The sequence below is a fragment of the Gobius niger genome (assembly GCF_951799975.1).
Source record: "Gobius niger genome assembly, chromosome: 1".
NCBI lineage: Eukaryota > Metazoa > Chordata > Actinopteri > Gobiiformes > Gobiidae > Gobius > Gobius niger.
The window spans coordinates 12843856-13111744 of record NC_136852.1 but is presented as its reverse complement, the minus strand read 5'-3'; the positions used below and the strand labels follow the sequence as shown (position 1 = coordinate 13111744).

Genomic DNA, 267889 nt, shown 5'->3' with positions numbered 1-267889 from the left:
AAGGGGATGTTAAGATTGGGCTGGAAATTAATTCCGCAAGTGTAAAGAGGAGTCTAAATGGTGGTTTGAAGCTGTGAACGTATTCATTTGAGAAAGTTGAGCCATGTGTAATTCATATATTGTAATTGTCGGCCTGACAAACCAAGAAAGCCAAGCAATTGATGTATCACATGGAAAGAATAAGGTCTTGAGGCTTATGATGAATTCAAGAACCCTTTGAAAGATGCAACCTCCACTTTTCAGTCTTAAAGGGACTATACAGAGTTGTTAAAGTTGCTAAGTATTTTCCTACCCCTACATGTTCCAGCAATGTCCTAGTGTGTAGAATGAGCCCAGACCTATTCACCACAACTGCCTCTAAAATCCTGCACTGTTGTTACTTGAGTCCGAAGTGCCGTCATGCACAAGCTCAATATAGAAGCTGCAGTTACGCTTAAGACCTGAGGTAGCAGTAGTGAGCATAAAATGACCAATTTGCATCTGCACAGCAAATCATATTACCAGGTTTTTCCCTCAACAAAACTACTATTTTTGTTGTGTTTGTGCTTGTTTAAATCTTGAATCTTCTACAGCAACTATTGGAGGTGCCAAGGCACTTATATCGCTCATCCATCCCCCCAAACTCCTCCCACGATCCAGGAAGCGCTCTCCTACGAACAAGCACCGAATCCACCAGAACCTCGCCGCTGCAAAGCAACTCACACCTTTTTACTTGTGCTTATGTGTTACAGTTGTTACATCCACAGAGACAAGGCATCAAAGTTTGCTTTGAGGGGGAGCGAGGATGATACGAGGAGCACAAGGTTAAAGCTAAAGGTTATTGACGGAAGTGAGCAGGGGGAAGTCTTTAGGAGTTACTGCGCGGACGTTGTGCTCCTAGTATCATTACGCCTCACAATATAGTACCCCTTTTTATCTGCTTATAAAATCGACATGTTACATTTCTGTGTAAATATACTTGCATGAAAACACTTCACGTAACTTTATTTAAATAGGGAACACGTGGAAGAGCTTGGTAGCTTCTATCGTGAGCTTTTTTGGAGCTATATGACATGTGGGAGAGGGTGCGTATGTGCTCCGTTTGCGTGACAGAGCGCACGGACAAAGACCAGACAGGTATATATTAACTCGTCTAAGGTTAGGTAAGAACATATCTCAGTATGTAAAAACAGTGGCCTATTCCTTTAAAGGGACAGGGGCGATTTGCAGCACATGTTGAACTGGGAGATGAGTCGAGGGAAACTTTAAACAAGCCAACAAGAAAATGTAAGATAGTGATCAAGATGTGATAGTTCTTGTATTCTCAAATTCCTGAAAATGGCTTTTAAATTAATACATTTCACATTATTGTATATGTATTGTCACATCACAACTTATAATAGTGCCCTGGTCAATGGACAATTTTGTGTTCTGAAGTAGGGATACTGTGTTGCTCATGTGAACTGGCAAAAGGTCATGTCAGAACACTTAATCAAGCTGCCCAAAGTCATATCATCCAGTAGAGTGTTCTCGCCCCCAGAGACAGTGTGCATCTTACTTTTGCATTAGAGCTTTTCAGTTTTACTCTGTAATTGGCATCTACAGTGGCATATTCCACATAGCAGACCCGGCAGTCAGTGGAGGATTATTGTCATAACTTCATTCTTTAACATGCAAGGGTGTCTAATTTAATTTAATTTTATTCCAACAAAGATTGACCTCAATCATCCAGGTGAATACGACACAGAATCAACTGGACATTTTTTATAGATAGCTACCGAGGTTTCGAGAATGTCGAATTTCGAGAAGAAGACAATTGAATGATTCTCGAAACCTCGGCAACTATGTACATAAAAAAATGTCCAGTTGATTAAAGCTTCTTTCTTTCTTTCTTTCTTTCTTTCTTTCTTTCTTTCTTTCTTTCTTTCTTTCTTTCTTTCTTTCTTTCTTTCTTTCTTTCTTTCTTTCTTTCTTTCTTTCTTTCTTTCTTTCTTCTGTTCCAGTAGTTTTACATTTATAAGTTAAAATTCAGTAATGTAAAAACACATAATTGTTTTGGCTTGGGAAAAGTTTGAAATTCCAGGTTGTTGACATTTATTTGGAGTGGAGCTGAAAAAGGACTTTGCTTTGTTATGTTCATGTTTTTTCTTCATTGCAGTATGAAATGGTTTGAGGATTGCAGAGGCAGTGTGGAGGAATGGGAGCAGAAAAGAGAGAGGAGCGAGCAGCTGTTCAGAGAGACAGCCCCCGGGCCAATCTGAGCGCGCATGATGACGGGAAGTCATCCAATAAACTCACCAACGTACATCAGTCAAGTCTAGTCTCACAAACACTGTTATACTGTTACTGGCAGCATTGATATAGATAATCTATGGGGATTTACGGAGAGAGTTTGTCTAGTAGTTTTTTTTTCTTCTTCTCTTCTCCTTCTCCTTCATCCCCTTCTTTTTCTTCTTCATCTCCTTCTTCTTCTCCTCTTCTTCTCTCCTACTCCTTGTTCTCTTCTTCTTCTCCTTCTTCTCTTCTTCTCCTCTTCTTCTTCTTCTCCTCTTCTTCTCCTTCTTCTCTCCTTCTTCGTCTTCTTCTCCTTCTTCTCTCCTTCTTCTCCTTCGTCTTCTTCTCGTTCTCTTCTTCTTCTCCTTTGTCTTCTTCTTCTCCTTCGTCTTCTTCTCGTTCTTTTCTTCTTCTTCTGGTTCTTTTCTTCTCTTCTCCTCCTTCTCCTCCTTCTCCTCCTTCTCCTTCTCCTCCTCCTCCTCCTCCTCCTCCTCCTCCTCCTCCTCCTTCTCCTCCTTCTCCTCCTTCTCCTCCTCCTCCTCCTCCTCCTCCTCCTCCTCCTCCTTCTTCTTCTTCTTCTTACCCCAATCCCCCAACTAACTTTAGCAGTTCTCCAGACTGTTCACCCTGGTTGATTTTTGTCACGTCATTAATAAGAAGAAACATGGTTAACATCACTTAAGTGGGAAAAAAATAATAATGTGAAAATGACAGTATCATTATGTTCTTTGTACAGTAGGAACACCTCTGTAAAAAGTCCTTATTCTTCCTTGGCATTACCTTCTGCCCCGTTCTTTCACAGGGCAATTAGCTTGTTTTACGGCTGCTCCAGTTTTACTGGCTCAGGAGAAACACTATAAGGCCTAATTAACACTCACGTACAGATAGACTTCAGCACGGAGATGTTTTCTCTCTATTGCTCTGTGCACATCCCAAGTGGGCAACTATACCCCACACGTGTGCACAATATGTATAATAGTGCAGTGCATGATTACAAAACTCATTTAATTTTTACAGCTTATTCTTCATAGGGGTTAGAAAAGGGAGGACTGTATGCCAGAACAATGGGTTTATACAGAGTAACAAAAAAGAATGATGCCTTGAGCTTATATAACTTTTACCACTTTAATCCGTGTCGCCAGATATGAGCTAAACATGTTCAGACCAATAATAATGTTAATTTATTTCATCATTTTATTTCATTCATCCCATAAAAAAACATTTGATAATTCAATCAGAAAGCAGAATTAATAAAGCTGCCAGATCAAATGACAGTTTGGAATTGACGTTAATTTTCACTTGATTCTCGATGGTGGTATTGAGGGCAGACTGAGATTTGCTAATACCCTTTAATCTGATCAAAGTGGTTGAAGTGTCTTGCCCAACGGCACCACGACAGTATAAAGTAGTCAAAACATCAACCATTTTACTCTGCAGTGACAGTGCAAAATGGTGTTTACACTAACCTTTGTGTTTTTTTGTTTGTCTTTTTCTCACAAACGCATCAGAATCACACCCACAACCTCCAAAGTTTACAAAGAGACCGTGCAATTGATATGAGAAGACTGTGCATGAAACATCACCAAAACTCAAGTAGAAAGCAATTTCTCTTCCTATTTCAATCGTAACTTTTCTGTGACAAGAGCGCGTGGATGTCCATCTTTTGAAATGGCAAGAGACTCATTTCCCATTTATTTGCTCAGGGCCAGTAAACTGCATAAACTTGAGCTCAACAGAGGCTATAAAGACTAATACAGAGGAAACAGGCAGCATCCAACCATTACCTTAGGACAACATTTCAGAGTGCAGTAGTCTGAGATGAGGTCACATGAGTGCAATTCACCCAAAACACGCTTTGAAGATGAGAATTTGACTGCTTTTTTTCTTGCTTTAGGCATTTGGAAATATAAACACTGCATAAAAGTGAAGTTGGTAAATAAAAATGGATTCAACAAAGAAGCCGGGGAAAGGAGAAAATGTCATTAAACATTTTTGAGCTGTTTATCGAACTTTAGGATATGTATCCTGACAAACTATTCCGTTAACATCATGCTGGTTCAGAATGGTCACTGGATCATTACAGAAGATAATCCATTTGCAAATGTGGTGGAACACAGACGGACTTGCTTGCAATACAATCAATCAAACGAGCTGTATGTTTCATACTTCAAGTAGAAAACATGGGCTGTTTATGATCGTGCAAACACCAGCCCTTGAAGAATCTACATATGGCCAAACAAACTGTAATTTCTATTGTTGCAGATAGTTTACTGTTCCAACTAAGCATTGTAGATCTAGAACTTAAAATGCATTTCCAATGGCTTGATCATACTTGTTATCAGATCACCAGAATAGCCAAAACAAAACAGCCATTGATTCCTGCAGTAAACGTTTAAACATAAACCATTTGTATTTTAATACTGTATGACTCACTGAGGCTCATTACAGTAAATAGCCAGGTTTTCATTGTGTTACACTCCGGACCCTTTGTGCGTAATGGAGAAAAGCTCTGGCTAAAGTGGCCTATTGGGTAGAAGATTCAGTGCAGGGCACATCAACATGCAGCTTACTGCTGCAGCTAATTAGCATTAGCTTCATCAGCAGCAGAGGGCATTGGCATAAGCAACTCAGCAGTGAGGAGACAGAGACACCTGTTTACGGCGTCTCTATACATTATGTGTGTGAGGGAGAGGGACAGGTGAAGTATTGATCCTTTGGGGTGTCTGCTAATGATGACTGCAGCAGCACCAGAGCAGTGTAGATGCACTAGTGGAGAAGACAGGGATTCAGAGATCTTCACAAAAGGGAATGAAAATGGCTCTTTTCATGGTTGCAATTAGCAAATCGCTGAAGTTGCAATTATTAAAGTAACATGTAATGACCTCTTCAAGCTACAATACAAGAGGATACAAGAGGAAGAAGAAGAAGAGCTTTATTTATATAGTGCCTGTCACAAAGCGCTTTACATGCGACAATTGTACATTCACTCCATACTCAGTGGTGGTAAGCTACGATTGTAGCTTCAGTGAGACTGAAGACTGACAGAAGCGCTGTCACGACTGACCCTCTGACCCTCTGACCACCACCATGCATTCCCTCACACACATTATTCAGCCTATTGTACATATTTTTTGTGGTAGGGGAAACCAGAGTACCCGGAGGAAACCTACACAGACACGGGGAGAACATGCAAACTCCACACAAACAGGCCCTGTCCAGGTGGGAATCGAACCCAGGACCTTCTAGCTGTGAAGCTATAACCGCTGCGCTCCCTTGCCGCCTAAATGCAGCCACATTAACCCTGTAGGTTGGATCACAAATATGTTCTGAAATGCACATTCTTACTTTAGCAGCTTATAAATTAAAGTCTGTGATTTGGTGATAATGCTTATATGTTTAAAATGTGCACTGGCAACTGAATCTTGAATAAACATATAAATCACACATTACTATTGCAAGAAAGATTGTGTGTCTGCCCCCACACTGCACTCCTGTCCCAGCGCGGGAATGTGCCAGATGACTAATGTCTCACAGTTTGATCAAGCTAAACTGGAGCTAGCGACAGGAACAGTGTCCTTCCTGTGCAATGGACGGCCACGCGGTGAGGATGCAGGCTGCTGTACTGTGGCATTCACACAAATGCCCTTTAGTCATCCAGCAATCCGTTTCTTAAGGGTTTAAGTGTTTTCTTTCAGGTTAACAGAGCAGCAGAATATAACTGTAAAACATGCAGTGGCTGAGGGGGAGCAACACAAAATTAAGGCAAAGAGAAGTCGTGTGCACTGCCATTGTTGCAAAAAATTATTGAATTAAAAAATGCAACAATTTGTCACTAGAGCCTTAACTGGGCAGATGGTTGAACAGGTCAAAAGTCCTCTTATAAATAAGGCCTGGCACATTGTACAATGAAAGTGTGTAGATCAGGTGTTGGGTTTGTCCTAGGCCGCTGTGGCTTTGCATGCCGCCATTGTGGGCCAACCTGATTAGCATGTTCTTGAAGGGAGGGGAAGCCAGAGTCCTGGTGGAAACCTAGCTGGGTTCGACCCTGTTTCAGAGCGTGGTGTCCCGCACTAGTCAGCTCCTCCACCTCCGCCTTCCTCTTCCGCCTGTGCAGCTCCCTCCGCACCGCCCCCTCTCACTTCTTCTCTACTTCTTGCCTCTTGTGACGCCTCTCTGGTGTGTGGAGGGGCTCTTGGTGTCTCTTCAATATTTCAAAAGAAAAAATCTGTGGATTTGTAGCTAGCTAGCTAGAGTTAGCTGTTTGTTTACTTAAAAAAAGAAGAAGCTGTTTTCTTCAAGGCCAGCAAGGACTCTCCACAGCAAAAAAAATCTGCTGAACCTTACAAAACACAACAAAAATGCACAAAAACATCCTGCAAACCATGCAGTTCACATCAAAATGCAAAAACGCTGCTGCGCCAATGGAAAGGGAAGCCCCTTCTTGTTCTTAATAAACAGTTTTCCTCAAATCTGGCAAAAATAGGTTACTTCAAACACACAAGAGACAAAAGCAAGTGAGTGTAATTATAAAATAGATAGCAGTCAATCTGACCAAGTCTGCTGCTCACGTATTACACTGGGTCAAGGTCACAGAGGTGCTCCAGACTGCAGGATTACTTAAAACCCTTTATAGGGCCATACAATGGCGTCTGACAGCTCCCTCCATCACCCACACATCCAAATGAAATCTGTCTACACTTGAGTGGACAAACACTCCACTTACTCCACTCTAAATGCTCCTCACTGACAAGCCCCAAATTGAATTCATTACAAACTACCCAGACATCAGACCCATCTCTCAGTGGTCGAGATGCTGAGCTTCTAGTTCGAGGCTAAATGCTCTGTCCACTATTGGATCAAGAGGCTGCCAATCTCCAAGTGAGTATTTATTTTGGCCCCATCTTATACCGAGAACATGGATGCTATTGATAGACAAGAAATTGCCCGGGAAAAAAAGAAAAAACATGTTGTTATAGACACTGCAGGTCAATGGGGGAGTAGATTTCTGACATATATAAATAAGAAGACATGTATTGGAAGTTTTCTTTCATTTGGCTACAAAATCTGAAAAATGGATAAAACTAGGTTTAAATTTGTGGGTTTAATATAAAATGTAGCATTCTTTTTTTGAATAGACAAATGATCACCATGTCTTTGGAGTTCAAAGTTCAAAGCACAGTGAATCAGGCCTGGAATTAGATATTGACAAATCCTTCCCGACAAACAATATAGTAATACATCATCTTTTTTCATATATTATCCCTTTCTTATACATTGTAATGAACATCTTACCCATTTAATAAGGATGTTAACATTTGCACATAAGGCTTTTTAGTCTCCCTTCCTTCACACACTGTAGTTTGGGTGTCAATGCTACACTGTACGGCAGCAAGGCTTTTTGATAAATGCCAGAGAAAGAAAACCAGAACAACCCTGAAGAAAATGACATCACTTTGCACACAGCCCAGGGTGAGATTTAATATCTCCGTCCGTGTGGGGTGGGCATCTGCGAACTCTGTTATTTAGTAATATCAAAATGTGCTGCAAAGGTCATCCCAGTGGGTAGGCAAATATAATTGGAGGTGCAGGAACATGACCATGCATTTTCACACACATATAGATAGTGTGCCATTTTGAAAGTGCCCGTGCAGGACCCTTCCTTTAAATGTTTTAAAAGCCTGGGCACATTATCCAAAGAAACAGAAAATAAATGGTGGAAAAGGTGAGGGGTGGGTCGTAGAGATTATATTTACAATGTGTGTGTTTTGCACAGTATGAACAGCAAAATAACGTAACAAGATGCATGTCAGAGCATCTTTGTGGATATCAAGACTAATAGGATAATAAAACCGGGGGGCGACAACATATTTGGTTGTTTGCAAAGGATTTTTCACCTACATAACAAAACACCAGTCTGTGACCTCTGATAGTCATATTTCAAGGTTGGACAATCGCATTTTGCACTTGAAGAAAAACAACCAACTTCTCCACATATAAGTCAGGCTTTGTTGTCCTGCAGCTGAAGGAACAGCTGTTGCCTCTGCGTAAGAGATAGCTGCCCGCAAGGCACAAAACAGAAAGCACAAATTCATGTTTATTCAAGGCCCCATTAAAAGGGCGAACACACACATATATGGTGTGTGCCGACTGCATGCACACACTCTCTGCGACTAATATGGCATAATTAGGTCCATGCAAACAGCGCAGCCCTTCCTCTAACAGAGTCCGGATGGCTAAGTCAGGATGTTTTCATGCTCCGCACTCGCGCTTCCCCGGTGAGTGTTAATATTCCGTCAGCTGCTGAAGGAGCAACACATTTAATCTAAATAAGGTTTTAATCTGCACTATCTGCAGCCGGAATGCAGAGAGTTGGGAAAGTCCATAAACTTTCCTGTCAGCTATGATCCTATCGGCGCTGTATGTACAAGAAAATGAGTTTTGCTTACACACGACTTCCTCTTATATTGGTAAAAGAGCAAAGACATTTTGGGCAATACGATTGTTGGTTTTGTGAGTTCACATTTCCAGTTTTTCTTCAATTAGCCTGAGAAATTCTACATGTTCAGCATCTCCTTGCTCCTCTCAGAGGTGGTGCCTCTGCATTTGAAAGTCCAACAAGCTTCACGGGACTTGCTCCGATATTTTCAGAACTCTTTAAGATAATCATCTCTGGAAGCTATTGTTTTGGAGTCAAGATGTTTACATGCTCATGAATATGGACTTCATACATACACAAGTCGAGCATTCACAAGGTCCTCGGTGTCGTTGGCCCCTTTTTGCACAAGGATCCCATGATGTTCCCCCAAGGCAAGGAAAGTTTATTTGTAGAGCACAATTCATACACAAGGCAATTCAAAGTGCTTCACAGTTGCATAAAATTACAAGAAAGCAGATGTCAATTACAGTAAAAGGCAAGATTGCAGATAAAATACTTTCAGTTGTCATATGCACGGGTAAAAAGACCTGTTTTCAGCCTGGATTTGAACATTGCTAGACTTGAGGACTTTCTCACAGCCTCGTGAAGACTGTTCCAGATTTTAGCTGCATGAAACTGAAACGCAGCCTCACCGTGTTTATTATTGACTCTAGGAACCACCAGGAGACCCCTCCCTGAAGTTCTCAGGGCTCGAGATGGTTCATATGGCTCTAAAAGGGCTGGGTGATTTCGGAAAAAAATAATCACGATTATTTTACCCATATTGATCAATCTCAATTTCCGATTCGATTTTTTTGTTTAAAAGAAAAGAAAACAATAAATGTGGTCTTAGACTATCGCGCCTCCTGTTCCTCTGTCAGCTCCCTGCGTGTTTCTGTTTTGCCCTTAAAGGAATAGGCCACCGTTTTTACATACTAAGATATGTTCTTACCTCACTTTAGTCGTGTTAATATATCCCCGTCTGGTCTTTGTCCGTGCGCTCTGTCACGCAAACGGAGCACATACGCAGCCTCTCCCACATGTCACATAGCTCCAAAAAAGCTCACGATAGAAGCTACCAAGCTCTTCCACGTGTTCCCTATTTAAATAAAGTTACGTGAAGTGTTTTCATGCGAAGTATATTTACCCAGAAATGTAGCATGTCGATTTTATTATATATATATTATTTTAAGCAAATAAAAAGGGGGACTATATTGTGAGGCGTAATGATACGAGGAGTAAAACGTCCGCGCAGTAACTCCTAAAGGTTATTGACGGAAGTGAGCGGGGGAAGTCTTTAGGAGTTACTACGCGGACGCTGTGCTCCTCGTATCATTACGCCTCACAATATAGTGCCCCTTTTTATTTGCTTATAAAATCGACATGCTACATTTCTGGGTAAATATACTTCGCATGAAAACACTTCACGTAACTTTATTTAAATAGGGAACACGTGGAAGAGCTTGGTAGCTTCTATCGTGAGCTTTTTCGGAGCTATGTGACATGTGGGAGAGGCTGCGTATGTGCTCCGTTTGCCTGGCAGAGCGCACGGACAAAGACCAGACGGGGATATATTAACCCGGCTAAAGTGAGGTAAGAACATATCTTAGTATGTAAAAACGGTGGCCTATTCCTTTAAGACGAGTTAGCGCACCTTTGTAGCTGATTTTACACGTAAAATCACCAGGTCCTCTTCTCTGGCTTTCGCATGTGCCATCCTTCCTGTTTGTTTGGGCCGAGTGTTTTCCTGGGATTGACCTGACAGGCCAATTCTCCTCGATTAAAACGCACCATGCGAGAGAGATGTTGGTGCTAAACCATGAAAAGACTTGTAACAAGCAGAGCTGTTTTAAATCGTATTCTCTGAGCAGACCGGAGCACTGGACTAATATGGTCGTATTTCCTGGTTCTTGCTAGGACTGGAGCAGCAGCGTTCTGGATGAACCGCAACTGTCACCAGTGAGCATCCGTTACAGTAGTCTAACCAGCTGGAGACAAATGATGAAGAATTAGTTATGTCTTTTGGCTTAACATTACATTTAATAAAGACTATGTGAGAAAAATGCTGATTTAAAGTAATCCACAAGATCAATGTTTTCCAATGCCCTTGTTCTGTTCTGACAAGCTTTGGGGGCCCCACTGCTGTGTCTCTGAGGGTCCCCAGGAGGCCCCAGACCCCACTTTGAGCAGCATTGCACTATAAAACATGAAATACCACTGGTAAGCTTTCCAAATGTACTTTCAAATGCCCAAGCAAAGAATATTAGATATAGGGCATTTCAGTTTCAATTCAGGTGTAGCATAGAAAATAAAAAAGAACGTTTATAGTCACTTCTTTCTAGGTCAAATTATCATGTAAACAACGTCTGGTTTATGGAGGAATATTCTAATGTTAATTTTCACAGGTTTCCAAGATGATCCCACTGACTTGACTCCAGTCCACAGGCCCAGCGCTCTGTCTCATCCTGCAGGTGAAAGAGCAGGTGGTATTGCGAAAACCGGAAACGTACCCATCTTTGGCACGCACTGAAATTAGCATATTCCTTTCAACTCCTCAGTAAATGTCACTTTAACCTAAATGTAGATGTAACAGCTGTGACGATCGCCCACGCACCAATTACGGAGCGCTTACATTAGTCACAATGGCAGCCTTTCACCACTGCCTTATACCTGACTGAGCAGCCAGGGTATTATGTGCGCACAGACAGTGAAAAGAATCATTTATAGATTTTATGTTTACTCGGTAACTTAGGCTTTTGTTTAATTTCGATGAGAAATGTCTAAAATGCATGTGTAACTAAATCTATACAGTATGCAGCATAAAAATATTTAGATATAGACGCATAACAGAGAAGGCTTTATGCCATTTTATACTCCCCATAAAACATGAAAAATGAGGAGGTGGCATTAGAAAGGGCTGACATCTGCATGTGCCGCTGCCCAAAGGCTCAAATACTGCACAGTCAAAGACCGACGATTGGCCAAGAAAAGACCAGAGGAGATGAGAGGTATTGCAACTACTTTTGCTGCTATCACTCTTGTACTATACTCAAGAAAAGCTTTAATTTCTTGAAAAGATAGTAATAAATCTTGCTTCATGAAGTAGCAACCATGACCGGTTACTTTTCATTGTTGATTCGTCAAAACAAGGACGCAGCAGAAATAAACCTTTTGCTCACTCTGAAACATCATTACCATAACTGGAGTCAGGGTGACTTTGTGGTGGAGAACGTTCCTATTTAAAATTCACATGGTGTTTGTTAAATGCCAGCTGATATTTATCAACAAAGTGAACGAGAAACTATAAAATGATGTCCTTTTTAATATATCTTATTAATGTATGTTGCTGGGAGTGCAATATGAGAAAAAATAGTGTTAGAGGTGTTAGAGGAATACTAAGTAACTCATGCCCCCAGAGGCCATAAGTGCCACTGCAGGTGTCCTAGCATATTAGGTTATTTTACTCATTAATTGTCCGTGAGAGTAAATATACGCTGACAGAAAAGACAAAGGGTGACAGGGATATTGTACATCCAATTGCACAATGGAGATAATTTTTTTCACTCAAACTTGGCTGTAAGTACTGTTTAAGGGGCGCTAGCCAGCAGTTAGCTTTGCCCGTTAGCCTGTTAGCTTCTTCTTTGTGATTCTATTAGTGTGTATGGGTGGCACCGACCCCAAGGCAGCGAAGTTGCAATTGTGGTTTTCTGGCCAGAGATGAAAGACCCCCCAACCATCCCATTAACACTTGTATTACTCCCAGAGGGACTACGAAAAGGATTTATTAGGATAAACAAGCTACTTAGTACTGCTTTAAACATTGCTAAATTGTTTTACAAGACCATTATAAAATCTTAAATATATCTGTTAAAGTTAAGACTTAAAAAGGGGGAAAAGAGTAAAAAGCTCCTTATCATTCACTGAAGTGACTTGATGTATTTGTTCTATGCTGTGTCAGGGGGTAAAAAGTATGTCTCAGTTGTGATTTTGAGATAAATCTTGACTGCTCATGATAGGGAGATAGCGTCAGTCTTGTGTTTTGCCGCTCTGTCGTGTAGAATTCGTGATCTGCATCCATCTAATTAAAAGCCTGTGACTAAACGGACTGAGTGGAGCTGTCTGCCAGGTAAATTAAAGATGGGGAGATGATGGGAGGACAGGGCGGACAGGAGAAGGAGAGGGCAACGAGAGAGGTCACGGATGATGTAAGACTTAGTGTCACGAAAAGGTCAGGATGCTTGACAAAATATCAGTATATATCTACAATACTGTTTTGACTGATGTTGTTCCATACATTGCTATATTTTACCCCCAATGAAGCAATTTAGATTTTCTTTATTGTTCCACCTTTGAACAGAGCTCGTTGGTGACCCCTCTGGCCAATGGGAGTACTCATATTGCTCAAGCATTGTGACGCTTTGAGAATATAGAGTCTAAATGCAAAAAACATCCTTTCCTCAGACATATGATTCATGGATTGGTAACCATCTCGAATTGATTGAAACTTGTTATTTCCCAAGGCATCCCCAGCCCATGCGAGTTACCCTCTATGTGTCCTATATAGGTTTTCCCCCTGACGGAACTCCTAGGTGTCTGAATCCCTCATCCTACCTCTAAGCTATCTCTAACGGAGCACCCAGCCACCCAGCAGACTGGAGTAAACTCATTTTTATCGCTTGCATCAGGAATCTTTCCTTTTCTCATGACCATGGGGTCAATTGCATAAAGATTGACTCTTAAAGAAGAAGAAGAAGATCTTTATTTATATAGCGCCTTTCACAGACATGGTCACAAAGCGCTTTACATGAGACAATTGTACATTCACTCCATACTCGGTGGTGAAAAGCTACGTTTGTAGCTTCAGTTTCCCCTGGGGGAGACTGTTAGAAGCACTTTCGCGACTACACACGTCTGCGCCAACGGACCCTCTGACCACCACCATACATTCACTCACACACATCATTTATCCTGGCTTATTGTGCATGTTTTTAGTGGTAGGGGAAACCGGAGTGCCCGGAGGAAACCTACGCAGACACGGGGAGAACATGCAAACTCCACACAGAAAGGCCCCGTGCAGGTGGGAATCGAACCCGGACCTTCTAGCTGTGAAGCGAGAGCACTAACCGCTATGCTACCGTGCCGTTAAAGGAACAGGCCACCATTTTTCCATACTGAGATATGTTCTTACCTGAGCTTAGACGAGTTGATACGTACCTGTCTGGTCTTTGTGCATGCGCTCAGTCACACAAAACGACCAAAAATGTTGTTGGCATTTGGCCTCTCCCAGTATATACCTATAGCTCCAAATGGGGTGAAGTTAGAAGTTAGCTACCACGCTCTTCCACGGGCACGTACAAAGACCAGACAGGTATGCACCAACTCGTCTAGGCTCAGGTAAGAACATATCACAATACGGAAAAACGGTGGCCTGTTCCTTTAAAGGGACGAAATGGAAGTTGTCATTTTTATACTCACTACTGCCTATATTAAGCTTGTGCATACTTTTTTTTTTTTTTTTGAGTGACAGTGCAGGACTTTAGTTGTGGCAGTTGTGGTGAATTGGTCTTGGCTCAGTCTACACATTAGGACTTAGAAAATATGTAATTTAAAGATTTTTAAACTCCGCCTAGTCTCTTTTAGCCCGCCTTAGCCATGGGCATTTTCTCTGATTCAGCTTTTTCCAAATCTACAAAACGTTCAAATGTTCCTTGCATTGTTGCTGCACTGTCGTCACTTTTTTTTTGACATTTTCATTGCTTTTTGTCACTCTTTTGTTGCATTTTGATCAATTTTTTGTTGTTATTTTGACACTTTTTACATTAGCTTTTAGATTTTAGTAAAGTGTGCTGAGTTCAGGTGGGTGTGAAGAGGTCAAGTGCTTCAGCTAGTTCTTCACCACAACAGTTCGATGCAGCCACTTACTGACCATTTCATGGAATTCAAATAAGTTACAGATTTTGTTTCTTAAAATACAGTACTTTGTCCAGTGAGAAAAGACTGTCAAGTGTGTCCACACCATGTGTCCACCAGACATTTTGAATCTGTGTATACGTGTGATATAGACGAGGAAACAGTGAAGGGCGAATGACAAATAGAAATCTTATTTTAGAATAAAGAAAAGGGCTGACAGATTCTTGCAGACTAAACATTTTTTTCTTTTGTAATCTAAAACCCAAAACTTTTGCCTCGCAGCATGCGCGATCAAAATTCCGGGGGAAGCTGCCCTATATCTCTGTAAGCTTTCTCTCCGCACACAAACCAGGAAAAAAGACAAAGGGGCTAAGACAAAGAGTGCATATAATAGGAAGAGGAGATGGGGGTAGAGAGCAGAGGACCAGATAAAGATGCAGGGAAGTGCACATGCCAGACAGGCCAGTGTTTGATCATCCCAGCTGAATCAGCACTGGGCCCTTCTCATACACGATGTGAGTTTGCACTTCATTTATATGTATCACTTCCTTCCTCCTTTCGTTCACTTAGACACCACTTGTCTCCTCCATTCGGCGTTTTGTCTCTATACGGATGACAGACTCTCCCTCGTGTTCACTCTCTGCCTCCGACTCATTCCTCTTTCCCCACAATGAGCTCCTATATTGTTTCTTATATTCACCCAAAAGGACGTGTTAAACCCCGAAGCCATTGCAGTGTGGAAACTAGATTTGAAAGCATCCTGCCTTTCGTTGTTTTGTACAAAAATGTTGTCCACCATTTTCAATCAGAGGGAGGTCAGTCCACAGTGCTCTTAAATGACAGGGGCAGTTCACTGAGGTTTTGTGTTTCTATTGAGAATCCCTCCATTAAAATAGCAGGACATTTTGTGGATTTGTTACCAAAAATATTAGTGTGAGATAAGGCCAGTGATGTGACAACGATTTAAAAGACTTTGTACGGCTATATTAAAAAATGTGTTTCTGCTGAAGAGTGGACAAGTACTGCATACAATACTACAATACACTGCATGTGCAAAGAAAAACTCGAACCCTGACACCGACTTTGATGCCATGCCTCTTCAATTTTACCACAGCATAAAAAAACTGTGAGTGTGCAGTAAAAAACAACAACTATGTTTTACCAAATGTTTTTGGCCCGTTGGCTTTATCCTTCATAGAGCCCAGACATGTTGATGAGTGAAGCCTTCACCCTCCTACACACAGTTTCAAATGTCCCAAGTGAATATCCCAATGAAACTTACTGCCCATCTCGTAATTTTAAAATGTTAACTTATCCGCTCCAGATCTGGTGTATTCTCTATAGGCTTTCACAGAAACCAGGAAATCTGTTGCACTGCGGCGAGAGAAAGACGCGTGATGACACATGAAAAGGGACAGGTAAGTACCGGTATATGAAAGGGGGTGAAGCGGGGAGAGCCTTACCAAATAGGCTATCTGTGCGCATAAAAAGCCACTTGGTTTGAGTTGACATTTAAGCGATAAAGATAATAGATGTCTATGTTTCATCAATTAGTATCCAAGTGCCCCTAAATAGCAGTATCAAGAGCTACTGTACCTTCTTTCTACCGTATTATTTACAAAACGTCAAAGTTAAGTGCTACAGTAAGTTGCCCCCAAACGCCTTGAGGTGCAGTGAGTGAATATAGCAGCAGTGGCTTGAGGCTGGAGTGCAGATTGGCAGCCAGTTGCTCTCCTTCATTGTGTGACCACGAGTGAGGAGGAGTGAGTTCTCTGCCTTTATTTACACTATGTTGTTATTGGCTGCCAATCATTTGGTGCTACGAGCCAGAGGGGAACGCATAATTAGCGGCTAAATAACTGCAATGAGGACACACACAGTTGTTGCCAGCGTGTGTCTCTGGGGCTGGATATAACAAAGTAATTTCAGTTTTTGGTTGGGAGTTCTGGCCAAGTGGAGACATAGTCAGATAACATACTGGGCCTCAACAAAAGATACTGTGTGGGAGACAAGGAGTATACGGAGATAGCGATGGTGAGTTGTCAGGAGAAGTTTGGAAATCAATAAATTGGCTTCACTTTGCAAAGTAATATAGTGCCTTGCTAAACTTTTCAAAATTGAAAGGATAATACAATGAATACTGCTCAGCGCTCATACGTATCTATTGCATGGGCAAATAAGACCATTAATCTTAAGGCTTGTTGCCAACTCAACTCTTGCTTGTGCAAACTTTGACATGGCAATCCAGCACCTTTTTGGTGTGGAAAATCAACCTGGAGTATTTTGTAGTATGGGGGAGGTATTAGGAAGGTGTGAAGTCTGGCTTTGAGAAAACAGCCTTTAGCTTTTCATATACAGTGGTCCCTCGCTATAACGCAGTTCACCTTTCGCGGCCTCGCTGTTTCGCTGATCTATTTTTACACTTTTTTACAGTGTACGAACGCCATACAGGCATTGTGTTCTGCGTCCAGATTGACTAGTCGTAGAGTGACCATTATACAGTTTTTGGATCATATTATCACTAGAGTAGTTTTTAGTAAATCAGAAGAGTTGTTGGCTTCACAAATTCCTGCAGCTGTCAGCTCAATCAGGACTAAACACGGTGAGGCGACATTCCAGTTTTACATCCATCTTCTTCCACTTCCACTGCTCAGATGCCCAAACTTCCTTGTTCACGCGGACCTCCTCCAGCTGTTCAGGGGGGACCCCAAGACGACACCAGGTCACAGACACATGGTTCCTCCACTGTGTCTTGGGTTTTACGCAAGGCCTTCCCACTAAGACATGCCTGGAACACCTCCCGAGGGAGGCGACCAGGAGGCATCTGAAATAGATGCCCTAGCCACCTTAGCTGGCTCCTTTCGACGTGAAGGAGCTGCGACTCTACTCCAAGCTTCTCCTGGATGACTGAGCTCCTCACCCGATCTCAAAGGGTGCACCCAGCCACCCTGCGAAGGAAACAAATTTCGGCCGCCTTTATCTGCGATCTTGTCTTTTCGGTCCATTACCCAGATCTCATGACCATAGGTGAGAGTTGGAACGTAGATCGATCTGTAAATCGAGAGCTTTGCCCCCCGACTCAGCTCCCTCTTCAACACAACAGTCCGATACAGCAACCGCATCACTGCTGACGCCGCATCGATCTGTCTGTCGATCTCACGCTCCATCCATCCCTCATTCGTGAACATTCGTGATTTCGAAGCCAACAGAACAACATCATCTGCAAGCAGCAGAGATGAGATCCTGAGGGTCCCAAACTGGACACTTCACTTTTATAAAGCTAAAATGTGGAATAGTCTTCTTGAAGATGTGAGAAAAGACCGCACTAAGTTCAAAGCTGACAACGTTTATATTTAGTGGCGCATATATGACCAGCACATTATCTGCAGTCTTGACGTTTCACTAATTCTTGTTAATTCATAGCTTATTTGATGCTGCTTTCATCTGTGAAAGCAAGCTACAAATAAACCTCATTGCTAGAAAAGTTGTTTGTGTGATATTCCTCTCTGCTGCATGTTAGCTGTGCCCTCTTTATTGTGCATATAAACAGGACTGCTGCTGTGAAGTTGTCTTTTATGCAAAGTAGTGTTGGCCTGAATGGGAAGGGGGCAGACTTCTGAGACCTGGATCGTTGGCTTGATCCTGTGATTTGGCAGTAGAAAAACAAAGCACCTAATGCCTGACTTGAAATACTGCAACACAATCTGGCCAAAACAAAAGTGTTGCGTTTATAATTTTGTTGTGTGTAGCGCCCAGTGGTGAAAATACACAGGATGGCACCACTGCTCTGAACAGGTTTATGGGGTTGAAATTGAAAATGCAGGGCACACTTCTTGATACAGATTGGAGTGCTCAAGAGGAACAAACAATCACATAAAACAGGATTATGCTACTCAAACTGGTGTGAATTACATAAAATAGCCAACTACTGCAGGTATGCCAATAATTCATGGTATTGGTATTGGTCAAAGCTCACAAAAGTTGATTGAGCATGGTATGTGTAGGATGGCAGGTAAACAAACGCGTATGTATTTCTGTGCAGAGCAGCGGGATTACCGGGCCATTGGAGGGTACTTGACATTTCATTGGCATTTCAAAGCCTGTTTTCTTTTTTTTTTTTTATATATGCACGATCCAACCCATACCCCACACACAAACAGCCTACAGACACAGTGGATGACAGTCATCATCACAGACACACCCCTGTTTTTCTCTCTTCAAATAAATCAGGCTTTGTGTGTTGTTGAGTGTGATATTGCTGTCAGGGTACAAACTGTTTTTATGGATAGAACAAGAGGTAAAAGTGACAACCCACAGACGGGACAATTGGAATTTTAATCTCAAGATCACGCCCTCATTATGTCCTTGGACAAGTTTCTTTACAAAATGGATGCCACATCACCATCAGTCCATCCAGGACAGATAATGCCCTGCTGCAAAGCTTTTTACCCTCAGGACGTGCATGAGAACATCGAATAACGGACTATTAAAATGTGTTCCAGCCCATTCTCCATTCAATCAGCCCTTTTTACACATTCTCTGGAAATCTAATGCAAATTTTTAGAAAACCTAATGTCCAGATTCAGAGAAGGGTAAACACATTAACCTCCGCCTTACCCTAAGCTAAAAGCCTGCACTGTCACTGAAAAAGGCCCGAAATAACAACTATGTCTTGTCAAGCTTGACTTAGAGACTGCAGTTACGCACATGACCTGAGGTGGCAGTAGCGAGTAAAAAAATGACAACTTCCATCTAGTCTCTTTAAGCTTGATATTGTTTAATGTCTTACCTCCCGCCTGAACCGAGTGCATTTTCTACAGCTTGGCTTTACCCAAATCTAAAAGCTTCCCGACTGGAGAGCAACAGTGTGATGTCTCATTTGAAAGCTAAGACCTACGAAGCTGATTGTAACTTTTTTGTCTTGTTGTCGCCGCGTTCCTGTCATGTTTTCACCCCTTTTTTGTGGCTTTTTTTTGTCATGTTTTGCTGCTTCCTCATTGCTTTCTTTGTTGCTTTTTTATCCTGTTTTCATCTCTTTTTTTGTGTCTCTTTTGTTGTGTTTTGTCACGTTTTTTTGCTCTTTTGACGCTTTTTGATGTGTTTTTGTCACTTTTTGCGTCACTTTTTTGTCATGTTTTTGTCTTTTTTTTCATTGCTTTTTGTTGCTTTTAGTCACATTTTTGCCACATTTTTGTCACATTTTGTGGCTTTATTTGTTGCTTTTTCATCGCTTTTTTTCATTGGTTTTCGCTACATTTTTTGTGCTTTTTTAGTTGCATTTTAATCCTTATTTTTGTCCCTTTATGCTTTTTTGTGTGTTTTTTTTAAGCTTTTAGATTTGGGTAATGCCAAACTGGAGATAATGTGCTCCGTTCAGGTGGGGGTTAAGAGGTTAAGAGGACTTATTTGGCCAAATCTAATACTGGCATAGATGCCGACGGCAGCGCGTCATAGAAGGGGACATGGCTTCGCCGAGGGGGAAAATAGAATCTTCAGAGAAACACAGTTTTTCATACTTTTTTTTTCTGGTAAAATATGAACTTATTGATCACATACAAATAAAGTCAAGTCTAAATTGGGTCTATACGGACGTTTATTCACAGCAGATTGTTCAGTAGAAGTGAAAAAACGGCAGCTGTAGCTAGCGCTAGCTAGCGTTAGCATTAGCATTGTGCAAACATGTAGCATTCTTCATTATTTATGTAATTACGGGCTGTTGAACCACTTTGCTCCTCCCCATGTCTTCGTATCTTTATTTAGTAGAAAACTGTGTTCATAATTCAGCATTTGTTAAAGTAGTTTCTGAATAATTATAGAGAAAGTTTAGATTTTTCTCCAAACTGTTTCCCCCCTTTACTGTTTTCAAACATGACCATATAAGGGCCATTTCAGAGATGCCGTCTGTATCTATTGTGTGACATGAGGCTGTGGACGACTGGAGGCTGACACACAGGCCAACCTGGTAAATACTCAAAACTTATATAACGCTTTTCTACCTTCAGCAAGGAACAAGTCACCCATTCACTCTCCGATTTATATACCAATGTACACAGACACTGGAGACAAGAGAGGGTGGCGAGTCTTGCCCAAGGACACAACGACGACGTGCATCTTCAGGAGCTCCGATCATGAGGCGACCCAGTTGTTGTTTAGCGTCCTCATACGACCCTGCGTTAGCCTCTCAACAACATCCAAACCTTGAGCCACACCATTAGTTTATATATGAGGCCAATATCTGTCAGAGCCACCGCACGTCATCTTCATGAGCTGTCCGAGGCCCAACTACTTTAAGCGCAGTATTAAAAATCAAGGTTGGCAAGCGTGCAGTCAACATCTGTGCAACGGTAAAAGAAGTCGGCCAAATAAGTTTATGCAAGCAAGCCCCATCACTAATCCGCTACATCCACCACGTCAACTCCGCTTCTCTCTTTGCGAGTTTTGAAACACTTTTTTTTGCGTGTAATCTTCTCAGCCATTTTCTTCCCAGACCGCAGTCTCTTTGAACCGAAACTATCTGAGTAATGCTTTAGTCCCCTGAAGTAGTTTTTATCCGAGCATCCATCACACAAAAGCACTTACATTAGAGTTACATTTCATACTGTTTGGCTACGACTCCCGCTTTTCACTTTGCTAAAAGAACATTCTCATTACTGCTGCCTTATAAATCCATTCTGGATGATATTACTATTGTTAAAGCTATGGATTTATAGGGCTCGGACACAGGGAGGGATCTCCGCCCAAAGATTGCAATTGCATATGAATTTTAAACATACGGAACATTCATGCTGCCTGTTAAATATGGCTTTTTAGGTTATGGGTTTTATAGACAGATATTCACTCTTTTGCGGTTTCATACTTTATAGAAGCTGCTCTTTGCCTGTGAAGAAAGACATCATCCAGAACATTATTGAACACCTGCTGAGGCAAGATACTCACATTTACTGTACCTCTTTTACACCTTTTTGAAACTTTATTTTTGAAGTATCCCTTGAGTAAAACATTTGGCTACTCTTTCCGCTGTGAGTAAATCTGGTGGAAATGAACCAGAGTTTAGGCCCTGTCCTTACGAAGTCAAGCTGAGGACCAAACGCAGACATATTTTATCAATCCAGTGTATCGTCCATGCGAGCCAGGCGTTCTGTAAACGAACATTTTCCATACTGGGTCCCAGAGTGGAAAGATCTCAAAACGCCGTTTACGTGGTGCTGTTGTTGCGACGTCTCTGCAACTTTTACTAAAACGATGACATCACAGCGCCAGAGTGGTGTCTGTTATCTATAATCTACTGACCTTAGAATAAGTTTTACTCATGGATCTATGATGGTTTTACGCCGCTCCTCTTTGCTCCAGTCTGCAAGCCACAGGTGACAAGTAGAAAAACACGGCCAAGTCAGTTTGTGTTTTTGGACTGACAGTAAAAGTCCGGACACTGGTTTCTAATGCTTTAGTCCCGTTACGTCTGAAGAACAAACTCGCCTCATCTCTTCTGTAGATCGTAAATCCTTGAATCAGTTTCATTTTCACTGTTTACATTCCACAAAAGTTTACTGCACATGCGCCCTCTACATCTTGTTCTGTGTTAGCGTCACAGCGCCTCACACAGGCCTGGAAGATGAATTTACTTGTACCTTATCTTGCAAATGATTTGTATGTTCTCATTTCAGTATTCTTGGGAAACATTTCTGACATTATTTAATGTTTTGTTCATTTTCATTACAACAACACTAACTCTCATTTACCACATAACTCCCAGTAGTCGAGTAATATTGTCATCAAGCACTTCCTCACTTTTATTTAGTTGGATCTCTGCGTTTTGCTTGAGTTAATATTTTGGGTTTTCTCCACACCTGTGAACACAAGATTCCTCATTCCAGAACAGACTGTAACTGGTTCAGAAATGATCCTGATCTCCTTGTGGCCCACATTTCAAAATATTACACTTTTATGATCTTTCTGCATCTGTCCTATCCACTCACCCAATAATAATAAATCTCGCTCTTGCCCTCACCATGAGATCTGCACTGTTTCTCACAATCTGGGCAGAGCCGTTTGGAAAGTTTCACCATGGAGAAGTAGATCACTGTGTTTTAATCTTAAACAAGACGTCCTGACCCCGGCCGACCTGCATTTACTGCCCCATAAAACTCCTGGAACAACAGCTATCATCTGCTTTGGTAATGTGTTGTCTGTGCAATTACTTTGCTTGTACTATATCTTAAAGTTAGAGGACTTTTTTATTAACAAGGGCATTTTGATGAGCAAGACTATTATAGGCATACAGCAGTCGGTGTTCATTAACTTAGGTCATTAAGCATATATGTTTTACTCTGTATTTACTGCTTAGCCACTTAATAAAGTGTTTTATATTCTTGTAATGGCTGTAAAGGGTTTAATCTAACATTTTATGACCTGGCTGTTTACTTGAAAAAGGTCTATGCGTGAACAAATCTGTGTGCTGCTGTTCTGGATACTATAGCACTGAAACTATAATACTTGCCAGCCTGGTGACTGAGTGGCTACTTCTCTCGCCTGAGTCGCCTCACACTCCCACTGCTACTGTGCCATGTTACTGGCATTGAAGATGGACAACAACATACAGCGATCTGATCTCCAACCAATAGCTCACGATCTACCAGAAGCGCTCCAGACATTTCCAAATTGCTCCCCAGGCTTTCTACATTTCTACATATGATCAATACGTTACATTTCAAACACAAATTGCAAACAGCTAATTACTGTAAAGCATAAAGAGGGAATTCTATTCATTTTCAAAGTGAAATATTACTTTGCACCTCCAAGGTGAACTCCTCCAAAGTCACATAGTGAAAGTGTCCTCAAAGAATAAGTAGCTCCTTCAGTTATGTAAAAGTGTCTCGCAGGGTAAATGGTTTAAGACTCCTGATGTGGGTCTTGCCTATAATTTTGCAAATGCTGGATGCTCTGGGACACCTTGAGCTTTAATTCACGACTGCAACAGGAATACATTGTTTTATAACCCCATTTGACTGGATAAAGATAAGGATAGTAGATTTTAAATTCCACAGTTACCGTGGAGATCCGCCATCTTTGCAGCTGTTAGCATATATTTCCTTTGACTAACATTTCCTAAAAACAGTATAAAAAGTGGAGAAAATAGCCGTGGAACAAGTCCGTTAGCTGCTGAGTTACTGCTGGTAAATACACCTAACACCCTGTGGTGTCCAAGTGTTTTAATGTCAACAATAACTCCAGTATTTTAACTTTTAAAATCTCCATTAGTTTACATTTGCTGCTAATCCCATAATGCTTAACGATATGACATCACACACCAGTTTTGTCTCTCAACGACTTAAAAACACAACTTTTACCACCTAACTCTAAGTGAATATGGGCATGCTGTACATCATTCTAAAGGGGAGAACCAGCTAGTTTTAACTTCCGCAAATGTATTTCTGATCGCCGCACAACATTCCGTGGTTAGCATCGGTATGCTAAAGCTAGCCGGAGCTAACGCTAATGCTAGACTAATCAAAGTTGGGTCACAAACTATGATAGCAATATCTAAAGTAGCCTAATAAATAAATAACTGATCTAACATATTTGTATAGATCAGATCACTTTATGTGAGTTGTTTATATAAATGTAAACTAAAGCCTGTCATATATATAAGGATATTTAGCGTAGAAGTCCAGTGATCCTTGTTAAATTTTATCCAAGAGTTTATTAATAGATATAATAGATAATTGATCTGTAATATCATGACAATAAAATATGACTTCATTCATCTTAAAATGAAGAAAAGAGTCAATTAAATGTTTTTAAGAAAGTCTCTTCGTATCGGTAAATATTGGATGTCGGCAGATACTCAAACCCCAATGTCGGTATCGGCAGCTGGATCGGTGCATCTCTTGTAGTTTTACTTTCTTACATTGTATAATTGTGTACATATATACTGTTTGACAGGAGGAAGCGAGATTCTCACTAAAAATGGGCAAAATACATATTCACTGGTTTCATTACAAATACATGCAGGGTGAAATGTGAACTTCCTTTGGCGGACAGAGTTAATTAAAATTCTGGGCAGATTTGTGAGAGTGTGAGATAAAAAGTTAATGCCGACATATTTTGGTTCAGACTCCAGTAATAAAGTCATGGGTGAGTCAGAACATGAGAAAAAATATTTGTTTTTTTAAGATCTTCTCCATGGACACAGCTAACATAAGTTTCTAGAAATTAATGATATAAATTGATCATTTCCAAACGTGTGATAATTTCAATGTGACTATTAAACAGTGAACCCAGACGTCAGGGCGTGAATTATGTGCCAAGGAGTATTGTGAACTTTTCCACATATATAAAATTTGACCATCTACAACTGTGAATTTGCAGAATACAACGTACGATTAAGCACACACAAAGAACAGATCGGCCGATGTAAAACTCCATGGCTCATTGGGTCCCGGGTGACCCACACCGTGCACACAAACTGCCTCAATACAGTGAATGGCGTGTCCACACACATGCTGTACATACAACAGATGCTGAGGTCATTAGGAACTTCCCGCGGGTGAGATATGACAGTTTACTCTGGACCTGGGGGTGCCTGCTGGTCTGACCTTACCTCACTCCATCAACACTGACATCAGACTGAATTATTGATTCTGTGAAAGGTCAGTGAGAGGCCGACATGCGAATTATTGACTTTTAATGGGAATATACAATGTTGAGGCGTTTTCCACAAACCTGAGGGATGTAGAACCAAATCTCAGACATTGTTAAGTCTTTTATTATTGTGACTTGTAGATGTATGCCTGAATGAGTAATTGTCTCTAGATGTACAGACAGCATACCGACGAGTTTGGCCGACATATTGCTAACTTTGGAATTGATGATTAGACACTAACCTCTTAACCTTAACCCCCAATTGTGACGAAAACGAGGATGAAAATGCAACAAAACAGTAACAAAAAACAACAAAACATGAAAAAAGAGCGACAAAAGAGCGGCAAAAAATGTGCCGGAAAAGCAACCAAAAAGAGCCGAAAACACGGCTAAAACACTTTAAAAACGTGGCGAAAAAGCGACAAAAACGCGAACGCAGTCAAGAAGCTTTAGATTTGGGTAAAGCCGAACTGGAGAAAATGCTCTCAGTTCAAGAGGTTAAACAATATCAAGAGATTAGATGAAAGTTGTCATTTTTTTACTCGCTACTGCCACCTCAGGTCATATGCATAACTGCACTCTCTATGTTTAAGCAGAACAAAGTAACTCATGCCCCTAGAGGCCATAAGCGCCACTGCAGGTGTAGTAGCATGTTTTTTTTACTCATTAATTGTCCATGAGAGTAAATACTACACTGACCGAAAAGACAAAGGGAGAGAGGGATATTGTACATTGTGCCACAACTCAATGACACAATGGAGATATTTTTTTTCACTCAAACGTGGCTATAAATACTGCTAAAGTGGCGCTAGCCCACAGTTATCTTTTCCCGTAGCTTCTTCTTCATGATTCTATCAGTGTGTATTGCACCTCTAACCGGGAGGCAGGGAAGTTGCCAAGGGGGAGAGCCCCAATCATCCCATTAACACTTGTATAACCCCCGGAGGGACTACGGAAAGGATTTAGTAAAGTAAACAAGTTACTCAGTTCTTCTTTAAGCCTGTTCATGACAATACTCATAGTTGGTATTTCAGCCGGAAATACCACTTTATATACTTTATACTTTATTTTCAAATACGTTTTGAGTGGCAGTGCAGGCTTTTAGCAGGAGTTGTGGTGAACAGGTCTGGACTCATTTTACTCATTAGGACATTGCTGGAGCATGTAGGGGGTGGAAAATACATAATTTTAACATTTTTTTATTCCATCTAGTTCCTTTAATAAAGGCCCTATACATGATTTGTGTTGTTGTTTACAAACAGTGAAACAAAGGAGTGTAAAAAAGTTGAAATTGTTAGCTGTGGTCATCTTCCTACTGCATGTATAACATTCTTCTTCATTAGAGTTTTTAAGCGTGTTTCACAACTTTCAAGGAGCTTTTAATCACAACAGCCTTGATAATTAGATGCACAGCTTTCACAAATGTCCAATGTTGCAAGATACTGAAGGACAAAACAAATTTCATTCCCAATCCCCACAGATACAGGGTCTTTCAAACACCAGAGATATAACATTCAGGTGCATCAGCTGGCTTTTCTGGATAAAAGAAAATGTTTAGCTTCTTCAAAGGCCGGGTCTGTGATTGCGGCTTCCAACCACTACCCTCTGGTTGGTGCTCAAATGCTTAGCCCACTGCACCATGATTTTCTCTGCCTTCCATAAATGCCTGCTAACTTAACTTTATGAAATGTGTCAGTGCAGAGGTCAAGTCTGCTGTGATAATCCACCTGTTTTTTTTTTTTCTTTTTCCACATCAAGCCGAGTAATGAAAAAATGGCGCTCAGCTATAGCAGACCAGTCAGGGAATAGACAATCAAAAGTGAAAGAAAAAGAATCTACAGTAGGTCTGCTCTTTGGCCTATTCCCCACAGAGAGCTCATATCTGGGTCTGGGCGGCCACGTATCTGATGTCAAATGCCTTCAAAGGAGCTTGGCATTTGGGAACAGACATTGGTGCCATAAAGGTCTTATTGTGCTTTATTCGGGCTTCCATAATACTGGTGGATTCATAGTTTATATTTTAAGAACACATTTAGAAACAATCAAGGTAAATTAAATACATGAGACAAAAACTGCCACAAAGTTTGGTCAGTATCGACAAACTAAGGTCCAATATTTTCTCTAAATGGTTCCCAAAAGTGGCGGTGGTATTCAAAAACATGTGCTTGGTGATGGCCACAAAAAGACTTACTTTGTGGGTCTTCTGTTCGGCTATTACTTTCTAAACAGCACATCTGACACAAGGACATCATCAAATTCTAGAAAAAATGAAGACAACTTGTTTGGGGTCCAAGGAATAAGGCACAAATATATAAGGATTAGTCAAAAATCCCTGCACGAATGAAACAACACACAAATAACATGTCCAGAAGCTAAAAAGTAATGTCCTTCTGACAGATTATGATGCCTTCAACAAAGCCTGACTTTAAATTGAGCGTGTCGAGGCACATATTTTAATTGTGTCTGAAATCACCTGTAAATCACTGGCTTATGGCACTAAGGGGTTATCTAATTGCACATATACACAATTACACCGCCTCCCTGTATGACTAATGCCTTCCCAAAAGTGCGACTGATGGGTCTTATTTTCATAACTACTGCCTTCTCAAACTGTCCTTGTGAGACAAGCCTTCCTGCCGTTATGTATATGCACTTACTCTTCTTTTTATAGTCAAAATTGTTGTTTGATTGTTCTTTCTGCAGAGATTTGAAAAGAAAAAAAAGGATTTTGCTAAAACAGATGGACAAAAAAGCGAAATAGTGCTTCAAGAAAACTTGTTTGGATAAGAAAACCAAAGTAAATCAACTGTACTGTACTTTTGAAAATGAACACAGAAAGTGTTTCCCATTAAATGAAAGTGGAAGTTCATGCTCATTTCAGTGCACTGGATTTACATAGTAAAAATAGTTCACTCTGAAACTGAAGAAACATAGACAACGTAAACTACACTCGGAGTGTGACAATATATCAATTTTCCAATATATCACGATGTTTTGCGGGACGATACAATACTTTTTCCCCCCGATATCGATACTTTTGATGACATCATGCATATTAATGAGGCAGCAGTGCCAATAGTCAATAGAGACCAACAATGATCAAGAATTCAGTCAGGACAGCAGGGGGCAGCACTACAGTTTTAAGCACTTGGACCAAACACTGTCACACAAATAATTTACTTTTAATGATAGTTTTTGCATTTATATATACGGTTAATTTGGGGTTGATTTATTTCTTTTCAAATAGGACTGTGGTTTCTTGTTTAATTAAATGTCAATGAAGTCACTGACAGATCTATAGACCCATTTTCAGTGTGTAAGTCACGGATCATTTACAGACACAGAAAAAAAGGGTAGAAAGCACATGAAAAGAAATGTAATTCATGAATAGTATGTGGTATGTTCAAATTAAGGTTAAAAGTGGCATGTTTTTTTTTTATCGTGATGTATCGTACGTTATTTTTGTGCATTATATCGTTTGCAATATCAGCGTATCGCAAGATAAGCGTTATCGTAAGCCATGTATCGCGTATCCTATCGAGTCGTGATGTACACAGAGGTTCCCACCCCTAAACTACACAGTGCGTTTTAAAACTGACTCCACAAGTCTATAGCCACAGCTGCCTTGGAGTTCAGACTGACTGATGCGTGGCTACCAGGCTACACCAGTGTTGCCCAAACCCACTCTGACCACATCAGTCACTCACACGCTACACTGAAGCGTTGGCGAGATGTGAAGCGTGTCAAATGGGGCCTCATGCTCCATTGAAATGCTCTATAATATGAGATAAGGTCCCGCACCAAAGCACTGAATATGAATCTGTTGCATAGATTTCATTACTGTCAAAAACGTCCTCTCCTTCCATGTTCAAAGACACCCAGAGCAGTGACAGTGATGTGGGGAGGCCAGCACCTTTTAAATTAGAGCTTGACATCTGCGCCTTGGGCCATATCCGGGCAGTATCCATCAAAATGTATAGGTTACACTGTAGCATGTGTTTGCGCTGCCTTGGGGAACACCACTAGACTCCATATTCAGGCAGATACAGGCACTCAAAGTATGTAGCCTTTTATTAAGCTGAATGCAATTTTCACTATGACTCATTCTTACAAGCATTTTTGTGAGGCAAAGAAACACGAATTGTGTGGCCTATACCCGGCAGTAATATGTGCCCCGTAGTCATCTTTGTATATGCTTACTAATCCGTTTGCCCGGAGCATATGCCTTTGAAGCGGTGCGCGGTCGGCTAATAGCTTTTAATTTTAATTCATTTCCTCTCTCCCTATTAATAACCTGTATCATCCCTGAGTGGAGAGGAGTTTTGGAGGTGCTGCATCGCTCATTAGCCAATTGCTCGATAATAAGAAGGTGCACAGCCAGCAGAAACAAGCGAGTTGGCAAGGTCGTCCAAAAACTGTAAGGTACGGTTACTTTAAAGTGGCTGAGAAGCTGTTAGGCAAGTCAAAAGTTGCAGGTTGAGGGGGATTTGCAGGAAGCGAATCACTCTTTACTGTAACTGCAATGAAGAAACCACATTTCAATGCGGGATTAACCGAGAGATGTATTTTCGGAAATGTGTTCAAACAAAATGCTTGTCTGAGAGTTTGCCGGTGGCCTCGTCCCAACAAACAATTTCAGATAAACTATTTTGAGATTTATCTAATAAGTAATTTGCAGGTTCTGTCATGCTGTGTGGATAAAAACAAATTTATGACATGCAAGAAGTAACTGTAATGCAAAAAAAAAAGGCACATATTAAAGTACATTTCCTTTTGTAGAAACTTTTCTGGGTCATAGTCGGGACAGATCAGGGTGAAAGGGGTTAAAGCAGGGGCCACATGAGAAGCCTCAATTGCAAGGCCGTGGGAACCCAGGGTGCTGAGGGCACTGCAGCACCCCCTGCTGGATAGTTTGTGAACTGCAGGCAATATTAACCCCTTAACTCCCACCTGAACCGAGCACATTTTCTCCAGCTTTACCCCAGTCCAAAAGCTTCTGGAAAAAAGGTGAGAAAATAGCAACAAAGCTGGGACGAAAACAATGATGGGAATGTGACAAAAAAGTGAGAAAACATTGACAAAAAAGTGACGAAAAATTGATACAAAAAGTGGCAAAAATGTCACAAGAAATTGACAAAAAATGACAAAAATGTGACAAAAATGTGATAAAAATTTGACGAAAAATTGAGAAAAAATGTGACGAAAAATTGAGAAAAAATGGACGAAAAAGTGACAAAAAAGTCACGAAAATTTGACAAAAATGAGATGACTGCCCAACAAGAAAAGTGATGAAAAAAAATCTGATGTGAGGAAAAAGATCAATTTAGTTTTGTAGGTCTTTCAAATGAGGCGTTACACTGGCCTACAGGATTTGGGTAAAGCTGAACTGGAGAAAATGCTCTCGGTTCAGGTGGAGGTTAGAGGTTAATAAATAGGATTTATGCACAGAAAAATTATTTTGGGGGTAAATTTTATCCCTCAGCACCCCCTAACTAAAATATCTTCCCACGGCTCTGCTCAGTTGAGTCAAAGGGACGCACCTACAATAACTCAAACTTATTCTGCTCAACTTTATCCTGTTGTACATTACACTGAGTTGTGTATTTTGAATAGCTGACACCTACTGTTATCTAGGACTATTATTTTCTGTAAATATTTAGCCACATCAGGCCAAGGACCCGCATGTGTGTATTCACCTTCTTATCCTCATTAACTTCTACCATCGCACTGAAAGCACCTCTATTATTGCAGGGGTCTTCTAGTAAATTTCCCTGGGGGCCAGAATATATCGGGAGTGTATCGCCGGGGTCCATGAACAAAAGCTACAGAATAAAAATATGTTTTGATTGGGAAATTACTATTGAGGAAACTTTTTTCAATAAATGAATAATAATGAGCCTGGCAGGACTGTGGCCTCATAAAACTGTCTTAAACTCGTATTGCACTTTACCAGCCTGTGTCAACCTGTGGCTACAATGTGTTGTTTATATCCTGATCTTGCATTATGTCAGTGCCCTCTGCTGGACATGTGTGGAATTCTTTCCTTTAATTTTCATTTAAGCTGCCCCCTAGTGGCCGGAGTGAGCATTCTGGCAAAAATCATAACTCCTCACAGGAATGGGCGAGAGACTTACTTTTTCTTTTGACATACTTATGCTCTACAAAGGGCCGGATTGAATCATTTCACGTGCTGGAAGTGGCCTGCAGGCCGGGGTTTGCCCAGGTCTGGGTTAAAGGATTAGGCCTCCGTTTTTCCATACTGAGATATGTTCTTACCTGAGCTTAGACGAGTTGATGCGTACCTGTCTGGTCTTTGTGTGTGCGCTCAGTCACATAAAAAGACCAAAGATGTTGCTAGCATTTAGCCTCTCCTCCTGAAGTTAGAAGCGACCAAGCTCTTCCACGTTTTCCCTATTTAAATATGTGAGCAGTTACACAATCAAAGTATAGTTAAACAAAATTAAACGTGTCAATTTTCTAAGCGGATTAAAAGGGGTACTATATTGTAAGGCATAATAACACCTTAGGAGGTCGGCAGTTCAATTTCAATCATGACACTCAGGCAAAACACTAAAACTGCCTCTATGTGAGGCAAAAATTAGGGCTTCTTTGTGTTTATTTTAGGTTACACAACATAAAATACCAACTGTTATTAAAAGTCCCTCTGACATGTCAAGATGGTCCCAACTTATATAGCGCTTTTCCACCTGCATTAGGCACTCAAAGAGCTTTACAGCAAGGATCCACTCACCCATTCATACTCTCATTCATACACCAATGTACGCAGACACTGGGGGCAATGTGGGCGAAGTGTCTTGCCCAAGGACACAACGACAATGTGCACTTTCAGGAGGTGGGATTCGAACCCCCGACCTTCCGATCATGAGACGACCGTCTCTACCATCTGGGCCACTATCGCCCCCAGATCTTATTTTCAGCAGAGTCCTGGCCTCATGACCCTATAGTACATGTTTTATCAATGATGTCCAAATGCAATGTAAAAGAGGCATTTAATTCAAAACGTATTTCCTTAAGTTATTAAGTATTCATTTACGGCAGGTTCATGTTTTGGGACGACAGTGGCTCAGATGGCAGAGCAAGAAGTCTTATAATCAGAAGGTTGGCTGTTTGAATGCGTCTGATTGTGTTCTTGGGCAAGACACTTACCCCGCCTGTCTGTGTAGATACTGTCAGGGCCAACACTGCAGAAGGGCTGCTTACCTCAGTCAGTACGTGGAGTGAATACAACCTCAGTGTTTTGCTTATAGAGTAACTTATATCTGGCCACCACCAACCAAACGAGGCAGTATTTGATGAAAGTGAAACCAAACTCACTCCCTTCACAGACGAGACTGCACTGTCAGCTGCTTCCTCTCCGTAACGTGTCCCACCAGTCAGGAGCACAAGAGCCCTCTTCCTCCCGTGGTGCGCTTCCTCCTCCGAGTCTCTCCCTGCGCGCTAACAGGGCTTTCCTCCCAAATGTTTCCTCTCTGGCGCATGCATTTCCTCGTTAAACTGTCCGCCTCCCCCCCCCCGCCCCCCGGTCTCCCCCAGCGCGAAGCATCTTGTTCAGTTCATGAGCAGACACAAGAGGAGCGGGAGCGCGCGTCAGTCATTGGGGGGAAACTTTGAGGCGCCGACTTTGTACCGGGCGTTTTAACAGTGCGAGACGTGTCGGGCATAAAAGTGGAACAAATATGCGCAGTATTTCCCAGTGACTGAAGAGAATTTATTCAGTGCGCGGAGATAAGAAGCAGGGCGCCTGTAATCTTAGATCTGACCATGAACGGGGCTATAATATCCCCCACCTGCGCTTAGTTTGACGGAGCATTACTCTGGATAACTTCAAAACGAAGAAGGTGCATATTTTGGACACCGTGGCGCAAGAACTTCTCGAAACAAGGTTATTTTTTTTTGTCCCACCACCACCACCACCCACGGATACTTAATTCCAGTGCATTTTGTGAAGTCGCTCAACAAGTGGATTAAAGTTGCGCTGTTGCCATGAGTGGATTCGCGCTTTTCAACCTGTGGATGCTGCTGTTGTTGGGCTCTTCAAGTGAAGTGGCGAGAGCTAAAGTCGCCAATGCCAAAGTGACGAAAGGAAACTTCAGGAGAGATGGTAAGACCACTTTATTTGAGAGCTCAGACCTCTGCTTGTTTAAACAGAACCTGGTGAATATAATGTTACTCGCTTTAAAAGGGACACCTCGCGTTGACCAAGTTACAAAATGTTTTTCGATCTTGTTTTAGTAACATTTGTGTGTGTTTTCTTTGTATGAGGGGGCATATTATCTTTTAAAATCATCATCTACTTGAGCTCCAGCTTTTTTTTTTTTCCCCCTTCGTCAAAACTAAAGATTGAGAGAAGCCGTCTACACATGGTTGGGTACACCAAAGGCCAAACTTTAATGTCAGAATGAAAATTACTATAAAACAGCATCCATTTAACGTGAACTAAATTAATCAATAATACTACATTAGCTACCTGGGCTGCACAATATTGAAGTGAACTTGCGATATGCGATACAGCTGTGCAATATTGCGACAACGATATTATTGCGATATTTCACTAAACCAATTCAACTTGATATGTTCCGTTCTAATGAATCACAAATCGTAACTAGTTTTTCAGCAAATTGTGTCAAAAGAAGATTTAAAAACACTCCATCAGGACCAAAACAAGACTAAAATTTAAGTAAATTAGGAAATGTTTAGCTAAAACGGAACTTCCACACATTTATAAGTTCAATGCAATGTTTGTTTTTGGCAGAGTTTGCAAAAAAATATGTGTCGATTCCTGAGCCAGAAGAAGACTTTAGTGATAGGCATATTGCATCACTTAAGGGGCGGCACGGTAGCGCTTGTGCTTCACAGCGAGAAGGTCCCAGGTTTGATTCCCATCTAGACGGGGTCTTTCTGCGTGGAGTTTGCATGTTCTCCCCTGTGTCTGCGTTGGTTTCCCCTACCACTAAAAACATGCACAATAGGCCAGGATGAATGAGAGTGTGTTTGAGAGTGTGCGCGGGGGATGACGGATGGAAATTTGCCCAAGGCTACAATCCGGTGTGGCGTGTTTACATGCATGAAACCCGTTTATGTTGATTAACATGCACTGTCCCAAATACACCAATAAATATATCCTGGCCACTGACATCATTGTGTGTGTAGTACGGCAACCGCAACAATACAAACCTGAACATCAGCTCACCTTCTGGTCATATTCTGCACCATTATCCTCTGGTGATGTAAGGCTGGCATCATTACACTGTGCACAGATGCTCTGTCTCTGTGGTTTGCCCCTCCAGCCTTTTCACTTCACCAAACTGGGAAAACATGTACATTATCTGATGCAGAGTGCGGGCCATGTGTCTGACCTCCATTCATTACACGCAGCAGCCTGGCCCATTGAGTCACACAAATGATCCTCAAACATTACAGTGCCCTCCACACGCAACACATCTTACGTACACGTTGTTTAATGTAATTTCTCTCTCACACACACACACACACACACCCTTTTCCATTTCTAAACTTTTATGCCAAGGAATAGAGCATATCTCCAATGTGAGGACGGTTCCAATTGCCAAACCTTTCCATGAATCACTGCTGAAGAACTACAGAAATGTGTTGGGTCTTTGATGTGAGAAAGTTAACTTATGTCTCAACTTATAAACACTTCAGCAGGGCCTTTATCAGGTTCACTTGCAATTTTTCTAAGAACGTCGTGGAGCAAACATCATTTTTTCTAATACAAAGAGGAGTAATTGTTGCACATATTCCTGAGCTGTCTCCACTTGCCATCTGGCAGACTTGTAGAAAAATGTTGAAACTGCTACGATTGGCTTTGTGCCCTCCAACTCAGAACTGTCAGTGAAACAATGGTATGATCAATATGTCTGTCCAAGTGACCAGACAGTGCCTTTGGACAATAGCTAAAGGTATTACTCCAGTGAAAGAGATTATTAGGAGATCGATAGAGTTAAGCTTGAATTGATTGTTACTGCCCTGTTACTCTATAAGAATATTTTTTGGCATTTGGAACTGGCATTAGAGCAGGTTTTAGGAATTTGGGTCACTTAAGTCAATTATGTTTTATTTCTTCACTGGAAAAGAAAATTTGCTTAGACGCTGTGAACGTTGCCCCAGTAATGTCTGCCTGTGTGCATTTTTACCAAGCTTATGTGCAACCTGAGCATTGGCTTGACTGCTTGATTGACTGGTGCTGACGGACTGTGTTTCCATGCGCTGTGTGGTGACCCTGCAGCTGGAAGGGGCTTAAGCGGGGATCACTTGTCCGTTTGGGCTGTTGTTGCCGTCCCCTCCGTGGTGCACCTCCGCCTGTGTGCCAACGCTCTGACAGTAGGCCCGAACTTATTCCAGGAATTCACCCCAAGGCTCTCCCTCCCATGTTTACTCAGCGCTTTGCTCCATGTCTGCTCTCCTTCCATTGAAGTGTGTCAGTGTGCATTAAGAGGTTAGCGGAGAGGGAGGTAGGCTGTGGGACACTGTGGGTATGGGCCTATGCAAGCAGGGAACTATGCACTCGCACAAGCAGGTACAGACACAACCGCCAACACAATCCATGACTTACCAAAAAGTTCTTTTGCAGACTTGGGTTGTCTTTCCCGGAAAAAGACACGCCTGCATGTCTGAATGATGGATGTGTTGGTACTGTGCAAAGCAAGTCGCAATTTACTATTGAGAACAATTCCAGTTTAAAGGTCCAGTTCAATCCTTAACTTGCCATAAAGCTATCCATCAGCTATTGTCAATCGTCCTTACCATCTGCTATCCAAACTACAGTGACCACTTTAGTCCGTCCGTGCTTCACCTGTCACCAGTTCATCACTTTTGGACAAGTGTTGACAGTTTCTCCGCACATTATCCATTACAATTTGGCCTTTTGCCGAGGCGGATAAAATGTTCACTCTCTGCCCAATGTTGCATGTCATACTCGCAAAGCAAGCGTTACAAGGGTGACCGCCTCAAAATATACTGTAGCAAAAGTGGGACAAGTTGTGTGATTTGGTGGGGCATGGAGTAACAGAAATTAAAACTTAGATTAGATAAAGACCAGCACTGAAACGTTTAATGTATTAGTTTAGGGATAATAGGACACAGGGATAGCAACAGGTCACAATATAGTGTTAGAAAGTTAGGACACACAATATATTCAATGAGTGTGTCATCCTCGACTTCACTTGGTAACATCAGGACATTGTCTACATAGGTGGGACATGGGACATTTGAATCAATACACGAAACATGTGATGTACAGTGATGGTCATTTAGTGCAGTAGAAATTGACATTTGTTTCAAGTGTTTTGAGCAGCCAGTTGCAACTAGAGATGGTGATATATCGGCCACAAGAAAATATCAAAATTGCTGTTTGGAAGATATCGGTTATACCTCATATCTGTTGAGGACAATAATTACCTTTGTGAGAGTTTGCAGTTTGGGAGAAAGTCCCCAATTATATTGAGGTATTACTTTTGGTCAATATGGCCCGACCCTGTAGTTACAGCTGTTAACTTTCTTCAAAAACAGAAGCTTGAGATCAAATAATTGATCCGCTACAGGGGTGTCCAAAGTGCGGCCCGGGGGCCAAATGCGGCCCTCAGACCAATTTTTGGTGGCACTCTGCCTTTTTGCTGAATCGGGACACATCATCAGAGATAGTCCTTTATATTTGAAATGTAATAATTCTACACAATTCTAACCTAACAACTAACCTTTTACTGTGAGACAGAGCTGGCATGAAGGTTTTGAGCATAAATAAAGGTGTGGGGCACAATTTAAACCTCTGCTAGTCAAAGGTTTTGCGGCACTAACTACCGATCTATGGCCCTTCACCCTGTGTACGCTTCAGTATGCGGCCCCCCATGAAAAAAGTTTGGACACCCCTGCGCTACAAGATTAAATGGTCACATTTATACAGCGCCTTTCTACCTGCTTTAGGCACTCAAAGCGCTTTACATCAATGAACCAGTCACCCATTCACACACCAGCGTGCACAGACACTGGAGGCAAGGTGGGTGAAGTGTCTTGCCCAAGAACACCACGACAGAGTGCACCTTTGGGATTCGAACCGCCGATCCTACGATCATAAGACCACTCGCTCTACTCTCTGCGCCACCCTCACCCCAAAAAGCATGGCAGTAATTTTACATTACGCAAAAATATTAAAAAGTATTCTACAAATGCTGATACGATAATCAGTGCATGGTGTCATGGAGACCGTATATTGAAAAGTAGAGAAATCAAGCAGCATTTTACATCATCAAACTCCAACGCCTTCCTCAGTGCGCCGCAGTGGCTGGACTGGTTTAAATGGCCCCACACAAATAGATGACAGTGTTTAAAGGCTGTGTGTCTGTAAATGTCAAGCCTGCGATTAACTGGCCATTATCCGGAGTCCACTCATGTCGTAATGTCAGCTCAGATAGGCCCCAGCCCACGGGGAGAGGTAATGAATTATATTTAACCCATAACACTGAACTATTAGTGACAAACCAAATGTAACAGCCAGAATAAGTCTTACCACACTGACAGAAAGCAGCGTGTGCACTAGCAAACACTGGGAGCCAAGGCAATTCGTCTGACTGATAACTAAGTAGCATTGGGGAACTTCTCACTTACATTAGGAACTTTATTATTAATTGTGCAATTGAGTTGTTGGGCTGTTCACTGCTTCTCATTCCAAAGACTTCTTCTCGCCAATCTCATCAGACTTATTTAACGCTCTTATTTCAGTTCTGGCTTCTCTTTAGGGGGAGAGTCATTCTGTTTAGACTAAGCCCGTGAAGAATAAATAAAACGCCCTTAATCCAAACAACCTTGTCCAATTGAAGATTTTGTTAAAAAAGTTATTGCCTTAGTAACAATAGATTGATGAACATGAATATCAAAATAGTAATTACAGTCTAACAAATGGACTTTCTGTTTAGTTTCTTTTCTGTGTGTTCTGTCACTCGGTTCCTTGTCATTCCATCTGTACATTTTCTCCTTCAATCTATTCTCTCCATCCTCTGTTTATCTTCCATTCTCGCACCATCTGTTTTAGCTCTTTTTAATCAGAACCTATTTCACCCCGTCGACTCTCTGAGCAGATATAATGCAGCAAACAGTGTGACGGACACACTGAGATTACAGTCAACACAAAGGCACCTGTACAAGGACAAATCACTTAGGCCGTCTCTGGCAGCCCCCGCAGCCTCCGCACTCTTCATCCTTTTCTGAGCACACATTATAAACAGTTGATTCAAACCTTGCTTTCTTCTGTAGCATTGGTGTTTGTTTGTATCGCCGCTGCATTGTACAGTGAATTTTGTATGTTTTAATTTGCTTATCTAATGTAATTGAAATTGCACAGACTAGTGATTCGCTATGCAAGAATTATTGCAAGTAGATCATTGCACCTCGGGTAACAATGGTTTACTAACTGTGCCTTGAGTAACATGAGAAAAAAAAAACAGCCATTGATCAGCAGCTAACATCAAAAGAGCTCCAACATTACGCAATGCGAATATGTTTTAGCTACAACCTGTCAGATAATGTCTAGGGATGCACCGATACCAGTATCGGGTATCGGGCCGATACCACATGCTTGTACTCATACTCGTATTCATTCATGAGGTCCCGATACCAGAAACCGATACCATTTGACGTGCGGCCAGCGCACCTACGAGGCGCACCTCTCAGCTGAGGAGAGAAGATAGCAACAAACTGGAGAGTTGTTTAGTGGAAATACAATATTCCACATAGAGCTGACTTTATTACAGACTGCGCTCTCTAAATCAGAGTCTGTGCAGGATTTAACCAGAGCTAAATATTGTTCGTGCTGCAGCGTCTGCAGTGTTTACAACATACAGGCTAACGTTGCTAACTCGCGGCAGTTTTGGCGATTCTGACGCCATTTTAAGCCCAGGGGTTTATTCATCTGAAAAACTAGCCCAGCGACTAAAAAGTCCTCCGAAAATCCAAATTAAAGAGATACAGCGTGTCCATATTGAGCGAAAATGAGCTGCAGCAGAACAATGAAAACGCTGTAGCTACTCGCTAAGTTGCTACAAAACACACGAGAAAATCTACACAGAGCTGAAGTAAAGACGAAAGGGGCCATTTAAGTAACATCTCAATACTATTGTTGAATAAAAATACATAAATGAATAAAGCACAGACATTGAGGAGCTTTTGGACATGGGGTTTTCTGGCTATGATGGACAGTGCAATAACAATTAAAAATTATATTGAATGAAAATAAAATAGTGGCATCAGCACAATTCTAATATAACTGCTCTTAAATGTGTCGCCTACTTTACTTAAGGAAATGTACATGAGTAAATTAACTAATTACAAACCAATCTGCTGTGAAAAAAGTAAGAATATTGCCTTGTACTCGTATCGGTTTTCGGTATCGGCGAGTACTTAAATCAAAGTACTCATACTCGTATCGGTTTTAGAAAAAGTGGCATCGGTGCATCCCTAATAATGTCTGCTTATACAGGGACAACAAGCAATTTTAAGTGGCCGACATCCTTCCTTATTTTGGTCCAAATTGTCACAATTTTGTGCTTTTTAATTATGAAAACTAGCTCTTTATTGCGTATCTTTAATACATAGAGCATTATGCACTTGGTCCACCTGTATATTTCATTTTGACTTAATGTGGTACATTAAAGGGACTAGACGGAGTTTAAAAATGTTAAAATTATGTATGTTCTGCCCCTTACATGCTCCAGCAATTGTGTGTATTCACCACAACTGCCTCTAAAATCCTGCACTGTCACTCAAGCAGTTGTTGCTTCGGGCCCGAAGTGCCGTCATGCACGAGCTTAATACAGTATAGAACCTGCAATTACACATAAGACCTGGGGTGGCAGTAGCAAGTATAAAAATGACAAGTTCCATCTAGTCCCTTTAAAGCAGAACTAAGTAACTGATGCCCCTTGAGGCCATAAGCGCCACTGCAGGTGTTGTAGTATGTTGCGTTTTTTCACTCATTAATTGTCCGTGAGAGTAAATACTACGCTGACAGAAAAGACAGAGAGAGGGATATTGTACATCCAATTACACTTACTTTGTTCTTCTTTAAAATGTGTCTTGGTGCAAATACTACTGCATAATAACGATTACATTCAACAATAGTGTGCTTTATCATGCAGTTGGTAAGCGTTCTTCTTAAAAGGAGAGAGTAGTTTGGCGGTGAATGTGTGCATGTTGTTACTTGGATTCTTTCCTGGTTCTCCACTCTCTGTAATGACATAGTTGTATTATTATAGATAACTGTGAAGTGAATCGAAGGATGCCTTATTTCCACAATTTGTGATAGGATATCTCCTTGTTCTCTTTACTTACCATCTCCTCACTGTTTGATATGTCAAATAGATTGACTGGGAGAACCAGGCGCATTTGGTGATGCAACCAAGTCATATTCGGAATTCCCCTAAACTAATATGACTTGGTTGCTGATCAAAGAGCTGTTCTCTCTTGATGTATTGGTTCTCATATCCTCACTCGCTTATGAAAACAATTGGGCTGTTTAAATATTGTCAGTGATTCTTCTTCCACCTCTGCTCATATGTAGGGGATGGGTTCGCTATGACGTACCAGTGCTCCCCCCCAAGCCCTTGACACTCACCATAATAATCACCAGGCTTTCTCTGGGCGTCCCGAAGACCGCGTGCCAATGTTTTCGTGTGTGTCACAGCCAAGCAAAGGGCCAGGGGTGTCGGTGAGGTTATTGGAACGCTTGAGTCACACACACACACACATGCGGATGGGAGAGGAACACCCACAGCACAATGACAGGATCTGCATCTTATGGAGAATACCACACACTGTTCATCGTCTCCTGCCCCACCTAAGGGTCCTCAGTCTTTTCCTCTAATAGGCCATGACATAGAGAGGGGAAAAGGGTGTCTCACAGTTAGACGGACACGATATCAAAGACAATGTTTTACAGAATCACAGGAAATGTCATATCTACCTAGTTTTCAGAATTCATTTGATTGGACAGTCAAAGGACAGACATACTTTCCTCTCCTCCACACACTTCCTCCCATTATTATCTAGCCCGTTATCCTTGCAATTTGAACCAACCAAATTTTGAAGAATAGAGCCGCACCTGTTATGTGGAATGGGAGTTAAACATTTTGGTGCAGGGGATATTCCAAATCTGAACAAATGGTAAAAGTTCAGAAAATGAGTTTTTTTTTTTTTTTTTTAAGTTTAAGGGCTGGAATGTAGGTGGAGTGTAGCGGGAGATAAGTTCAAATAAGCCATCACTTAAGTTTTTAGCCCTGTCAGCTTTAGAGGGAAAGATAGTGGACCAACAGGGAAGCCAAATGAACAAAGCCCAAAAAAAGATGAAGGACAGAAAAGAGAAGCATAGGACACGTAGATAAGGTAGTTCTAGAAAGGACAGGCAGATAGAGAGTAAGAATAATATCAGATCTCCAGCAGAGTAAAGCAATGTCACTGCTATAAATCTTCAGAAACAGTGTGTCAAATGCATTGGGCCTGCCGTATTGATTTTTTCCTCTCTTCCCCATTATTATCTTGAGGTGGTGACAGGACGTTTATCTGTTTAGTAAATGAGAGGCCCCCAATGAGAGTCGACCTTGTTTCTTGTACCATATACACTAAATTTTTAGCTCAATATGACATAGTATGGGGATATTAAGCCAGAAGTTGCATTTACATGGATCACTGACCAATGTTTGCGTGGAAATCGATACACAATAAAAGATTTTGTTGCAATTTGATCTCATTGATGATCTGCTAGTTTGGTGATGTCATCATATTGTGATTCTGTGTGTTTTATTTTCTGTTTTATACAGCTCTGTTTTCAAATGAAGACTCCCTTTTCCCACTGACTCCATCTTTTGGTCAGTCTCTGTTATGCTTAGAGTGAAATTTCAGAAGCAGATGGCTGTGGTTTCTTCTTCTTAAAGCTCCCGCAGCTCCCGCAAATGCACACTGTCGTTGTGTCCTTGGGCAAGACACTTCACCTTACTTGCCTCCAGTGTCTGCGTACATTGGTGTATGAATGAGAGTGTGAATGGGTGACTGGTTCCTTACTGTAAAGCGCTTTGGGCCTGATATAGGTAGAAAAGCACTATATAAGTTGAGTCCATTTACCATTTAACCATTTAAAGCAGTGCTAAGTAACTCAGACCCTAGAGGCCATAAGCGGCGCTGCAGGTGTAGCATGTTGCGTTTTTTTACTCATTAATTGTCCTTGAGAGTAAATACTACACTGACAGAAAAAGATAAAGGGAGAGAGGGATATTGTACATCCAATTACACAATGGAGATAATTTTTTTCACTCAAACTTGGTTGTGTTGCTAGCCCGTTCTTCGTGATTCCATTAATGCATTTTGGTGACTCCGACCCGGTGCAGGAAAGCTGCAAGTGTGTTTTCTGGCCAGGGACACCAGGGGGAGATGAAAGACCCCCCAATCATCCCATTAACACTTGTATTACCGTCAGAGGGACTACAAAAAGGATTTATTATGGTAAACAAGTTACTCAGTTCTGCTTTAAAACTTCCTCACCAAATGTATGGCTCATCTAGAGATGGCTACCGGGGTGCTGCCTTGTGGTCACCAACTGCCCTCAAAAGGTTGCCCCAGTGGCATCGGCGCGCGTGTCAAAAGATTTGGCTGGAAATGTAACAGATGATTTCGAGTGTATGGTCGTCTCAGACTACATTATGACATTGTCAAGTTTCAGCCCACATTCACACTTAGTTCTATAGCTTCTTTTTACTCCTCCAGTATCTTTAGAAACTTTATTTTTTACCAAACTAAATTATTCCTGTAGCGTCTTCTCTTGATCTTTTTGTAATGATGATTCTAACTTCCCAAATTAGATTTTTTTTGTGTGTGTAAATCTTTTCCCTCGGTTCCTCCTCTTAACTATTCATGTATTCCTCCTTATACAGAAGCTCTCACTCCTCCGTCCTCACCTCCGTCTCTTCATCTGACTTTTATCACGCGCTCTGGCTCTCCCCATTGGCCTAATCACACTCCGCTCTGATGTGTCTCTTGGCCTTACCTTGCGCACAGTCTCTTTCTTGGTCTCGTTCCGCCACATTTGCAGTCTCCTGATACAAGCATTACACATGCCACTCACTCCTGCCTTCAAGACGCCGGCATCAATCTGCGAAATGCGGGTGTGTGTCCTCTGCAGCAACTCAATTTAAGAAAAAAAAGTTTATGTCAGAATCCAATTTAATCTATTGCTCGATTGCATCATTCCAAAGACAGTTTAGTAGTTTATTTTGGAAGTATAAAAAAAAAAGATGTCAAAAGTTGTCAGACATGACAAATTTATTGATTTGTGGAAGTTGGCTGAAACCTGAAGTAACTCTTCCTACAATGGATGGTGGTAAGTAACTACAGGGAAAGGATGGGAACATCCTTTTTTTTTTTAGAGTTACAAAACTCTAGACACTCTAGTACACCTTATGTGTGATTTTGGAAGCTCTGTGATGAACAGAAGTGAAATAAATGACGATCAAAAACTTGTGAAAAGTCTGGACATTTGATATATATTTTTGCGTTTCTTTTCTTATTTTTTGTCCCAGGTTTTGTGATGTTGAGCATCACGACTCGCTCTCTGGTTTGACAAAGCAGATCGACTTCCCATGAAACAGTTGAGATTTTAACATTTCTATGCGTTTTTAATTAGTTAAAATCAGTCCAAGGACGTCTGAGAAACATCCTGTTTAAGTCTTCAATCCGTGAACCAGGCTGTTTAAATGCACACGCGAAAAAGTGATCGATAACAAGCGGTGTTTCAAAATGTGTTAACAATGCTGTCATTGAAGATTGACTTGAAACTGAGATATTTATATTTAGGCATTTACCTCTTCCTATAACGTTAGTGCCTGTAGAGGAGACGACAGAGGAGTTAATCAGAAAAGAGAGTGTTTCATAAAACACGCAATATCTCCGTGTTTGGAAAAAAAAAGTGATTTTAATCAACACTTGCCTCTGTTTAACTGAGATTTCTCAGGAACCGAGGCACGTAGAATTAAACTGCTTTCACCTACGGAGAGCTTAGAGTCTCCCCTTTCATACGAGCCATACCATGTGTCCATAGCCAGTTTACGTCCTCTTTCAGGGAGATCAGTCGGCCGTAGAAGGCTTCTCTCAAAAAATCCAATGAAATCCATTTTATTTGGGTGAAGAGAACATCCCAACATGCCAAGGGCAACTACATTTTTATGAGCAGAACGCACAGACAGACAAACTAATTTGCAGGTGTTGTAACAGTAACAGTAAAGCTTACTTTCTTTTGGACACATGCTTTCCTGAAGGCATCTGCCCAATATATTTGTGATCAGGAACACGACCCCGCGGGAGAATTTTGGAAGTGCCGATGAAAGGCGCATTGCACCAAGATGATATGGCCGTTAGAAAAATACGCTTCTATGGCAAAAGCAGAATCAAAATAGTTTTTTATTGCCATTGTTTGCAAACAGGTTCACAAACTACGAATTTTTCTCGGTCAAGACGCCCAACATTAAACATAAAAACATATAACACAGAGTTTAGATAAATATGGGGAGACGCTGAGGGACGGACCGGATGGAGCAGTAACGGAGCGCTAGTGGAGTGACACAACATGGCGGCATCTCACAAACAGTAAATACTACGAGCTAAGACCAAAAAAGAAGACAAAACGAACGGATTACCCCCTAAAAACCTGCACTGTGCAAATTTGAAAACATAGCCAGCTACGCGCAACAAAAGTGGAGGACATAGAGAGCCTGGAAGCTTTTATCGATCACTACTACGACAAACAGCAAACAATGAATGCAGATGCAGACACCGAGCCAGACACCGCTGTCAACCCAGCGAAAAAGAGGAAAGCAGACTCATCAACCGATACGGATGATCTCTTCACTTCGGGAGAAGAGGTCAGTTTAATGGCAAGCATCAATAAAAAACTGGACATTCTTATTCCGCTACACCAGGAAGTTAAAGACATAACTCACAGCTTAGAGTTCGCTCACGAACACATAGTGACACTGCAGAAGGCAAATATGGAACTGAACACCACTGTGCAAACGCTCTCGGATCAAATGACAAAACTCACTGCGGACAATAAACAGTTAAAAGAAACGGTGTTGGATTTGCAAAGTCGCTCCATGCGCGACAATCTGATCTTCTCCGGATTGCCGGAAATAGAGAGTGAAAACTCTGAAAACGTCATAAAGGACTTCATGAAAACTCAACTAAAAATCCCTTCAGAAACACTGCACAACATTACCTTCCACCGAGTCCACCGCTTTGGGAAACGCACTAATACATCACCTCGCCCCATCGTCGCAAAATTTGAACATTTTCAACACAAACTACTGGTTAAAAGCAAAGGAAAAGAGCTCAAAGGCACACACTTTGGACTTAATGAACAATTTCCTAAGGAAATAAACGATCGAAGGAAAGTGCTGTACCCGATCATGAAAGAAAATAGAAGCAAGAACATACGCACATCACTGATCGCTGACAAACTATATGTTAACGGACAGTTATTCAGAAACAGCAAAATAACACCCTGGCTCTTTTGATTAACGCAGCCGCAATGCAAAGATACATATTAAAGCTGTAACTCCCAGCATTGCTCTAACTTACTGGCCCAGTCCAGTTTCCTACCCCTCATGAACACACCGATATTCTATGATGCTTTGTTTTTTCACTTATCTTTTTCTTGTTATATGTCAACTGTTCTGTTACCTGATGCACCCCCCTCCTGCCCGCCACCCACCCATCTCCCTCCCCAATGTGCAAAATTTGCTTTACCTAGACAATATAGATTCACAAACACATCAACATGTACACTTTTAAAATTGTAACTTGGAATGTGCGTGGATTTCGTACTCTGTCTAAAAGAACAAAAATAATTAATCACTTATCAAAATTGAAGGCTGATCTGTGCTTCTTACAAGAGACCCACATAACCCAACATGAATCCCAACAGTTACAACTTAGACAGTATGATCAAATATTTTCAGCAACATATAATAGCAAACAACGAGGAGTTTCCATTTTAGTAAATAAAAACATCTCATTTAAGAAACATTCAACAATTACTGACCCTGAAGGAAGGTTTGTCATTGTAAATGCAACAATTAATGACACGTTGTTTACACTTGCCAATATTTATGGACCAAACAATGATGACCCACTTTTTTTTCATACTCTCTTTGCAGCACTGCTTGACAAAACAAATATTATCCTCGCTGGAGATTTTAACACAGTTATCAACTCCACACAAGATCGCTCCAACTCTGGTAACACAAGAGATACACATTCATCAGAAATAGTCAAACAATATATGCAGGATTATGGCCTTAGCGATAGTTGGAGAGTGAAGAACCCTACTCATCTGGAATACACATACACCTCTCCCCGTCATCAAACATCTTCAAGACTAGATTTTTTTCTTATCAGCAACTCACTCACTCAGCAAATAACAGAAAACACAATACATCCAATAATAATTAGTGACCACGCCCCTGTCTCCCTCACAATATCTAACCACACCAGAATAAATATACCACACTCAAGATGGCGGCTCAACACATCTCTACTAGAGGACACAGAGTTCAACACGCTTATACGGAGAGAGTGGGCATCTTTTCTGGAGATGAACGACTCCCCAGAAATCTCCCCATCACTTCTATGGGAAACAGGCAAAGCTGTAATCAGGGGCACAATCATATCTTACTCATCACACAAGAAAAAAAAAGAGAAGGAACAGGAAAACAATCTGGAACTTAAAATTAAGCAATTAACAGATAAATACAACACAAATCCAGATGAACAGACACTACAGGAACTAAAACAAGCTAAAACTAAAATAAATAGCATTCTAAGCAAAAAGACAGACTTTATTATCCAACAATTAAAATATGAACAATTCGAGTATAACAACAAATCTAGCAAATTACTTGCTAATCTACTGCAACATAAAAAAGAAAAGGCAACAATCGCAGCAATACAAAACAAATCCGGCGTTACTACATATAACCCACAAGAAATAAATGATATCTTTCAAAAATATTACACTGAATTATACTCCTCGGACTGCACTCCCAGCACCTCAGCAATAGAAGCCTTTCTCAACAAAACTGACCTTCCAACACTCCCATCTGATCAAGCACGCATGTTAGATGCACCACTTACAGCAAATGAAATTTATAAATCTTTAAACAAAATGCCCAACAATAAATCACCAGGACCAGACGGATTTCCAGCAGAATTTTATAAACAATTTTGGGATATCTTATCACCGCTCCTACTGAAAGTGATTGCAGAAATCAAAACAACATCCACAATTCCACCATACATGAACACTGCCATCATCACCCTTATACCTAAACCAAACAAAGATTTAACACAGCCGTCTAATTACCGCCCACTCTCACTGATAAACACAGACCTCAAAATAATAACTAAAACACTTGCAACCCGACTAGAGACGGTTGCTCCATTACTTATTCACTCGGACCAAACTGGCTTCATAAAAAATAGATATTCTTCCGATAATCTCCGTAAACTCTTCAATTTAATAAACATAGCCCAATTGGGAAAAAGGAAATCCGTTATTCTCTCTTTAGACGCAGAAAAAGCATTTGACAAAGTTAACTGGCAATTCCTGTTCTATACACTCCGTAGATTTGGTTTTGGAGAGTCGTTCATCCACTGGATACAGACATTATACACCTTACCTAGAGCCACGGTAACCACAAACGGAATCACTTCATCTAGTTTCACATTGCATCAAGGAGCCAGACAAGGATGCCCACTCTCTCCATCTTTGTTTGCTTTATTCATTGAACCACTTGCAGCCACAATAAGGAACAATAGTAACATCAAAGGAATACAAAATGAAACAAAAGAATATAAAATTAGCCTATATGCTGATGATTTATTACTGCACGTACAAAACCCACATACATCGCTACAAGAATCCTTCTCTGTTATTAACACTTATTCTACCCTCTCCAATTATACAATAAACTGGTCAAAATCTACATTACTTCCATTAACTCTAGAATCATGGGACCCTGCAACCCAGACCTCCTTCCCATCCCTACAATTAGGTAACATAAAATACTTGGGTATTTGTATTTCTTCCAGGTTATCGGAGCTTTTCAATTTGAACTTCACCCCATTACTCAAAAAAATAGAAGATAGCCTCAGGGGTTGGAAAAATCTTCCTCTAACACTAATTGGACGAATTGCTGCAATCAAAATGAAAATCCTACCTCAAATTACATACCTATTTACAATGATTCCGATCACCCCTACCGATAACTGGTTCAAATCGCTCAATTCTATAACTACTCAGTTTTACTGGAAAAATAAAAAACCTCGCATCTCCCTCTCAACATTACAAAACAGCAAACAGCACGGGGGGCTAGAAGCACCCAATTTTCTTAACTACTTTTTAGCAACTCAACTACAATACATGAACATCTGGATAAAAAAACAACACCACAACAAACCATGGATACAGTTAGAACAGAGTCAATGTCAGAACACACCCATAGCAGATCTCCCCTTTTTACCCCAATCAATAAAAAAACTTGACTACTTCAAATCCATCACCATATCAACAACGCTGAAAGCCTGGTGGAGAACCATTAAAATCACAGATTCATCCCTAGCCTCATGTAAATACACCCCAATATGGCACAACCCCGACTTTCAGTTGCATAATTCCCCCATATATTTCCCACTATGGCACCGAAAAGGAATATCTCATCTACACCACCTGTTTGAGAGCAATGCATTTATTTCCTTTCACACATTAATCAAGACGTACGGGGTTGGAAGAGAAGAATTTCTCCACTATCAACAAATCAAACATATAATTAAATCTAAAAATATCTCATTACAACAACCGTCTACTGTAATAGACAAAATTTTGAAAATTTCAAGCACAAAAAAAATTACATCCAAACTTTATAAAATTATAACATCAAAACATCAGCTGACAATGCCACTTCTTAAATGGGAAAATGACTTGGGTATATTACCAAACTCCAGCATCTGGCCAGACATATGCAGAAACATTTTTTCCATGACAACAAACCCTAACTTGCAATTAATACAATATAAAACCCTCCACAGATTTCATCTGACACAAAGCCGATTGCACAAAATGGATCTAACTGACACGGACATTTGCACACAATGCAATTTAGGTAGCACCGATAATTATCTACATGCTACATGGGACTGCACTCCAGTACACTTATTTTGGCGCTCTGTAACAGATAAGCTCTCCACTATTTTGAAGTGCAGGGTCCCTTTGAACCCATCATTGTGCCTTCTAGGAGACACCACACAACTAGCCCTACCGAGCAAGTATAACAACCCTCTCCTCGTCTCTCTAACTATCGCTAAGAAAATAATTTTTCAAAACTGGAAATGCAAAAAATCCTGCAACATTAACCACTGGATTAACCTAGTAACAGATTATATATCAATGGAAAAGAACATGGCTCACAAACAAAAGCACATGTCGTTATTCAATGAAACATGGACTCCGTTCATTGAACATCTACTCGTGTCCATAAACCTCGAACCTGCTTATACGGATTAATTATACACACACAAAGAGGAAAGGGGAAGGGAAAGAAAACAAAGAGAACAAAACAAAACAAAACAAAACAGAATGACCCCACCACCAAATAATGTAGATGTCCCCCTTTGTCTGTTTCTGTTTCTTCTTCTCTCCTTCTTAACTTATATTATGTTACATGTATGTATGTGACTATATTTGTGTGCATATGAGTATTTGCAAGAGTATGTGTACTACCTTTTCAAAAGCTATATATATAGTTACTCTAATTTTATCTTACCAACATTACTATCTCTCGCTGTTACTATTTATCTACTGTTGTTTGTGAACTGTGGTGATTATTGTTGTCATTGCTGCCATTATTGTTTGACCTCTTGTCCCCCCATGCTTCCCCTCTGTTTTTTTTGTTTTGTTTTTTTTTCCCCTTTACTCCTCCTCCGTTCTCTCTCTCTCAGTTAGCCCTTGTTGTGCCCGGCCCGCTTTTGCTGTGGGGTTTGGGCTCCTCCTGGCATTCCTCCGCTGCCTTGGGCCTATACCGCCAGGGGCATTCACTAACCCACCCGCCTTCACACCCTTTTTAATGCACCACATAAGAACAGACAAAAAGACAAAAACAATGGGAAAACAAAGGAACAAAACAAAAAACAAAAAGATAGGGTAAGCCTCATGCTTATTTTAATGCACTCTACACCGATCTAGGTACAAAACATGGGAATGGGAACAAAAACTAGGGCTGGGGTTGAAGGCTCTGTGGCGGATTGTCCCTGACCTGGTTTTGCGCCTGGGGGCTGGGGTGGATGTTGGGGGGTGGCCCGGGCCCTCAAGGTGAGGGGGGGGCGGGGGAGGGGGGAGGAGGACGGACGAACGGGATGGGGGTGTGGGGGGATGTGGGTCTCGGAATGTCAATGTAATGACGACGCATGATCACACAGGATTATATCCCTTTCATTTAGTTCTGTTTTACTTGTCCATCCAATCACGTAATCCTTCCTCCCCATGTGTATCCCATCTTTCTCTTCTGTTGTGTCCTGTGTCCTTATCACTTGTGTATTTGTGCACTTTGTATCTTATATATTCATCACTTAATAAAAAAAAAAAAAAAAAAAAAAAAAAAAAAAAAAAAAAAGAGTTTAGATAAATATAAGCTATAAAACTTTAAACGGTAAAGGGCTATTGGGGGCATGCATAAAGAATTAAAAAAAAAAAGAAGTAAAATATACTAAGACAACAACAATTGACAAAGGACAACATTGGATTTAAATATTGTGTAGGTGTATAAAGTGTTAAAGTGATATAAAGTGATTTCAACCTGAAAAGACTCACAGAAACGGAATGACGGTATGAGTGTTTTATTAACGAACATGAATTATTATGGGGGCTCAGACCCCGGCGGAAGACTGAACGAACGATATGGAATGCATGGCTTTGACGAATGATAGCCATGATCTTCCCCGGAGCCTGGACCCTGGTGGTGGTGGAAGAGACCTGGGTTGGCCACTTGATGAGCGGAGCCGGGGAGGAGCCAGGCGGAGAAAGGGGTGGAGGAGGGTCGTAGCACGGCTGGCAAGCGGCTGAGTGATTGACCAGGAATCTTAAAAAGGGGATCCTGGGCGATGACAGGCTGCTGAGGGGATGAGCAGCTGCGGTGATTGGCTGTTGTGAAGGTGCGGCTTGATCGGAGTCCATGATTGGATGATTGGAGTGCGCTGCCGGTGATGAGGTGATGAATGAATGCAGCTGGTAGGTCTTCCAGGTTTATTTTGCGCATAAGCTTCATAAGTGATAGCAGCGGATCTAAGTGTGGACATACCACATAGTGCAATAGAGCCAATTACAGAGTTATTAGGTCTTGCTATCGTTCACACTGCTCCCTCAGCAACATCATATTTTCTAAAACAGGTATGGACCTAAACCTCCCATTCATCTCCTTCCATTGGGCCTTCTCCCACCCTACTGTGACCCTCCTTAACATCACCACCCCCTTTTCAAAAAAGTTCCCACACCCCACCCTGTACATAAGCCACATGGCATAGTGACAGACTTATGGTTAACAATCTGCAACCTCCAGTTCCTTTCCAAATGCATGCACCTTCACAGTGATCCAAGTGTTGTTCAAGGATACAATGTGCATTGGTCAAACCTGGCACTGAACCACTTAGATAGCACTTTCCTAAGTTTGTTACTTTTCTCATACAAATATCATTTTGCCGGGGATCTAGTTGTGACTTTCCACCAGTGAAGATACTGTAGCTGTCTAGAAAAAGCGACAAAAGTTCACAACCAGATAGTTCAAGTCAGCAATTTTTATAATGTATATAGACCTGATTTTGTGTACAGTAATAAAAGTAAACAGGGTACATCTACAGTATTTTAGTCATGTCAGTGTTCATTTTGATAATTCTAATATAATTTCATTTTGTCTTAGTCTTTTGACATAACATATTAATCATTCGATAATTATATACTGTAGGTCTACTGCTGCTTTTTGTTGTGCGATATTGATTTATACACATATAACCACCAACAGGCTTTTTATATGGAAACATAAGCAAATTCTGACTTGTAAAATAATGAAGTGGGTACCAGTGAACCAAAGAGTTATTGTCAAGCCCTGACACCTCACATTGTGAAAAGACCTGAGCCTCAACGTCATGGGAGCTGTGCAGGTTAAGACCAAGACAAACATCATCTGTGACAGGGAGAGACTGGTCCGACTCTCAGAACAGATAACTCTGGGTTTATGTGCGTTGTGTGTGGAGTGCCTGTGACAAACACTCCAGTGCACAGTAGAAAGCCGTGTCTTTGTTACTCCCACAATGGTGCTCTGACATGAATGAGAACGAATCCTTTCTCCCCCTCTTTGTCAAACGCCTTTATCTTTGCCTCTCCAACTGTCAGCGTTTCCTCTCACTGGCTCTGATTGGGCGTTTGTGTACCTCAGCATTCCTCCATCTGTCTTCTCCTCTTTACTCCGTCCCGCCGTGTCTTCATTAGCTTCTCTCTCACCGCTTTCCCATCATTAACACTCAACATTGCACCTCTGCTGAGATGTTGGACATTGCTAATGCAGAGTTTCAAGGCGAAACATAGGGGCACCACTGTTGAGTGAAGTGCATTAAACAGATTATCTTTTCATTATGGCCAAGGGCCCTTAGGGTTGTAGATTAGGCACCGAGCGAATATGTTGTCTTCAAGTGGACATGACTGAAGCTTAAAAACTCATTGACATTTTATATTTTAAAATTTAACATCTATGGAGTGTAAGAATGGGCAGATCAGGAGGAGCCCTCTGCAGGTAGTGGTGGGAATGGCACGCTTTCATACAGTGAACATTTGCTTTGACTTTTCAGCTAACAGCACGTTAGGAAATCCATAGTGATGAAGTGCAGACCCTGGTGATGGATTATGGGCTTTTAAAAGGTGGAGGACAGTTTTGTATGAAGGAAACACAGATGGGAGCACTTGAGCAGTACAAGAAAAATGATCAAAGTGAACAGGATTACTCAAGACTGCGCGATGGAGTGCAATGCTTCTCCATGGTTTTGACGAATGAGCTACGCTATGTCTCCATTAAAGGAACAGGCCACTGTTTTCCCACACTGAGATATGTTCTTACCTGAGCTTATACCAGCTGATGCGTACCTGTCTGGTCCAGACCAAGATGTTTTTAGCATTTAGCCTCTCCTCTATGGGGCCAAACAGGGATGAAGTTAGAAGCGACCAAGCTGTTCCACGTTTTCCTTATTTAAATAGGGTTACGTGAGTAGTTACACAAAAATAGTCACACAAAAAAGGGGTATTATAACACCTTATAAGCACTTCGACATCCGTGCACTAATATCTTCACTTTGCTGCGCGGCCGTCGAAGTGCTCCTAAGGTGTTATTACGCCTCACAATATAGTACACCTTTTTATCTGCTTAGAAAATTGACATGTTTAATTTTGTGTAACTATACTTGCATCGTGTAACTACTCACGGAACTGTGTTTAAATAGGGAAAACGTGAAAGAGCTTGGTCGCTTCTAACTTCATTCCCGTTTGGCCCCATTGAGGAGAGGAGGAGAGGCTAAATGCTAACAACACCTTTGATCTATTTGCGTGACTGAGCACACGCACACAGACCAGACAGGTACGCATCAACTCGTCTAAGCTCAGGTAAGATCATATCTCAGTATGGAAAAAAACGTTGGCCTGTTCCTTTAAGGTAGACTTCACTGAACCAGTCTTTAAAAGCATAGGAGCACAATTTAATGTCTGGAAGCTGATACAGACCGTAAGCTAAGTTCATGGTCAGTCGTACCTAGTTGGACGAGTAGCCGGTGGTGCGTATTTTAGTCTAATTTACAAAATTTAAGGAAACCCACATCTACACTGCTCTATTCGGCCCCGAGAATCAAGCAACTGTCTCTCTAACTTGTTTTGAAATGCATGTGATTGTTGTATTGATTTTGTACTTTATAACATCCATATTCTCGCAAAGACATATTAAAAAAATGAATAAATGGGTTGAAATACCCCTAAAACCGCATGTTTTGTTGGTTTTTCTGAGCTGCAGCTGCAGTCTCTATCCCTCAAAAAGCCACGAGGGAAAATGGATTAGTGTTTTGTTGAGGATTGCATATTACCGCAGTGGTCATAATGTTAAACCATTATATAAGTTCCACTTTTGGGGGCATCATCTGAAGCCATTGCAATAAAATATGTCAAAAGGCAGAAAAGTAAAGTACTATATGTGTGGCAGTGTGAAGCCTGGAGCAGGGTAAGTGATCCCAGTGGTGAGTAAGAGGTCAGATCAGTCCGACAGCCAGGCCAGCGCTTAACCCCGCTCAGTTACACCAGCGTGCACGGGCAGAAAGCACACTTGTAGACACACTGATGCTCTGCAGACAGACAGGGCAAGATGGCTGTCAAAACATCAGCACAACACCATTGGAGAGCTGGACTATGGGGGATCCTATTTGATAAACTAGTGCTACTCCAGTTCAGGCTTATCTAAAAACACACTCCCCCACACAACGGCTGATTCTGCAGAGTTTGGCTCAAGTTGTTGCGCAAAATGTATTTCTATGATTGTGCGGATAACAATGGATAAGGTATTTCCATTATAAGATAGGGTTTGGAGTGGTGCAGCATTGGGAGCATATTGACATTTTGGCCTGACTCCTGACACTTTAGTTTGATATCAGGAAGTATGGAACCGTGAAATGCAACAAATATCAATACAGCCTCATTAACCACAAACTATGATGAACACTGTATTGTCTTCAATTTAAGGTGAAACACTGCAGATGAATTGGTCAGGAAGGAGATATGATATATGAGAGTGTATGAGGTGTGTGGAGTAGAGATTTTGTTGGTACAATGAGAGGAAAATGCATTTTGAGAAAACTGCTTTTGAACTTACAATTTCCCATAAAAATCTATGAAGCAACTTTGAATCACAGATAAAACAGTACATAATAGATCATGGCTTTATTTCTAGTTGAAAGTTTAAAGGTTTAGAGAGTAAAACAGACCAAAAACTGAAAAACCTACATGCAGTGCCTCTTAAAGGAACAGGCCATCGTTTTTCCATACTGAGATATGTTCTTACCTGAGCTTAGACGAGTTAACACGTACCTGTCTGGTCTCTGTGCGTGCCCATGGAAGAGGACATGTTTGGTAGTTCCCCCTTAAAGCAGTACTAACTAATGCCCCTAGAGGCCATAAGCGCCACTGCAGGTGTCGTAGCATGCTGCATTTTCTTTTTACTCATGAATTGTCCGCGAGAGTAAATACTACGCTGACAGAAAAGACAAAGGGAGAGAGGGATATTGTACATCCAATTACACAATGGAGATAATTTTTTTCACTCAAACTTGGCTGTAAATACTGTTTAAGTGGCGCTAGCCCGCAGATAGCTTTGCCCGCTAGCCTGTTAGCTTATTCTGTTGATTATTTTAGTGTGTATTGGTGGCTCCGACATGGTGGCAGGAAAAGTTGCAATTGTGGTTTTCTGGCCAGAAACACCAGGGAGAGATGAAAGACCCCCCCAATCATCACATTAACACTTGTATTACCCCCAGACGGACTACGAAAAGGATTTATCAAGGTAAACAAGTTACTTAGCACTGCTTTAAATGGCAGATGTTAAATTCAGTATAATTGAAGTCTAGAATGCACTCTCCAAACAGCTTTGCGATTTGGTCTTGTCCACTTCATGACTAATTGACTAACACGGTGGCCAGGTTTTGTCTTGTCATGATGCGGTATCTCCTTTTTTCCCTGGGTTCCTCGGTCAGATGTGCGTCGGGTCCTGGGGCTGCTCTCTGACTGTTGCCTCTTATGCCCCTCCAGAGGCGCTCAGTGATGGATGGGTTAAGTGAACAGTGAATTTCCCTATGGGCTTAATACAGCGATCCTCTGCCCCGCTCTGCTCCACATTGTGCTGTCTCTGTGGCCCCCGTCCTGACCCGCCATTATAGCTGTCCCCTGTGACTGGATCCTGACTTGCCAGATAGAATACCAAAAGCCAAGCACTCAATGGCAGCACTCGGAGGTCCAGTCTCTCGGGGATTATTTTAAGGTGATCCGGGGCGGTTGTTTTATGATGTGGAGAAGTACTCCTCGTTGTACCTGCTTGGAAGTTAAATGTGCTATTGATTCTCAGGTAAAAAAAAGTTTTGTTTCATAACTACTCGGCAGGGTTGCAGTATTGATTGCTATTTGAATGGTTGCCACAATTATTGAGTTGATATATAATGTCTTGTGAGACTAAAAAGTATCAAGATATTTGCACTGGTCTTCTTATGCAAAGCTTAAAGGTGCACGATGCAACTTTTTCTGTATTAAAAAAAAAAAGAAGTTGATATTAATTGTATTTGACCTTTCAGAGACCCAGCATGATGCTTGGGTGGTTAGCATAGCCTTTACTTACCATCCCGATCAATTGTTTTTTCGGTTTTCACTGCTGATTGAACCATATCCATGGCTACGTAAACATTCCATTCCAAAAACCTATCAGAGATCTTAAAAAACCTTAAATAAAATTGATCCTGATGATGACGCCGACTGTAACAAGTGAATTTCTCCTTTGCGAGATCAATAAAGGTTTATCTTATCTTATCATAGGAGCCACCGGGATGGAAAGTAAAGACGCTAAGCTGACTACTGGGTCAGTGATAGGTGAAATACACACTAATATTAACTTTTAATATATATGTAAAAGTTGCAAAGTGCATCTTTAAAGTTTAAACCTATGCAATTGATCTGGAATGCACATGATTCAATCCTCTTGGAAAGAAAGTCTGAATTCAGATCCTTAACACCAAAAGATGCAGTTGGGGGACTCTTTTGACGAGCATAAAGTAAAAATACTTGAAAATATGCTATTTAATTTATCAAATTATTTACTATCAAAGCTGGTTACAGTATAATTAGTACTAATAGGGGCGACAGTGGCGCAGAAGGTAGAGCAGGTCGTCTCATGATCGGAAGATCGGAGGTTTGAATCCCCTTCCTCATCCCCCCTCCTGCAGGTGCAAACTGTCGTTGTGTCCTTAGGCAAGACACTTCACCCAATACCTATGTGTGAGTGGTTGGTGGGGGTTGGAGGGACTGTTGGCGCAGATGTGAGTAGCCTCGCATCTGTCAGTCTACCCCAGGGGAAACTGTGGCTACAAATGTAGCTTACCACCATCAGCATGGAGTGAATGAACTGAATTTTAAGTGTGAAGTGCTTTGGGTGTGATTTGTGTCATATGAAAAGTGCTATACAAATAAGATTACCTTCCCTATAATTGACTGGGCTTGTACTAAATAACTTTTCAATGCAATCGGATTTTCCAACATCCTGTAGGTAGGATGCCAAATATTTACATTGGATTTCTGGAATAATGCCATGTACATGATCTCCCTACACCATAACAAATCCTATGTTGTAATGGCCATGTCTCTGTACCACTTCCCACACATTTTAACTAAACCTTTAATCTCAGCAGGAAGAGCTGTTCACTGCCATAACAAAGTGATAAAATGGCTTCTCGTGTTCCGTGTAGCATGTTGAACCGCCGTGCCTAAATTGCCTTTGCATCGCATGGTGCTATAGCTTTGTGCTTCAAGTCTGCAGGCGCCCTCACGTGAATATCAATGTGTGCAGCCTGTGTGAGATGCAAGGCTAATTGATTGTCCTCGCCGGCCCCCTGTTTCTGACTGCAGTATCTGTCAGAAGGAGCCAATGCTGCCAGTTTTAACAAGGCTTTTCCGACTCAAGCCCCTGAACACTCCATCCTCTCAGCGGCATTATCGCGCCGGGCATTAATGGACAAACAGGCGCGATTCATTGCCGACATAAGTCATCAGGAATGCACACACATGGACGGCTGGAGATGCCGAGTGGAGATGGGCGAGGGGCATTCTTGACATTTGCGGCGTGAACGACAGGCGTTGGAAATATGTGAAGAATTCCTTGGCATTTCTCGAATGGCGCAGCGAAAGCCGGCGTCTAATCTGGCCCTGAGCCTGAGTTACACATGAGCGTCAGTGCAATCGGAGTCGTCATTTGATGTGATCATTCTATGGTCTTTGTACTGTGAGATTCAAATACTGTACTGTTGCTCAAGTACAAGGCCTACCGGGAGGGAAATCTCTCTTTCGGGTTCTGTTATATAATATGAAGCTATGGGCCCTTTATCTGATTTTTAAACACAGTTTGTTTTGCTCCCTGAAAGTTGTGAATCACCTGAAAGTTGAAAAGTAACGAAACCCAACACAGCGCTTACTTAAATAGTACAACATCCTTTTCAAGCAACAAATGTCGCCTTCATGTTGACAGATCTACTTGCAGTAGCAATACTTGCCAGAAAGGTCTCATTGAGGTGGTGCCTCCCTATATAGTTACTGACGTAAAGACCACAGAGGACCATTCTTTGCACCATTAAGTTCAGGAGGAGGAAATGTGTTGGTAAATACATTCCATCACAGCAGAGGAGGTGAGACCAGGACGTACCCCTCTTATCACTTATTGTTTGTTTCCATCTATTCTGCTACTCCCCAGAACCCTCGCCACAGTCTGCTCTTACAAGATAATCTCCCTTTTCTGCATCTCTCCATGGTAATTTCGTTTTCTTCAATACTTATTTCCTCTCTCTCCATCTGCTCTCACTTTTCTTGAAATGTGCCTCTTTTTTTTTTTTACCAAGATGGATGTTTCTCATCCTCTGACACTTACTTGTTCCTTTGCCTCTTTCCTTTAGCAGAGCAGCATGTGGACATGTGGGCATCTCCCTGACCGTGCGAGCTCCTACTTATTAATGTGTCATACTGTGACAGAGTAACCATTTAGTTATGTGGTGCATCAGCTAGGGCTGTCATGATAATTACTATATCAACTTATCGTTCAATAAATAACAGCTAAGCGATATATTTTTTTATTTTTTATTTTGATATTTATCGTCTGTACATTTATCAGCATTTCCAGCATATTTTTCCTTTGTAAAACTTTAATTTCTAAATGAATCAAATTGAGTTACATTATATTTCATGTTTATTGCAGCTTGTGTGGTATATTAGGATATGATGATGCACTTTTAGAACAAAGGTTTACTGTCATTTTTAAGCCTGAGAGTTGACAGTATCGAGTATCGTTAGAGTCAATAATATCGTTTATCGCGATACTTTCCTGCCCCAATATATCTGTATCGGACAGTTTATTTTGAAGTTTTGTTTTCCGGTGTGGAGCGCTTCCTGTTTGGGAGGAAGTAGGAAATGTTCAAATAGAATAGGGCGGGTGGGTTCGCCAGACGTCCTCACAATGGTCTTGGCCCTAGCTGATTGGGGAAATAAGGTATGTTTTTATTGTACGGTCGATTCTTTGTAATACGGTATCATTAATTCACTGATGTTTTTATATAGCTCTTACGGTGGTGACTATGGAAATAAAAGGAAACGTGTAAAAGGAAAACCCACCTGTACGCTCATTCATTCAGCTGGGAGCTAAAGTAAGAGCTTACTCCACGGTTTGATGCGAGTGATTCACCCGGGACCGATCAAGGAGCCTGTAGCTGCTACGGAGTGTCGTACGAGTCGTCAGCCTAGCAGTGACACGGGATCCCGGCCCGGTATGAAGCCCCGCTGAGGACGGCAACACCGCCATGGTTAAAGGAGGACACGACTGACGAGTTCTGTGGATATTGTGAGTACGCTACTTTCTCTATCCTCGTGGCTTGGAACTAAATGCTAACGAGCTAAATCGGACTCGAGGATAAAGTAACCTATTTCGTGATGGATTAAGGACACGTGCGTGCGTTTTGGAATTTAACGTGATTTTGCAACATCATAAACAAGACTTTTGCGCCCCGCGTTCATCTCGTTCTGGACTGGACTAAAGTGCAAATCAATCATGGAAAATGTTGGACTCATTTAAAAGCTGCTTATTCATGTTGTGCACACACTTCGATGAAATGTTTAAGAAAAGTTTCTTATTGGTGTGAATTAATGCTAATGAAATGTCACTGTTTTGATACAAACTTTTAATACTGTTGTTTCCATTCAGTGTTTTTCCTATGAGTAATCACATGAAGTTTGTCCACTCAATTAATAATTTTTGTGGGGTTTTGAAATTATTGTTATGAAAGTGTGATTGTTAAATACGTCAACTTAAACTACAAACAACTAATAAGAAAGCCCTTTATTCAAAATGTCTGAAACACAAACAAATGAAGAATTAAATACAAATGTTTCAATTGCACCAATGGAAGAGAACATTAATACTGTCCAAATCGATAGGGAGGTGCAAGCAACTGAACAATCAATTCTTGAAAAGACAAATGCACCTCTGGAAGAAAATATGGACAGTGAACAAACGGTACGTTCTAAGCGTATGAGAAAACAAACAGACAGAATGTACGAATATCAAATGGAGGAAGCGCAAAAAAGAGAGAAAAAATTACATTCTTTATATAATAAGTGGAAAATTATCGCGCGCGACAGCAGAAACAAATTAAAATCGTACATGACCGAAGATGACATATGGAAATTAACTGAAGAATTGAAAGCAAATCATAAGAACATCGTACGGCTGTTTGAAGATATCCGTACAATAACTACTCCATCGGTGGATGTGAGGAGACGGATTGATACTTGCGAAGCTGTGACTAATGAATTACTGGCAATAGCCTATGGTCGAGCAGTTGATGATAAGGATGACTTCGATGCTGATAAAGAGCAATGCAGAATGCATGAGTTGTTAAGTCGTGAATATGCTCGCTCAGTTTACGGGTCAGATGCCTCAATCTCCTAACCTGGCTAACACCAGGCTGCTGTGTGCGCTCGAATTATTTCGAACTGCACAACAGCCTGGGGACCATGGCCGAAATTTCCCGGTGGATTTGGGAACCAATCACAGAGCGAGGAGGGACGGCAAGACGATGACGCGCTATTCGATATATGGAAGCTTGTAGTTTATTTACGGATAATTTTAAAAAAAGTTTATTTACGGATCCAACGTGACAGCAGCAGACACGATGGTATTTTTTGATCAAGCTTTAGACCTTGTTCAAAATAATTTAGCTCAAAAGTTTACAGCGGGTACGTCATACGTCATCTCATACGATGATACGATTGGCCATGGCTACGTGCAGACGCATGAGACTTTTTTTTTTTTTTCGTATCGCCCAATAAACGAGTATGGACGATCGTAAACCACACCTCTCCTACGAGAAAATGAATTGGTGGTCCCCAGACTAAATATCACTTGTGATTTTAGTCTGGTGTTAGCCAGGCTATCAATCTCCAGCTATGCTTCCTCAAGTGGAGTCTCCAAGACCTCATTGGTAACTAAGAGGACTGAAGCCGCAGCTGATTTCGCCGCTAAGAAAGCCAACTATGAGCTGATGTTGGAAGAGGAAAGGAAAAGGACTACTATAAGGCAACTGGAGGAACAACAAAAAAGAGAACTAGAAGATGAAAAAAATGCATTGAAAAGGCTGCAAGCATCACGAGAGGTCAGTGTGGCTGAAGTCAGGCTAAAATTCTTAAACAATGAGATAAATGAAGATAAAAATGACTTCCCTGACAATAAACCAGAGCTGTCTGCGAACCCCTCTACATCTGTTCACAGTAAGCTTTCTGATCGCACTCATTCTATGGGACTCGCTGCTGGTCAGGCGACGGTTCCAATAGTAAACCAACCAGCATTTATAACTGTCAAGGCTCCTGCTTTATATGCACCGGTTCTTACCAAGCGTTCACATATGGTTAGAACTTCACCCAGGGATTCTGCAGCCTCTGCACCCATTCTTGTCGATCCACCTGCAGTACCTGGTTTTTCCTCCTTGGCGCAAATGCTTCAGGATAACCTCGTCCTAAATCGGCTGCCGGTCCCTGAACCACCTGTATTTACCGGTGATCCAATACAATTTATAGAGTGGAAGGCTTTGTTTACCGCCCTTATTAGTAGGAGAACAACGGATCCAGCAGAAAAACTCTACTATTTAAAAAAATATGTGGCGGGGCATGCTAAGCAAGTGCTGGATGGGACATTTTTTCGAAATGATGATGAGGCCTTTGTGGATGCCTGGAATAGATTAGAGCGAAGATTTGGACACCCATTTACTGTTCAAAGGGCATTTCGGGAGAAGTTGAACAACTGGCCCAAAATTCATGCAAAAGACGCTGAAGGTTTGAGGCATTATGCTGATTTTCTAAATACTTGTCTTGAGGCAATACCTCATGTTAAAGGACTCGATATCTTAAACGACTGTGAAGAAAATCAAAAGTTGATTGCCAAGTTGCCAGATTGGGCTACTGCAAGCTGGAACCGGCAGGTGACGCAAAGTCTGATGGAAAAGAGCACCTTTCCCAGTTTCAAGGACTTTGTGTCCTTCATTACATTCGAAGCGGATATCGCCTGCAATCCAGTTACGTCTCTACATGCTATATATTCTGCGGACTCTCGTTATGATAAAAGGTACCTTTCAGACACAAGAAAGCCCAGAGCCAGTATTCTGACAACGCAAACAACCGATTCAAGATTACAAAAAAAATGTTCTTTTTGCAAGGATGATTATCACCCACTTCACATCTGCATAAATTTCAAGGAACTTTCTCTTATGGAACGCCGTACACTGTAAATTCCAACTAAGGTCGCAACATGAAATAAAGTGTTATAATTACTAGAAGACCTGAAATTTTCAGCATTTATCCTCTATTCCATGTAAGAAGTACATTTTCAAGAGAAAATTGTGATTAATTGCTTTTCCGTTTTACAGCAACATGTTTCTGCTCCAAAAACAGGGTTTTACAAGTCCTGACTAACTTTACATGATGCCAGTAATGATTATTTGTCGTCCTGTTGTGCTCATGCTCATTCTAAAGCATCCATTATCAGATTCTGTCCTACTTACTAGGATTTGCCCGTTTTGAATAATATCGGCTGAACATTGGCTTGACTTGCTTTTCTCTTTATCCAGTACATGGTTTTAGTAACTCTCACTAACCTCCCCAGTGTCCTCTACTGCCCCCCTGTAACGGGAACTTGACTGTCTAGTAATCGTAACTGACAAAACTAAGCTGTAACCTATGCTGCCCGTGATTGGTTCAGGTCATATGTCACATGTACAGAATGAGCCAATCAGGTTGCTCTGAACTGTTTTGAATTCAAAAGAGAAGTGTTCGACAGCCTCAGTGTATCATCAGCAGAAACAGGAGAAAACAGGACCTGTCCTGTTTGATTTCTCATTAATCGACATAAGGTGAGTGTGTCTTTGCATATATTTCTGTTTGCTCTGAGAGTTTGATGTATTGTTACTATTTTCAGTATTTTTTTATATTTGAAAAATGCAATAATGCTCTTGCTCTACCTTAAAACACATTTATTATTTAATTTGGTGACCACACAGTGGCCTGTCTAATATTAGTGATACAAATTTAAGTAGTAAAGCTCCAGATGTGTCTTTTAAAGACAGAAAATAGATACTTAAGGGTAATTTACTATGTGTTCTTGTGCAAAAGTGCAGCAGCACAGTCATTTGTGCATTTTTTACTCAGCCTGTCCACAACATCTAATACTGCTGGTTATGATTAAAGTTTTTCTTTTATTCCCAGACAGTGACAGCTGTGAAGATTTAGAGACTGACTCTACATCAAGGCTGAAGGTAAGACTGCACTGATCAGTGTTTAAAACAGCATGTAATTTAGTAAAATAATCTTTTAAATGGTTTGTGTGTCCAGTGTCAGACGTAGGAGTCCAGCTGTGGAAGGACCTGATGAGACGGAGCTGAACACACTGAGGTGAGACACTCAAATGTTTGTGTCAAAAACATTTTACCTGTGGTTTGGACTTTAGTATTAGTACAGAAGTGTTTAGACTTCAAATATAATATAAATATATAAATATCAATCCTGATTTTTTATATGATAGTTTATCCTTATTGTCATAAAACACTGAGGAAGTCCATAGTCTTTTTTTTTTACCTGTTTTTACTGAGCTTACTGATTGTAATTCTTTGTTTTACAGAAATCTGAACTGCTGTGAAAACTCTTAGACAATCTCAGCATCCAGGCTGTAGGTAAGACGGCACTCATTGTTTTATTCTGATAAAGTGGCCATAAGTTGGATGTGAAATAGCATTTATGAATGCTTTTGTGTGTGTCCAGTGTCAGACTGAAGAGCAGCTGTTGAAGGATCTGCTGAGGCTGGAGCTGAACACACTGAGGTGAGACAGAGTCAGAGCTGAGATGTTTCGAAGAGACAAAGGAACATTTTACCTGTAGGTTTTGGTCTTGCCATAGGGACTTGTATCTAAAGCATTTTTGTTCTTTTTATGTCTTACAGAAATCTGACCACGCTGATGAAGACTTAGAGGAGTGAGCTTTGACGGTGATTTACAAAGATGCCCTTCCTCCTGCTGTGAGTCTGCAGAACCTGCTGCATGTACAGAGTCTGTGGAACCGTCTGAGACACTTCAGCTCCTCGTCTTCATCAGCTCAGTACAGACTAATTCACCTGTTTGGACTGATGTGAACTATAACTGCAGAAATACAGATGTTCTATCATTAATTTCACCAAAAAATGTAAGTGTTTCACACTGTGTTAATGTTAAATAAATTGACTTTATAACTACACTTTGTTTTGCTTTATTACAACATTTATATCTTGTACTAAATTTGTAAAACTTCATTAATGGGAATAACCAATAAACCATAAAGGGAACAGGAATGTTCCATTAACCAGTACTAAGAATAGTAGTACAGGTTAAGGTCATATTTAAGTAACAAAAGTAATCAGTACTCGGAATTCCCAGTTGCCAGTACTAACATGTCTAGTAATCAGAACTTGTATCATTAGTAATGAACACTGTGAAAGCCGTCTTAATCATACTAGCGTTACTAGTAATCATGGCTTAATATTGGGAGTAATAGTTATGCATCGGGTTTACAACTTATTCCAATTAAGTGCAATGAGTTGGAATTTACAGTGTACCTACATTAAGGAGAATGGTTTATGCTACGGATGTCTCAAACGTGGACACGGTGTGAAAGATTGTAAACAACGACACTTATGTCAGGATTGTGGGCGTCGGCATCCCACTGTTCTCCACGACGACAATTTTGGAAGAGAAGTCATTGGCGTCACTGTACAGGGGGATAGCACTGCAACGTCTCTTCGAGTAGCAGCTAATGCAAACCTCCTAACATCTATGATCCTACCTGTGTTGGTGTCATCAAAGAATAAACCATCTGAGGAGATAGTGATTTACGCTCTTCTTGATTCTCAGAGTGATACTACCTTTATCGATCAAAATGTTTGTGACATGTTGGATGCTGATAAACACACTGTAAAACTGAAACTGACAACAATGAGTGCCACAGGCATGGTAGTTTTGAGTGAAAGAGTATCGGGTCTTTGTATCAGAGGTTTTAATTCCGATATCAAAATTGACCTTCCTGTAACCTACTCAAAGGATTGTATCCCTCTGGATATCGCTCATATACCAACCTGTGAGACGGCAAAGAGATGGAGTCATCTTGCTAGGATAAGTGAAGAGATGGAACCCTTGAAGAATTGTGAAATTGGGCTCCTAATTGGATACAACTGTTCAAGAGCCATGGCACCAAGGCAAGTCATTTCTGGAGGTGATGATGAACCTTATGCTATTCGTACAGATTTAGGTTGGAGTATAGTCGGGGGTGCTCCGCAAGTTGGTGATGCATTTATAAATCACACCTGTCATAGAACCCTTACGAAAGAGCAGCCACCACTGATTCCATTTGACGCAGTCCGTGTACTTGAATCAGACTTCAGAGATCTTGATAACGACGAGGTGACCTTTTCACAGGATGATGTTGCTTTTCTTGATAAAATTGGCGACAAGATTAAAAAGAATGAAGATGGTCATTACGAGATGCCTCTGCCCTTTAAAAGACGACCAGTGTTGCCAAACAACAAGGACATTGCCTTAAAACGGCTAAATCAGCTAAAGAGGAAGCTGCAACGAAATCCAATTTATAAAGATCAGTATGTGAAATACATGGAGGAAGTCATTCAATCAGGAGATGCAGAGCCAGTTGAGGATGAAGGATGTGAAGGAGAGAAATGGTATATTCCGCATCACGGCGTTCCCCATTCGAAGAAGCCAGAAAAACTCCGTGTTGTTTTCGATGGCTCTGCTGAATTTAAGGGAACCTGCTTAAATGATCATCTTCTCTCTGGTCCTGATCTGCTCAATAGTTTATTTGGCATCCTTATCCGATTTCGGCAGAATCCAATAGCCTTGACATGTGATATCGAGAAAATGTTTCATCAGTTCCATGTAACTAAAGAAGACCGAAATTTTTTGCGCTTTCTTTGGTGGAAAGGTGGAGATCTTGATTCTCATCCGAGTGAATTCCGCATGAAGGTGCACTTATTTGGAGCTGCTTCATCTCCCGGATGTGCAAATTTTGGCTTGAAACATTTGGCCAAAGAGAACAGTGCTGCCTTTCCCTTCGCATCAGAATTTCTGCTGAGAAATTTCTACGTGGATGATGGCTTGACCAGTGTCTCAAGTTCTGAAGAAGCCATAAGGTTGGCAATGGAGGCAATAGATCTTTGTGCCATGGGAGGACTGAGATTGCACAAATTTGTGTCAAATGATCGAGCAGTTGTCAATGGTATCCCAGAATCTGAGCGAGCTTCTAACATCAAGAAATTGGATCTCAGCTTTGAGAACCTGCCACTCGAACGAGCACTTGGTGTTCAATGGAATGTGGAAACTGACCAATTTACATTCAATTTAAATCTCAAAGAGCAACCTGCTACAAGGAGAGGAATTTTGTCAACAGTGGCCTTCTTTTATGACCCCCTTGGTTTTGTGGCGCCAGTGCTTTTGAAAGCAAAAACCATCTTACAAGAAATGTGCAGACGTGGTGTTTCCTGGGATGATCTCATCTCAGTGGAGTTGCTTCCTCACTGGTTGAAATGGAAGAGTGAACTTGCCAGCATGACCAATGTTACAATTCCCCGCACCTATGTACCTGTTGGATTTGGACCAATTGTCAAGGTAGAGCTTCATCACTTTTCAGATGCTAGCACAAAGGGCTATGGACAGTGTTCATATTTTCGCTTTCAAAATCAAAAGGGTAACATTCATTGTGCCCTAATCCTGGGGAAATCTCGTGTGTCGCCTATGAAGGTTACGACAATTCCTCGTTTAGAGTTGACTGCCGCAGTTGTTTCTGTTCAAGCTAGCAGTTTTTTGAAAAAAGAATTACAATATCCAGATGTAGAGGAACACTTTTGGACTGATTCTCGGGTGGTCCTGGGATATATAAAAAATGAAGCCCGAAGATTTCATACATTTGTTGCAAATCGGATACAGAAAATTCATCTAGGATCTTTGCCAGAACAATGGAGATACATCTCTTCTGACGAGAATCCAGCTGACCATGCATCGAGGGGGTTAACTCCTAATGAACTTTTGCTGTCAAACTGGTTGACTGGACCTGAATTTTTGTGGAAGGGGGATCTCGGGTTATCAGAGGAAGAAACTCCTGAAATTGCAACTACAGACCCCGAGGTCAGGAATACTATAGCATTTAACACGGAAGTTATTGCTTTCAGCAGTCTTGTTGATCGGCTGTCCAAATTCTCATCTTGGGCATCGGCGGTTCGAGCGGTCGCACGATTACTGCGACGGGTTAAAGGGAGTAAGGAGAATCACCCATCTTCTGTAACGGAAAGAGAGCAGGCAGAACACTGCATTATAAAGGACTTACAAGGTGCTGCCTTCAAGGATGATTTGAACTGTCTGAAGGTTAAAGGGTCATTGCCCACTCGAAGTCCACTTTATGCTTTGGATCCCATTGTTGACCAGAAAGGAATCTTATGTTTGGGAGGAAGACTTAGTAATTCGCTTCTTGACAATTCTATTAAGCATCCGGTAATATTTCCAAGAAACCATCAGCTCACGCATTTGTTAATATTGCATTGTCATGAAAATGTGAAACATCAAGGCAAGGGAATGACAATAAATAATGTCCGAAGTAATGGATATTGGATTCCTGGAATTGGGCATGCTGTTGCCTCTTGCATTTATAAATGTGTGAAATGCAGACGCCAGAGGAGGCCAACGGAAAATCAAAGAATGTCGGACCTACCTCAAGAGCGTGTCGAGCCATCACCTCCCTTTACCTTCTCTGGTATGGATTGCTTTGGTCCGTTTATTACAAAACAAGGACGAAAGGAAAATAAAAGATATGGCCTGCTCTTCACTTGCCTTAGCTCTCGTGCTATTCATATCGAAATGCTGGAAGATTTATCTACAGATTCCTTTATCAATGGACTGCGTTGTTTCATTGCCATTAGAGGCTCTGTGCGATTGATACGGTGTGATCAGGGCACCAATTTTGTGGGAGCCAAGAACGAATTTGCACATGCTCTACAGGAGCTGAGTCAGGATAGACTCGTCGCCTATTTAGCAAATCAACAATGTGATTTTGTCATGAATGCTCCCCATGCAAGCCATGCAGGTGGCGTATGGGAGAGGCAGATTAGAACAGTAAGAAATATCCTCCGCGTGACCATTGATCGATCTAAGGGCTTGAGGGACTCTTCCTTAAGGACCTTCTTTTATGAAGCTATGGCAATTGTTAACAGCCGCCCTTTAACTGTGAATACACTCTGCCATTCAAATGGTCCTCTGCCACTCACACCTAATCACTTGTTAACTATGAAGACCATGCCTGCATTGCCTCCACCAGGCCACTTCGTTCCTGAAGAAGTGTACAGTAAAAAACAGTGGCGGCAGGTGCAATATTTGTCGGAGCAATTTTGGAGTCGGTGGCGCAAGGAGTACCTGTCCAATATAACTATAAGACAGCGATGGCATAAACCACAGAGAAACCTACAAGTTGGAGACATTGTTATTTTGAAGGATGAAGAAGCTGTTCGAAATGAGTGGAGGCTTGGAAGAATTTCTGAAACTGTGCCGAGTAAGGATGGTCTAGTGAGGAGAGTGCGGCTGATACTGGGAGATCGTAGACCAACCTTGAGTGCAGAGCACAGAATGAAAAGTTCAGTGGTCGAACGTCCAGTTCAGAAACTGGTTGTGCTGGTGGAAGCCACTAAAAATGGAGACAAGTAATTTAAGGGCAAACGACACAGAACAAACATAGGGCTCACAAAGGCCCCTCCTCCTAATAATAGAAAAAAATAATAATACATTTAAAATGATCTGATAATCACTCGTTGGATGCACTCGTGATTGCGGGGAGTGTATCGGACAGTTTATTTTGAAGTTTTGTTTTCCGGTGTGGAGCGCTTCCTGTTTGGGAGGAAGTAGGAAATGTTCAAATAGAATAGGGCGGGTGGGTTCGCCAGACGTCCTCACAATGGTCTTGGCCCTAGCTGATTGGGGAAATAAGGTATGTTTTTATTGTACGGTCGATTCTTTGTAATACGGTATCATTAATTCACTGATGTTTTTATATAGCTCTTACGGTGGTGACTATGGAAATAAAAGGAAACGTGTAAAAGGAAAACCCACCTGTACGCTCATTCATTCAGCTGGGAGCTAAAATATCGAACTTCAAATTTGTTATCGTGATGGGCCTAGCATCAGCTATAAGCTGGTCTATTCTGTTAGTTCACCATAATGAACAAATGCTCAAACTTCTGATAGTGTTCATTTTATTTTAGGTGTCATCCTTACACCAAAGTTTAAAGGTGTGCTAACCTTCAAATAAGCTGTTAACAAGTTAAATTGAAATTCTTGTCAACTATGCCTGCAACAATGATGAATGGGTCAAATGCAGCGGACAGTTTTTTTCTACAAGGACAGTATCTCATGGCTTAATTACTTTAGTGTTAAATGCACCAAATTGAGTGTGTAACGCACCAAATTCCAGCCATTATTTACACAGACATCTCTTAATAGACAAACATCCGCCCAACAAACAGGGCACTTACCCAATCTCCTCTTTTGCAGTAGTAATTTTATGTCTAGTTCTGATGATGCCCAGTTTGTCACCCGCTGCAGTGCCAAAGGATATCACACCTACAATTATGCAATCCTACCACTGGCTTCCTGCATCAACAAAAAGTTATAAAAATACCAGACCGTTTGCTCATAAGAGGTGCCATTTCCTTGATGACTGCAAATGGGCACAGCCGTCAATCACCTCTCACACGTTTTTATAAAGAGACATTTCATATGCAGTTGCGAGTTGGCATCATCCAACGGCCAGCTGTCCCAGTGTCTCAAGCATAACCCCAATAAATAAAAAGTTGGGCTTTGGCTATAAAAACTAGTCTTAGAATTAATCGGAGCGGTCCTCGTGCAAAGGCATTCACAGGAAGGTTTGATTCCTGTGCCGTGTTTAGCCTCTCCGAGTTGGTTCACTCTTTTTAAGCCGGATACAAATACAGCTAAGATATCAATTTTGAAAAGGTGTAAACTGTAAAGCAAACATCTTAAAAACCATGCTCCATAAATCCCCCAAGCTTAAAGCAGAACTAAGTAACTCTTCCCCCTAGAGGCCATAAGCGCAACTGCAGGTGTAGTAGCAAGTTACGATTTTTTAACTTATTAATTGTCTTGGAGAGTAAATACGATGCTGACAGGAAAGGCGAAGGGAGAGAGGGTTATTGTGCATCCAATTATACAATGGAAATACTTTTTTTCACTCAAACTTTGCTGTAAATACTGTTTAAAGTGATGTTAGCCCGCAGTTAGCTTTGCCCGTTAGCATGTTAGCTTCTTCTTCGTGATTCTATTAGTGTGTATTGCATTCTCCGGACCGGTGGCAGTCAAGTTGCAAACATGGTTTTCTGGCCAGAGACACCAGGTGGAGATGAAAGACCCTCCAATCATCCCATAAACACTTGTATTACCTCCACAGGGACTACGGGGAGGATTTATAAAGGTAAACACGTAACTTAGTACTGCTTTAATAAGTACACTGGCTTGTTTTGGTACAGCTGTAGTTGTGGTGGTAGTTATTGTTGTGGTAGTAGTTATAGTATAACAATAGAAGGAGGAAGTTTATTTTTCAGAGATCCTACAGCGACTGACTCCACTATAGTGCTGCTAATCACAGTTCCAGTGCGCTCTATAGGCAGATGTGTGGGCTTTAATGTACATTGATTAGGCATTTTGGGCCTATCTCTCCTGTGCAGATTCCTCTGGCTCCTTCTCTACTCTCCGCCCTGCCTGCTTGTCTGTGTCTATGTATGCGTACATACTAGGCTTGTGTTGTGGCTGCCAGACTCGTTCAGCCGCTGCATCGCCTCTTACTTCTGTAGCTGAGTCAGCGAGAGCGTGTCCCTCTCTGCATTATTTAGGGAGCTCAGGCGGAGGTGTTAACCAGGAGTGCGTCGTGGCAGAGGACAGCCCCTTGCTAAATGGGCTGGCACACGACGGGCACAATGACATACTACACTTCTAGGATACACTAGAGAGAACCTAAACTGTGAAATGTTGTAAAATAAAAGTAGATCATTGAGTTAAGCCAGTTTCCTCCATTCAGTTTTATTGAGTTTTTGCAAAGTAATGTTAATGGTATAAAGAAGCATTTTGCAAAGCACGAGTGAAGGCAAGGCAAGTTTATTTGTAGAGCATACAGAAGGCAATTCAAAGTGCTTCACAGTTACATAAAACTACAAGAAGGCAGATCAAATCAATCCATAAAATATGTTAGAAAATGTAATTAATTCATTACAGTAAAAGCAAAGAGTACAGAAAGTACTTTTAAATGTCATATGCATGGGTAAAAAGAACCGTTTTCAGCCTGGATTTGTACATTGTTAGAGTTGAGGCCTGTCTCACATCCTCATGAAGACTGTTACAGATTTTAGCTGCATGAAACTGAAACGCAGTGTGTAAATTATTGTCTCCAGGAACCACCAGGAAACCCCTCCCTGAAGTTCTCAGAGCTCTAACATGTTTTTGGTGGTAGACGGAACTTGTAAATAAGCAAAGCTGTTTTAAATTATATTCTCTGAGCGACAGGAAGCCAGTGCAGAAACCAGAGCACGGGACGAATATGGTCGTATTTCCTGGTTCTTGTCAGGACTTGAGCAGCAGCGTTCTGTATGTTCTGCAGCTGTCGGACAGCCCGTTTAGAGAGGCCAGTGAGCAGGTCGTTGCAGTAGTCTCACCTGCTGGAGACAAATGCATGGATAAGTCTGGTTCCCACTAGGGCTGGGCCATGATATAATTTATGTTACGCTCAGCTCCATCAGAGCAGCATAAACACTGTCTGTAGAACACGGGGGACAGGTGCTTTAAAAGTTAAATGAAATTACCTTCTTATGAACCATTGGAAAATCGCTGCAATACTTTGCATCCCAGTCGACAGAGGAGTTTGGGAAAGTGTGACAAACTGAGCCTGAGATGTAAATTTCAAAGTAAATGTCCAGATCCAAAAAATAAAGGTTGTAGTAAGTTGCTAGTATGATAATTGGTAACGATTGTAAATTTGGTGCCACTACAGTAAACAATGTAGAAGCTATTGAAGATTACCGAAAAACTGTCATATTTCTGCATACATTTCAAAATAAAGGTCCAGACCTTAAAAGTAAAGGTTGTAGAAAGTTGCTGGTATAATAATAATTGGTGTAAATTTAGTGTCACTATACATTGTGTGTGTCTCTCCCTCGTGTGTGCTTGCACTTTATTTAGACTAATTTAATATTTTCTTTTTCTTATTAATGACTAGATGATGAAAAACTTATGTTTTCCCTTGGTATTTATTTATGGTTTATTTATTTGGTAGGGACAGTGCAAGTTAATGAACAAGCCACACCGGATTGTAGCCTTAGGCTAATTTTCATCCGTCGTCCCCCATGCGCACTCTCAAACACACTCTCATACATCCTGGCCTATTGTACATGTTTTTAGTGGTAGGGGAAACCGGAGTACCCGGAGGAAACCTACGCAGACACGGGGAGAACATGCAAACTCCACACAGAAAGGCCCCGTCCTTGGTGGGAATCGAACCCGGACCTTCTAGCTGTGAAGCACACGCACTAACCGCTGTGCTACCGTGCCGCCTATTAGCAAAGTATTAGCAAAGTAACTGTATTCTAAATACCCTCTGACTAAATTTTGTAATTCTAAATGCGTAACGGTGGTACATGTATTCTGTTACATTGTTCAGTAGATCATATTTGCGAGGAAATTAGTATGCCATAGTAATAAAATATCACTGAATTAATCTTCCCAATAGGCGTAAGGCTGGAATTTTTAAGTAATTTGTCCGTTGTCAATTATATCATCAAATATATCGTTATTGTGATATTTCTTTTTTATATCGTGATATAGATTTTAGGCCATATCGCCCCGCCCTAGTTCCCACACTACCTCTTCTCCTGGCAATGTTTTTTAGATGATAAAAAGCTGCTGATGTTATTGCTTTTTTTTTTTTTTTTTAGGAAAGCAGGATTCTCCGACAAACAAGAGCCTAAAAAAACATCCCCAAAGCCTTTTCATCTCACCAGGATAATGTTGGGTTTGAAACCTAAAAATACAAGCACAAACAATAGTAGTAGCATTAGCAGCGACTGTAAAGAGCACAAGTAATAATAGCACCAGCTGTCGCTATAGCAGCAAGATTTACAGTTTATGTACCCTTTACTTCAAAAACACGTTAGCGACGCCACTACGCGCTCTTTCCACAGAGACACTACATCTGAGTGAATATCATGAGCTCGCTGTAATGGTCTATCCGAAATATAATGCAATCATATCCAAAATACAACGCATTATCCCTTTTGGGCACAAAACCGGTGGAGTGCTGTTTCGCCCCTCTTCTGTTGTAGCCATTAGAATAATTCGTCCCCATCAACAGGTGCTGAGTCACATAGGCCCGAGAGGCACTCACTGAACCAGAGTGGATGCTAATGCTAATCACATGCTCAAAGAGGCCATGGAGACCCAGGGGAATAGATGTGCGGACGGGATAAAAAAGGAAGCTTAGCGATTGCTTCTTTGTTTTGCTTTTTTTGTGCCTTTGAAGAGGATGACAGGAAAGATAGCCATAATAGAGTTGTTGCTCAAACCGTCACACGTTACAAAAAAAGGGGCACAAACACAGCACATAGTTCCACAGCAGCACACTATACGCAGAGCAAAGTGACTTATTCATGAGAGGAGCCGGGGCGTGCTCTTTGGTGAAGCCCGGGCTGCGTTTGATGTGCAGAGGTGTCTGGGGGCTTTGTGGACTTTTCTTGTTCTTTCTGGGCCGCGCTTTCACTCCGACCAAGTCTCTGCCAATTCTGCTTCATGATGTTTTTCAATCATTCATTTCGGTTACCATTACGCTCTCGATATTTCTGGAGAAGATCAAGGAAATTTTAATGGGGCCTCTCGTTGCTGTCTCATAAAAATGAATGTATTTGTTGAGACGAGAGTATTAAGAGGCTGCTTAACCGATGGCCTGATCTATTTGAATCACTATTCATTATTCCGATGCAACTATTTGAAGTACTGTGGTGCCTACTTGCGTTTTTTTTTTGTTTTTTTTCATACATAGCTCCCTAATTTCCTACCTCCTATACACAGGAACTTGCCAGCCATCCTCCTGCCAAGACTCTCGATCCATATAGCATGGCCCTTTTGTTTGCAGCGCAGAAAGTGACAAAAACATTGCACTGAGCTTTGCTACTTCAAGATAACACATTGTCGCCCATTCTGATGCTCGCGCTGTTGCTCTTAAAGAGACACAGGTGATTCGTGAAATGGAAGTGAAGTGAAGCCAAGGAAAACTGGAGATCTATGAATGTCTGAATAAAACCCCACCATCACCGTGACAATGAAGTATAGCGCTCATCTCTTCATTATCTTTATGTGTTATAGATACAGACGGCATCTAATCGCCCATTGATGGTGATGTTTGAAAACAGTTAAGGGGGAAAACAATTTAGAGAAATATCTAAACTTTCTCTAATTATTCAAAAACTACATTAACAAATGCTGAATTATGAATATAGTTTTCTACTAAATCAGTGGTTCTCAACCTTTTGGAGCTGCGACCCCCATTATAACAGTTCATTAAGATCGTGACCCCAGCCCGGGTCAGATAATGGGAAAAAACAGGACATTAACCTATATAATTTAAAAAAAACAAAGAATAAACAATGGCTAAAATAAAATGTATCAAACTTAGAACAAATAATAGCACCCTGGTAAAATAGCATGTATGCTACAATACCATAATAATAATATTAAAATATGTATTTTTATCTATATGCTCTGGCGACCCCCCAAATTTGTCTCGCGACCCCTTGGGGGTCCTGACCCCAGGTTGCGAACCCCTGTACTAAATAAAGATAAAGACATGGAGAGGATGTTAACATGATGTTACATGTTAGCATCGTGCTAATGCTAGCTAGCGCTTTCTATGCTATGACTGCCGTTTTTTGCTTCTACTGAACAATCTGCTGTGAATAAATATCCATATGGACCCGATTTAGACTTGACTTTATTTGTATGTGATAAATAAGTTTAGATTTCGCCAGAAAATGGCTAAAAAGAGTGGAAAATTGTGTTTCCCAAAAGATTCTATTTTCCCCCTTGGCGAAGCCTTGCCCCCTTCTATGACGCGATGCCGTCTGTATCTATCGCACAAACTGGACGCACTTCTCGCCACTTCACCACCGCGAAACATGCTTCACATGAGCCTGCTGTATTTAGTTTCCTCCCGTAATAAAACGCTACGAAGATGAATCCATTTTGCTGTGTTGTGTGGTAAAAATAGCACGCTAAAACACGATGGTGAAGTGGAGAAAGTGAGGGGATCACCGCACAAAGCAACATAGGCACAAAGGTGGTGGCTCTCGTAATTATCCATCTAGCGGGTGGGGGTAAAAGTGCAGTGAATATTGCCCCCCAAAATAGATGTTTAAATATCGATAAAGACACTTTTTGGATTTCTTTTTTTTTTTTTTCATTTTTCAATACCCCTAGATATATTACAAAAAGCTTATTGAAGCATAAAACCTTTAATGCCGCCGCTATTCATTCACCTCCTCCTGTTTTGAGATGCATTGTGGAAAAGTGGTTGAAAATATATTAAGGAGCATTAGATAGTACATTAAAAACTACATGCTGTAAAATAAAGACATTTTCAAGGGCAGAGCTGCCAGTAAAAAAAAGAAAGAAAAAAAGATAGTCATAATGTAATCCCTCCCTACCCTTGCTTCTGTAACTTACTGACTGTTTTGGCAATGGCATGACATTGCAAGTGACTTAGCTTCCTGGTTGTCAGCCACAGCCCCCCCACGGACAAAAAGAACACATGAGAGTGGGAGATACGAGTTCTTGTCAATCCAAGCTGTGCCACGCTGAACTGCACTCTGGGCAAATAAGGCACATTGAGCTTTCTTTCTGTCTTGTCACTACACGCTGAGAGACCCAGTGAGCTGTGCATGTGCAGTTTTGCTTGTGTCTGCCATTGTTTTGCTAACCTCCGACCTGGCTCCGTGCGTGCTTCAGTGGAGCACACGTGAACACATATCGGGGGCGCGGAGTGGAGTCACTACAGCTCCCTACGGTGTGTGGGATTGTGTTGAAGTGGCCGTCGTGTTGGGCACAAAGGGACAGTGAAGGTCTGACGTTCAGGTATTCATGAGGAAAAAAAAGGTTATCCAGCACAAGTAGCAACAGTACAATACTTACAATATACTTACAAGTATACAATGATAGCCAGTAAAGTTAGTTGAGTGATTGCCTCCTAAATCAGTGCAGTCCTATTAATTTGATGTATTTTCACCCTGGTGTATATTGGTGGAAAAAAATAACCAATAATGTTAACAATAATATATTACAAACAGTACAAACAGCAGTACTAAGTAACTCATGCCCCTAGGCCAGGGGTAGGCAACGTCAGGCCCGGGGGCCAAAACCGGCCCTCCATCACCAAACTCTGGCCCTCGAGATGATTTTGAGAAATATTATGACCCAAATCAGAGATCAAATGCCTGTTAAAGTACTCTAGAAATGTGAAAAATACTGTCAATTCCTTAAAATGTCTTGGCAGAGCACCCTTTTAGGCCATAATCCTAAAAGAATACTCATCTATAGGTAGAAATGACTTAAATCTACTTGAATTAAGAGATTAAATCTACAGTTGGAGTAGATTTGGTCTGGCCTTAGAGCAGATAAAACCTATTCTTGCCAATGGAACAAGCACAATTTTTTTCTTAATTCAGATTATTTTGCATAATTTCAAGTGAATAATAAATATTTTTTACAGAAAAGGTTAATTTACCTGATTTCCAGTGGGATTTCTATTTGTTTCATTGGCATTAGCGTTTTTGTGTGATCTTAGATTAGTTCAAACCGACTCAAATTTAACATAAAAAAAACCTTTATTCAAGTGATTTTAAGTAATTTATCTAATTTAAGATGGACATTTTTCCAGTGTATATGATGTACAACACTGGCATATGTAGAAAGTGATGCTTTACTTCAAATGCTTCAATTGGAGGGTCCGGCCCTTGGTCTTTTGACGATGAAGAAAACCGGCCCTCCACCGAGCAAACTTGCCTACCCCTGCCCTAGGCCATAGGCGCCACTGCAGATTTTGCGATTTTTACTCATCGATTGTCCGTGAGAGTAAATACTACGCTGACAGAAAAGACAAATGGAGAGAGGGATATTGTACATCCAATGACACAATGGAGATAAAAAAAAATGTTAACTCAAACTTGTCTGTAAATACTGGTTAAAGCTGCACTATGCAACTTTTTATGTGAAACAAAAAGTTGACATTTGTGTGTATTTGACCTTGTAGTGACCAAGTGGCTGTATGACTGGTTAGTATGGTGCCTTTACTTTCTTTCACAGTGGTCTCTAGGACGCTCCAGGATGAATTGTTTGGAAGGTTTTCACTGCTGACAGACTCTCTCACCAGAAAGCCTACAAAACAATTGATCCTGGAGTGTTGTAGAGACCACCGTGATTGGAAGTAGACGCACTATACTAACCAGTCATACAGATCACTACAAGATCAAATACACACACAGAAATCTACTTTTTTCTCATAAAAAGTGGCATACTGCCCCTTTAAGTGGCGCTAGCCCACAGTAAGCTTTGCCCGTGCGTGTTAGCTTCTTCATCGTGATTTCATTAGAGTGTATTGGTGGCTCCAACAAGAGACACCAGGGGAAGATGAAAGACCCCCCAATCATCCCACTAACACTTGTATTACCCCCAGAGGGACTACGAAAAGGATTTATTATGGTAAACAAGTTACTTAGTTCTGCTTTAAGAGATTAGACACATGTGCCTCCTCAAAAACATATCGGGTTAGAATTTTTGCTTTATTCACACAGTTTTGAGTAATCCTGTTCACTTTGGTCGTTTCTTCTTCGACTGCCCGAAGCGCTCTGGTTGGTATTTCCTGAATTGTGTTGTGTAATAGATAGAATATGGAACTCTCAAGGCCCATTTATCACTACTGGACACATTCTTTCCAGTACAATATAACAAACCCAGATCTACACCAGTGAGAATTTAATTGTGTGTCTAATTAGGCCAAAGAAACAAACCAGAATAAACCCACAACATAGGAATCATGCAAAGCCAGGAACAAACCTAGTACAACTCTTCTTTTAATGGAGTCCAAAGGTACAAAATCTTGCACACACACCTGAAGTAAAAGCATATTTGGCGCCTATATAAGTGAGTCTATGCGTAGGATTAAAGGCTGGTCATGAGTCATCACAAAGTGCCTCTCAAGTTTGAAAAAGCCTTTAAATGAAAGACGTTCACTTGTAAAACGTAACCAGGGCAACCAAGAACATTTATTTACCGATGAAGAGCAAGAGGACTGGCTCCAAACGCACAATACCTGTTTACCTCCTCCTCCTCGCGTTCTGTAATGTATGCAATGCATTCATTTTTACAATTATAAATGGTGCATTTTCTATACTCTTCGCAGTTTTCTATAATTCATGCTTCGTGTGCCGCAGCTACTGAAGCATGTACTGTATGTGATTTGCACATGAATGCGTCTGTGGTCGTCCTAATGCACTGGACACTCCCACAACGCCCATGTGGAAGACTCTCTGTCTTCATCTTTGGGTACGATGTAACCACAAATGTCCTCAACGTCTTGGCAACTTTGCAAAGAAAAAGTAGTTTTACGTCGTGACATTGTAATATAAAGATTTCAGACCTGTTCTTTGTTGTCATAATGTATTGGCCAACATTTGCTGGTCTGTAAAGATAGAAACTACTGAGGTGAGCTCGTGAGATCTGTTTTCTTTAGGCAAATCTATCCATTGCAGAGAAATTCATTATTTTTTGTAATTTCCAAGCCTGGACAAATAGAAAAGGTCCCATCTAAAATCAAAAGAACTTTGGCCCAGACCTTTTTTTTTCATCTATTGTAGCTTATACATTTTGTCGCCAAATATATAGCAATACTTTAGCTATTGCGCAGCCCTACAACCTTCACTATTGGTCACATTTGGACAAAGATATTGTTTATGATTCCGACATTTCTCAGTTGTAAAGGGAAAAGTCTTCTGGCATCCAATGTCCAACAAAAGACTTCAACAAAAAGGCAATTTTTGGGCGCTTTCTTGCCAACAGAACAGGTCAGCCAACAGAGTCCAATCCAAAATGAGGTCATATATTACATTACTTTACACCAGTAAGCGCCTATCAAGCTCTGTAGATTTATATAGAGTTGAATTGAGCTACATAAATCCACGACAATGTATTATATTAGTCTTAGTCGTGAATGCTGCAGGATGTATTAGAGGGAGAAGTATGAACAAATGAAAACAGAGCAAGAAGAGAGGGGACTAGGGCGAAACACTGACCAGATCTGACACCCCCGCCGTGCCCCCTTCACCCACAGGCCAATCATGTGTGCTTTTCATGCCTCTCTGCCTGCACAGGCGTGACCGAGACACAAGGGGCAATATTTAAAGCTGATTTGTCATAGGAGAGTGGCTGAAGATAAGCAGCACACATCTCCTGACACCCATAAGGCTGCGGGCGATAGCATTTAGCCAGATGGAGAAGTCTTGGCGTTATTTCTCCAGGGTGCCTATATGCTGAGGTTGGATGTATGGAGTCCCACATTAGTGAGTGAGAATGCATTAGTCGTACTGACAGATGTGCATGTACCAGATGTGCAGGATATACACAGAGGCAAAAGCTCATGTGCCAAGCCAATACTGTATTTATAATGTGCTTGTGCAGCTAATGGGCAATGTTTAACACCGACCAAATACAGATGTGTAAACAGCTAGGCGGATAGCTGGAGATGGAAAGCTGGTTCAGACAGGAAAAATATGAACCAAACAGGAATTCAGCCTGAAAAAATATAAATATAAACAGACTGTAAAATGAGTGAGTAGCAAAAAATTATATTTGTAATGAACAGACAAACTTGGGTGTTTAGAGTCCAATCGCTGTGGCAAACTTACATTAGAGAAAAGATACATTTTTGGTTTTATTGGAAACATTTTAATGTGCAGCAAAAAGTATCACGATAAATGATGTTATTGACTCTAACGATACTAGATACTGTCAACTCTCTCAAATTACAGTAACCCTTTGTTCAAAAGGTGCATCATCATATCCTAAAACACCACACAAGCTGCAATAACCATGAAATAAAATGTAACTCAAAGTTTTACAAAGAAAAAATAGGGGGGGATGCTAATAAATGCACAGACGATAAATATCGAGCCAAACAATGTATTGTTTAACTGTTATTTATTGAACGATAAGTCGATAGTAATTATCGTGACAGCCCTATGCAGCAATGTGATGTTTAGAAAATGTATAGATGACGCTCCATTTAATGATTTGAATGGAGAAAAGAAAAGTCTATGTCCAATTTGATACATTTTAACATATACTAGGGATGTTGTATGTATCAATCATTAAAGAAGGTTCACTTCGCACATCTCTTTGTTTTAAACAGGTGCGTAAGAGAAGGCATAGAGGCCAAATGTAGAAAAGGAAAAATCTCTCGTACACTGTATGCTTGCAACACCAGTGTTCTTTTATTAATGCAACGTTTCGGCCAGTGGCCTTCGTCAGGCAAAATGTTTTTTGTGAATGAGAAGCCATCCTTAAATAGGGTGTGGCCTGCTGCATCACAGGAAGCTGTCATAACGGCCTATGGCTAAACATAGGCAGCATATGTGTACAACATACATCCAATCACAGAAAAAACAAAGCCAGGATATAGTGAATAAAGCAGTCAAAAATATACAAATATACATATATACAGTAAAAATATATATACAGTAAAAACGTTTTAGTGGCACATGCAATACATATGGGAAATGGATATATAAGACAGCTCGAAGATAGAGAAGATCTGCCTAAATATATGCAAATCAATATGTACACCAAGGAAGTAGACACAGCCTATGAACATGGCATGACACTGGAATCTCTATAGAAAAACATTCAAAACAAGCTCATCATTTGTATGTATCAATCATAAAATCATTTGTAGATGTGTACAAGGTAGATTAATGTGTTTTCAATTCTGGATGCATACTGCTCTATTTACTGTATGTTAATAATACATTGATTTACTGTCATTATTCTTCTTTTGAAAAATACATATTGAGGCTGTACCTTCGGGGCAACGGATGTGATTTACTATTGACTTTAAAGGCACTATTCCTGATTATATTCTAGTAATGGAACAAAATTAGCCTCGTCCTCCTTTTAGTATATTGTAAACTCAGATGCTTGTGGGACACCTTGCCTGTAAAAAGGAACAGTTTTATGAATTTGCCGGCTAGTTTTCTAGCATTTGTGTGAAAGTGACCCAGAGAACTGACCCTGCAAGTTGTGAAAAGTGCCTAACAACTCGCCGCTGAAGAATTGGGATGCTGCAAATATGTTAGGAAAGTTAGGAATGAGTTGGACCACAACTAACATTCTCATTTTGTGGCTTCACAAAAAAAAAAATCAGGTATAGGGCCTTTTAGGTTTATGAATGGTCAAAAGTTGCACAAATGGATCAATGGAATAAGTCTGCAGATGTTGTGTATGGTCTCATTATGTCACTATGATTTCTTTGTTTGTACGTATTTTTGAAAACTTTATACATTTCTATTTTTATATATTGTTCCAGGGAAATCAGTGTTGCAATTTTACTTATGCAGTAGAAGACATGATTTTAGATTGAGGCTGCTTCATAATAAAAAAAAAAAGGTCTGTACTGTAGATAGATAGCTTAGCTGAGTTTCACATCACAAGCTTTGCGACACATTTACTGTCTGTGAGATCGTAAAGGTGATGTACTGAATCTAGGAGTGTCACAGAGAACAGGATCAACAGAGTCTGGTTTCTCCGGGGAGCTGCTGTGCTGAAATTGAAAGCATCATGTGTTTCCCTTAACTGTGTTCAAACTTGAGAACTCATTTAGATGAAAGTCAGACAGAGTGAGGAAGTTGGGAGATAGGGTTACCTTGTACAGCTCTGTCCTGTGGGAGGGACTGAGGAGGCGCCGTATGAACTGTCACTAAAAAAACAAACAGACGTCTTATTCATAATCATATTGCGCCTCATTCTGGCTTTTGAAACTATACTGTTGGACATTTAAGCCTCTCTACTTTTTGTTGCATAATTTAAACTAATGTATGTGTCCAGAAAACGGTTACGGTATTTTATTAATTAATTGTCCATGAGAGTAAATATTACGCTGACAGAAAAGGCAAAGGGAGAGAGGGTTATTGTACATCCAATTGCACAATGGAAATAGTTTTTTTTTCACTCAAACTTGGCTGTAATTACTGTTTAAACTGGTGCAAGCCTGCAGTTAGCTTTGCCCGTTAGCCTGTTAGCTTCTTCTAGTGATTAGTGTGTATTGGTGGCTCCGATCCGGAGGCAGTCAAGTTGCAATTGTGGTTTTCTGGCCAGAGACACCAGGGGGAGATGAAAGACCCCCCAATCATCCCATTAATACTTGTATTACCCCCAGAGGGATTACGAAAAGGATTTATAAAGGTAAACAAGTTACTTTGTACTGCTTTAATCAAACACATGCCTGGAGTATAGTATGTTAACCCCCATCTTAACCGAGCAGATTTTCTCCAGTTCAGCTTCACTAGAATGTAAAAGCTTCATGACTGGAGCCAGAGTAACGCCTCATTTGAAAGCTAAGACCTACAAAACTGATCAGGACTTTTTTGTTGCGTTGTCGCCGCATTTTCGTCACATTTTTTAGGCATTTTTGTCGCGTTTTCGTCTCTTTTAGTTTTGTTTTTGTGTGTTTTTTGTTGTTTATTTTTTTCATGTTACTGTTGCTTTCTTTCTTTTTTAATTGTGTTTTAGTTGCTTTTTCATCACTTTTTTTTTCTCTCCGTGTTTTTGTCATTTGTTTATTGCTTTTTTCTTGTATTTTCATGGCACTTTAATACATATAATATCAATGCAGAGATTTGGTGTCCCGACTCTGTTGTGCTTTGACATTAAGTTCACACGTATTGGCTGTCATCTTCCAAATACATTCATTACAGATTCACATACACATTCATTGTGATAACCCTCTGCAGAAGAGAGCATTGCTTTGTATTTATCTGATAATCAGGAGCACATTTGTTATCTCTGGTATCTAATGTTTTTTGACAGTTTTGTGTTCCGCAGTACGGCTGTACAAACATCCAGGTACAGTAGCATCACTGGCCACTCAATTAGCAGCCTCGTTATTATGGACGCTTGTGTTGAGGTCCTTTACATAGGGCAGGGTCAGCAAAATCCAATGGCTCTGTACTCTCAAATTAGCATTTTTGTGTGCTGCACTATAATTCAACACTGACTCATCTTCCAACAAATTATTCAGCGTCCTTCAGCCATCTTCTCTTTCGGCCTCAGCGTGAGCACCACTTCGTATAGATTCTAGTTTGCCCATTAAGTAGCATCACTGGGAGAAACTTTGAACAAAGGATAGCATAAACTTTGTAATTACTGTACTGTGTTAGTCACGCTGCGCTCCTTCCCTGTCACGAGCACTGTACACATAGCTGTGTTTCGGTCGCCGCCACGTGCTGGTTGCCGGGCGATTAGGACTATGATTGGCATTTGGATCCGAAATAGATCTCACAGCCATAGAAGAACATCACACTCTGGCTCTGGGGGCGGGAGCTTGATTAAACAGAACGTACCCACATATGTTACGTATATATCCTTGCAAACTATAATAGATTCACACTTCTTCAGATTCAAATGATATTATGGCATGGACTTTATTAGATTGCACATACGTAGATATACTGTCAGGGTAATTTAACTGTCGGAGAAGACGGAAGGTCAAATTGCCAGTGTCAGACATAGCGTTGGTGGGTTAATGTGACTTCAAATGTTGGAGAGAGAGTGAGTCAGAGATTATATCAACACTCTTGACATCATAAGTTCTCACGACTTAGGCCTGATTAGATGAAGAGTTAAAAGTTATTTTTGTGATATGGTTGAAAAAAGAGTTTTACTGACTTAATTAACTATGTTTCTTTAAAGCATGCCATGATGGGGAATCTTTAAGCAAGAAAGAAGTTGATTATAAGTAGTGAGATGAGTAAGCAGCTGCTTTAAAGTGGTGACAAAAGTGGTAAATGCAGTGGTAGTTGTCGCTATAGACTGTAAAATTGAGAATGGACTGAGGGAGCGAGGCTAGAATATTATTTTTACCAAAATAAAAATAGTGAAATGATGATGTTGTGCAGTGTAGTGCTAAGACACACAAGCGGAGGTAAGAATGACAAGTTGTGTTCAATAATGACTTAAATCTTTGACATAGAGCCTCTTTTCCTATAGTTATAGTATAGAAAGAGTATAGTTATAGAGTGTCGTTGATTTCTGGAGATACAGTGCCTCTCGTAAGTATTCATACACCTTGAACTTTTGCACATTTTGTCATGTTTACAACCCTAAACAAAAGATTTTATTTCGATTTTTTAACTCAACGTTCACACACAAGTAACAGACAACTGTGAAGTGAAAGCAAAATGATACATGATTCCGTTATTTTTCAAAAAATAGAAAAGTGAAAAGTGGGGCGTGCATAAGTATTCATACAGCATTTTCTAAGTGCATTAAATTGCCTTTATAACATTCATAATGACTCCAGAATGTTCACACCTTGGCCTAACCATTAAATAGAGGCCACCTGTGTGTAATCTACTCTCAGTATAATTTCAGCTGTTCTTTTAGGCCTTCAGAGCTGTGGTCGGAGTGTATTGGTCACTAAACAGCATCATGAAGGCCAAGGAGCACCAGAGAGGTCAGGGATAAAGCTGTGGAGAAGTTTAGAGGAGCGTTAAGTTACACAAAGATTTCCCAAGATTTAAACATCTCCCGGGGCACTGTTCAATCCATCATTCGGAAATGGGAAGAGTGTAGCACCACTGCCAACTTACCAAGACACGATCGCCCATCTAAAATATTAGATCAAACAAGGATCAAACCAAGTGCCCCAAGATAACTCTGGAGGAGCTGTGAAGTCCTGCCGCTGAGCTGGGGGAAACTGTACATGGGACAACTATAAGTCGTACTCTACACAAATCTGGCCTTCATGTTCGAGTGGAAGAAGAAAGCCATTATTGAAAGGAGGTCATAAGAAATCCCATTTGAAGTTTACTAGAAGTCATATGGAGGACACAGCTCCATGTGGAAGAAGGAGCTTTGGTCAGATGAGACAAAAATTGAACTTTTTGGCCCAAATGCAAAACGTTATGTATGGAGCAAACCTAACACTGCTCATCGTCCTGAGTGCACCATCCCCAGTGTCAAATATACGGGGGGGAGCATCATGCTGTGGGGCTGCTTTTCCTCAGCGGGTACTGGGGAGATTGTAAGAATAGTCTGGAAGATGGATGGAGCCAAATACAGGGACATTTTGGAGGAAAACCTGCTGGAGTCAGAGAACTGAGGCTGGGGCGGAGATTCACCTTCCAGCAGGACAATGACCCTAAACACAAAGATAAATCCACAATGGAATGGTTCAATAAAAACATATTAATGTGTTAGAATGGCCCAGTCAAAGTCCTGACCTAAATCCTATTGAAAATCTGTGGAATAATCTGAAAGCTGCTGTTCACAAACGTTCTCCTTCTTATTTGACAGAGCTTGGGTTGTTTTGTAAAGAGGAATGGGCTAAAATGTCAGTCTCTACATGTGCTAATCTTGTAGAGTCAGACCCCAAAAGACTTTCTGCTGTTATTGCAGTAAAAGGGGGTCCACAAAGTATTCATGCATGCTGTATGAATACTTATGCACGCCCCTCTTTTCGGTTTTCTATTTTTTGAAAAATAACAGAATCATGTATCATTTTGCTTTCACTTCACAGTTGTCGGTTACATGTGTGTGAACGTTCAGTAAAAAAATACAATCTTTATGTTTCGGGTTGTAAACATGACAAAATGTGCAAAAGTTCAAGGTGTATGAATACTTTCGAGAGGCATACATGCAGCCCTTATATTTGAAGAGTTTAGTGTTGCTAGGCTAGTGCTAGGCTAGTGCATGTCTATGGTAACTAGTAGTTAGCATTAAAAACAGTCTGACTCAAGCACAGTGCACCTGAGGCAAATCACTTATAACACCAGACTACCCATATAAATGTCTGCGTTGACTGAATAATTTTTGAAATATAACCATTTTGCATTTAAAAGAACTTATATCTGGTTGTAAGCTATGCAGAGGCAGAGTGATCTGCTAGGTTACCTGATCTACAGTAGTTTGTTTACCTGTGGCCGGCATTACTACACATGGAATTCACAAAGGAGCTTTCTACAAATCAGATATGCGTTTGGAGGACTATCCGATGATTTTGAAGAGCTTTTTAGTGTAGGCTACTAGTTACCATAGACATGCACTAGCCTAGCACTAGCCTAGCACCACTAAACTCTTCAAATGTAAGGACTGCACAAATTTAAAAAAACAAATACAATTTCCAGAAATCAACAACACTAGGAAATATATGTCAAAAATCCTGAAATATCCCTTTAAAGAGGGACAACTAAGTTTCAATGTAAAGTCCATAGGAGCCAGGAACTTACTGAGCCTGGTTACAGGAAGAAGTTCTTAATTTTACAGTCTATGGTCGTCACGCAAGCAAAGTTATAATTACTATAACTGCAACATCTATTTAAAATGCACATTTACAAACAAAATCTCAAAGTGTATCCATTTTTAGACAAATAAAGTTCACAAGTTTCACAAGGCCAGTTTAAAATGGCGGGTTTTTAGCGCCTGTGTTAAAGTCATAACATGGTCCTGGAGGACGTTCTACAAACGGTGCTGCCACCTGAAAGAATCAGTCACCAATTGTTTGGTGTGGTCTCGGGACATGGTGGTGGAACCATTTTGAAATATTAATGTAAAATATCTCATTGTATCTCATTACTATTTGAAGAACATCAACAGATTCGCTCATGGTGTCCATAATTGAGCTCTCTTTCTTCCCTCATCATTTGCATGTTCACAATCTTTGACATCCCTACATGATTTATGGTAAGGTCAACGACATGACTGTAAAAACACCCTAAAGACTTATCTTCTTGCTCTGACTGTGGGACTTTTACACTTACAAGATGCTAATGCAGGCCTATTGCAGTCATATTATCACCTCAAGCTGGCATAAATATACATTCATTTGCACCTCTCCTCTGCCTGTAGGAGAATAGCTCCAGATATGTTCATGCAAATATTAGGCGTGACTCAAGGCGCGAAGTCAAGTTTTCTTCAATTCATTTAAAAAAAATGTGATTCAAATGCTTTGAAAAACTGTTATAATTTCACTAAAATTGAGTTGTCAAACATTTTCAGTGGAAGCTGTCAGTTTTTGTCCCCATTTTACAACAGTGGATTAATAATTCAGAGGCTGGATCACAGTTCAGTCACTAAAATCTCTCCCGGGAAAGAGTGGAGGATTGCTTGTGAATGCTGTATAAGAAGGTTATTCTGTATGGTTGCAAAAATGTGACACAATAGTAGCCTGAAACCAAGAAAAAAACACAAATTTACCCTCAAGGCAGCAATGGTCTTGTAGAGCAAAGTAGTTTCATAGTAATTTCATCTGCAAGCCCGAAGGTGTGAGTGAGTGAGTGAGTGAGTGAGTGAGTGAGTGAGTGAGTGAGTGAGTGAGTGAGTGAGTGAGTGAGTGAGTGAGTGAGTGAGTGAGTGAGTGAGTGAGTGAGTGAGTGAGTGAGTGAGTGACATGAGTGATCATTGGTACAAATTGGCTTTTCCGTATGTGCACAAATGACTCTCAGTACATAAGAACAAGATGGGAAGCGGAGATGACAATAGCTATACCAGAGGATATATGGGAGGAGATATGTACTGAGGCACATCTAACCACAAATTCGAACATTTGGAAAGAGTTTAAATGGAAAGTGATCACTAGATTTTTCAGGACACCAGAAATTTCAAAAAAGTCAATGAAACCCTTGTCAATATGTTTCTTGGCGTTACCGTAGCGATGACCAGAACTCCCCATTTACTCTAATAGACAAATTGTATAATTGCACAATTTTACCAAATGACAAGGGCAAATTGTTTTTCTCAGAGCTTATACCTTAAGGTATCCAAAAATGTATTTATATTTTCATACTCTCCACGAAAATCCCACAACAGTGGAAATCAAAACATAGTAAACCAGACTATTACCATTATTATTGGAAATTGATGTATAGTAAAGTAAAATTGCAGAATAAAGAACAGTATACATTTACTCATCAAATAAATAATTACATTTTACCCAAAAATTACAATATACAGAGGGAGGAAAAAGTGACTACACCCTTTGGAATTTCTCCTGTGATTGTTTACATGTTATGGCCAATAAAAACATGACATTTTTATTATATGTAATTGTTTGGGTGGTGTTTGATAATTCTTGTGATTTTAGTAAAGATCAGACCACATTTTATGACCAATTTAGGCAGAAATGTAATGTAAGAAATTCCAAAGGGTGTACTCACACTCGCAAGAAATGACAACAAATGTATCAATTTCATGAACCAGAAAGTGATGTTCTGGTCAAACCAACATGGGTTTGGCAGTTTTGATGACTTACTAGAAATATCACTTCCATGCCCAAGCCTTTTTTCCCCCCCTTTACTCGTTTGGGTGAAAGTTCCTTAGTCTGACATAAGCACTTTTAGTCGCCAGTGAACTTACACTGTCAGCTCTGTGATCAGCCGAGTGGAACAAAAACCTATACCTACAAACTCTGACACACATGTACCCAGCTTGGCCTTTTGAAGAGTATAATGACTAGTTTAGGATTACAGGTAAATGATATAGTAAATATTTGTGGCGTATATATCTGAATACAGTGTGCATGATGTCTGACAATAATCTGCAATATCAGCAAGCAAATAGCATGATAAAGGGGGCAATTTGAGCACTGAAAGGATGATGAAAGTTGTGTAGACTTGAAAATGGAGCCTCATGTGATCAGCTGGTGTGGAGCTCTTTCGAAAGACTCAAAAACGCAAGAATGAAACAAAATACTACTCCCGTTTTCTCACATAGTAACATAAAATGGCCGCCAGGCAGTTAAGCAAAATGTGGCGCCTGTTTGGAGTTTTGAAACATCGTTGACGGCAATTGGTTGTCAATGATGTGCTTGAGTTGTGAACATTTTTGCCGCAAAGTAATGTTTGAAGCATGAAAAATCAGTAAAGTGAAATGATGTGAGTGAGTTTGACAGGGGGGCAAATTGCGAGGAGCTACTTGGTGAGAGCATCTCCCAAACTGCAGCTCATTGCGGGATATTTTCGGGGCATGCATTTGTCTGTACTTGGAGATGACGAGGGGTTATTGGCAATTATATAGGCCCCAAACATTATATATCACACTGTGTCCCCAAAAGCTTAGTTCGACCTTAGTAAAAATGAAGAAAAAAAAAAAAAAAGTGTTCATGAGAGGATAGACAGGATGGGCAGGCAGTGGGAGGAGAGAGGGGCTGTGCAGTAAAGAGGTGGAGGAAAGGCTAAAGCTTCCTCCTCATCATCATCATGTCCCGGGGGGAGACTGTGGAGCCTTGATTATGCATTCAGCTTTCCCACAAAAACCAGCCAGCCTTCACAAAATACAGCTCCGTCAGCCTGCTTCAGCATGGCCGACCTTCACTGTGTGTGCATTGCAATTTGCCAACTCAAAGATGCTGAAGTAAATATGGTTTTACAGGGGGCAGTGTTAACGAAATAAAATCAAATTAGGCTTAGCTACATAGATCATTAGGTATTTCACTCTGAATGAGTTCTGGCAATCCATTTTATGGGCCTAAAACTGTCGAAGGCCACCAGAAATGAATCCTACAAAATATATTGAATTCCAAAAATCAGACTGCCAAAACACCCATTAGCTTAACTTCTGAAAGATCACACATCGATCACTCATCAACAAAATCTGTCTTCTTCTGTCAAGTTCTCCAGCCACACGCAAAGACCGAAAGCGCACTGTTTCAAGGCTTGTGTTTGCTTGTTCCTCGATGTGTCGATAAGTCAATAATTAAATGTCAGGTCCGCAACAACTCTGATCCTTCCATTTGTTTTATTGACTTTGTAGTGATCTGCGGAGCACCTTCAGCTGACAGGCTTATTGATAATTTCTTTCAAATAAGACATGTCAAAGCACACGGCTCACGAACATGGGGAAGGCAGGGCAGTCTGTACATGAAGCAGAATATGTTACAGCAGTAGTTCTCAACTGGTGGGTCTCTCTTAGATATAAGAGAGATAACTGGTGTTCCATTCAGCCACATTCACAGTAATGATCCTGAGTGCTCTGAGACAATAACATTGCTGAACAAACACCACCTACGAAACCTGTTCCTTAAAAGGGCAAAACGGCGGGAATCCGCACCCTCATAGGGCGGGCGGTCCGGCTACGAGCCCCCACAGTGCTCCAGAGCCTGTTAATCCTAGATTTAGACTTCCCCTTTTTAAAGCTGATGTACAAAAACCAGCATGGTTCAAAATTACACCTAGCCCAGCGTTGTCACATGGGTCATGGCATTTTTTTTTTCTTTGAAGCCAGGCTTTTAAGCAGTGCTAGGGAGGTGTAAAGTCACCATTGGAATCCTGTTTACAAAGTGTCTGTTGGAGTCGCCCCTGGCCACCGGGGGGTGGTATTACAGCAATGTCATCTCCCCGCCATGAGGTCCAAAGAGAAGGGCTTTCCTCGCCTATTGTTCGGTACCCAAATGTGGGTCACTGAACCATTTTCAGTGGGCTGCGAGTCTTTTCCAAAGTACATTTCTTTCAACATAATTTCAGATTTAGAGGTTTATTTGATATTTATTGAGCATTGATTTGTGCAGAAAATACAGTATTTCACATTTATACAAAAATTCAGTTCTTGTTCTTATATCGCCCTGGTCAGAAACACTGCTTTACAGAATACATACAATTTTAATCAAAGGCAGATATAAATCATTACACCAACTGTAATCTTTATATAAGTATTTTATTCTAAAAGCTCAGTGTAAATGCATATCTAGTGTCAAATGCACAGTTAACACAGCTTGACACAGCACAGCTTGGATTTTAACATTGTCAGAGTGTAGACCGTTCTCACATCACAGTGGTGGACTTGTAAGTCATGACTTGGACTTGAGTCAGACTTGAGCCATTAATCTTACGATTTGAGGCTTGATAAAAATTGATGAAGACCAAGGAGTCTCCTTGGAGTTGGGCCCTTTGACCCGGCGCTTCACCTCAGAAACAATTGAACTCAGAAAAACGTTCAGCGGGAGGAGAAAGAACATATAAATCTGATGGCATTTGCTGAATCTGCACAGACTCAAAAAGGCTTCATATTCTCTGTCAAAGACGTTTCCGGATTTTAGTGTCAAACAAAAACGTGGCCTTACGTTGGTTTTGGTCCTGGTTTTGTCCAAATTTGGCTTTAAGGGTTACACTGTTTTTACAGTACATGGTAATGAGATTTAAGTAGCATGGTGACTATGACAAGGGATAACACATGTTGCTGTTCTATATTATCACCAGGAAAAGTCTGTATATTGGGTTAAGTGTTGGGCTAGGGTCAGTACAACCATTTTATTATATTACCATGAAATAGAGTATGTGCGTGTCATGCCAACAAATGTTATTACAGTTTTTCGATACTATATTTCCATCAATTACTGTGCTGTAAAAATGATGAAGCTGATAAAGTACAACTCTTAGTGTCAGTCCACCTGTCTGAACTGAAGCGAGATAGATCGTGAACGACATGTGAGTAAAGTGGGGTCTTCTTACAGAAACCTGACTCAACCTTAAGACTCAAACAACCATGTTATATCTGAAACGTTGGTAGATTGTTTGATTTGCACTTACTAACTTTGTAACCACTAACACACAATCACCTCACTACAGACTTGTACCGCAGTGTGGAGAGCATCAACGTGACGCAGCTGGGAGGAGTGATTTTCAGCCCGCGCTTCCCCAAACCATACCCTCGCAACCTGATGTTGTCATGGAAACTGCTGTCTCCGCCGGGGAGCCGCATCCATCTGGAGTTCAAAAACTTTTCCTTGGAGGGGCCGGTCAAAGGAGTGTGCAGGTAACAGAAACGCGATGGGAGAGATTATAGCTATAGATTATAGTGAAAAGCAGAGGAAGATGGGAGGAGGGTCACGCAAAGGGGATAGATGTAAATCTGCTTAAAACAAAAAACTTTTTGAGACATTGCAGGGTGTTGTTATGTCTAAAATTCATTGGAAATCCCACAACAGTGTCCAAACTAGAAAGGTGGAGACATGATTCAGCTCTTCATCAGGTTTTATCTATGAGGCAAGTCTATTTGGACACATGAAATCCAGAGAGCTTACAAAACTGGTGTGACATCGTTTGACTGAGTATCTTTATCCTGAACATAGATCAAATAGAGCTAAAAATGTTCAGAACTATTACATTTACTGCTTTCCTGTAGGATCTCACAATATTACAACACGCAAAAAATCCCCCTTGCAGTCATAGTATGATTTATGGTAATTAATGCAGTAATATCAGGGGAGACCGGGGCTATTTGTCACACTTTTTCTTGAAGAGTTCAGAAGAGTCAAACTGCATCTTGAACTCTTGACTTGAAGTAGACCTCACTTCCTTTTTTCTATCATATTGTGATAAACAGTTATTAACCGTCAAACACAACAAAAGCCCCATGTGAGAGGCAAGGGGTGGGGCAGGTTGTCACTATCGTTTTTGTTGAGTTTTTGATAACTTAACTTGAAATTTGATAAACCTTTGAAACTGTTGTTAAAATAAAGTGATCAGAAAAAACATATTAGACCCAAAAGAAAAAAAAAGACCCACTATTGATACACCCATGTGACAAATAACCCCTCAGTTTTTGTGACAAGTAACCCCAAGTGTCCACTTTACGGAAAATGTAAGCTAGCTAACAAACGCTTTAGCATGTGAGCTCTAAAACGACTCAAATCGAAGCCACTATCTGTGTCTGTCAGATCAGTGTCTTTTGTTTATGGGCACTAACAAAAGGAAAGCGCTCACGACAAAAATAACCCAGACATTACAGTTTGGGAAAAGGCATAAAAACAATTAAAATGTTTCCTGACCAAATGAGAACATTATTATTTGAAGAGAAGAGGACTACCAATACACATATTATACATCAGTACCAGCATACAGCGCCCTCTAGTGTGGCTATAAAAAGCGATGGGACAAATTACCCCCGTATGACAAGTAGCCCCCCGGTCTCCCATACTCTTGAATTACAGTAGATGGTGCAAATATTTCAGTTCATTTACAAATTGGAGGGGGAAAAAAAAGAAAAATGCATGTCATAACTCAGCGTTGAGACTTTCTGGTGCTGTGATATCATGTGCATACCCTCTATAGGCCAACAAACACATAGGATAACAACCACGACTCGTTGGTTCACCGCTATGATGAAAAGGCGTCGAGAAAACGGCACACAAAGGCGCAGGGGAAGATCACTTTCAGAGAGATGGAGGCCTTCTTGGCGAGAGAGGCAGAAGATGCGTGTCCTTGAGGGTTGAGCGGAAAGAAATAGACGTTTTAATAATCTCCGTTTGCAACTCCGGCGTCTTTGTAAGCACTTCGCAGAGAGGACGCGAGCAGCAGGAGGCAGGAGAGGTGAGTGTGAGGGAGACGCACAACTCTGGCCACAAACTTTTCCTTTATAGATTTGAAGCAAGTTGATTCCTCCATTGTGAGAAGTCTTATCTTATCTTATCATAAATTAAGATTACAGGACCTCAAAACAGTGGAGGAAAGTTAATTGCGTTGATCTGTGAATCTCACGGTTATTCATGCGTGTAAATTAAGTAATGAAACAATAGTGGAGGGAGGCAACACATCGCAAATAATATGGCAACAAAAGGCTTAAAGTGCAATATATGTATACAGTTTGTCGTGGCTAAGTTCCTGTTGGCGAGTGCAGGGTGACAACTAGAAAAAAAAGGAAGTGAAAAATAAACATCATGCGGAGTGTTTTTCAAGAAAAGTAGCACAGATTGTGGCGCTATTTTAACATTTGTTAGCGTCAAATTAGCGCTAGCCTTTAGCTTTAGGACTAAAACACCTACATTTATAAAACTGAGGTCTGGTCTGGTGAAGTATTTGCTAGGGATGCACCGATCCAATACTGGCATCGGATATAGGAGCCGGGAGAGAACCAAGGGAGAACCAAGATAATTCAATCGCAGAGTTAGTTTTAACCTCTACAAATGTATTTCTGATCGCCGCGCAAAATTCCGTGGTTAGCATCAGTATGCTAAAGCTAGCGGGACCTAAAGCTAACAAAAACTTATCAAAGCTGGGTCACAAACTCTGATGTAAATACCTAAAGCTGCCTAATAAAGAAATAACTGATCTAACATATTTGTAATGGTCAGATCCCTTTATGTGAGTTGTTTACATGAATGTAACCTAAAGCCTGTCATATACCCAAGGTTATTTAGTGTAGAAAAGTCCAGTGATCCTTGTTAAATTTTATTCCAAGAGTTTATCAATAGATATAATTGATTATTGATCTGTAATATCATGACAATAAAATATGACTTCATTGATCTTAAAATGGAGAAAAAGGTCAATTAAAATTTTCACTCAGAAAAGACACTTTTAAGAGAGTCTCGGCAGATTCTCAAGCCCCAATATCGGTATTGGTAGCAAAAAAGCTGGATCGGTGCATCGCTTGTATTTGCATCGTATGTAACATTTTAACATGTTTTCAGTGATTATCGCCGTCTTGTTTTCCGCCACATACAGTGTAAGTATTTGCTTTAGTGAGACATGACTATCTCCCCATAGAAATTAAACAAGAGATAATCACTAAAAGCAAAACTGCCTTTGATACTAATGTAAGCTGTCTCGACCTAGAAACCTTTCTGAATTCTGAAGCTGTTCTATGCATTGTTGCTATAGCTGCCACGATTAGTCATCTAACTCAAACTCTATTGGACTTTGAGCTCCATTGCGGTTATTGTTGCTGTCCTATTTCTTTACAAAGAGTGAAGTCATAACACTTTGCCCTTTGTGTCCCTCCAGCAATGATTTTGTGGAGGTGGAGGGCCTGAACAATGCGGCCTCTATCGTCTGGGGTCGCTGGTGCGGGCGGGACGTGCCGCACAGCATCAACTCCACAGGCAACATCCTCCGCATCGCCTTCAAGTCCAACGACCTCATTGTAGCTAAAGGCTTCAAAATCCAGTTCTCCTTGCTGGTAAGACCCTCTAACTTTTCCCCGCCCTTGATGTATGAAAATCTTTTGGGGGTTTTTCATATTAGCACAACAAAGAGTTCCAGGTGGATAAAAGAAAAGGGAAAGAGGGTGGATCTAGTAACACTGTCAGTAAAATGCCAAAATGTATTAGCCGGCGGTGGTTTTCCCACACGTCCACTTGACAGCAGAGGAGGCAAAGAGCAGACAAGGAGAGAGGAAGCATGCAGGAGTGGTCTCCTAACGGCTGTCAAAGGAACGGATAAAACGATTAGCTTTGTCATTCTGTCGGAAAGTGTTCCAAAGACTTTTCCTCCCATCCGTAATCCAAAGAGGGTAATCTAAGAAAATAAGCAGTGGAGATAACTAGTATTGGATCACTATACTCTAATGCAACAGTTCGGGTAATTGGATTATCTTTGTGATCGAAATAGCAAGTGTGGTGTTCTTTCTTTTAGTCACCGACCTGTGTCTAGTATTCATAAAATCATGAAAGTGTCTCATAATTCTATATTCTCCCCAAAAACAAGACGAGAGGTTAACCATTTTGAAGGGAGTGTCCCTATGTCCCATTAGAAATTGGTCTGAAAGGGATATTTCAGGATTTTTTACATTTCCTGGCTATCCAGAGTGTTGTTGATTTCTGGAGATTATTATATACTTTTTTTAAATTCATGCAGTCCTTATATTTGAAGAGTTTAGTGGTGCTAGGCCAGTGCTAGGCTAGCGCATGTCTATGGCAGTCTTCCAAACGTTGCCATATCTGATTTGTAGAGAGCTCCTTTGTGAATTCCACATGTAGTAATGCTGGCCGCAGGTAAACAAACTACTGTAGATCCAGTAACTTAGCAGATCACTCCACCGCTGCGTAGCTTACAACCTGGAAGCTGATGCTGCTCAAATATAACTTCTTAAAAATGCTAAATATTTCAAAATGTATTCAGTCAACACAGACATTTATATCGGTACTCTGGTGTTATAAGTGATTTGCCTCAGGTGCTCTGTGCTGGGGTCAGACGTTTTTTTAATGCAGGCTACTAGTTACCATAGACATGCGCTAGCCTAGCACCACTAAACTCTTCAAATATAAGGACTGCATGAAAAAAACAACATATATATGTTATATCTCCAGAAATCAACAACACTCTGGATGTCAAAAAAAAAAACATAGTTAACAACCGCACTGTACCAATGGGCCACGAGCAACTCCCAGTTTTATCCTTGGATGGTGTAACTCTCCATCCATCCATCCATCCATCCATTTTCTTCCGCTTTATCCGGGGCCGGGTCGCAGGGACAGCAGTCTCAGCAGAGATGCCCAAACTTCCCGGTCCACACACACCTCCTCCAGCTGTTCTGGGGGGACCCCGAGGCGACACCAGGCCAGCTCGGAGACATAGTCCCACCACCGTGTCCTGGGCCTTCCACGAGGCCTTGTCCCACTAGCACATGCCTGGAACACCTCCCGCGGGAGGCGACCAGGAGGCATCCGGAACAGATGCCCGAGCCACCTCAGCTGCTCCTTTCGACGTGAAGGAGCGGTGACTCTACTCCGAGCTCCTCCCGGGTAACTGAGCTCCTGACCCGATCTCGAAGGGTGCGCCCAGCCACCCTGCAAAGGAAATCATTTCGGCCGCTTGTATTCGCGATCTTGTCCTTTCGGTCATGACCCAAATCTCATGACCATAGGTGAGAGTGGGAACGTAGATTGATCGGGTGTAACTCTCCCCCTTCCCATATCACTTCTGTTTTAGAAAATTAACAATTCAACTTTGTAGAGAATTTGAGGACATTTTGCCACTATGTTCAGCCCAATCGACGATAATTTAAATCTGCATAACGATGGATAATTCATGGACGACTGAGAGCCGACACAAACAATAAAAATGTCTTCATAGAATTGGCCGTTAATTGGTTAAAAAAAAGTGCATCTCTTCATCCCCACCTGAACCAAGCACTTTTTCTCCAGTTTGGCTTTACCCAAATCTAAAATACAGTATAAAGCTGAAGAAAATGTGCTGAGCTAAGGCGGGGGTTAAGAGGTTAAACACCAAATCTATTTTTACCACTGAAAACCTCTATCAGACTTAGTAATAATTGGACAATTGAATTACATTTCAAATTGCAGATGTAAAAAACCTTCAGTTGACCGAAGAGCTTCACAGACACACAACCACAGAGAGATAAATGTGCAGCTTTGTCTGTACTGATGACAAAGAGAGGAGAAAGAGTTCGGGGTGGGACCGACGCACAGCAGACTGTCTCCTCATTACTTTCCTTTTCCTTTGACGTGACTCATAACTGCTTTCAATAACTGCGCTGGATCCAGTCAGGATTCTGTCATTGAGCAAGAATTTGATTATGCCATTACTTTCAAACTTCAGACTTTATTTACGTGATCAAAGCACACTTTTATTGAAAACCGGTGAGTGAGATCGACAGAGAGTGACCTTTGCATTAGACCTTGTCACTGCCCATTAAGTTGCTTACGCGAACAGTTACTAACATAGGGATTGACTCAACAAAGTGTGGGGCCAACATGTTGTAATGAATGAGATTTTGGCGTTTGCTATAGTCACTCATAAAAGAAGAAAATTTATATATACAAAGCTCCATTTTCTCGTGTCCAAACAGGCCAACACACATTAACCCCCACCACAACCAAGTCCTCATTTGAAAGCTAAGACCTACAAAACTAGAAGGATCTTTTTCCTCGCCTTGTTGCTGCATTGTCACTTTTTTTGACATTTTTCTCATTGGGTTTTTATTGTGTTTGTCACTTTTTCCTCACTTTTGCATCACTTTTCTGTCGCCCTTTCGTCACTTTTCAGTCACTTTTTCAACACTTTTTTGTCACTTTTCTGTCACTTTTTCAACACTTTACGGTCACGTTTCCATCACTTTTCTGTCACTTTTTCAACACTTTTCTGTCACGTTTCCATCACTTTTCTGTCACTTTTTCAACACTTTTCGGTCACTTTTTCAACAATTTTCTGTCACTTTTTCATCACTTTTGTGTCACTTTTTCATCACTTTTCTGTCACCTTTTCATCACTTTGTCACTTTTTTGTCACTTTTCTTTCACTTTTTCATCACTTTGCTGTCACTTGTTCATCACCTTTTCTGGCACTTTTTTGTCACTTTTTCGGCAGTTTTCTGTCACTTGTTCATGCCCTTTTCGTCACTTTTCTGTCACATTTTCATCACTTTTCAGGTCACTTTTTTTATTGTGTTTTTATGGCTTTTTCATCTTTGTTTTGACACTTTTTTCAAGTAGCCTTTCGATCTGGGTAAAGCCGAACTGGAGGAAATGTGCTCGGTTCAGGCGGGGGTTAAGAGGTCTAACTAATTTCAACTTCAGCTTCAACTAAATACTGAAAATACATGTTATATTCTAAATGTGTAATGACCAAAGACAAAGCCAATAACTTAACTAGCTGATAGGGCCATGTCGTTGGCTTTAGACATTCACGATTAGAATAGGCAAATAAAGAGAAGTACAAGATGCACCTACCCCCAGTGGAGTCCTGTTGTGTCTCAGTTTTTAATTTGAAAATCCTGGTCACCCTGTAAAAGACACCAACTTCCAAAGCAGCCCTTGTGAATACATAACTGAATTTGAAGAGGTAATTAACAGGAATCCAGACAGAACACAGGCCACTGAGGAAAGTTTATCCCATAACAACTCCGCAGACTTAATTTGGAGCTCTTGATTGGTTAATTGCTCTTCAGGCCCCCGTCCGCCCACTGCTGTAGGTGCTTCGGAGTTGATTTAGTACTGGAAGGAGTATTTGATGCCTCTTGGAGATTGTGCCCATAAAGATGAACATGTTTGACAGAGGCAAGACAGAGTTATTCCGATTTAAATGGAAAGCATTGATCTCGAGACAAACCAAGTGAGACCGGAGTTTGAGTATTGGCCTGTGGTTGATGTGTGTGTGATGTTTATATTGTTAAGTGTCTGGCATGTTGAGAATGCTTTCATTTATGTATTGATGTTAAAATAACTGCACTCCGCGGGAAAGTTTAAAAGGTTTTCTCTGATAGTGTTGCATTGTGTAACATAAGTGCAGTTGTCAGACAGGAGTTTAGTTTCTATTTGTACAACGCACTTTGCAATTTGGACAAGGTTAAGGACAATATGCTTCATTGACCCCAAAGGGAAATTTGTCGTCTGATCTGACGGGAGCAGTGGGCGACCGAGACCCATGAGATTTGGAGCTTTATGTTTGGTCAGAAGTTTTTAGCGTAATGCCATGTTTGCGGGTCTCCCACTGCAGTCAAGCTGAATACTGTTTAACCTCTTAACCCGCACCTGAACCGGGCACATTTTCTCCAGTTTCCCAAATCTAAAAGCTTCTTGAACAAAGTGTCAAAACACCAACAAAAACAAGGATGAAAAATAGAACAAAAACGACAAAAAAACAGTTACAAAAGAGCGACAAAAACACAATAAACAAGCGACAAATTAAAAACAGGTGAAAACGCGACTAATAAACAGGACAAAAATGCGGTGACAACGCAACAAAAAGTCACGATCAGTTTTGCAGGTCTTAGCTTTCAAATAAGGCTTCACTCTGGCTTATAGGCTATGAGCTCCAGTCACAAAGCTTTTAGAATTGGGTAAAGCCGACCTGGAAAAAATTCACTTGAGGCTAAAAGTAGAGCTGTTAAAACATATACTGTAACCCTGTTTGTGTTTAATCTTTAAGTTTAATACGTTTTTGTTACTGTTCTTCTCGGATCATATTTTGTGCAGATTTTGGTCGAGACAACCTCACATTTGTTTATTGGGGAAAAACAGATTTGCAAAGAGAAAATTACAAGCCTCTGCTGTTTTTATTCAATGGCACTTACTTATTTTGCAAATAACTATTATGACCAAAAAAAGAAATTTCTATTACTAGTGATTTAATTGTGTTAAAGGTGCATTATGCAACTTTTTGTGTGGAATAATAAGCTGGATATTTGTGTGTATTTGACCTTGTAGTGACCCAGCGGCTGTATGGATATAGTATGGCACTTTTACTTTCCGTCACAGGATGCTCCAGGATCAATTGTTTGGAAGGTTTTCACTGCTGACGGACCATCTCACCAGAAAACCAACAAAACCATTGATCCTGAAGCGTCTTAGAGGCAACCATGATGGCAAGTAAAGGCGCAAGGTAAAATATGCCAAAATATTAATATTCTTTCCTCGCATTAAAAGTTGCATAATGCAACTTTAATGTAAAATGCAGAATGAATAAAATAAAGACAAACATGTTTTTTATTTTATTCTGTACATTAATTGCGCATCATTTGCCATTTGTTTATTTAAATCATATAGGATTCTCTTTTTATTGCTTGAAATAATTCTACTTTAATAGATTTCCTTTCTGTTGTTTGGGCAAAGCGAGTGAAGAACACTGGATTCTCCCAAATATAAACCACGTCTGTTCCTGAGCTTTCAAACTCTTTGATTTCTGACCAGAGCACATTCTGTTTCCCTCGGAAGGGCTCACACTGCCGGTTAAGTGCAGCACTCGATTGCATTTTGCTCATTATTTTCTATGCCTGGTTTAAAGCACAAACAGTTCCTCCTTATCTGCAGCTCTCAGATGTCTCCTCAACACGCACTATTTCTCCTCTGGTCAAATAATCACTTGTATGTTTGTGCACCCACCACAGAATCCAAACTCTGGGGCTTATCACTTCATTGGATCACTTTCACCATTTTCCAAAGCTCTCAGTGTGTTTTGGTGCGTGGTTTCCCTTTCCTTGTGTGTGTGTGTGGCTTAATTTAGCCGGTCTAATTTGTTCTCTATAGACCTGCCGGACTGATAAGAGGCAAGAGGGGAGGGAAGAGCAAGAGCAGAAACTCTCTTGCCGAGGTGGAGAACAGGTGTCTACGATCGTATCAACGTGTCAGTTAATGACTAAAACAGGCTGCAAGGAGAGACTGGTGCTGCCAGACCTGCGCCATGTGCCAGAATAAAAGATAAAGAATACACTCTGGAGAAAACTACAGCGGTCCCTGTGAGACGGGCAGCCGGGGGTGGAACGCAGATTGTAAACGCTGGTGGTAGCAGACAGCCTGGTGGATGAAACTGTTCGGCAACTCAGCTAAACCTGGCACACAGACTGTGGTCGCTGCATGGGATCGCCCACGTAATGATTCTGAAGGCTTTTTGAGTGGGCGGGTCGAAAAATTGATCAATGAAGCCTAAGTTTTAAATTGCCAGAACATTGCTGTAAACTAACTTGTAAAAAGACATATGGGTTGTTGGTATTTTGACATTGGGTTTCAGATGCTTAAAAGTGATTGAGCTTGTGAGTTATAACACGCATTGCATTATGGCAGCGAAGTAGAACAGAGTACCGTGGTCCCCCACTGCTCCACAGAGGTTGCCCAGCGGCACATAGTTGGAGTATAGGCACAGGGCAAAAGGAAGCTCACACCATAAAGGTCCCAGGTTTGTTTACGGTATCAGGGCTCTTTCTGTTATTCTGTGCAGATGTTCCATAGGTTTCCTTCAGGTACTGTGGTCTACGATAGACTCCCTGTAAAAAAGATTCTGAATCTTAGTGGGACCTTCCTGGTTAGATAAAACATTTGTAAAAATATACAAACAACTTTTTGTAAGAAGGAACTGGTTAATTGCAGTGACATTATAGCATTATGACTATAGCAGTATTAAACTTCGTAACGTTCATTGTGTCTACTCGTGTTACATTATCAGTAGTGGCTGAAACATGTAAATTTAAAAGATTTCAACATCTCTAACCCTAGTGTCTGACAAAATGAACCCAAAAAGTGATAGCAGTATTGTCTTTTTAAATAAGCAGCACATAAGAAAGGGCTTCTTTGTTCCAGATCCATTCTTTAATTGAGACCATAATAACTGTAGAAACCTCTATCTTCTCCAGACTGTGCTCTTCTTAGACTCTACACTCATCATTATTTATGTGAGTGCTCCCAAAAATACCACGTCTTTGATCCTTTTTCAAATGTTGTTTTAGGGAGAATGAGTCTGCAGTGCCAGCTCTCGCACTAATGAGCTCGTTCAATCTCAGCAATCAGACTTGCAAAGTTGATCACTATTACTATTTTATATAGAGGTGGGAGGAATAACATTTGACCAAGTTTGTCAAAGACTAAACTGGGGGTAGTTTCAGTTGACGGTGAGACCACAGCAATGGGGTCTTGAGTTTGATTCCTGGCTGTGTGGGGACTTTCTGTGTGGAGTTTACATGTTCTCTCTGTCGGCTAAAACTTCCTACAATGTACATCTGAGATCCTGGCTCAAGACTTGGAGATGAGACCCTGGGCTCCACTTCTCCTGAGACTCTCTTTGAACAATGGGTGAAATGTGTTGGGAAATGTGTTGCAAATGCAAGCACAAAATACAAGCAAAGTGGCCCATTTTGTTTCTTATTTGTTAAAGGCAGTAACCATTGATGTCAGGACTTTCAGGTTGTTTCAAAAGAAGTCAAAAGTCTGATTGTTTCATGAGTGAGTTCTAAATGAAATGCCAGCTCAAGCAGACAGGCGATAATGGTTTGTGTGGTTTGATCCCAGTGTTACGTTGGCAACAAAAGAGGCTCTGTTGGGGGTCCATAAACATTGGAAAACATTATCAGTCTTAATGAGGGTAGAACTAAGGCGAGAAATGCTCCTATATTTTACAAGACAGCTGACTGAAAAACATGCCATCGCCTAATCATTGGAATGAATAATACATAAAGTTGGTGCCAGACACTATTGTCATTGGGGCTGCAAGCGCAACTTTAATATGGCTTTGAATAATATAGTGTACTTATAGACACTACGGCTCTACTCTCTTCCCATGCTTCTGTTAATGAGCATTTCTCTCCCCTGGACCCTGTCGTTGGGCCTCCAGATGTGTCATTGTCATTTCGGTTTCCCCTACCACCAAAAACATGCAAAATAGCCCAGAATGAATGAGCGTGTGTTTGAGAGCCCGAGTGTGGGACAATGGATGCCAAATAGCCCAGGACTACAATCCAGCGTGTTGAGTCCCATGCATGTTCATTAACATCCATGCCCCAGGCCTGCACTGTGGTCATCCACTGCTCCTTGCGGGTTGCCCCAGTGTCAAGGAAGGATGGGTCAAATGCAGAGGACAAAATTTACCGACTGCTCCTGACGCTTACCCACCTCTCCAAACGCTTACCGCCTGCTCCAGACGCTTACTGCCTGCTCCAGACTCTTACCGCCTGCTCCAGACGTTTACCGACTGCTCCAGACGCTTGCCTACTGCTCCATACGCCTACCGACTGCTCCATACGCCTACCGACTGCTCCAGATGCTTACCAGCTGCTCCAGACGTTTACCGACTGCTCCAGACGCTTGCCTACTGCTCCATACGCTTACCAACTGCTCCGGACACCTACCGACTGCTCCAGACGCTTACCAACTGCTCCAGACGCCTACCCACTGCTCCAGACGCCTACCCACTGCTCCAGACGCTTACAGACTGCTCCAGACGCTTACCGACTGCTCTAGACGCCTACCCACTGCTCCAGACGCTTACCAACTGCTCCAGACGCTTACCGACTGCTCCATGTTCTGGACAGATTAATGGCGTCGCAAACCCATTGATTTGTACCATAATTCAAGTCGCTTCCCTCAACTCCTTTAGTCATTCTATACAGCCATCCCTATGTTTTCTCATAGATGCGTCTCAAGGACATTCTTAGAAATATGGCCGGGGGCTATACATCATCAGCTCGGGCAAAGCGAAAGCCACATAAAACTGCATTTATCTGTCAGTCCTGAAAATGCTAACTGCCATTTCTTGCATACACTATATAAATTCACAAGCTGGAGGCATATATTCTGACTATTTGACAGGGAGGCGAATGAGTAGGGATGAGACAGCGTGAAGGCGGCAGGGCTGATATATGGGCTAACTTGGCTGTCCTTGGGCGCGGTGAGTGAGATAAGCGCTCATGCACACGGTGAGGGTGGACAGGCTCGCACGCACTTAATCCGCCAGCGCTCCACTGTCCAACGGCACAAAATGGAGGTTGAAAAGGGCAGCTCCCTCCGGTCCCCTTGCACTCCACACTACTGTAAATAAGAGAGAATTCCCTCACCAGTCCAGTCTCTAAATTTAGAAGTGCACATGGCTACATTATTTTGCAAATGCTGTGGTGGAACTTCATAGTTAAAGTAAAAAAACAAAAGTGTACAGAAAGCAAGCACCCAAAGTATGTATTTGCTATGGACTGATTATTTAGGTCATCCTTGGAGGTTGTAATTTCTAAGCCCATCCATTTTCTTCCGCTTTATCCGGGGCCGGGTCGCGGGGGCAGCAGTCTCAGCAGAGATGCCCAGACTTCCCGATCCACACACACCTCCTCCAGCTGTTCTGGGGGGACCCCGAGGCGACACCAGGCCAGCTCGGAGACATAATCTCACCACGAGGTCTTATCCCACTAGGACATGCCTGGAACACCTCCCATGGGAGGCGACCAGGAGGCATCCGGAACATAATGCCCTAGCCACCTCAGCTGGCTCCTTTCGACGTGAAGGAGCAGCGGCTCTACTCCGAGCTCCTCTCGGGTAACTGAGCTCCTCACCCGATCTCGAAGGGTGGGCCCAGCCACCCTGCGAAGGAAACTCATTTCGGCCGCTTGTATCCGCGATCTTGTCCTTTCGGTCATTACCCAAATCTCATGACCATAGGTGAGAGTGGGAACGTAGATCGACCAGTAAATCGAGAGCTTGGGCGGTTTGCAGCCGAGCATGTAGCAGCCGGGATGAGGATCAAAACCCCCAAATCTGAGGCCATGGTTCTCCACCGGAAAAAGGTGGCTTCCCCTCTACAGGTCGGTGAGGAGTCCTTGCCTCAAGTGGAGGAGTTCAAGTATCTCGGGGTCTTGTTCACGAGTGAATTTCTAAGCCCCGTCCAGGAAATTTCATCTGAATTCTGACTCTATTGGTTACTCTATTGGCTTATTGTTAACTGCGTACTATGTATGCAGTTCTAAATCTGACCACACTGTTCAGGTTTATAAAATAAGTTCGATAGGGCCATATTTTGTTTGATTTTTCACAGCTGTATAGCTTTGTTTCTCAGTCATCAAGCGTTCTGACTTAACACTGTTACGGAAAAAGGCTTTCCCACCTCCGAGTCTGACCTACGAGGACAACTGGAACGCAGCATTACACTTCTAATACAATCGACAAGTAAAAAGCAACAGACCGACAGTGACAATTTACCATTCTCCGTTTTCATAATTGTGTATTGGCAAACCTCTGATTTTCTGTACCGAAACAACAGGCAGGAAAATATATTTGCTTAATCAAACAGTCTATGTGGGACTAGAAATAAGAAATGAAAGATGTATTATTTTTAAGCAAGATGTCACATAACAGTCACATCAGTCAATCTGCCTTTGCTTTGACTTTTTTTTTTTTAGATTGGATAGACCTTGCGTTCTGCTAAAGTAATCGTTTTATTGTGTTGCTGTTTTGTCTGACCAAGAACCAGGTCATGACAAAACATATAGTTCACATTTGTTTTGTTTTCTTTGGAACCATCCATCTTGTTCTGCTTATCCGTTGCCGGGTCATGGAGAAGCAGTCCAAGCTGTCCAGATAACTCTCCATCAGCCCCTTTTGACTCCTCCTGCAGGTGACGGGTTCAGGAGCACAGCCCCATGATGCTCCTTCGGGTTGAGCCCTCCCTCCATGCGCTGCCAATCCAGGCAATGTAACTGGCCTTGTTGGTCTCTTATTATACAGGGCTTCTGAACCGCTCTTCATCTGTCACCTATTTATATAAATGGAACTAGAAGGAGAAAAAGTATTATGAATCACTGTTGAAGATCATACTCTTTTTTTTCCATGTAACTTCAAAGCTGATCGTAGGAGTTACCTTCAGATGACGTATTTGTGGCGGCATCGTGAGGAAACCATGGTAACGTGAACAGGAACCTCACCAATGTCCTTGAGCACACTGCACTTCAATACCTACTTTTTCACTTTTTTGTGAGGGAATTGCCAGCCTCTCTCAGCAATGATTTTATACACTTGGCATGTACAGACCTATGCTCTGTGGACGTGTAAAGATGAAAACGGGAGAACTGATACCTAACAATGGCAAAAAGATGAAAAATAATAAATTCAAATATGAAAAAAATTATTGAAAAGTCGCAACTCTTTGCATGGGCAATAAAGTTTTTATTTCTTAATGTTATTCTTTGTGATGTTACTGTACTACTGTTTTTATTATAGCTCCTACCATAGTCATATGGGGGTGTAATATGCATTATGAATTACTTTCATTGCTCCTCAACTCACAGGCTAGTTATTAAAATGATTGACAGTGAAGCTTTGCTCCCTCAAACTTGTGAAATGTGCTTAGAAAGTTATTCGTGTAAAGAATTGAGATGCTAGCTCTAGGAATGAGATAGGAAGGGGTTTTGACCACAACTAACCTTCATTTAGTAACACAAATCATTCATGTAGACATGGGGGCACAATGATACAACAGTATTGCTTCAAGCGATGTATTTGCCAATGTTTGCATGTTTCTCTCATCTCCTGAAACTTACCTCTTCTCCCTCCCAGTTTTAAGTGTCCAAGATGCTGTTTACTCTGAATACTTGTCCTTAAAAGGAAATGATAGCAGGAGTTTGTAAACAGGCACTTTCTGACCCCATTCGCAGCTGTTTGGGGCTGAAGTCTGTTTATCCAAAGGCCACATGCGAGAGAGTGTTAAACAAAAACCTTCTCACACCGAGCACCTTTGATGTCAACTCCATCCCCTCTCCCACTCACACGGCCAGACAAAGCATCTTTGAAGTATTCGTACAGATTTACTGTTCCGCAGCCACCACGCGGGGTATTAGAGAGTTTTCAAGGAGATTTTGTACGGAGAAAACAAAGCAGCAAAGAGGCGTCTTTTCAAAGGAAGATCCAAGTTTATTTTATTTGTTTAAATACATGACCTTTCAGTGCCAATTTGACAGACAGACTGCACAATGTTGCGATATTATCATTACTGTGATTGCAATCCCATTCCTGGAACCGCCACCTTAACGTGGTGGAGGGGTTTGAGCACCCGAACGATCCTGGGAGCGATGTTGTTGGGGCTTCGCGCCCCTGGTAGGGTCTCCCAAGGCAAACAGGTCCTATAGGTGACGGGTCAGAAAAAGAGCAGTTCAGAAGCCCCTTATGAGAGACCAACAGGCCCGGTAAGAACCATGAGGCCGTCCTTCTGGGGACCCACCACCTGCAGGAGGAGCCATCAGGGGCTGGTGCAATGTGATTTGGGCAGCTCCAACAGCTGCCCCCACGACCCGGCAAAGGAAGAGTGGAAGAAAATTGATGGATGAATGGATAGATGATTGCAATCCATATCCCAAGGTCTTCCGTATAATAAATATTGACAGTTGTTTAACATGCTTTTCTTACTTGGATTGACTTTAAAGAAGAATTAAGTAACTTGTTTACCTTAATAAATCCTTTCTGTAGTCCCTCTTGGGGTAATACAAGTGTTAATGGGATGATTGGGAGGTCTTTCATCTTCCCCTGGTGTCTCTGGCCAGAAAACCTCACTTGCAGCTTTCTTGCCTCCGGGTCGGTGCCACCAATACACACTAATGGAATCACGAAGAAGAAGCTAACAGGCAAACGGGTAAAGCTAGCCGCGGGCTAGCGCCACTTTAAACAGTATTTACAGCCAAGTTTGAGTGAAAAAAAAAAATCTCCATTGTGTAATTGGATGCACAATATCCCTCTCTCCCTTTGTCTTTTCTATCAGTGTGGTATTTACCTTCATGGACAATTAATGAGTAAAACACAACATGCTGCGACACCTGCAGTGGCGCTTATGGCCTCTAGGGGCATGAGCTTACTGCATCACAAAAAAGGATTAGCATTGTTAGTAAACAGATTTTGGTAAAGGTGGATAAGTACAGCAGCGTAACAGACTGTCACTAATATCAGGCTCAGATTTGATTCTACCCTGGATAATCAAGTTCAGTGACAAAATGCAAACCAAAATACAGCGACTATATGCGCATAATATTTAGTTAATAATAATATTTGTTTGTCTCTCCACAGTACGATCCTCCTGTTTCCAACTTCGATGATCCCTTGCTCATGTCGGTGAGTCCCACACACATGCATTTTATTTATCAATATACAGTATCAGTTATTATACACTGCGTTCCAAATTATTATGCAAATGACATTTTTCTAAGATTTTCTAAATTGTCAACTCAAATGAGAGTCAGCATAATTTTCAAGTCTTTAACTGGTAGAGGATCATTTAAATGTGGTTGAAAAAATCCTAGTGATAACAGTATTTTTTTCAAAAATAAATATAGTAAAAACCTCAAAATCCACTGTTCCAAATTATTATGCAACTCATCGTTTCAATACATTTTAAAGCTTGTAATTAACTGAAAATGGTCATTTGTTGAATTTGTAGCATTAGGAGGTCATACTTACTGAAATCGAAAGCTATTTCAATCCAAAAAATATTTACAGGTCAAGTTATATTTTACCATTTTTGTTCTTAAGATGTTCATCCAGACAGAAAACAGAAAGAACCTCATGCTCAAACCTAAAAGGACCCTCTCTAATCCCAGAACATCTCCCAACAAGTCCCAATTAGTGCCAGTACAGGTCGCCATTAAGTTCTGAGCTTTCAAATAGCATGAGCACATATATAAAGTAAAACTGTGCCTTTGTCAAACCAGTGAGCGCACATGTTACACACCATACCTTTAAAGCATAGAAAGGACAGTGTGTTTTTTCCCCCTGAAAGCCTCTGACAGTGTCCCTACATTAATTGTGACATGCATATACCGACTATTTTTACATTCTACATGCCTGCTATATAAAATGACACGCTTTCTTAGATTAGCGCGAGCACATGTAGTGATTGTAAAGGCTGCTCTGCCACTTGTGATGATCATAATTAGTGTGCGCTGGACTGTACGCAGCGGAGGTTTTCTGCATGGGTCGGTAATGCGTGTGCGTGGGTGGACGTTTTGTGTTCTTATATATGCGGTACTCAGATATACAGTGTGTGATAGTGGGTACCGCAAATTACCTGACCAAAGGGGCATGAAATACTGCAGCTATGAGTGATTAGGTTAAGCCTTATTTTTTTCACAGTCAGAGTAACATGCGCAAATTATGTTTACTTGCTGTTACAATTGAAGTGCTTTATGGTGCAAATTGAAGCAGATCGTAATAACAAGAAGCATTAGTGGTAATGGTATGCATAGGACATACAGAAAACAATTGAATCGGAATTGCAATTGTTTCTAGGTCACAACAGTGCAGGATTCTTTGCAAACAGCAAAATGTCCTGTATCCATGGGGCATAAATAGAGCTGGGTACTTTTACATTTTTTTCAATACCAGGGCTTCAACGATACTTGGTTTTCGATACCAATACTTTTTCCGATACCTATACTAAAATATTTGCCATCCAGAAAACAGAACAATAATGTTTGGAAGATCTGCAAAATAACACAATCGGGTTCATCCCCATTTTTCCACACATTTCTTGTTATTGGAGAACAATTTTGGATAAAAATGGGGGGTAAATTGGGAAAACAAGGAGAAATTGGGAAAAATGTGGCCAAAAAATTGGGGGAAAATGAGATAAAATAGAGAACATTTTTGTAAAGGAAAAATGTGTAAACAAGAAAAAGTTGGGGCAAAAAATAGGAAAAATAAGAAATAAGAAATGGGGCAAACATTGGGTAAAAATAAAAAAAAATGGGGGGGGGGGGTTTAGTACCTAAACAACTTTTTCCCATACCAGACTAGCATCGTTCAACGGTACACAGCCCTAGGTATAAATCAGGTTAGACCTCTACAAATATGTTACAATATGCATGCAATTGTATGTATTATGATGTATTAGTTTATCACAATGGTTCTCAACTGATTTGACATCAGGACCCGCAATTATCCTGGGATGACAAGCGAAATACAACTTATTGGGTTTTCCTCCTAAAATGTTGTCGAATAAGCATTGAATAAGCCATAAAAGCTGAAACTATGATATAAAATAACCAGATAACAGCCATTTTAACTGGCTCAAGCAGTGATTCTATACTTTTCTGTACATAAATATAAAGCAATAATGTTTTCTGGAAAAGGCTCATGACCCGATTACAAATCTAACTACAATCATCGTAGAAAAAGCATAATTACATTTTTCTGTGCAAAAAGTAAAAAGTCACATTTCTTCTGTCCATTCAAACAGCTTCACATCATTAAACCATTCACATTCATAAACCAGTGTGCACAGACACTGGGGGCAAGGCTTTGACTTTGTGACCAAGCCACCATCCTCAGAACTATTCTTTATGTGAAGGTCCAGCAAATGGCAGCAGCGATTTTCCTATTAAAAAATCAACCACCATTGTATTGGAGTAACCTTTTCAACAGAACTTGATAATAAGAATTTCCCTTCAAGCAGAAACGATGGTGACTCACGGGTTTCTGAAAGAATATGACTTTTAGCCTGGTGTCTGGAACAGTGACTTCGGTGGAGCAGAAGTGCAGTAATAATGAATTGCTTTGTTGCATGTGCTCCGTGTTGCGCGCAGGACTTTGCGATGGGCGACATGTTCGCGCCCGTCACTGAGGTCCCCTTCTCCCTGGAAGATTTGGACAGGGCCATCGCTCCCTTCGACACGATAGAGGAGCTGCTCCAGTCTCTCAACCCAGACACGTGGAGACAAGACCTGGACAGCATCTACACGGCAGAGGCGCAGATACTGTACAGGTCCAGAGCGTATCACCTGGCCACCCGGGAAAACAAAGGTGAGGGCCCCCGAGCACCCATTACACGAGGCACAAAATCCTACAGTCATACTGAAGCTGAACACTTTTCTAACTTAACTTCTAAGCTATTCCGGTGTTGAGGTGAATACGTTTTACACAATGACAGGAAATGATCTGGCCAACTCATGTCTGTCATTGTTCCAATACTACAAGTAGCAAAAACAATTAGTCACTTATTAAACAAAGAACACATTTATTATGTGTAGAAACGTGTCAGTGTACAGCAGTGTTGGGGTAACGTATTACAAAAGTAGCGAGTTACAGAAATATAGTACTTTTTTCAGTAACATAACTAAGGAATATAACATATTGCTTACACAAAATACGGGAATATATTAGTCATTACAGTTCAAGCGACTTGAGTTACAAGATCATTTAAATGTATGAACGAAGAAATGGCAAACTCCCCCCAAATAAAATGCAGGTTGGACACTGGTGCAGAAGATCTGCAGTCTGTAGGCCTATACAGACTTTAAAAATGTTAAAAATTATGTATTTTCCTCCCCTTACATGTTCTAATGTGTAGAATGAGTCCAGACTTGTTCACCACAACTGCCTCTAAAATCCTGCACTGTCACTCAAAAAGTTGTTACTTCGGGTCCGAATTGCCGTCATGCACAAGCTTAAAGGAACAGGCCACTGTTTTTCCATACTGAGATATGTTCTTACCTGAGCTTAGATGAGTTGATGCGTGCCCGTGGAAGAGCTTGGTCGCTTCCAACTTCACCCCGTTTGGAGCTATAGGAATACATTGGGAGAGGCCAAATGCTAACAACATCTTTGGTCGTTTTGCGTCACTGAGGGCATACAGGTCATACATGTAGCTGCACCTTTTATATAGAAGGTGCAGCTACATGTATGACCTGAGTTGGCAGTAGTGAGTATAAAATGGCCAACTTGAATCTAGTCCCTTTAATGTCGTCAAAATAAAACATGAGAGAATGGGGAAAGTGAAGGAAAAGGACATCTCTGACTGCATTTTTGGCTTCATTACTTATATTCAGTTTATATTTTACCAAAAGTAACTCAGTAATAACTCAGCTACATTTCTGAAACAGTAGTATGTAACACAAACATAACATTTTTAAAGCTGTAACTACGTATATAGAATATATAAAAAATGTTTAAGTAACTTGCCCAACACGGGTGTACAGGCCCAATAAAGAGGTGCAGAGGCCAAAAGAAGCCAAGCAGTGCTCTGTCAAACAGCGCCCCGCTCAGCAGGACTGCATTTACCCATATTAGACTGTACATTCAACTCTAGCGCTGCACAGTGAGGGGGAAAAGTATACAGCTAGAGTCAGTGGCCTCAAATAAGGTAAGATGTAAAGACAATGGGATTTCTCCATCTTCGTGATAGCATGGGCTAAACAGTGAGACACAAACTGGAGTTCTCTCCGTTGCCTAGTTATGTAGGTAATAAAAGGGTTTTTTGCACAGGGCATGTGATTAGATGAAGTGTGTCATAAATCAAAGCCTTAAATGTCATTGAAAAGCATTAAACTGGATTAGAGCTTGCAATAAATCTAAATTTATTGGAAAATGATGACATTAATCTTAATAATTTTATGAGTTAAAACACACCAAAATCATGGTGTAAAATATTCATCTCAAGCTTTGGCTGAAATTGACCACATCAAAAGTCAAAAGCTCAAAAGTCTTATGTTTTTTCCCATTGTCTTTCCTCTGTTTGATAAAATGTTTGCAAATCTTGAGCGCTTTTTGTGGCATTATAATAGCGTTATAAAGCATTCAATTGGACTTGCGTTTCCTGTATAAACCCTGTAAAATAAACAAGCCATAATAAACTGCAGTTATTCTAGAGCTTGTTAAGTTTATGAGTTTAGGGGGAAAAAATGTAAATGAATCAGGACAAACGGCACATAAGGTGACCAGACAGGGTTTCCTGCATTCGTCGACTCGGTGTTGAGGAAATCACTATTTTTTTTTACTTCCTGCTTATGTATCACAACATGACATCACTAACTGTAGTATAGCAGGCAGCTTTCAGTAAAGACATTTATCATTTACCACTGTCATGATGAGACTAAATTCTCAGCCTTCTGTAAACAATGTGAGCAAGAATGCCTTTATATCCATGCCTATGATAGTGTGTAGTCCATGTACTCACACATTTTTAGACACAAATTCCTGGACAGCTTTTTTGTTGTTGGGTTGTAAAAGTTTAATAAGTAAAGCTAGATTTCCTCTGTTTCTTTATGTGCTAATAAAATGCACACTTACCCAGTAAATTAATGGAAATTGGTAGCATTTAGGAAAACTGCTTGTACCTCACAGTGAATGTATATAAGCAGAATAGACTGAATACTACAAAAAGTGATCATTTTACTCTCTAAAGTCAGCGCTTTCCCTTTTACTCCTGAATATAAAGTTTATTCTATTTGATCCTTCCCCTCTATGTATTTGTCCTTTTGATTGGCCTGCTGTGAAAAGATCAGAACGATGTGCAAGTGTCTTTATTTGCACTCAGTGATGGCAGAGACAGAAGAACAATGCTTTTTTTTTCTCCACCCCTCAGCAACACCTGTAAGCAATTTTAGCAAGACATAAACAGTTTATTTTGCTTTGACATCAACTTATGAAATAGTGCGTCTTGCGATGTCAGCAACAATAGTACCAGAGCGACACATCCCCAGAATACACTACCCTAATCCAAGGCAAATTGAAGTTGTGTTGTCTTCTTTCTGTAGGATTCGCCAGGATTTAGCGCAGCCTGCAGCCCCGGTGGACATCTTAAACTGATCTGAGTGCATGTAGTTATTATACGCTTGCTCCATATGATGTGACTGTGTGAAGGAGCTCCCAGTCTCTCACACCTGTGCTCCCTGCTCTGCTTCAGACAGCACATCCATCTCTATTCAGGGATCCACACGTGTGCGCTGGGCTTGACGTGACAGCTCAGCTATAGGCAGCTTTATATATACAACCTGCAGAGCTCAGTGCGCAGGAGCTCTATGATACACTCCTTGCTGCACTCCCTTCTAATTGGAAATTCAACCTGTGCGGCCAAGCAGAAATGTGCAGCAGTCAGCAGCTTAGCTTTGTTTTCATTAACGCTCTCAAGGCTTCTGCTCACCTTTGTTGCATCAAGGACGCTAAGCCTATCGCAAAATATTAATTGGAATTTTTAGGACATCGAAAGTTGGGGAAATCTCGGCCCTATGGGCTGCATAAGGTGTAGGGTTGTTGGGTACATTTATTGGAGTAATAATCTTCCAGAGTATTGCCTGTGGCCATTGAAACTACAAAGAAGGTGTTTCACGTCAGCACTGCCAGTTTAGCCTCAAGCACTGCACAACTCTCTGTCTATGTGAAGCTACTGCAAAAGAGAAGACAGATTTTTACGCAAGATGCTTTTCTTGATGCACGCGGCCTTTTGTGCAGATGAATAAACCAATTATTATTATGTTAATTCATATATCATAAAGCCTTTAAGATGTAAGGTAAACAAAAAGACTTAACGCAATTCTGTGCTTAGTATCTTCACTACCTGCCATGTATTGTGCTATGTAACAATGTGTAATAACTTGCATACAATTTGGAGGTGCATAATAATAATAATAAAACCATAACCCTTACTACAGTATATCAAGATAGTGTAAGAAAAAGTGTAACCCAAAATGCTTTTTCACTGTGGTTTGTAAAGTTTTGGACTTTTGGCTTGCAGCACTGGCAGAAGAGCAGGAATGTTGAGCTCCAGTTACCTTAAATATAGCTTATTTTGAATAGGCAAAAAAGTAGTAACTAAGTAACTCATGCCCCTAGAGGCTATTAGCGTCACTGCAGGTGTCATAGCATGTTGCGTTTTGTTACTCATTTGTCCATGTGATTAAATACTACGCTGACAGAAAAGACAAAGGGAGAGAGGGATATTGTACATCCAATTACACAATGGAGATAACGAAAATACTGTTTAAGTGGTGCCAGCCCACAGTTAGCGTTGCCTGTTGGCTTCTTCGTGATTTTATTAGTGTGTATTGGTGCTCCTTAGTGTGTGTGGTTTTCTGGCCAAAGACAACAGGGGGAGATGAAAGACCCCCTTATCATCCCATCAACACTTGTATTACTCCCAGAGGGACTAAGAGAAGGAGTTTTTTTCTTCTTCTGGTAAACAAGTTACAAAGTACTGCTTTAAAAAGACAAATGCATGCTTTAAACATCAAATTATTTATATTTTGCTCCTCAAAGTCCAAACTCAATGATCTGTCATCTGTCTATAAAATGAGATTGGATGTGGCTCCTCAATCAATCAACTCTAAACCTCAGAATAAGAGCGATGAGTATCTGCACTGTGTAAAAGCATATTTTGTAGGATCTCCCTGTCTTTCCGTGTTGGTGAGTGTGTGAGTGACACGGCCATTCTGTAGTCATACAGCGCTTCTGTCTGTTCGCTCCTAGGTTCCACTCCGCTGCCTTTGTGAGATTACATTTATGCCCCTTTAACAGATACAGCTCAGCCTTCAGGCACGGCGCTCACACACTCACACACACAGAGTGCAGGGGGCGGGCGTCTGCCGCAGTACAGACGCCATGCTGCACTGTTTGGGGATATTGCATATTTTCCTCTCATGCACAAAACCTCAAGCCTTTGTGTCGCGGCGTTTCATTTTCCCGTAAGACAAAGAGTGGATTCGAAAGCTGCCGTCACAAAACACGGGAAAAGTTTGAACAAAAATTCAGGACAAAAGCCATTATCATTTGGGGCATTCTCAAAATTCTGTCAACTTCGGGCTTATCTTCTGAAACAGGCCCTCACAAAACAAAAGAAACCTGTATTCAAGATTTATGAGTGAAATATGCTCTACAGTGTGTTTGCTCTAGAACTGTCAAGGAGCTCCCATCTACTCGGCCTGTCAATGTTTGATTAATGCAGGGAGAAAATCACAAAAACATTCAAATTGAGATTTCCATTCAATTCTGTTTATTCCCTCAGCGCTAAAACTGACGTCTCTCAGCTTTATGTTAACAAGGCAGTGCAAGTGTCCTCACATGACCCCTTAATGCTCAGCTGAACAGTATTGGGGTGTTTACGCGTGCTAAAACTGCAGTAATCCTCCTTTTATGTCCCCAACTGTAACAGATACTGTATACATAATGAAGGAGCTGGGAGTTTGTTGGACCTAATTCCGCAATATTGCCTTCCCTAATCTAATCTTAACTGCAATCAGTCCAAACATTTTTAAGGTGCCTTCTGGAACTTTTTCTGAATAAACAACAACAACAAAACACAGCAACATACATGTACGATGATGTGGACCTAATAATAAACTAGATAGTCTTACAAGTCCATCACAAGGCTCTGCACGTATGAGTAACACAGATATAAATGAATAATTGATTGATTTGATTTGTTTGAGTCATTATATTTACATTGTTTACATTATTTACAATAATGTAAACAAAGGTAAAGGTACAATAGCCTACACTGAAAACATCTAGTTTGTCCAATGCTTTGTCCCATAGATCTTTGTCCATCAAAAATATATTAAAGAGGGGGTATTATGCTTTTTTTAATCACATAGCACCAGTTTATAGCACACTACAATGATGACGAAACCTTCTGTTGGTCTGTAAATGCAGTAAATTAGAATAACTGCCTTGTATAAAATTGCTCTTTCAAAATGGCTGTAGCAAATGTCTTGAAATAGGCCTCTGTCTCTTTAAGAACCTCGGACCCTTTCCGACACACCCCCTCCACACGCTGTCTGTGGCATCAGTGGGGAGGGGGTTCTGCTGAGGAGCAGTGGTTGGTTACTCGGCTGGTGACGAAAGGTCTGAGGCGTCTCCAGGAGGTGGGGGCGTTCCTAGGAGGACTCAGGCAAACCTATCCCTAAAATGGCCGCTATCAGAGTTTTCACAGATTACTCAAAAATACGTGAGGCAAGGCAACACTTCCGGCATGTTTTTAATGAGGGAATGACATAATAACATGATGTAAAGCTTGAAAAAGTAATACCCCCGCTTTAAAGGGACTATACAGAGTTTAAAAATGTTAAAATTAAGTATTTTCCTCCTCCTACATGTTCCCACAATGTCCTAAGATGTGGAATGAACCCAGACCTGTTCACCACAACTGCCTCTAAAATCCTGCACTGTCACTCAAAAAGGTGTTAATTCGGGTCGAAGTGCCGTCATGCACGAGCTTAATGTACAAGCTGCAGTTACATGTATGAGCTGAGGTGGTAATAGTGAGTATAAAATGGCTAACTTGCATCTAGCCCCTTTAATAACAAACATACATAATTTATGTATATCTACATGTAATTATGTGCATATAATTTAGGGTATTTTGTAGACATTGTTTTCAAACCAACCACGCTAGTTGTAAAAAGCCTGATTAAAAAGATAATATAGAACCGTTAACAACTTTATGAATTGTCTACATTGGAATACATTGGAAGCTGCTGTATCTTTTCACCACATCTCCTTTGGTTCAACAGGCTTCTTCATGATTTGCAGAATTAATGCATGGTAAAGATTTTCTTTTGGCGAACAATTGCGTATTGATTTCCAATATCTCTTGGTTTCCCTTGACCCCGGCTTCAATTTCCTCCACATGGACACAGCACAGGCACATCCCATTCACACATAAACCACAGGGAAGAGCGCTGCTTTTTAGACAGTTTGCATCGCATGACTGATCTCTTGTTAACTTTCCGTTGCGAAGCTGGAAGAATTGTCAAATGCGCTGCGATCAATAGCGTTCACACAGAGTCACACAATCGCGGCGCAGCAACACACCACTCATATTGACTACGGCAAATATTTTACTGTGTTTGGCTTTAAAAGACTCATACTCTGGGAAAATTAGTGAGAAGAATAAAGTTTACATTGGTTCATTCTCACAGCAAAAATAAACTGAGTGTGAATGTAAGTTCTTTTCCACAGCTGTTCCCCTTAGTCAGTGCAGGCCTAAGTGCAAAAGAGCACAGACAAAATAGTGTCGGCATTGTGTCGGGAGAGCTGGGATCTTTTGGACAGGCAGAAACAATATAAACTCAGAACATGCACTCGGGACTGCAGCAAGTGGGCGACTGCTTTGTTAAAGAGGGGGTATTATGCTTTTTTCAGCCACATAGCACCAGTCTATAGGACACTACAATGATGACGAAACCTTCTGTTGGTCTGTCAATGCAGTAAATTAGAATAACTGCCTTGTATAAAATTGCTCTTTCAAAATGGCGTTAGCAAATGACTTGAAATAGGCCTCTGTCTCTTTAAAAACCTCTGACCCTTTCCGACACGCCCCCTCCACACGCTGTCTGTGGCATCACAACAACACTCCGCTCGTTGTCTCAAGTATTGAAACTACGATCGGTGCATTTTAATTTTTATTGTTGGAAAGGAGCTACTGTTTATCACTTTGTGAACAATGGCCACACAGGATATTATTTGGAAACAAACCTTCCACACCGGACGCTTGGAAGGGGCTCTTGCCTGAAAAATAACTGCTGTTTGGAGGCTATCTCTTTGCATCTGCCATGCCCTATGGATCTCTAACTATACCCCCATGGACGACACCAGGATCTGCAGGAGCCCATACGATTCAAAACACGGACATTATCTGTGCAGGTGGACAATGGTTTTTCGAGGTTACCCCGTTAGCTTGTTATAATCGACTACAGCTCATTGTTGATGAAAAGTCTGTAATAAACCACAAATGTGTAAAGCCAGGCTCATTGTGTGATCATCGTAAAGGCTGCTTCGAGTAGTTGCCGGCTTTATTGACGTTATTTGTGCATAATATGCTGCCTGTTTTCAATGAATGTTGTGAAGGTGAAGGTTGTTAGCTTGTCGCGGCTAATAGTGCCTTAGCTCCGGGAGAAAACCACTCGGCTACGACTCACTGTAGATGAAATGTGAGCAATAAACTACACAATCAACAAGCCAGGCTCCGTGTGTCATCATCATAAAGGCTGCTTCAAGCAGTTGCCTGTTTTAGTGACGTTTTCAATGCATAATATGCTTGTATTCAGTGAATTTTCCCGTTAGCTTGTCGCGGCTAGCTTGTTAGCTCCGGGAGAAAACCACTCGGCTATGACCCATTGTAGATGAAATGTGAGCAATAAACTTCCAAATCAACAAGCCTGGCTCCGTGTGTGATCATTGTTAAACGGTTCTTTATGTGTGTGGTGGTTTTATTGACTTTATTTGTGCATATTTCTCGTTTCCACGTGATGACTCGAGGTTTAGCTTAGCATTAGCTTTCTCCGGAGGCTCTGTGCATCATCAAGGCCCAGCGCAGAACCAGACACTGAAATAAGTGTTCTTGTCACCGGTTTTAATCCTAGGTGTTTCGGTAACAGAAACACTGATGTGTGTCTTTGTAAAAGTCTGCTGTGGCTCCGGTTCACAACACATGAAGCTAATCATCCATGATGACTCTGTTTACATCTTAGGGCTAGACACTGCGGGGAGGGGGTTCTGCTGAGGAGCAGTGGTTGGTTACTCGGCTGGTGACGAAAGGTCGGAGGCGTATCCTGGAGGTCGAGGGCGTTTCCTGAAGGAATCAGGCGTTTTATCCCTAAAATGGCTGCCATCAGAGTTTCTACAGATTACTCGAAAATACGTGAATGTGCCAAGGCAACACTTCAGGCATGGTTTTAATGAGGGAATGACTTAATAACATGATGTAAAGCTTGAAAAAGTCGATTTTGCATAATAGGCCCCCTTTAAGAATAAACATGATAAAAGGTTTTCATGTAAATCTACCAAACGATGACTTATTGAAATCTGATAGCAAAAACTATTTACAGTTTAGCATCACGCTTCTCTTTCCCTGCAAATCCCAAAACGATAAGTCAAAAGCTGCTGGAGTCTTTCGGCTCTGTCCTGCGGCCTCCAGCCTTGAGGAAGCCACCACAGATGGAGGGCAAAATGTCAGCACTTTTTTTTTTAATGTGGGCCCAGCTGCGTTTGTCTTATCTTTTGGGGAATTTGTATGAACCACCTGAGCCCCCTCTACATCTTTAATTCTCTTTCACTGCTTCTCCAATAGCCTTTAGAGAGTGAACACCCCGCTGCTGCTGCTGCAGTAGTAGTAGTAGCTGTAGTAGTTTTAGATTCTTTGCCCAAGCTCAAACTAGTTGCAAAAGGTACTAACCTGTAAATACATGTCTCCATGGTTATTGCAAGTGAAATAGATCATAGATGACGGTGGATTCTCTAACATGCTTTTCAGTCATGTGACTCTTGCTGTTATGGAGGCCATTTTTAATATGGTAGAATTATGCAGTACTACATGTAACAATATCTATACTAAGACATTTGATGTACAGTGACATTTTTATTTACTCGTCATTGCTCAATGTTAGCATGCTACCGGTTAGCATTTAGCTTCAAAAGCTCAGCTCTGACCTCAGACAGTTGATTTTGACCGTTGCTAACCGGTAGCATGCTAATGTCTTGAGCAGCTTAAACACTGACTCAGACTGAGACTCTGTTGACATGACAAACTGTAAAAATCACAGACTAGCTGTTTCCAATTTTGTCTGAGGAGTGAAGCAGATCTTTTGTAAATCCTCTTGTAGCTCGACAGACAGAGCTGCTATGTCTGTAAATTTGATGGTTCTATCACATAAACGTGAGTCTCTAGGGTCCTGTTTTTACTGTTATCATCTTGAGTAATGATTACGAGTACATAAATATGCCACTGTCAATCACTGCTGGACCATAGGAGTAAATTCAATTTTTTCCAGAAATTCTGAGCTAGTCCAGATTAGTATTTTTTTTATTTTTTTTACATTCACTACATCAATGGTCACCTTGCTTAAAGTGCATATGACACATTAGACACAATTTTTTAACGCAATTGTATTTAAGATTTTATGCAGCTTTCTTTAGTTTGGCCATTATTGTGATGTTTATAGTTTCACTTCCTTATTGGACTGACAGGAAGTGACATAGATGAAGGAAAACCATGTTCAGTTAATGGGAAATGAGTCAAACTGCTATGGAACAGTGCCTTTATCTATGTCACTTCCTGTCAGCAGCTTAAAAATGTAAAAAAAAAAAAAAAAAAATTCTGCCCAACATTTCTTCATTAAAATTGCTGCTTCACTGAAATAAAATGATAATTATGCAACTGATGAACTTGCAACTGATGTTATTCTTCTATAAGTAATATTTTCCAAATAATTGAAACCTGTCATATGCACTTTAACTTTCTACCAGTGCCTCACTACTTTTGGTAAACATTTTTTGAACAGTCCATGTCATAAGATAACTCTCTTTGCTACGCTATCTTTAAAAACTGTTATAAAGTCACCACAATGAGGAAATTAAGCGATGATTAAGTGATTTCGAGTCTGACCCAATTTCCATACTAAGCGTTTTCATCCAGCGCTATAGGCACATTTTAGCTCAAATTTGTATTCCTTTGTCGCCCATTTCTCCCATACTTCCTTATTAGTGCCGTGATATATTATGGTAGTTCTGCAAACAAAGCATAAGCCCCGAACAACCCCAGCACATCTCTGCTTTTATCAGATGCTGTCCGATAAAGATGGCAGTGTTCATTTTGTCAACTAATGTATTTACTCATAGTTTTAGTCTACATAATGTGTTTTTGCTGACTAAAACAAAACTAAAAGTAAGAAGTAATTGATTAGGACTAAAACTATGAGTACATTAACAGAGGGAACAAGTAGAAACAGTAGCTAACAATGAAACCGTTTGAATTGGATTTCTTCCTTTTCAATCAATGCAAACCTTAAACATACCGTATTCAACATTTGAAGAGTCTGGTTTTGTGTATTTGCCGAAGGTCCACGAAGCAGCTACAATTACTGAACTAATACAGCATGTAAAACGTTTTGTGCTTGATATTTTGACGCAAATAATAAATGGCTTTGAGAGCTTTGAGAGCAAGCGCTTTGGCACTTTCAGTCTGGTCCCTCAAAAGTAAATGTTACATTGTCACAGACTAGAGAGACTGAGATTATCCTTAATGTTTCAATCATTGCTGTCCAAAGTGTAACTTGCCACAACAGTGCATGAAGGCTTTCGTGTTGGGTTGAGGTTGGCTACTTCAATGTTTCCCTTTTTATGAATCAAAGTAGTTCCTCATTTGAATTAGAAATATAGCACTATGGGCGCCATTTACCAAGCGTTCGCTCATGTGCAAAGTGAGTAGCACGTGTAAAAGTGGATCAGCAGCAGACTCATTTATAATTTTTTTACTCACGCAGCATTGTCTTTTTTTACATATGAGATGTGTGGGCCTGATACTGTAGTACAGGCAACATCAAAGGGTAAATTAAAGCAGAACTAAGTAACTTGTTTACCTTAATAAATCCTTTTCATAGTCCTTCTGGGGGTAACAAGTGTTAATGGGATGATTGGGGGGGGTCTTTCATTCCCCTGGTGTCTCTGGCCAAAAATGCACTTGCAGCTTTCATGCACCGGGTCAGAGCCACAAATACATACTAATGGAATCACAAAGAAGAAGCTAACAAGCTAACGGGAAAAAGCTAACTGCGGGCTAGCGCCACTTAAACAGTATTTACAGCCAAGTTTGAGCGAAAAAAATGATCTCCATTGTGTAATTGGGTGTACAATATCCCTCTCTCCCTTTGTCTTTTCTGTCAGCGTAGTATTTACTCTCACGGACAATTAAAAAAAAAAATTCGTAACATGCTACAGCACCTGCAGTGGCGCTTATGGCCTCTAGGGGCAAGAGTTATTTAGTATTGCTTTAAGTGCAACATGGCCACAAAATAGCAGATTTATTTATTTTTTATGTTATTTAGCACCTGTCTTGATAAATGATCCCCTATGTTTGATATTCATGATGTGATGAAGTCGGCAAAACACTGGCCACATTTGTCCCGATTACTTTTCTAGTTTGGCTCGCAACATGTTTGATATTTTCTGAGGATAACCAGTTCTAAGAAATAAAAACATAGTTGCCTTTGGATCAAAAAGTTTGCACACACCTGGTTTCGGGTGCTCACGGTAACCATGGTAATAAGGTTCTGTTCACTTACCCTTTTTATTTTTGTATGATTGACTTCTTGCTCTGGATGAAAAGATGCACATTTCTAGATAGAAGAAATTGCTTTTCCCTTGCCAGCTTCCTGTCCTATTTTAACACAGCATATCCTGATTGGCAGACAAAAATGTTAACATTGAGGCAAAACATTACCATCCAAGTCCAACAGTATTAAAATCAGTGCTGAAATTTGTTTACTATTGGCATCAGGTCTTCTCACTTGGCTTAATGGACACACCGCTCCGTTGATGCCAAGCAGCCTGTGTCCTGTGGGAGTGACTTAGTGGTTGGTGATGGCGCAGAAATGTGCAGCCACACTTCTGCCAGTCTACCCCAGGGGCAATTGTGGTGACCAGATTGTGAAAGAATAAAATCCCCTTACCCTATGTGAAGAGCTTGTGTAATGTGAAAAGTCATAGACAAATAAGATTCACTTTCCATACTAAAATGGAAATGTGTCATAAGATTCAGTTCAGTGGCATTGTTTTATCAATCATTCCAACTGTAGATGATCATAAGTAAGACAAGTCACCAAAAGGATCATTCTGACAGCATCATGGGGAAATAGCGATGTTGTGTCTACTTTTGCTGTCATTGAAAAAAACATTTATTATACTTTTACAAATACAGTAATCATGTTTCAATTGCATTATCCCTTCCTAGTTTAACACACTGCTGGGCTTCACATCTAAAATATCGTTTTTAGTGAAGAGCCCCATGTAGGACGACGATTTTTGAGAGTCTAAATCAAAAGTAAAACAGTTCGAAACGGCTGAGACTGTGCCCCAGTAATTGGCTCCTGTGGTCCGGGGACTGTGTCATGATTACTCCCTGATGACCTCTGAGAGAACAGGATTTTTCCTCCATGTCTTCTCCCTTTAGTCTGTGATTTTCTCATTCATACTGCAAGTGGGAATTTTTCAGAAGGAATTGCTCATGTTTGACATTCAGATCACTGTTGCGAATGGGTCTGGTCTTTGATGAAAACCATTTTAAAACTGACCACAACATAAATGATTTAATACAAAATATACATATTTGACAAGCTTTAAGTTTATAATTTTTTCCCCCAAAAAAACTTTCAACTGTCAATTGTCTCCCCCAGTTTGGTGTTTGTCTAAAAAGGACGTAAATCACCTTTCTGTCCAGTGGTTCCTGAAGGCTGTGAAGATATAATGAAAATGTGTTTTTTTGTTTTCATGAATCCACGTGTAGCACAAAAGGCGACTGACATGACGCTGTAATCCAAATATTGACATCTGGCCAGTCTTGTAGCCTACTTATCAATTATTTTATTTCATAGAGATTTTATAAATATCTGAGCTTTGAACCGCAAAGGCAAAAGTTGAATTTTTACTTTTGTTTCTTTTTGCTTTCAAAAATTAACCAATATGTTAAAGCAGAACTAAGTAAGTTTTGCCCCAAGAAGCCACTGCAGGTGTCGTGGCATGTTGTGGTTTTTTACTCATTAATTGTCCGTGAGATTAAATACTACACTGACTGGTATTGCACACTGTGCCACAACCCAATTATATAGAGATATTTTTTTCCCCGCTTGGCTGTAAATACTGCTAAAGTGGCGCTAGCCCACAGTTAGCTTTGCCTGTTAGCTTCTTCTGATCGCGATAAACCAAGTAACATTTTTCATCAACAAACCGAAAGCCGCAGACAGAATACAGTCAGGACTTACTTGTCCACCATGTCATAAACGAGCAAAAGTGATTTAACCACGGGGAAATATTTGACATTAGTGTGTATTGGGGCTGCCATTGGAGGCAGGGAAAGTTGAAAGTGTGGTTTTCTGGCCAGAGACACCGGAGGAGATGAAAGACCCCCCCAATCATCCCAAAAAAAAAATTAACAAATGTTCTTCCTCGTCCGCATTTGACAGTGATTGGATTCACAAACCCGTCGTATTATTTTTTATGCCTAAAAGTCCTTTCTACTGACCAACATCATGCTCATGTTTTCGAATATTGTCTCCACTTTTGGACACCTTTCAGAGAAAATAATTGGACATTGGTTTATATGTGCTGATAGACTAGAAAATGAATGTTTTTGTTTCATGTGGATTCACCCAGTAATCACTGAGATATTTACTAAAAAGGAAGACAAAAAAAATCTGCAGTTCGCCAATTACCACGGTTACAAAGTTGAACGAAACCTATTAACACTTGTATTACCCTCAAAGGGACTATGAAAAGGATTTATTAAGGTAAAAAAAGTTATGTAGTTCTGCTTTAAAAATCCCCTCCGATGAAATCGATGAAACTAATATATCAACAAAATTAAATCCTAAATTTAAACTTGGCTTGATCCATTATTTAAATTTTGTCACTGACATATCCCTCCTTCATTTATGTCCATTATAGCTCTCATTTCTTTTACTTTTCCACCTGCACCTTAATCTCCATCTTATTCAAATTTAGTCTTGACTTTTGGTTTTACTGTGATTTATTGAAAACCTGCTGCGAGAAATAAAGGGAGATATTCCACTATTACATTTTTCATATCACAATACACGCTCGTCTTTGCAACAGTGGCTATAAATTCTTAATTATTTTAATAGCATCTTTTGAAGCCAATTAAATCTGTTTGGGGATATATTTGATGGAGTGTGTCATTGCAGTTGCCAAAATGCCTTTTTTTTTCATCCCATTTATTTCTTAATCCCACTTAATGCCTGTGAAATTATTCTTAAAACCTCTGCTCCGCGTCATATATAAGAGGCTAAGTGCTCCAATGAGAGAAGCGTTTCCCTCCATCGAGAATAGCCGTCGCCATTAAAGTCAATCTTAAATCAATGCAGCATCTTCTCTGTTCTTTTGTGTGCTCTTTCCCCAAGTACTTATCCATCTATCTCACATCAATTGGCGCTACACAATAGTCTCGCCACATCTCCGTCATTTAGTCAATCAATATGACAGATATTTTTGGTCTGAATCGCAGCCACTTTGTGTGATTTGCCTCTTCCTCGTCCGTTAAACGATTCTGAAGCCAGCGTATGCCACCGATTTCTGCTGACAGACACAAGCATTGCACAAAGTAATAACTATGCAAATTGTGCTCTGTGGCAGGACCTCAGCAGAGTGTACTTTTGAACAGGGTTGGAGACAGTAGCGCTGCAAGGATCTCTTGCGGGCGGGATTTCAAGTTTTTTCACGACCGAAAAAGACACAAGTTTATCATGTACAGCAGGGGTAGGCAAGTTTGCGTCGTTGGGGGGCGATTTTCATCATTGCCAAAACACCCAAGGGCCGAACCTCAACATTGTCGCCTAAAGTAAAAAACTATTTTCTGCAAATGCCAATGTTTTATATCAGTGGTTCCCAAGTGGCAGGGCTTTGGGACCCACCGTTACCCTCGGATGACAAGCTGAGGACCCAAATAAAACTGTAATTTGTCATATATCGTATAAAACATTGTATTTTCCATGCAAGTTTTTGTTGAACAAGCAGCAGGTATCCCACTAAGACTGAAATTATGATCAAAACAACCCAATAACATTAATTTTAACAGGCACAGTTAGTGTTTCCACGCAGTTTCAGATGGAAAATATTGAATAAAAGTTCCCTATAGACTCATGACCCACTGAAAATGGTTCCATGACCCACTTATGGGTCCCGACCCACCAGTAGAGAATCACTGTTTAACATTATGACCAAGCGGGATGTTCTGACACTATTTCTCGCATTCTAGACTACTTTAACAGATATTTGATCTCTTATTTGCACAATAATATGTCACATAATCATCTTGGGGGCCAGAGGTTCTGTGCTGGAGGACCGGATTTGTCCCTCGGGCCTGATGTTGCCGACCCCTGATGTACAGTATGTAGTGTGAGAGTGTCATGAATATGAAGTAGCTAATCAAATCTTACAGCATAATGTAGGACTGTTAACCGCTTTCCCCCCCACCTGAACCGAGTGCATTTTCCCCAGTTTGGCATGAGGTACCCAAATCTAAAAGCTTCTTGAAAAATGTGTCAAAATAGCAACAAACACGAGACAAAAACAAAGATGATAATGCAACAAAATAGCAACAAAAAGTGACATAAAAGCCACAGAAAATTTACAATAAAAGGGATGAAAAAGTGACAAAAATGTGTGATGAAAACAGCAACAGAAAAGTGACAAAAAGCGATGAAAATGTGGGAAAAAATGTAAGGAAAGCGCAACAAAAGAGCAATGTCAAAAAAGTGACAATGAATAAGATCTGTTCAGATGATTTTTGTTGGTCTTAGCTTTCAAATGGGGCGTGACGTGCCTTTTAGATTTGGGTAAATCTAAGCTGGAGAAAGAGGTTAAGAGGTTAATGGCAGGGTATGTGCGGATGTAACGACTCCCGAGGGCTGGGCGATATTGACAAAACTATATATTTTTGGGGACGTTCTCGATAACGATGATGAAGAAATATTTTTGCAAACCATCAGAGATATGCAAAAATGTGCCGCAAACATCTAAATTTACATTGCTTTGTCGCCAAACAGATAATTGTTTTGAACAGACTGCGAAAGGACAGAAGAAGAAAAAAAATCCCCAATTTATTTAATTTATTAAATACATTTTATTTATTGAATATATAATCCCTTTTTATTTATTTATTTTTTATTTTTTATAATTTTATATATTTTTACTTGTTTTATTTCAGTTATTTATTCATTCATTTGTGTATTTATGTATTTATTTATTTATTATAATTTATTTACATATTTTTTTCCTAATTTTTTTTTCCTCCATCATTTCCTCATTTTACGTTTTATTTGTTTTTTTGTATTTTTTACATTAGAGATAAACTCGATATTGTAAATTTGCATATCTTCCAAATAGCGAATTTCAATATTTTCTTGTCGACGATATATTGCCCACCTCTAGATATAACGTAAAAAAACAATTGTACCATTATGGGCCAGTAACGGCATGTATATGTTGCAAGAGGTGGGCTTTGTTTCGCCAAAACAACACAAAACTCCACTTTACCATGACTTTAAATTAAATCATAGCCCAGGATACACATGGCCTGGTACATATCACGGATAACAAGGGATGAAACAATTTGCAGCTCTTTTTCCATCATATTACCAAGAAAAGCCCATGTTTCCTGGACAGTTTTTGCACTGGGTTATTAACGGCTTGACACATGGGAGAAACTGTTCCAGCTCGAACCACAATAGTTATACAGTTGTTGGGGTGTGAAATTGGAGGGCATTTTGACATGATTTAATTCCTTACACGTTATTGACTGATAGGATTTGAGTGTTTTCTTTTAGTTTTTATTCTATTTGAGAAAATTAGCATTCATCCATCTGTTATTACTGAGTTGGCAGCTGGTGAGGGATAAGATGGCGCCTTGATCACATGGCTCTGTTAAAACAGTTTGTGTGTCTAACTATGAAAACACACAGTTCCATGTTATTACACTTTCACACACCACATTATTCTCATCCATCACTGGAAATGACTAATCCACTGTTCTTGTTCTCTTGTCCCCGCCTGAAGTTGATCTGAATCGTCTCTATGATGACGTGAAGCGCTACAGTTGCACGCCGCGGAACTTCTCGGTGAATATTCGCGAGGAGCTGAGGATCACCAGCGCCGTGTACTTCCCGCGGTGTCTGCTGGTCAAACGCTGCGGCGGGAACTGCGGATGTGGCACAGACAACTGGAACACGGGCTGCACCTGCCAGCCCGCCAAAACCACGCAGAAACTACACGAGGTGGGGTCTCGCACTGGCGTCTGATCTAATCCTTGTGCTATGTTTACCTTGTCTTGTCTAATTTCAGTGAGTTCCCATACACAGGGTCACTTGTTGTTTTACTGCTCTCATGGTTTGGATACTGCTATTAATTATTTCTCCATTAATAGCTTCTGAGAAAATAACATTATTCCCAGATTACACAATGTCATGTCATGGTATGTTTTATGTTTTGCTCTAATTGTCCCATTGACCTTCTTCCCCTTTACCTCTGTCCCCTATCCGAGCTTTAAAACACCTTCCTCTCCCCTATAGTGACTGGACAGCGACAATAGGGGGAAGCTCAGCCCATTCATTTTGTGGCCCGTAAAAAAATGTCAAAAGGCTTTTTGGCCAAGGTATCCGTCTTCTCGAGTTTATGAAGCCAGAAGAAAACTGACACGAGTAAGGAGGGAGCTTAGAAGCTATGGACCATGGCTTTACGGATAATAAAACGCAGAATCTGCAGTGTTCTCAAGTGGGGGACCGTGGCCCGAAAAGGAACTAATTCACCTTTAACCATAATTAAAGACCACAATAACTTTCTATTTTACAGCGGACACATCATGGACATTATTTTGAGTGACGAGGCATTGATACTGTATTTTACGTTTTATAATTTGAAATTATGTTTCTGTAAGAATTAATATAAGACAATGAAATGCAGGCGCCAGAGCTGGTGAAGACTTTGACATGGGCTCCTCTTTCTGGCAACTTGCATGACATTGATAGCACAGTGATAAACACACTTGTAGCACAGACTGATATACAGAGGTCCCTCATTGATCGCGGGGATTACGTTCTAAAAGTAACCCACAATAAACGGAATCCGCGAAGTAGTCAGCTTTATTTTTTGCAACCATTATATATGTTTTAAGGCTGTATAACCACTCACCACACACTTTATACACTTATCTCACTCGTTTTCTCACACGGGTTCTCCCTTTTACCTGGTGTACACTGTGGGATTTTTAGATTTTTAGAATCACATTACAGACGTGGGGATGGAAACATCGTGAGCTGCTCTCGTCTCGTCTTGTGTCTAGCTGAGACGAGCGCCACATGCTAGCGGTGTTTATTTACGTGGTAAAGTGCTGAGAAAGTGAGTCGGAGTCATGCCCGGCCTGTATGACTCTGTCTGCGGTGTAGTGTGTGCGCTGATGTGTTGATGGGACACTGACAAAGATCCTCTCTGCAGTGAGAGGAGGCTCGCTCTACGACTAGCCAATCACGACGCAGAACACAATGTAAAAAAGCTAAATATGACAAAAAATAAATCCACGAACAGCGAGACCGTGAAAGGTGAACCGCGTTATAGCGAGGGACCACTGTAATGTTGGATTATGGGCTTTAATAATGTGGAGGACAGTTGGAGGTTTTAACAATGAAGCAATTGTATCCAGGAAGTACAGAGCATGTGGACACCATAGAAAAAGAAGCAGCCCCACTGAGAAGCTTTTCAATGGGGGTAAGATTTGGACTCTGTGGTAGCCAATCTGTGTGTGAAAATTATTTCTCATGCTCCCCGAACCACCCTTTCACAATGTGAACCCGAATCCCTGCATTATCATCTTGGAATATACCTGTGCCATCAGGGAACAAGAAATTGACGGAGTAACCTGGATGTTCAGGTTGTCCGCTCTTATTTTGTGTGATCATAGTGTTGCTGAATCTAGACCTGACCGAGACCATAGACGTTAGTTGATTTCAGGTCAGTGTATTTCACATCATTCACACAGTTTGAGTAATCCTGTATACGTGGTCGTTACTACTCTACTACAGAAGTGCTCCGTTCTGTAATTCCTGGATTATGTTGCGTCATAGGTAGAATCCAAAAGTGTCCTCCACATTTTCACAGCCCATAATCCATCAGTTCTGCACTCAGACGGTGCTTATTACAGCACAAATCTGGTGAAAGTGCCTGGACCTAAAAATACAGAGGGGCGTGATGGAAATCTCTCTGTGTGACGTACATTTGAGTGTGTGCTGAGAGAGACAGAAGTAGTACTGAAACATGCACAGACTTTTAATGGGGGTTTAACTTTACGACGTGGTTACAACCTCTAAAGCATCTTACATTTGAATTCATTTTGCTCATGAATCAATCAACAGGACGAAAACGCTGCCGCCTTGCCAACTCTGGGGAAATATGTAAGTGGAACATGTCTAACGTAAAGTAGAAAAACCTCTGTTGACAACGTATAGCCCCCTTGAGCGATTCCAGCCTTACAGCGCTGCACTGGCCTGACGTGAACTCGGAGATGGCTTGTGACAGTCAGTTAGGGAGCGCAGGGGAAGTGGGGAGAAATTGGGCGTGCAAAGCCAGCCCCTGCATCCACAATGAAGCAGCAATGCACCACTGCCATCCCTCCTCTCTGCCACAGGTTTCGACTCGGGCTAGTATCCCCCCCCCCCAAAAAAAAAAAATCCCCCACACACTTTCCTATCTATCCATCTATCATTCCCATATCCCAATTCACATTTTCAATTTATCCCTTTACGCTGCACCATTTTAAGCCTGCCATTCTTTTTGCTTTTGTCGCTGGTCTCTGTATCTCATTGTGTTTTTGTTCTTCCGTGGCTTCAATATTAAAATCATGGGGCTCTGTGTTTCGCTGCCTGTTAAGAAGTCATACAATGGGGCTGGAGACAAAAGTGGGATTTGGATTGTAATTCCGGCTCCATGCATTGTGTATGCGCATGTCTGTGTGTGTAAATCGGTGCCGTTTGTGCGGAAATTGCTTACATAGTTAGATACGAGTGGCTCTCCCCCTCACTGATAGTCTAAATCCAGATTTTAACCATGCGCCGCGATCATTTCGAAAGGGGGCACAGCGTTTCCCACTGAATTGTTTCAATAGCAGGGCTCTCGTCTCTCATAAATCATGTGCAGCAGGGAGGAGAATGAGCTCACAGCGTCAATTTCATAACAATTTGTACTCATGTAGGTCATTTGCAAAAACTTGTATTTGCACAAAAATGAGTAAAAGTTGGGTTTGTTGATAAATGGTGCGCGCTGGGGGAGTGGTAAGTGCTATAGGCTTATAGCAGGATCTGCATATTATCTTCCCTGTGGGTTTTCTCTCCATTTCCATTTTGCTGCCATTACTAATGTTATTGCTAAATTGGCATTGTAGTAAACTCTGAATATGCTAATATCGTGGAGCCTGCCCCATAGCTAAAGAAGATGACAGATTCTTACTTTGTTAGGCAACCATCCCCCAATAGTTAAAGGGACTAGACAGAGTTTTAAAATGTTAAAACTATGGATTTTCCTCCCGCTACATGTTCCAGCAATGTCCTAATGTGTAGAATGAGTTCAGACCTGTTCACCACAACTGCCTCTAAAATCCTGCACTGTCACTCAAAAAGTTGTTAATTCGGGTCTGAAGTACCGTCATGCACGAGCTTAATGTAGAACCAGCAGTTACGCGTCAGACCTGAGGTGGCAGTAGTGAGTATAAAAATTGGCATCTAGTCCCTTTAATGCCATTTTACTAGAACAAAGGCAAGATGATCTTGTTCATGAGTCTCCAACTATTGTCCGACGTGAACTGTGTTTGCAACATCAAAACAGAGCTGAAGATTCTTGGAAAAAAAATATAAAATTTAAGCAAAGAAGGCTACACCTCAGACCGAGAAGACAATGGTTCCCCTTAAAAAGAAGTAAAAAGAAGTTTCCTAAATGCAGTCATTTGGTGCAGGAAGAGAATGTACATCCATAAATGTGACTTGATCAATAGCCGCTGGTTGAGCTACTTTACGACGACAACACCAGAGGCCGACATTAATATAGGCTGGGTTAGGTACAATTACAGGGATCAGGCTGGTTTTTGTCAGGAAAATTGTACAAATCTCGTATGAGGTCAAAATTTTGATTGACAGGCCGTTAGCATGAGAGCTAATGGCGCGGGGGTGTGGCTACGACCGAACTACATGTCACATGAGGTCCCGCCCTTATGCCCTTATTAGGAAATGCTCCGTCAGAGGAGTCTGTAAATCCGCCATGACTTCCTCCTCGAACATGATTATTATGGTAAACTGGGAGAAGTGAGGAGAGTCTATTAATATTATGTCTATGGACTTGATCTATCAGGTTTATGTCGAAAAGTATCTGCTGCTGATACTATAGTTGGTAACCGCTTAACCCCCGCCTTAACCAAGTGCAATTCAGCTTTACCTGAATTCATTTTCATCGCCTTTTTGTCACATTTTTGTCGCTCTTTTGTCTCATTTTTGACGCACTTTTTACGCTTTTTTCAAGAAGCTTTTAGATTGGGGGAAAGCCAAGCTGGATAAAATGTGCTCGGTTCAGGTTGGGGGTTAAGAGGTTAAGGCTTCTGCACGTATACTGTATGGCAAAAGACTGTTCTGTCCTTAGGGCCGTGGGTTCAAGTGTTGCCTCTGACAATTAGCCGAGTATCTCTCCCTGCTCTTCACTCCCTTTCACCCAAAAATCCCAAACAAAAGACAGAAAGAAACAAAAATCTATTGGTAATTTCCATCTTGAATCATTTTGTCCTATTCTTTAACCTGATGAATATTCTTTCTTCCATTCTCGAGGCTTTTACCTGACCACGCCCCGCTCTGTCTTGCAGGTGCTGAAGTACGCTCCCGACATGTCATCGAAGCGCCACCACCGGTCGAGGGTGCGCTGGGCCATGGGAGAGATCTTCCTCACCCACCATGAAAAGTGCGAGTGTTCATGTCCCTTCCAGGCGCCGCGCTGAGAGACAGTTCAACCCCTGCTCATGACTATCTTACTACAGACTTTGGAACACAGCAGCGAGGCAAGCAACTGAGGACCGAACGTCGAGCAAGCCACAACTTTCAAACTGCAGTGATCTGAACGGCTTTTTTTACACCGTATCTTCAGCAGTTTGCAGCCAAAGACTTTACATTCAAACCAAAACTGTTAATTATCAAAGCCAAAGGAAAAAGTAAGTACACCATGTGGAATTTCTTACATTTCTGCCTAAATTTGTCATAAAATGTGGTCTGATCTTTATTAAAATCACAAGAATGATTAAACAGTGTCTGTTTGAACTAATACCACCCAGACATAATTTACATTTTATCATATTCTTAATGGCCAAAACATGTAACCATTCACAGGAGAGTGTGGAATAAGTGAGTACACCCCCTGAATCTTGCTGAACTGCAGCAGTTTTGTAAAGAAGGATAGTACAAGTTTTATCCTGATCGTTGTGAGCGTCTAATCTGCAACAACAGAAAAGCAGTTACTGCTGCAAAAGACGGATCAGCCAGATATTTAATACAGGGGTGTACTTACTTATTTACATGCTGATGTGAATGGCTCATATTTTCTGCAAAATATCTTTGAATCTGAATATTTTTTTCTATGGATGATAGCAGGTTGTCCAGGCCCTGAGGCAACAAAACAGCCCCAAACCATGATGCTCCTGCTCCAGACTTCACAGTGAGGAGAGGGTTTTGATGTTGATCCATTTTTCCTCCACGCATGATGTTATGTGTTCCTCCCAAACTATTCAACTTTGGGTCCACCAGTCCACTTAATATTTTTCCAGTAGTGCTGTGGAGCATCCAAGAGCTCTTTCGCAAACCAAAGTTGAATAAAGATGACTCTTGGACCATTACTCTTTACAAAACTGCTGTAGTTCAGTAAGATTCAGGGGTGTACTTACTTATTCCACGCTCTCCTGTGAATGTTTACATGTTATGGCCAATAAAATTATGATAAAATGTAAATGTTTGGGTGGTATTAGTTCAAGCAGACACTGTTTAATCATTCTTGTGATTTTAATAAAGATCAGACCGTATTTTATGACAAATTTAGGCAGAAATGTCAGAAATTCCACATGTTGTACTCACTTTTTCCTCCCACTGTATGTATCAGAATATGCTTGTAGAAAGTATACATAACTTCAGGGTTACTAATAGTTGCGCTTCATAGTTTCCAGATTTAAACAATTTAAATTAAGTAATCTTCCAGCCATGTTCTTGCCATGAACAAAGAGAGCAACTCCATCTGTATTTCCATCTCTGCTTACAATAACACGTTTAAACCATAAACCAATGCAGCCCTCACTTAGTGCACTTTTCATCCTAACCTAAACAAGGACAATCTAATCTATTTAAAAGCATGGATCACACGCGGACATCGGCTCTCCCCTTCTGTTTTGCACACAACGCTGTCTGTCCCACCGCACTTACAGCTTCCCGTTCCTCGCCCTTTGTCTCCTGTGTTAGTTTCTGGCTCTCTCCGCTCTCACTTTCTAATACATCAAAGCGCATGTCAGAAAAGACCGCCGTGCGCCTCTGCCCAGAGCACTCAGCGTTCCAGGCATTCTGGGCTAACGGGAATACGGCGAAGTCGCTGGAGAGGTGGGAAATGACAGAGGAGGGAGCAATAAAAACATCAGCATGAAGATTACATCTGCTTCCCATAGTAATAGCTCTGGTTTAGTGCAGTGTTGCATTGGGCGCAAAGGAAATGTTCGGAAAAAAGATTTACAAGTGAGGTGTGTAGCAGGTGATGTGTAGATGTGACTTGGTTTTAATATTATACAAAATATACTTTCTTGAGCTTTTAACAGGTTATAACGTTGTTCCCTCAACAAAAACATACTTTCATTCACGCAAGTCTGAGTTATCCTGTTCACTGTGGCTGATTCTTCTTGTGCAGCACAACATACACTGTTTTGGAATTCCTAAATTATACGACATTATCCGTGCTTAATTTGTAAATTAGTAGTTTCAGGAACACTTTTGGTCTGATGGAATCAGGGAACAGGTCAAAACATTTTGAACACTCTCATTAAACACCATCATATCAGATCAAATCTTAGCCGGATCCTCCTAAATATTTCCCGGATCCTTTACCCTGAAAAACTGAAAAATGAGGGAAATGCGTTCCCCCAAACAGGGGATCACATTAAGCACCGGACATTACAATGAGATAACCTACTTTCAAACACATTTTCAAAGTCTATAAATCAGCACTGCTCTACGTAGTTCTGCATTCAAAGTGTGTCTACACTACGGCGTCGTGGATTAGTTAGCATGCCGTCAGCTGAAAATGAAATGCATTAAATCTAAATTTCTTACAAAATAGCTTTGAAAACACTTACTTTACACTACCCGTGATGCATTGTACCTGCCAAGTGTAGTACAATGTAATGTGTGAAGTGTAACAATGTATAATAACTTGTACCTATGTGTTACATACACAATGAAATAATGTGTACTGCATTAGTACTTTGGAGGTACGTAATGTTATAAGACATAAGACCCTAACCTTAAGCCCTAACCCTAAGGGTCTTATGCCTTATTACATTATGTACCTCCAAAGCACTAATACACATTATTCCATTGTGTATGAACTACATAATTACAAATTATTACAGATTGCTACAAAGCAGATTACATTGTACTAAATTTAGTTTGGTACAAAGTGTAGTATAAAATAAAGTGTGACCATAGATATTGTTCTGCGAAACAGAAGCCACTCAATGACATTGCTCAATATTTTTACTGGATACATTCCTCAAAAATGCAAAAAGTAGGTCTGAAAAAAATGCAGCTGCAGTTCTGACTGAAATGTAACTGTTTTGCTCAGAAGTTGTCTGTTGTGTCCAATTCAACTTTTAATATCAAAATGTGCCCTCATTCCACGATTGGATTGAATATTTTAATATCATATGAAATTAAATATGCCCTTTTTCAGCATTTACGGCAGTCAGAGTCCAGTATTAAAGCATTAAAAATGGCATTTAAAAGTTTTTCATTTGACTTGCTTGCTGCCCAATAAGAAAGCCCACAGTGCCACAATCCAAAATCCTAAATCCTTGTGTTGCCAAATCCTGTTGCCTTTTGCGGCCAAAATCCCGACACAGAAAACAAACAGATATGGATGATTAAGGCACACAAGCTTGTCTTTATTTACCTGAAACAGCGAGAGTACATGCTGCATACCCTACCATTAAAATTCAAATATTCTTGTTTTCACCAATCGGGAACATTGTAACAGGCCAGAACTGAAACTACAATCTACCTACGACATTTCCTAAACAAAAATAGGATGTGAGTGTATGGTTTCAGTTGGGGCTGCTCAATAACCATTAAGTAACCACACCACTGAGTTACCATTTGTTGACATCCTTGACTAAATGTGTGGGGGTCAGTGGGTTTGAACTCCTCGAGTGGTTTTGAACTGAACAATCTCCTCGTGATCTACTGTGCAGCATCTTTCAAAACCCGTAAAGCGCATCTCCCTAAATCACGGCACACATGAGCGAGCGACGAGAAATAAGATCTGCCATCTTTCATCTCTCCATCCTCGCCTCCCCATGTGTCCCGCTCATCTCCTTCACATTAAAGACAGTCGCTACGGTGAAAAATGGGACACGTTTTTGTTCCAGAGACAGTTCAGAGAGAGGATCCTGACACAGAGATGACTCTTTGGTCACACTGGAATCTGACGGTGTCGTCTTTCACCTTGTGCCTGGACACTGTACGTCACGGGCATTATCCGCCAGCTGTGGTGGGCAGTGACTTTTCCAAGCATTTAAGTCAAATCTCCAAAGTATCATCAGCACAATCCCATTTTTTGGGGGTGAAATTTGTTGATTGGGCAATATAATGAAAAAAAAAACAATAAGGTTTTGGATGGCACGATATGAGGTGAGATTTGTATATATGTTAAGTGCCTTGAATATTACTATATAGCAGGGGAAGGCAAGTTTTCTTTGTGGAGGGACGTTTTTCTTCATTGTAAAAAGACAGAGGGCTGAAGCCGCCGATTTTTAGCCCAAAGTTAAGCACCACACGGGAAAAATAACCATCTTAAAAGGGATATTTAAGGATTTTTTACATAGGGCCTCATTTCCTAGTTATCCAGAGTGTTGTTGATTTCTGGAGATGCTTTTTTTTTCATGCAGTCTTATATTTGAAGAGTTTAGTGGTGCTAGGCAAGTGCTAGGCGAGTGCATGTCTATGGTAACTAGTAGCCTGCATTATAAACTGTCTGACCCAAGCACGGTGCACCTGAGGCAAATCACTTATAACACCAGACTGCCGATATAAATGTCTTTTACTTAAAAAAAAATACATATTTTTCACTTTAAATGATACAAAATAATCTGAATTAAAAAATATATGACTTGTTCCATTGGCAATAAGAGGTTTTATCTTATCAAAGTTCAGAAACAGAAACTAAACAACTCAAACTTTAGATTAAATCTCTTAATTCCAGTAGATTATGTCATTTCTTCCTTATAATGATTATTCGTTTTCCAGTGCATGTCCTACAAATGCCAGTGCTGGACACAATACAATATATGACCTAAATGAGTGTATTGACAGTATTTCTCCCATATTTCTTCCATTTAAACCTAAAACTGTTAAAGTACTCTCTGATTAGTGTAATAATATCTCGCTAAATCATCTTGGGGCCAGAGGTTCTGTGCTGTAGGGCCAGATTTGGCCGTCGGGCCTGACATTGCCTACCCCTGCTATATACTATAATGTGATTGCGCTATTTTGTGAACCATTAATAGGTTTCAACAAATGTATACAAAACTCTTAAACAATTGGTTGTTCAACAAGTTGTGTCAAAACAACACTGAAGAGATTAAGTTAGGGCCAAAACAAAACTAAAATGGAACTGAAATAATACAAATCTTTACTGAAATGAACTTTTACACACTTTTTAAGTTACTATGCATTATCGTTCGGCTGTGTGTAAACAAAATGTCTACTAAATCTCAGGCAGATGGAAGGACCTCAGTGCGGTAATTATAATTTGGGGGTACATTGGGCTGCCTTTATCAGGTTATGTGGCAATTTAGTTTGGATATTTCTTCCAAAAGCAAAGAGCCTCCCTTAGGGTTGTAAAGGCTCATGCCCTTCATCTGAGATTATGACATCAAACTCCAGACCAGGGTGTCGTGAACGCCGCCTTTTATGGCTATTCACGCATGTCATTCTTCAGAAAGTCCACTGTGTAGCGGATTTCTTATGAATGTACTGTGCATATCCTGTTGCTACTGTTATCAGCGTATTCTATTGTTGTGTGCCCTGAAGTGACATTCCTCTTTCTCCCTCGTCACTGTTGTGTTTTCCACGTCCGCATATATTTCACCGCTCATTTAAACCTGTTGCCAGCTTTTAACGCGGATCCGACCGAGCGTAAAACCCCTTCAAGTCCTTTGAAAAGTGCGAGCTTTGATCAGTTATTTTGAAAAAAAGTTGTGACGCTTGTCAGATGAAAAAAAATACAAAATGTTCTCGCTGCTTGTGCTGCGTCCAGGAGAAAGATATTCATGACAAAACTGTATGCTTTCCTTTAATAATTTATTGCCATTGTTGTTGTTTAATGAAAATTACCCCGCTGGATGTTTTTGATAAAGTATTTCTAGCATTGTTGCCTCATTCTTTGATTTTTTTCTTCTCGTAGCCAACAATGGTGTGATTACCTGCTTTAGGTGCTGCCCGGGAATAGGCTAAAAAGTCAAAAGTCAACTACCGGTCACTCTGAGAATGACTGGAGCAATGTATTAGTAATCAGGTGAGCTGGGGTCACGTAATTATACCGGCGTAGTTCCTCACAATCAGGCTCCAGAGAGACGGCCATTGTGCGAGTCAGCCGCTGATGAGCATCATGACACGCACAATCACAAAGCTGTTTGTCTGGCTTCAATTACACGTGATGTTGAAGCGGATGCCATGTTATTACGGAAGCAAGAGCCCAATGTTCAATCAGTGTCAAATTGTCATAAACCTAAGCTCTCTGAATCAGTTTACGGGTTGGATTAGGCTTTTGTGGGAGCTGGTCGAGTTTGCACTTTATATTAATTTGTTTGATTTGTTAATGACTTGTCAAATGACTTGATTCTTGGCATTATCTACGAGTGCAAAAAACATGAAATATTAATAACAATGCATTAGTGTCAAAGAGGCTTTACAATTTAATGCATTATTCATTCACCCCACACCCACACAAGGCATGTAGCTCGATAGCCGCTGGTTGCTCTGCTTTATGACCGCGATGCTACGGGCCGACATTGCGGCAGTAGCGCCATATATGGGCAGCAAAACAAGCTAGTTTTCTATTAGCATTGCACTTTACAGACGTTTTAAGCACGTGTAAAGCCTGGTTTCTAATTTTTTGGAACTTCCCACAGCTCGATATTGCTCCTGTGATAACGCTGGGCTAGCTACAATTAAAGAAACCAGGATGGTTTTCGTAAGAAACATTTTAGAAATCTCGTATACTAATGAAGGCCGTACTTTGATTGACAAGCCGTTAGCATTAAAGCTAATTGCGGGGTCAGCCCTATGTTCCCCGGTACCTACTGTATGTTCCCCTGTCAATAGAAGTGGGGGAACATAGATGTATTAAGATTAGGCACCAGCCCACTATCTTTAAAGTGGGGAACAGGCCATCGTTTTTCCCTACTGAGATATGTTCTTACCTGAGTTTAGGCGAGTTGATACATATCTGTCTGGTCATTGTGCGTTCCTGTGGAAGAGCTTGATAGCTTCCAACTTAACCCCCGTTTGGAGTTATAGGAATATGATGGGAGAGGCCAAGTCCTAACAACATCTTTGGTCGTTTTGCGTGACTGTGGGCACGCACAAAGACCAGACAGGTACGTATCAACTCATCTAAGCTCAGGTAAGAGCATATCTCAGTGTGGAAAAACGATGGCCTGTTCCTTTAAGGTTCGTGGCTAGGGCAGGGTCAGGGTTAATCTGATTGATATACACTGCTCACAAAAACTTAGGGCACACTCAAAAAACACATCCTAGATGTCAATCAATTCGATTTTTCGGATGAAAATCTTTATTCATAGTGTAGGGCAATGTGTTGAGAACAAAATAACATAAGAATGATTAATGGAAATCAAGTTCTCAGCCCCTGGGGGTCTGGATCCAAAATTATAGTCAAAATCAAAGTGACAAATCAAGTCACTGGTTGATCCAAATTCTGTAGAAATTCCTCAAAACGAGTCTGTATCATCCTCAGTAGTGTGTGTGGCCTCCACGTGCCTGAATGCACTCCCTACAACGCCTGGGCATGCTCCTGATGAGACCACGGATGTCCTCCTGAGGGATCTCCTCCCAGACCTGGATTAGAGCATCAGTCAGCTCCTGGACAGTCTGTGGTGCGACGTGGCGTTGATGGATGAACCGAGACATGATGTCCCAGATGTGCTCTATTGGATTTAAGTCTGGGGAACGGGCAGGCCAGTCCATAACATCAATACCTTCATCATGCAGGACCTGCTGACACACTCTTGCCACATGTGGCCTGGCATTATCATGCATCAGAAGGAACCCAGGGCCCACAGCACCAGCATATGGTCTTACAATAGGTCTGAGGATCTAATCCCGGCACCCAATGCCAGTCAGGGAACCTCTGGCTCGCACATGGAGGGCTGTGCGGCCCTCCAATGAAATGCCTCCCCAGACCATCACTGACCCACCACCAAACCGGTCATGCTGGATGATGTTGCAGCAGCAGAACGTTCTCCAGGGCGTCTCCAGACTCTGTCACGTCTGTCACATGTGCTCAGGGTGAACCTGCTCTCATCCGTGAAGAGCACAGGGCACCATTGGCCAATCTGCCAATCGCTGTGTTCTCGGGCAAATGCCAATCGGGCTGCACGGTGTTGGGCAGTAAGCACCGGCCCAACTTGTGGATGTCGGGCCCTCATACCACCCTCATGGAGTCGGTTTCTGACCGTTTGAGGACCAACATGCACATTTGTGGCCCTCTGGAGGTCATTTTGTAGGGCTCGGGCAGTGCTTCTCCTGTTTCTCCGTGCACAAATGAGCAGATAGCGGTCCTGCTGCTGGGTTGTTGACCTTGGTCGCCCCCCCCCCCCCCCCCCCCCCCAGGTCTCCTGGTGTACTGGCCTGTCTCCTGGTATCTCCTCCAGGCTCTGGACACTGCGCTGGGAGACACAGCACGAATGGACGTGCCATTTTGGATGAGCATCACTCCCTGAGCGACTTCTGTGGGTTGTAGATGCTCCTCATGATACCTCTAGTGGTGAGAACACTGGACAAATGCAAAAGTGTTCCAAAAATACGGTACAAAGGATGAAGACAGGGAAATGCAAAACCATTCCTCTTTTGGAGTGATCTTGCTAATTGCCTCTCATTTCCACCTGTTGTCTGTTTAATTTCCACAACACCAAGTGAAACTGATTCACAATAAGCGTGGCTTCCTAACTGGACAGTCTGATATCTGATACATTGTGTTTTTTGAGTGTGCCCTAAGTTTTTGTGAGCAGTGTATATATGACGTTTCACTCTCATGACTTGTGATTGGTTGATGTACCAACTCATCCATCCATCCATTTTCTTCCGCTTTATCCAGGGCCGGGTCGTGGGGGCAGCAGTCTCAGCAGAGATGGCCAAACTTCCCGGTCCACACACACCTCCTCCAGCTGTTCTGGGGGGACCCCGAGGCGACACCAGGCCAGCTCAGAGACATAGTCCCACCACCGTGTCCTGGGTCTTCCACGAGGCCTTGTCCCACAAGGACATGCCTGGAACACCTCCCGCGGGAGGCGACCAGGAGGCATCCGGAACAGATGCCCGAGCTCCTCCCGGGTAACTGAGCTCCTCACCCGATCTCACCAACTCATCTACAAAAAAAAATAATCACACCCAGGGAACATAGGCACGCACCAGGCTCCGGCTATGACCGAACTTAACGCCCCGCTAGGGCCGAGTCTATCATGAAGATCATGCCCTTATGCCCTTTTTAGGAGCATACTCCGTCACAGCAGGGTAGGAGGAGTCTGTAAATCTGCCATTATTTCCCCCTCGATAGTTATTATGGCAAACGGGGACGAGTGAGGAGTCGGGGTCTTTTATTATTATGTCTATGATGTAGCCACTGCACCCCTCGGGTAGACTGATCAAAGTGAGGCTACCAACTAATGCCAGCAACCACTACAACCTTTATTGTATTATTTCAACAAGGTTTCACTGTCTAGACCTACAATTACTCAATATGATATCAAACTTGCGAAAAAGAGTTTGAAATTTGCATTTGAAAGAATAATAATGCTTAGTTCGTAATATACTATACTGAGGAGCTAATTTCACCAAATATTTAAGAAGAGTCACCAAGTTACCAGGAGGGAATGACATATTACAACAAGTAACAATACAACAGATCTTTCCTGGCTGGGAATGAAAAACAGGCTTCTTCCGTTTGTATTTTATGCTCTTACAGGGGAAACATGTTTTCCACTATTTCAGATTTGTTCATGTCATAAGTTTGAGAAATGTACCAAACCACAAAACAAATGGAAGGTTGAAGAAACACAATTTTCACCACAGCCAAAAGTGAATATGTCATATAACAACTGCAAACAGAATTCTAGATAAAAGAATAAAGGCTTCAAATACACTGGCGCCAAAAAAGGTCACGCTCTCTAATATTTCGTTGGCCAACCTTTTGCTTTGATCACGGCGCACATCCACTGTGGCATTGTTTCAATCGGCTTCTGTAATGTCAAAAGATCCAGTGTTGCATTAAAGGTGCATTATGGAACTTTTTATTTGTAAATGAAACTAGTTGACCTTCTAGTGACCCAATGGCTGTTAAGTAGTTAGTTTACTTTCGATTACAGTGGCCTTTACAATGGTCCAACCCCCACCTGAATTATCTCCAGTTCGACTTTAACCAAGTCTGAAAGCCTCTTGAAAAAAAACGTGTCAAAATAGTGACGAAAAAAACTAGGATGAAAAGGTTACAATGACCCAACAAAAAGTGACAAAAAGGTGATAAAAAAGTGACAAAATGTGATGAAAAAAGTGACAAAAAGGTGATGAAAAAGTGACAAAAGGTGATGAAAAAGTGACAAAAACTAAACAAAAAGGTGATGAAAAAGTGGTTAAAAAAGTGATTTAAAAAGTGATTAAAGAGTGATGAAGATTATAAAAGTGACAAAAAGGTGATGAAAAAGTGATGAAAAAGTGACAAAAAAAGTGATAAAAAAGTGATGAAAAAGTGACAAAAATGTGTGATGAAAACACAACAAAAATGTGGCAAAAAATGCTGGGGAAAAGATCCTTCTAGATCAGTTTTGTAGGTCTTAGCTTTCAAATGAGGTGCTTAGCATTGAGCTTTTAGATTTGGGTAAAGCTGAACTGGAGAAAATGCACTTGGTTAAGTCAGGGGTTAAGAGGTGCTATGCTAACCACTAGGTCACTAAAAAGTCAAATACACAAAAAAAAAAATCACATACAAAGTTCCATAATGCACCTTTAATATTGCACCCAGATCTTGCATTGATGATGGGAGACTATGGCCACTATGCAAAGCCTTCTCCAGCACGTCCAAAATATTCTCAATGGAGTAAAGATCTGGACTCTGTGGTGACCAATCCATATGTGAGTAATACTGTATATCTCATGCTCCCTGAAGCACTCTTTCACAATGTGAGCCCGACGTGACCAACAGTAGCAGCCCTGGATCATAACAGTTAAATCCAGGTGATGACTTATTTTTTGGTCGGGCAGAGTAAAAGATCTGATATAATAAAGAAGAGAAAGGAGAAAGAACTTCATTGAGTCTGTATGGCAGCCCTTGCATGCCTCCAAGTCAAACACCGCTGCACCTTGTCCAAGCGGTAAGCACAGTCATTCAGTCCAGATCACAACCCATTTAAAGCTACAGTTAAAGGCCTCCGCACAGAACGGTGGCCTTCAATGACATCAAAGACAGAGGAGCATATTTTGTGGAATACTGAGTAGAATTAAATATAGAGCCATAAAGGCAGAGCGTTGAGTGAAGGAAGGTCAGACGGTGGGGGAGCACATCATTCGTCTGAAACCGTCATTTGTACAAGGCTGTTTTTATGGTTGTCAGCAGCTTCTTATGTGCCCCTTATGGGCGCACACACACACACCAAGATACACACAAACACACACACACAGGGCGGAGAGAGAACAAAAATGTCAGCTTTCTTTGTCTCACAGATGAGGCTTCCCCAGGCTTGTTTTGAGCTCCTAAACACACAGTACATATGCTAAAAGGTCACACAGTATAATGCTTTGTTCAAGCTTTTTCAAACTACAAACTTTTGAGCACCTGCTATTGTTTGCAGTCCTAAAAGGAGTGCACATGTCTGGAATATAACCCAATTTATGAAACGTACAATACACAAAACTGGCTTCTGCAACACTGAATAGAAATAAAGTTCAAAAACAGTCTAAAAACAATGGTTCTGTCAAACGTGCAATAATACTGTTCACTGGAGGTGTGTGGAGGTGGAAAGATGCAGGAATTCATGAGTTCTGGAGAGAGCAAGATCGCGGGAGACGGAAGAAACGTGCAGAATTAAGGGCCCATCATCTCACTGGCCTGGAGACTAGTTGGTGATTCGCATTGCTGCTAGTCACAGAGATGTCACCGAGACGTCCCCTGTAGACAAGACGAGTCTCCAGGTAGTCTCAGGCAAAACGAACATGTTTGGTATCAACGGAGACAATGGAGACTCTGCATGGTCTCAAAGAGGTCTGCGAGAGGTCTATGCGGTGTCAAGCAGTTGTGTCGCAAACACTGTGTTGACCTCAACTTGTGAGATGTTTAGTTGAGTCGTATGGAGTCTCTTTGAGATCTCCTTGGTATCTGACAGGTCTCGGAGACATTGCAGGGACGTCACTGAAACCTCAGGTTGAAGAAAATAAATAGTGTTTGCAACATTGCCACAGCTGTTTGAGACTGCGTAGACCTCTCAGAGACCATGCGAAGACTTTGGTGAAATCGGACCTGTTCTTCTTCACTGAGACTATCTGGAGATTCTTTATTGCCAGGGGGGGCCTATCGGAGACATCTCTGTGACCAGCGGCGACTCTAGTCTACAACTAGTCTCCAGGCCAGTGAGATAGGCCTTTTGTATGTGCAAGATGTGGATAAATTGCCGAGACTGTCAGTCACGGGAGTCTCCGCAACATCTCCACAACTCTCCAGTGAAAAAGGCCTTTCACTGAAGCATGTGGCATGAGGAAAGAAGCTCAAAAAGATTGAATTTTCTTATTATCAGACATTTAAATGACACTCAGGATCCACACCAGACTCCACTCTTACCCCCCTCCACTCTCCCTGCCCGTCTTCAGATGTTGTTTCTCTTCCATTATCTTCCCTTCATTGGCTGCACCTTTTTTTTTTTTTTACTCATCGCCTCCAGCGGCATCACTCTTCCCATGACGCCTCCTTTGACGGTCTTATCAGGAAAAATCATCGTCCTATACCGCGCCGGACAAAACCAGGAAATGAAACCATAAATGACTGGGCCAAACACATCGCTGGACCTTTTTATTCAAAAGCTCAATATGTCTCCGCCGTCTGTGCCGTACATCCAGACAGTTTTACACGGCCCATTCGTCACGTTTCGCCTCATCCACCAGCGCCGTTACTTTAAGTGCAAATGTGGAAGTGCGGTCATAAGAACTGTCAATTTCAAATCTCGCCGTGTGTTATCAGGGAACTTCCTATCCTCAATCTAGGCTACTATTCCGAATCCTTAATAGTCTTCTGCTTAGTATTCTTTATTTACAGTGTCAGCCTACAGTAGACTCCAGGTCCAACCAACCATAAGAGAGTGTGACCTTTTTTGGGGGCGACTTTGGGACAGTGTATACAAAGCCAAACACTAAAAGTTGTCTAAGTATGTTATTATAATTTCAAAAGGTTTAATCTTCTTAGGCAGTGAAATAAATAAACTTTTTAACTCTCTGATTCGCATTGGCTGTAGTTGGCAGCTTCAGGCTCAGTATGATCTAATTTAGGGTGGAGCATGGGCCCTGCAATTGCATTAAGCCAGTCTTTCATGTGAACGGGTAATAGGAAAAACACATGTTCAGTATAGAAAATATTGAACGAAGATGCAACAGTAAATTTAAAAGGCGAATTCTAAGCTTGACTCACTTTTTTTTTGAGTAAGCCTGCATATTCAGTCCTCCTCCTGAGAACTCACCTGCTGACATCCAAGTGCTTTTTAAGTCGGGACAAACTTCACTGAGCTTTTTCGGATCATTCCAGAGCACCGTTGCCAATAGCCTACTGACATCATTGCAGATTTATTTAAATTTCCCTCCCTTAGATGTGTTGTGTTTAGTCTTTTATGTTTTAGCTGCTTCACACTTCTGGAATCTGTGTTGTAGGTTCAAGTCTCAGCTCTGACAGCTCATTTTAACCCATTCTGCCTTGTCAAATACAGCCTATGGGACAAACAAATCTTTAAAAAGTAATCACACTGAATTTCTTTGATATGTTTCCCGTACATTCATAAACTAAAGCCACATTGAGGAGAATGTTGCTAGGTTACGAGAGCTACTAAACTGCCGCAAAGGTGGTCAGTAACAAAGTAAATTTACATAGAGTTTTTTTGTGGATTCATACTTTAGTCGTGAAATATTTTTTGTTGAGTACTTACTACTTTGACTCCACTACATTTGAAAAATAAATATAATACTTTCTACTTCACAACATGACTTTAAAACAATAATAGAAAGCTGCAGACCCGGGGCGAGACAGATCCACAACAGTGAGGCGGAGCTGCTGTAATAGTGCGCCCTCTGCTGGTAGGAGCAGATCCACGACAGTGGTTAAGATTAGGGTTAATGTTAGGTTAGGGTTGTTAGGGTTATGTTAAGATTAGGGTTAAGGTTAGGTTAGGGTTGTTAGGGTTAGGTTGAGATTAGGGTTAAGGTTAGGTTAGGGTTGTTAGGGTTAGGTTAAGATTAGGGTTACGGTTAGGGTTGTTCGGGCTAGGTTAAGATTAGGGTTACGGTTAGGGTTGTTCGGGCTAGGTTAAGATTAGGGTTGTGGCTAGGTTAGGGTTTTTTGGTCTTAGGCTAAGATTAGGGTTAAGGTTAGGGTTGTTAGGATTAGGGTTAAGATTAGGGTTAAGGTTAGGGTTGTTCGGGCTAGGTTAAGATTAGGATTGAGGTTAGGTTAGGGCTCTTTGGGCTTAGGCTAAGATTAGGGTTAAGGTTAGGGTTGTTAGGATTAGGGTTAAGGTTAGGGTTAATGTTAGGTTAGGGTTGTTAGGATTAGGGTTAATGTTAGGTTAGGGTTGTTAGGGTTAGGGTTAAGGTTAGGGTTAATGTTAGGTTAGGGTTGTTAGGGTTAAGGTTGTTAGGATTAAGGTTAGGTTCGGGTTGTTAGGGTTAGGTTAAGACTAGGGTTAAGGTTAGGTTATGGTTGCTAGGACTAGGTTAAGATTAGGGTTAAAATTCGGTTAGGGTTGTTATGGCTAGGTCAAGATTATGGTCAAGGTTAGGATTGTTAGAATTAGGTTTAGATTAGGTTAATGTTAGGTTAGGGTTGCTAGGGTTAAGGTTAGGTTGGGGTTGCTAGGGTTAGGTAAAGATAATGATAGTTTAGGAACATAAATAACAAGCAATTTGTATGCTGTTGTATGCAAAGTTCTGTGTCTTTGTCAATCAACAGAAGCATCTAGTTAATAATGATCTTAATAATGCTTAATAACAAACACTTTATGAACAGTAGGTGGCGCTATTCAGATGTCAATGTCACACAACAAGGAAGAAGGTTTGTCCCCATCGTGTTGCCGTACGGAGGGAGAATTCAAATGCAATTTTCATCTTTTTGAAGGCACAAAGTTACTTTCATTTGCACTTATTTAAACGGATTTGTACTTTCGACTTCAGTATTTTCTACAGTAAATACTTCAGTGCTTCACAGTATGATTTTAAGTCATGTTTAAAATACCAAGAAGTATGCATAAAAATAAGCCTGAAGAAAATATAATATATGATGCGACATTTAAGGGGCATTTACAAAGACAGGAGAGACAGTGCCAGATGATGAGGAGGCGGAGGAGTGCTGATTAAATCACTGGGGCGTGTGGGGAAGACTGTGAGAGTGCGACCCACAAATGAAACACCATGTTGGGACTGCCCTATACAGGATATCACTCTCAGCTGCCAATCTGCCGTCTGCGTACACACTGACGCGTCTTGACTCCGCTGCTGCCAATTCTAAATACAAGCAAAAAACATGCAGCAGTGTGACGGTAACATACATGTAGTGGCATAACAGTGTCACGCCAAAATAACGGGACATCATGTAAAAACCAGTTTAAACTTTGAGGACTGGAAACACATGAAGATGTTCAAAAGGGTATTTCCCCCACAATCTTTAAATCCCACTAGAACCATTCCTTGCTGGACTCATTTTTTATATTTTTTTACAGTATACATGTTATATTGCCTTTTTGCTGCAGGGTTGCCAGGTATTAGCGGTCAAACCCGCCCAAAAGTTTCCCAAATTGTTTCAAATAAGAGAATCTAGATACAACCTCAGGGGAACCAATATGCTAAAAAAAAAAAAAAACCTGTGGCGAAGATTAATACAAAGAGGAGGTGTTTATCAGTTAAAGGAGTTGATCTATGGAACGGTTTACCTATTCAACTTAAAGGAACAGGCCTGTCATGATTCGTCTTTTGTTCCCCTGTTTTTGTTTTTCTTGTGTTTGGTCTAGTCCTCTGTTTTATTTTGACGCGTGTTTTGTTCTTGTGATTTTGCTTTATTTCCCTAGTTACTTGCCTGCCCCGCCCTGATGTGTTTCACCTGTGCCCCGTTTCCTCTTATATTTATACCCCTGTGTTTCCCTTGTCCTTTGTCGCGTCATTGCCTACGTCAGCCCCGGTTTTTGTTTTTTCTGGATTTTGTTATTTTAGTTTTCGTCCATTAAACATCACCAGTTTTGTTGCAGTCCTGCATTTGGGGTTTTTATTTTCTTCGCACCACCTCCTACCATGACAAGGCCACCATTTTTTCATACTGAAATATGTTCTTGCTTGAGCTTAGACGAGTTGATACGTACCGGTCTGATCTTTGTGCGTGCCCTCAGTCACGCAAAGCGACCAAAGATGTTGTTAGCATTTAGCATCTTCCACAGACACGCACAAAGACCAGACAGGTACGTATCAACTCGTCTAAGCTCATGTAAGAACATATCAAAGCATGGAAAAATGGTGGCCTATCCCTTTAAGGGCTCCAAAACTATTAAAACATTTAAGAATACATGAAGTATAGAACACTTGAATGAGAATCATTAGAAAAGAAGTTTATTGTGGACGCATAACGTACGGTAACTTGGATTGTTGATGTTTAAGTTTAGTGCTTATGTGTTAGCATTGTTATAAGAGAAACTTAATGAGTGTCACAGTTGTAAAAGGGGTTTAGGCAGAATACGTTTTGACTTCAGCCTAAAGCCCTTTCGGTCAGGCTTCATTTAGCACTTAAAGTACACGTTTTCTTATTGTATAATTAAGATCTTTGAAAAACATGTGACATGTGATCCAAATGTTTATAATGACCATAGAAAAAATAAACTACTATTACTACTACAAAAAATGGACAAAGCCTGCAGGCTAACAGCGCGACCGTAATTTCCACAGTGTTTTGGTAGATTAGATCCCCAGCCCCAATCTCTCCCACAGCAAGAGCAGCTCCGATAGCCTTAGATTGGAGGTTTTAGTTTCATTCAAAATTAAGATTTTTATGAAGAACGGCTTTGTGCTTCTTCTTGTACCTTTGAAAACAAAACGTGGACCCTTGTGCATTTTGTGTTGGGGAATATCTGCCCGAAACCTTTGGCTTTGTTGTTTGTTTGTTTGTTTCAATAAACATAAACAGAATGATGTAAATAGGACTTTACATGGGAAACAGTTCTGCCAGATCGTGCTTTTCACCCACGGAAACGCTCAAAAAGCTGCAGGAATACAGCAGACCTGGCAACCCTGTCTTAATGTGTCCTCCACAAACAAGAGTTGTGTTATTGCGCAGAAAGCAGGGCTCAATAATTAAATTGTAAATCATAGCATCTTCACCCGATGGCATATCATAAGCAACTTTTCAATCCATTCAGGGCATTGCAGCTTTTCTTTTTCAGACTCTGTTCTTCCCTTCAATTATATGAATTCTACAAGTAAAATACAACTTAAATTAAGTGGATCTGGTCCTTGCACACACACACACACGCACGTGCAGTGGCGAGGGGGGAGAAAAAAAAAAAGAGAAAGTATAAAAGAGTCGTTCTTGACCTCCAGCACCATCACTTCCTACTCTCCCGCCTCTTTCACACTACATTATGGAACAGCTTTCATTTAGGTATGAATATTAGATATTTCTTTTGAATAATACAGCGAGACAGTATGTGAGGAATCTGCCGACATAAGGAGAAAAAGGGTGCGTTCCTAACTGTGTCTCCTCAGCGGCACATTTGAAATAGTCCCAATAAAAATGACATTCTCAGGTCCAAACTGTTCCATTAAATAAATGATTGGGTTAAAGTGCCAGCTGGAGTGTCTGCAGTGTGGCCTCTGTTCTTTTATATGAGCCGAAATGGGCCGGTGGCTTGTACGTCCTGTGGCGCTGTCTCTCATTGGAGTGTTGGATTCATCTAATGCAGGTTTATGCCTCAAGGTGCAGTCTTTCTACCCACAGGCAAGCTCCGAATTAAGTCAGAACAGACTTCAGGATTGGAAAATGAAGAGAAAGTCTTTGCTTTGAGAAAGTCCGTCAACTTTAAAAGACCAAAGTTTGGTGCTTCGTTTCTTTTTAATTAGTCTGATGAAATTAATGGTGCTTTCTCTAATCCAGTGGTTCTAAAATGATGGGTAATTTCTAATAATATGTACATGAAAGGTATAGAACCACAAGTATGTTCAAATGACTGTTTCAGCCTCTTTTACCTTATTTAATGCTATTATTATTGATATATATACATATATTATTGACGTGTATAATATTTTTGGCTATCAGACTCCGGTAGTGGACATCAATTTATAATTTAAAGTCAGTATGGATAGGCAGGTTGGAGTTAGGGATGTCTTCCCCTGAAGCCTGGACACTGGTTGTGGTACGGAAGACCGGTGAAGGATGTAGCAGGGAGAAGCCATGGATAGAAGAGACACGAACAAACCATGATTGCCTAAAAGCAGGACCGAGGGCGATGATTGGCTGCTACGGAGATGTGGCTCTCATGAAAGCGATCATTGGCCGGAGGTATAGGTGATGCTGAAATTAGTCTTTCAGGTTGAATTCACGCCTAGGCTTCATTTGAAGAAAAGACAATATTTTACATAATATTTTACAAGTCGTGTATTGGGTCAGGGCTTGTCATCCCAGGGTGATTGTGGGTCCCAACGCAGTATTAGCCACTCAATATTACACCAGATTGTCTAGAAAGAAAGAAAAATAGACAATTGTGATCAGAACTTGTGATGAAAGACAAGAGAATTGACCTGCATATGCACCATAGCTCTACCACTGAGCCACATGACAGCTGAGCCATGTACTGACCTATTTGATGCAAAATCTACATCTTTATGTTTCCAATTGTTTTCCCTATACAGTCAAACATGTTTCATCTATCATGAAGCCTCCACCTCAGCCATCATTGTAAAGAGCCGCACTTCCATATCGTTCGCTTCCCAGCTGTGCTGTGACCCACCTCCGGCCCGTCTCCACCTCTACAGCCCACGGCGTCGCCCTGCTGCACCCTTCACAGGTCTCCATACCACCACCAGTGTCCAGGCTCCGGGGGCAGACATCCCTAACTCCAAGCTGTTTATCTATCCTGACTTACATAGATACATCAATGTCTAACGCAGGGGTCTGATCGCCAAAATGTCAATAAATCTTCCTAATCGATGCTTTTTTGAGTCGATCCAGGTTGAAATTGTTTTTAGCTTGTCTTTGAACAGTTTTACTTTTCACTCTGCAGCAGGTCTCAGTCTGGACCATTTTGAAGATATTATATATTTAAAAGTTGAGGTATTTTCTGTATTAAGTTATAACACTAGAAATGCCGGGGTTATTGAGGTCAGAGTGATCGCAAGGCCTTTAAGCAAATCTTCACTGAGTGAGCAAGTGCGCATTCGATTTCTGTACATTCCACCTCATATTATACCAAATAGAAAATATTAAACATTTTTTGCAGTTTTCATTAGGTTCGCTTTAAGAGATTACATCCTTGGCGGCATTGTATTGAGCACAGTGAAGACGAATCACCGGGCAAATAGAATGAGAAGAAAGGGAAAAGAAATCACCCATGGCCTGGGGGTGCACAGAGTAATATGATGGAGGGGGTTCAGTGCTGGCTCTGGCCTCATAGTTTCCCTCAGATAGAGTCAGTTCTGCGCGCAGCACTACTGTTACACACCCCATTCATACAGACTATTTAATTACCTGAGCTACCTGCTGCAAGGATTTGGGGGCTTATACCGACTCGCTCTCAAACTGACTGGCACGCACACAAAACATGCATTAATTCAACCAGCAGAAAGAAACTGCCGACATCAACAAGACACAGCGAGCGCAGATTGGAGTTGCATTGAAATGAGATTAAAAGCTTTACCTCCGAGTGACATATTCTAATCGGTTTTGCAGAGCTAAAGGCTGTGTTCTTCTACGCACAGGATATTAGGAGGAGGTTTGTGCCGGTCCAAAGCCTGGATAAATAGAGTGTGTATGGTTGTTTTCGCTCTCGCACTTGTCCATCTGAACCAGGCCCAGGGGCAGAGAGATGAAGGCGCATAGCAGCATGCAGCGGTCATTTATCCAAACCCACTTGTGATATTTCATGCCGCTCAGCTTTTTTTTCTGCCTTCCCACAAACAAACAGTGCTTTTTGTTGACATAATTCAGGCCACAGTTCGGTACATTCGGGGGAGTGCGGGCCAGCGGGGACACAGAGACACCTGCCCAGTTGACCAGGAGCATAGCACAGTTCGGATGGACATGTTTTAGTGCACTCTTACCTTGCGTTTGTGCAGTGCTGCTGCTTGCCATACGTTCATAATGCACTGAGGGGTATCACGTCAAGCCTGTGATTGAATGGCACAAATGCATTCAAGATTCATGTTAAAATTTTCCCTTAATCTGGCAAAAAAATACCTTTTTATTTTGGAAGGAAAAAAAATCGGCCATGGAGACCGGAAGTGCCGTCTAACAAAACTGAAAATTGTCAACGGTCGCTGAAATGCATTGAAGTCAATGGGATAATTTGTCCAAATAAACTGCAAACTGTCTCTTTCACACAAACATTCAGTGAACCACAACTATATCACCATGAACCTGGGACAAAATGTGACAGACTGAGGACCAACGATAAGAACAAAAGGTCTTGATGCAATGAATGGAGATCAACGCTGATAACGCAAAGAAGCTAGCAGGCTAAAGCTAACTAGCCCGCCGGCTTCTCACAGATTCATTCAGGATTTGTTTGTTTACGTCACACCACTTATATGTTGTGCTGTGCATTAACAGGAGAGCGATTCACTCACGGTACAAATGTAAAATGACAGTGGCTGATGATAAACTTGGCCTCTACACTGTGGCACACAGTAGCCATTACCAAAGCTAACCACAAGAGAGACATCCACGCGGCGTAAAAACGCGGCACAAAGGCTCACAAACACAAACTGATACATCAGATCAAGTCTGCAGAATGAAATCACGCGTGGATCTGTGCCATAAACAGCAGGATTTGACTCTGGAAGTAAAAACACGTTAGCATGCGGCCGCACACGTCTGTAGCTTGATATTGATAAACATTGGTCGTGACCACAATTCTCTCTCTGAACCATTGCACACTGGAGACAAACCCAACGTCATGCAACGTGACATCTAAAAATCTTAGACAAATCGCTCAGTGAACACCAGCCCTAAGAAGCTAACCTCCACAAAACAGCAGTATCTTACAGCCACTTGTTGATTCACTAAATATGCAGAAAAACAAAAACTTGCAGTACTCACCAAACGCAGACATCGCTCTTCCATTGTGTAAAAGCTTCAAAAGTCCTCAGAGTATCTGTAGGCTAGCCTATGCTCCACACGCAGCTAAAATATCCATCCTGGTATGGATACAGAAAAGCGTAATCGTCCTGGGGCAAACTCCTGTGGTTCCGCTGTTCCTCAATGCACGTGTGTCCTGTCAGCATGGTGGATGTTTTTCGCTAATTTCCTGCGTGGAACCAACTTCGCAAAAAATAATTATATTTAAAAAAAACTAAATAAGGTGCATTTCTAAATATGCTACTTTTTAATTAATCAAAGAATTGTATAAACATTATAAAATAAAACAAGCTACACCTGAACTGAAGAAAACTACACCAGAAGTGCATTTATACAAATAATGGCTGACTCCACACACACAATAACTTGCATTTATTGAAGAAAATGACCAATGCAGTTTAATATAAATATAGCAAATCATAACATCTGATCAAGAATATACGAAAAAAGACTGTCAAATACCTACAAAGAAGAGCGCCATCTGCTGTATTTTCAGTGCACACCTTCTTCCACATCACTAAAGAGCGTTTTATTGTTGCTAAGGTGTTGCTATGGTCAAATTTAACCACAGTTTTGACGTTTTAATCATACTTTCTCCACAAGCTGATATTTTATGGGTGTAAAACTGTGATATTTTCCTAAACACAGGTATTATTGCACCAAATCAAGAAGAATTATAAAAACTTGACAACCTGTCATATGCACTTTAATGAGAACGATGAGGAAGAAGAGTAAAAGAAATGTGTGTCTCATTCAACAGACAAAAGAAAAACAGAAAAACATAAGTTTGACAGAGAGTTAGCTGCTTCCAATTCTCTCTGGAGCTGCAACTCAGCTGTGAGTGAAAGAAGAGAGAAATGATGACACTCAGGTTTAGGGGGGCACCATCTAAATTCAGTTATTGATGACCATTTTTATAGTTATTTTGTGTGTGGCTTTATTAAAGAGGGGGTATTATGCTTTTTTCAATCACAAAGCACCAGTCTATAGCACACTACAATGATGACCAAACCTTCTGTTGGTCTGTAAATGCACTAAATTAAAATAACTGCCTTGTATAAAATGTCTCTCTCAAAATGGCTGTAGTGAATGTCTTGAAATAGGCCTCTGTCTCTTTAAGAACCTCTGACCCTTTCCGACATGCCCCCTCCACACGCTGTCTGTGGCATCAGTGGGGAGGGGGTTCTGCTGAGGAGCAGTGGTTGGTTATTTGGCTGGTGACGAAAGGTCGGAGGCGTCTCCAGGAGGTGGGGGCGTTCCTAGGAGGACTCAGACAAACCTATCCCTAAAATGGCTGCCATCAGAGATTTTACAGATTACTCAAAAATACATGAATGTGCCAAGGCAACACTTCAGGCATATTTTTAATGAGGGAATGACATAATAACATGTTGTAAAGTTTGAAAAAGTCGATTTTGCATAATACCTCCCCCTTTAAAAAGAACTTTAAGGCAAAGACTGACGGCCCTGCCCTGATCTGAAATAACACATACATTCCTACAGTTACTGGCACCGATGTCAAATGGTAAATGGACTCAATTTATATAGCACTTTTCTACCTTTATCAGGCCCAAAGCGCTTTACAGTAAGGAACCAGTCACCCATTCACACTCTCATTCATACACCAGTGTACGCAGACACTTGAGGCAAGCAGGGTGAGGTGTCTTGCCCAAGGACACAACGACAGTGTGCATTTGCGGGAGCTGGGATTCGAAGCCAAGACCTTCTGATCACGAGACGACCCGCTCTACCAACTGCGCCACCGTCGCCCCATATAAGAGTTTGTTATTGTACGATTTGTTTATACTGAGATACACACTTCAACTCTCCTTCTCCACTTCCTGGAACCGAATAAAATAATCAATTTCTCTTTGCTGTGACAGCATGCGCATACATCTGCTTTTTCCAGGTCCAACAAACCGCGCTGGCACCAGACCCGTGGAGCTGAGCCAAACACTCCTCAGCGAACACCTCATGCTGCTGTTTGGAGTGAACCATGTTACTGTATACTGAGTGTACATGTGACTATCCATGAGGAAAATTAGGACTGTGGCCAAAGCAATTAACAATTCAACAATTCAAAGCCAAAACTTTTACCCATGCGTTTGAAACCCATGGATATGACGGGTGAGGGGAAATTGTTGGGATTTATTTAACCAAGACAGAGCTGGTAATGAAAACATCCCCAAATCATGGATGTACAAACAAGTATTTTGTTGCTCTGAAAGTGTCTAAAACTTCAGGTGCTGATGGAGTCAGAGTCGGCCATAGAGTCAGCCTAAGGCCAGATTTCATGAAAGATTTTGGTCTGACTCTGATCACAATTTTTCTATGGGTTAGACCTTACACTCCAAAACACTATCGTATAGTATCTGACCTAATTTTACCAAAAACCTTGGCTCATGTCATAGAAATGAGAGGTTTTTTGTTTTTGTACAAGATAAGTGCAAGATCTGAGTTCTCACCAGCCGCATAAACTGTACCACATCTTGCACATGGCCTCATAGCTTTCTTGTAACGATACTTAATATTTTACACTCTATAGCCGTGATTAAACAACATTCATGTGTATTATTCACATTTTTAGATCTACTTCCTGTTGTTTCGCTTGCGTTTTCCCCTCCATGTGACACAGCTTTCTCAGTATAGCCGCTATTTCTGTACTTGAAGCTTACCAACCCTCTGTGATAAATAAACTCTCACTTCCTTGTATCACTGAAGAAAAAAATATATAGAGAGAGGAAAAAAACCCACAAGACTGATCTGCCAAAGCTGCCCATCTCTCAAAATAGATGGAGGGAACGCCGTGGACCTAAAAACAACACGAACAAAGGAAATAACAGCGAGTGCAGAAGCAGCATCACAGGGCTGACAGATTTCACCTCACAAACGCACAGAGCAGGAAAGTGTGTATGAATTATAAATCGCTCTCTGTCCCGCGCTGGTGTGTGCATGCGAGTGACCCAGAGATTTGTCAGGTCTAAAAAAGGTCCAAAAACAGGAAACACATGGTGGCTAATGCTATAATAGAAGACTCTGACATTCCTGTAGAGACATGGATCTGTGAGGATGCATGTGTGCGGCAGGAGCGGGTCATTTATTTGCCGTGTCTTATGCCAAGAGATGCTGATAAAATTCTACAAATATTCACAGACCGTTTGTACATGGAAACAACAATTGCTCCGTTTGACAAACAGGGTACGATTCTCGGTAGCTCTGCTCTTTGCGGCTTTAGCGTGACAATTATAACAGGATGGAAAAAGCACAGTATCTAAAAGTGAAATTGTAGCCTTCTGCGCTACATGCACTTCAACATCCGCCCCAAAATGAAGAAATGTTTGGACTCTCCCGTCATATATTAATTGATGATGTTATGCAGTATGTGTTTGTGCTCACAGCCGTCCAGACATTTTCCATTGTTGTAGAGGTTTTCAAGTCTTGGCGACTGAACTGGATTGTTTCATCTCTCTCCTTAGAGAAACCTTTAGGGTGTCCCATATCAAGAGGTGCTAAATAGAAGGTGCAAACTGAAAAATAAAATATGCTATTTTCTTGGCATGTTGTACTTCATTCTTTTACACTAGTGGACAGTGTTAACTTCGTCGACTAAAATAATTTTAGTCAAAGTAACATTTTTTCCAACTAAAAATTAGACTAAATCTAAATGAAACGTTGTTTATGAGTCTAAAACTACTAGCTGAGACCCGGCCTTCGGCCGAGCCTCGCTAGTCTCCACATTTGATATTCTGAGATTGTGAGTGATTACAAAGAAATGTCCAACCCGTCACACAGTTCAGCTGTAGACCAGTGGTTCCCAACCCATTCCAAAAACTATGGCCACTACAAATGAGTAAAAGAATGAAGACAAAAAACAATTTCAAACAAACTGCAGTTGGAGGGTTTGATGCACCCGTGCTCCTTTCTTATAAACTACGACAATATTGTCGCTAAACTCGGGGAACAGGATTCAAGAGACAGTGGAATAATTATGGAGAAATATTAGGGGTTCAGCTCTAACGGTTTGGTTCACGGTGCAGGACCCGTGGTTTGGTGCATCACGGTAGTGTACAATCAAAAAAATAATAAGTAGGTTTTGAACTGAAATAGCCTAATGATCGTTGTTAGACAGTATTTATAACCTTACAATAAAATGGGCAATGCTTTCAAAGCTGCTTTAGAATAAAATGTACCTCAGGGCTCACAATACGTGACAGCAAAATAGAAAACAAATGGTACAGCAGCAAAGAAAAAAAAAAAGAAAAAAAACTACGCAGTGCAGGCCATGCGCTCGTTAAGTTGTAGTTTCATTTTCGCTTTTACTCACACGGAGGATAAATCAGTCGGAGCAGCGCGTTTGATTAGAGGCTCGTGTTTGAGCAGGTTTTGGGCACGCACGCACACGCACACACATACACACACGCCCACACACGCACACATCGCCCTGTTTGGATGCGCGCGCACACATACACACACACACACACGCACGAACACACACACACGCGCGCACACACACATCGCCCTGTTTGGATGCGCGCACACGCACGGCAGTCAGATCTCGTGCACTCGCGTTTTTGTGACAGCGGGTTGTCCTCGGACAGCAGCACCACCAACCACGCACACACTCAGTACTGTCGCCAGGCTTCCTGGTGTTCCCAAACGGTCTCCCATCCCAGTCCTAACCAGGCCCTTCCCTGCTTAGCTTCAAAGTCGGTATGGGAAATAAACATGGCGGCGCCCAGGCGGCGGCCATTGAGCTTGTGTTTTCTATAATAGATGACTAAACTGTCCAGATATTTCCGTCGACTACAATAAGACTAAATGTGGCCGTGCTGCCTTTGCAGGAAGGGCCTGGTCGGTACATGGATGGAAACACCAGGAAGAGTGAGTGAGTGAGTGAGTGAGTGAGTGAGTGAGTGAGTGAGTGAGTGAGTGATGGCACAGACTGGTTGCCTCGCTTCCGTCAGTCTACCCCAGGGCAGCTGTGGCTACAATAGTAGCTTACCACCACCAAGTATGGAGTGAATGAATAATGCAATGCAAAGCGTCTTTGAGTGTCCAGAAAAGCACTATATAAAACCAATGCATTGTTATTATTATTTAAAAAAAATAAAAGAAGAGACTAAAATCATCCAAACTTCCAAACACAGTTTGAAAGAGCCTCATGTCATTTCATTCAACAAAACAAGCCTATTGTGCTCAAAAGGAGTAGGAAGAAGTTCAAAGAACTTATAATAAATCTACCCCTTACCTGTCATTCAAGCAACATCACATAAACCGATGCATGAGTCTATGCTTGTGCATTAATATCGTTTATGATACAAAAATGTCATACAATACAAAGGAACAGGTCTGTGCTTTGTTCAAGTGGGAGAAGCTCCATGAAGCAGAAAACTGTGATTGAATATGATCATAATAAATATTATGAATGCAAAGTCGACTAAATTTGTCTTAAATTTGTCTAAATTTGTCTTAAATTTAGTCGGCTAAAACAAAATCAAAATTAACATTTCTAGCAGGCCCCCAAACTTGACAATACTGCGTGAGTGAGAAAATGGATAAACGACTCTCTCTCTCTTTTGCACGCGCTACTCATTTTGCAACGCTTGGTGAATAACCCCCTTACGTAAAAAGTCCCCATTGTGAACCTGCAGTGAAGATTTGGCACCGCAGTAGCAGCCATACTGCCTTACAACCATAAATACACCACAAAAGGTCAACGCAAAGCAGCTCATGAATGTTTATGCATGGAAATGTGACGCGGCTGTTTTAGCGTGAGTTAAGGTAATTACCAACAGGGGTTTGAAGTGTCACCTCTGTATTTATTTGTTTACACTACACTGGAATGGATTGCCCTACACAACAAAATGGCTGTCAATGTTGTGAGAGCTTGAGTGATTTTTCTCCAGGGGTATACAAGTCAAACATAAAAAACAGTAACGAGTAGAGTACAATCCTATATTCTTTAAGAAGTAAATGAAATAAAACTATAGCTTCAGTTAAATGTGTTTTATATTTCAGTGTTTTCTTAGCAGTGAAAGCGTGATCTGATATCATAATCGGAGTCTTATAAACCTCTTCATGTCAACGCGGATCTTCACAGACTGTTTCTAGCTTCGGTTTCTTAACAATGTCACATTGAAAACTCGCAAAGATGGTGCAAATTCTCTTTGATGACAAGGACAAAATTACAGAGGAGAAAAGACTATTAATCAGGGGGTTCGGCTGTTAAAGGGCAATCCACACACAGGCTGTTCCAAGTCTATAGTGGTGAATAATCATGGCAGAATCCTGGAAAATACCTTTAATAACGTTGTAACTTTTGCCTTATTCTGCGAGCTGCATTTGTGGTTTCTGTGCCTAAACGTTGTTTTACTGGATACTTTTGTGAGTCTTTGCTGTGTTTTTGTGACCTTGAAGAAAGCAGCTTTTTAAAAGTAAACAGCAGCTCATAAGCTAAACCCATTTGAAATCTACAAATTTCTTCTTCTGAGACACTTAAGAAGCACCAAGAGCCCCAACACCTGCAGCACAGTGGAGGCGTCACAAGAGGAGCTACAGGAAACAAAAAAGGGACAAACGAGGAGGTATCTGGGCGAGACTCACAGCTTCTCTTGGTCTGGCTCTGCTATGGAGCGGGGGGAGCTGCACAGGAAGATGAGGAAGGAGGAGGAGGAGCTGACCAGTGCAGGACACCACGCTCTGACCCTACTTCCGGTTCAGATCGGCTCATAATGGCAGCGTGGCTCAGTCGCAGCAGCTCAGGACTAACACCTGAACACTATTTCGTTGTCAGCTTGAACAATGACAAATAAAGCACTTTGACTGACTTACTTACTAACTGTACCATGTCTGTTTATATCAGTGAAGCACAATTTATTCAAGATTTTTTTTTATTTGTCAAACCATGTATAGTTATATATATATATTATAGCTTTTATAAACACATTAAGATATGATTACTTAATCTACATTGGTAAATGATTGAGATCTTTTTGTTAATAATTCAGTACATGGCATCATTAGTGGTCATCATTTATATATAGGCCTATTTGTATTTTATCGACTTATAACTGGCCTTGATGTACATTCTTAGTCAGGATTACCGAGCAGCCCGCAGAGCGATCCACACTCAACACAGAAAGGCCCAGTCCAGAAAAGGAATCAAACAGGGCCATCGTGCTTTAAGGCGAGAGTCCCTCATCACTGTGATGTAACAAAGTCGCACGATCCATCAAGCGATGAAACTACTGTTGTGGCTGTCGAAAACCCCACAAGTAACCCAGCACAATCACACATCGCAATAAAAAGCTCGAACTGACACGAGATCAGAGTTTGTTGTTTTGTTCCAAGCTGTAAAAGAACGCAGTGGACATATGAGGAAGCAGAGTCAGTACATAAAGTCCAGCCTGCCCTCCTCCTCGCCCTCGAGCTTCATAATTTACAGTGTCGGCAACTGTCCGAAGTGTTTTCGAATGCCGCTGATGAAACTTCTACACCATTTGTTTAGATGCTGTCTGGACTCCTTGAAAGAGACGGCCGGTGCCTGTGGGTGTTCGCTTTGAGATGAAAGGACAACACACTACCTCACTTGATTAACACATTGTGCTAATGAGAAGCTACTGTCAACAGCAGAGAACATGACAAAATACATCACTCTAATTAAAATTGATGAAATCTAAAGTTTATGGGTCACTGGAACGCAGGTCATATTGAAATTAGGTAGTGGGCGAATATCTAAACTCTATTTTTGTGTCCTTCATTAATCTGGACAAAAAACAGAAAAAGCAGACTTTGTAGCTCTCTCTTATGTTGCCTTTGTCTCTCGAAAGCTCCTATAAATGATGGCTTTCTAATTCAATTATACCTTTTTCTATTTGTTCAACTTTATTTATATATATTTATTATTACTATTTTAAGTGGATATAAAACATACAAATGTCATAACAGAAAATTAAAGCTCTAAATTAGTTTAGTTTAGTTTAGTTTAGTTTAGTTTAGTTTAGTTTAGTTTAGTTTAGTTTAGTTTAGTTTAGTTTAGTTTAGTTTAGTTTAGTTTAGTTTAGTTTAGTTTATTTGAGTAATTTTACATGAACTTTGTCTTTAAAAATTCATACACAGTTGTGGATGCTCAAAATGGAGTAAACTCTAGCAATAACTTATATGTGCCCACCCCATATTCAATTCAATATACATTTACGTAGCATAATAAATTATAAGGTCGAGATTACATCGACTTTAGATACAAACAAGTCCTTCCTGAGCTGAACAGATACAGATTATTAACGAGTCATCAGTTTTAAACTTAGACTTAGTAGCATTTATCTAGAACATTATTTAAATGCATAACACAGCAGCTTGTTACATATGTTTATAGAATGAGCCAAAAGAAAAAGAAACAATTGATAGGACGAAGTATACCTGATATATCATTACTACATCGTTAATCTTACTTTTGAAGGTGTAATTAGAGATTAGTCACAGGTTTACACTGTAGTTCTTTGAGGTAGGTTCCAATACCAATCTAATGTTGTTTCTAATTATTAAAGCAGTACTAAGTAACTTGTTTACCTTAATAAATCCTTTTCGCAGTCCCTCTGGGGGTAATACAAGTGTTAATGGGATGATTGGGGGGTCATTCTCCCCCTGGTGTCACTTTCAGCTTTCCCTGCTCCGGACCGGAGCCACCAATACACACTAATGGAATCATGAAGAAGAAGCTAACAGGCTAACGGGCAAAGCTAACTGCGGGCAAGCGCCACTTAAACAGTATTTACAGCCAAGTTTGAGTGAAAAAAAATACCTCCATTGTGTAATTGGATGTTCAATATCCCTCTCTCCCTTTGCCTTTTCTGTTAGCATAGTATGGACAAGTAATGAGTAAAAAAACGCAACATGCTACGACAGCTGCAGTGGCGCTTATGGCCTCTAGGGGCACGAGTTACTTAGTACTGCTTTAAATTCAGAACTCAGAATTAACATTATTATGAATCACGAGTCTGCCTTGCTTTGGGGCAGGCATATATAATTCTCTTTTAGTCCCGTTATTTCCTTGTTGTAAATATAAAGGTATAGATATGGAAAGGGGGAAAAACGACTTTCAAAAACTTCCAAGAAAATGCTCGCTATAATTCTAGACAAAGATTGTTTAGCCATTATCTGTACATTTTGCCTCTCATTCAAGAACCCTTGTCAGCAGCACATACTGTATACAATATTACTGATGAACTCCCTTAAGCTAATACATCACACACCCACAAAATCAAACCTTTGAGCAGTAACAAGCAAAAGCAAAATAATCCTACACATGCACGATCAGTTGCCCTCATGATCACTGTGTACAAGGCTGCACCAAGAAATCTAACCCCAAATTATCATTACAGCTGCAACTCATGTCCGGTTAAAGCTCCAGCTCAGTGTAATACTAATAAGAAAATGATGTAATGCCACTCCTAATGACTAATGAATAGATAGTTAATTAGATGAATTAACTAAAGAGCCAGCCCACCACAGTGAGGTTTGAGCGCACTTGACCAGCAGCCATTATTATTCAGGCTATTATGCTGACGGGACCACAATGACCCCCGAGTGCACTTCAGTGTACACAGTGATGAGCAATATCATGGAAATCTTGATGATCACATTAAAAGCAAGTAGAAAAATGAGCCACAACAGGGCATTTCCCAGTCAGCATAAGTCACAGCGACACTTTTCCCTGTCACATCGTTATTCTCCTGTATTTTCCTTTTGATGGCGTTTAGTGTCAACCTGAATTTCCCACGGCCGCCGTCGCTGCCGCAGAAGCGCAGCGGAGAAGGCGCGGGATTCTCACTGTGAGTGGGTAGGAGTGTTAAAAGGATTTGGGAGCCATTAGCACCATTTTCCTCTCTCTTCGTGGCCCTTTAAAAGCAGCAGACTGACACCGTGTCTGCTTTGGTGCGGTTTGGATGTGTCTCTAATGGGAGGAGTGAAATCATTGCAGACGGGATGAGTCAAGCTCGCACTCACAACTCCCTCTTATTATTTTTTGAATGCGTGCGAGTCGCAGTCATTAGTGCTTTCATTTGATCACACTTTCTAAACATATTTAATCCCTAATTTGTTCAACAGAAGTCCTCACCCCCATTCAAATGAGCGAAATCACCTTTAATACCTTTACATTTCCTTGTCTGCATCTTTCTGTCGCTCTCCCAAAGCCTTTATCTTCAGTAGTTGGCTTGTATTCTGCTGTATTTGCTCAGTAACCTTCCCTGGGCTACAGTAGGTGCTTCTTTGTTCAGAATCTGCCAAATGAGAACTCCCGGCGTCTTATCTCTTTTCACACACTTACTGCCCCATATTTCCCTTCCCCTTCTTCATCTCCACTTAAGCCTCTTTTTTGCTCGACAAAATTACTTCCCCTATACGTTTTTTTCATTCTGTGGTCCAACAGTCCCAAAGCCCAGCGGTGTGCCTTTGAGTTCTTAATTCAGTTTCCAGTTATTTTTAATGATGACTTTTGCACATGTGGAGCATGCATAAAATCGGTCCAGTTGAGCCGTTGCAGTGGACCGATGCTGCTGAGCGTGCACAAGTATCTTAAACTTGAAAATACCACTGCAATCGGACGTGGTTTGATGATGCCACGACTGCTGCTTGAGGTCGCCATATTGATGCCGAGGACACTGATACAGCAACACCAGGAATATGACAAGGAAGTGATGTTTTTTCATACTTTGGCTGGGGGAGCGACTTATACTCAGGTGCGGTTATACTTACTGCTAGGAAGAAAACAACAAAAGCTCATCGCGGGCTAAAAGCTCGACGGCTACAGCCAGAGGAACAAGTTCGCAAATGAGAGCTTGAACAACGCGATGCCGGGAGAGGCTTGTAAACGGTGCAGTTACGTCTCCATGCCCAGGTAGTTGCCAAGGCGGATGTGACTTATACTCCGGAGTGACTTATAATCCTGAAAATACGGTTGTACTTTCTGAAACAAATCAGAAGGCTACACTACTAAATGTAAATATCAAGCATTGGCTTATATGACTTGAATTGGGGAATTGGGTCTTGTTTTGAGCAGTTGTCACTCTCACACACTTTTTTTTCCTGATCCTGATCTTTTTTTTTTTTTACTCCTGTTACCGTAGCACAAAAACTCTCCACATATTAATGGTACAGTCCATACAACAGCCATCACAATCACGTCAATCAAGTTGCATTCAGAACTTCAGAAGAGACAGTCTGACATCAGTGACTCTCTCTATATCTATATTTTACTCTATGAACTGTTTGTAGATATTTGGAGAGTTGTGGGATGTCACGTCATTCCTATAACCAATTTTTAATGTGTAAATCTCTGTTCACACTTATTTAATTAATATCTACAAGAAATGTAGTTTCAGTGGGTGCAGCATGTGCTTCTGTGCTAGTTAGCATTAGCCCGCAGTAGCACATTGGTCACATTTTCTGTTTCCTGTTACCACTATTCCTGTAACCATTATGAGAAAGAGAAATAGGAAAAATAGATAAAAAAGAGAGACTGAAATGGCCCCTATGCATTGTCGTACACCTAAACATATGCCAATTTAAAAACAAAAACAAATTCTCCTATATAGTTTGTTACAGTGTCACGTCACAAAGACCAAACAAACACTAGAGATAATAGTAGGTTAAGATGACAACACAGGGATTGGATCATCTGCTTTTAGGCACGCACTCAAACCTCCAAATAATTTCTATCTGACTGTTTTCAACCATGCTGAGTGTTGATGCTGTCTTGCTAGCTGCCGTTAGCAAACATGGCTCCCTCTGGCTGCATAAACAGATCGGGGGGTTCATGAATGAATGAATGAATGCCAGGCAGGCAGGCAGGCACTAAAGACTTGATATTGAGATATTGGTAAAGATGTCATGTGTACGACCGTGTACGACCCGGGGTTCACCACCTGCCTCCACTCTAAGCACGCTCAATTTGTTCATCTGTTTTGTCAGACTGTGCCCATCTGCCCGCTTGGCCCACTCCGTCTTTACTAATGAAGCATGCTAGTGACACAAACGCCAAGCTCATTCTGCCCTGGCTGCCGAGCTAAGAGGAATTATCACACACATAAAGAGTGACAGATTGGAATGGTATAAAGTCAACCAAAGCAAATTAAGCTCCATGATAAACTAAGAACAATAATAACAACAACAGTGAAAGTTAGCTGTCCCACCGTCACCCTACGACCCAAGCTGTGCCCCAAATAAGCCCATGAAAAACTCTTGTTCTGTTAATACTGTGTAAAATGAATAATCTAGTGTCTAGTCTAGCCATTCCCACCCCTTAACTGTGAGCTAAATACCGGCAGTGCCTTTGAGAACCTCTAAGGGAGCCCAGACCCCCACTTTGGGAACCACTGGTCTCGTGGATTAGGCTGCAGCTAGAGGTCCAAAATTAAAAAGAGTTTTGCCAACAGCGTGTCAGACGAATATGGATTGTTCAGACAACTGTTTGGAGATGATATTGATCTCATTGCTGTTTTCAGGCCCATTCTCTCAGAGTGTATTTGGTAATGCTTATGCAAGTTCACAACACAGCTTTCTCCACTTCCTGTCACTTCCAGCGCGTTTAAAGGCCCTATACCTCATTTTTCTTCTGTTGTTCATGGGTAACTACTAAAATAACTTTTGTCCTTTTTGCATCTGTATTCTTTTTAGGGATTGTAAACAAATTTGCTTTGTTGTTGTTCACATTACAGACTTTACTGACAGAATTGCTTCCTGGACATTGTGAAATGCGATTATAACCTCTGAGAAACTGGGATGTTGCAAATGTATTGGTAAATTGGAAATGATACGGACACATCAAAATAAGGTAGAGCCCATAATGGGTTTGTGGACAGGACATTGTTAATGCACAATGAGGCTTGAATAAAGTATGAGCATACGACCAGAAACCAAAAACGTCTGGTATAAATGTTATCTTTTGTCCTATCAGAGCCTAATGGGTTTTTTGTTGTTGTAAGAAAATATTTTTAATAATAATAATGATAATTCAGTGGTAGTTCAAGCTGGATAAACATGTATTAGGTTTTAATTTGATGTCTACAATGCATTAAACAGCTAGAATGTCATTTAGTACATTGTAGAAGTATTGCTGTCACCATAGCCAACATAGTATAGTAGAAGTGCACTTTTTCTCATATCATACAGGCCAACCCTCCACTCACAGCAGCTGCAGCTGACATCGATTCCTCAATAACTTTAACTAGTGAGTTATATCTCACACACCCACAGTATTGAATGTAACATTTGCTGTTTTACTGGGAACAATTCTGTCCAGTTTTTGTCAAGAGTCTCTCAAATCATCAGTGCACTCTACTGCACTCTTTCCGTGGCTCAATGGCATCTTTATTTCTTTTTCTGTTGTCTGAGTGGCACCGAGAGAGCCCTCTGACGGAGAATGCAACGGACACGACAGGTTTGGGCCAGTCGACTCAGCCTGGCTCCTTCTTACCGAGCCCAGTCCACACTCTCAAGTCCTGCCTCTGCAGTAAATATCATTAGCAGCAGGTTTTATACAGTCTTATTCCCTATAACCCACTGTATTGAGACACAGGCAAAGCAAAGTCTTGTGAGCCTGATTGACTGCGGATGTTCCTCAATGAAGAAGGAGCTCCTGATAATACTCTACAATACTGCGCTGATGCAATGCTGACGATACAGAGGAAAGAACTGCTCTCAAAATCAGATTGGAGTTACTGAAACTTCTTATTACCGCGCTCAGGAGACAGCGCAGACCTGGCCTCGTACTTAACACAAATAAAACATAATTTTAAATAAGATTGGGATCACCTGACAAAGAAACAGATTTATTTAGTTGCCAGTAAGCTCATGAGAGGCACTCGGAAAGTTAGATTACAACATTTGCAAAATCTAGCCATTTCCACAGTAGTTAAGATGCAAATGCCTTGTAATATACTGTTTTCATATGCAAGATACGGCTCAAGATTAAAGCAGTGCATCTGTCAGCACAGGTGAGCAGCCCGGCTGTAATTACAACCCATTACCACGTCCCTCCACACACAGCGAGCCGCACATGGACTGACATGGTCAATCTTAGTACATTTTTATCCCGAAAAGTGCAGCGTTATCGAGCGTCTTATGCTATTAATCATGCATTTTTAGTATTTTGTTTATTCGTTCAGGACAGCGCATGCAAATGTCTTCGGCATGTAATAAACGCAGCGCATTGAATCATAGCCATGTGTAAATTGTCTCACAGTCATATTCACAGACACATTCTCATTCACTTTTTTTAGTGGTAAAGGAAACTGGAACACACTAAGGAAAATTACGCAGGCATGAGGAGAACATGCAAACCTCACAGAGAACTCCCACTTCTGGAAAGAGCGCCAACTGCTGCTCAATTTGTTTTAGAGGTATTTTTTTCCTTAGGGATTTTTTGGTGTGAAGGACCACATAGATGAAATGGGGTGATATAGTGGGGACCCATGGCCAGAACAATTTCCCACAGCAAGTGGAGCAGCCCCAACAACCAGACCATCAACTGCACTTGCTTGTGACTTCTTAAGACTGGATTTCATGATAAAGCTATTGGATCTCATGAAGCTACTGTACAGGTTGATGAGCAGGGATGACCAGAACCTCAATAATGGCAAACAATCCATCCATCCATCCATCCATCCATCCATCCATCCATCCATCCATCCGTCCATCCATCCGTCCATCCATGTTCTTCCACTTAATCCAGGGTCGGGTCGCGGAGGCAGCAGTCTCAGCAGAGATGCCCATATAAATGAGGCTCAAATGAGAGTCCCAGAACGTACAGCATATTGTTCATTTTTTAACTTTTGTTAAATTGTTTATCATTGTTTATCCTTTACAACCAAACTGCTTAACATATTGCCCAAAAAATAGAACTATAAGCATTTATTTCATTTGATGTGCTGTCTGGTCACTAAAGGGACTATACGGAGTTTAAAAATGTTAAAAGTAAACATTTTCCTCCCCTTACATGTTCCAGCAATTTCCTTATGTGTAGAATGAGCCCAGACCTGTTCACCACATCTTCCCCTAAAATCCTGCACGGTCACTCATAAATGTGTTACTTCGCTTCCGAAGTGCCGTCATGCACGAGCTTAATATAGAAGCTGCAGTTATGCCTAAGACCTAAGGTGGCAGTAGTGAGTATAAAAATGTATAAAAAAACAACTTGCATCTGGTTCCTTTAATAGAGATAGAAAAAGTCTATAATAGACTTTTCTGTGAGTCAGTCCTGACTCATAACTTGCTGCTTTGCATTGAGTACTTTGCTTTTCAGACAAATATGAGGTTTAATAACATTAAATACAATTCCAAATGTCTTTTTACTGCAAAATCTGACTTTTTGTGTCTAACCAATCATCACAGGCAGGTTAAATTTCACGTGGCATGGCAGCGTACACCAGAATGTCTGATGATAAAAGCACGTCCTTGTTGTTTGCATTATACACACTGTGTTATATTTCAATAGCTAGATGGCACAATGAGTGTACTTTGCCGCCCACAGTGCCATGCTTCATTGAGCCCATATAGTGTTCTCCATACTGCAGGAGCGTGTGTTGGCAGTGGGTCCCGGGTTTGTCTAAGGTCTGCGGGACGGGCCTGTGCTCATAAATCCCGCCGGCCGTAACCACGGTGATTTGCAGGTTCAGAGAAACCGTAAACATGAGCAGAGAGGGAGAGAGGAGGCTGGATTAAGTGGTGAGTGTGTGTCTGCCTGCTGCGTGCGAGAATGCGGGTTTGCTCAAGGGCATCCCTGAACGGAGATGCGAGCGCTCCTCCGTGATTGGCCGCGACTGGGGACGGCCATTAATCTCTGCCGCTCCATTGGCTGTGACGGCAGAGGGGAGGGGTTCATGCAGCTGGTCAGTTAGCCGCTGTCAGCTTTCTAATCTGGAACATTCTTCAATATTAGATGGAGTGCACAGAGAAGCACTGGGGCCCAACTGGATCCACTAAAGCGGCGCTCTTGTCCACGGTGCCTTCTCTCATAAGGTTTATTGCACCGCACAGACTTTTGGAGAACCCGCGAGACAGGGAGCAGATTAAAATGAATCGCATCTTTCAACTTAAACTAAAACAAATGTGGGAAATTTGTCTTATGTGAGCAGGTCTTACTTTTATCTTATTGGAAGATAATGTGATGAACAAAAAATGGAGAGGGGCAGAAGGCAAGATGGGTTAGATGTCCTTACTTAATTCTTATATGCTTTTGACCGATTCTTCAATGACTCTGCGGAAGCCTGGGAAGAGCAGTGCCTTTTGGGACTTTTCTCTTGTGCGAAGTTAATAGTGAAGAGGATCTTGTTGGAGGATGAGTCTGCTTTGCATGTGTCAGTTTGACAAGAGCAACTTCAAAACTTGGAGGAAACCTACCCAGACACAAGAAGAACATGGAAACTCCATACAGAAAATCCAAACAGCTGGCCAGGGAATCAAACCAGGACCTCCTTTAAGTGAAGCCAGAAAACCAACCACTTTGTTGTCAAGAAGAGGAAAGCTAAATTAAAACCAAGCCACAGACTTTTCAACTTGTGTCTTTAGTTTTTTTATCCTGAAATTGTGGGGCACCTAGAAGGAGAAATGTGTATTTGAGTTATTAAACTCTCTAAATGTGGCTCCCTCGTGCTTATTTTGCCATACGTGCTGCGCACTGTTTTATCAAAGAGCCAGGAAAATATACAAACGTCTTTGTGACATAAACAGAAATAAAAAGGCAACGGGACTCTCCAAGAAAACAATTCACATGCCTGAGACTGCCACCACACAGTGTTTGAACAGGGACCAAGGCATTTTGTTTACAATTTACCATTAAACATTGTATCATAAACTTGTATCAGGCTTGGTTTGGGGTCCAGGTTGCTTCAGTGTAGATGTTGCTCTTAGCAGACGAGAGGAAACCTGAGTGCGTCGTGTTGGTGTGAATCCTCCTTTAGCTCATCAACAACTTGCAACACATTGTCTCACAAAGACTTAAGCTACATTTACAACATACTATAGAAAGGCAACAGTTATGGGCAGAAAAACAGCCTAATAAAGTGGACTTAAATGATATTCATGAACATAAATGAAGTATTGGGACAGCCTGTAGAAGCAGCCTTCAAAAAAGAAAGACCTTTTCAACCCAGTCTCCATATTTTTCAAATGAGACACAGAGCCCTTAATCCACCAGAATCAAGATCAACAAAAGCAATAAATAATATAAAAGGTTTCTCCTCAAAACACGAGGCGACCATCACAGAGGGTAAATGGAACCCAGAGTGCTGTGCGTGTTCAGCTCTGGGAGCAGGCTGCCACGATGACACCATTTACAGCCACAACTTGGACTGTGATTGATCGGGCCACGGAGCCGATGTGAAATCGATGAGGAGAAGTGCTCGGAGATGGCATGTGTGGCCAGTCTCGCGGACTTCGATCCATCGTGGTGAAAACGCGGCGAGTGGCGGCTGGACTCTGCGTATCTGGGCTGAAAGTCTGACCCACTGAATAGGATTTTTGAAGTGGAGAAGACGCTCAAAGGAGGCGAGGGGGGGAAAAAGCTGAGAAATGGGCCAGTAAGAACAAAATCATTCAGACTGGGGCCTATTATGGAACAGAGACGCAGGCCTGGACAGTCGGACTCCAGGACAATAGGTTGTAAGAAAATTGCATTTGGCATTTGGATGTTTGGCGTAACAATGCTTATTACTGATCACTGCAAGCGTATGGAAGATGTTCTTTTTTAACCTGAGCAAGAAACTGTTCTTTTCTTAACATAAAGTGAGTGAGAGGTTATGTGAAAGCGAGGGCTTGTTTTTCTCTTTTCTAACACAAAACAAGACACCTGTTGCCTTCAACTACCAGCATTGTTTGCTCTTTGATTGATGATTCAACAGAATAGATGAACCGAAGTAACAGTTTCTGTGATTACAAAAAGCCACATTTTATCACTATCTGCTTAAGGTGTGACTGCATAATATGATAAATCGCCCCGACTGCAAAACGCCATTCCTGCCTGCATCTGCATTTCCGCTTTTGGAGTGCGGCAGTGTTCAGAATGGACCCCGCGCCTTGCATCGGCCCCAGCCATCTGTTGAGCATCTGCACCCGATGAAAACGCTTATGCACCGACAGCATTTCTGCCACTTTTGTCAACAACTCGCCAAAACTGCTGACTTTGAGGGAGTGGAGCAAAAGGCAGGGACCTCTCACCAAATATTTGTGAGGCGCAGTTAAGGATGATGAATTCTACAGGCGCGACAGAAAACCGGAGGCGAAAGCAAAAATTCTAAATTTTAAGTTACGTGTGGTGATTTGTTTATTCACGAAACGTCGGCTGTCTTTATAAAGAGATGTCCAGCTGTCTGTACTTACTTCTCTATGTGGATGTCTAGTAAGATAAAAACCTGCAATGTGCCTTTCTTCAAGTTGATGCAGAGTAAGAGATGTTTTTCCTATTTTTTTCCATTTGCCACAATTACACAGTTCCACTTATATCTGAGAGCAAGTATTCCTGACACGTTTTATCAAAGAAATTTTGCAGCAATTGGTTTGCCCTCAACAGAATGAAAGGTCTTTGCTCAAAGACAGAAGCACACCCACTAGTGCGGCATGTCATCCTCTTCACCTTCAATTCAGTCAATAAAAAACACAAGCGGCTGATTCATCCCACGCCGCCCTGTTATTATCAATTTTTTTTATCCTCTCTTTTTTTTTCCAGTTTTGATCAAATAAAAGTCAAAGGGATGTTGAACTGTCGAATAACACGGCTTCATATGGTAGAGATTATCACATTCACATGACTGAACTGGGTTGAATGGAGGATGTTTTACTTCTGTCTTAAGAAGCTTCGTCTCGATCTTGTAGTCAAAAGTGTGACTTAAAAACACAAGCGAGAAGAAAAACCTTTAAACCGTGGCCCCTCTGAGGGAAGAGATAAGGACTGCCATATGCCATTTTGGCCATTTCACTCTAGTCTTTGTTCTGGGCTGGGGATAAACTGAGAGTCTTAAGGTCTCACTTGCATTAACAAAAGTTCTAGGTTATGCTCCTGTGATCTGAGGAGCCACCATATCGGTTCAGACTTGGTTTCTTTACTCCTTTCTCATGTCACATTTTCTTTATGGATAGAATTTTGACATCAACTTCATCAAAGGTGGTTCTTGACTTAGATGTATAGCTGACTATGCACCACTGCTGCCGCTCTACAGAGCTGATACATACATTTGTGAAGTGGTTGCTTTGTTTCCCCAATGTATCGCTCACTGAACCCTTCCTTACATTTCTTTAATTACACTACAAAAAGCAGCGATTAGGGAGATTTATGGACATAAATATTTTCGCAATCAGACCCCGGCAGTAGACATTGATATATGGATTATAGTATGGATGGGTAGGTGAGAATTAGGGATGTCTTCCCCCGGAGCCAGGACACTGGTGGTGGTATGGGAGACCAGGGAAGGATGTAGCAGGGAGAAGTCATGGACAGAAGAGGCGTGATCTAGCTGGAAGTAGTGGTTGCTGAAATTCGTCGTCCAGGCTGGATTTACGTCTAGGCTTCATTACTCTGTTTGTGAAGAGGCTGTAGTGAAACATCCACAACTCATTTAACCCAATCCAGTGGACAATATTTTAAAATCTCTACAACGATGATAAAATTCCTGGACGAATGGGAAGCTAAACAAACTACTTAATATCTAAATTTGGCCACTTTTAAGCTAAGGCGTCCTCCTCATCCGTGACACTAAACTCCATTTTCTAGAAAAGTTTTACCCACAAAAAATGCACAGGAGTTTTTGTGCTGACAGACAGGTAAAATGAAGTAATCCTGTCAATAATACAGTAATCTCCTTAGCTGGGGAAAGATCAAGGATTATGGGGGGATATGCTATAATACAGTGGTTTCAATCTTAGAAGTGAAGAATAGGACGTGCGTGGAAAGGCTGGGTATTTGGCGTATTTGAAATTCCGGTATCGCTTCCTTGAGATAAAATTAGAAAAACTGACTACACCGTGGAGATATCATTCCCAGAGCAGAACAGCTATGATCTATTTTGGCCCTCTAACCTGGGACCTGGAGCCTCTGTGCCACCATGCCGAATGAGATAAAATACTGCCTAAATGGCGGTAAGCGTGGAGACTAAAAGAGCATCATGATAGGCTTGTAGTGTGAGTGTCCCAGGAGGGGCAGAGTGACCCCTGCTGCTCCCCCTCTGCCCCGTGTCAAGCCCTCGCTGACTCTGCTGGAGGCGGGACGTCTCTCTGGGGAAAGCCCTCTCTGACATGCACTGAATCTGACACATGCCCCCTCCAACAGCACACGGACAACATGCTGAGGCTCACACACAGGGAGGGGAAATACACAAACCGCCATTAAAGTGGTTTAGAATAAAGGCCAGGTTTGTAAATATTTCATGTGTGTGTGTCTATGAGGGCAACACTGTTAAATTAGATGTGGTTTACTGATACTTGATGTTGATCTACTCAGATACATGTCCATTGGCTACCATCTCACTGCCCTCCCTCGTCTTCACCTTCATTTGTCCTAAAGCTTTTGTACACATGAATTCAGCTGACATGCCTCCAAACACACACCTCCATTGGTCTGATCTGTTAAACCATCAACAAGCTTTTTTTTTGTAATTCAGCCCTTTTTCTTTTTGCAAAATGGGCTATAAGAGCCATATTGACATGAAATTAAAGTACTTGAGGTGACACCACTGTAGTACATAACATTTCTGTCAGATGATTGAAGTGTTTTGAAACTGGCCCGACTAAGCTATCTTACAAATGTGATGTCTTCATTTGGCTCTTTCATCTTGTTGGAGAGCCGCTCTGTCATTATCTTAATGCTCACTGGAGATGCTAAATTGCTGTTGGGCGCAGGAGAGGCTGGACAGTCTTATACGGGGATATTAAAATCTATATTGTCTACTTGGCTGTCATGAGGATGACTCCATTACAGGATGAAGGCAGGTCTGGTGTAAGTGGTGTCAGCTCAGGCCTCCGAAATGCACCGATCGATTCCAGCTTAGAAATGAGGACACAAGTGTTACATCAGGTTGGTAGGGAGTGTTTTGGTCACAGCGGTGCAGTATAATTGTAAAGTTGAATTTTGAAATGAGAAATGTCTTGAAGAGAAACTTTCACATGGCGTAAACTTTTTGAGGAGAGTGCACAACATTGTGTCATTCCTGTGGAGATGATGGTGCCCATATGGTATACCTTTTGGGTGACTTGGAAACTACAGAGATGACTGGGGGAAGTGGCTATACCCCCTGAGCTTTAGTTCCCCTACATCGTATACTGACAATTATTTTGAAAATTATTAAAAGAAAACACAACATAATAGTAAGATAAATAAAGGCATTTTATCAAAGTCTCTAGCTGCAGCCCCTCCCCCAGGACGCTGCCAAAGCCCAATCCTGTCTAGGTTGAATTTTTCCTCACCATGTACCACCTCTTAATCCTTTGAGTCTGAAATCTGGTCCGACTGTGGGGTGACTACAATAGTCTGGCACAACAGGCAATATTGTTACTGTATCATCAGACTGTGTACCAAGTTTTCTGTCTGTTTCCATTGTTGATATAGGGACAGAATCAATTTTGCCAGCAGTGGAAGTTGCCAGATTCAGTGAAATATAGTTGGCATGAACATTTCAGTATATTACAGCAGAGACTCTGGTGGAAAAGCTCAAACACAGTAAAAAGGCCAATGGACCGGACGCTGCGAGCATTAACAATGAACAAGATCTCATTAAGAGATTATATTCAAAGCATATATTGTAACAATAAATGAACACTTCTTGTTTAGACTACAACTCAGCATTTGCTTGAACAGCCTAAAAACTGTTTATGTCTAGCATGGGCTCATTGTACTGTATTGAGGTTTGTAGAGCACAGGAAAGACTCAACGGTGTGAATATTATGGAAAGCAAACAAATTGTTCCAGAAGGACAATACATGCGTGAAAACTGGGCCACAATATTTTCACAGACTTTTGTATACAGTGTTTTGCTTAGGAGAACTCAAACTGCTGTGTTTAAAGGGTGCGTCAAGGCCATTTAACTTGTTTATATATATAATAATCAGAGGCTGGTTTCTGCTCGAAGCGGCGTTGTTAAGCACTTAGTCAATAGATCCCATAACTTAAAGGAACAGGCCACCCTTTTTACATGATGAGATATGTTCTTACCTGAGCTTAGACGAGTTGATACGTACCTGTCTGGTCGTTGTGCGTTCCCTCAGTCACGCAAAAAGACCGAAGATGTTACTAGCATTTTGCCTCTCCCAGCATATTCCTATGGCTCCAAACGGGGGTGAAGTTAGAAGCGACCAAGCTCTCCCACGGGCACGCACAAAGACCTGACAGGTACGTATCAGCTCGTCTAAGCTCAGGTAAGAACATATCTCAGTATGGAAGAACAGTGTGCCCTCAGTCACGCAAAAAGACCAAAGATGTTGTTAGCATTTGGTCTCTCCCAGTATATTCCTATAGCTCCAAACGGGGTGAAGTTAGAAGCGACCAAGCTCTTCCACGGCACAGACCAGACAGGTACGCATCAGCTCGTCTAAGCTCAGGCAAGAACATATATCAGTATAGATAAACAATGGCCTGTTCCTTTAAGATGGGAAAACAACTTTTACTGGAGAGACTGGTCAAACGCCAAAAAGATGGGGAATCGTTCTTGAAATATAGGTTTCGCAGACTTGCACGCCGCATTGCAACAAGACATTCCTTGTGACTGGGGTGGGCAATGAGACCATTCACTGCTGCCGCCCCCTTAGTCTGCACTTATGGACTATAAAACTTTGTCACTATAATCAGGATAGATCAACAGAGCATTTACCACAGAATTTTAGTACAATCCAATTTATACGAACCATTCCATTTTAACAGCCAGTTTTATCACTTTTTCTGCCACGATCTGGTGCACAGGAGCTGCCTGCATGTCCCCACACCGGAGCGCGGTTAAGTAACAGTGAAGTGCCACTTGAATGAATAGATTTCCGCAGAGACCTGCACCGTCCGGCGTGTGGCCCACTGAGAATTTGTCCATAACTCATTGACCCTCCCCATCCATCTCCGTCCCTTTAACTCCGCTCTAATCCCCACCGCCTCACCTGCGCTGTCTCCATTTTACGTTTCACTGCTATTTTTCTCATAAGGTTTAGTCCTTTTTCTCTCTATAGCACCCCGCCTCATCTCTCTCTCTCTCTCTCTCTGACCCGGGGGCTTGTGTTTTCCCCAAATCCAATCCTCCTACCTTTTTCTAAACCCGCTGTTCCATTTCACAAGCATTTTGTCACACCGCGCTGCACACACAATACCCCCACTCCTCGCCCTCCTTCGCCCCATTCAGCCACGCTCTTCCCCACGATGCGCAAACATGTATTTGAGCGGATACATAAACAAAAAGCCCGGCCAACTCCGGAAACAACTTCATTAAGCCATCAGTCAGATTTGATGCTTTTGGACGTTAGAAGGGAAAACATCCAAATATATGCACACACCGTACAGAACCAGCAGGTGCGCACTTCAAAGCAATTGTTCAGCATTGTTGGCAGATGGAACTGATGGAATAACCTGGTCATTCAGGATGTTCAGGCCGTCAGCTGATCTCAGTCTTTGGGCACATTTTGTTGCTGAACCTGGACCTGACCAACCGCAGCAACCTCAGATCAGAGACGTTACTTAACCTCTTAACCCCCACCTGAACCGAGCACATTTTATCCAGTTTGGCTTTAACACAATCTGAAAGCTTCTTGAACAAAGAAAAATAAGGATGAAAATATAACAAAAGAGTGACGAAAACACGATTTAAATGTGATGAGCAAGCAAAAAAAAGAGCCACAAATAAGAGATAAAAACGTGCTGGAGAAGCAACAATAAAAAAAACTTCAAGAACACGTCGAAGAAAAGTGACAAAATCGTGATGAACCCACGATAAAAAAGTGCAAAAAAGCGATGAAGAAAGCAACAAGAAACTACAAAAACAAGATAAAATGTGACAAAAATGCAGCGACAACGCTAATAAAAAGTCACAATCAGTTTTGTTGGTCTTAGCTTTCAAATGAGGTATTACACTGGGTATAGGCTGCAAGCTCCAGTCGAGAAGCTGGAGCTAAACTGGAGAGAATGTGCTTAAGGCGCTGGTTAAAAGGTTAAATCTAGGTAGCGACTTTTGTTTTTTGGTTAGGCAGTGTGTATATTCAGGTTTTTAAAAGTCTGGAAGCTTTTTTCCTGATTTAAAGGAACAAGCCACCGCCTTTACATACTGAGATATGTTCTTACCGTAGCTTAGACGAGTTCATTTGTACCTGTCTGGTCTTCATGCGTGCCCTCAGTCACGTAAACGCAGCACAGACGGCGTTAGCATTTAGCCTCTCCTCCTCTCCTCTATAGCTCCAAACGGGGTCAAGATAGAAGCTACCAAGCTCTTCCACATTTTACCTATTTAAATATGGTTACGTGAAGTGTTACATGATAAAGTATAATTACACAAAATTAAACAATGTGGATTTTCTAAGCGGATAAAAAGCAGAACTATATTGTAAGGCGTAATAATACCAGGAGTAGTTCGACATCTGCTCAGTAATATCCACAATGTTTAATTTTGTGTAATTATACTTTATAGTGTAACACTTCACGTAATCATATTTAAATAGGGAAAATGTGAAAGAGCTTGGTAGCTAAAGGGCTAGACTGAGGGCATGCGTGAAGACCAGACAGGTACAAATGAACTCGTCTAAGCTAAGGTAAGAAGTTAGAACATATCTCAATATGTAAAAACGGTGGCCTATTCCTTTAAAGCTTGAACTACAGTAGGGCTGGGCAATTAATCATAATTTAATCAAAATCACATTCCCTTTGGTCATGGAACTTTATAATTGACAGGTTTACAGCCATTTCTTTGGCAGAACCTAGCTTTAGAGTTTGGATGAGAAAATGGAACATTTTTGTGTGTTACATGAAACTGGAGGAGAACATTTGTTTTTGTTTGAGCTGAGGTTTGTATAAAAGCTATGTCTAAGTTCATGAATCAGCTACATGTATTTATTTTTAGCATTAAAATATAACATCCAGCCCTAGCTTGAACCCACTCTGCACAAGTCTCCACTCACAAAGGGGGCTTCAAGCAAGAAATGTTGGAAACCACTGCTTTAGTACTAATATACTTGTATACTACAGTACTTCTACTCCCAGTGCTTAGGGAATAACTGTTAAGTGTGTGTGCAGTTGCAGGACCATGCGCAGAAGCCAGATTGGAGCTGATTTGAGCGTGAAGTGAAGCGTGCAAACCGTACTGTGATCTGTATTGTTTACTGCTTTGGAAGACTGATAGTGGCTAGAGAGAGGGTGAGAGAGAGTGTGTCATAAGCTGCATGCACCAGTCTTTGTGTTTTGAAAAATGGTCTCGGATGACACAACAGCCAACACAATAGTAACAATAAAGCAATTATGAAAACATAATAAGCTCCTTTATTTTGAAAAGAATACATACAAAAATACACCAAGGACTTGAGACAAAAGGCTTTGTAAGATTTGAATAGAGAGGATCTGGTCCCTTTTGTGCAAACGTTACAATCTTTGATGTACATTTTAGAGAAATAATGTTACAACAATAGACAAAGTGGCTATTTTCAATTGTCAAATTACAAGCAATTTTACAGTGCTAATAGTTTGTTGCCATCCAGACAAACTCATTTAGTTTTGCAGCAAAGTGGGTGATGGTGATTTACTTTAACATGGGCACGCTTAGTTTTTTCATTTGCTTGTTTTTTCAGGTCAACTTCAAATCTCCATCTTTCATAGTCTCTCTCTATGAAAGCAAAACACTCTTGTGAACGTATTGCACCATCCGGAAATCAATTCAACATTTGGAGTCAATGGAAAATAAAACTTATAAATATTGTGGGTTTTTTTTGGTTCTGAAAGAAAAGGTTCATTTCACATTTCCCATAGTTTAAAATATATTATTAGAGTTTAAAGGCAGGACGAGGGCTTAAATAAAGTAATTACTGACATTTGTTAATTGTACTTTTTATGGTCACATACATGCTGTTACCAAATAGATGATGAGCTTCCGTCATTGTAACTTAGCTCTCAACCGTACGTTTCTTCCTCTTCAAATTCCAAAAGCCTATTGGAAAAATGAATGGAAGTTTACTTTACTTGAGCGCCATGGCTCTAGTTTGTTCAAGGTGCATTCCATCAATTCTTGGCTGCTGCTTGAACGTTTTGTTTGTTGATAATGCCTCTTATTTCCCAAGTTCAGAAGAGAAACAAAAAACAAGAGTTAAAATGGCTGACCAGGCTACCCGACTCATTGCTCGGTCGATCAGACACTATTATCTCCAAATTCGAAGGTTATATTCCCAGAGACGAGGGGCACTTCCTTTGCTTTTGTGGCAGTGTTCCCCTTTCACCGACCTGCCTGAGTTCTCATTGTTGCTTGAGGAAGAAAGCCGCTCCGGTTTGTATCCACTGGCTGGGGTTGGCTCCACACGGCAGGCAGATGTGCGTGACCACCTTCAGCCTCTCCGACGTGGAGTACAGAGGCAGCCAGATCGTGTCCTCCGAGGCTCCAAGGTCAGCAGCAGACTTCTACAGGCAAAAACACACAGCATTCAGGCGCAGCGGGGGAGTGGAGGGAACTAATGGGAGCGCTGTGTCTGTATCAAACGAGACAGCTGAAATAAAAGGATCTGAAAGATGCTGGCATGATTAGAAAATAAATATATGTGCAAAACAAAACAAGGGATTTGTTAATGAGCTCCTAAGAAGTTTTCACTGCTTGACCACAATGTGAAGGTCAAGTAGCCCTTAATCTGCCATAAAAGAGTGGGAAATCTGGACACCCTTGGATGACTAGAGCTGTGCATTTTTCTGTCCATTTTTTAGGAGGGAAGAAATATAATACAGCAGTACATTTGCTCCTGATTCAAAGACTTAATTTCAAGAAAGTTTTTTTTTACACTACAAAAACATCTACAACAAGCTTTCTTCCAAGTAAACATAGATTACTTTTTTGTAATTTAAGTGTAAAAAAAAAAACTTATGTAGCTTTGGGCCTTGTTTGCACTGCTTAAAAGTCTGGCTCCAAAGAGTTTCCCTCTTTTCTAAAAATTGCTATGACCCATGTGACAACACTGGGGTAGACGTAATATTTTTAACCAAGCTGTTTTTTGTGTATCAGAAGTAAAAAGCTGAAGCCTAAATCTATGAATAACAGGCTCTGGAGTTCTGTGGAGTCATGAGTTGGTCTGCCGGCCCCATGAGGGCAGGGCTTCCCGTCTTTTTGCCCTTTTAAGGAACAAGCTTCGTAGGAGGAGATTGAGCAGCCATGTCAATTTCGCCACATGGGATCATTACTATGAATGGGGCTGAATGGATAACTCAAATCGGGGCAAATTAACTTAGAGAAAAATGTACTTATTTCTAGGTTTATGTCTTAAAGGAACTATACAGAGTTTAAAAATGTTAAAATTATGTATTTTCTTCCCCCTGCATGTTCCAGCAATGTCCTAAGGTGTAGAATGAGCCCAGACCTGTTCACCACAACAGCCTCTAAAATCACTTTGTTCTGTTGGTTTTCTGGGGAGAAGGTCCGTCAGCAGTGACCTTCCAAATAATTGATCCTGGAGTGTTTTAGAGACCACCATGATCGAAAGTAAAGGCACTAGGCTGACCACCCATACAGCCACTGAGTCACTACAAGGTCAAATGCGCACAAATATCAACTTTCTTTTCCCACATAAAAAAGTTGCATAATGCACCTTTAATGTCTAATAAAAGGCTGAAACATCAGTACAAGTAGCGATATCGTCCTGGGAGCTCACTATTTGTATGGCACTCTTTGGACACAAATACCTGAGGCACCCAGGCCATGTGACAGGGAGGCACGGCTGACACACTCGGGGAGTCGTGCTGGTTCTCACTGAGATGAGCTCCGTCAAAGCTACAGCCTTCCAACTGCAGACCCCCCACCTGTGAAATCAAGATGTTACCAAGGATGCTGTAATACGTACAAGGTCGATATCCACTCTGCAGACTGAAGACTAAAAGAGGCAGCGCACTAAAAAGGGAAATGTAGGGCAGCGGATTAGCTGGCATGTCAGGCACTGAGTACATAAGAGGGAGTGTTTACATGGGGGAATAGAGTACAATGACTCAGGGATTTCCTCAGTAGGCCACACAATAAAGACAGCACTGGCATCACACACAACTATAATCTGGGTGTGCAAACAGCTCGCTTGTCCTCAACTGTATTTACTTCACACTAACGCTCAACTATTTAGGGAGAAACTTGTATTGGTTCCATATCATGCTTTAGTCGGGCTTTTACACCGACCATCACAACTTTTTTTGTAATATGACTTAAATTAACATGAGTCGAGTTCAACGGAGATGACAAATATTCATTGACGTCAGCAGCATTTATATTCGGTCCTTGCTTTAGTCTGTCCATTATTTTCTAATCACAGTGCATCCGGAGTCTGCCTTTTCCTGCTCAGTGTGATGTGGCATCTGTTGTCCTCTCTCTGCGGCATGCATGATATGAGCGGCAATCAGGGTGTCTACAAGCAGGTAAACGCTTACAGCTAATATGTCTGATTACATATTAGCTTGGCTGTACATGTCCTCCCGACTTTCGATGGCTTCTCTGATCCAAACTGGGACCGGGGGGGGGGACACACCGGCTTTCTCACACAGAAGAAGCCGGACTGCAGATGGCGCTTTCATTCGCCGCCGTCTTTCTACTTGGAGCAGCAGCTCAAGTAGGGAGACGGTGCCAAAATCTGTCTACATCAGCTGATCAAACTGAAGAAGGCAGCAGAGGGCGGCCAAAACATAAAGGTGACAAAAGGCCAGGTTATAAGAATTGCATAAACTCTTGTAGGTAAGTGCCTGCTGGAAATAACTTAGCCGGTAGCTGTTAGCTTGTTAGCTTGCCTAAAATGTTATACATTGTTTGTACTGTCATACTCAGCACTCACCATCACAGTAAGTGCTGCGGTTTGAACTGGTAAATGCTTCTTAGACCATTGCAATACAGGGATTCGAATACTCTTCTACGAACTGATACAACTGATTTTGTGTGCGATCTTACCTTGACTTGAAGCTTGGCCTGTAAAAATTGGGTCTTCCACGAAGTGGCGAAAACCAGACTATCCATTGAACACCCCATCGTTCTAAAATGACAAAAACAAAATAACAATAACTTGGTAAACCTCCATAATAAGAATCAAAGCCTTGGTAAATACGTTATTCATCATTTATGAAATATTGACAACGCTTTCCTTAACATTTGGCAGTCATAGGTGTTGCCATAGTAACCCTGCACACCATTGCTGTGTATGGCATATCAGCAGCACAGTAGGAATGATTAAGAAATTAGGTAAATGCTTTACAAATGCCTAATAGGGATTTTGAGTTGGTAGAGCACAAAAAAGCAGGAACTCCATGAGTGTTGACGCTTTACCTGGCAGTTTCTTGTCTCAGAGCGTTGAGGAAGGTGTCCGGATGAAAGAGCTCGGATAGATCCAGCGTGTCAGAGAGAAGGGCCTGTCTGCCGGCGCGCTCCACCCAACTCTAAACACAAACACGCTGCACATTCATCATCCGAAATGTAACAAATGAGCAGCGCTTTGAGATAACACATTACTCAAGCAGAAAATCAGACTCGCACATGAATCACACCAGAGATTTAGTGGATCAATGCGCAATAATAAAAATTCATTGGCATTTTTAGCTTCCAAAAGTGGAAACAGGTTTGTTAATGGAGGCCTTCTCAATTTGGTCCTCATGAAGCACATATGCCTGTATGCTTTTTTTAAACAGGACCTAACATTTCCCCCTGAGAGTCAAGGACGCAGTAAGTGAAGATATCACGCAGGTGTCTAAGTTCTCCTACAGTGTTATTACGCCTTACAATATAGTACCCCTTTTTATCCAATATAGTACCCCTTTTTCTAAAATCGACATGTTTAACTTTGTGTTACTATACTTGGATCGTGTAACTACTCATGTAACCATATTTAAAGGGACTATACGGAGTTTAAAAATTATGTTCCTCTCCATACATGTTCCAGCCATGTCCTGATGTGTAGAATGACCTCAAACATATTCACCACAACTGCCTCTAAAATCCTGCACTGTCACTCAAAAAGGTGTTAATTCGGGTCCCAAGTGCCGTCATGCGCGAGCTTAATATAGAAGGTGCAGCTACATGTATGACCTGAGGTGGCAGTAGTGAGTATAAAATGGCAAACTTGCATCTAGCCCCTTTAAAAAGGGAAAACGTGGAACAGCTTGGTTGCTTCTAACTTCACTCCCGTTTAGGTCCATAGAGGAGTGGAAGGAGAGGCTTTTGTGCTCTGTTTGCATAACTGAGCGCACGTGTAAAGACCAGACAGGTACACATCAACTCGTCTAAGCTCAGGTAAGAACGTATTCAAAAATGGCCTATTCCTTTAATAGGCGCCTTGAGTTGCCTTGTGTACGAAATGCGCAGTATAAAACATGCCTTGCCTAATACAGTCTATTTGGATTCTTGGCTTTGAAGATTCCTCATACACTCATTTGATCAAAAAACAATGTAGGAGAAATCCTGGATGACAAAGAGCTTACACAAACATTTATATATGGTAACTCACAAAAGCAGCAGGAAAAGAAAAATAAAGGAAAGAAAATCGTATTTTTGCGTTGTACTTTTTACATGGCACAAGTTACACAAAGCACTTCACACGGGCACTGATACATACAGTATGTCGGCACCTTGGGAATAGACTGAAAAAAGCACAGCTGTCCACATCTGCGCCAACAGACTCTTCAACCACAACCAAGAGCGCACTCACTCACCTCCCAACGAACATAAACATATTTTCTGTGGTGAATTACAAGAGCCAGTGTTTTCATAGATGAATTGGCCTTGAACCAGGAGATCCCTCTTTAAAGCGTCGAGTTTGTCATTGATAGACATTAATCTGACACAGGCCATAAATATCCAGTAATTGAGGACGTCAAAACATATTGCCACCATAAAAAACTATTCAACAGATAAATGGCACATTATGAGCAGTAAAATGCTATCAAACTCGAGTAATTACAACAAGCTCTGAATCATCCAGAAAGACTTATTTGTGACATTCATTTATATATTTTTACCACTCTTCCTTTTTTTGTTTGTTCTTTTTTCCTTTCCAAATGCATATTTTCGAGTCAGTGGGTTCACTGAACCTTTACCCACGCGGCAGAGCTTATCAGGATATGAGCCCGTCTGGGAGCGGTGACAGATTATATTGTGAGAGCACACCTTCAGCTGAAGTGTTGATTTATTTATTCAGTCCTTTTTTTAAAACACATAGGCACTTCTCCAAATTACCATAGAAACCAGAGGATTTGGAGGTCACCTGGAAGAAACCGCTGATGACAAAAAAAAAAGGCAAACATTTGATTTCATCTTGATTATAAATGGAGTCATTACAATCGCAGCATCGGTTGGCGCTGCTTGGAGAGATACATTTAGATGAGCGGAAGTCCGAGAGGAAAAAGCATGGACATTGGAGTGTTTGGCCGATAACAAGACAAGGAGCCAGTGAGCGGCGCAGCTCTGTGTGTGTGTGTACATTATTGTGTGCGTTTTCAAGGTCGTTCGGCTGCTTGGCTTTTCATTGTTGAGGGCTTTCACACAGGAGCAGAAGCGGCAGAAGCTGCTTTGGTCCATGCCGGCCTTATTAGACCGATTAGCCCTGAAGAACAGTGACACTCGGCTAACAGCGACATCACTCACTTCTAATGGCACCAAAAGACAGGTAAGGACAGCAGCGCTTCCAAATAGGCACGATTGAAGACAGATGAGGCCCGGGCAGGTAGATAGAAAGTAATGAGAGATGGCAGGAGCGCATACAAACAGATGGGTAGAGCAGCCAGGCGCAGGAAGCAGAGTCCACACCAATAATGAAATGCATCAAACTCGCATAAAAATACATCATTTCAGAAAAGTCTGTATGTGCATTCCAGACTGCCGGAGCATATTGAGGTAGGCGTACAGTCAGACAGAGCCAAGAGGAGCTGAACGGCCCTTTTAGCCACACAACAACCTTCATTTCCTGGCAGTGAGCAAGGGCAAAAGCATCCCACACCTAGCTGGTGCTTTTGTACAATCGCCACCTTTTATTATCAACCACAAGCCGTTATCTGGAATAGTTCACTAAAACTTAGAGGTCAACAGCCGAGAAGAGCTCAAGGTGATTTGGAAATTTCTTTTAGCCCTAGTCAAAAGTTTGGAAATGCTTTTTCATGTACTCTTTTTTTTCTTTCAGTTCAATAATAATTTACATTTTAGATTCTCGCTGAATGCATTAATTTATGAATGAACACATATGGAATTATGCCTTAGACCAGTGGTTCTCCAGTGGTACGGCCGGCTCACCATTAACCAAGGATGACAAGCCGCATGCTGCTGACACTTAATGCACCTGCATGTCTGTAAATACATTCACGCTGTTGTTCTGTGTCAAATTGTTGTCTTTATCATATTTTATTTAAATCTACTTCATGCATGTCCTTACAGTCTTAGAGTTTTTATAGTCACTTATCAAATGTTCTATGTTTCATGTTGCACGATTGAACTGAAAAAAATTCCTTGTTTGTGAAGCTGCTCACTAACAATGGCGATAATTTAAAAAAACAAAAACAATTCTGACATAAAAATGTAATTTGTCATATAACTTATGACAAAATGTGTATTTTCCTCACATGGTTTTATTGAACAAGCTGTAGATATGTCTTTAAGACTGAAATTATGACTAAAACAACCCAATAACATTGATTAAGCTCTCTCGACTGCAATTAGTGCAAAACTCTGCAGCGAGAAATCTGACCCGCACAAACAGGAGGACCCACATATCCCCTATTTTAAAACAGCTTCATTGGCTGCCAGTGTCCTTTAGGATCAAGTCTAAAGTTCTGGTTCTAGCCTTCAGAGCCGTGCATGGTCCAGCCTTACACCCCTGGGCTCCCGCGGGCTCTGAGGTCTGTGGATCAGAATCTGCTAAAGGTTCCACGCACGAGTTTTCGTACTAGAGGTGACCGATCCTTCCAGGCTGTTGCTCCCAGGCTCTGGAATAATCTTCCACCCTCTTTGCGCTCTATTGACTCTGTTGATTCTTTCAAAAGCGAACTTAAGACACATTTATTTGTTCAAGCTTTTAATTAGCTACTTTTGGGCTGCTATGATTTCTGTGTTGTTTTGACCCCTTTTTATATTGTATGTAATTTCTGCTTTTAACTGTGTTGTGAAGCACTTTGTGGGCTTTGCCTGTGAAAGGTGCTACATAAATAAAGATTACTTACTTACTTACTTACTTACTTACTTACTTACTTACTTACTTACTTAATTAAAGAAGTGCTAAGTAGTCCCTCTGGGGACAAGTGTTGATGGGATGATTAGGGGGTCTTTCATCTCCCCCTGGTGTCTCTGGTCAGAAAACTACAATTGCAGCTTTCTTGCCTACATTACACACTAATGGAATCACAAAGAAGAAGCTAACAGGCTAACGGGCAAAGCTAACTGCAGGCTAGCGCCACTTAAACAATATTTACAGCCAAGCTTGAGTGAAAAAAATCATCTCCATTGTGTAATTGGATGTACAATATCTCTCTCTCCCTTCGCCTTTACTGTCAGCGTAGTATTTACTTTCACGGACAATTAATGAGTAAAAAAAAGCAACATGATAGGACACCAGTGGCGCTTATGGCCTCTCGGGGCATGAGTTACTTAGTTACTGCTTAAAGTGTTTCTATGCAGTTTCAGATGGCAAATAATATTTGTAAAAAATGTATAGGCTCGCGACCCACTGAAAATGGTTCTGTGACCCACCACTTGAGAATCACAGCTTTAAACAATAAAAGTTGCCATAAATTCTTTAAAAAAGCCGCCTTTTGCTTTGATTACTACTTAGCAAACTTTTGACATTTTCTAAATGGACTTCACGATGTAGTCACCAGAAGTGGTTTTGACTTCACAGACGACCTTATAAATGGCAAGAATAAAGGGTGGCAATTGTGAAGAATTTAAAATATAAAACAAAATATAAAACATATTCTCAGTTGTTTCAAAATCCTATTTTATAGTTTAATGTCTTCAATGAGAATCCCACAATGTTGATAGTGTTGAAAAAAAATGCCATTCATAAAAAATGTCCAAACTTTTGACGGGCATCGTGTATATATGTCCCTTTTAATTGTGTTATGAAAGACCGGTTTGCTCACCCGATCCATTATTGACATTATTGCTGTATATGTGCCATAAATTACCTGTATGGCCAGTGCTCGTGCCACCACTGCTCTGAGATACTGCATCGGCTCCTCAGGTCCTTCCCATTTACTCTGCCACGTTAGGGGACACTGAAACAAAAACATGGCATGTAAGAGCAAATCATAAAGAGGAGCACTTCCCTTCTCTTGCCCCACATCTAATATACAAAGCTTGAACTATGTCCAAAAAAAAAGCCTAATTGAAAAAAACGACTATCTTTCATTACATTTGTCCTTCCCGTTTATAAATCTTAGGTCCTTGCCAAATAGTTTTCCTCACAGCCGAGCAGAGAGGCGATGGAGCAGACTATAACACAACTGCTCTCACCAATCTCCTGCCATTTATCATAAGAATAACTGAATTATTTAACACGTCGCTTCAGTTCAGCTCCTTCTTTCTTGTCCTTCATCTGGTGAAATTACAAATTCAAATGAAAAATGAAGAAAACTTGAGAAAACTGTTTGCGCGCTCGCACCATAAGACACTGTTATGATTGTGCTTATGATTATGAATACACATTAGTGGGAGGTAATGACTGGAAAAATGTGTGGGTTTATGAGCTGTCAACATGCCCGGAAGTTACAACACAAACAAATAGTCGCTTGTTTTCTCCAGATCCTACAATCTTCTCTTCCCCGATCACTGTCATTATTTACCAAATCACAATCATTTAGACAATTAAATCCCTTTCCCGGTATAAGCAGAAATTAGTAAAGTGGCAATTCTGTGGCATTATAGAATCTCGCAGAAGTAGGAGTTCGTTACCTCTTGATTGAGCAGCGCCGTGGCCAGTTTCTGGACTTCGGGAGTCAGCAGCTGTGTCCCTCGGATGACTTTACTCAGCGCAGCCAGTGACTGATGGATGCTCTGTTGATGTGTAAGAATTCAAGATTGAAACAGTGTAATCCTATTTCATGTATTCTTCTTGACTGTCAACATCAAACAAAATCTTCACATCAAACGTTTCCAAACCTTTTCGCCGCATTTTCATTTATTTCAATAGGAACTAGACTAAAAGCTAGACTAAAAGCCTAGACCGTTGTTTATTTTTTCTTAACCCCTTACCCCACACCATATCCAAGAACATTTTCTCCAGTTCAGCTTTCCCCAAATCTAAAAGAAAAAAACGTGCCGGAAAAGCAACAATAACACGATAAAAAAGCGACAAAAACATATGACTAAACAGTGATGAAAAAGCAACAGAAAAAGTGACAAAACACGACAAAAAAAATCTATGAAAACACGAGAAAAATGGTTAAAAAAAAAGATACATTAGTTTAGTAGGTCTGAGCTTTCAAATGAGGCCTAAACGCTATAAGCTCTTTGGTCGAGAAGCTTTTAGATTTGCCAAACTTCAGAAAATGTGCTTGGTTAAGGCAAGTGATAAGGGGAAATATATGTAGTGGATTCACTGGAAAGAGAATAATAAAAATCTAAAGTTTTAATTGTTTTGATCTGGTCTTAAAGGGACTAATGCTCACTACTGCCACCTCAGGTCTTACACGTAACTGCAGCTTCTATATTAAGCTCCAGCATGACTTCTAAACAACTTTTTGAGAGTGCAGGATTTTAGAGGCAGTTGTGGTGAACAGGTCTGAGCTCATTCTATACATTAGGACATGGCTGGAACATGTAGGGGGAGGAAAATACATAATTTTAACACATTTAAACTCTGTTTAGTCCCTTTAAAGAAGATGAAACCTCTTACAAGCAATTTTCTTCTTAATTCAGAATATTCATTTCAAGTGAAATATAATAATACTAGCTGAGACCCGGCCTTTGGCCGGGCCTCGCTAGTCTCCACATTTGATAATCTGAGATTATGAGTGATTACAAAGAAATGTCCAACCCATCACACAGTTCAGCTGTAGACCAGTGGTTCCCAACCCATTCCAAAAACTATGGCCACTACAAATGTGTAAAATAATGAATGCTAAAAATAATTTCAAACAAACTGCAATTGGAGTGTTTGATGCACCCGTGCTCCTTTCTTGTTAACTACAACGACAATATGTTCGCTAAACGCAGGGAATAGAATTCAAGAGACAGTGGAATAATTATGGATAAATATTAGGGGTTCAGCTCTAACGGTTTGGTTCACGGTGCAGGACCCGTGGTTTGGTGCATCACGGTAGTGTACAATCAAAAAAATAATAAGTAGGTTTTGAAATGAAATAGCCTAATGATCGTTGTTAGACAGTATTCATAACCTAAAAATTGGCAATGCTTTCCAAGCTGCTTTAGAATCAAATGTACCTCTGGGCTCAAAATACGTGAAAGCAAAATAGAAAACAAATGGTCCAGCAGCAACGTAAAAAAAAAGAAAAAAACTACGCAGTGCAGGCCATGCGCTCGTTAAGTGGTAGTTTCATTTTCGCTTTTACTCACACGGAGGATAAATCACTCGGAGCAGCGCGTTTGATTAGAGGCTCGTGTTTGAGCAGGTTTTGGGCAATGTTTTGCGTGTACTTTTTTTCGGAGACAAAGCTTTGGAGACGGAATACAGTCAGCACCAACCACGCACAAACTCACTACTGTCGCCAGGCTTCCAGGTGTTCCCAAACGGTCTCCCATCCCAGTCCTAACCAGGCCCTTCCCTGCTTAGCTTCCAAGGAACGGTCTCCCATCCCAGTCCTAACCAGGCCCGTCCCTGCTTAGCTTCAAAGTCGGTATGGGAAATAAACATGGAGGCGCCCAGGCGGCGGCCATTGAGATTGCGTTTTCTATAATAGATTTAACATCTTAACTGAGCACATTTTCTCCAGTTTGGCAAAGACACAAAAATGTGACAAAGAAGCAATAAAAGAGCAATAAAAACTTGCTAGAAAAGCAACAATAATTTAAAAAAAAGCGATAAAACCATGACAAAAAACTACAAAAACATGGCAAAAATGCTTCCAAAATGTGACAAAAAGTTAGGATCAAATGAGGCATTACACGGTTGCTCTCCAGTCGAGAAGCTTTCAGATTTGGGTAAAGCCGAACTGGAGAAAATGCACTCAGTTAAGAGGTTAAATGTAAAGGCCGTACCATAAAGAACATTTACTCAAGCGATTTTAAGTCATTCTCATTTAAGATGGTCATTTTTCCAGGGTTCATGAACTTAGACACCTTTTACACTAACCTCAACTTTCCTATTATTATTATCCTAGCATTATCTAACGCACACAAAGCGTCCATTGTCTCATCTGTCAAAGCTCTTAAAGGTGCATTATGCAACTTTTTATGTGAAAAAAAAGTTGATATTTGACCCTGTAGTGACCCAGCGGCTGCATGAGAAGCCTTTACTTTCCATCAAAGTGGTCTCTAGGACGCTCAGGGATTAATTGTTTGGAAGGTTTCCTCTGCTGGCGGACCCTCTCGCCAGAAAACCGACAAAACAATTGATCCTGGAGCGTTTTAGAGAACACCGTGATGGAAAGTAAAGGTGCCATGCTGACTACTGATACAGCTGCTGTGTCACTACAAGGTAAAATATGCACAGATATCAACTTTTTTTTCCACATAAAAAGTTGCATAATGCAGCTTTAAAGTGGCCGCTAAAAACTCTCACGAGAGCGCTATAGAGTGATCATGGGGACATAATGCGTGCCTACAGATGGCAACGAAGGGGTACTTTGCCCAGGACAGGTACTGTTTAATATATCGGCATTTTCAGGCTTTCATAGGGTCACCTTTTTCAACATCGGACCCCCTTCCCGAGGAGATTATGTGTAAAATCAAATCCCCATCAGTTTGTATTGTTATTGGTGGTCTGTTCAACCATAAAAACAACGTTGTGCCTTTTCCGACTCATTTGTTTCATTGGAACATCTGTCCCTTAAACATTCAGATAGTGAGACTAACTTTCCGAGCCAGTGAGGCCGCCATTCGCTGTTCATCATTATTGGCACATGATTTAATCCCTCCACATTTTGGTACACCGTGTACAGATAAAACAGTTACGCACAAACAGTTGGTAATCGGCATTCATTGCGAGCGCTGCCCCCACAGCAGAGTGTTATCTGACAGACCTGGATCAGGCGGACAGCGTTGAACTCCTCCAGGGCGATGAATGACATGACCGGAGAGCCCTGACCTTCTGCTGGAGGGGAGACCTTCTGGTGGAGCAGAGCAGAGCCCTGGGGGGAAAACAATACTGTGTCAGGCAGCTCTTTACATCTAAACACAGGGACAGGGTTATCCGCTGTTGTTGTAAATCTTAAACCTAATTGTTCACTTCAGTCACAGTTTAATGCAATTCATAACAACACAAGGATATCTTTTTAACTTAAAATTCAAAGCCGTTTGTTTAAAATTCAAACGATTCCTCCGTCCCATTTCCTTTTATGTGACATTGTTGGAAAATAGAGGCTGGAACCGCGAGAGCAGTGGAGACAAATTGAGACAAATGAGACAACAAGAAAACAACTTGTAGAATAATTCTCCACTGCAGCTATGCTAATAAATATGAACAAACAATACCGTCTGCCATTACTGGGGCCATCTAATATGCAGGATTTTTGATAATATGCAATGTTGATAAAAAAATAAAGTATAATCTTTGCAACATTTTAACCATATGTAATAAAATACTAAATGGCAGAGGCAGCGAGAGTGAAACATGTGTCACAGCACAAATACCAACAGTCGAGACAACAGAAATACAGTGTGCTTCCTAAATTATTAACGGTGGAGGTGATTTGAAAAGGTGCTGGTCTCCAAGCAACTGCAGAGAGCGTGACTGTATGACCACGCAAACCAGTGACTACCTGGCACAACGCTCAATTAAACAGATCATTTATATTTAGCTTCAAACTGCTTCAATGCAAATGAGCTGGAAAAAAGGAAAAAAAGAAAAAACACCACTGGAAGCGCAAAGAAGAGAGATGTGCAAAAGTAAAAGACAAACTGACCTGGTTGAGCTTCTTCCACAAGTTGAGGATCGGAGAAAGCCCGTTGGACCACAGCTCCCTGTCGAACTTCGACCCTGTGGCTACGGAGCGGCTGAGCACACGCAGCTGGGAAATAACCTAAGATCAAAGACGCACAGAAAGATCTGAATATTAAACTCTTAAAGGGGTATTTCAAGATGGTTGACATAGGGCCTAATTTCCTAGTTATCCAGAGTGTTGTTGATTTCTGGAGATCTATTTCTTTTTTAATTCATGCAGTCCTTATATTTGAAGAGTTTAGTGGTGCTAGGCTAGTGCTAAGCTAGTGCATTTCAATGGTAACTAGTAGCCTGCATTAAAAACAGTCTAACCCAAGCACAGTGCACCTGAGGCAAATCACTTATAACACCAGACGACCGATATAAACGTCTGTGTTGACTGAGTAACTTTTGGACTATTACCATTTTGCATTTAAAATAACTTATCTTTGAGCAGCATCAGCTTCCTGATTGTAAACTATGCAGCGGCGGAGTGATCTGCTAGGTTACCGGATCTACAGTAGTTTGTTTACCTGGGGCCGCCATAACTACACATGGAATTCACAAAGGAGCTTTCTACAAATCAGATATGGCAACGTTTGGAGGACTATCCAATGATTTTGAAGAGGTTTTTAATGCAGGCTACTAGTTACCATAGACATGCGCTAGCCTAGCACTAGCCTAGCACTACTAAACTCTTCAAATATAAGGACTGTATGAATAAAAAAATTTATATATCTCCAGAAATCAACAGCACTAGGATGACTAGGAGGCCCTATGTCAATCCTGAAATGTCCCTTTAACTCTAAACTTAACATTGGGGGTGTGATAAAGCGGTAAGCAGTCATGTAAATACTGAATTGACTTATTGCATTTGTATATTGGAATGAAACTTTAGACAAGGTCATCACGGGTCGATAAAAATAGTAATTTGAAAGCAATAACTGTTAAGAGAATTGTAATAGATACAATCTGAATATGCAAAGTCTCTCATCACTTTACTTTACGACTGACTGAATAAAATCTATTTCTCTTTTCGAGCTTCCACTTTTCAGATAAGAGCTTGCAGCTTTTACATTAACACAATTTATTACGCAGCTTGTCTTTGCAAAACCCTAATGACAAATCCCCAGCCCGTACGGCGTGAGTAAATATAATTGCCCCCTTGTGAAGCGCTTGGGGTGACTTGTGTCTGTGAAAATCCCCTTCCCTTCTTTCGGCTACACACCTTCAAGTCCCCAAATATTACAAAGGAGAAAAGCCCAAATGCTCCTTACACACCTAATCAGGCACGCTTAGCTTCAGGCGCATAGTGCTGGATGGGGCTTTTATCTGCGCCGCCTGTGTACTGGTCAGGTTCTGCGCCTTTTTCTCAGTATGTGTGTGTGTGTTGGGAGGAAGGCAGAGTGTCTGATAAATGACTTTCATTTGGTCCAAGAGAACTCTTTACTAACACCTGCTTTATCTTCTCTGCTCAGGAGGAAAAGGGAAAGCGGAGGAATGTGTGTGTGAAGTAGGGAGAGGAGAGGGAGAGAGATGGGAGGAGGGGGGGGTGCACACGGGAGGGGAGGATAAAAACCTGATCGCTAATCTCAAACTTCACCTGACAGCGGTGAAATGAGGGCAGCTCAGGATGAAGAGCTGAAATAGATTGGGGCTCAAAGTTACACGCGGGAATTTAAATATATTAGGGATCTTGAAAGATGTCGACCAACAGTCACGGCATGTGCTACGAAGGAAAATATCATAACGTTCCCAAACAAGAAGTAAATCATTTCGATTTGCTATTCGTAAATACTTGGGATTTCCAAAATAAAACAAAACATATCAAGCTGTACTTTTTTGAATTAGCAAGTAAAAAAACTTGTCAACGACGCCCCGAGTGGATTGAGATTGTCTTCTTGTCAAACTTCTGATTTTCTTCGGCATTTGGGACCACAGAACGGCAAAGCAAAACGGCTCAGAAAGTACAAGTTACAAGTCTATTGTATCATTCCCCTGAAGAAAGATCAGTGAGTCTCTTTAGTGGATCAATACTTATGAACAAGAAACCCCCATTGCTTAACACCCCCCATGTGCTTCCATTACGGCTATAAAACACACAATGCCGCAGAGCAAACTTTATCCAGAGCGTGATCTTCCAGGTCAGCGACATAGATTTTATTGATTATTCTAAAGGGACAGCAATCTCATCTACCAAAGCCAGTGTCCGTCTGCTGAGCTCGGTTATGCCTGTGTGTAACTGACAGGGGTCTTGAGGGAGAGACAGGGGAATACATTAAGGGGGACAATGACACACAGTGAGAAAGAAAGCTTCAAAGTGACAGTGACAAATGATCCTCAGACTGGAGAGGGAGGGAAGGATGGAGAGAGGGAGGCAGACAGAGGGAGAGAGGAATAGGTAGGCAGCGTTGTGCACACACAAGTGGCCTTCAGGGACTTCACGTGGGAGGATTTTGTAATGGGCAGACCACATAGAGACGATACAAATGCATTAAGCCACAGCGTTAGGAGTAGCTTGTAAGGGTCAGCGAGATGGTTGAGGACAGAACGCACTCACAGATTCGTTAAAAACTTCTGAAGAGTGTGGAATAACTGAATACTGATCCCAGAATTTGGATACAAGGAGACGATGCGCCATTGAAATTACCTTTTAACAATTAATATTTTGTATCGCTGGCAGACAAAAAGTGTATTCATAAAAAAAAAAAACGGACTGGACTCTCCCGACTCTTGGTGACACTAAATCCGCAACTTTAATTGGACTGAAAAGTTTTTTTTTTTTGTCACTTTCAAACAACAAAAGCCTGAAGTTACAAATAAACTATAAAACATATCTTTCATGTTTTGCTCCTTGAAGTGCGCAAAGCCCCAAAAGCCCAAAGCTCCACTCAACTAGACGTCTTTGAGTTGCTTTGAGTTTCATCAGTCTTCACGGACTAAAACGGATAAATGGGAGGTTTTGTTGTCTATGTTACACAATGCCTGACACACATGTGTAAGTGAAATGTACACAAGAAGAAAAATATCAAATGGAGTTAGATAGAGATAGAAGGAGTTAGAAAGAGTTAACGCCCTGTCAAGAGTGTTTTGTGGTTCCAGTATTGTGCGTGTCTATCTGTTTGCACGCCTGGCTGAGGTGGAAATAAGAAGCAGCCTGTGTTTTTCTGTATGTGCAACAGTGCAGGAGAGTGTGCGTGTGCACCTGTGAGCTGACGATCCGCTGGGAGGACCTCTCGATGTTGGCTGGCAGACCAAAAAATGCCGGCCTGTCGTCCTCTGGGAGATTCTCGATCACACCGCGGTAGTCCTGGGAGCACACGCGCAGGTCAGGCACAACAATGCAGCTTCAGTCACATGTACTGAAGTCGACCTCCGGGGTTTTACAGGTCATTACCGGGTCTTATGAAGGCATCTAGGGCAAAACTCAACATCGAAATTGAAAAAAAAAAATAGCTCCCAAATTGACTTATTGGCCTTACTGACGATAATTGACCTTAAAGGTGCATTATGCAACTTTTTATGCGGAAAAAAAAAAGATTTGTGCGTAATTGACCTTGTAGTGACCCAGCGGCTGTATGAATGATCAGCATGGCACCTTTACTTTCGATCACAGTGGTCTCTACAATGCTCCAGGATCAATTGTTTTTTAGGTTTTCTGGTGAGATTGTCAGTCAGCAGAGAAAACCTTCCAAACAATTGGTCCTGGAGCGTCCTAGAGACCACTGTGATGGAAAGTAAAAGCGCTATGCTGACCACTCAAACAGCTGCTGGGTCACTACAAGATCAAAAATATATACACTTTTTTCCCCTACAAAAAAGTGGCATAATGCACCTTTAAATTGACCTTAATAAAAAAATTTAGGCTATGTTTATTTATCATGAACAACCTATGTATATTTCCAGATGTTAATGCAGTACTAAGTAACTCATGCCCCGAGAGGCTTTAAGCGCCACTGCAGGTGTTGTAGGATGTTGCGGTTTTTTTTACTGATTAATTGTCCGTGAGAGTAAATACTACGCTGACAGAAAAGACAAAGGGAGAGAGGGATATTGTTCATCCAATTACACAATAGAGATAATATTTTCACTCAAACTTGGCTGTAAATACTGTTTTAGTGGCGCTAGCCCACTGCTAGCTTTGCCCGTTAGCCTGTTAGCTTCTTCTTCGTGATTCCATTACTGTTTATTGGTGGATCCGACCCGAAGGCAGCGAAGTTGCAATTGTGGTTTTCTGGCCAGAGACATCGGGGGGAGATGAAAGACCCCCCAATCATCCCATTAACACTAGTATTACCCCCAGAGGGACTACGGAAAGGATTTTTTAAAGATAAACAGGTTATTTAGTACTGCTTTAAGTAAGTGTTGAAATCAAAAAATGTTGGTTCATTCATAATTACAAAAACATTTCACATTTCTAGTGCAGTGGCTGCATTTTGGAGCCCCTGAGTTGTCTCTGTGACATCAACATGTAGCTTAAGGCACCGATTCAGTTGTGATTGCAGTAGTTTTCCTTGATGACCTTGATGATAACCCTTCAAAAAAAACTGGTGATAAAAATGTACACTAGATACTAATCCATTTAACCCCGTTCTGGGCAAAATCATTGACAGATTTAGACAAAATATCAGGGTGTGACAAAAGAGAAATCATCATCAAATTTAGCCATTAAAATATGAGAAGCAAAGTGTGCACATAACAAGAAAAAAGCTTATGGGCTTACAGCGTGTGAAATCTATGTGTTCAATGAACTTCAAAGATATAAACCTATATGAGTACAGGTGAATGCAAATAATGAGCATTGCACAGCAGTAGCAGTTTTGTTCAATTGGATTTTTCAAGGATTTTTTACATATTCAACTTCCGTAAAGAGGGCGAGCAGACAAAGGTTTATACTTCCATCCAAATCTATGTGTAACATAGTAACATGCAATGCTTTCCTTTAGGTGCCTTAAGCTTGTTTTGTTTCTTTAACCTACCAAGATCGAGCAGGAGTTTGGGAGGGTGATCTGAGGTGGGAACCCCCGCGCCCCGCCCCTGCTCCTCCTCTGTCCAGCTGAGGAGGAGAGCAGGCGGGCTGAGAAGAACTGCTCCAGGTAGGACCGGAGGATGCGCAGGTCAGACGGGTTGTCAATGCGGCCGCCGTAAATGGCACTTTCGAACAAGCCATGGATGAACTCCCATTCAAAAGTCTTACTGCCTAAAGAAAACGCACATAACAACACCTTAATACAGAAATGCAAAGGTACAGGAGAGCACCGAGCTCAGAGGTAACAATGTGAAAACAGAGAGGACTGAGGGAACTTTGTGAACTAACCTTCAAAAAGTCTGTCAATGATTTCAAAACCTGCGCGGAGGTCCGACAAAGAGAACTCATAGAATTTGGTCCAGCCCTGAAAAAGATGAGAATATTTGTATTTTTGTGTCCAAAGCAAAAATATCGATGAACAAAATCAGCTTGTCAGTGCTTTTAGGTTAATCATCACATCATTTGAGCATTAACAATTGAGAGAAGACTGTGAAGATGACCTCACAAGAATAACCTGTATTTCAGACATGATTGAAGCTGGTAAGCACGTTTTATACATAAGAACCCACTGAGTTGTAGTAATCCTTTGCGATTTGCAACCATTCGAGTAGTGATTTCAATCCGACTGCGATTAACCGTGTAGCAATTAAACTAGATCTGTATGTGAAAGTGGACATTACTACCATGTTTGCCAAATAACACTTGCGTAAATAATCTATTCATTCATGCTGTTTGATCAAGAGCATGTGCATCTCAAGTGGCCAAGAGCAAAAAAAAGAAAAAGATTGACAGAGATGTTTGGGTAATGCAGTGGGTGAAAGAAATTGTAGTTAATAATAATGGAACACGGCTAGCTTGTAATTTATAATGGCTAAAGGGGCAGACAAAGACAAGCTCGCTCCAAGACTGCATATCCTTAAGTACAATCGATGTGTATTTTTCCCCAAATGAGACAGCAAAAGGGAGGATGTTTACAAAATCCACCAGGGAAAGAGTCTAAAAACAGTGAAAAGTGGATACGAGGGAGATGGCAAGTAATTACGAGAACATGTCCTTTGCCGTAGTTCTCTTAAGTCTCTGCTGGGTAAGCAACACAAAATGAGATTGTTCCCTATAAACTCCAAGCCATCAGAGCAGCACGCAAGGAGACAAATTAGTCCCAGTGCGGCATGATCGACTATGCTATCACTATACACTTGACAAGCAAAAACACAACATGACCAAAAAAACTGCAGGCTCTGACTGAGGTGTCACTCTGCCTTTTTAAAAAGTTTACAGTTTCAGAAGTGAAGCCTGGTCACATTCATTTCATTCTTCATGAAATAGTTTGTGTTTGTGTATTTCAACAACACAACATAATCTCTTGGCAACTGTCAAAACATACTGAATAATAAAAATATGGTTTCCCAAATTATTATTTATTTACTAACCTGTTCATCAAAACGAGCTGTACTTGCATTTGGGAACCACTTTTATATCGAGTAGACAGGAGTGTATACACTACCGTTCAAAAGTTTGGGGTCACAAAAAAAAAGTCCTTATTTTTGAAAGAAAAGCACTGCTTTGTTTCAAATAAGGTTAACATTAAATTAATCAGAAATACAGTGTAGACATTGTTAATGTGAATTCTTTTTCTAGCTGGAAACGGGTGATTTTTAATGGAATACCAACATAGGTATGCAGAGGTGCATTTCTAGCAACCATCGTTTGTGTTAGTGTGAAAGAGTAATTTATGATTAGAAAAACCTTGTGCAATTATGCTTTGGAAAACTTTGGAACGATAGTGTATATACAGTATGAAGCTTCAGCGCAAATTTAACCTGGGAGACGTACCTGTAGCCTTCATTCATCGCCTCAACGGCAACCTTCACTAAACATCCAATCACGGCCCCAGCTCAAGCTGCACCTTCACGTCAGCCGATCATCGCAGCTGCTTATTACTGCTTCAGCCATTCATCGGCCAGGGTCCCCTTCTTAAGCCTGCCGGTCACTTGACCATTTCCCAGCCATGCTGCGACCCTCCACTGCCCCTCCTCTGCCTGGCCTCTCCTCAGGCCTGCTCATCGGGTCGACCGGCCGCCCCAGGTCTCGTCCTACCACCACCAGTGCCCGGGCTCCGGACAAAACCTCTCTAACGTAGTCTGTCTTTGTGAGTCTCTTCAGATTGAAATATTTTTGTTTCTATTTGAAGCTGACTATTTACAGGAGCATCAGAAAGGTTCTTTTAAAAGAAGAAAAAACTATAATAAACATTTTGAAAGTATAATATGTCTGTTATTTATGTTAATCCGACCGCAAACCAAGTTCACTATCTTCATATGTAAACTGCCAACTGGTCATGGCCACAGACATCGTGTTCACAGTAGCCACCACGGGTCAAGTTGGCTCTTCCATTGACACAAGTGTGCACTCAGAAGAGCGAGGTTAGATCAAACACGACCACCCAGGTTGCAAAAAAAAGGTTTAACCCACTGATACCAAAGTATTATGTAGGAAAAAGTACCCATTAACTGCAGAATTTCAGGTCCCGTTATATATATATCCTCAGAGGAGGATACTGATGTGTGTGTTTACCTGGGGTATGTAGTTGCGCCGCTCCTGACAGACCGCATGAAACCAGGCCAGGCAGAACAGACTTTGAGCTCTGGACAGAACTCCCCCTGCACAAAAAGATCCATTATAAACTATGATGATAATACAGAGAACTTTCCAAATGTATAAAATGTTTAACCTTTACTGATCTGCTCAGGAGTCCAGGATTCATATGTTCTTAAGAGATTCTTCTTTAACCCAGGTGGAGCCTAGAGGTAAGGGGAGAAAACGAAAATGGAAACCTTTGAGTCTGTAATGTAAGCCAAGCACCTCTGCACGGGAAGTGAGATAGTGTAAAGGCACTGTTAGGCATGTCTTTTGTAAAAGCAGAAAGCACAGCAGTCCTAGTCTTTTTGTTGTTTGTAAGAGCACCTTTATTCATATTTATGCTCTTTTGAGCCAGCAGTGGAACATATTTAAATACTGAAAACAACAAGCGCCAGACTGACAGAGCTTACTTCAAAGGTTATGTCGTCCATTTTTTATTTTCTATTTTAGATGGATAAAAAGTTGAAAGCATGCGCTGTGAGAACTGTGAAGCATTTGATCCCTGTGTTTTGGCTGGAAAATCTTCTTTCCCACACAATGTGAGGGCACAAAAATGCAAAAATGTAAATGTTCTGTGTCATGTGGTATTTCACGTTACTATATATAAAGTGCCCTCCTGTGTCAGTGCTATGAATGTAAATAATGTTCCCACTTTGACTCATTTTCTTTTTAGTCTGGGTTCATTAACTGGGCATGTGAATTGTACATTACAGGGATAATAAATAATCTTTTCTTATCTTTATTTCATTCAATAAGCACCGCTCTATAAATGTCACCTTGACAAATTAAAATCACTGTGCATTTACTACAGTGTAGTAAATCTTCCAATAAACTTGCCTGGCTAAAACTTGACTGTCTTGCATCTCTTAACACTCGTAGTCTAAAGCTACTGAGGGTATTTTTAGTGTTTTATACATTTTACATCTAAAGCTAACTGACTAGAGTGGCTTATTGTCGCATGGTTGAGTGATGAAGCAGTTAACCATGAACCCATAGTGAGTCTTAAAACATGCATCAATGGCTTTGGATTCATCAGTGTGTCTTTGTGCAAAGTGACGTCTACATTCTGCTGTAATTGTGTGGTTAGATGTTTGCGTGTGTGAATACCTCGTAGGTGATCTTGAGGCTGGACTGAAGAAGTATCGGGGGAAATTTGGGATGAACTTCAGCTGTCAACCAAAGACGGAAGCCTGGTTTCGGTTGCAGAGCATTTAGTTCCTGTGTGAACATGACAAATAACAAGCTCATTTACATCCAATTAAAGACAAAGTCAAAGCCAGACCTTGATGTACTTGATTTGACAAGCTTATCAAGCCTAAAGCAGTACTAAGTAACTCATGCCCCTAGAGGCCATAAGCGCCACTGCAGGTGTCGTAGCATGTTACGTTTTTTTACTCATTAAAAGTCCATGAGAGTAAATACTACACTGACAGAAAAGACAAAGGGAGAGAGGGATATTGTACATCTAATTACACAATGGAGGTCATTTTCACTCAACCTTGACTGTAAATACTGTTTAAGTGGCGCTAGCCCACAGTTAGCTTTAGCCTGTTAGACTGTTCTTCGTGATTCCATTAGTGTGTATTGGAAAGTTGCAATTGTGGTTTTCTGGCAAGAGACACCAGGGGGAGATGAAAGACCCCCCCAATCATCCCATTAAGACTTGTATTACGCCCAGAAGGACTACGAAAAGGATTTATTAAGGTAAACAAGTTACTTAGTACTGCTTTAACAATGGCAAATAAATATGACTGTTGAGAAGGCTTCCTGAATTGAGGTGGAAATCCAGGACATATCTGAAAACCGTAAGACAGATTCTTACTGTCAATTAAGTACAACAAATCACTTCACGCTTCATTTTAAATGTCACTACTGATATGGCTTAGTAGCATCTTGAGCAACAAGCATTTTAATCTAATATAATCCTTATTTCACTTTTTTTTGAGGGCGGCATAGTTAAAAATAGCGTACTGACACCACAGGGTCTTTTAACATCTGATTGTGTACACACACTGCTGTAATCAATGTATTTCTGCATCATTTGGAGTCTATTCTCATGGGAGATCACTCTACACTAAATAATATGGCTCTAGCTGCTTAGGAGAAATCTTGTGTCTCAATGTGGGCTTTCATGTTGACGAGGAGGGGGAGAATCGTAATCATTTGGATCAGGGTGCATGGAATAACACATAATTAATTGTGGAAGTAAAAAAAAAAAAAAAAAAATGCCATTAAGGGAGAAGCCAGAATCAGATGAAAATGTCGAACATACAATAGTTGATGAAAAATGGGGTTGGTTGTAAAACAAATGTGCTGTGCCTGGGTTCCACCTGCCTGCTAAAGCTATGCTAATCTTTACACATTCCACATTGGCTGTCTTCATTCTTTAAGCTGCCTGCCTCCTTTTGTTCCCATGGCTGTGCTGCTTTTTCCATTTCAAGCATGACTGCCGAGACCTCATCTTCATTGGATGGAGAGTAAGGGCCGAGACATGGAGACAGGAGGCGAGTGTAGGCTTCAATTACGAAGAAAAACACAATGTAAAACAACTGTCCTTCTGAAGATAGCCGTTCTAGTGTGTAGGTACTTGACAAATGGAGGTGAGGGGCAACAGCAATTGATATGACCTGCATATGACATGACTTTACTCTAAAACAGAAGGTAATTTTCAGATTCAACACAATACACACAAATGTAAACGGATGTGATTTTCAAACTCATGTGTTCAGCCTACTGTGTACCTCCCAAGAATGAGAATATCTTAATAATTTTGCAGATAAAAAACAACTGTCCCAAACAGTAAACTCAAATAAAGACAATCTTACAACAAATCAGCCGCTTGGAAAAAGATGAAGTTACAACATGCAAACATGGGTCAACTCCAGGATGTGTGTAGACCATGCAATATCCTCACTTGGAAACATACTTTTATTTCACCTGCTTATATTTCACTAATCCTGCAAATGTATTCTCCGTCTAATGCATAGATATGAGATAGAAAAGAAAACCGGTGTTACATTCAGCTCCATTCATAGTAATGACCTCGAGTGGTCTCTGAAATTAACATGGTTGCTCAATGTTGTCCTATGAAGCCTGTTCCTTAAAAGGGCAAAAAGACGGGAAGACGAGCCTCCAAAGAGCTCCAGAACCTGTCAATCATAGATTTAGGCTTCCACTTTTTAGTGCTGGTGTACAAAAACCAGCGTGGTTAAAAAGATACTCCTAGCCCAGCATTGTCACATGTGTCATTGCAATTTTTACACACAAAAAAATATCTTTGGAGCCTGGCTTTTCAGTAGTGCGAGGGAGGTGTAAAGTCACCATTGGAATCCTGTTTACCAATTGTCTTTTGGAGTCGCCCCTGGCCACCAGGGGGTGGTGTTACAGCAATGCCAGCCCCCCGCCATGAAAACCAAACGAAGGGCTTTCCTTGCCCATTGGTCTAATATCAGCACATTGTGACTCATAAAGCTTCTCGCCGTCCACATGCTTTCACCTGATTTGAAATGATCATGTCTGTACTCAAAGTGCCTCCACTGTGCTAAACTTCAGTGTTTGCCTTGAGCTACCTTTAGTTCTAGCTTATTTCTGAACAGCTTCCTTCAACACGGTACAAATGATGCCACCGATGCGCCCTCTGCTGGGTTCTGGCAGTCCAAAGCATACAAAACTGAATATAAGATCTTTAAAAACAATAATAAGAAGGAAAAAAAACTGGGTAACAAATACAAAACCATGATTAATAAAATACCTGATTCATACGCCACAAACTCACTCATGTCACATCCTCTAATAAAATCTCACAAGGCAGTGCTCCCACAGGCGTGACCACACACACAAAAAACACAGCACAATGACTAACAGGAGCTGACATTAGGAATACACCAGTGTACAAAGGACAATGGTAATTTTAGAAATGGAAATGCTGCTTCTCTATGTGCGCCACGGAGCAGATTGTGACGAGAAATTACACACTGGGTCTAAAGTACAGAACATCCCCAAGGCCCTGACATCCTCTGACCTTTTTTCTATCAACACCTACGCCACAGCAAGATGAAACTGCTTTTTAAAAGGTGCGTTCAATTAGCGATATTAAGAATTTATATTGCACTTCTTTGTTTATCAATGTTCTCAAATGAATTAACAGATGCTTCATTATCCTTGCCGCAGGGAAATCTGTCATCTGCATTTGACCCATTCCTAACCCTGCTGCGGGGCAAGAAGCAGTCACTCTCTTGATAAGGAACTCTGTGGCAATTAAACCACTGTGGCCAACTCAAGAATAAATATCCATACACATGCCCTGGCTTCGTTATTTGTGTAGAAAAGTGAAAACGATCTACTGTGAACCACGCATTTCTCTTTTTTACATTATTTTGGGACACTTGCCTTACAAATAGCAATAGGTTCCATTGAAAAGTTGCAAGCTTTCAGAGTTTGTCTTTTCAGGTCAAGAGCGTGGCAGAATTGGCTACTTTTCCCAGATATATAGCCCTAATGCTCTTCACAGAATGATCCAAACACACAGGGCAGTGCAGACAGGCGGGCACTTACTTTTTCCAGGAGTGGGAGCCATGTAGTGACAAGGTGGAGGTTTTTCAGGCAAAGCCACTCTCCATTCCGCGAGCATTCTCGGAGTGTAGCTAAGGCCACATCAGCCTGGCCCTGACCCATGGAGATCTAGACAGACAGCGGAGTGGGGTGAGAAACAGAGGCAGCGGGGTGGAAAATTTGATTCACCATAGTAATTTCACTAAAGTTGAGGGCAGAAAATTTGATTCAGTATTGTAATTCTCCAATATTCAGTGCGACGGGCTGAAAACGCTTGCAAAGACAGTTTTTATAATGTAATCTTCTGCAGTGTCACTTCACGCATCAATCACAGAGGCACTCAGACACCAATAAGTAATGATTGATAAGACCACTTAGCTGGGGCCCACCGCAGAGTCGTGCCCTTCCACAAGTTTAGTATTATCTGAATTGAAAAGGCGTGCTTCTAACTGTTGAATAAAATGTTCTGCTGTGAAGTGTCTGCTCCCCTTTCTCTGGATGATGACGTCTTTTAATCTTGTTATAGAGTCTACCTCGTGATAGTTCTCCCTGCCCACGGTCTCCGCAGCCAGCTCCGCCAGCTCCTGTGAGGGGTCCGCTCCTGGAGAGATGAGGATCAGCACTGGCTCCCATTCCAGAGTCTCAGCGTAGAGCCGGCGCAGGTTCAGAGGGGGAGGCGAGAGCTCTTTCATACCTGTGCACACAAAGATCAGACTGGGTGAATGGCAAGTCTTTAAAGTCTTTAAAATGGCAAACTCAGAAGAGTAACTTAACCAACCTGTCACATAACTAGTCATTTTGTTGGTGCTTATTAGGATTATATTTCAGTCATGCCGTAATATGTCGCATTATCAAGCATTAACACTGCCGCAAATACCCTCAAAGCCCCATAATGGAATAGTCAGTACCTCCAAATGCACTGTGATGTTAAATCTGCCACTACCGTCGCTGCATTATATGCCACTAAAGTATTCTCGGCCATATCAGAACACAGTCCTGTCTGCTCCAAAAATAAAATACTTTTAGTGCCTGCTGCCAAATGCAATCTGCTGCACTCAAGAACACATACAGTACATGCACTCACACAAGGTCCTGAAACCGAAGTCTCCCAGCGACCTTTTCTTCCATTGCCATGGCAACCCAAAGAAAAACAGAGGTCTTAGCACATGTCTTGTGATGTCTGGCTACAAAACAAGGACTGTTTACAGAACATGTGCACATGCACCTCTGGCACACTCCGGTCATCAGTATTCACGGAGCAAACCAAGCTCACCTCAGAGTTCACCTTGGACTGAGGACACAATCAGACCAAAGGATCATAGAAGCTCCAGCATTGCACGCAACACCGGTGTGCATATACTACCAGGTGTACTCTGTATATCTTACAGTCACATTTATTTCAGAGCAGAGATACAGCGGTGAGTTGGTAGTGGAGTGTATCTTTGGGTTCACCCAGGCATACCTGTGTGCAGGGGTGCCCAGGCCTGGACTGGGGAGAGAGTGAGATTAGCTGTAAGAGGATTACAGACCATGCCTCATTAGCATACTGATTCACTGCCAAAAACAGACACATACACACCTAATCTTCTCCACATTCTATTTTTCCCCCATGCTTTCTCGCACAAACACAAACTCTCTGTAACTTTGTGCACTTACACAAGACAATCACTTGTTGTTTAAGGAGGTTAAGCATGACGTTTGTAGTATAACACCTTTATTTCAGTTGTTGACGGTTTGTATATTTGATTGGCTTAATGGCTTAAAAAAAAAAGAAAAGCCAACGGTTAACAAAATAGGAACCCTTGATGTACAGTATCTCCACTATAGCATCCTCCTCACAGGTGCAAAAGACACATAGAAGTGCCAAGCACAATGAGCAAGCATTTTTATGTTTGGTCTCCAGTAGCAGCTGCACAACAGCTGACACTGAGATACAATCAATAGAGCTTTACATGGCAATGACAACATTTATTTCAAACAAAGTGATCCAAGACTTCTATCTAAAGTCCATTTGTCAGGGGAAAAAACCTTTGCAAAAAGTCTTCCAATAGAAGGTTTCCTAATTTTAAATAGCTTTGTAATTTGTCGCTAGTTCATCAGAGATATCTGCATTTTAAGAATAAATACTACCACACGTTCTATTTGACCGATATCCACATCAGTGAACCTGTATATTAGTTCCACCTGACACCAATTAGTAGTGCTGCAGATAGAGCAGTCAAAAGCTAACACACAATTAGGATTATCTGGACTCAATGAATGGCCTCATTAACCACAATAAACCAAGAACTCCCCAGTAACACCACTGAGCATCTGTGGTGGCAAGACTAACAAAAGGAAAATGGCAGTGTCACGTACTGAAAACTACAGCCACGAACACAGTTGTAGTGATGCCATTTTTAATCATTTGTCTGACTCAGTGCATATTTAAATTATGCTTTTCAACCACTTTAGTGAAACTTACACAGTGCTTGAGTTGCAAATGCTACCATAGCACTCTGAAGCCGGTCCGGTCTGACTGCTTGGACCAACAGGAGCTGAAAAGAAAGCAAAGCGTATTTGATTGTTTTCATGAAACTGAAAGGAAAGTGAAAATTATCCAAATAAAGGTGACTACTAAAAAGGGTTCTTATTTAGAAGAGTACACACATGTTTTTGGTGCAGTAATAGGTAGTCACAAATACCTGCAACATCATGATAAAAACACAAATTGAAAGCTGACCTGTTGGAAGGCAGTAATCTTCTTGACTATGATGGAGGGCATTTCCTGTTCACAGTGAGAACTTCTAGAGAATGGCAGCCAAAGATCTCCGTCATTCAAACACAGAGACTGATAGAAGGCTGGGAAGGTCGTCTGTTCAAAAACAAAACCCACAATAACAAATGCTTCAAAGAGAGAAAATGAACAGTACGAACGTGTTCCCTGTTGTTTTGAGAAGTTACTTTTAGAACTGCCACCGCTGCGTGTCTCTCCTGGTCGATCCAAGATGGAAACTCCTATCAAGAGATTAAACAAAAAAACACAGAAAATAAGATATAGCTTTGGGGCGTTGCAAATGATATAATGCCACATGCCTCTTTTTTAAACATTTCTCCAACAATGGATCCAGTGAATACGTCCCACTCCTATAAAAATGTTAAAAGACAGTTAGTGTATTGAGTAAATAATGCCTTGTGAATTCAAAAAAGCATCTTACATTTTCCTGGAAAAGCCCTGCATTCATTCCTTTAGCAAAGTGCATGGCGAACATCAGCTGATCAGCCTATAAGGAAACAGAGCATTGCACATTTCAACAAAATCAACTTATTTGACCTTGTAAGCAGGAAAATCCAACTAAAACCACAATGTTAATGACGTAAGGCTTAAATGTTATTCTATTTGCCGGGTGATAAGTTACGCAGCTATTGTTGACACGGCAAGCCGGAGAGTACAGCAAGCAATTCAGTTTTGTGTTTTGGAAGCAAGTCAACGCTGTAGTAATCAAATGAGCCTGTGTATTTACAATTACATTTATCTCTGCCAGACAAAACCTTGCCGTGTATTTCAATGTTTATGGTTTTGCCTGCTTATGAGGGGACTGTGTAAAATTTGGATGACAGCAGCTTGGCGAGGCAGACCTACAGTAGCACAATGAGTGGTAGAGGCTTAGGATTTTTACTAGTACAAATATTTCATGAGTAATTTTCGAGTTAGACTGGATCAATATCTTATTTAGCTGATTTATTGATGCCACACTGGGTTAGGAGGGTTTCAGAAATTAACTCTTTTCAAAGCCATAGTGCGGAGCATTCCAGGTAACTCAAAACAAACATTCCATCATTGCTATTTTCGTAACAGGTTACCAAAATGATCATTATCCTCAAAAGCATTTAGAAAAGGACCCGATGATTTTAAACTTCATGTTGGCGAACTACAGTCAATGCAAAACAGCAGCATCTCCATGGATTTCAGCTGGCGGTGTCCCGCTTCCTGCAAAGTTACAATGGGCTCTGCATGCGAGCAACACGTAACTTCAGAGTTAATTCTCCGAAGGCTGCTGCTCTTACTTTCCTGTTCTTTCCCTATTGGGGATTAGCAGTGTCTCACCCAAATAGCTCAAGAAAACAAGACGGGGCTCCGGAGATTTCGGAAGTCACGTTGCTCACATGCATAGTATAGTATAATGGCTGGTTTCACCTTTAAAAACCTATGCCAGTCATTCTATATAGTAAAATGTTATCCAGTGTGGCTTTAAATTTGAGCCATAACATTGAAAACAAGTACTTGAAGAATACTGAGGCCCCTCTTCTTTTATCTATGAATAGTGCATCCTTTGTCTTATTATCCGGCGTTATCTTAGGCCACATTTCTCCAGGCTGTAGTTATCTCTAAGTCGTGTGGTTAATGTTGGTGACAAGAATACTGATACCAGAGTTTATTGTTTCCTATCCGCTAATAACAGAGATCCTCACTAATGTATGCCTGTGCACATTTGCAAGATAACCTATAAGGGACCGACAAGATCAACATCTGAAAGCCGCCATGACTTTGCCTGTGGCTGATGCATCATTGCCATGCAGACAACACACCCACATACACGCGCGAGGAGAGGCAGAAATTGCATTTACCATTTAAGACCTGATCGATGCACTGATTGCTGCGTTGGTCAATATTTGACCCTTCATTACTATGCTGGTTGATGTGGTTTGATTGCTAAGTGTGTAAACAAGTGTCTGTGTGCAATTTGGTCCAAGCAAAACATAGGGGTACTACTCACTATAAGACGCTTTAAAATCAAATCAAGTTTCAGATTGCGACAGGGACATTTTTGAGTGCTGAGATCCGTCAACATTAGGAAAATCGGTCACACTTTACTTTACAGCACAGTAACAAAAAGGAAATAAGAAGGTAATAAATAACCCTGTTTTCTTATAAATGAGACTGTCCATACAGGATTTGGGTGATGATTAATCATATTACCATGGAATGAGGTGGAGTGGCAGATGTGTCCTGTTTTTGAGTACGTTCTATAATTACCATAATTACACTTCCATAAAAATGTCCATCCTGTACCATGCTATTACAGCGCTGTATCCCAAGGCCTAACAGTTACAGCAGTTGTAATCAATTTAATTTCTTGTAGTAAAGTCAATTATTTTTCCACCATAGATCTCTAAGAAAAACGGACCCCATGCACTGTTGTGTGTCTAAATATAGTTCATTTTTTTACCAATCGCTATACCAGACGATACTTTCTGGACAATAAGTCGCTTTTTTTTTCATCATTTGGCTTGGGGAGCAACTTATTTTCAGGTGCGACTTATATATCAAAATATATACCACAATGTTTGTTATTCTGTATCTGCTAGTATCTGCTGCTAGATGGCCACAGCTAGAGGAAAGAGTTTGCAAATGGGTGCTTGAACAAAGTGCTGCTGGGAGAGGCTTGACAACGGTGCAGTTATGCCTCCAGGCCCTGGTATTTGCCCAGGCTGGTGCGACTTATATATGTTCTTTCCTTCTTCATTTAGCATTTTTTAGCTGGTGCAACTTATACTTCGAAGTGACTTATAGTCCGGAAAATCTTAGCTTTCTCTAGCAGTCCACTGAAATGGCAGTTGACTCAAATGAGCATCTAATTAACTCACGTTGACCTCTGACTTTAACTGGGTAATTCTGGTAGTGTATATATTCCGTGTTTACCCAACGCAATATGACTTGAGTGTCTCTTTTGACAAGGTGTGACATTGAAAAAACAAGATACACTGCGTAGTACCTTGAAAAGTGAGCGGCAGACATATTCATACACCATATTTTTCAGGTTGGTCTCCAGAGCAGCAATTCTGGCTTCAGTCGTCTCTGCTTCCTACGATATAGCAGAAAATTAGGAAACAATTAACAGTTTTCATGAAAAATGTTTATCTCAAAGAAAAAAATCTGCGAGTTTATTCTAATGTAAATTATGCTACAGAGAAACAAGAGGCTAAAAGACATTTCACATTTTTGGCAGCAGTTGGATGAGTGGTTTACGCTCTTGCCTTTCAGCAAAAAGGTGATTCTAACCATTAGTCTAGCTCAGGATCTGGAGATGGATCCCCGGGCGCTGCTCCTTAAAGGCGGCACCAGCACCAATGAAAGATGAGTCAAACGCAGAGGACAACTTCCCTTACGGGGACAGTAAAGTCTACCTCATCTTACCTTGCCTTACAGCTATTACGAAGATCTACTTTCCTCTTATAATATTGCATCTCATCATCGCTGTAATTATACAATACATTCCTAAGGTTGTCATTATCCTTTGCTTTAAATCTAAGCTTTACGTTGGATGAAGGTTAAAACAGGCAGTGGGAGAAAAGGGGAATGAGTGCATAGATCAATGCAGTTGTTTTAGTGAAAGGCCCACAGAAATACCTTCACACACAGACACAGTGTTGACCAGCTGCTGCATGGTGACATTCCTGGATAACAGCACTGGCTCTAACAACCCACAGAGGATTTGGAGGAATTAGTGCTCCGCGCATGTCTCAGTGTGTTTGTGTATATATCCGTTATCAGGCTGTTGTGTTAAAGGCTCGGATGGACCACAGCAGAGAGAGAGCGACGGGGCTAGACGCCGTCCAGCTGCACAGGTCGAAGAGCGATAAACACGCACCAAAAAGAGGGGTGTAATGACACGTTTTTAGACCGATTTCGAATGATGCGTGGCCTGGATCAAGGACAACTAGCTGAGTGGCGATCGATGCAGCGAATTACAGGGGAGACATATCGAAACATCAATTAGATAAATGAATCGGTGCGCCCCCGAACCACAAAACGAAGAATTCAAACTACAATTTAACACTGGTATTACCACAAGTATTTAAAATTACCCTGTGGGCCGTTTAAACATGTGAAGGTTACAAGACTCAGCTTTAAACAAAAGCTACTGAAAATAGGGGGGTTAGAAGTAGCCCGGTGGGTAAAGCAGTTGCCCACTGATCGTAAAGACGGCGGTCCAATCCGGGTGGTTCGTAATTTGCCCATATGCGCTCTGACAATGTGCCAACGAGCAAGACACTAATTCATTTTGATCTGAGAGTGTGTAGTAGTGACATTTCATACATTATGGGCTGGTTGCACAGGACACTGTGCAACAGTTGCTGAAGCCTGTTACAAACATCATGTTCGCTGTGAATCCTGCCCCAAAGGAAACGCCAATGGTTGTAAGGGCGGAGCTTTTATGTTGCGAGCTAAAGGCTAGGGTTAAATAATTACAATATAACATGTAAACAACTCATCATTTAAACTACTAATAGTTTACTATAGTTTATACTAATGATTATTTTTTGCACTAGTTTTGATTTTTATTTATTTTATTTTCATCTCACGTAACGTTTTTAACTCCAGTCACAGACTATCTTTTACTCGAGCTCCTTCACAAAAATTTGAGCTTAATTTGTGTGGGACCCTGCTAATTTTTAATGTAAAAAATAGGGGACAGGAAGGACAGTGCCGGTGTTACTGTCCAGATGGAAATCACATTGGGTCACTGTGCATAGCCTATTGTTTGGAATAAACTACATTTTATGAGAAAATTACAGTTTTTTATTTCTCTTTCCCATGTATAAACTTTAGAGGGTTGGGTTTTTTTCTGATGAATGTTCAAAATTCCATCAAGCAACGGAGAGCTAAAACATCCAGGTATCTAAATTAAAGTCGACAATTCGCAAATGACACATGTGGCAAACATATTTCAATCTGGCTCAATTTTGTAGGACTTAAAAATAATCCAAAATTCTATAGAAATCTAACACTGTAACATAAGGTGTCAAAGCATGAAAGAGTTTCTCTGTGTGGGAGGGTGCCATCAGTTTAGCTGAATATCTCACATCCTAGAAACATGGTAGTCTTGGCTGCTCATATTTCACATCATGACAAATGTTGGCACATGATGTACTAACATTACCTTCTTAGCCTGCAAAGCTCTCTGGAACAAGCGCAGGAAAGAAGCCAAGCTGAAACGGTACATGTTGTTTATCTTTGACAGATCTGTGATGACGAAAAACATTTTGCTGGCACTTTCAGCAAGTGGCAGGTAGGCATCACGCTCCTAAAATGAAACCCAACAGAAAAAAGGATTTAGCCGTGGATGTGTTCTGTGTGCATGCGGGCAGAGTAGTCACATCATTATTAATGCGATTTATTATTTAGAGGGAAAAATGCAAGGATCGAGAAGGAGATGATAAGATTCAAAAACAAACAGGGAGAGGTTTATGCAAATGCTGGATGGAAGTAGGTTGGTGTAACACTGCTCCCTAGAGGCTGATTATGTAATTCCTCGATGCGTTTTAACTGATACTTGTGTGCGTATAATGCATGCTGTGTATGCAGTGTTTCCCAGTAATGGTAGAAAACTATGGTAATGGTGTTCCTTAAATAGCCTAAAAGTAATCTGAGACATACTCTTTTTTTTCTACTTGTATCATCTTAAACATATATAAAATGGTTGAAACAAGGATCACCTATTTCACAAGTCACTGTACCTGGTCCAGAGACGCCTGCAGCCTGTGGGACTCCACCAGAGACTCCTGGATGAGGGCACTGCTGGCTTTGGTCTGGTTCAGACTGTCTATCAGCTCTCTGTTCTGCAGGATGTTGCCCTGTGCTGTGGCCAGAGTCTGCCACACAGAGACAAAATTAAATCAGGTTCTTCAGAATAGATAAATAATGCAAGACATGTCCTGTGTGGCCCAGTTCAGCTACAAAAGTACTGTATTTTCTGTAGGTATTTTACATTTTTGAAAAGTTAGTGGGAAAAAAATGGTTTGGGGAATTTCACTTCCCGAAACAATGTGTGTTTACAGTGGGTTGCAAAAGTGTAGGCACCCCGGATCTAAATTTCTAATAATGAAGAGAAGGGGAAGCTGAAATGATCTCCAAAAGGCATGAGGTTGTACAAGACATTTCCAAAAAAAATGATACTCAAGTAAAAAAAGGCCAGAGCAAACGTTTGGGAATGAATGCCCCCAAATATGGCAAGTATCACAGCTTTAAACAAATGGATTAATATCATCAAGGAAATGGCTTCTATAAATGGGAAACGATGGTAAACACAGCTCAAAATCCACGATGGATTATATCAAATGGTGCCATCTGAAGGTTTTGCCGTGGCCTTCACAGTTTCCTGACCTAAACATCATTGAAGATCTGTGCAGTGCGTGACAAGCCCACTGTAAACTCCATAGCTCCAATGTGGTAAAAACACCAAATTTCTAACTTCTAACATTTTTTCCTGGTTTTACTCTTCATGTAGAACTTCCAACAATCAAATCTAAGCTTTGAAGCTAATATAGTTCAATTTACAAGCATTTGAATAAAATAGATGAGAAAGCAGTGAAGCGGAAAAATGTCAAATCAAATACACTTCTACAAGTTGTGAATAATTACGTGTCTAGTTCGTCTGATATTGTGCAATGACTGACAATTTTCTCTTTAATTTCATGTTTTTCTTAAGCTTGGGAAAGATTTTACGATGGGGCACTAAGGTCTGTGAGCGTCTACCTCTAACAGCGATTCTTCTAGATTAGCAAGCTGTATTTTCTTCTCTTCCTCTTGCTGAAGTAGCCTGGTTTTCTCAGTTTCCAGTTCAGGCTTTTCCTGTTGGATGGTTAAGGCCAAAAGCTGCAGGAAAAAGGAGAATTATATAGAGTATGAAACACTTCAAAATAAGATCTACCAGCTTGTAGGTATACTGTAATATTGTGGCATTAAAGGAATAGGCCACCGTTTTTACATACTGAGATATGCTCTTACCTCACTTTAGCCGAGTTAATATATCCCCGTCTGGTCTTTGTCCGTGCGCTCTGTCACGCAAACGGAGCACATACGCAGCCTCTCCCACATGTCACATAGCTCCAAAAAAGCTCAAGATAGAAGCTACCAAGCTCTTCCACGTGTTCCCTATTTAAATAAAGTTACGTGAAGTGTTTTCATGCGAAGTATATTTACACAGAAATGTAACGTGTCGATTTTATAAGCAGATAAAAAGGGGGACTATATTGTGAGGCGTAATGATACGAGGAGTAAAACGTCCGCGCAGTAACTCCTAAAGGTTATTGACGGAAGTGAGCGGGGGGAAGTCTTTATAGTATATATAGTATATATTTATATATAGTCCCCCTTTTTATTTGCTTATAAAATCGACATGCTACATTTCTGTGTAAATATACTTCGCATGAAAACACTTCACGTAACTTTATTTAAATAGGGAACACGTGGAAGACCTTGGTAGCTTCTATCGTGAGCTTTTTTGGAGCTATGTGACATGTGGGAGAGGCTGCGTATGTGCTCCGTTTGCCTGGCAAAGCGCACGGACAAAGACCAGACGGGGATATATTAACTCGGCTAAAGTGAGGTAAGAGCATATCTCAGTATGTAAAAACGGTGGCCTATTCCTTTAACAGATGAGTGAATGAGTGAAGTTTATCATCACAGTTGTTCAGAAAATGTTGGAAATCCCATTTTTTGCTACCCAGGATCAGGTAAACCGTCTTACTTTTATGCCGGTTTTTCAAAGCAACATTGGATTGGATCACCCTGATTCAGATATACAGTCTTAACAATCACCAAATCCGGAACAACATATCACAATGTGGGCTACCAGCAATGTAAAGAACAACAGGTAGAAGAAGAACATGGGTTCACTTTAAGTGTTTTTATTTTGACTGACTGAACGTGTAGTAAGGAACGCAATTGTTAGAAATTATGCTTGACAGGTTCATGTCTGATGATTGTTGTGTTGTAATTAATATATAGTGATGAATGACAGAAATATTGAACATGTCATTTCTGTTTGTTATTCAAATCTGTTTGGGGACAAAATTATTTTATTTTTACTTGACTATACTTTATCTACAACAGTTGAACAAATCAAGAGCAAAATATAAATAAAAGTAGTTACACAAACTGATTACTTGACCAACTTTAAAGCCACATTTTCTTCCAGAAATCCACCTTGAAATCGTACCCCCTGTTGGGATCAGGATAATCCTGTTTATTATATCCTACTAAACTGTTTTGAACAACACAAAGTGAATGCCTGATCCCGATTAAAACTAGGATTGGATTACATGATCTACTCAGATTTCAGAATCCTTCTTTCCCTTTTGAACAACCCATTTTCAATCCGATAGCCAAAATCAGATTCCCTTTGAACAACTGGCCCATAGCTTCAGATAGTGGGGAGGGATGGATATGTGAGCATGTCGTAGAGGCTCACTGGTCAGGCTGTGTTCTGTGTGCTCTATAATTTATGTTTGAACATTACCTGTCCTCGGAGACCTGCTCTTGTAGTGGTAAAATTGACCTCAGTAACCACCGAAGCAGCGTCAGGAGGGATAAAGGGGTTGGGATTTCGTGTTGCCAAAAAGAGGTGAAAGTCCTCATTATAGTCAATGAGTTTGTCTCCTATTTGCACCACATATCTGGGACCTGAAAGTAAAAGACTTTGTCAAACGCAAAACCACAAACTTTATCTGACAAACAAGAGCTAACCAACTTCCTTTCTGCCTGTCTTTAAAAGGCTGCATTGCGGTAGTGCCATCTCTCTGCTTCACCTCTTTTCTTGTTCAACAGCACTTTTAAGTGGATAATTTATCCTCACTTGCACTGCCTCTGTCCCCACTCATGCCAATTTACTTTTACAAAAACAACTGTTCTGTCGAGATGATTGAACACCTTGTTTTTCTAGGTGTGTTTCCAAACTCAGATAATAAACTCTCCTCTTCAACAGCGGGATAATTGATATGAAGTTATTTATGCAAAACACATTTACATAATTAGCCTGAATAATGGTGAGTGAAAATCATAACTCGCCAATGAATTTTAAAAATTTCCCAAAATAAACTACACCTCGGAGTGCTTCCTCGATTTTTTTTTAAAAGCTACTAAACAGAATCACTTTTGTATTCACTGTCATGAATCTTTTACCCTGTGCTATGAGTTCTCTTCTCAGCAATGGATAGAGCACAGGTTCAACTCCGTCCATTTCCTGTATCACCAAAGTTTTTCCAAATCTGACCGCCAACTCCAGTGAAGTCATGAAATTACTGTCCTGTAGAAAGGAAGCACACTGGTTTACATTTGCCCGCCGCTTCTTTCCATTTGCAATAAGATTATTAAAACCAGAGCGTGTGCAACGGACAGACATTTATAGACATTTATATTGCACTGAACACACTTTAAAAGGAACAGGCCACCGTTTTTTACATAACGAGATATGTTCTTACTTGAGCTTAGACGAGTTGATGAGTACCTGTCTGGTCTTTGTGCGTGCACTCAGTCGCGCAAAACAACCAAAAATGTTGCTAGCATTTGGCCTCTCCAGCATATTCCTATAGCTCCAAACGGGGGTGAAGTTAGACGTGACCAAGCTCTTCCACGGGCACGCACACAGACCAGACAGGTACACATCAACTCGTCTAAGCTCAGGTAAGAACATATCTAACTATGGAAAAACGGTGGCCTGGTCCTTTAAATGAATGCACCTTAGCATATTTTATGAGCACTTTTATTAAATGAATCGTGTGCTTTAACAGACTGTGTGGGTTGTTTTTATGTGCGCATAGAAATTGAAATAAATTGAATCTTGCTCTTAAACAGATTGCAAATAACAAGTGATGATTAAATTTGTAGATGACAATAATCAGGCAATTTACTATGCAGCTTTAGTTGATTATTTCAGTTCATCACAAGTATTCTGATTCGTTTTTGCGGTCTTGAATGAACACATTTTTACCTGTTGGTTGATGACCTCCAGTCTGTGCTGTTTCAGATGCGTACATAGCCACTCTGTAGCCCGCGATGATGGGTCAATCAGGAATGGACAGGCGACACTCTGATGGGAGACGGACACGGTTTTGGTAAAGAAGCTACTTGATGTGCGTGTCTCACCGCTGTCTTGCTTATCGAACAGTAGTCACTCCCATGCCAGGCTAAGGAATGACATCCTCTTCCTCCCTTCTCCTTTCATCCTGCGCTACCCTATTTCATGGTCTCTTGCCCAAGAATTCCCAATCTCAACCCATCTCTTTCAGACCTGTTTATATGTCACTTCATTTTCCACCGGCTTTTCTTAATCTGTCAGGAGAAGAAGAATCTGCTTTATACCTGCGTGTGTGTGTGTGTGTGTGTAGGGGTGTGGATTTTTTTTTTTTTATAGGTTTGAACCTTTTAATAACTCGATAATCACCAAGTAAGCTCTGGATTTGAAGTAGAATTATGCCTTTTGTAAGCTCATCCATCACAGGAAAGTCCACATAAACAGACATATAGGAGATGTGGAAAGCACTATGACTATGACAACAAAGAAGAAGAAGAGCTTAACCACTGGAGGACACAACACACGCACTCACCTTTAACTCATTGATCTGAATGGCAGCGATGGAAACAGCAACATAAACAAGTGCAGAACAATGAATGGCAGACAGAGCAAGAAATCTTACACAATCAATGGTTTGGCCCAACAATGGCTGGCAACGGCTCATGGTCAGCTCTTACAAGATGGAAGTGAACACAATGTGAGTATGACTAATGTATTGAGCTCTAACCTGCAGTATGACAAGGGCATTCTCCATAGAGAGGTCGTCAGATGGCAGTCCCTCACTCTTCCAGATTAACTGCTCTCTTTCAGTGCAGAGGAATGACCGCAGGTCAAACTCTGGAAAAATACATTTACAATAGAAAACGTGCATTAGGCATTTTATTGTATTTTGCACAAACATTTTACTTATTTGATTTAATGGCTGCAAAATACTGTACTGTATGTCAGACTCCAGACATTAACGATACACATACCCAATATAGCACATAAAAGAAAGCATCATAACTAATTTTTTGGACACTTTTTTTGACCAATAGATGCCGTCACACATTTTTTTGGAGTTTGGAGAGATGCAGTTAAGAGTCGCATATAGCTTATGTTGTGCTGTGGTAATCAAATTATTTTCTTGTAGTAGAGTAAAGTTCACTTGGCACCATAGATCTTCTTTGTAAAAGCGCCATTTGTGACAGACCATGTGCGCTGTTGTAAGTCAGAATATAGAACCAGGAAGTCAGAGGCTAAATTAGCACAGTGTTAGCATTGGCAGTCTGCCCTGTTCACATCTCAACTTTTGCTATGGACTCTGCCTAACTAACTAATTTAGGCAACAGCTGAGAGATTTTACTCTACTAACTATGACTTTCATGGTTTGATAACAGAGCTTTTTAGCTAGCGCAGCTTTAATATAAGTTTACTTTGCAGTCCAGATTGGGCCATCCATGTCTCCAGAGAGACCCTTCTCCGGTCTTCAGGAGCAGCGGACAGATAGGTGATGAAGGCTGCTGCAAGCATGGCTCTGATCGGGAGGGTATCCAATTCATTCTTTATCTCTGACATCTGCAACAACAACAAGAATCAGGAAGGACTTAACACAAATATGCATGCATACTCATTGTAATATACTGTATGCATTTATTTGACATTGCAAATCTCATGCCAATTACTCCAAAACAGTTCAGTTCACCTACAGCCACACGCAAAGAAACGGCCTTTCATGTCAGTCTGTATTAATCGTGTGGAACATGCTGCAACCTTTAAACTTGAGCGCTGCGTATGAATTTCTGCAACACTAACTTCGAACGCTATGAGGAAACAACACAACAGCTGCAGGGCTTAACATACAGCAGAGCAGAGCTGCCACGGCGAGCATGAAGAGTCAGACAAGAAGGGTGTGTGTGTGTGTGTGTGTGTGTGTGTGTGTGTGTGTGTTTGTGAGTGTGCGCAAGTCAGTAATTGTAAATATATGGAAATACGTGAGGAGAAAGTCAAAGGCTCTTGGCTGGGGGCCGGGGGGAGGTGGGGAGTGTTTGAGTGTGTGGCAAGAGGAGATTGAGTGTTTTAATTAAGGTGGAGACAGATGCTTTGGAAAGGACTAAAAACAGCCAGAAGGGACACAAGACAGCAGGAGCCATCGGCCAGTGACACACAAGCACACACACCTCCTGTAGTTTTTAGATGTTAAATGAGCCTCTCTCTCCCTAAATGTGTAAAACCTCCCACAACGCTCCACACACCAGCAGACCAATGCAGACCTATACATCAAAGCACCTGTGCGTTCCAGCGGGTGTGCTCTCCGTCCAGTTGTGAAATGAGCTTCTCAGCTGCAGTGACGGTGTCCTGAGCTTTTGTCACTTCTGCCTCGAGCTTAGCAGCCTCTGCAGTGTGACACTGAAACCTTTGTGATAGATACAAAACATAAAAGTAAGACCTGAATCAATTCTTATAAAGGCATAGATTTTCAAAAAATAGTGATAAACCTGTAACATACTTTTCTTTGAGCTCACTGACTTTAGCCCCAACAGAGTTGAGCAAGTCCTCCAGTTTATTCTTCCTGTTTTCAGTTTTTCTCAGGTTCCTAAAAAAAAAAAAGTTAAACGTGTCCTTCATTTACCCACAGATAATAATTAAATATGTGTAGATCCATTCTGCATGGAGTCTATTTATTGCATGTAAACATCTATTATTGAAGAGATTAAGTGTTTTCCGCCCTTACTCCATTAGTCCAGCCTGTTCTCGTTCCAGTGGCTCTATTTTCTCCAGGACATGTGAATACTGGACGTTGGCTTTGACCCAAGCTGCCAGAGGTGCAGCAGCGGCACTCGCCCGCTTTGCATTCTGATCAAAAGAAAACATCACAACAGGACTATAACAAAAGCTTAGTTTACTAACACATGATATGAATCTACACAATATTAGACTAATCACCGCTGACCTTGGGGTCAAAAGATGCATAGTTTCTCTTGAGCAGTTCTTCGACACTTTGACGGATCTCAGGAGTGATGTTCCTTGCCTCAAATGTAGAAATGTCTTCTCTCACACCGCGTTTAGCCAAAAAGCTGAAGAAATGTACATGTAGATACAGATAGAGATGTTTGTTACACGCTATATAAAATATTATATCAATATCATTTATCTAATGACTAAACCTCTACCTCTCACCTTTTCATGCTGACCCAGGACGTGTCAAAGATGCCCATCAGCCTAAGGACTCCCTCTAAGATGTCTCTGATGACGTCAGGAGGCATGCGCAGGGAGCGGATCTCAGACAGCGCTTCAGGTTTGATGTTGCCCACTGCGCGCATTGCTTCCTCTACCAAAGGCTGAAGGGTAATAGTCATTGCACACAATGGCTTAATATTATTCAAGAGCTGTTTTTGTTGCATATACTTTCAGAGCTCACCTGAACCTCCTTCAGCTCGTCATCAATTTGTGCTTTCCTTTCTTCAATCTTAGAAACCTCCTGGGCCATTTTTCCTTTTATTTTCTCCATTTCTGTCTTTTGGTCGCTGGCATTCTAAAGAGAAAGCAGAAGTAAAGCATGTAATATGTAGTTCTGTTTGTGTGCCCTTACAAAAAAATCTTTTCAATTTCTATTTATTTATTTATTTACTGCATGTACTTTGATCTTTTCATAGCTTTATATATTTCAACAGGCATTTTTGATATGCCCTGAAAAGCGTGTTTGTTCTCTTATCCCTGAAATGTGCTTGGTGCTGAATGCTTCAGACAATCATCTATGTTTCCATCACATCATCTTTCCTTCATCTCACCAGTCCCTTCATCTCACCAGTCAATCTCTGCTGGCAAAGCAAGATAGTAGCTGTTCATTACAATGAAAAGCTAATTCCATAGTATTTTTGTCTTGTTTTGTTCCTTCCACTAATATTACTTTTATCAAAAGCCTCACAACAAGATTAATGAGTTCAGATTCTTTCTTTACATTTTTTGAGACCAGAAATGAGCAAAAACAGACAAAGAATTGAAACATGCATCAACACTAGATGAGAGCCACAGAACAAACAAATCCACAAGGACCCACACAAAAGTAAATAAACAATGGCGTCACAGTAGGGGTGCGCAGCCAAGGGAAACACAAGTTGATTTGGGAAGACTAGACAGAAGAAATGCTGAAGAAAGAACAGAAAGTTAGAAGACTGTGGTAATAAGTTAAGATCATACAAAGTTGGGAGCAGACATTCCACGCTTGAGGTCCTGTCCTTCTGTCTGCCACTAAGAGTCAGTGTTAAACAATACACACATGCGCCCACTCTCTACCTGCATCGAGGTAGTGATCTCCTGCAGGGCCGAATCTGCCTCCTGTTGTTTAGTCTTTAACAAAGCGCTCTGCTCAGCTGCACGTCTTTTTAATTCGTCAACCAGTTCCTTAGCCTCATTGAGCTTGGACACACCTGCCTGAAGACAAAAAAAACCAAAAAACTTTTATAGATCATTTTCAGAGACATGAAGTCAAGCCCATAACGATGGCAACACTAAACACACATGAGACCAAATATCCTTATAACTACAAGAAAGACAAGTTATAAATACAACATGAAACAACCGACAGATTTTGCAAGACCAGTGATCCATTTGATATGTAATAAACAATGCGCCTCAGTCAGTGTAGGAAACATTAACCTGCCCGTGAATGTCCAATGAAAATGATCAACGACAAGTTTTCCGACCTGTCTAAAAATGTGTACCTGTAGGTGCTGTTGCCGGGTTGTGAGCTGGCTCTGTTTTCTACTGTACAGCGTAGTGTAGACCTTCAGAAATGACATATATTGGCTTGGAGTCGCTCCATTTTCTTTGCAGGACTCATGGACCATCAAGAACAAACGGCAAAGATCTGCTTGGCCAGACCCTGTCAGAAACATTCATTGAAGACAGTTGAATCATAGATACAGTATATTGGTATTTGCACAGAAGTACACCGGTAGAAAATTCTACTAATGATGGTGTCCTACCGGAGGGCTTCCCCTTTGCCTTATCTCCTTCAAGCCTTTCTCCCCCTTCTTCTGTTTTCGCCAGTAACAGTTCAGGAATCTGCAGCAGTGGGTTTTGGTTAAAAGTGCCAAAAAGAGTCATGATCTTGTTCAGTAATTGCATGTGTTGTATGTTACCTTCCTCATGCTGCCATCAGACCATCCTTCCATCCACTGCACAGAGCACTTGCGGTAAAAGGCTGGGTTACTTTCACAGTTGATGGTGAAGTTGGAGTTGGAACAGTCCATGATGAGAACAATGTGAAGGTTCTGTTGGATTCCTAATGGGTAGTATTACAAAAAAAATAAACATGAGAACACAAACTCTGAGAACTGCGTGAAAAAAATTACGGCGCAAAATATTAGAAAACATTTGCTGACATACTGTAGGAAAAGTAGTTGTAGAGTGGTCCAGTGAATCCATCCTGAGAGGCAGTATCTTTGAGAGGAGAGAGAAGAGGCTCCAGTTCCTCTGGAGTATAAAGGCCAGGAACCTCACCTATGTGGGACAAAACATTATAGAAATAGGATAATAGGATAATAACATGTATTAATAACAGGCAACAACTATTCTTCCAAATGGATTTGCTAACCGTCCAATCCATGCATGTATTCAACAATGGGAGAACAAAAGTGCTAATGCAGTATAAAAAAACATATTGAACTACAGCATATCAATATGGAAACACATACCTGATGACAATAGGCTATTGACCATCTCCAGAAATGCAGGGTGGACAAACTGAAAGTCTTCAAGCAATAGAACAACTTGTTGCCCATCAAGACCTGCTAGCTGCATCACCTAGATACAAACATGTAAAGCATGCCACAGTTCATATAGTACTTCAATTACATAAGATAGAGCCCTCTTTCAAATTATCCTACACATTACGACTTACATGTAATGCATTAATTAGTACCTCACTGACAACGTAAAGTCAATGTAATGTAACTACAAGAGATAAAGAAAATTGTGCGAGTCATTCTCAACGTACCGTCTTCAGATCACTGTTGAAATGTTTGAGAGAGTAACCGCGGGTGATTTTTGGGGTGAACAGCGTGTACCCGTGCATGTGGGACACCAGGCATGTAGCCGTGTGTCGGCCCACGCCGCTCCTCCCTGCCAGGAGCAAAGAGCCGCCAGGTCGACTGAGGACACGCTCAACTCTGGACACAAAGTCACACACCTCCCTGAAGAGCAGCAGATCCAGCTCCCTGTTATCTCGACTGTACAGCACCACTCCCTGGAGGGGGGGGGGGGGGGTTTGTGGGAGAGCGGACAGACACACAGGTGAGGCTAAAAAGCATTGGAACTGTCACTAACAAGCCGAAAGAAACAAAGGCAGGTCATGCATTGTATCCTTAAGTTTACTTTCAACCTCGGATGAAACATTTAGGCCAGTAGTATCCAAACTATGATTGGTTCATTTCTATTTTTTAGCTCTGGGTGAATTCTGATGAATTGGCTCGTGCAAACAATCACATAAGGTTCCAAGCCTGATTGACGGTGCCGTGGCAGAAGGGCTAAAGCACCACCTGAACGATTATGTGCATTGGCCTGTAAAACAATGACAACTGCCCAATTGGATTCCTCTGTTATGACCAGACAAAATACTAAACCACCAACATGCAGCTCTCCATGGAAAAATCAGCCTCCAGCTCTTAATTCTAATTCAGCTGTATTACTATGATCTTGAAATGTTTAAATAATGCTAATTTTGTTCACCTTTTGTATGACTTGCTTAAAATCTGCAGAAGCGAGGCGGCCCAGCTGTTTGCCGTGAGGAGGCAGACACTGGCCTGGAGCAGTCACAGCCCCCTCAGATGCACCCCATGTCACATAGAAGCCATCTGCAGACAGAGGAAGAACAAACTTTTAATTAAACAAGACTTAAAGATGAATGGTTGCCAAACTAACGAACAAACAAAAAAAAGTAATTACTAGCATTCATAAACAGCACATCAAAGGAATGCCTTGATCATCTTACTGCTTAAGTGACATTTCTATTTCTATAATCAAGGGCAAGGACAACAGTTGGGAGTGATGTCCAAGTGAAAACATTGTATCATTGCTCTTATAAAGTTGTTGAAAGCAAACTCAAGATCACACACTCTATAAAAGCTTCCATTAGGCCCCTGACACCCTGCGGTACCCCTTTAGTCGCGCTCTCTTTGTTTTGCCGCTTCAAGGGCTGAGCTTAGGATATGACATTGCATTTATTTTGGAGACCGCGGCTCTTGATCATTATTCTTATCTGCAGCTGAGCCCACTGTTTAAGTCTGTGCTGCCATTTTCCAAGGACTTGTAATGCTGCAAGTGCGGGGTGGGCGTTGTATGACTATATAAAATTGAATCTCGGTCTGACCCTGTGACTATCTGCCACTTTGTAGAGATTGTCATAGTGAGGCAATGCTTGTTTATTTCAGCTCTGTGCTCAAATACAGAGGCTACAAAGAATGCATAGATCGAACTCATGACTCAAACTTCACATTTGGGCCACTTGAATCGGATCCCGGTGCATTTCCTGGGAAAATCCACTTTGTTTGGGCAGCTGGTGAACACTCAGTGACCCGTATCGACAATTCTAAACCAATAGCAAATAAACCAAAATAAAATACAGTTCTTAATGGCGCAGGGGATATATAAACAAACCTAACAGGAGCGTGTTAGTGAAAGCTAGCTAAATGAGAGAATGAAGTGCAGATTCAATATATTGAGGCCAAAATACTTCATTGTTTAGGAAAGTTGGCCACAACATTAGGTCTACTTTTGTGTTTCTATCCAACCCCGTAGTGCCCCCTTTTAGCTAGTGCGGTTACTGCGTCCTGTGAATGCTTTATAAACCAACATAGTAGCAGCTGCATAGGGTATTTGTATAAAGAGTAAGTACGGGGTTTATACAAGCAGCTGCTAGTCAGATTCAGTGCTTTTTAATGCCACAAATTGAGGGAATCGGGGAAATTTCAATATTCAAAAGCAAACTGGACAATACGAGCAACTGCAGAGTAAAAGTGCATCTGAATGAGTATTTAAACCAGATTTTTTTTTTCTTCACTTTTTCATTTTTTATGAACAGTAAAATTAGTCGAACAATGGCATAAAAGGCTTTTTTAACGTTACATTAAAGAGTGCCTTGGAGTTTGTTGGTCGACTGTTTTGACTATAAAGTCACTCATTTGCACTTCCAATGAGCACCTGCTTGGTAATAACTGTATTTATTTCAGTATCCCTAAAGCTCTCTCCATTTCTCTTTCAACGTTTTATTTAATGCCAGTTTTAATCCATTTTAAAGATGCATCATGCAACTTTTTACGTGGAAAAGAAAAGTTACGATTTGTGCGTAATTGACCTTGTAGTGACCCAGCGGCTTTATGAATGATCAGCATGGCGCCTTTACTTTTGATCACTCACTCTCTACAATGCTCCAGGATCAATTGTTTTTTAGGTTTGGTCCTGGAACATACTAGAGACCGCTGTGATGGAAAGTAAAAGCGCCATGCTGACCACTCATACAGCCGCTGGGTCACTATAAGATCAAATACGCACAAATATACACTTTTCTTCCCCACATAAAAGTGGCTTTTTAAATACAATTGAGGCCTTTAAGGGACTAAACGTTGTTTAAATTTTTTAAAACTAAGTATTTTCCTCCCCCTACATGTTCCAGCTATGTCCTAATGTGTAGAATAAGCCCTGACCTATTCACCACAACTGCCGCTAAAATCCTGCACTGTCACTTAAAATGTTGTTACTTCGGGCCGAAATACTGTCATGCACAAGCTTAATATAGAAGCTGCAGTTACATATACAACCCGAGGTGGCAGTAGTGAGCATAAAATGACCAACTTGCATCTAGTCTCTTTAATTTTGGCAAGATTAAATGACTTGCTTGATAATGCTTTTTGATGCCCCACTGAAATCTCTTTACAGGTTATGAATCTGGTTGAACAGAGTTTAAAGAGTATATAACACATTACACACAATTTTTGCTAAAACATATTAACCAAGGTTTTGCTAAAGATTATACCCAGCTTTCTTTAGTTTGGCCACTTTTGTGATGTTTATAGTTTCGCTTCCTTATTGGACACTGACGGGAAGTGACATAGAAGAAGGTAAACTGTTGCTGTTCCGACCATGTTAAGCCAATAGGAAATTGAAACTTCCATCCATCCATCCATTTTCTTCCGCTTTATCCGGGGCTGGGTCGCGGGGGCAGCAGTCTCAGCAGAGATGCCCAGACTTCCCGATCCACACACACCTCCTCCAGCTGTTCTGGGGGGACCCCGAGGCGACACCAGGCCAGCTCGGAGACATAGGCCCACCACCGTGTCCTGGGTCTTCCACGAGGCCTTGTCCCAATAGGACATGCCTGGAACACCTCCCGCGGGAGGCGACCAGGAGGCATCCGAAACAGATGCCCGAGCCACCTCAGCTGGCTCCTTTCGACGTGAAGGAGCAGCGACTCTACTCCGAGCTCCTCTCGGGTAACTGAGCTCCTCACCCGATCTCGAAGGGTGCGCCCAGACACCCTGCGAAGGAAATTGAAACTGCTCTGGAAAATTACCTTCATCTATCTACAGGTATGTCACTTCCTGTCAGCAACTTTAAAATTCAAATAAAAATAACTTTTCTGCCCATTTCATCATTAAAATTGCTGCTTCACTGAAATAAAATGATAATTATGCAACTGATGAACTTGCAACCGATGTTATCCATCTATAAAAGTCCTATTTTCAAAAGCATTAACACCTGTCAAATGCACTTTACATTTGTAGTATGATTGCAACACAGGAGCACATTTATACCCAGGCATCATTAATAGTTCTGTACCGGTCATGTTGTCAATGGCATCAGAGCCCCAGTCTCCGCGTATGATGGACGACAGAATGTTATCAAAGGTGTGGTGATCTTTAGAGGAAACAAGTCGGTCTCTGAAAAGCCTCCGGGCCTCATACGCCACCACCTCCAATACGCTGTCTGTCACATTAGATTGAGCTGTGAGGAAAAGGAGAGAACACGGAACACAATGTTGATACATGGAAGAGTCAGTAGGCACAATAGTTAAAGTAATGTTGAATTACAGTGGTTTCAGAAAGTATCTTTTTACTATTCCTACAATTATGTTTAATACTGAAAATGTTCTCAAGTACGACTGAGAGCAATAGAATAGGGTTTTTAAGTTTCTTCTATATACATAATGTTTTGTTTTTATTTGGGTAATCATGGTATTTTTTTTAACAAATATGAAATCATTAAACGTGATCTGAAAACTGTCTGAATCAACTGTAATATACAAATTTAAATTATTACAGATAATAATAAAAAAGCTTAAATATAAACGCAATATAATGATTAGGATTGAAAGACTGATTTTACATACCAAGAAAGGTTAAGCAGAAAGCAGAAGGAGAGAAGGAAGTTGCAAGTTAAAATGATGAGACTGGAAAATAGTAGTAGATGATCCACCAAGGTGTTTAATTAGAAAGTATGGCTGAACTCAGCAGGAACATGACGTTGGAGGGACATGATGATAAAAGAAGGAGAGACACACAAGTGACACAGAGAATTGAAGACCCCCCTCCCCTGGCTGAGACACAGGGGGAAGGGAGGAATCAGGAGAAAAGGTGAGAATTTGAAAGGTCGTAAAAAAGGGTCAGATAAAGAAACTCCGCCATCTGGAGCTGCCATGGCGACTCTGGCAGGAGAGTTGATAGAGTTATTATGTTTCAGGCTCCTCAAAAGCAGCAGCAATTTTTAAATACATCACTAAATTAAATGGATTTACACATTTTACTTCAGTCTGTGTTTAAACTTGTTTTAAATTTGCATCATTTAAAAAAAATAGAGTCAAGAAAATGATGAATGAGAGGAGTTTACAAAGTGAAAACACAGAAAAATGGAAATATGCCACATTAGGGAGATTACCTGCAGTAAGGTCATAGCGCAGAAGGCTAAGAACCCACTCTGTGAGGATGCAGGGAGTGAACAGATAATGGCTGTAGTCGTCAACAGTGAATTTCGCTTTGACCTGAATTGAGAAATAAAAACAGATATGGGTTGTGTTCCCTCGTTACAAACAAAAGCATTGTACGGTCAGACCTGTTCGTAAAGTTGCACTAGAGAGCCAGACAGCTGGTGGACTCTCCCGGTGCTGGCCCACTCTGCCTGGCTACCGAGGCTGTGCTGGAGAACTGGCTGCAAATATGCCGAGTAGATAGTTTGTAGCTGTTCCCTATCTGGATAGCTTGAGCCAAAATTCAAAGTTTTAGAGGACAAACTGAAGACTTTACAGAATATTGACACGAACAATCAATGGCGACTTACTCGATGGTGCAGATGCGCACTATGGAAGAGAAGCGTGAAGTGAGAGAATGGCTCCCAACAGCACTTCCTGTTGACATTGAAGTTACAACCTGGATGTTTTCAAGACTGACCCATTCCAGATTTTCATCGTAAAATCCTTTATATGTTAACACCTGAAAGAGGAATAAATCTTAGTCCTGTTTCTATTTACTGTTTCCACCTGTCCAGTGATATTTACCTGTTGGAGAAAGGCTATGAGATTGCTGGTCCCCCATTTGTCAGGTTTGGGCAGATTGACGTCTTTAAGGTACAACACAAGGTTTTCACAGTCCTTGGGTCTGAACACACGGCCCGTGTTGGAGCTGAGCAGCAGACAGGTCTGACCAAGCTTCTGCAGAACATGTCGTGAAGATGTCTGGGCACTGCAGTGCACCACTGCGACCTGAGTGGACCTCAGCTGGGAGAAGGCGTGGCTCAGGAGCATTCTAGGTCAAAGAAACAGTGCTTATTATTCATTTGAAAAGGCTAAGAAAACAACTCTGTTTTATAGAGATATTTCCTTTAAGCTGTAAAACTTCGCAACAAACAAAGGACTCGGTCTAAAGTTATTTTTAGTTTTATCCAGAAGTCATTGTTTGTCTGGAAAAGCCCAATGGCAAAGACAGACATTTGTGAGGGCGCAAACAGAATATAATTGGAAAGTTACCCAAGTGTGCGTGTGTGTTCAGTCTATTGCAGTAAATGTGTGGGAAATAATTAGACGTAGCAGAAAAATGAGCAGACAAACCCTGGGCCTGACTGACACAGTGACCTTTCAGACAAAGTGATGCAAGAAGAGAAGGCAGAGGAGAAAGAAAGTGTGTGGCTCAAATGGAGTGTAAAAGGCAAGCTGGGTGACCCCATGTTCTCAAAACTCCTCAGGCTGGAAGCAATTACTTTGAGGCAAAAGCTCTCCATGAACACAACAAAGCATGCAAATTAGCTAATATATAATTTTGATTATCTGTCCAAGCATTTGGCTAAATATATTTCAGAATAGTTTTTTGTAAATGGGACTTTTTCCTGACAAAAAAAAAAAAAATGAATAACAGTTTTTGATATTTTGAGTTAAATGACTCAATAAATGTTCATGGAAGAAAAAAAGGAAAAGAAAGGATGGGAGGGAGGGACGGACATTGTCCCAGTTAAATGCATTTCTTTACAATCAAAGAGGCCTAAACCATAAAATCCCAATGTTCACCTATATATAATCTAAATCTATTATCTATATATACATCACACTATATAATTTGCTGTCAAAATTAGCAATGTTAGCTTGGTCTAATTATAAATGTTTAATTACCCTTTGCCACAGCCCTCCGGCCCCACCACCATAAAGGGCTGTCTCAGTTGAGCAGTGAGCCACGGGGAAAAGCAGTGCAGACTCCTCTGCATATCTGGAGTTTCAATGACAGGCAGCCTGTGTGTGTGGGCCAGCTGCTCCAACATGAGGCTTTCAGGACGGTGCAACTTATAAGTCGAGAAATGTCCAGTGCCAGAGTCGTAGTACGTGTCCAGAGGTCGTTTGAGGTCAGGAGCGGTTTCTCTGGCCCAGCTCAGCAGCTACAAAAACACAGAGAAACAGATTGTTTCACCACAGCAAACATAAGTGCGTTACCCTGACCAAAACTTCACGCTTTTCCAAAAAGATACTCTGTAGTCTTATTTCTCCAAGTTCAGATGTGGGATTGACTGTTTAATTTGTGTCAAGTGTCAAAACAAACATGACAGTTTAAGCAAGTAAAAAATAACAAACATAATAAAGAGGACGAAAAAATTTGCACAACCACCTGACAAATGGAAACACCACTCCTCAAATGAGAGATGAGCAATAAATAAACAACAGTGATTGGATCATTCCAAGTGTGTGTGAAGCTACTGCTTTTAAACAGAAAGTAGGAGTGGCTGGACACCTTAATCGTGTGTTGTATTTTAGATGTTTAATATAGAGAAAAAAGCATAATATTTCAGTAATAATATTTGTGTCTTTGTTATTGATGATTATCTGTAATAAAGGGTCTATAATAATAATAATAACTAGAAATGCAATGGCTGCGCCATTGCGATTGACTGCGGAAATGCGGGAAGCGAATGCAGAAATTGCATAAACTCTTCAAATTGCATAATCAAATTTGCATAAACTGGTAAAATGCATAAAATGTCATGTTGCATGAACTGTATAAACTGCAAAAAGTGGTAAATTGCACAAACTCTTTAAAATTCATAAATCCTAAATCGCATAAACTCTTAAGTTGCATAAACTGGTTAAATCCCATAAAGTGGTTACTTTGCATAAATTATTAATATTGCATAAACTTTTTATATTCCATAAACTGGTCAAACTGTTGAAATGGCCTCAGTGCTTGATTGGCAGAAGCTGCAAAAATGGCTGAAAGTCCTGGAGTCTCCCCATTGGCTGGATTCGCACATACACACCAATGCAAAAATTTCAAACTCCCGTATAAAAAAACTGGAAAACTGCAGAAGGCCAATTTTTTCTCAAAACCCACAAGTTGCATAAGCTGAACATGCACAAAGTGCAGAAATTGCAGAAAATGCAGAAAAAAGTGCAGAAAAGCATGGATTTGCGGCAGCCCCATTATAAGTCAATGGGAAAAATCTCCGACATTTTGGCCGATTGCGGAAAAACCGTAAGTTGCAGAAGTCCCAAAAGTAATAGCACCCTTCTCCTCAACATGCGGAACGTTTTGATGCATAACTTGCATAAATTGCACAAAGCATGAAGGTGCTGAAAGCTCTAGAAAATCGGGAAAAAGATGGAAGAGGAATAATAATAAAGAACATGAAAACCAATAATTGACTGCGGAAGAATTCCGCAGTCAATCAATAATCGGTCTTAAATTAAATCATCTATTGCAGAGCAAACCCATGACAAAAAATGGTAAAATGAGGGCTACCTCTTTGGCAAAATCTATTCTTGTTTTGAGGTGCAGGTTTCCTCCAAAGCCTCTCAGAAGGCAGATGATGAATTGACCTCTCTCTGTCACTGCATCGAGGTGTGAGAGGCCATTGAGCACAGTCCCCACTAGACTGGTCTCCACGACAAAGGCATTCTATTGAAAAAAGAAAGACTTAACTATAGCAAACACTGCTTTCAGTACTGTTTCAAATTTAGTGCACACTATTTACAGCATTAAGAAAGAGATACCTGTTTATTAACCCAATCAAGAGCTCGATGGAAGTAGTCTCCAAGCCAGTTTTCGAGGTTACTGCGACACTCTTCAGGCTGATTGTGCAACCATGACTTCAGCAAAGCATTCACATCAATGTCCTCATCACTAAAAATGAAGATAACAGAAGTGAAAAGGGCACAAGACATCCTGCTCTGTAGACATTCAACACTGACTGACCTCAGAAAGATCATGCCCATTCGGGAGATGGTGGCCGGTGAAGCACAGCTCAAGTCGTGGGTTTCGAATAAGAAGTTAACATTAGGTCCAAACTGTATTCGCTCTCCACTCGGCATGGTCAACAAGCGGTTGTCATCAAGGACAGAATTTAGACTCTCGATCCACTCAGGGTCAATGTCTCCGTCACACACGATCCAGGAGCTCACCTCTGGACCAGACAAGAGGCACATTTTTATCTTATAGAAGTTTACAAGGAGTGTTTTGTCATGCAAGTAACAATGAGGCAATGTAACAACGTTCACATTTTTTAATAGTCGACTAGTAAGAAATATCTATATTTTACTGATAGATGAACTAGTCAAATGTATTGCACCATTGAGTCGTATAAACATTTTACCAGATTATGGAAAACATATGCCAACCAAGACCATTTCAAGGCCTTGCTTTGTCATAAAAACTGTAGTAGATACAGTGTATAAACCAGATAATGAGTAACTATTACTAAATTACTATCAATTCGATCAGCTGTTGCAGTCCAACTTAAAGCAGAACTAAGTAACTCACGCCCCTAGAGGCCATAAGCACCACAGCAGATGTACTTTACTCATTAATTGTCCATGCGAGTAAATACTACGCTGACAGAAAAGACAAAAGGAGAGAGGGATATTGTACAACCATTTACATAATGGAGATAATTTTTTTCTCTCAAACTTGTCTGTAAACACTGTTTAAGTAGTGCTAGCCTGCAGTTAGCGTTGCCCGTTAGCCTGTTAGCTTCTTCCATTTGTGTGTACTAGTGGCTCCGACCCAGAGGCGGGGGAGTTGCAATTGTGGTTTTCAGGCCGGCAGAGACACTGGGGGAGATGAAAGACCCCCCCAATTGTGCCATTAACACCCCAGAGGGACTACAAAAAGGATTTATTAAGGTAAACACGCTACATAGTGCTGCTTAAAAATAGTAATATAATTATCACATGTTTACCCTGTGGCTCCTTGACCACACTTCTGGCACTGTGCGTCAGAACCCCATCAGACCATTCTCTGGTGTCCATGTCTATATGACCCAGCAGCTGCTGTCTCGGCATCGCCTTGGGATTCATTGTGTACTGTTTCACCTACAAAGATACACGGCACATTACACAATAATTGATCAACTGCAATAACCGATGACAGCATTCGAGTGTGGCATGAGAAGCGGCGGTCCTCACCACTTTTCCGGTCTTATTAAGCGCTGCTCGAAGCATCTTCCAAAGTGTGGACTTTCCTGCCCCACTTGGGCCCACAATCACCACACCCATACGCTGTCTTAGCTGTTCATTCAGCTCCAGTCCTTTCTTTAGCTACAAAAAAAAGAGATTATTTGTTAATGTGTCTGCATTTGCCTGTAAATGTTATAGTAATTCACCTGGCTTGGTATGACTTCAAGTCTTGCTTCCTTATAAACCTGCTCAAGTGCATGCATTAGGACTTGATCTTCAACATCGCTGAAATCCACTCCAGAGAAGACATCACGGACCAGAGCGTCGAACCGAGAGCTATCTGCGAAAGTTAGCTTCGACATAGTGTTCAGCCGTAAAGCTTGCACCACCAGGCTGCTCTCCTGAACTGCAAATAGTCAAGACGAATGGATTAGCCGGCACTTGAATTTTGCGACCTCAAAGATAAACATAACACAAAATTGAATCAAAAAGCACTTGCGACAAATGACCTCATTGCGAGATAAGGTCTCATTAGTGATGTGTATTTTGTGACTTTATTCTTGGATTTGTATTGGCCTGTTCTTTCAGAGCGCTTTTGCTTAATTTATGCCTTTAATTATGGCTTTGCTCTTCTGAAAACCCTATTAAACAGCACTAATTACCAAAGCATGTCACGATTCACTATGTCAATACTTTTGTTCTCTCCTCCAAAGATTCTGGTCTTCCCTGCAGCAAGAATTTCCACAACAGAGAAACTCTTGGACGGACTATACAGAGACAGACACAAGAAATCCTCAGGGACTCTTTGACAGAGCGGGGGTATGTGTGGCTGGACTGTAAGCATGTGAAAGAGAGAGAGAGAGAGAGGATGGAGACGCAGAGAGTTTGCAAAGCCGACATAAGATGAAGGTGGGAAATAGAGGGCACAAGCCAGAAAATGGTAGGATGAGAAGAGCATCGACTAACAGGTATCAGAGCCAACAGGAGGTCAGGGGGAGGGAGAGGCTGCGAGTAAAGTGCTGTAAACAACAGAACTTTGGCAGTCCAGTGTCGGGAAACGGGAGAATGGAGAAGGACAAAAGTACACACAAGTTAAAAGCCCAAGGGAGGGAAAAAAGTTTCGCAGTGGACCATTTAGTCTAAATGTCACTTGATGGTGGGTATTAGAGGGTTTAGAGGACAAGAGCAGCCGAATGAAAAAAGCTACTTGACTCAAAACACTTGGAATTTATTGCGCTAGTTCACAGCATAGTCAATTTGAGAATTAGGACTAATGTAAAAGAATTTAATCATGAACTATTGTCTGTTGAATGAGTTTTAGACAACAAAAAATGGCCTTTCTAAAGCCCATTGTATCAAATTCTAGCTGCATGTATAGAATATATAGTAGAATATTAACAAAAAGATTAAATTTAGCAGAAACAGAGTAAACTTTTTGTCATAACTACACGACTATCTGTGAGTCTGCCTTCAGTTTGGTTTGATGCAAAACTAATTCACACAGACTAATTTGCTTGCTTATACCCATTAGGTAGAAGTTCACACAGAGAATATGTTTAATGGTCTTACTCTTGTCTTTTTCTTGGGTCTTCCTCTGCTGTTGTAGCAGGCTGCCACAGGCCTTTAGCACAGTCTTCAGAGCTCGCAGTCCCCAGTCATAGTGCTGCTGTGGAGTCAACAGCTCCCTGGTGACGAAAGGATTAAAGTATTGCATCCTGAATCGCTTTCTTTAATCAAGGATAAAAATCTCACCTGGCCAGGTTAAAGATCGCCACCAGTTTGCGCCCCAATACCTCTCCATTCTTGAATCCCTCAGAGTAGAGAATGACCTCAGCGATGAGCTCATTGTCTGGCCTGCTCATAGCCACAGGCCTGAAAAGTTGCTTCAGATTATCTGGAAGCTTTTGTCTGCCCCCATAGCCTTTCCCTGCTGGGTTCATGGTGATGAATACCCCGGAATTTGGGTCCAATTCCACCTACAGTTAGAAATACAGTTTGTTATTTGGCAATGTGACTGTTTTGATGTCCATACCATACAATTAAGAAAAAGCCAACGACTGAGCTGACAAAAAGACGTTTACATTGATTTGCATAGTTAGAACATACAACTCCAAATATACCTCTTTTCCCAGCAGTTCACATGTTTGCTTGTGATGTTTAAGTGAGTCCTGAATGGCCTGGATTTGCATAGAAACTGCTGATAGCACTGCCTCTTCTAATCGGTTAAACTCATCAAAGCAGCCCCATGCGCCACACTTCACCAAACCCACAAAGATTCTGCCCATTGACTTGACATCAATACCCTGAAATAAGAAACATAGCTTCTTTAGTTTTCTGTCTGGTGAAGTATTAGTTAGTCTTGTTCTCTAAATACTGTGGCTCCTAGATATCTAAAAACGCTCTAAACACTCGATATTGCACTGCCATACCTCATCACAGTTAAAGACGAGCACCTGCCTCCCAAACAGCCCCCCCAAGGCTTTGACAGACTCTGTTTTGCCAGTTCCAGCAGGCCCATAGGGGTTACCTCCAAGCCCCATTTTCATGGCTTGAGTCAGAGTCAGGTAGCACTTATCAGTCAGTGGAGTGTGCACCAGCTTTGCAGCATTCCCCTTGGAAACACACATGAAAGTATGTCAACAAAATTAATACAGTTTAAGAGTTAGGAAATAGCTGAAGTCAGAGTACCGTAAATCCTGTATGATAAAAAGGTATGGGGAAACATTATGGGGAAAGACTTTGTTGGACACATAAACACTGCCCCCAAATGGGAGCAGAAAAGAAGTGCGGGTTTTGTATCTACATCCACACACCTGGTATTCGTAAGTATAGCTGAATTGGGCATCCACCATCTGTATGTGGCAGCATTTGTCTGGGGCCATGTAAAATCGTAGCTGCTTCTTCCACGTCCAGGCATTAGTGCTGGTCACCCCCTCCTGGATGAGCTGCTTCACGACGCTTATGTTGTGAACGATGTCCAGGATCAAGGCCTTTAGCTTCAGCTGCAGTACACTGGCATCTGCAAAGGAAAATGTGTGTTATGTTACGTTGACAGCTTGGATTTGCAAGGGCTCACAGCAATAACATCCTTTCAAATCAAAACATGTTTGAAACACCTTGAAAAATAGGATTAAAACACACACATTATATTTAATGTTTATTTAAAGGATAGGAGTATAAAGAAGAACAAAATAGCACTGGTGATTGATGCCTAAAAGTAGTAAGCTTTCAGTCTCACGTATCAACAGACAAAGACAATGAAAGGATCTATGAAAATGGCTGCTGTAAAAGTGTGTGTCTAATGGTGACTTCATCATACCTGTGTTAGAAGTGTCTGTTGAACTGGTGTCAACTGTAGTGTAATGCTCCAGTTTTGCATTGAGCTCCAGCTCCAGTCGTTGCAGATTTTGCTCTTTTAAAGCTCTTTCCACATCTTCAGTAAACTGGATTTGTTCAGCCAAACACAGAATCTGTACCAGACATATTGCATTTTAGTAGAAAAAAAAAATCTGGTTCAATAAGATTTCGAATAAGAAGTCCTTATTTGTGATTTGTAATATACCTGTGATGGGTAGCGTGAAGGATCTACCTCTCCCTTTTTCCCACTTAAGACACACTCATATAAAAGATGCTTCAGAGTCTCCTTCATTCCCATGGACAGTTGACCTAACCAACCCTTGAGCACAGAATTATTACAATATTCAGGCAAAGTCTTTTTTTACCATAATCCGTATTGTGAAAGTTGTCAGAAATAAAAATCTTATTTTATGTTTTTTTTTACCTCTACAAGGTTTGAGATGCGAATCAGGTTTTGCAAAGGCACCGTCTCCCCCTCCAAAGAGCACATAGCCACAATGTGCTGGCACTGTTCATCAAATACAACACTGTGGATGCCTGTAATACCAAAGGATTCACACTTTACAGTCAAAGACTACCCGACGGCTGGCTAAAATCACAATAATCTACTGACCTGCAAAGAGTTTCTTGAGGTGTGACTGGATTACGGTGGGGTTTGTTGCCTGACCAAGAATTTCTAGAAGGTCATCATCTCCAATGAAATAAAACCGTGGGAAAGCAGAGCGCTTTTCCTGAATCATAAATAACATTTTTGAAACCAATTTGGAAAAGGTTTGGAGAATTCTGCCAATGCAATAGGAACTGACTGTACCTCTAAGAACTCATTAAGAGATTTCTGGCAGCGCTGCAGCTGGTCCAGTATAGTGACCAGTGAGTTTCTGATGCCTGCCCTGGAGCTCAGTGAAACCACTCGGTTGTCCCTTTGAATGTCTGACATAATAGTTCTGTGCAAATGAATTGTAGAAAATGAATAACTTCAAATCAACAGTACAATGTAAAATGGAACCAAAATGAAGAGAAATTAAAAACCTGAAATCTTCATCCACTCTTTTAAAGCGAGCCTCTTCCCGTGGTAGTGCACCACGTCCAAAAATTGGTTCTAAATAAACCCATCGTCTCTGGATAGCATTTAGACTTAGCAGATATTCATCAAGGTCTGACAGACGAACTTCCCACAGACTGACCTTTACATAGGAGAGATTAGGTCAGTGTGTTCTTAAGTGTCTCATTTAGTACAAACTATACTGAGCAAATTCATAAAAGGTCATGATTTGAACTAACCTTGTCTTGGAAACTACGGTAGTAAGGGGAGTCTTTCAAAGACTGTAAAAGACAGCGGTTGTCTCCAACCTTGATAGGATGAAAAACATTGTTGTGCTAAGCAAATTACATTCAAAGGAATTCATTTTTTAACAGTAAGGTCGCTTGGAATGGTGACCTTAGTATGTACTGTGCCTTTTGTCTGCTTTGTGCAGTGTGAGAAATGTAATAGCAAACCTGATTGACTATGTCCTTCCAGTCTTTGATCAGGGAGATAGTGCGGCCACTGCTGTCAGTGTATTCAGTCTGAGTAAATGTTGCAGCCGCTCCCCACAAGTCCAGGTCCCTCAGTGCTTCTCTGATCGTTACTTCAGCCTGGGCACGGCTATTCAGATCCTGCAAGTTTTCATTCTTAATTAGGGTACAGACAATCTATAACTAAACAGTACTAAAGAAAAATACTGTTAGGGCGAAACATTTCTGTAAAGAACAAGTCTTATGTGCTACTGCCCTCTAGTGTTTGTCATGACAATCTTACTGAAATGTATTTTCAACTACTTTTTCTGCATGAGATTACCTTCAGTTCAAATGCTTTTTCCACAATGGTATTTGCCACACTGAGAAAGTCTTGGAAAGTTAGTCTCTCCAGCGTGGTCCCTCTGGGTAGACCCAACATTCTGAACATGTCCAGCCAGTGGTCCTGGGACAGGTGTTCACCCCGCACATATTTCAGCACTGGCACCATGTTCTACATACATTTATTATGAAAACATAGACACAATTAGGATTCATGTGAAAGATACAAATGCTAAGTCTAGAATTGGACAACACCACCTTGTACTTGTCCACTTCTGCTTGTAGTTTCACAGACATAGCAGTGGGCTGTTCCAATTTCCGAAGCCTCTCTTGCCAATTAAAGAGGAACTCCTCGAAAATATACGTTTTACTCCTTCGAAAACAAGAAAGGTTTCGTTCCAACGCAATTCACCAGTTTCATGTAGAGAACTTTTCAAATGTACAGTATTTCACCTGAATGTTATCCAGTCCTCTCGAGCCTTCTCTGTGAAACCCTCCTGCCACTCTTCATACAAACCCCACATTTGACTGTGCTCTTCCATATCCCGCTTTGTCTCTTCAGCTAATGAGAAGTCCGGAGCTTCCAGGTTGAAATAAGTACAGTCTTCACTAAAAAGAAGAAAAAAAAATGATGAATTTAATTTATTTTAAGTTTAAGTTTAGGTTAAATAAATGAAAACCATAGAATAAAACCACTTACAGCAGTTTGTTCCGCACTATCTCTAATTCTTGAAACTCCAGCTGTTTATCTTTGATGGTCTGAAGGCATCCAAGTAAGGCAGAGTGGTCTCCCGTCTCTAAAATGTCATCTTTGGGCTTGAGCTGGTCCCATCGGGCCTTAAACCGCTCCAAATCTGCTCTGTAGGTGTCCAGGTGACTTGCCACTTTGCTACGCATTACTTCAACCTTACACAAAAATAAAGTGTGTAAATACTAGTCATAGGTTTGCACTAAAGCACAAGCATGCTCATTAAAGCACACTATGGAAAATAACGGAAACCTTGATCAAAACTACAACGACATATTGACAGTATTATGAAGCATTCCAACCACAAGTTTCAGTGTGGAGTTTGCATGTTTAAACTACCACTAAAAACATGTTCAATGGGTTAATCCTCCAGGTGATTCGGACCATTCGGATGGGTCAAATGCAAAGGACAAATTTCCCTACGGGGACAGTAAAGTAAACCATTGCATCTAAAGTCTGCTCTGAACAAATAGACACAAGTCCCCCTCTAATTTACAAGACAAGATGTTTGGAATGGGCATAACTCATGGACCAACTGATCCAGTGCATCCGCAGTTCAATTACTGCCCTCTGGGAGGCAGTAAAGGGCAATAAGAAGCCAACGAAGGAGCCTGTCCTACAATCTGGAAACCAATTTGCACTAAAATGTTGAACTATGTCTCAGGAGCCAGATAGTTACACAGTATATAGTCTGTGTGCAATGTGCATCTTTTGAAACATGTATTACCCCATGCCTGTGTGTTACCTGTTCTTTTATCATGAGTTGGTGGCTTTCCATAATAAGATCTAATTTATCCCATTTAGCCTTTAGAGCATTCATAGAGTCTAGACCAGCACCGGCAACAGAGCGCAGCAAGCGGTTCTTCTCCTCAGCACTTTGAAACTGTTGTACGATCTGTGCAAAGACACGCTCAGGTTACTCATGTTGTTTAGTTTGTTTGATTGTTTGGTTGGTTGCTGATTCATGCAAATTTGTAGTTGCCCTTACTTCTGGCTTGCCGGATAAAATTTGGTTATAATGTCCTCGTGTTGCACTTATTTCCTCCATGCTTTCTGGGCGAATGGACAGGGCCTCTGTTGACTCTGATACAAAACTCTCTATGGCTTGTGTGTGGCCTAAAGAATAAAAAATGGAAAGTGAAAGCATTAGCAGCAAATAAACATGAAAGAAAACCGAAAATAGACTTTACCTTGTATGGACTTCCTGAGTGACGTCAGCAGCAGGTCAAACAGATTTTGGATGAGGTCATCTATAGCAGCTTTCACAGGCTCACAGTTGACAGTTATACAGTCTACTTTCTCTTGACTAAAAAACGAAACAGAAAATTACTGTAAAGGTTTTCTGTCAGCAGGCCTATATAAGATTATCCAGTAAATGTGGTTATTTCTGAGACAAGATCAATTCTAGTTATAATAATACTTCTGATTGAGATTTGACTGTACCTTGGAAGGCGTTCTGATTCTTTTCCTTTGGCTTTAAGTGCTTTGAAGTTTCTCTCCCAGTCCTGCACTGAGATGAGATGCTTCTCTACTAACCTCTCCAAATCCACCTGACCCAGCACCACCCAGTCCTACAAGACACAGGCTCATCATCAGGAAAATGACCTGTATATTATCTGATTTCAATTCACATTTTGAGTGGCAAGTGCAAGTGACGCACCTTAAATTTGAGTTGTATAGCTTGTAGGCGGCTAAACAAATCCTCTGCTTTACTGAAAATGGTGAGAAACCCAGAGGCGTTCCTGTCAATCATGATGCTGAAGATGAGCTCCTCTCCCTGGGCACTGACCCCTTTGAACTGGTTGGGGATGGAAATGAACCTCTTCATTTCCTTGAAATATCGAGCCCGGACCTCCTCAAAGGGAGGACGGAACTGTAAACGACCTTGCCTGAGCACAGAGCAAAAAGACATTGTCATTATTGAAAAGAATTAAAAACAACTAAACTGATTGTAGTGAATCAAAAACACAATCCAACGGCTGTATACATGTGTAATAAAACTAAGAATACATGCTTAAATCTCAAAAATGAATGATGATACAGCAAAACAAACAAAAATCACAAACAAATGGGCTCACTTGAAAGTAAGATCTATGTGTATTTCTGGCAGATTTTTGTTCAGAGCTTCCAGTCCCATTTGATATTGATGTTCAAGAGCCTTGTAGAGCTGATGATTCCAGTGCTGCCTCCAAGCCCGCATGTCATCAGACCTGAATCCCTGCACAGAAATTATTTGACCTTTATTTCACCAGGAAAGTCCCACTGAGATTAAGAATCTCTTTGTCAGGGGAGCACTGGCCTCAAATAGAAATAAATCCTAAATTTACTAAAAGCAGTTTCACTTTTTAATTTTCTGAATACTTACTTGAGCCTCCAGTGCAGCAAAGCCAGTACGAAGGTCCTGAAGTCCATCTTTCCACCTCTGCTGATGCCTTAGTAGATCTACATTCATTAGTGTCACCACCTACAGTGTATTGCACAAAGAGTACATCAAAAAGCAAAGTCACTCTGTGCTAATCTCAACAAATTTCATTATTTTAAATAAATAGGAAAAGCAAAACCAAACTGCACCTTGTCAATGAAATCTGTGTGCCATTTTCGTAACTTTCTGTTCTCAGTGGACAGCCTCTCAGCAGCGGTTTGAAGCTTGGCAATATAAGACTCTAATTCTTTGGGATTGTCCCAAGTAATCTGCAGTTTTCCACCTGATTCTTTGGAATTTGAACGGGGATTCTATGAAAGACAAACATCATTGTCGACGAGCATGTATTAGTTAAGTAGTATTTACTTATTTTTATAGAGTGGTAAAACCATGTGTAGGGAAGCAGTTTGCAAGCACCTTGATGACCTGCTCAAAAGCAAGGGCCAAACCGAGCATCATAGGTTTTTGAGAGGGAATCATCTGTTGGTCAATAGTGTTGTAGAAATGTGCCACCTAAACAGAAGACATGAGGTCAGAGAGAGTTATGAGAAGAATGAGACTTATGAATCACTGACCTGCTTTAGGACAACAGCTTGTCTGTAGAACTTGTCTGCGGTGTTGGCTGCCTGTTGTATCTTGGCAGGGATAATGAAGCCTAAAGCAGAAAGCTGCCTGACCTCTCGGAGCAGACTGACCAGTCGATCCGAGTAGTGAATCTGAAGTCTACCATCCACATGGTCCAGGTCCATCACACGGCTGCTGGCTTGGAGACTAAATGGGTAATGGTAAGAGGAGAACAATCGTTACATGGGAATGTAAGAATTACAGCACTGCGTGTGTATGTGAATATTTTCACCTGATTCCTGATTTTGGATCTGCCAGTCCAGATAGGACATCTCTGGACCAGTCTTCAAACTGCTCCTGCTCATAGGCTCTCAACACGTCTAGTAGGTCATCAGAGAACCGCAGAAACCCTTTGAATCCTGATAGATCTGAAAGCAGCGCCTCAGCTATACGAGACGAATCTTCAAGCTGTTGCAAACAGCAAAAAAAAGTCTTTAGAAATCATACTGTTACAACATAGGTGTGAATGTATGAATAAATGTGAAAATCACCTTATGAATGAGCTGTCGGACCCAGACAATTTTGTTGACCACCTCAGGCAGATTTCTACCAATGAGGGGTCCAGACTTCTCTCCAGGGCCCCCATGGCAACGGTTTTCAAAATCAGTCTTGAGCCCTACAATTATAAAATGACACTTGATTTTTAGTTTAAATTGACTTATACAATATAAAAATCTACCTTTGTTGTAGTCCAGCAGTCGGGCAAGTAAAATTTCTCTCTCTGGCTGCAGCTCTTTACTGATACTGGGACGTTTGATTAATTCTCGGTGCTTTTGAAACACAAGTAACAGCTACAAAAAATACATACATTAATTTACTGTCACTAATAGATTGAATAATTATAATAGTTACCTGTTGCGGATTGTTCTGCACATCTGCAATGTAGCTCTTCAGTCGGCCTGCAACTTCCTGCTCAGATGGTGCAATAAGACGCTCAAAGTGAGATACTGCAGCTTTCCACAGAGGCTAATGACAACAACAAAATGTTGGTTACTTGGCTTTATGGTTGATCTTTAATGTATATTTACAACTTACCTGAGTGTAGGGGTTGTAATGCAAAGGGTTGAGTCCAGAGAAGGGCTCGAACACGACATCTGAAGTCAGAGCCTGTTGTTTTGCCCCTGAGAGCAGCCGCAACAACTTTTCATGGACAGTGCGTAGAGTTATTATCTATCGACAAAAAATTACAAAGTTATATCTATTTCACAGCATCGTAAAATCAAGATGAATAAAATGTCTGACTGATGTTTATCTTACTTCATCCAATCTTTCTGCAAGATTTTGCAGAACTTGTGGGCACTGCTTGTTTCCCTTCCATGGGTGGAGAGACTGCCTCTTCCACACCTAAAAGAAAATTTTAAATTGCCATGTGTGTAGTTTGTAAGTTATGTTTCAATTATTTTTACCTGGCCAGTCAGGTGCTCACAGGCCACCACCCACTGCTCACAGATTGAAATGCCCGTTTTAAGGTTTTCTCTCACTGATGTAAATGGCTCCTCAAATATTTTATGTCCACTCAGTTTCTTTTGAACATATCTTCCCAGGGCACCACCTACATATTTTTTAAAGATAGACATTGTAGGTAGAGTGTTACATGCAAATGTTTGCAGTTAATTGTTGTGCGTGTCTTCTGGAAACTAACCAATTACATCCATGAGTCGGCTCATACGTGGCTCTGGATAAGGCTCAAAATCAGTTTGTCGCCAAACATCATCTACAGCGTCTTTACTGAGCTCAACCAAATCCACAACCTCAGTCATGGACAGACCATCTAGTCCTCCATACTCCTTTAGAAATATCCACAACAACAATTAAGAAATGTGTGGAGAGGGGGAAGCCATTTATTCAGTTCATTGCGCTCATTTACCTTTTGTATAGGCTTAAAGTTTTCAGCAAAATGTGCAGCCCTTTCTCTCACAGTAATTTTTTCAGCATTCTCAGCAAGATCTGCCCAGTACTGAAACTCATCAGTGGGTGTTAGAATACCTGAGATGGAAAAAAAATAACATATTAGCAAAAGTAATGTTGGCATTTCGATCTGTTTAAATGCATCGTATTACCAAGCACATCATCCTCCTTTCGGTCCTTCTTTGAGGAGGGCGGTACTCCATGATGGCGGATCACTGAGCCGAGCCCCTGCTCAAGTTCACTCAGAAGATCAGCCAGCTTTGGGTCGAAGGCTGCCCGCCAGCGCTCATCCTAAAGTTAGTAGCATAATAATGTAAAGAAATATTTTTGTAATAAAACATTTATCCTGTTGTACTGTATTAGGTACTGTATGGCTGCCCAGTATGAACAATATAGGAAGAGTAACTTTATTGGAAATATATAAGTACACCATTTCTACACAATAAGATCCATTAAATTCAAACAAAGATTTTAACAAATTTGTTTGTCTCAAAAAAAGATGAAAAAAGAGAAGCTAAATCAGGACCAAAACAGGACAAAATTAAACTAAATTAGGAAAACCATGACTAAAACAAAACGTTAGCACATTTTAAGTTACCATGTGTTCTTGCTTTAGACATGAAAGCAAAAAAATATGGAAGTATGTGATGTCAGAAGGAAGACCTTTGGTGATGCAGCTGTAGAATTATGAATCTTACCTTTAGCAGTACAGGCACAAAGACTTGTTTGACAGCTTGGTACAGTGTATTGATGGGAGAATCCAACATTGATGATACTAAAAGGCTCTGGTGAAGATTTTCCTCTGTGATCACTGTCGGCTGTAACTTAAAAAAAACTAACACTTTTTGTTTGTTGCTCCCCAATCCTTCAATCTGCGTCACATTCAAAATAAAACCAAATAAAGTTTAGTATAATACGAGATCATTTTACACAAATATCACACAAATGTCAGAAAGTAACTGTAAATGTAAGTAAGTGCATTGAGAGAAACATCTTATCTTATTTACCGTGTTAGCCATCTGAAGATCATCCTCCACATCTTTGCTGACAGACAATATAAATTCATTCCCATCATCTAAAAAGTTATTGAGCTCTGGACTGTTTTCCAGGCTGGAGGATGACTTTGATTGGAAAAAATTGCTGGTTGTTGTTAGGATAAATTTCTTTCGAACATCATCTGAACTCTGTGGCATCTTCAAGGTAGATCACACTGCATAGGAAAGATTCATGAAATTATATTTGTTTCCATTAATACTGTATGTGTGTGAATGAGTGTATCTAATCATCTGACAACACGTTCGTCAGTGCTTGTGATAGCAAAGTTTCTTAGCTCTAACATCAGAGGCTTCTTATAATGCAGTGGTTGATCACATTTGCTGAAGCATATTGTAGCCCCGGACATTTGCGTAATAGTTTTGCAGTCATACTCCAAATGCTAGCTGTTAGCTCCGTTAGCACCATCCCAATACAACTGTATGTGACCGCGCTCCTTCGGTTCGGTGCACACTAATAGGAACATTTGCATCATACCTGATGGTCAGTGAATGTCTGGACTTTTTATTTGACGTAAAACATGAATAAATCCACATCAAGCCGCCGCTGGGGTAAACACAGAGATTATGCTTGCGTGGTCGCTACGTAGCAACTGCGAAACCCTGTACCACGTGACAACACTTTAACAGACATTTACGAACGTAGCGTACGTCACTTACGTACCATGTACTCTCAAGTAGGGGACTGCGGTCAAGTGAGCCGCCATCCGCAAAATGCCAGTCAAGCCAGCCGTAATGTTGTTTTGTAGTGCGCGATTCTTACATGTTCCAAATGGTCATATTAGTAGTGTATTTATTCATAAATTGTACAGTGACATTGGGTCAAATTAGGCACATATTGAGTGTGAGAGGTGAGTAATAATAACCCACTGAGAAATGAGTGAAACCTTTCAAAGGACTCTTTAAAGCCTTCCCTATATGTAAGAAAAAGGAGCTTTTGTTACATGTTCAAAATGACCAAATAGTCATATTGGTTGTGTATTTATTCATAAATTGTACAGTGAAATTGGGTCAAAGTAGGCACATAGTGAGTGTGAGAGGTGAGTAACAATAATTGCCAAAGCATCAAACCTCACTATAGTAGCCCCAAGTAAACAACAATGTTCTGCAGATGCCAGTGTGTTACATTGTGGGAAGTTCTGCCAGGGGGTGACAGTATTTAGCATATTTTTTAGAGCAGCCTACTTCTACTTGATGTCTTATAAACATATTTCTCAATATCATCGTTGGGCCCAGAGGTTCTGTGCTGGAGGGCCAGATTTCTAGTTTATCGATACAATGATTGATTATTCCTTTGAAATGGTAGCCTAAATACAGCCTAAATTCAAATAGGAAATATCTTAACCACCTTAAAGGGACTATACGGAGTTTAAAAATGTTAGAATTATGTATTTTCCTGCCCCTACAATGTCCTAATGTGTAGAATGAGCCCAGACCTGTTCACCACAACTGCCTCTAAAATCCTGCACTGTCACTCAAAACGGTGTTACTTCGGGTCTGAATTGCTGTCATGCACAAGCTTAATATAGAAGCTGCAGTTACATGTATGACCTGAGGTGGCCGTAGTGAGCATAAAATGGCTAACTTGCATCTAGCCCCTTTAATGCCCTTGAGTTAGTCTTTCTTTTTTCTCTTGTTTATTTTGGTGGCTTAAAATATTTGAATGATTTGACACCTTTCCAAAAAAAGAACAATGCAATAGCAACCGGCTCGTGCACAAAGTACCACAGACTTGGAAGATAAGCAGCCACAGAGCACAGGGCGTGACTTGTGGTTAATGATCCTTAAACTTCTTATTAAAAATAGGTTACCCACAGACAAAGTCAACTTACATTTGTTTATTTGCATTCCTTGACGAAGAACAATTATTTATTTTTGCACAGTAGTCACACTATTTAAACAATGTCGTTTTCTTAAATCTGAATACTGACTACTACTGTATGTCCCACCCACAACTTCGTCAGCGTGCGTTTGCATAAAGGAAGTTTCTTCTTTCTCTGCAGGACGTCAAGGAACACGGTAAGTAAATTCTCTTCCTCCTTTCAATCTTAAAATGGTTCTATCTATTGTTTTGTAATAATGAATGGTACATGTGTGTCACTGGAGTACAATGGCAAAATCTTTCCTGCGTTTGAGAATGAATGAAAGTTATGTTGGCTCAAACTGTAGCTGTTTTATTTGGCTTCACAACCATTTGAGTGCATAGTGGCATGAGCCTTTGTATGCTAAAATTGTTTATTACTAAGTTTATGTTTCGGAAGTTATAAGAACTATTTAACTTTATCAAAGCAATTTTAGTTTTTACAGGGTTATGATGTGTAAAGTGAGTGCTAAATTGCTTTGCATAGTTAAGTAGATCTTCTCACATGTAAAAAATACTGCACAACAGCCTTTTACTGAGACCCTGATTCAGAATGAGAATGTGAGTAAGAATGAATGAGAATATGAGCAGAATGTCGAGGAGGTTGTGCAAAGTTTTCTGTAACTGTAAGAGTAGCTTGCATTACTGCATAGTTTATACTTTATTTACAACTATTACTTACTGACCCATGAATCTGAGCAGATTGTTGCCAGCCTGTTGTAGTTTGTTTAAATTATCTTACCTCATTACGTTGGCATCGACCTGTGACCTGGGGGAATCCCTATAGGGTGGGGCTCCTTTTGCATTCTTGAACTATTACAATATAGCAACAATAAATAGTGGTTTGTACAGTTGTTTTATCTTATTTATTCCATCTTTGAACAGGACTCAACACGTTGTACTCAAAGCGAAAGTTCCCACAAAGAGTGTTGAATCTCGTGCTGGCCTGAAATGTGCAAACATGTAATAAAATGTTATTTTATGTATTATTTGTTACCAAGATCCTAATTTGTCTTCATGATTTTGTTCTCAGCCCAAAGAAAGTCATGTGGCTCTTCATGTTGGCCTTTTCATGCTTCATTACAGTACGGGGTGAGTTTATTTGTCATGTCAACTTGGAGTGCAGCCTGTTTTTTTTTATGGGATAAATTATTTTAAGCAAGTAGCAGGAAGTGAGACTGCTGAATCGTGTCATTGAAAGGTTTATTCACATATGATGAATACTTGCACTGTTTTGTTGCTATCAAAACTGTAGTTTTTACAAAATGTTAAAATGACGATAACATCAACAGACACCGTAACCTAAGCTTTATTTATTTTTTTGTCCAGACTGCACCCAGCTCAGAGGACAGTTCGGTGGGGAAGTTGCTTTCCGCTGTCCCGTTGACAAACACAGAAAAATACAAATACTGTATCTGCAAAAGGGTGAGGATTTCGTGAATGGCTTCTATTTCTCTGAAGACATGCGGGAACACAACCCATGGCCGAACAGCAGCGTGGACCGACAGCAGAATATTGTCTATATGTCTGGATTGAACATTTCCCACAGTGGAGTCTACACTTGTATCTTTGAGTACGACAGCAGCTCAGACATGGAGCAAAAATACATAGAGCTTATCATCACAGGTACGTTCTGAAAGATAAATGACGAAACAAGGGAGTAGACTGAAGAGAGAAGATGTGAAATACATGTTAAAAGAACACTCATCTGAGCCATTGCCATCCCCAATAATAACCACAGTACATAGTTTTCAGTCCCATGGCGTTGCATTGCACAAGAGGGCAAAATAGCCAGAAACTCAACACACATAGCCAGATCGGTTTTAGATGTGTTGGCAACTCAACTGTTTAGCTTAGTCAATAAAAGAGAAATAACATGTAAATGCAGTCACGTTTTTGCAGCTCTTGTCTGTGTTAGGTAAGAGGAGCGGTTTTCTTTCTTTACCGGCACAGTCTGAGTCAGTTCTTCCAACTGAACTTCTACAGAAACCTCAACTTTTTGCTTTCTCTTTCTTTGTTAACAGCCAACTACAGCGAGCCTTTGATGCAAGTGGTGAACTATACTGACACGCAGGGCCTATGTCTGGTGCAGTGTTCCTCCTATGGTGGCTATCCTAAAGCTAAGCTGATGTGGAACGTGACTGGAGTGGAGGAGTCTACTAGAGATGCAAGGGCATGGAGTGCTGTCAGCAGTAATGAAGTCCCTGACAAACACACAGAGTTATTCAACATCTCTAGCACTGCAGCCTTCAACTGTTCCAGAGGAGAGGTGCAGAACATCAGCTGTTCTGTGCATGGAGTCACCGCTTATCTCTCTATCTGTGAGTACATGGAAACACTCAGACTAAACCACTGGAATAATCCTTTAGCGGTAGAAATATTCATGGGTTTCAGACACACAACTTTTGAGGACTACTTAATATAACTCAAAAGATTATTCTGTTTTTGTTGGTCACAGAGGCAAAGAATTGTCCTGTATTCTGAAGTAGTTACAAATATATATATACAAGGGCAGCGTTAAAGGAAGTATAAATGAAAGTTAAAGGAAGCTCAAATAAATGATACAAATTTAAAATAAATGGTCTTTTATGGAATAAATGAACATTATTGCTCTGTTTTATGGTTCTAGATGACACATACTTTAGTATAGGTAGCGGTAACAGTATTGTTCAGGTATTGGTATTGTAAACCAAGTATTGTTAAAGTATCAGCCCTATGCAATACTATTACAACCATAGAGTCTCTATAACGTGGGTCTCCAACAGGCGGCCCGCGGGCCAATTCCGGCCCCTGACTTGTAGAGCACAAATTCCCGAGTATGTACCAAAAAAAAAGTAAGTCTCTAGCCCATTGCTGTTCGGAGTTATGCATTTTTAAAGAAATAACCAGAATGCTAACTCCAGCCACTAGGGGGCAGCTTAAATAAAGAAAGGAAAAAATAATACACGTGTCCAGCAGGGGGCACTGACATAAGAAGAGATCAGGATATAAACAACACATTATTATCACATGGTAAATGGACAGTCTGCTCCTGGGCAGCTGTGGCTACAATAGTACCTTACCACCAGTGCTGAGTGAATGAATAATGCCTATAGTGTAGCAGAGACTTGTGACACAGGCTTGTAAAGTGCAACACAAGTGTAGGCCGAGGTTACAGTCCTGCCAGGCTCATAAAAAGCTTCCTCCATAGTATATTCCCAATTAAAACATATTTTACTGGAGCTTTTGTTTATGGACCCCGGTGACACACTCCTGATATATTTATTGACTTGGAAACCTCTTCTCCATACTAAAAGTTCTATTTGTTATGTCCAGCAATGGTTCCTGAAAACCTCTGTCAAATGTGTCAGAGACAGAGTGACAAAGAAAGGGAATCTGGCATCCTTTTATCTCACAAGATGCAATCCAAAATGTCAAGCCCAACTTTAGGGAGGGATTCCCCCATAAGTCACAGGTCGATGCCAACGTAATGAGGTAACTTAACCAACAAAGAAATAAAGCTCAAAAAGAGTGATAGCAGAAGTGAAATTTGAGGGCCTTTGGGGCAGTTCCTACTTTGAGCGTAATTCACACCATTCACATGTTATTTGGTAAAAAGCTTAAGCAGCAACTTAACTTCTTTTCTCTTCTTCTTTTTTTTTTAAAGGTCAACAAGCAAGTGCAGAACACAAGCCAAACCATGCAGCTATTATATCTTCTATCTGCATACTTGCCTTTATAGTAATAGTGCTGGTTCTCTATTGTAAATGCAAGAAGAACATCAGAAGGATCATTGGGTAAATATTGAAACAAACTGTTTCTTAATGCACAAATGCTGACAGAAGTTAATTTTCTTTTTCTTTTAAATCTTTTTCAGAAACCAACGTGATGACGATATGTTATAAATTAAGATGTTTGTGTTGATTTATTTATTTTATTTTTATTTATTTATTTGAAAAGGAGGGACAATATATATTAATGAACATTTTTGCAAATGTAAATATGCCAAATTATAGCCTTAGGCTAATTTCCATCTGCAGACCCCCTGGCAGGTTGATGTTACACACGAGTTAGTAAAAACATACAGAGACACTATATTGATGCTAAGAGCATGTCATGCACATGCAATGAATGCTACACTAGGTCAAATGAAGTGATGTAGAATACTTGAAGGACACTTCATGAAATACTGTCCCCACGCTTTCAGACCTCCCAAAGATGCCATTATAAGCTGCTAAAATTATTTTTGTAGCACTTTTCACTTTATCACGTGTTGTGATCTAGGCCCAAATATACAAGCAATATATTTCAATGGATATTTTGTCAGTTTTATGTGTAACGTGTATGTTTTTTTAAAATGATATTTCAATAATAAAAATCCTGCCAACTTGTGTTTTTGCACCGCAGTATATACTGTACCTGTAGCACATTGAAAAATGTAGTGACACCTCTTGGCCAGCAGAGGTCAGGCTCACTCCATGAAGCCAAGGGGAAAAGTCCCTTAATGCTCCACTGCAGAATCCCACAACATAGCATTGCGTTTAAATGGCATGTGTGAAAACGTTGTTATGCAGCTGGATAAGTATAAGTAGTCTATGGGACGGGGGCAGCACAGCTTTAGGGTGGGGGAGTCATTAGGATTCTGAGATACTGTGCAGTGATTGAGATGTGATTCTGTTCACAAGGCATATTTCTAAAAACTCAGATTAGAAGGAACACTTAAACATAAACTGCTAAATACTACAGTAACATTCATTTCAGATTATGTTTTAGTCTTCTAATCTTACCGCATTAGTTGTGAAAGTATTGCTGTATTATGGACGAAAGGCATATTTGTCTGGCTCACTTCTCTAGTCCAAGATTGTCCAGGAGCAGCGTTCTGTCCTGATTGGCTGTGACAGGCAGTACATCCACCTCCGTGCTGTGTTTACACTGTGGCACCGGGCTGGATGCACTGCTGGAATGTAACCTCTCTGTCCCTGCCCTTTGCTTGGACCATCTCTCCTCAACTCCACCTCACACTGGTGCCATTTACGAATATTGATATCTATTGGCATTGTCTCATGTGGTTGAAAATTATGTCACTGCCATTGCATCGGCTAATGGAGCTCATCTTTTCAGTTAGGGTGTTTATACTAGTAAAAAAAAAAAATCTGAAAAATGTCATTTCAATTATGATGCCATCTTTTCCACAGTAGCCGAATGCGTCAACGTGTCTCGTCTCCTTCCCGCCCCACATTGCTATCTGCTTCATCAAACCTTCCTTCTTCCTTTCTCTGGTCACTGTCCTCTCCGCTCTCCCCTCCTCTGTTTTGAGTCCAGCCCAAACAATCCAGGCTGGACTTTCCTCTGCGGTGGCTGAGGGGGGAACGCTCCACATGTCGGACGCACGGAGAGTATAAACATTGGCCAATCAGTGTCCCGCTGGAAAAGGACACGGATCGCTTCACAAGAGGAAACCGTGAAGGTTAAAATCACCATTGAAAAGAGAGGAAAGATGATGGAAAATGTAATTAGTTTGAAAATGTTATTGGGAGAAACAATACATAGAAAATTACAAATGACATGCTACTGAAACTTTACTGGGAGCGGGACGTCTCCAGCTCATCGCCATGGAGATGTTAACAAAAGGCAGCCAAATGTGATGGTCCTCATTCAAATTTGGATGCATAAGATGTTAAGGATAATCTAAAATTTACTTTCAATTCAAAGTAAAACACATTTGTCCTTTCGCTATTTGTAAATGCAGTTTTTGTGGCGCCTAATGGCCCTGTGATTAGAAGTATTTGTCTCCGGAGGTATTTCTCAGCCTGTGGTGTGTGACCTCTGCCACTTCTGTTCTGTGTGGCGTTCATACCGGCGGGAATGATAATCAGATTAAACTAGTTATGAAAGTCAGATAGATTAGTTTTAGCACGGGGGAGCCAGAGCATAGGGCACAGGAGCCCAGCAGGAGATGTGGGGCTGAACGCAGTGTGTGTGTGGGGGGGAGAGCCGCGGGGCCGGCGTGACCTCAGATCTGAACACCTCATCATCTGTAAAGATAAGTGTTGGATTTGGACCAAATAGGTGGAACAAAATCTGGATTGGCCACTTAGATGATGCCAAAGTTTAATGTGATTGAATTAAATAATGCATTTTTCTCATTGCTTTTCCCTGTTATAAACATTTTTACCCTTTTGATGACTTTTTACCGGGCAAAAGCTTGATTATTCTAGTTCTAGAATGCTATCTAGAATGCTATAAAGCAAATTAAAGGAACAGGCCACCGTTTTTCCATACTGAGATATAACTGAGCTTAGACGAGTTTACTTACATTTAGACTATACTTGTACTTGGCTGTACTTCAAAGTGTATTTTTATAAACTAAAAATGAGACTAAAAGTATACTGCTAGTAAACTAAGAGTATAAAAGAAGGTTACTTGAAGTATACTGTAAAGTGTACGTTCAAAGACAAAGCATACTCAAAGTGTACTAGACGTAGACTAAAAGTAAACTTGGAAGACTACTTTGAAGTACAAGTGGGCCAATTTAGTCCCAAGGAGTATACTTGTAAGTACACTAAAAGTACACATAATTAAGTATCAAGTATTAAGTATTATGTACTTAAAGTATACTTCTTTTTGGTGAGCACCAAGCATATTTTCTCCTGTTTGGCTTTACCCAAACCTTCTTGAACAAAGTGGCAAAACTGTGACGAAAACGAGGATAGCAGAAAATACGACAAAAACAGAAAAAGCAAGTGACAAAAAAGCGATTAAGAAGTGATGAAAGAGCCACAAAAACGTGGCAGAAAAGCAACAATAACGCTATAAAAACACGTAAAAAATGCATGAAAAAAAGAGATAGAGAAAGCCAAAACACATAAAAAAAAACCTACAAAAAACAGACAAAAAAGAGAGAAAGAGATGAAAACATGACAAAAACACTTTAAAGAAATGTGACACAAACGTGACAACAACCCAACAAAGAAGTCACAATCAGTTTTCTAGGTCTTAGCTTTCAAATGAGGCGTTACACTGGCCTATAGGCTGTGAGCTCCAGTCAAGAAGCTTTGAGATTTGGGTGAAGCCGAACTGGAGAAAACGCACTCGGCATTTTCTTAACTGATTTGCAAATACAAGAGTCTTGAGAGCTCACTCTGGATTACTACCAGAACTATGTATGAACATTTTCCTGAAAACTAGACGCGAGGATTCCTGTTCTTTGATGTGCCTCTTTTGTGCATGTGACCAGGCCTGTAGCAGCTGTGTTCCTCATGTGTGGTGTATGAACAGAAAGAGACTGGTGGAGCGGTCAGTCCGGCCTCTCCAGCTCACTGACCACGTTGAGGCCGTCACGTTACGAGCCATCTCCCCGAGACAAGGGAAGTGACCTGGCAGCATTTATCACCCTCTGTTTTCTGACCTCTGACCCCGGGGCCTAACACCAGCAAAGAACACAGCACAAAAGACGTGACCGGAGGGACAAAACTTCAATGGGTATCTGAAAAAGTAACACCAGCATTACAAGGATTTAAGGAGAGATTATTATTATATTTGACTGAAAGTAACTATACTTTCACTCAATAATGAAGTGGCCATTTTAGACGGGTTACAGTTGTCAATTCTTCTATCTCCATCTGGAAATGTTTAATGAAGCCATGGGCACAATCCAAATATAATCTGCGTGTGTAACCGGCGCATGCACCTGTTTCTTTGTTGTCGCATGCTTTGTAACTATTGACTCTTAAGACAGCAATAAATAGGTACACAATTAACATACATTACCGCGTATGCTCCCAAAAAGTCTCAGAAGTTAAATCCATCCCGCATATGTCAAGTGGTCAGTGGAAAGACTGGGCACTTGAGCACTTATAGGACATAGGATCTTTTCTAATTGGAACCCCACACACCTCCAGAGCGGGCGAGAGCCTGTGGCTGCCGTCGTATATATGAGTGTGTTTATAAGTGACACCTGAGATGGTTAGAAGGTCATTCCTGGATTGTGGGCACTCGGCTTTGATCATTTTCTCGTCGCCTCCGAAATAGACCCTGAGAGGACACAGAACTGGCACCCTCCCGCCCTCCGTGTGTTTGGGTAAGTGTGTCCAGGAAAAAGACACTAACAGCCAATCCCATTGTATTTATACAGTGCCCAGGTCCACTTTGCATGGCTTTTGTGCAAACCTTTCAGATTCACTTTATTTTCCATTTGCAGCATAAAACCACCTTAGAAAAATAACCACATTCCTATAAGGTCTTCTCTGTATAGGACTTTTAAAACCATGTCTGTGAGATCATTACGTAATGTATTTATGGTTGTATTTATGTTGTGAGAAAAGGCGTCATTAGTGAAACCTTTGCCAAATCAATATAAAGATCACACCACCAAGAAAGGCAACAGGCTTTGGTTACAATGGAATAGTCATCTTTTATAGACCCGGCGCTGACTTTTTTTGTTTCCACCATAATGATGGTCCCTCATGAAAAACAGCCCCTCTCTGCTTAAAGGAATAGGCCATCGTTTTTCCATACTGAGATATGTTCTTACCTAAGCTTAGACAAAATTGATCCATCCCTGTCTGGGGTGTGTGCGTGCCTGTGGAAGAGCTTGGTCGCTTCTAACTTCAACCCATTTGGAGCTATAGGAATATACTGGGAGAGGCCAAATGCTAACAACATCTTTGGTCTCATTGCGTGACTGAGGGCACACGGTTCTTCCATACTGTGATATGTTCTTACCTGAGCTTAGACGAGTTGATACGCACCTGTCTGGTCTTTGTGCGTGCCCGTGGAAGAGCGTTGTAGCTTCCAACTTCACCCCCGTTTGGAGCCATAGGAATACATTGGGAGAGGCCAAATGCTAACAACATCTTTGGTCGTTTTGTGTGACTGAGGGCACGCACAAAGACCAGACAGGTACGCATCAACTCGTGTAAACTCAGGTAAGAACATATTTCAGTATGGAAAAACGCCTGTTCCTTTAAGTCATGAGGTGGTGCAGTTTCTTTCTGTTGTTTACCTTGACCAGAGTATTTCTGAAACATAATTTCAGACCTTAGAATGGCCTAAAGTGCTTTATTTGTCATTGTACAATTGTAATTGTCAAAATTGCGTGTTGGGTTAGTCCTGAGCCGCTGCGACTGAGCGCACCATCACTGTGGGCCAACCTGAGCATGTTTTTGGAGGTATAGAAAACCCGGAGGAAACCTGGCTGACTGCGTTCAGTCCTCCTCTGAAACAGTGCAACGTTCCTGTGTGGACTTAAGTCACTTCCGTTCTAGCTAAAAGATCCTGCCAGCACAAAAAAGAACATCCAAAATGTGTTCTTCTTCCATGTGTTCATGGAAGATCTCTACGTCTGTGCTTACTTTTATTGGTTTGAGCCTAAAGCAACAGTCTGCACAGCACTAGCAGGCTTTCGAAATCCTTCTTCATTTTCTTTGTAGCATAATGGCAATATTAATCACTAGATGTTTCACAATGCTGTCTGAGAACAACATAATAGATTAGTGATCTCTGTTTGGCTTGTTTTGCCTGGGTTTTCATCCAAAAATGGTCTTTGTCCGACCTCAACACCGTGTGATGACGACTTTGCTCTGCTGCACTCCACAGTCAATGCTTTTGAATAAATGCCCAGAAACCAGTATCTCGGTCTGAAACTTTTGCTGAGAGAAACAGAGACCATGTTTGGTTGCATTTCAAAAAACCCTGGGAGACCCGAAGGCACTAACAACAATCCATTATAGACGTATTGCAGCATCTCATCTTTCTCACATCCTCAACTCCGGGGAGGGAGGCCGTGCATGCTTGGCCGGCTCTCTCCACAAGGTCCGCGGGGACAGAGCTCTGGAAGGCGGAATACGCATTGTTAAAAGTGTATAGCCACGGGACGTTACCCGAGCGAGATCTGAAATACAGCAGGCGCACTCGGTCAAGGGGGATAAACAAAGACCTGGGTGTGAATCAAAATCAATTGGAATCATTTTATATGCAAACATACCAGGGGAAATGAGACGCCAGGAGGAGAAGGTTGGAAGATTGTGGAGCGAAGAAAGAATTTATAACAAGGATTTGGGGAATTTCTTAGTCAATCAATAAGACCGAATTTTTTATGTTCCGTTCACATGGGGTTCGCCAAGTGTCTAGATTTGATAAAACTGATATCTCACTCGTCTATTCTTCTGTCTCTTTCGGGAGGCGTTTACAACTTCATCTGCATACCGTTCCACTAAATCGAATTTGAAGTCATCATTAAATTAGAGTTGCGTTTATTGACTATTTCGTCTACGTTATGACACTTCAACACAAGCCAGTACATCTACCATGCCTCCCCAAAGACTGCAGCAACTCACCCGAGGCGTCTTTCTCACGTCTTCAAGAAATCAATTTGTTGTCAGGTATTGATCGCGTGATGTCAGAAAGAATGTGAATGAAGATATTTAGGTTTGGAGGTGAGGATTCATTAAAAATACATCAAAACGCAGCATTGCCTGGAAGAGAAAGGAGACTCTGAGGGAAACACAAGAAAAATAAGCCCCGGAATAAATGTTTGAGCAAAATGGTAGAAGGTAGAAGTTTGCAACATAAGGAAAATGTGTTCTACTTTAGTTATAATTTTGCTTATAATCCCTATTGCATTATAAGGGTATTCACTTTTGTCTGCACTTTTCAACTGGAACGTCGACTTTGACAGAACCGTTTTATATTTCTTGGTTGATTTAGAGCCACTATTGTATTTCATTGCAACTGACAGTGATGATGTGGGGATTTTTCATGCCAAAACCAACCTCATTTATAACATTCACAACATAACACGACGTTACCCAGAATTTTGGTAAATCCTCAAATTGCTCAGAGTAGCCGAGCCAGGAAAAAATCCAGCATCAACAGCCAAGACACATTTAGAGACATATTACAGAATTCTGCTGTATTGTATTCAAAGGAACAACATGGCAGGATGTTCGGGATGAATGTGCAACTTTTGAATTTAAACTTCAACACTGGGATGTGATGGTAAAGTTACACCGCCAATGAAACCACCGAAAATGTGTGTTGATATGTTCAAAACCAGCAACGTCAAACCAATGCGGGATTTTCACCATGTTATTAGACTAAGCCATAGAGTGTGTTTACATGCACTCGAGTAGCCTGGTTATTCGGCATCCTGGTTCTGGATATGATGTAGGGCAGGGCAATTAATCAAATTTTAATCTAATCGTGATTTTAATAAAGGTCGCGTGTGGTGGTGGTGTGTGGAGGAGAATTGGCCAGTCCTGTCGCGTTCTGGAAAAAAATATGTAGCACCTGTCAGATCAATCCCAGGGAACACTTAGCCCAGACAAACAGGAAGCAAAGGAGCATGGCACATGCGGTGGCCAGAGGAGAGGACCTGCTGATTTTATGTGTAAATCAGGTACAAACTTGCGCTAACTGGTCTAATGGGCAAAACAGAAACATGTGGGGAGCTGCCAGAGGAACAGGACGCGCACATGGGGATGAATCTAGCGATCACTATTTGGACCATGTGGATTTGTTTTGAGGCTGCAGCGGTGGCATAGCTGGACAGTGAATTGTAAGTTTGATTGTCTTTTTTACTAATAAATTCGCAGTTTACTCATGGGGATGCTGCACTGTGACGCTAGAAGTGTGGAGTTTGTTTTTGCTGATGAGTTAGCTGCAGTTTTCAATTTGGTCACAGCATCTCTTTACATGCTTGTCCAGGAAAGACCACATTTATTGTTTTTTTTCTTTTAAACCAAAAAAATTGAATCAAAAATCAAGATTGATCAATATGGGGAAAATAATCGTGATTATTTTTTTTCCAAAATCGCCCAGCCCTATGTTTACATGCATACAGAAACCAGAACACTCATATCCCTGCTTACATGAGCAACTACAGTATTCTGGATATTCAGGCTCCAGAGAGGGGCGGAGCTAATGATGAATATGATTAGGAGCTAAATACTTTAGCAATGTGGCTAACGCCTGGCTTTTTCGGACATTTCTATAGCACAGGGACAAGAACTATCCAAATAAGAATTAAAATAATCGAGTTCTTTCCCAGCTTTAGAGACAGACATGAGAATTAATAAAAAATAAAATTAAAAATGGTTTCATCCTAGAGCAGCTCTGACTTCCATGGGAGATACTACGGAGCAAAAAAGCAATTGTTTTATTAAGGTTACTTCAATGTTTTGTTGAAGATAGAACGTTTTAAAAGCCCACATGCCAGATAAAGTGGCTGTAGGAAAGTTTTTTGCTCCTGCCATATCTGTTTCAAACGTTTGTACATGCCCAGTACGTCAGCAATGGTCAAAAAACCAACTGTGGGAATATCACAGTGAAAATATCCTGGTTTCTAACAACCTGGATATCGGCTCATCCAGGAAACTGAAACCAGGATTCTGCGTTTACATGAACCATGGCAACACCTGGAAACTTAAAATCCCCAATAATAATCCGGATACTCGATTGCAGGTAAAGACACTCTGAAATGAGCTGGAAATGTGATTTGATTATGATTAAAAACTGTTTAAAGCCACACTTCGGAACATTTGTAAAGGTTGCTACAGCAAAAGAGCAACCAAACTGTCATGAGACTAGAAACATAAACAAAATGCCAGCCATACCAAATGTGCTCCTAAATAGCATGTCAGGTCTTTTGAGGACTTTGGCGGGGCCCTTTTAATAAGGAATAAATTGACTTGGAAGCTGAGCCCTCCTGTCAATCTTTTCAGCTCACATCCATTTAACTAAATACCCCCTCAAACCCTCCTGCCCAGGCCCCTCCTCCCCCTCGCTGCTCCCCGCCTGCCCAGCCCCTCTGCCCTCTTGTATCCGGCCATTTAGCGTGACAATCCATTATTTTGACGGCTCACAGGCAAAGAATAGAGACAGCAGCGTTGACTTTGAGGGCCCCTCTTTTTCAAATCCTTCGCCCTGATTTGATTTCCATACACTTCTCAAAAACCTAATGTTGATTCCTATTTTTACTTTCGTCTTTTAAGTAACGCTTGATATACCTTCCACTTACTCCCACCCCCGCACCCCTCCTCCGCTTCTTGTTCTGGTGGGGGGTATTGGTTCGTAGCTGGCAGCCTTTTGGAAACCCGAGCAGGCCTATAGAAAGCGAGTGGCCAGGGTTTAAAATGTCTCGAGTCGACCCCCCCCCCCCCCCTGCTCCGTAAAACTGCCCGGCACTCCTCCACTTATACCCAGTGCACCCCCCTTCTTTCCACACACGCACTTACCATTCCCCCTTTCGGCATACCGACACCCAAGCACCTCCAAACAGCCCAGCATCCATCAGCTTCTGCGGCTTTCAGTCCAAGGAGGGAGGACCAGAGGAGTAAACTCTTGTAATGAGAATTGTGTGGAATTATTGTGTAACATTTATTTGCAAGTTAACATACAATGAAGAAGTAATAAATGGCTAATCTTTGTCTATTATTTTATTCAACTCTAATGGCCATCATTGTTTTAAGCTTAAGCTATCCTGCATAAAAACTCTACGGTTTAAGTTAAGTAATACTTTATTAATCCCTGGTAACAAGATTCTCTGCATTTGACCCATCCTCAATGTCGCTGGAGAGGCCAAATGCTAACAACATCTTTGGTCATCATCTTTTCCGTGACTGAGGGCACGCATAAAGACCAGACAGGTATGTATCAACTCGTCTAAGCTGAGGTAAGAACATATCTCAGTATGTATAAACGGTGGCCTGTTCCTTTAACCTATTGTACGGAAACCTATACGCAGACACGGGGAGAACGTGCAAACTCCACCCATAAAGGCCCTGTCCAGGTGGGAATCGAACCCGGGACCTGTGAAGCATGAGCGCTAACCACTGTGCTGCCCAGCCTTGCAGCTTTAAGGTCCCGAGTTCAATTCCAGAGCCAGTAAGAATTCCTGTGTGGAGTGCTCGTGTTGTACCTGTGTGTGCAGGTTTCCACTGGGAACTTCAAACCAAAGACGAAGGCTAACACTCCAACAGTAATAAAAATGATGAATTACATTTGTGCATTTTTACATGTTTCTCAAAGCACCACACTGTTGTCATTATTCATTCACTCCACAAGCTACTATTGAAGCCACGCAGGCAAGGTGGTGAACAACAGTTTGTACATGTAGGAGCCGGAATTCGAAACACTGCCTCGCGTTAACTACACACATGACATTTCATTTCCAGCTCTGTACTTTTCTTTTGATAAGATCACAGCAATAAAAATAATCCATTCTCCAACAATATTTCTCTCCCGCCCGTCATTATGATTGACACAGTGTCAGTCACTATGAAATAGTTTGGAATATAAAGCCTTCAGAATGTGAGCTATTGTATCAAACTTTGCTATCAGCTATTGTATTCGGTTTCCCAGTAGCAGTCTGTCTGTTTTCTTACTTCTGTCCTTTCCCAGTTGGAATCCCACAAACATTAGGGCTTATGTGGAAAGTATTTGCTCTTGAGCAATAGCCGAATTTCGATTTCATTCCTGGATTATCTAAATCGCGAGTATGAGGTGCAATTGGAGTAAAAGTTCAGACGCTTTCCGCACTCACGACAGGCAGCTCTGAGACTTTAGGACAATCATGTGAGTCAGAGGCACATGTAAAACAAAAAAAAAGATATAAACTCAGGGTTCAGACTGTGGCCTCCTGCATTAAACAGCTCTCACAGCTCCCAAGCCTCTTACACTATTTCCCCCTGGACTTTGTAAAATGTGTGTCAGCTCCTCAGAAGTGTGGCCAAGGCAAACACCTGGCACGGCGCGCGGATCTGCTACATTTCACCTTCTACTACACAAGCGCACACAGGGAGATCATACACTTTCACACAGACAGGCGCACTACATGTGTGTGCAATGCATGCTCTTTAAACTGTGGTAAAGGGAGACGCATCAGTGTGAGCTACATGCAGGGCAGGCCTGAGTCTCAGTCCCTTTTCGAGCTCACATGCTAACATGGTCAGAAGTCAATAGAAAATAGAAAATGCATTCGAAAGGTTTGCTATGTCTATATGTTAAGATTGAATCTGTCTACTTGGTGGGTGGACATTGTTTTTTTTTACAGGTGTTTTCCATCGGTGTGAAGTTTTTCCAAAAAGTTGTAATCTGTTACACATTTTGCCATGAATTTTCTACCCACTAGATGGCAACTTTATGAAAACCTTTTGCTTTCTTCATCCCCGATGGCACGGGGTTTATTCCAAGATGACAATACCAGGATTCACCGGGCTCACTTTGTGCACGAGTGGTTCAAGGAGCATGAGGCGTAATGAGGGCTGTCACAATAATTACTATATCGACTTATCGTTCAATATATAACAGAGAAAATATATATTTTTGGGCTCAATATTGATCATCTGTACATGTATGTGCATTTCCCCCCAATTTATTCTTTGTCAAGCTTTTTTAACTGAAGCAAATTGAGTTACATTATATTTCATGTTTATTTCAGCTTGTGTGGTGTTTTCGGATGTGATGACGCACTTTTAGAACAAAGGTTTACTGTCAATTTTATGCCTGAGAGTTAACAGTATCTATTGTTAAGAGTCAACAATACTGTTTATCGCGATACTTTCCCGCCTTAATATATCGAACTTCAAATTTGTTATCGTGACAGGCCGTAAGTTTCACACATAGATTGGCCTCCACAGAGTCCAGATCTTCACCCCATCATGAATCTTTGGGATATGCCGGAGAAGGCTTTTCACTGTGGTCACACTCTCCCATCACCAATACAAGCTCTTGGTGGAAAATGAACGCAACACTGGATCTTTTGACATTGCAGAAGCTTATTGAAACAAAGCCACAGCAAATGTGAGCCGTAATCAAAGCTAGAGTGCTTTTATTTGGTCAGACAGTATATCAGCAACAGTAAGAAGTAAGTAGTAAAAAGTAAATAGACTATCACGTGTAATTTATTTTTGTTATGTAATTCTCTCATAGGGTTAGGGACTAACAGGGGATAAAGTCACAGACATCATAACATGTGCTGGGAAAAACACATAAAGCCACCGAGCACAGGCAGCTTTGGATCCCCCCCTCCTCCCCTCCTTGTCCTGTGCTCCCTCCCCGGTGGCGTGTCATATTTCGGGGGGATAATAGGTGTCATGGTGAGCCCCCTTTGGTGTCAGCGCTCTGGGGGACTCTGGTGACACTCACACACACACAGAGAGCGGGCCATGTGAGCACGGGCAGCCCATTCTCTCAGCCCTGGGAACCGCAGCGCACTCCCCTCTCGTCTTTCTATTCCCCCTCTGACTCTGTTTACAAGCCTCCCCGGCCTTTATCCCGCACGCTCAGCCACTTCAGGTTTTCTGTCGAGGTGATCAAAGCGGCGGCCCATCGCGAGGTTGCTTCTTATTTTGTCGCTTTTATTGTCTCCAGACGCGCCGATTAATTTAAAGCCGTGTTAAGTCAGCACATGTGCAGCGGTAGCAGCGGATCACCGAGAAGCCACAAGCACGTTTCTGAACCATAGCCTCATCACTGGACAACTGCCAGTGACTAAATGGTTATTATATCGTGTCTAAATTTAGGGTCAGACTTCACTAATGAAAAAGTGAATTTAGTGCGGTGGTTCCCAAACTGTGGTTCGGTGCTTAGACTTCTTCAGGTGGTACTCAGGTTCTTTAAGATCATTTCATTTATGCGTTATGCATTTGAGTTGGGTGTTTTTCTGGGTTTGACACTATGTTTAGACATAAGTTTTAGGTCTGTTTTGGGCCTGATTTAGTTTTGATTTGATCTTGATCTAGGCCTGGTAATGCTTCACGGTAATGCTTCAACATTATTTATTTATTTACCATATAATGGTATATAATGGTAAATAAATAAATAATGGTAAATAAATGGACTTAACTTGTATAGCGCTTTTCTACCGACCAAAGATGGTGCATTTGGCCTCTCCCAATGTATTCCTATGGCTCCAAATGGGGGTAAAGTTGGAAGCTACCACGCTCTTCCACGGGCACGCACAAAGACCAGACTGGTACGCATCAACTCGTCTAAGCTCAGGTAAGAACATATCACAGTATGGAAGAACTGTGTTCCCTCAGTCACGCAAAAAGACCAAAGATGTTGTTAGCATTTGGCCTCTCCCAATGTATTCCTATAGCTCCAAACGGGGTGAAGTTAGAAGCAACCAAGCTCTTCCACGGGCACAGGTAAGAACATATCACAGTATGGAAAAACCGTGGCCTGTTCCTTTAAGAGTATATATAATACAGTAATTCATAAAGTTTGAAATAGTTTGAAAAAGTTTGACACACCAATGCAGTCAAAACCATAATGGAAGGATACAGAAAATAAATAATAAACCAAAAGTGTGGCACTAAGCCAGCGCTTTGTCAGTTCTTCAGAATTTCCTCATGTGCTGCTACATTGAGTAAAACCAGTCGAGCACTGCATGCTTCATGGATTTTGATCAAAAAGGTTTTATCTTCAATATAAATTGATTGCCAAATATGAAAACACTGAACTGGATTGGCACAAAAGACTATTTTGACATTTACAAAAGAGAGTTCTATCTATCTATCTATCTATCTATCTATCTATCTATCTATCTATCTATCTATCTATCTATCTATCTATCTATCTATCTATCTATCTATCTATCTATCTATCTATCTATCTATCTATCTATCTATCTATCTATCTATCTATCTATCTATCTATCTATCTATCTATCTATCTATCTAATCAAGATACAAGTGCTCCGTGATTTATGTTTTTGTTAGTAGTTGCCCAGTTTTTGCAATGTGACAGACACTTGATAAACTACCATGACCTAGACCTGTATTAACTTTCCTGCATTGAATTACACCCCTCTTTCTCCCTCATTCGAACGTGACAGGAGGGGGGACGACACTGGCTGCCACAAGGCGCGCACAGGAATGGGACAGGGGAGACTTACCTACAGGCAATGTTTGGGAGGATCCTGACCACTCCTCCCATTCTCCCCCTTCAGCCTGTATAACACGGTCCGTTTACTGTAACTTGGATCTTGGCGAGAAACTAAACCAATATTGTGTTTATCCCGACGCTAAATCTGGAACTGCATTTTAACAGCAGACGTGGGGAAATCTAATCCGATAAAAGCGTCTCGTTTTACATACCTGGCAGACACCTTTGCCCGGAGCTCAGCCAATCACAAAGCAGATTGACAAAGGGATCAGCTCCTCAGTCCTCACCACATAACGACCACTGCTGCTCCAAGACAACACAAAGACGCCACAGTTACCTTATGGGCAATGCTGTTTCAAATATTCTGCCAAGGCACGGAGGGCTGCAGGGGCCTGAAGTCAAGAGAAATATATTTGAACTAAATGCATGGCTTTACAGACTTCTCCCACAATATTCTCCATTTACTTGACATGTGCTTGTATTGAATCAACACTCATAAAACACACATACTCCATTATTACAAAATTGAAATCTTACCACTTACTCATTGTTTACTATGTTTCTTGGCTGTGTCTCTTTGCAGTCAGTGTATGTGTGTGTGTGTCTCTGCATCC

The 267889-nt window shown here is 41.1% G+C and overlaps 2 protein-coding genes across 2 annotated transcripts; one reads left to right on the top strand and one right to left on the bottom strand.

Moving 5' to 3' along the window:
• The first annotated feature begins 32811 nt into the window (after positions 1 to 32811).
• On the top strand, positions 32812 to 134499 carry pdgfd (platelet derived growth factor d). The gene is made up of 7 exons (XM_079574716.1): positions 32812 to 33341; positions 92656 to 92842; positions 95812 to 95986; positions 109065 to 109109; positions 111578 to 111794; positions 129327 to 129544; positions 134161 to 134499. Exons 1-7 carry the CDS (start codon positions 33224 to 33226, stop codon positions 134290 to 134292), a joined length of 1092 nt encoding a protein of 363 aa, XP_079430842.1. The 5' UTR covers positions 32812 to 33223; the 3' UTR covers positions 134293 to 134499.
• A 46996-nt stretch (positions 134500 to 181495) lies between these two features.
• Positions 181496 to 248143, bottom strand: dync2h1 (dynein cytoplasmic 2 heavy chain 1). Its single transcript, XM_079575302.1, has 96 exons — positions 248025 to 248143; positions 247502 to 247704; positions 247193 to 247366; positions 246647 to 246785; positions 246454 to 246572; positions 246229 to 246373; positions 245993 to 246138; positions 245844 to 245930; positions 245622 to 245756; positions 245439 to 245552; positions 245266 to 245377; positions 245078 to 245202; positions 244819 to 244994; positions 244538 to 244733; positions 244380 to 244475; positions 244112 to 244273; positions 243906 to 244004; positions 243619 to 243758; positions 243201 to 243429; positions 242984 to 243111; positions 242731 to 242846; positions 242529 to 242656; positions 242286 to 242435; positions 241493 to 241698; positions 241246 to 241401; positions 241051 to 241165; positions 240794 to 240964; positions 240454 to 240612; positions 240238 to 240306; positions 239986 to 240140; positions 239768 to 239900; positions 239570 to 239687; positions 239381 to 239493; positions 239162 to 239275; positions 238919 to 239069; positions 238413 to 238618; positions 238029 to 238211; positions 237720 to 237902; positions 237352 to 237575; positions 237169 to 237284; positions 235806 to 236005; positions 235609 to 235740; positions 235383 to 235515; positions 234401 to 234608; positions 234199 to 234328; positions 233948 to 234103; positions 232333 to 232592; positions 231229 to 231475; positions 231012 to 231163; positions 230787 to 230931; positions 230613 to 230715; positions 229518 to 229682; positions 226413 to 226537; positions 225682 to 225930; positions 225380 to 225488; positions 225072 to 225185; positions 224825 to 224967; positions 224669 to 224747; positions 224405 to 224565; positions 223977 to 224114; positions 223102 to 223215; positions 222861 to 223021; positions 222634 to 222757; positions 222415 to 222536; positions 222190 to 222276; positions 221970 to 222096; positions 221117 to 221258; positions 220429 to 220538; positions 219618 to 219716; positions 218810 to 218933; positions 218148 to 218311; positions 216383 to 216502; positions 215365 to 215499; positions 214788 to 214931; positions 212619 to 212708; positions 210060 to 210125; positions 209938 to 209988; positions 209806 to 209859; positions 209585 to 209716; positions 209327 to 209399; positions 207396 to 207556; positions 206866 to 206991; positions 203419 to 203529; positions 202403 to 202472; positions 202246 to 202331; positions 199960 to 200035; positions 199622 to 199842; positions 197848 to 197952; positions 194626 to 194742; positions 193744 to 193851; positions 190496 to 190597; positions 189730 to 189819; positions 184892 to 185001; positions 184520 to 184601; positions 183280 to 183396; positions 181496 to 182013 (listed from the first exon to the last, which is right to left on the bottom strand). The coding sequence occupies exons 2-96, from the start codon at positions 247685 to 247687 to the stop codon at positions 181852 to 181854; spliced, it is 12906 nt and encodes a 4301-aa protein (XP_079431428.1). The 5' UTR covers positions 247688 to 247704; positions 248025 to 248143; the 3' UTR covers positions 181496 to 181851.
• Positions 248144 to 267889: the final 19746 nt, after the last annotated feature.

What these genes read in the sequence shown, in the direction of transcription:
- dync2h1 (XM_079575302.1), bottom strand. Translation starts at nt 247,687, where the DNA reads ATGCCACAGAGTTCAGATGATGTTCGAAAGAAATTTATCCTAACAACA. An exon ending in CTTCACGCTACCCATCACAG is followed by an intron (nt 239,070 to 239,161) that starts GTATATTACAAA and finishes TGTCTGGTACAG; the next exon opens with ATTCTGTGTTTGGCTGAACA. An exon ending in ATGCATCTTTTGACCCCAAG is followed by an intron (nt 222,537 to 222,633) that starts GTCAGCGGTGAT and finishes TCTTTTGATCAG; the next exon opens with AATGCAAAGCGGGCGAGTGC.
- pdgfd (XM_079574716.1), top strand. Translation starts at nt 33,224, where the DNA reads ATGAGTGGATTCGCGCTTTTCAACCTGTGGATGCTGCTGTTGTTGGGC. An exon ending in AGGAAACTTCAGGAGAGATG is followed by an intron (nt 33,342 to 92,655) that starts GTAAGACCACTT and finishes ACCTCACTACAG; the next exon opens with ACTTGTACCGCAGTGTGGAG. An exon ending in CCGGTCAAAGGAGTGTGCAG is followed by an intron (nt 92,843 to 95,811) that starts GTAACAGAAACG and finishes GTGTCCCTCCAG; the next exon opens with CAATGATTTTGTGGAGGTGG.